Source organism: Chionomys nivalis, chromosome 17 (assembly GCF_950005125.1).
Source record: "Chionomys nivalis chromosome 17, mChiNiv1.1, whole genome shotgun sequence".
NCBI lineage: Eukaryota > Metazoa > Chordata > Mammalia > Rodentia > Cricetidae > Chionomys > Chionomys nivalis.
Window position 1 is genome coordinate 3478778 of NC_080102.1, and position 243793 is coordinate 3722570.

The window sequence follows — 243793 nt, forward strand, 5'->3', positions numbered from 1 at the left end:
ACACACTAGAACAGTGCTGTGGTGTGTGTGTGTGTTTGCGCACACACGCACTAGAAAGACAGGCACACACACACACACCACACCCAGCTTGTTACACGGTTTCTGGAGATGCAAGCTCAGGCCCTTATGCCTGCACAGCAGACATTTTGCTGATCAAGCTGTCTCCCCAGCCCGCTAAGCATTTTTAGGGTGCAGTTAAGTAGTGCTGTGCAGACTGACATCACTGCTCAATCGAGCCCCAGGTCATCTTTGGAAAAGCCTAACCCACTAGAACCTGCTGCTCAATAGTTCACTCATCAAAGACTTACTACCTAGTAAGTCCACACTCCTTGGCCCCTCAGCTGGGACAGCCTTCAGCTCTTTCTCTCTAGAAGTTTGGCTGGTCTAAGTATCTCCTAAAAGAAACCATACGATAGCTGTCTTTTGTTACTGGCTTCTTTCACCAAGCACCAATTGTCCTTAAGGCCTAGCCATGCTCTAGCCTGGCGCAGAATTACCTTCTTGTCCAGGAATGATAATTTGGCTTATTTTCTAGGGACATACATAACATGCTGTCTTATTGTTAAGATATGTATATACAATTTTATCATCTTTACAGGGTTCTAAATTTCTGGAGTAGAAGGTCTCAGTCTGTAGTTTGAGTCTCTCCATTGCATTTATTAGCCTAGTGCAGGGCAGAGAGAGAGCGTGTGTCATCTAAACTTGTATTGAGAGAATCAAAAACAATTGCTGCCATCTTGTCTCAACTAGATTCTTCTAACCTTTGATGTCCCCACACCATCCATAGCCCTAAAAGAGGCAACAGCAATGTAAGGAACTCCAAAGGCAAGAAGACATACCAGAGACTGGCTGGTCTCATCAGTTTCACGCCTATCTTGTTACCCAGCATCGTTGAATCAGGTCCTTGTGTCCTGGCTAGAGTGCTCTTCTTCCTTTGGAAATGTCTGCTGTGAGACTGAAAAGCTGACCCAGACATAAAGGAACTGTAGAAGCCTGAACAGAAAGAGAGAAGGGTGAAGCAGCCAGTTCATAGAAGAAGCAACACTGGGGTTTAGACTTTTCACGCTGCTAATCTTCAGTTGTGAAAGCCATTGTTTGAAAGGTTTTGTCTAATAAAGATGAAGGACTAGGGAAGTCTTGTAGAGATGTAGTCCTCAGTACAAATGTGCAGAGGTGAGATGGGCATGGCCTCATGACCAGACTCACACCATTGTAAGAGTAGGTGGTCAGGTAGTTATTGTGGGAGAGGGTTCCTGTCAAGTAATGAGTTCATGTGGTATGCTAGTACATGCTAGCGTATGTGTAGACATGTGCTAGTACATGTCTGCATTCATGATGCTTGGGAGGCAGAGGCAGGGGGGCATCATAAGTTCTAGACCAACCTACTCTGATTAGTGAGTCCCTAGCCATCCAGGCTACATCTCAAGACCTTTTCTCAAGAAACAAGCACCAACCAACCAACCAACCAACCAAAGGTTGCTGAGCACTGAGCACTTTCATCTTCTGTCCTTCTGCCTCTTGTCACGAGATGATGTATTTAAAGAGCCCCTGATAGGCGCAGTCCTCTTGGCCTTGGACTGATTCTTCACTGTCCAGAACTGTAGGAAATACAGCTCTCTTCTTTATAAATTACCCGAGCTCAGATATTTTGTTATAGCAGCCAAAATGGACTGATGTTACCTGACAGGCAACAGGAAGCTTCCCTCCCAACTTGTCAGTCCAAAATTTTGCTCATTACACAATGCAGGAACAATAAGGTAAGAGCTACTGGGATCTGACTAAGAAGGATCTTGGAGAACTTAAATGTAACTTCGTGCTTCGTCTATAAGAGAGCTATTTTACTCAGGTCATAGCCATCCCCCCCATTGTTCTTCCAAAGTCCGCTGCTAGAGGAGTCATGGTTGCACATAACACAGATTAAGCAGCCCTGTATGTTAACTGTAGTGTGATCGGTGGCAGCCATGTCTCCTCACAGAAAAATGTGAGGACCACCATCTTCCTCGAAAGGCTCTGAGCATTCAACGAGGTTGTTCATTTTCAGGCCATTGGTTTTCATGCCCAGCATAAGGGACCCAGACTCACTAATAATCACTTGAGTGAGCAGTCCCTGGCAAGCCTTCGGATGAGGACACGTAGCCAACTGCTTTATGGGTGTCTCACAAAAGACATTGCCCTGGAAGCACCTATCTGGGCTCATTCATTTTCTGATCCCTAGAAACAGTGAAATAATAACTCCTTATGATTTTAAGCCACTGAATTTGGGGATAACCTATTGCTCCACACTTAATCTAATCTGTCAGGAATTACGGTAACTGTTTCATCTAACTAATTAATCCACGATGTTAGACAGTTATTTCTAATAGCCATGTGCATGTGAATTGTCCCCCTACCGGCTGATTTGTTTAAACATTTCTGTTCCCAGTCACCTGTTTTGGGAGATCGTAGCATCTCTTGAACATGTGACCTAGTGGGCAGACATAGCGTTGGAAGGCCGTAAGAGTGGGACTTACAGATCATACCCCACCTAGGTCTGCCCAAGTCTCTTGGCTCCCTGTTTGGAACCGTGTAATAAGGAGCTACCACAAGGATCTACCACAACATCTTTCCCACTATCATGGTCCTGTAGCTCCTAAATCACGAGCCAAAACTGGTCATCCTCCTATGCCGCTCTGTGCCAGGTCACAGCGATGAGTGACAAACACAGCATCCCTGTTCCAATGTCCCGATAAATAACGCTGAGGGTTAGGCACCAGCGCAGCCCCTCCTCCGTAGTCAAATGGCAGAGAAGAACACGTTCTCCTAACTTGGGCACTTATATTCTGCAAGGAGTCCCCAAAGGCTGCAGTTAGGTGTGTTCCTGGTGTCCTTCTGCCTGTTCTGCACCCCCAAAGTCCTTTAGACTTCTTAGTTCTCACGTCTCAGTGCTAGAAAAACTTGGAGTTCCTCTGCTCAGTGATCTTGGCAGGCTGTGTCATTATCTGTATAAAAGGGACCTGCACCCTTGTCCCATATCTCTCTGCCATACCCTTCATCCGCTGTAGTATGAGAACCAAAGTTACATCTTAAGTTCTAGTTACTATGCCTTAGAGATCCATGAAACAAAAATTCTTCTGATGGGCAGACGCCCTGCCCAAGGACAGGTAGCTCCTGAAATGTGATAGCAAGGCACGTGTTTTCACTCCCTAAACGAATTGATGTACTGGGTCACATGTGCATGATGCTTGCCCCAATTGGCTGTAGGCTGGAGGTACACCAGGATGTATCCTTGCTCCTGATTGGCTGTAGGCTGGAGGTACACCAGGATGTATCCTTGCTCCTGATTGGCTGTAGGCTGGAGGTACACCAGGATGTATCCTTGCTCCTGATTGGCTGTAGGCTGGAGGTACACCAGGATGTATCCTTGCTCCTGATTAGCTGTGGGTACACCAGGATATATCCTTGTCCCTGATTGGACCTGATGGGAAATATTGAAGCCGCTATAAAATCTGATTCAGGGCCATTTTTCCCCCTGGGAAACCAGAGATGGACCTGGCCAGTATTTAATTAAAGCTTGCTTCAAATTTGGCTTCAGACTGTGGTAGAGGTCTTATTCATGATTGGTGGGTAACGGTAGTACCTACCATTTAGTGGTACCCAAGTGGGTGGTGGGTACCTTTTCCATGTACTTACAGCATGGTGCTGAGGGAGCCAGAGGGTCCCGTGTGCCCTGTAGGGGTTGGGGAACTCTAGTCCTGAATGCTCTTCCCTGGTCTTTATTAAGGAGGTGGAAATTCTTCCAGCCTTACTATCCTCCCACCACAATTCCATTGGAATTGGGGCCATTATTGGGCTTGGAGGGACAGGCCTGTCGGATGCTGCATGCTCCAGGGGCCAGGAGGGTCGAATGCTGCATGCTCCACCTGGGAACCTTTGGCTTTCCTTCCTCTCCTATCACCCACTAGCAATCTCGTTCAGACCTTTGACACAGTAGCTAAGTCGTAAGAGGTCCACCATGAATGATTACCTCTGGTGAAGACAGAGTAATGAAGCAAACCAAATCAACAGGGGAGCAATAAACGCCCTTTGCCCCTCAGGTCTCAGTTAAGCCTTGGCAGGAATAAGCAGTGACCTCCAGCACAGAAGGCTTACAGCAGGGCAAGTCGGGTCCAAAGGCCACCACTCCCCGTGGCAGGAGCGCTGGGTTCTTGACCCAGCGCTAACATCCCCAAGGACTGGTAGACCCTAGACTTGCTATCTGGTTTGTGGGGGGCTGCTGTTTGTTCATTAAATAAGGGGTCTCAATCAGAGCACCCCCAACTTCCCTTCTAGAACTGTCTTTGTAGGGCTAGCCCCAGAGAGGCGGACCCCTTCCTGTTTCCTGGGCCTCTGTTCACACTGGCTCACCTGTCACCTCTCTGTTCCTGGTGGTGATGATGATGTTACTGATGGGCACAGAAGCCTTCTGTGTGTCTGAGGCTGAGGCCCTCGGGGCAGCCCCAGAGCCCTGGGAAGTAGCAGGCTCCCCTTGGACCCGAACAAGCCAAGAAGCCTTACAGAAACCCAGAACCATGTTTAAGCACCAGATCCAGCCCAGCTGCCACCCCATCTACCACCCCTACCACCTGCTGGCAGAGGGGAATAGATGGGACCATGACAAACACCCTGGCAGCTTCTTCTTCCGGGAACTGGCCTCATTCCTTCTCTAACTGGGAACTTGGCAGCTCTATGGAGGCTCACTTTACAGAGCTGGGAAGTTAGACACGGCTAAAATCAAGACTCGGGACTCGGTTCTGGCCCAGGCTTGGGAGTGAAGAGACACTGGACATCTCATCAAGTGTTTACTGAGGTTAAAGCACCTCACTGGATCCTCAGAGCTGGCTTCCCGCTGATTTATTAGGCATAGACCTGACATGATTTGCCCTGGTCCAGCACGGGCGTGACTTTGATTCCCACCATGCAGCAGTGATCTCCCACCCGACCAGTGGCTTTGTGGGGTGGACACAGGTTTTTCTGTTTTTAACCAGCACAGGAAGCTGTAAGCTGGAGAAAGTTGGGGTGCTCTGCCTGCTTTTTCATGGTAGCTCTGTTTCTCAGGTATGCTCTTTGACCTCCACACAGGGGCCTTGCCTGGCATAGAAGGGGCACTTATCTTACCCTTTATTAGGGGTGGCTGCTTTATCAGGGGTGGCTCACTCCTCCCAAAGACCAGGGCTGAACAGGGTCTGCCTCTCCACCCCTGCACCTCCTCCTCCACCTCATCTGCCCAGCTCCTCCAGCCCCACCTCCAGGCAGCTCTACCCTGGAACACTTCCCCTATCAGTGGTTTTTATGGGCAAATCACTCTGAGAAAGCCAGTGGTTTTTATGGGCAAATCACTCTGAGAAAGCCAGACAGCTGGACGGAGTGTATGCATAGAACACAGAGCCAGGGCTGGGGAAGGCAGAGAAGAAAACGCAGTGAAACAGGAGCCACATGACCGATGTCCCACACCACCGCAGGACTCAGAGAATATGACCTTGCATTCTGGCGTCAGCTGCTTCAAGTAGCAGTTTTGGCCAGGTGGTGGTGCATGCCTTTAATCCTAGCACTCAGGAGGCAGAGGCAGGTGGATCTCTGTGAATTCCAGGACAGCCTGGTCTACAGAGCAAGTTCCAAGACAGCCAGGGTTACTCAGAGAAACCCTGTCTTGGGGGTGGGGGTGGGTGTCGGGGGGGGCTCTTTTGAGAGCAATACAACCTGATCATTTGGTTCTGGGAGACCACGTGGTCTGGAGTTATTAGGGTCAGAGCTTGGGCTCTGGTGGACTTAACAAGCAAGGCTCAATCACCTGTCCTGGGTAAACAGAAAGCAGTAGTGAAGAGTGGAGAGAAGAAATTATTTATTCAGGGTGTCCACCTGGGAAGAGAAGCAAATAAGGGGGAGCATTGCCCCCCACACATACACTGCACCTCCCATTCCCACCCTTTATGGATCAGGCATTGTCTCTGGCTCCAGTCTATGCTCTGACACATTCCTCTTCTGCCTGGGACCAGGCCTCAGCCTCTCCCCTCCCCCACTCCTTGCACTCTTTTGTTTTAGTGGTCTAGCAGCCAAGGGGGCACAAGTGTCTCTCCTTAGAATGTGTCTTCCCTCCTGGCCCTGGGCGTCCTCTGGGTCTTTGCTGTCTTGGCCTTGGGGTCATATGGAGGCACACTGGTTTCTTTCCCAAGCAGGGCAAATAGACAGCTCCCTTGTCATGCCCTTCCCTCCATCTTTCTGAAGGAAGGAAGGAAGGAAGGAAGGAAGGAAGGAAGGAAGGAAGGAAGGAAGGAAGGAAGGAAGAAGTAAAGAAAGGTACTTATTTTTTGCAAGGCTTTGGTTTTGTCTGAAGCACCCACATGGTGGTTCACAAACATCCACAACTCCAGTTCCAGGGCATCTGATTCTTCTGACCTCTACAGGCACCAGACACACACACGCACACACACACTCAAGTTAAACATTCAGGCACAAAATAAAATGAATAAATCTTATTAAAAACAAACAAAAAACCTCAAGGCCTGCCTGAGCTACGCAGTGAGTTCAAGGCCAGCCTGGGTCGCACAGCGATCCCTACCTCTGGAAGAGGAGGAGAAAGAGGAGGAGGAGGAGGAGGAAGAGGAGGAGAAGAGGAGGAGGAAGAGGAGGAAGAAGAGGAGGAGGAGCTCATCAGAAGTTCTGGAGTTCTGGATGGGGGGGGAGCTGTTAACTCCAGGGTCGTCTGTGTCAGCGCATCCATGCAGAGATCTGGCAATTTCTGGAGCTGGGTAGTTTCTGCAACACGTATAAAGAAATATTCCACAACAGTCCCCTGACCCTATTGTTCTGAATGAGGAGAGAAGGCTCATTTAGTATGCAAATTCTGACCTCACCCCAGCGTGTAACAGCTGATGTCACTAGTGCAAGTCTCTCTATGCAGTGTCTCTAGATAGCAAACCCCTCTCCTGCTGGAGGGGAGCGGAGTTTGGCCTCTGCAAGTCTCTCTGCTGGTAGAAGTACTTCAAAATAATCCCTCTGTTTCAGCTCCATCTGCTGCCTTCCTTGGCACCTCATGTCCCAATTGCTGAGGCTTTCCAAGTCCTCCGGGCCTGAGCAGCTTGCCTCTCTGCTTCAGGCTCTCAGCCTGGAGTCACCTCATGGCTGTCTTCCCACAGGGAGGCTCAAGGCTACACCCACCTGGTGGAGCCTAGAGGTGAGGCTGGGGATCACTCTGTCCATCTTCATTCAAGTCAGGATTGGGGGAAACTGCCTTTCACGATGGGGAGGGCCCAGAACTCTGCGTGAGGCATTTCTTAGTACCTACTGTGTGCCAGACACTTTGCATGAATTCTATTTAATTCGAAAGTAGGTATTCTTGTCCTCGTCTTATAAGCAAGAAAACTGAAAGCCGGCAGGGTTCCATCCATAATTTGTATGACTTCATCCCCTCGAAAACTGGGAGGCACTGGATAAGGGTCCATTCTTACAGCCTCAATGTGACGGTGACAGCCATAACCTTGTCAGGCCTGCCTTCATCACTCAGTGGGCGACCTGCAACGTTAACCACACACACACACACACACACACACACACACACACACACACGGACACACATGGACACGCACACGCACACCAAACATCGATACTGTCACAAGAAATCAGGCTGGGGAGATGGCTCTGTTGATAAAGGGCTTGTCCAACAAGCGTGAGGACCTGAGTTCAATCCCTGGAACCCACTTTCAAAAACAGAAAACTCGGGTGTGGCGCACACACTTGCCATCTCCATGTGGGAAGACAGATAAGACAGACAGCTCACTGGGACTGTAGACAGCCAGTCTAGCTCACTAGGTGAGTTCCAGGCCAGGGGGACCCTGGTAGACAGCACCTAAGGAATGACATCCAAGGTTGTCCTCTGCCCTCCACACATGAGACTACACATGTGGACACACACCTATATAAACATGTGTACCAGCACACACACACACTCACGCACACAACATGCATCCTTTCAGGCTATGACTACTAAGCCAGCCTGAGCTACAATATCCTGTTTGGTTGGTAGCAACTTTTCTGCGGAAGGTGAGCCTTCAAAGAAAGACTGGGCCAGGGACTTACAGTGTGCAGCTCAGAGCTGACTTTTTTTCTTTTATTTTTTTATAAACTCTTTTTTCATTTTATATACCAATCCCAGTTCCCAACCCCTCCCCTCCTCCCATTCCCTTCGCCTCCTCCCACACCACCCCCATCCACTCCTCAGAGAGGGTAAGGCACACTGCTTTGAGGAAAGTCCAAGACCCTCCCCACTATATCTAAGTTGAGCAAAGTATCCCTCTAAAGAGAATGGGTTCCAAAAAGCCAGTACAAGCGGTAGAGATAAATCCTGGTGCCACTGCCAGTGGCCCCTCAGTCTGCCCCAGCCATGCAACTGTCAGCCACATTCCAAGGGTCTAGCTTGGTCCTATGCTGGTTCCTTCCCTGTCCAGCCAGAGCTGGTGAGCTCCCATTAGCTCAGGTAAATATTTCAGTGGGTATCTCCATCATGGTCTTGACCTCTTTGCTCATATTCTCACTCCCACTCTTCAACTGGACTTTGGGAGCTCAGTCCAGTGCTCCGATGTGGGTCTCTGCTTCTGCTTCCATCAGTTGCTGAATGAGGTTCTATTATGACATTTAAGATATTCATCAGTCTGACTACAGGGCAAGTCAAGATCAGGGCTCCCCTTTCCTCTATTGTTTAGGATCTTAGTTGGGGTCATTCTTGTAGACTTCTAGGAACTTCTCTAGTGCCAGGTTTAGATCTAAACAGAGAATTTTCAACAGGAGAATCTCAAATGACCGAAAGACACTTAAGGAAATGTTCAACATCCTTAGTCATCAGGGAAATGCAAATCAAAACAACTTTTGAGATCTTTACCTGACATCTTATACCAGTTAGAATGGCTAAGATCAAGAACACCAATGATAGCTTATGCTGCAGAGGATGTAGAATAAGGGGAACACTCCTCCATTGTCTTTACCTGACATCTTATACCAGTTAGAATGGCTAAGATCAAGAACACCAATGATAGCTTATGCTGCAGAGGATGTAGAATAAGTGGAACACTCCTCCATTGTTGGTGGGAATGCAAACTTGTACAACCACTCTGTAAATCAGTATGACTGTTTCTCAGAAAATAGGGACTCCACCTACCTCAGGATCCAGCAATACCACTCTTGGGCATATACCCAAAGGATGCTCAATCATACTACCAAGGACATTTGTTCAACTATGTTCATAGCAGCATTATTTGCAATAGCCAGAACCTGGAAACAACCTAGATGCCCCTCAACCAAAGAATGGATAAAGAAAATGTGGTACATTTAAACAGTGGAGTACTACTCAGTGGTTAAAAAAAAAAATGACATCACAAAATTTGCATGTAAATGAATGGAACCTAGAAAAAACATCCTGAATGAGGTAATCCAGACCCAGAAAGATGAACTTGGTATGTACTCACTCATAAGTGGATACTAGCTGTAAAGCAAAGGACAATGGTCCTATAGTCCACAACCCTAGAGAAGCCAAGTAACAAGAACCGTAAGAGAAACATATATAGATCCCCCTGGGAAGGGGAAATAGACAAGATCTCCTGAGAAAATTGGGAGCATGGGAGTAGTGGGGGTGAGAAGGGAGGGTGGAAGGGGAGGAGGAGGGGAGAAGGAGGAAGAGAACTTGAGGGAACGGGAATAGTCAAGATGGGGAAAGGACAGAGAGCAAGTGGAGGGAGCCATTATGGGACTGGCAAGAAATCTGAGCTGCCTTTAAGAGATCCCAGTGACACAGCCTCCCTCCCCCAGCTCTGACTCCTGCTGAGAGTAGAATAGAAGCAAGCGTAGCCATGGTGATGGTGCAGTCAGCTGAGAGTCAGTGAGATGGGGAGGGGGGCAGTGCAGGCAGCCTGAAGAGGAGGGGCAGGTGAGTCTCTGGGAAGATACTTGTGAGGAGGGTGGATAGAGGACTGGCTTTCCCATCCCTCGGACGCTGAGTGTCCTGCCCTGCCACCCACTGCCCTGACTCATGGCTCAGGTGGGTAGTTCACCTTTCCCGGGGTGTAGCAGGGGAGAGGAGGCACAAGAAGCCTCTTTCTGGAATGATCTGCCTTCTCAGGTTCCGGAAAGACAGACAGCATTTGGGAAGAAAAGCTACATGGAAGGTAGACATGAAGGGCCAGCTCCCCTGCCTCTGTCCCTGTCCCTACCCTGAACTCAACTATCCCCTCATATATACATCCTTGCTTAAGGGCTGAATCTAGGGACCTCACCTATGGGCCCTGCATGACAGAGAGAGTGGAGAAGCCCCTTCCATGACTGCCAAGATGCCCTAATATGGATGCAGTGAACCTCAAAAGTCCTTCCTGCTGAAGTCTCCCTGCAGGCCGCATGTCACTCACAGCGCTGAAGCACGTGATCACGGCTCATGTGCTCTGGGCTGACCTCCACTCTGGTCCTGCCCTAGCTTCTGCCGGCAAGCCTCACTCCCGGCGCCCATGGATGCTCCTCAGGGATCAACCTGAGACTCACTTTCAGCAAAGCCTACCCTGTTCTCCAGCTTAGTCACACCACATCCCAGGGCCTAGGGGCCTCGGTATGGTGGCCTTGTTCACACCACATCCCAGGGCCTAGGGGCCTCCGCATGGTAGCTGTGTTCACACCACATCTCAGGGTCTGGGGGCCTCGGTATGGTGGCCTTGTTCACACCACATCCCAGGGCCTGGGGCCTCCGTATGGTAGAACTGCTCTCTCTAGATAAAGTGCCTCTCTCTCCTACAGGACTCTAGAGCCAGTGGGGCAGTGCCCAGCCTTGTCTCTGATCTCCTCAGATTCCCAGTACTTTGCACAACATCATCTGGCAGGAAGTCCTTGGGAAAGAGGAAAGGAGGGGCATGACGAGGAAGCTGTCCATTTGCCCTGCTTGGGAAAGAAACCAGTGTGCCTCCATCTGACCCCAAGGCCAAGAAGACAGCAGAGATCCTGAGGACGCCCAGGGACAGGAGGGAAGACACATTCTAAGGAGAGACACTTGTGCCCCCTTGGCTGCTGGACCACTAAAACAAAAGAGTGCAAGGAGTGGGGGAGGGGAGAGGCTGAGGCCTGGTCCCAGCCAGGGGAGGAATGTGTCAGAGCCTAGACTGGAGCCAGAGACAATGCCTGATCAATATGGGTGGGAATGGGAGGTGCAGTGTGTGTGTAAGGGGGTAATGCTCCCCCTTATTTGCTTCTCTTCTCAGGTGAACACATTGAATAAATAATCTCTTCTCTCCACTCTTCACTACTGCTTTCTGTTTACCCAGGACAGGTGGTTGAGCCTTGCTTGTTAAGTCCACCAGAGCCCAAGCTCTGACCCTAATAACTCCAGACCATGTGGTTTCCCGGAACCAAATGATTTCTCCTTTTTTCTTTCTTTATTCCTTTCTTCTCTATTATTTGTTTGACCTAGGATCTCATTATGCATCCTTGCCTAAAACTTTCTATGTAGACCAGGCTGCCCTCAAACTCAGAGATTTGCCTGCTTCTGCCTCCCGAGTGCTGAGATGACCCAGCATAAATACTCAACTGATGAGCCGTCTCTCCAGGCCCTGTTCCTGAGTTTCTGATCCTCTGTTTCTGTCTCTGTCCTGGATGCCAGGCAGTCATCACCACTTTCTCAGAGCCCTGTCAAGGGTCTCCTGGTAATGACGTCACAGCTTCTCAGAGCCCTGACAAGGGTCTCCTGATAATGATGTCACAGCTTCTCAGAGTGCTGTCAATGGTCTCTCCTGATGATGATGTCACAGCTTCTCAGAGCCCCGTCAAGGGTCTCTCCTGATGATGACATCATAGCTTCTCAGAGCCCTGTCAAGGGTCTCTCCTAATGATGACATCACAGCTTCTCAGAGCCCCGTCAAGGGTCTCTCCTGATGATGACATCACAGCTTCTCAGAGCCCCGTCAAGGGTCTCTCCTGATGATGACGTCACAGCTTCTCAGAGTCCCGCCAAGGGTCTCTCCTGATGACGATGTCACAGCTTCTCAGAGTCCTGTCAAGGGTCTCGCCTGATGATGACATCACAGCTTCTCAGAGCCCTGTCAAGGGTCTCTCCTGATGATGATGTTACAGCTTCTCAGAGCCCCGTCAAGGGTCTCTCCTGATGATGATATCACAGCTTCTCAGAGCCCTGTCAAGGGTCTCTCCTGATGATGACGTCACAGCTTCTCAGAGCCCCGTCAAGGGTCTCTCCTGATGATGACATCATAGCTTCTCAGAGCCCCGCCAAGGGTCTCTCCTGATGATGACGTCACAGCTTCTCAGAGCCCCGTCAAGGGTCTCTCCTGATCATGATGTGAGAATAGCGCTATGAAGTGGGAAAGCAGAGGAGACAAAGAATGAACTGGAGAAACTGAGAACGAATCAGAGCTGCTGTCTTGAGAAGCACCGAGACGGCATGCACAGGATACATGAAATAGTGTAAGTAGGGCACAAGCTCCTGGAAGTTAAAAATACAAGAGGAAATCTCAAAGTTTGTGGAACAGCGTTGGAAGGTAAAGTTGGTGAAATGTCCCTGGCCTAGTTTCTTCTCTTCCTATGAGAAAAACCATGTCCAAAACCAACTCGAGGAAGAAAGAGTTTATTTTAGTTTATACTTCCAGGTAAGCGTTCACCGTGGAAAGAAGTCAGGTGGGAACTCAAGGCAGGACCCTACACAGAAACGATGGGGGGATGCTGCTTACTAGGTGGCTCTCTGGTTCAAGCTCAGCTACTTTTCTTATACAGCCTAGACCCAGCTGCCTGGGGAGTGGCACCACCGACATGGCTGCTGGACCCTCCTACGTCAACCAAGAAAATGCCTAGGCCAATCTGCGGGAGGCAGTTCTTCAGTTGAGAGCCCCTCTTCCCATGACAAAACAACCTCCCTAACTAGCACAGACCCTCAAGATAAAGTTCTTAAAGGACAACAAAAGGCAAAACATAAGAGAATAGAAAAGGAATTTAGGAAGTGGTTCCGCTACGAGAAAAAGATGGTAAGGAATTCACCAAGCAAACAATGTAAGAAAAATGCCTGGACAGGAAAGACTGGACTGCCCCAGATACCTGAAGAGTTGGCCAGAGCCCATGTCAAGACACATCGCATGGCAGAGAAGAACTTGAAGCAGAAGACCCTAAGAGTTTTCCAGAAAAAGAAAAGGTCACATGTATGACACCGAGCTTCCCACCAGCAACATGGAGAATAAACTACATGGAAGACGCGTCTTCAGTACTCAGCTTTTGCACCAAAATCCCACCCCCAATCACACTACATATAAAATGTTACTGTTAGTACCAGTCACTATCAATCCTCAAAGACATACACAAACATGAAACATGCACAAGAATTTACATCTCATTTATACTGTAAGGAGGCTGCTAAAGACTCTCCATTACAGAAAGGAAAGGCTGCCTAGGCTTGGTACCATCAGCAGGGCAGGGACAGGCAGATCTCTGAGTTCAAGGCCAGCCTGGTCAACATGGCAAGTTCCAGGCCTGTCAAAGCTACTCTGTCCCAAACAAGGCAAAATGGAAAAACAGCAATAATAAAAATCCATAAAAATAAGACAAACAAGGAAAGCGTGCCATCTAAGGGAATGACAAAGAGTTCCAGAAGAGGGCGTGATGCAGGCCCCGAGGCTCTGGGAGGAGCCACACTAGCAAACAATAGAGCACACATCCCTGACTGTGAGATCTCAAAACGGATGTAAAGCTGACCTACAAGGCCGAAAGTACCCCAAAATTTGGATGCTTTTGAAAAACAGAGAGCAAACATGGAGGGGTCATTGGATGCAGGAAGAGGGATGCGCTGAGGAGGGATGGAGGGGTCACCGCAGCAGCAGGAAGAGGGGTGCGCTGAGGAGGGATGGAGGGGTCACTGCAGCAGCAGGAAGAGGGGTGCGCTGAGGAGGGATGGAGGGGTCACTGCTGCAGGAAGGAGGATGCGCTGAGGTAGGGAATCTGCTCTCATTTTATGACTTGGTGCAGCAGTGGATAATGTTTACTTTATAAAATCATAATAATGGACTTTTACCAAAGATTCATAAACAGTTGTGTTTGAAGGACAGAGTGCACAGGAAGTAGAGGGTGAAGAATCTAAACTATTTATGTGTAGTGACGGTGGTGATGTGCGCCTGCGATCTTGGCACCCAGGAGGTGGAAGTCGGAGGATAGAGAGTTCAAGGATTGCCTGGGTTATGTGCCAAGCTCCATACACTTGGGACTACACACCAAGCTCTAGGCCAGACTGGGATACATAATGAGACCCTGTTTCTAATGCATATATAAAATTTAGGAATATCCACTTGCTGTAGTGAAAAGAATTTAAGTAAATTACTCAAGAAAGAGCAGTGTGCCTTATTCTTAAAATAGAGCTAGCAGTGTTGTAAGTGGTTGCTTCTGGGGACAAAAGGAAGATGAGGCAGAAATGTGGTCAAGAGACTATCGTATATAATTTGACAACATTAATTACTGTGACAATTTAAAATGTCCTTAAGCTTACCCAAGTGACTCCCAAGGACATCCTCAGGACAGATGTCCAGGTAGAAACCACCTTGGGATGGCTTAAAACTGATTTGCTTGTATACCAGGGGAAGGACAAGGTGGTGCAAAGGGACAGGGAGGGGACATACTTAGTGACTCACGTGAACTGCAAAGCTGACAAGCCACCTCTCCTAGACATTTTCCAACCCACTGAAACTGCAGAGGGGATCGACCCAGACACCCCCAGGACCAGGGCTAATGCCACATTCTTCTCTTTGTCTAACAGGGAAATGGAGGTCATTTAGATGGCCAAGTGGACACATTAATCCTTGGTGTGCAGAGCCTAGTTATCCAAGACGGCCTGACATGGCTGAAGCCTGCATTTGTTTGCTAAGGATTCTGTAACAAAGGACCACAAGCTGAGCGGCTAGAACAAGTATGGGCCCCTGTCCCACCGTTTTGGAGGCTGGAAGTTGCTGATAAGGGCGTTGGCAGGGCCCGGCTTGCTTCTGGTGCCTTGCAGATATTCTCTGGCGTGCTCAGGCTTATGAACCTTTTCCTACATGCGTACACAGTATCATCCCTTCGTGTTCATGCCTCTTCTTATAAGGGTACTTACTAGTTGTGCTGATTTAGGGCTCACCAAACCTCAGTACGGCCTTAACTAGTCGCATCAATGAGGACTTTATTGCTAAACAAAGCTGCACTGTGGGGCACTGGGGATGAAGAGTCACACGGTTCCACTCTCTAGCAATGAACATCATCCCTTGCCCTCTGAAAGAAGAGTTGATTCAGATTTCCTTAATGCACACCTCTCAGGACTCCCGAGTTAAAGCCCTGCATAGCAACAGAGGTACGGGAGAACTCTTACTAGCCCAGTTGAGAGAAAGGCTCTCTTTCTCCATGACAGCCTGTTGCAGCTTGAGATTCCCATGGCAACAGAAGAAAATATTTGATGTGTCTCATCTGCCCGGTCGACACAGCTGGGACAGGTGTGGCTACCTGTGAGTCACACTTTGCCATCAGAGGATCACAACGTACCTTTGATGACTAAAAACACCTGGGCACCCACATCTGGGCACCCACATCTGGGCACCCACATCTGGGCCCACATCTGGGCACTAAAGGCACCCTAGGGGATGAGGCGCCTGCCTGGTTTAGAAGACAGCGTTTGTGGAAATACAATGGCATTTGAGAGCCTATGAGGTCAGCCCAATACCACTGGAAGTCTGGGAAGATGCCTTCAGTGGTTTATCTGCTCATCAGCCCATTGGATAAATTCTTGTTTAGTACATAAGATGAACAGGCACGGGGAACTTAAAATCTGGAGAGAAGAAAGATAAGCACATAGGCCATTGTGAAGAGTGGTCTGAAGGCAGCCAACGGTCTGCCTTGACAGTGAGTAACAAGGTCTGAACTTGTAGGGAGATGAACCCTCTCTAATGGGGCGGCATTGGAGTCGAGACCCAAAAGGATTCAGACAAGAGCGTTGCTGGTGGAAGGAACAGCTCAAGCAAAAACCCTGAGTTGGGGCATGGTGTTGGCGTCCTTCATGGCTCACTGAAAATACTCGATGGAGGAGGCAAGAAAGAGGCTGGAGGGACAGAGGTGGGTGCAGTGGGCCAGCACAAGGTGACAGGACTGTCACCAGACACTTCCAGAAGCCACGGAGGAATTATAAGCAAGAAAGTGATGAGATTTGATTTCTGCTTTTAAATTAATCAAGGAACTTTGTTTATTTTCAGGCACCATCTCCCATGAATACCTGAGTTTGGCCTCCGACTGGGCAAATCTCCTTCCTCAGTGCTAGGACGACAGGCATGCAGCCCCACACCAGCAGCTTTTTATGTCAAAGCAGTCACTCTCCTCGCCGCTCAGAGTGGCAGAGTCGCGGTGAAACATGCCTGGAATCCTAACTCAGGAGGAAGAGGCGGTAAGATCACAACCTCAAGGTCAGCCTGCAATAAGCCTCAGGAGAAGAAGAAGAAGGAAAAGAAAAAAACTTGAAAACACACAGTGTTGGTAAAGATGCGGAAAACACAAGACGTACATTTTTTTGGTGGAAATATTACATAGACCCTAAAGGAGAAATGTGGCAATATCTATCAGAAAGAAAAACATGCATAATTTTGACCCAGCACCTTTCCCCGCTAATTTATTCACCGTGTTTCAGAACAGTATGGACAAAGTTATCCACAGAGACTTTGCAAGTAATAGCCAAAGACCAGAGGTCTGAACACAAGGACCTGAGGTGTGGCCCGCCCACCTGAGGCACTGCTGTGTAGTGTTCATATGCACACTTGTCCCTGAAGAACACATGTGACACTTTCTCTTGTTGCTGCTGTCTGTGTTAAAATTGTATTGCATTTAATGATTGACGTGTGTATGTGTGAGCTCCTCTCATGGGTAATACTGGCAAGTCTTAGATCAGAACCCGGTAGAAGGGCCTCTGAAGTTTTGGAATAGGGAAAGCCCTTTGACAACTGGCTGACCACTGCCTTTGTGGCACCCTGCCCCGGAGAGTCCCTGACAGCTCAGTGTGGAGTTTCTGACGTGACTCTGAGGACCTGCACACTCTGAAGGTTGGAGAGTTGGACTGCTCCTCAGTTTCCTGCTTTACAGCCAGGTAAACTGAGGTTAGTTCTGACATGGCAAAATTTTTCTGTTTTACCAGCTCAACTAAAAGATGTGTGTGTGTAAACATGCACAAGCTTTCACTGTGTGGTCAGGTATGACTGGGTAAGCTTGGGAGTTAGGTGTGTTTGAGAGGTGGCTCAGGGTAGTCTGTGTCCATGGACCACCAAGGGCAGGCCGTGTCCATGGACCACCAAGGGCAGGACTGTCAGATGATTCCCAGACTAAAGAATAAGACACAGCCTCCTACAATCCCAGCAATCCTAGGTCCACCGAGGTCATTATGTGCTGTCCACTAACTGTCCTAAGCGCAGCCCTGGCCACGCTAGTCTGAGCATTCTACAGCCCTGGGAAGGGAGGTTGCATTTTGGTGACTTGGAACTTGAAAGACAGTCTGTCCCTTCCAGCTTCTTTTAGTTCCTTTTCTCATCGTTGACCAAAATACCTGACAAAGAGCACCTTAAAGGAGAGGAGTTTGGAGAACCCCTCTGGAAACCGCCTCCATAGCCACACCCACAGATGGGTTTCCATGGTGACCCAAAACTCGGTCAAGGTGATGAACAAGACCAGCCATGACACAGCTTCTCCGGAGGGACCTCCCTTTACAGATTAGTGAACCCACGGTGTGTGTGTGTGAGTGTGTGCATGAATGAGAGTGTGAGCTGGTAGAACCTGGCAGGCTGGAGGGCGGCCCGCCATTCTCTGGATGGGCAGAGGTGTGCGGCGAGAGGGCATCGGCTCTGCCAGCTAGGGCTGGTGGCCTCAGTCCCTCAGGAGTCTAGTGGTGGCCTAGAAGGCAAGGAGAGGAGGGAAGAAGGAGGGGAGGAGAGAAGGAGGGGAAGAAAAGGAGGAGAAAAGGAGGAGGGAAGGAAGGGGAGAAGAGAAGGAGGGGGAGGAGGGGGAAGCTTGCCTCCCGCTGGTTTGACTCATGGCTGTAACTTATCAGCACACTGACAAGAGGTTTGTTTTTCACTCAAATGAGTCTTTTGTTGAATGTTGAGTGGAAGGCATGATACACTCACACAATCGAAATCCTACTGCAGGGAGTGAAAAAGATCAGGCTTTATTGTGTGAGCAATCGCATATTCCTGAAAGCCAGAGTATAATTTAAAGCATAGAATCTAAAGTTCAAATAGACTTGTCATACTGATTGGATGCTGTGTGTGTGTGTACATGTGCATATACGTGTGTGTGCATATATGTGTGTGCATATACGTGTGTGTGCACGTGTGTGCACATGTGTATACTTATGTACATGGGGGGGGGTGGAGGGGTGGAGGGAGAAGGAGGAGCTAGGACCTGGGTAGTACAGGCCCGGGGCAGGGGATCCTCATGGGCAGAGGCCCCTGTTCTCACCTCAGCAGGTCCAGCACATGGGAGGGTACATCTGGGTACCTTGGGGTTGTGACTCAGAAAAGGCTGGATGAGCTGTGAGGGCCATCCCTTTGAGCTACAGCAAGCTTGGGGGAAGTTGTGTGATTGGACAGTCACAGCATGGCTTGCTGACTTTGCTCACAGACTTGGAGCTCATCCTCTTGAGTCTACACCTAGACCCAGGAGCCCACTGACCCATGTGTGGCTTCCCCTAATTCCTAAAGTCTGAGCACGTGCTGCCCTGTTCGCTGCCACAACCACGGAGCTTTGACAGCGTTAGCACCAAGAAATGGCCTTTTGTGTCGTTGCGTGTTTCATGTACACACGTATGCATCGAGAAGCCAGAGCTCTGCCTCCAGTGTCATTCCTTCCTCAGGAAGGGAGGGAAGGCAAGCCCTGTTGCTATGGCTGGCTTTGAGCTGGAAGAAAGAGGTCAAGAGGCAAGGCGTAGAAGGGCTTTGGCAGCAGCAAGACACAAATTCACTCTCCTGGAGACTCTGGAAGAAATGCAGCGTTTTGGAGAATATTATTTTAAGGTGTATGACTTTTGTTTACGCTCCGGAATATTTGTTTAATGATACAAATATTTGTTTGATAATAAAATTCACCTGTGGTCTGGAGGCTGAGTCAGCAATCAGCTGACAGGAAGTGGTAGGGAGGAGCCAGGTGGAGAAGGGTTTATAAAGTGGGGGGAGAAAAAGCACGGGGACTTTTTTTTTTTTTTTTGGTTTTTCGAGACAGGGTTTCTCTGTAGCTTTGGTGCTTGTGTACCCAACTGTGTCTGTCTGTCTGTCTAATCACTGACTCAGCATGCCAATGTACCCAACTGTGTCTGTCCAATCGTTCACCCGCATGCCTTAATGAGTGTCAGCGGCTTGCCCTGACCTCTCTGAGGCGGTCTTCCTAGTTTACACTCTTCCTCGCACAGATTCCTTCACCTCAGGGAATGTCACACTGCCCTGATTTTCCTGGTGAAACCTTGGCGTTGTCCGTCTCTGTCACCTCGATGCAATTCACAAGCAAAGCCTCTGCTTCTACCTGCAGAAGGCACTGAGATTCTGACCTCCTCCCCACTACGGCTGCGGCAGCATTTCCAGCCATCTTTACCCTTTGTATGGATCACAATGAAGCTCAGACCATGCTGCTCTGTTTATTCCCACCCGTTCCCATCTGACTGAGCCAATACCCAAGTCCTCTCAGGGCTCTGGGCGGGGGGGGGGGGGGGGGGGGGGGGGGGGGGTCTTCTCAGCCTCCCACTTCCGCCTCCACCTAACACTGCAGCTGCCTCCACTCCTGCCGGTTCCTCCAGCGCAGTAAGCACGCTTCCGCTTCCTCTTGAGCTGCAGAGGGCTTGCCTGAAGGGCAGCTGCAGCTGGCCAGAGTCCAGAGCGCACAGTCTCACAGTCTACAGCAGTGCTGTCCATCAAAACCAAGAACACCCCGCCCCCGGCCCACTCCCGCCTCCAGACAAACTCATTCACACCAACAACCTCCTGAAGACAGCCAGGTACACATGCTAAAGACGCCTTCAATCCCACTGCTCTGAGCCTCACAGACACCTTGTCCCTGGCACTCTCCAGGGAGCTCACTCCTAGTCCAGCGCTCAGCTCCTTCACTAGTGTCTTCAGGATGTTAGACTCCTCCGATAAGGTTTTAATGATCGATCAAAGTCCCTGCAGTCAGCCCTATTGAACTTCCAAGCAGCTTTGATTATTTTCAGTCACATACCTAAATGCCGCCCAAACACAAAGAGATACTGGAACTCTTGAAGGTCGAATGGTTTATTGATCACGGTGGCCACACCAGGACTGAGACGGCAGAAGTTTCTGAGGTGAACTCAGGAGGTGGTGGCTTCTCTTCTGCAGAGGTTGAGCATCTAGTCCAAAGGGGGGAAGAGACTCCCAGAAACTCTCAAAGGACACTGGCTGTCACTTTGCGCTCATAGACTAAACAGGGCTGAGCCACGCCGTGGGAAGGGCCAGGAGACTGAAGAAGCAGTGTCTTCCCCAGGCGCTCACAGATTCATCAATTCCACCCCACGTCCTGCTTCCTTCTGCTGCGTATTTATTCCTCTGAACTACGTTCCCAGCTTGTGGCTGCAATCACCTTGAGACAGAAGCCTAGAATAGAACAACCAATTAAAATGCAAAAGCATTGATGACGGGCATTGATTAAAATCCGAGGGATGTGGAGATAAAAGACGGCCTTCTCCAGGCACAAGCCCATGTGCCTTTTCCTCAGATACATCTCCGATAATCAGCCAACACTTTTCTAAGAGAAAGAGATTTTACCGCTGTAGTTTTTAAAGTTTTTTTTTTTTTAATGTGCATATGCATGTCTGTGTAAGGGTGTGCCACACGAATGCAGGTTCCTGCAGAGGGCAGAAGAGGGCGCTGAGTCCTCTGGAACTGGAGTCAGAGCTGCTTGTGAACCGTGTGGGTGCTGGGAACTGAATCCAGGTTGCCTGTGACCCCTAAGCCGTCTCTCCAGTCCCATTTTTACAGTCTTAATGAAGGTTCCTTCTTACCACCCAAACCCTTCAGGCTGCATTCCAGACTGTCGCCTGCCTCCCAACTTAACCTCTTTTGGGTCCTGATGGTTTCCCTCTTGCTCTTCCTACTCTATTATTATAGGCCTTTCTTCATGTTCTCCTCTCTCTCTCTCTCTCTCTCTCTCTCTCTCTCTCTCTCTCTCTCTCTTTCCCCCTCTCTCCCCCCCCTCGTTTGTTTTACCTTCTTCTTTCCCCTTACCTCATACAGTGCCAGGCTCCCTGTCACAGTACGACTTCACATAAGTGTTACATACATGTCTCATCACGTGATCGCTGCTGTCTAAGCAGCATTGACTGTAGCTCAGTGCCGCACACCTTCAATGCATTGCCCTGCACAATATTCAGAGTTGCTGTATGAACTCGTTAGGGGCTAGAACCACGGGCAACCACAGGGAACACCTCTAGCGGGCAGCAACCGAGTCATCCTCAGGTCACGCGAGTGCGGCCTCAGCACTGGAGGGTGTCTGCCTTGGTTCTGGGCCTTCTGGAACTAGCAGCTCCCTCACTGTTTTGGGATACACGGGAATAAGGGTTGCTAAAGGCAGGTCACTCACCCCAGGCCGCAGGGTTGGAGAATAAATAGGTCGTGACGCCAGAGCCCAAGCTCACAGGAATTATAACAGACATACACGCTGAGAATCCACACGATTTTTAACAGCACTTTGTAAAATCGTAAAGGCAGGTCTGAGGTTCAGACATTTGAGGAAAGCGTTTAACCAGTTTAGCAAGCCAACAAAGCAAGCAGAAAACTCCAACTATGTCAAAGCTAAAACACTGCGGAGAGCAGAAGCAAGCTTCTGACCATGGAAACTGATGTCCTTGAAGAACTAGAAGACGTGACATCTATGACCAAGAGCGGGGTGAAAACTAGCATTCGGAAATGAATAAAACGTTTGTAGAAATTATGTCCATAATAGAAATGAATACAGTAGCAATGCCTTATCCACAGGGGCTATGTTCCAAGACACCCCCACCCCAGCAGGCACCTCGAACTGCAGATAGTACGGAACCCTATACGTACGTGCCTATGATAGAGTTTAACTTATAGGTATAGGACCTTAACAACTAACATGTGCCTACCCATACACAGAAACTTACATATACACACTTAAAAAGAAAACAAGGCTTTAAAACAAGCAAAGCCATGTGTCTTAGTTAGGGTTTCTGTTGCCATGAAGCGATACCATGATCATAGCAACTATTTTTCTTGTTATTGTTTTGTCTTTTTCAAGACAAGATTTCTCTGTGTAACAGCTCTGGCTATCCTGTAACTCATTCTGTAGACCAGGCTGGCCTCACACTCACAGAGATCTGCCTGCCTTTGCCTCCTAAATGCTGGGATTAAAGGCGTGCGCCTCCACTGTCCATCAACCACAGCAACTCTTATAAAGAAAAATATTTAATGGCTTACAATTCAGATTTTAGTCCACTATCACCATGGTAGACATGGCAGCATGCAGGCAGATATGGTGCTGGAGCTGAGAGTCCTCCATCTTGATCAGCAGGTAACAGGAAGCGAACTGAACTACTGGGCGTGGCTTGAACATACATGAGCTTTGAAAGCCTGCCTCCACAGTGACACACTTCCTCCAACAAGGTCATACCCAATCCAACAAAACCACACCTCCCGATAGGGCCACTCCCTATGAGTTTATGAGGTTCAGTTACATTCAAACTACCTCACCATGCATTTGTGATCATCTAAATCTGAAATGTCGCCCACAGGGTCACACTTTGGACGTAGCTGGTTGAGGTGGGTCACTGGGAGTGGGCCTTCAAATGTCACAGCTGGCTTCCTCTCTCTGGTCTCACTCCCTACTCCTTATCCACCATGACAACAAGAAGAATGATTTCATTACCAGGGTCTAGCACAGCTCTGACTGCTTGCCTCCCATGATGGCCTTGAAACCATGAGCCAAAGTGAAGTCTTCCTGAAGTCCCTCGAGATCCCACTGTAGCCATTGCTGCAACCACAATGCCAGGATAAACACAACAGCAGCAGCAGCAGTGCCTACCACCCCAGCGTCCACTGCTCAAGAAGAGAGAGCCTGATGAGGAAAGTCTGTTGCTTCTCACAGAGATGGCCCAGGACCAAGGTGGCCACTCAACACCACAACTCTCAATCACTTACCTATGGTAGAGGCTCTGGGTGAGGAGACTTGGCCTCAGGTCTGGCCTGTATGGTCGTGGTTGGCATGTGGTGGTGGTGGTGGGGTCCCTTTAAGGAAAGCATTTACAAAACCAGGGAAACCCCAAAGGCTCAAAAAATGCTCTCTTGTCAGTTAAAGGTAACCCATCAACCCCCAAGTTAAACCAGACAAATCTAACTGTCATATATCTGCCAAAAGGGCCATTGGTGATATGAAGTTGTCAACAGACGTCCTGTGTGACGCTGTGCCCTCCATCCAAGCTGAAAGGGGTCCTCTGAGACCCAGGGGTCACAGTACTTCCCCACTGTCCTGTTACAGCTAGCCTGAGGCTCCTCTGCACAGCATGGGAGTCAGTGACACACCCGCCCTCATCCTTCAGGTCCCCACTCGGAGTGTTTTCATGGCTGGTGCACGTGTGTGCAGTCTTCCTGGAGCTTTTTCCCCTCACCGGTCGACTGTGGAGCGGAAAACCTTTGGTGCGATGTCCTAGCCGTCTCTCTTTTGTCCTCATGTCACTGTCAACTTTGGTGACTCAGGAGCAGTCTGCCGGCTCTATGTGATACCCCAGGGGCTCAGCCCCCAGAAAACCTTTGGGTGAGCCACCAGGTTTGGGCGGCCCATGCGGAGCTGTTCCCCAAAAGGAAGAGCTTTCTCAACTCAAAAGGCACAATTTCTGTCAGGAGTGTGAGCCCCACTGCTGTGGCCTATGGTTGCTCTCTCGTGAAATGTGCATTTCCTCACAGCCTTTCTTGTGGTCTGACATCTCTGTGCGCTTACCAGCACCAAGGCAAGGCTTTTACCCTTGGCCCTTTAGATTTCACTGTTGTGGTTTAAGTGAGAACAGCCCCCAGAGGCTCATATATTTTCATACTTGGTCCCCAGTTGGTGGAACTGTTTGGGAAGGACTAGGAGGCGTGGCCTTGTTGGAGGAGGCTTGTCACTGGTGGTGGGCTTTGAGGTTTCAAAAGCCCACACCATTCCCAGTTAGCTCTCTGCCTCCTACTTGGGGATAGGATGTAAGCTCTCGGCTAGTGCCTGCACCACGCCTGCCTATTGCCATGCTCCCCGCCATGATGGTGATGGACTTTAATCTTCAGAAAGGCAGCTAAGCCTTTAGCTCCCTGTGTGGAAGAACTATGACACCTCCACAGGCCACCTGCCTGGCCCTCCTCTCCCTCTCGGTGGCAGTTGCTCTGGGGTAGGCACAGGCCAGTGGTGTTTTGTAAGACCTCAGGCAGGCCACCCTCTCCAGTTCCTCCCCAGACTGTTTCAGTGAGGCTAACGGCTGTAAGGCCACTGGCTCAGCACTCAAGTCCTGGGAGTTAGCAGTTGGCCCGTCATGGAACCTAGACAGTAGCCCTCCCTCCTCCGAGCTGCTTCTCTCACTTCCCTTGCACAGGTTGTTTCCTGTGAAAGTACAGCTAACAGGTTGGGCTTTGAGCTGTTCCTGAGGAAATCATCAAGGACTTGAGTGGGCAAGTGGGAGAGATGGGCGCTAATGGAGAACTGAGAATAAGATTAAAAAAAAAAACATTTTTATATTAGTAATGAATGCAGTGGAAACCAAATTAATATTAATAATATTAATATTATATTGCTTCTCCCAGGCATTTTGCACAGCAAGGGGAAAGTGATACCATGAGAAAGGGGACACAGTAAAATGTAAGGCTTAATTACGAACGATACTTAATGGTACTTGTTATAACATATTAACATAAATTATGAATATTAATATGCCCAACACGTGACTAACAGAGTGAAGAATGAGTTTGTGTGTGTGTGTGTGTGTTCTTACACAGCACAAAGATTAAATTCTATTCTATAGATGGAAGTTGATACGTGTCTAAAATTAAAGGAACCAAGAACTGGAAGAAAATGCAAACACATGTCTGAAAGGGTGGACAGTGTCTTCTCTGAAAAGATGGATTCCAGTTGACAAGAAGGTATGGTAGGGATTTCTGTCTAACCCTTTATTTCTGCCCTACTTCTCCTCCCTGCAGCTATGTTAGAAAACACTGACCAAAGTAGCTGAGGGGATAAAGGGTTTATTTAGCTTAGAGATGACAGTCCACCACGGAGAGAAACTGAGGCAGGAACTGAAGCAGAGACCACGGAGGGGTGCTGCGTACTGGCTTGCTCCCCAAGCTTTCCTATACCACCCAGGGCCACCAGCCCAGGGGTGGCACCACCCGTAGCAAACTTGACCCGTCCACATCACCCAATATTGGAGACATTCCCTGCAGACATGCCTACAGGCTCATCTGACTGTTCCAGGCGCTCCCCCACATGAGTCTCCCCCGGAAAACTCTGCTGCGTCCAGTTGACAGCTGGAGCTAGCTAGGAGAATTACTGTGGCCAAAATTGACAGGGAATTAGTTCACTTGCTTCTTTTTTCCCCCCATAAAACTAGAATCCCAGAGAAGGACGTTTTCACCTCCCCAGGAGTCTGTCTTTGGATGGAGCGTGTTCTCCGACTCTGGGCATTCTGTCTTTGGATGGAGCGTGCTGTCCGACACCTTCCTTTCCTTGTCAGCAGCGTTATTAACCCTGCACAGCATAAAAGTCCTCAACCCAATATTTGACTTGGAGATGAATTTTATGGTTATATTTGACTTGGGTCATCAATTATATTGGAAAAGTCCACTGAGAGCAAAGTTAAATACTGTCCACCATGCCTAGTCTGCCTCCTACTTTCTTCTTTTCTAGGAATAAAGCTCCCAATGGGAGCTCTCATTTGGTCCTCTTTAGAGTTCTCTCCTGTTATTCCCAACCAACTGTCAAACTCGGGTTCCACCCCTGAGTTAAATACCTTCCATCACTAATTCTGTAAGGCTTTTTTTCTTTCTTTCTTTCTTTTTTTTTTTTAGTCTGCTTATTCATTTGCCTTCTGAGACTGGTTTTTTTTTTTTTTTTTTTTTCTATGTAGGCCTGGATAGCTTGGAAACCCCTGCATAATTCCTGGCTTCATGGCATCCCCCTCTACCCCTTACCCCCACCCCCTACCCCCTACCCCTTGCCCCCTCCCACATCTCAAGCTGCAGCGGGTTGGAATGGCTGGTGTGCCTCCGTGCCCTGCTTCCTGTAAGTGTTTATTAGATATTCTGGTTTACCCAATGCTGGCAGGAGGCTGGGAGGAAGTGGTTAAAAAATACCCTGCTTTTAAAGAACTTGAAAAGACGGTTAAAATGAGGAAACCCAAGCCAATAAAACCCAAACAATGACCAAACAAACCAAATGTCAGGTGAGCAAGTGTGACAGACAGGGGGAGGTGATGTCCGCGTCCTGAGCATGGGAGAGCAGGAAAGGAGGCCGGCTACCTGGGAAAGAAAAAGCCCTGGGCTCAGACGCCTCCTTTTGTTTAAAACTGTCTTTCTTGAATGCTCTGCCTGGCTGATCTCCTTCTCCTGCCCTCACCAGCAAGGTGACCCGGCCTCTGTCTCGCACTTGCTGATTGTCCCCCTAGCTGCAAGGGGCGCGTATTTTGGCTCCCGGCCCCTTTCCATACCTACGTCCCTGTGTGCGAGCTGAATCCGAGGGGACTGTTCACCACAGGGAGGGGAGCCTCTGGAGAGAAGGCCTCCCTCCTCCCCTCCCCTCCCTGAATGTGGAGGAGGATGTGGGAAGGACCGTGGGGGAATGACTCAAAACTGCAGGCAGGATGCGAAGCCAGCCCACCCTTCAAGGAGGAAAAGCTGAACTCTGACTTTGCACTGTGGACTCCCAGAGAATTTGCATTTGCTCCACCCTCCTCCCCGGGACCCACGTATGAGTGACCACTCAAGGCCTGCCAGGAGGCCTGCCTTCTCCAGACTTCTCCAACCCACAGAGCAGAGCAACCATGGAGGCTGGCTTCTGGGGCGGGGGTGGAGGGTGTTGACTAATGTTCCCAGAGACCTGCGGGTCCCCAGTCACTTGACCCCATCCCGAGACCTCCCAGGAGTTAGCGAAGAGTGCCCACTCTAAGGCGTCCGCAGCTGTGACCCTGCAGAGCTGGAAACTGTCTCCTTGCCCTTCTGCAGGAAAGCAGAGACACCTGCCACTGTCAAGTTGTCTGTAAAAGCCTCCCGTGAGGCCCACGAAGCCAGGCTGAGACGTACAGAGACGGAGTCTCCTGCATGCCTGGCACACTGAAGGTCCAAGGGTTCAGTGGTCAGTGAACTATTGCTGTTGGCTCCTCCGCCTGACTGCAGGACAGTTGAAAACAGTGACATCTTTGAGAATGACAAGTGTTCTAATCATGACTTGCATTTTTTTATAATTCCTTTTTTCTTTTGACCTAGTTTTTTTCTTTTTCTTCTCTCTCTCTCTCTTTTTTTTTTTTTTTCCTTTTGAAAGGTTTCCAGTTCGTTTCTCTTGAGCACAGAGTCTGTGCTGGTCTGCCTTTGTGTGGGCACAGTGTTTGAAGCAAGCTTAGGAGGGCCTTGAGCTGTACTATACCAGGGTTTGTGCAGGGGAGTCAGCTTGACATCCTGGGGGAGGGGCTGCAGCGGAAGGAAGGAAGGAAGGAAGGAAGGAAGGAAGGAAGGAAGGAAGGAAGGAAGGAAGGAAGGAAGGAGAGGAAGATGGGTAAGGATAGCCCCTCCCCTACCAGTGTGCCTTCCTGTCCATTTTCCTTCCTGCCCACTCCATCTGTCCTACCTTCCTGAGTGTTTCAGATCCCACCACTGGCAAGATTTCCTTTCCCTTGGTCTGGGAAGGAATGTTTTTAAAGATCGCCTTAGGGGCTGGAGAGATAGCTCAGGTGTTAAGAGTATTTGCTGCTCTTCCAGAGAACCTGGGGTTCAATTCCCAGCACCCACATGGCAGCTCACAATTGTCTGTAACTCCAGTTCCAAGGATCCGATGCCCTCTTCTGGCCTCCATGGACACCAGGCAAGTAATGTACTTCCATACGTATAGTCGAACACTCATAATTAAAATAATAAATAAAATATTTACCCCCCCAAAAAGAAAACGCTTTTTCTTTGTAAAGTATACATCTTTAATCCCAGCACGTGAGAGGCAGAGGAAGGCAGATTTCTGTGAGTTCAAAGCCAACCTGGTCAACATAGTGAGTTCCAGGACAGCCAGTACTACATTGAGAGACCTTATCTTAAAATGTGTGTGTGCGTGTGTGTGTGTGTGTGTGTGTGTGTAAATAAATGTTTTTAATGCCTCTCATGACCATCACGAGCTGCCAGGAACAGATGCTCTGGCCTCATGAGATGGCAGGGTTAGCCTTTGCTTGGGAAGCGAGCCTGCGGGACAGGCCACTCTGCGTGTGGGAGAGATGTGACAGGGCCTAGGGACCCAGCAGCGCTACTGGTTTGATGCTCCAGGCTCTATGTGAACTCAGCACTCCTGAGCCTCAGGTTCCACACCTGCAAACTAGATAAACAGGGATGTTCTCTTCCTCTCAGCATCGTGGGGAGGATCCACGAGGTCTTTGGGAAAATCATCTTCGGGTTCCACAGAGAAGCACGTCCGTCAGCTACATGGACAGCTGGACAGAGTGCTGGTCAGTTTGTCTGCCTCATCACCGAAATGCCTGGTGATGATGGTAGATGTTTTCATGTGAAGTCTAGAGAAGACAGCATCCTGGCTGAAAACAGTCAAATGGGAAGGGTCTCTTGTACTTTTTCTTGGGTGCAGACCTTCATCGGATTGGATGAGGCCCTCTCATCTCAGGGAACACTATCTGCTGTCCTCAGTCCTCCGGCTCAGATGTCACCCTCATCAGAAACATCCCCATAGGCATGCGGCTTTACCAAATGTCAGGACACAGTCAAGTTAATACATAGACAGCTGTCATAAGCAGTGAAGACGGTTAGCACAACACTGACCTGTCATTGTTGGTCATTATTGTCTGTCACCACCACTGACAGTGTTGTTACTATTGGACTCATTGCTTTTACTCCTTGCCCTGTCTTACAGGTGGAGTAGCCCTGGATCTTTCTGAGCTCCTATCTAGAGCTTTCTGCACATCCCTAACCGTTCCTTCATCTCTCTATGCCAGAAAAATCTTCCCTTTGGGCCTTTTGTTCCCAGGGCTGACAATAATTTAGGCCCTGACACACTCTTTTCAAACATTGTCCGTGTCCTCCCTTCTGTCAGTGTTGGCCCCTCTCTCGTGGAACCGTCCACGCTACTCTCAGCCCGAGTGGCAGCCCGAGCCCTTTCTCTGGCCACAGCCACAGGACGAGTCAGACCTCTCCACATCAGCTCTTGCTCTGAAGGACTTCAACCTCAGATGTGTGTGGCCTGCTCTCTCTCACCACACACAACACCTGTGTAGTCACTGTGCTTAGAAAAAGAAATTCTCATTTCCTCTCTGGAGGGGGTGAGCCTCCATGCCTGGCCGCCCCTCTCCAACCACGATGGTTGAGGTGGCTAGGCTTTCCCATGACACCTGCCAGTACTGGGCTAGGACAGAGAAGCGTGGATTCCAGACAGAGCAAAATCCACGGGCACTGTGCATCCAGGGCCAGGTACCCAGGACAGAGGACGTGGAGAGATGCAAGAGCAGGCAGTGCACTCAAACCTACCTCACCCCTGCATGTGACCTCACCCTTCACATGGCCTCACCCCTCTACCACATGGCCTCAACCACCTAGAAGGTCTCTACCTGATAGACGGGAAGCTTCTAAGCACAGATGTTGTCTATACAGCTTTCTCGTGGGTTTGGAGAGTGGGGAAGGACCTAGGGCCTATCCTAGCAAGGCTGACTAGGTACCACTGGTTGAGTCAAATATGCATGTGGGGTGGGTGTCAGAGTGGCTGGCACAGTCAACAAAGGTAGGAATGAGATTAGCCAGGTACCTGTGCGGGCTTTGGAGTCACAGGCACGGTTTCTTCACTCTAAAGACAGCGGGAATCTACCCAGGGCCCTGGTGGTGGGGCATGCTGTGGCCAGCTTTATATTTTATGTTTATACTCTTTTCTTCTTTCCTTAAAAGTTGCATTTCCTAATAAAGCCACCTCCCACGCATCCTACAAATATCAGGAGCTTCCAGCGCATCAGGAAAAGCATTTCGTGTGGGACCTGAACTAGTTTCCCCTTCTGGGCTACCTGGAAGGCACCAGGTTCCCTCTCTGTGTCAGGGGAGCAAAGTGCCATGTTTTACCACAGACACTGGGGAATGAGCCTGATCCACCCCTTGGGATCTCACATCCCATCTCCGTGGGATCCTCAGAACCACAAGGGTCCTCAGTAGCTGACACTGGAAGCTGGGGCCAACAGGAAGTAAAGAGAGACCGTGCTAGGGTCCAACTTCCTGTCTCCTTTTCATTCAGTCCAGGCCCCCAATCTGCAGGATGGTGTCTCCCACGTTCAGGGTGGATCTCCTTACCGCAACCTAATCTCGAAACTCCCGGACAGACACGGTCATGTTTGTGATTCTTGATGCTGTCACACTTGTCAACCGGTGTGAACCATCACAGGGATGTTTGTGGATGCCAGCACAAGACAGGAGAAGAGATAGAAAGCAAATCACCAGGAATTGAGGACCAGGAAAGCGATCGAAAGGCAACAGACAGGATCACAGACAGCAGAGCTCTATGCTGGAGATTTGGGTTGGCACAGCGTGAGGAGCTGCGAGCCTTCACAGCGAGATAGGGTCGTCACAACTGTCATCCCTGGCACCTAGCATCCTTTAGCTTCTTTCCACTCCCAGAAGAATGCAAACCTACCAGACACCGGCCAAGGAAGAGCTGAGCATCCCATGGAGACAGAGAGGAAAGTTCCCACACAGGACTCTCCGGAGTAAAAATGTCGCTAGGAATGAGGCCAGCAGGTCTGTGGTCGATAGCACTTTATGACGCTAAGTTAGAGCTAGGTGTGGTGGCAAGCGCTTAAATTCTAGCAGTTGGGGGGCAGAAGGCAAGAGAATTCATATGAAAGAGGGTGGAGGGCTCCTGGCACCCTGCCTACTCCCCATGAAGTATCATTATTTTGTTCTTGGGGGCTCTGCCCCACCAAACACCCCTCCCCCCAGGTCCTCTTCCCAGTACCACTGCACTGGGGATATTTCCAGGACATGGACAGTGGAGAAGGAGCACAAGACACAGGAAGCAGAGTGGCAGAAGCCGTGTTTGTGCGTCCAGGATGCCCACTGTCTGGCAGGACGGGATGGTGGGATCGCTGTCGATGGGGATGAAGAAGCAGGGAATGGACGATCTGGCGGTATGGCAGAAGGAATGAAAGTGCTGAGCACAGGGGAAGGAGCCCGTGAGGGTATCGCTGAAGTTAGTTACCCGGGACCCATTGGGGGCCACACTCCTCGTAGTCAAGTGACTTCTTCAAATGCTCAGTGCAAAGGTTGCAGTGAGGAGGCATGGCAGGACTGATGGGAAGACCATGCCAAGTGAAAAGAATCTTCATTGGTGACAGAAAAGAGGTTCCAGTGGTCAGCCTTGTGGCCTGGGCTCTGGGCAAGTCATTAAATTCTTAAGACCTGCCGGGCGGTGGTGGCGCGCGCCTTTAATCCCAGCACTCGGGAGGTAGAGGAAGGTGGATCTCTGTGAGTTCAAGGCCAGCCTGCTCTAAAAGAGCTAGGTCCAGGACAGGCACCAAAAAACTTCAGAGAAACCCTGTCTCAAAAATCCAAAAAAAAAAGACCTCAGTTTCCTCTGCATGGTTCTGAGGGGAAGTGGCAAGGGTTTAGTGAGTGGACTTTGTAGCCCTGCCCTCCAGCCAGGCATGATTACCAACCACGGTCAGAGGGGGAAATTACCAGCACCTTTGTGGTCACCTTCATGAAGCGTCTGCGATTTCTGGTGTTCTCTCAGAGTTGAAACATTTCTGCCCCCGTGACAGATGGACAACAGACTTCTCCCTAGACACATAGCAAGGTCTCTCTGCAGCGTTGACCACCCTGGCCAAGAGTCCTGCAGTCTGCCTCACCAGGAGCCAGGCCTCTTTCCACTCTGTCTTGGGCTTTGGGGCACAAACCTCCTTCAAGACATGGAAGGGAGAGACACTCTCCATTGCCACCTTCTGTGGAATCCAACGAGAATGGAACTAAAGCGAGCAGGAGCCAAGAGGGGAGAGAAACATGAACTAGAAAGGCTGGGTCGAGAGAAGCCAGAGGTGCAGGCTGGCAGAGTTAGGGAGAAAGATGAGCGGACAAGATGAAGGTCTCATAGCCCAGGCTAGCCCTGAACCACAGGCTAAGGAACATGACCTTGAACTCCACCTCCCAAGTTCTGGGATTTCATCACCATACCTGTTCTGCTCTTTGTTCCTCAGAGGTGGCTCAACCAGGTAGCAGGGAGTGGAAGCCTAGGCCAGGGCAATGTGGAGAGAAAGAAGTGACCCTTGGAGGGTCAGGAGAGCAGTGCTCAGGGGGTCAGAAACGAGGTCATCTGCACAGACTCCCTGGAGGATGGAGATTAGAGTGTCAGGCATGGATACATATACTTAAAATGCCCCCCAAACAGTTCTTGGTCCCCCAAGTGCTATCGTGTGCTAGAAATACTAAGTGTGGCACCGAAGTCCCAGCTCACATCCTAGAGAGGCCCACAGCCCAGCTCCTGTTTGTTTCTCCCTGGCTGCCCATCCATCAGCCAGGACAGGGTAGGATGAGGTTGCAATGTGCTCTGCTCTCTGGGGGCTTTTCTGCCCCAGCGCACCCCGCAGACCCGGGACTACAACCCAAAAGGCCAGCTGTATCTAGTTTTTATGCCTGGAAATCAGCTCAGATCCCTTTGGCTGGGTTCTTCTAGAACCCAGAAGATTCTGTCTGTCCGAAACAAGAGGGGCTTTCTGGGTGCCAGGGGCCAGCTCTAACAAGGTCACCCACCCGGGAGGGGACTGGTGAAGATCCTGTCCCAGTGCCCGCCATGATGACACCTTGTCATGCACCTTGAAGCTGGAAGCTCAGCCTAATAAGAAGGCCACAGCCTTAAATAGGGCACCGGCTGGCTTTGTTGTCGCCCGCAGTCTGTGCCTTGGATCCGGCTGCCTCTGCATGGAGCAGCCACTGCATGGAGGCAAGTCTCTGATCTCTCTCTTTTCTTCGGAGCATGGACAGAAAGAGCGAGGCTGGAGTCTCATTTGTCTGTCTGGGAAGGAGACTTTCAGAGCCAGGCAGCTTGGGGAAAATAATGTGACAAAAGGAGGTGACCAGCAATTAGATAATGCCAGCCTGTGCAGAGCGAGCCCCAGAATGCAATGGGGCACCCTGTGGGGGGGGGCACATGGATGCTGGGACTGGAGACACACAGGCAAACACTAGGGGTGTGGTCAGGCTGTATGGGGTGGAAGGGATCCGGAGAGTGGCCAGTGACCTGCACAGAGGGTGGAGAACGCTTCTTCCCCAAATGGATGAGATCCTAAGTAAATCCTGTGATTACAGGTGGCGGGATAAGGGTCCAGGAATGCCAGCATCCCTCCTTCTTTAGTGGGCACACGGAGGCACCAATGCCAGACAAGTGGGTAAAGGCCCAGGGCTTGACTGCTGGGTCTCCTATTCTCTTCTTGCCTATCACCTGCCGAAGCTGGCATCTGAGCTGTCGCTGAAAGTCTCTTGGCTGCAGACACTCTCTGGAGGACCGCAGACCTTCTGGAAACGGCAAAGCTCTGCCCACACCTGGTCATTGCCTCCTGCTCCCTCCCTCCCAGGGTCTCTGTTATGGACAAACAAAAGACTTTAATTCCTGGTCTCTGGAGCTTCTCCCAGATTTGTCCTCATCCAGACAAAACAAAACAAAAACCACTGACCTTGAAGCACACAATTCTACTCTCAGCGCTCTGGAGGCCAAGGAAGGCTGCCCACAGTTCGCGGCCAGCCTGGGCTACACAGAAAGACCTTGTATCTAAAGAAAAAAAAACAAAAACATGGGCCAGGTATGGTGGTACATCTCTTTAATCCTAGCACCTGGAGAGCAGAGGCAAGTGATTTTTGTGATTTGGAGGCTGGTTTGGTCTACACATCAAGTTCTAGGCCAACCGGGGTATATAGTGAGACCCAGTCAAATACATAAATACGTAAAAGGGAGGAAACCTGTAGTGATAGTTCATTTGCATTTTAATAAATAAAGCTTGCCTGAAGATCAGAGAGTAAAACAGCCTCACTGGTCAGACTTACAGACCAGGTAGCGGTGACACACACCTTTAACCCCAGTAGCCACACTACTTTGCCATAGAGATGGGCAGTAGTGGTGCACACCTTTACTCCCAGCCCTAGAAAGGAAAATAAAACAGGAGGAGACAGCTCTCATCTCAGCCTCAATCTGAGATTCCTGGAGGCAGGATCGCCGCTTTGAAATGAGGTAGAGGAAAGAGCCAGTGGCTGGCTGCTTTGCTTTTCTAACCTTCAGATTGAACCCCAATATCTGTCTCTGGGTTTTTATTAATCGTGCTACAGAAATCCACTGGGAGTTGGGGAAAAGAGGAAAACACGGTGTGTGTGAATCTGAGCGAAGTACGTGATACACACCCATTGAAATGTCATCTATTAAAACTCACTATTTTGTATACTAATTTACATAAAAATTTAAAAGGTAAAAATTTCTCAAAAAATAACAGCAATAAGAAATCACACACACGTGCGCACACACACACGCACACACGCACGCACACACACACACACACACACACACGCTCAGCAGAGGCCTAGCTCTTCTCGCCCACACAGCATCTTCTGGTGCCACAAACACCAGACTGACAAACTGAGCTCTCTCCCCCACTTCCAGTGTCTTTCTCTTCTACCAGGTTTTCATTTTGTGTTTGCTTGCTTGTTTGCTGAGAATGTGGACCTGTTCTCTCTGTGAAGAACAGGGAAGTCTAGAGTTTTTCTGGAGCTGGATTTCAATCCAGGTTTCCCAGTTTCCTAGCAAACTCTTGGCATCTTGGTGGCCTGATCAAACAGTGGCTTCTACACCCACCATACCGTCTCAGCTGCTCTCCAGTGTCAGCCTACAGGCAGGGACTGCCGGAGAGTGCAGTTCTACAGGAGGAGAAACAAAGACTTTGTGAAGTCCTCTTGTCCCTCTGGACCAGCGAGAGACAGACCCTGACTGGGCTCCAAATCCCTAGGCTTCCTTTGGAGTCAGGGGAGGTGAAAATCTTTTTGGTTTGGTTTGTTATGCAGTTGGGAAAACCTCTAAACATCAGCCATTCATTTTAAGCTCACATCTGGGGGGGGGGGGGGGGGGAGCACGGTGTGCTGCTGGATCTCCTTGATCTCCTGGGGCTCAGAGTCCCTGAGCTGACGGTCTCTCAGAAGGAGCCTACCGTGTGCAAAGGTACCTCCAGCCTCCCAGGCCTTCTTCCGAGGCAGATCACACTCAGGACACACTCCCAGCAGACAGAGATTCCTGAGAACAGGGCAGTTTAGTCTTGGCTCCAGGTGGCAATCATCTGAGTACCTAGATGAACAGCTGGCTCTACAGCTGGCCCACCCCAGGAGGACACCCTAGTGGATGGTTCAGACAACAGCTGCCTAGTGGTCCCGCCCTTGGCGTCCTCTCTTGCAGGGTAGTGTGTGGAAGGGGTCCCCTCCTGCCCTCCGCCAGACTTGTTGCACTAGTTCTTAGACAGGCTTGGCTCCTCTTAGCCTGTGTGCAGAGAGGCAGGCGTGAGGGGCTCCTTGTGGTTTTCTGGTAAAGCAATTGGAGTTTCTCTAGAAATATTGGCTCCCTCTCTTCTTCTTCTTCTTCCTTCTTTTGCTGCCCATCTTCATTTATTCGTATCTCCTCCAGAGGAAGTGAAACTTAGTTTGCCCTCCTCTAGGAAACACCGCCTGGGGGCTGGGTAAGCTTGGGACAGACAGAAACCCCAGATGCAAATGGACCTGTTGATCACCCGACACCACCCCACTCCTGGTTGGTGGCTTTTATCCCTTAGAGGACCAAGACTGGGCAGGTTGAGTTAAAACAAGGAGGACAGAATCCTGTGGGTTCCATGTATGTTCCAAAATGGGGCTTCATTAATGGATGGAGACAGGGGCCATTTCTCTTTCTGAAGGCAGGTTTGAGAAGTGGAAATGTGTGGCTGCCCAGAGGGAAAGGTGACCAATAGGCAGCCAGAAGAAAAATAAAAAAGAGGTTCATTAGGTGCTTGTGTCACTGAGGAGTTCACCAAAGTTGTCACATGTTATTGGGGCATACTGGGGAAGCCAGGGACCTCCTCTTAGGGTTTATTGTTTCATTAATCAAAGAATATAAGAATAGAATTCAAAGGAAGCTTGAGGACAATTTTATTAGAATTTAAAAGAAATTTTCTTTTCTTTTTTTTAAAAATTTTTGGTGCTTTTTTTGGTTTTTTGTTTGTTTTGTTTTGTTTTTCGAGACAAGGTTTCTCTATGTAGTCCTGTCTGTCCTGGAACTCACTCTCTAAACCAGGCTGGCCTCAAACTCACAAAGATCACCCTGACTCTGCTCCAGAGTGCTGGAATTAAAGGCCCGAGCCACCACTGCCTGGCCAAAAAGAAAAATTTCAAAGCAGAAAATCTGTGAATCTAGGCAGCTTGCTTGGAGGAGGAAGATGGAGAAGAGGAACCCTAAGGCCATGTTCTTAGAGTCAGGCTTGAAGGTCAGCCATATGGTGGACGAGTGTCCACATGGCAGAGAGGAGAGCTTTACAGAAGAAAACGAATCCAATGTGTGGATCAAGAATGTTTAGAAAAGGGGCAGAAAGATGTGAAGAACGGCCCTGCTTTTCTGAGTGACCCAGAGAACTGGGCAGAGTCACGAGCTGCATGGCTGTGGCTCTGTAAGCAGCTGCACTGGGGGTGGGAATTCTGGGGAGGAAAAGAACTTGATCTCATTAAGGGATAATTTTTCCTCCTGTATCTTTAACATGAGAAAAGTAAACTTGTCCTCCTGAGGGTGGTCTTTGGCCAGGTGATTGACTGGGCCAGCTGGATTAAGCCCACATCATACCAAGGTAGACATGCAGCGATCCTGCGCCATCTCATAGCAGACATGCAGCGATTCTGCACCATTCCGCGGCAGACACACAGTGATCCTGTGCCATCCCATAGCAGACATGCAGCAAGCCCACATCATCCCATAACAGACATGCAGTGATCCTGCACCATCCCATGGCAGACATGCAGCGATCCTGCACCATCCCATGGCAGACATGCAGCGATCCTGCACCATCCCATGGCAGACATGCAGTGATCCTGCACCGTCCCATGGCAGACATGCAGCGATCCTGCACCGTCCCATGGCAGACATGCAGCGATCCTGCACCACCCCATAGCAGACACGCAGTGATCCTGAACCATCCCAGGGAAGACGCGCAGCAAGCCCGCACCATTCCAGGGCAGAAGGTAGAAGAGCTCAGATTCTGAACTTCGAGGCCTTTGACCATGGCACTAAATGAAAAATAATGGCTGAGCTCTGGGGCCCTACTCACCCACAAAAGGCCCCAGGTCTTTAACATCATTGCCTTGAAGATTGTTTAGCACACCTTTTAGGGGAGCATATTTAAAGCAAAGCAAGCTTCAGTGTATGGGTTACAAAGGGTTAAGGATGTAGGTGTGTCCAACTTGTGGCTAAGGAGAGCTATGAATACAGCCAACACCTGTATTCACAGTAAACAGTAAGAGATTTCTGTGTTTTCTTTCCCCCTTAGGTATGAACTTTGTAGGTAACACCTTCAAATCACAATGTCAAAAGGTTGGTTTGCCTGTTAAAGTCTTAAAAATAATTACAATAAACTAGAAAGAAAGATAAGAATAAGACGTCCCCACCCTTCCTGCCTCTGCTGCTGTCACCACAGACACTCAAGCACCAGGGACGAGAACAGCGGTTCTCAGCCTCCCTAGCCTTTCACACCGTTCCTCAAGTTGTGGTGACCCCAACCATAAAATCATTTTCATTGTTACTTCATAACTGTAATTTTGCTACTGTTATTAATCATAATATACAATCTGTGTTTTCTAATGGTCTTAGGTGACCCTATGAAAGGAGAACCACTGCTCTGGAGAGCAGAATTTGTGGTTTGACCTTGGAGATGACTGGGGGCTGAGCAGAGATGAGGTGAGAGCAACAAGCTAGTATGTGAGCAACTGCCATGTGTGTGGGGCTGGTGCCAGGCTGTGGTCCAGGAACGGGGGCAATCTGCCAAGGCTGAAGCCAGCGGCTGGAGTTTGTAAACCATCACTACCCTGCCTCCAGGAAGCACTTCCAAGCTCTGGGCTCCAGAGACGTGTTCACAATCCCTGAACCCCAGTGTGCCAGCCTGGAGTGGGTGATTGCTTGAATCCAACGCTTTTTAAAACCCCTCCAGAGAGCCTCATCCTCTTTTCAAACACCAGTTTTCAGGGGCTAAAAGGGACCTTTGTACAAAGAGGTAAGGTACTGATGAAAGTTGGAAATCCCAGCCTCGCTGTCTGGTGGGTCAAGAGGGGGGCGAGCCCCTCCCTCACCGTAATCCCTGTGGTTATGTAACAGCTACGCCTTGCCGTGATTAGGTACCAGGGCTTGAGAACCAGGCTACCACGTTCAGAGTCAGAATTTGATCATTCCTAATAGTGCGATCTCAGCTGTTTCTCAAAATCTCTGCACTTCTGCTTCCTTTCTGGAGAGCTAGAGATGAAAACAATAATTCCTATTTTGGAAGCTGAGAGTAAAAGAATTAGATAAATTAACTCAAGTAACATGTTTGTACTAATTCATGGTATACATAGGTAATGATTCCACAGAAACACAAGAATATACAGAGACACATCTTAGTCATAACACTTCACGACAGCATTCATGGGTAATGTCTCACAGCCAATCAGGAGAGACGCAGCATGGAAAGGGTGGGGCTGGGAGGGAAGAGGCTGAACCACAGTGGGGCGTGTTTAGAAACCGCGCGCCCCCCCACACACCATGGTAAAGTGGGGGTCACATTGCAAAACAAACAACCATAGCAACAAACCGTGTAATCCTTTTCAGGCAACACGTGGTATAGAGTCAAATTAAGACATCCCTACTTCAGTTAGGGAAATGGAGGCATGATGTCGCAAATAAACCCGAGGTTATGTGGCTAGAAAGTGGAAATGCTGAGATTTGAATCAAAGCCATCTGCCCCCAGAGACATTTGTGTCTACACTTCATACAAATTGATGAAAATGTAATTAGTCTTTATCCAATCCCCCCCCACACACACACATACACTATGGGCTGTTACAGGATAGGACGACATTTGCCAAGCAAAGGGCTAAATCTGTCTTAAGCCTAATTTTCAGTGAACTTTTTCCTCTATCCTCCTTTAATAGACTAGCAGCCTAATAAAACACATAAAACTACGTAAAACACGAAATCCCTTTGAGCTGACATCTACCTAGAAATAACAGACTTAGGGAGTTCATGTGTTATAGAGTCCAGTAGGCTTTAGGTGCACTATCCACACGCGGTACCATACCAGAAAAAGAAAAAGATACCAAAGTGCCAGCGGCGGCCGCTGATCACGTGGCATTCATTATTATCACAGATGTACAAAAAAAGAGGCGGAGATGGTGAGGACGCCTGCCCAGCAGAGGCGGTTGGAGCTCAAGGTCAAGGGGGGGGGGGTGCGCACAGCTCGTGGGAAAACGCGAAGTGCGGTGTGGGGTTGAGAATGTCAGAGACTGGCTGAAGAGCTCTCCACTGGCGCGCGCTTGTGAGCACACACTTGAAGGGCCTGGTGACCTATGTCACCCCTCACCCTCACCCTGTCATTAGTCCACAGATAGAAGGTACCACGAGCACACATGCCTTACCCACACAACTAAACACGGGAGACGTTCAAAGCGCACGGCATCAGCCACCAGTTTGAAAAGGGCTGGGATCCTTTTAAAATGCAGGTGTCCCGGCTGTCCCCGCTTTTACTGAACAGGGTAGGGGGCTCTACATTTCTTTCACATCCTCCAGATGGCCCTGGGCACGTGTGGAGCGGAAGAGCAACAGGGAGGAACCTGCCTGGACCCCTCTGCTCCGGGTTTGTCTGAGCTTTGCCCCCCAGCCCCTTGCACGTCTTAGAACACGCTCTCTTCGCGTGGACTCCCAGGGGTAGCAGCTGCTACGGGGCTTTCTAACCCACGCTAGCTGGGGGTGGTTGGACCTCTCCATCCCGGGGGCGCTGCACAGAAGCCACCTTGCTCTGTCGCTATCCCTTCCAATGCTCAGCCGAGGGCCGCAGCCTTGCGGGTGGGGCCATCTGGCCACGCAGCCGGCCGTGACTCAGCCTTGGCGGGCGGCGCACAGCCTCGGGCCGTGCGGGGACAAAGATACGCCACCGCGCCCCACCTGCAGGCCGCCCAGCTCCCCCCTCCCCTTCTCCCCCCTCCGCAGCGGGAGGGAGGTGCTGACTGTTGCCAGGCAGGCTGGGCCCGCAGCGGCTGCGGTTGGCTCCCGGTCGCCCGCCGCCCCCGCACCGCCTCCGCTCGCTGAGTCACCCCGCCCCACCGGCCGCCGCCCCACGGCTCCCCTACCTCTGCGCCTGCGCGTGCCGGTGCACCCCATGCTCCGCGCGCGCGAAGCGCCGGGCACGCGGAAAGGTCACCCCTTCCAACTTTGCTGCCATGACCGACAGGGCTGCCCAGGAGTCTCCTCCACTGTCGTGCACTGTCACTAGCCTGTTACCATGGCATCCTTTCTGAAGCTGTTTGCACGCCCCCATCCCTGTTTAGGCTCTGCCGCAGTGACATCACTGCCCAGCTCTGCCACCACCTTGGTTCTGCTCAGTGGACCGCAGAGGTTGAAGTCCACGAGACTCTCCTGAGAACGGAGCTATAAAAACCCGGATGCCTTGCTGTACCCAGGCTCACCGACTCAGACCACTCAGAGTGTGTGACCTTGCCCTTGGGGAGGGTTCCCTAAGTAGTGCCCATTGGGCCAGGATGGTAAATCACCAAATATGCAACCCCCTGCGGTGTGTTGGGATGCAGGCTTTGGTGCAGGGGACTGAGGAGGGGACCGGTACACCTGCTGTCTCTAACAAGATTCTGGTATAAATCAAAGATGGGGAGCAGAGCCAGGAGAGGGGGCTGTCTTGTTTTAGCTTCCCAAAGGAAAGAGTGTCTCAGGGACCAGCTCAGTAGGAGAGTGCTTGGCAGCATGAACAGACTCTTCCCCTTTGGTAGTTCTGTGACACTGGGCAAAGGCAAGTATGCTCTGAGCCTCATTTCTTCTTCTGTAAAGCGGGGTTACTAACTATCATGGCCACCTCACAGGATCTGTGTGAGGACGGCACACCTTGGAAGGAAGAGCTTGCTATCCATCAGGAACATGGCCAGCCTGAGACTGGAAATTTTAAGTAACTCCCATGTTTGTCTATCTTGGAGTTCTTCTCAAATCTGAACACCTGCTTTAAACACTCCTATGACTGCCTAACCAAGAGCTTCCCAGGTACACTGCTGATGGAGTCTTAGCTCTCCTGAGATCCCACCTAGAGAAGACATTAGAAACCGGAGCCTCGTTTCTAAAGGTTATTACCTTCCTCAGGCTGTGGGGGTGAGACTCCCTGAACACCTCCTGCCGTGCAGGCTCTGGTGGATGGCTCAGGATACAAGTTTTTGTTTGTTTGTTTATTTGTTTGTTTTTAAAGTAAGTTTGCTAATAGACTCCACAGACATCACTCAAGGGACCAGAAGCTGACATGCAGGGCTCCTGTCCTAACCCCCCAGCCAAGTTTCCTGAGTACATTTGGATCCTGCAGCCTATAGTGGGGCTTGCTCAGTGTGCCCTTCTGCAACCCTGTCCTGACAGAAGGCTTTTTTGATGGCGAGGACTGTGTCCTCTTCCACCTTGAATTCTCGTCACTGAGCAAAATGCCCAACAGGCAGTCTGATGCTCACGTAGTATTCATTATCAGTGTGAGGACAGCAAGAGGCTGCAGACTGGGTCCTTGCCTCCCTTCTCTGAGCCTCAGCCTTCTCCCGGCTGGGATTAAACGTCATCTCTTAGGCTGCCCCTGGACCAGCAGTCCTTAAGCTGCGGTTATTCTTCAGCGGCTCATAGTCCACTCTGTTTTTCCACCCTAGTTGTGCCGACTAGTTTTACTTCAGCTTGACACAAGCTAGAGTAACCTGAAAGGAGGCCTTCGTTGAAAAAATGCCTTCCTAAGATGCAGCTGTAAGGCATTTCTCAGTGATTGATGGGGGAGGGTGCAGCCCATTGTGAATGGTGCATGGGTTCTGAGAAATCCATGACGATGAAGAAGCCAGTAAGCAGGACCCCTCCATGGTGTCTGCATCGGTTCCTGCCTTGTTTGGGTTCCTGTCCTGACCCCTTTCAACGGTGAACAGTGATCTGGAAGGTCAGTCAGGTAAACCCTTTCCTGCCTGTGGTGGTCTGAATGAAATGGCTCATAGGGGGTGGCCCTATGAGGAGGCGTGGCCTTATCGGAGGAAGTGTGTCACTGGACTTTGAGGTTCAGAAGATCAGGCCAGGCCTACTGGCTCGCTGTCTCTTCCTGCGGTGGATTCAGATGGAGAACTCTTGGCTACCTCTCCGGCACCTGTCTCCCTGCATGTCACCGTGCTCCTGCCATGATGACAATGATCTAAACCTCCAAACTGTAAGCCACCCCATGAGATGTTTTCCTTTATAAGAGATGCCGTGGTCACAGTGTCTCTTCACAACAGACACCCTAACTGAGACTCCCCGGGTTTCTTTTGGTCACGGTGTCTCTTCACACCCTAACTGAGACTCCCCGGGTTTCTTTTGGTCACGGTGTCTCTTCACACCCTAACTGAGACTCCCCGGGTTTCTTTTGGTCACGGTGTCTCTTCACACCCTAACTGAGACTCCCCGGGTTTCTTTTGGTCATGGTGTTTCATTGCAGCAGTAAAAACCTTGACTAGGACACTAGGTTCCATTCCTACATTTCACCTTGAATGTGTTATGTGAGACAGTTGTAAATGCCCTGCTAGCTAGGGCCTGAATGTCCCTAAGGCCCCTCCTGGGTTTTCTGATGGGGCATTGGTTTGGTTTCGTAGGGACATGAGTTGGTTATGTCCCTAAGGCCCCTCCTGGGTTTTCTGATGGGGCATTGGTTTGGTTTCGTAGGGACATGAGTTGGTTATTTTCGGCAGATGAGGTGTTTTGCCTTCCACCCTTGGCCACCACTGCAACATCCTGGCACATCGCCTCTGGGCACTCTTTGGGGTAGACAGCCCCTGCCCCTGCCCCTGCCCCTTGCCCACAGTCTGTCTCGGCAGACAGTGTGTGCTGACCGCTTGAGTCAAGGGAGGGTGTTGCCTCTGCACTGGACTCAGTGGTCAGAGAAGCACTGACTGTCATAGCCCGAAGGAACGGATGCGTGATGCCAGTCTGTGCCCACAAACTCCTTCTCAGCTGATGGAGCTGAGAGGATGAGGACGATGTGATCTCTAGGAGAATTCCTCCCTCCCAGCAAAGCGACCACAGTGGGCTTTTCTAACACTTGTCCATCTGCCACTGCCAAGACAGTGCAGGGTAGATTGTCTGCAGAGATGTTTACATACGGGCCACTGAGCCATCTAAAGGAATCTGTTCCACCTCCCTTGAATTTCGGCTGGCCCTTTGACCGGACGCGTCCTCAAAGAAAGAAACAGAAAGATGCGGTTTCCGCTCAGACCTCGGCAGAGCCAGTGGGTGACATCAAGCCTCTGAGTTGCGTGAGCTCCGAGAAAGGCTCTGGCCTCGACAGTCTACCCTCCATCTCATCTGCAGTGACGCTGACACTCTGCCCGAAGCCCTGGCTCACACAGCACAAGGCAACAGTGGCTTTGAGTCTAATCCATCACATTCTCTGGTAGTTTCTATGCGGAGCCTCCCTGAACTATGGCCGCTCTTCCCTCCATCCCGGAACTCAGAACAATGCCACTTTATATTGCTCGAGTCCCTTTCCACCAGTGAGCCACTTAACATTTCACCCCCAAACAATTCAGAATCAGGACAAACGCCTGAAATCCTGGAGACGTCAACCGTGCATCCACCTACTCATGGGGAAGATAGAAGGATGCATCACTAAGAGCTCTGGCTTGGGAATGGTACTTCCTGGCTTTGGGTTGTGTCCCTTCCTGGTCATTTGATCTTGGATATGTTCCTTAGCCTCAGTTCCTCATCCGTGGAAATGGGCTGATCACAGCACCTGCTTTCAGACAGAGTATGAAGGTTAAGGAAATAAGGGTAGGGCTAAAGTAATGTCTGGGTGTTGCTTAGTGGAGCACTGAAGGGATCCGGCAAACTGTAGTGATTGACTTCACGAGTTCATGTGTGAGTGTGTGTGTCAGGACAGGGCATCTATTGGTCTTGAGGGGAACAAAAATTAACGAAAGCATAATAATCTCTGCCTGCTTCAGACAGGAAGAAGATGAAATCCACACCTACAGGGTCCTTGAGCGCTGGTGACTATCAGCCTTCTCGCTCCCATCTGATTCCTCTGTGCTAGCAGGGGAAGGTGTAAGAAGCATGGGAAGAAGCAGAGGGAAGATGCAGGGGCTGTCTCCCTGGGTTCCAAGATGCTATTGCTCCTTGAATTCAGGATCTGAGGGAAGTCAGGTTAAAAAGGGTTAAAAATTCATATGTGGCTTTGTTAAAATCAAGCACAAGAAAGAGCGTCTTGGTTAGCACTTTTTTTTTTTTTTTGGAAAGAAAAAGCAGCAGAACAAGAGAAATCAAAAGCTAGCCTTCTACCATCTGCTCCAGACGGGAGCTCGTTAGCATCTTCCCCGAGGCTGATTGTAGCTACCAGCACCACCACTGCCGCTGTAATGAAGGAGCTGCCACGCCCAGTGCCAAACTGAGCCTGCTCTGCAGCTTGGCTTGGTGGCTCTCTGCTGATTCCCTCTCGGACTCCAGGCTAACCAGACAGAAGCGCCATGTGGCACTGAGAGAGTTACCCTTTCTTAGCGCTTCTGCTCCAGGCCCTGAGAACAATGGAGACGCTGGCCCAGTGAGCCAAGAATAACACTTCAAACCCACATTTGCTGCTGGGTCTGGGCCTCCTGGGCCTGCTGTCTCTACCCTAATCAAAACCTCCGTGCTGTGGAGCTTTGAATAGCTGGGCTGTCAGATCTGAGGTGTAGGACGAGCATAGCCTCCCTCCTTTCCATCTTGCTTTCTAAAGGCAAGTAGGTCAATGCAAGCATGTCCTCACGCGGCTCCAGCCCTGTGCCTGGCTGAAGGGCTCTGTGCTTCCAGGTCAGACTATCCTGGGGCTGTGGGAAGGACCCAGGAGAGGAGTCCTGAGGGAGGTTAGGAGATTCTGGTTTGTTTTCACTGTCCCTTTCCTGGAGGAGCTTGTGAGAGCAGAAACTGAGTGAGTGAGGTAGGTGTGTGTATGTGTCCATATGTGCGCATGCGTGTGTCTGTGTGTGAACGTGTGCGCGCACGCATGTGTGTGCTTGCATGTGTGTGTACGTGTGCGTGTGCATGTGTGTGCTCGCATATGTGCTTGCATGTGTGTATGCGTGTGTGTGCATGCACACATGTGTGCATGTGTCTGTGTGTGTAGAGGCCATAGGTCAAACTTGAATGTAATTTGTTAGAGAATGTCTACCTTTTTGGAAACAAGGTCTCTCACTGGGATTGGCCAACAAATCCCAGGAATCCTCCTGCCTCCACCTTCCCGGCACTGAAGCTATACGTGCACACCAGCGTTCACTCCCAGCTTTCCACAGCGGCGTTGGGAACCAAACTCACGTCTCTGTGTTTGCGTAGCAAGCACTTTACACCCTGAGACTTTCAGTTTTCTAGGTTCGTCATTCACGGAATGGTTAACCCTTAATTACTCTCCGAAGAGTCTCAGGTAAGGCTGTGAAATGAATGCTAGTGAACCTAAGATCGGCTAACTACACTTTTATGCCTGCGAGGGACCCAACACCAACAAGCTTAAGGAACCAGTAGGCACCATCCCGACCCGTTGCCTAAGAGAGTTCCCAGATGGGCCAACCTAGACAAGGGACAAGGGCTCACGTGGAGGCACCGGCTCTGTCTCTCAGCTCGAACACCATATAGGGCTCATAGGAAGACTCTGTCTCTACGGCCAAAGCAGAAGGCGTCATCACAGTTCACTTGCATAAGGACGAGACTGGATTTATCCAGGACCAAAGGTTGCCCTGGTAACGAGCATCAAAGAGTTTCTCGCTCAGACAGGCCTGTCCTCCACCGTGCCCTGCCTGCACAGTGGCAAAGGAGCCAGCTTCCTGGGCTGTGGAGACTTGGAGCCTCTTACCCTGTGACTCCCTTATATAACACCACAAACCACCGTCCCTGTGAGCAGCCACGGTTCAGAGCATCTCTAGTCTATTAAGTTCATTTTATACTCACGCCCTAAAGTGGTGTGTGTAGTTACCATGACTCGCCCTTCCCAGACAGGGAAATGAGCTAACCAGGGGCTCATTTGCTTGAGATTACAGCACATCTAAGTGGTAGAGCCGAGGAACCAGAGGCATTGAAGTGAAATACAGGCATGAGAGTATACTGACTCTGGAGTGAGTCAGGCTTCATCCTACTGTGACCTTGAACAATTTCCTCAGAGGCTCAGTTTTCCCATCTGTAAAATGGATCCTCAAGCTCTCAGCTATTCCTAGACATCTTCACCCTCTTCTTGACCTGCTTTCTCCCAGGAGGCCACACTGGTCAGCTTTCAAAGCCACCCACGTGCTGACGACTTCAGTGTGTCTTCAATCTAGCTCTCTCCTCTGAGCGCTGGGGCTTTAGTCCCTTGAACATCCCCATTTGGACATTCATCTGTGCCTCCAGTCAGCAAGTGGAGCCATTGCAGTCCTTCCCCGGTTCCTCTTGTCCAGTCTTGTCCAGTCTTGTCCAGTCTTGTCCAGTCTTCCCAGTCTTGGTGCTGCCGTCTGCTGAGGCCAAATGACTAGAATTTAAGCTGGATTGGGTTTATTTTTGATTTTTATTAATTTTATGTCATAAATGTATACTTTATTAAAAATAAATGTGATACACTGTGCAATTATAATTATATTATATATAATTAAATAGAATGATGTTTGATTGGTGCCTCCAGCTTGCCCCTGCACAATCCCAAAAGCCCCATTCTCTCTCTCTCTCTCTCTCTCTCTCTCTCTCTCTCTCTCGCGCGCGCGCGCTCTCTCGCTCTCGCTCTCTCTTTCTCTCTCCCCCAAACCCCGCCCACTCAGAGAATCTCCAACCAAAGGGAAGGCACCAAAATGCCCAGTTCTGCATTCTTGGCCGTTACATCAACCTCCTCCTCTGAAGCTGCCAACTGCCCCCGTCCCCACCTTAGCCATGCTCAGCTTCTGACCACCCTTGGCACAAACCCAGCTTGTGGAAGACACATCATCACCCTTGCCCACAACCTATAAAATCTCCCTGCTTTAGTTTGGGGTGGGACTTCTCTGGCCTCCATCTCTGGGGTCAGAGAACCTGCCCAGGAGTTGCTTTCAATAAACCTATTGTTTCACTTTTTCAATTCAACTTGATCTGGCTTATTGTGTTAGTGGAGAAATTTATTATTGGGAGGCATAAAACCTATTAAATAATATAGGGCTGGAGAGATGGCTCAGTGGTTAAGAGCATTGCCTGCTCTTCCAAAGGTCCTGAGTTCAATTCCCAGCAACCACATGGTGGCTCACAACCATCTGTAATGAGGTCTGGTGCCCTCTTCTGGCCTGCAGACATACACACAGACAGAATATTGTATACATCATAAATAAATAAATATTAAAAAAATAATAATATATAATATAACTACTGTGATAAATATAATATTTATTATCTTTTTTTTTTTTTTTTTTTTGGTTTTTCGACAGGGTTTCTCTGTAGCTTTGGTGCCTGTCCCGGAACTAGCTCTTGTAGACCAGGCTGGCCTCGAACTCCCCGAGTGCTGGGATTAAAGGCGTGCGCCACCACCACCCGGCTTTATTACTGTTTTTATTCACCTTGTAATTAATCTATCACTATGGCTTGTCCAATCTCCTCCGTGCAGACGTCTTCATGGTTCCCACAGCCGAGGCTGCCATCGGCTTGCGGTCCTTAGCCTGAGTCCCCAGGGGATCTTCTGGCCTCCATTCTTGCTTCCTGGCTCATCCATCATTCCCACCTCTGCTGACAGTTCTTCCATGATGGGCGGAGGAGATGAAGCCGTGCGTAAGACACCGGCCATGCAAGCATGGAGATCTGAGTTCAGAGCCCCGGCATCCACGCACGGCTGCACACAGTCGCGGAGGCTGTATCCTTGGTGTGCGCACACACACACACACACACAAACACAGAGAGAGAGACAGAGACAGAGACAGAGAGAGACAAACAAACTTCTTCCGTGCCTTCCACCACGACTCCAGGGAAACTCTCGCTCCTTTTTATACAGTCCTACTTGGCTTTTGGCCTTTACTCACCCCGCCATGTTCCGTGATGGGGCTCTAGCTTTCACAGCATGGTTGACCCCTGAGGCTGCCTTCTTCACAAATGCAGGGATTTTGCTCATCTCCTCCGTGGAGGCGTGTCCAGAAAAGGAGTCTTATGTGTCTTGCCTTTGCTGTATTTCTTTCCTAAAACAGGGCCCAGCCTAGAATTGCTGCTCAGAAAGCACCCGGGAGCTGACTGACAGACTCTCGCGGCTGTTGTGAGGAGTAAACACATACTGGAGTGTGTATTCTCCTTGGAAGACTGGCAGTTCATGGTGAAGCTAGACATGCACTTCCATGACAACAGCGTTCCTCCTTGGTGGACACCGAAGAGAAATGACGGCACACATCTGAAAGACACCTGCCGCAAGAACACCCGCAGTGGCCTGGAGACAGTAGTCAAAGCCTGGAAACGGGCGAGGCCATCAAGAAGAGACCAGCCATGCACAAATGTCTCTTTTTCATTTGTACATCGGAAAGCCACTGGCAAGGAAGTTTCTGTTGGTGTGCCTCCGCACTCTCGGGGGCAGTGTGTTGATCAAAGGTCACTGCTCTCAGAAAGAAAGGACACGCTGCGTGAGTCTGTTTATATGGAATTCAGAATAGAGCAGACGATCCTGGGTGTGCCCTCTGACCCCTTCCAGAGCCACTCACGGGCCTAGGGTGATGCACACAGGGTGAGACACACTGGTGTGTGTGTGTGGGGGGGAGATGGGTTTGCATTGACAAATGGTGCTGGGGTCAGCACGGATGCAGTGGGTGGAAAGAATGTCTTAGCCCTGGTAATTTTGGAAAGCTATATGCAAGGCTGCATTCGCCAACAAAGGCTTGCGGAACAGCTGGGAAAACAGAGCACTTTCAGAGACCACTCAGGAGGAAGCTGCGGCCTGCGTGGGAGTCGGATCCCGAAATGGCACGCACATGGAGAGTGTGACCCCAGCAGTGACTGTGGCTCTGGCAGGTGGCTTCCTGCCCAGGCAGGGAGGAGAGGTGGTGGTGGTTGGGAAGGAAAACGGTGATAAATCTTTTCTTGAGCCATAAGCCCTGGTCCTCAGGGTTGCGCTGGTGAAGGGTGTTCCTCCACCCAGTGGCGGGAGGCAGTCTTGGGGGCCCTTTTCACTGCATCTAAACCTGTGGCAAGAGCACACAGAACAGGAAGAGACCTGTGAGGTATCTATTTAATAGCCCAAATATCAATCAAAACTCCAGAGGCAACACACAGAAGGACAAAGGCCTTCTTCCAGGTCTCTCCCAGAAGCAGCTCTGCAACCGTTTCTTCTGTCATTCATCTGTCCTGTTGCAGCAATGGCTTTAGCTGGTTGGAAAACACAAAGATTAAAATGAACTTCTCTGTGTGTACCCAGGACTTGGTGAACCCTACCATCAGCAAATCTAGAAAAATGTATAATGACAGGGCCATAGGAATGGGCTATGTGCAGGGGATAGGGGTTGGGTTGCAGACGTGCACCTGAGGGACGGTTTGGGGGTGTTGTTCATTAAGTCACTTGTGTGGTACTTACAATGTGTGCTCTCCTTAGGTGTCCTGCCTTCAGACTGATGGAGGAAAGACTGGACGAGAAGTTGGAGAAGTGTTGTGTTGTTCTCCACATCTGGTTTCCAAAGGAGAACCTGCAGATGTGTAAATGGAGGTTGCTTGTTCACTTCCTGGGTGCCCAGACCCGAGATAATACACAGAAACTATATTAATTACAATATTGTTTGGCCAATAGCTTAAGCATATTTATAGCTAGCCCTTACATCTTAAATTAACCCATTTCTATTATTCTGTGTATTATCATGAGGCTTGTGGTTTACTAGCAAGGTCTGGGGCATCTGTATCCTTCAACGACTACATGGCATCTCTCTGACTCTGCCTTCTTTATTCCTCTATCTCTGCTTGGAATTCCTGCCTTGCTCTATTCTGTGCTGCAATTGGCCCAACAGATTCTTTATTTACCAATGGTAATAAAACATATTCACAGCATTCAGAGGGGAGTCCCACATCACAGGTGCAACTCAGGAGTAGATGAGGACCTCTGAGGAGTGAATCCTTGTGTAGTGACAGTCATATTTTTTTATTTTTTTTGGGGGGGGGTGAAAAATGATGGGTTCTCCAAGCATTTCCTCCACCCAAAGATAGCCAAGTAAAGGAGACAAGAAGGGTCAGAAGTGTGAGAAAATGGAAACTCGGGTTTCCCTGTGTATTTGAAAGGCTAAGCATGCATTAAGTGACGTATGCACATACGAGAGGTGACATCATTGGAAGACCATTCCTGAGTGTCGAGAGTTAACATACAGGTGGGTTTTTGTGAGCATGGCAGGGAATCATGGTAGACTTCAGAGGATCTGTAGCTTCATCTGGGCTGCTGAGAGACATCTCTTGGCATCGTCCCGGCAGCTTGCCTCACCAACAGCAGAGGCTGAAGGACTAGAAGATAAGAGATCTTAATAGATGGGGAAAGAATGCTGTTTAGAAAGCTGATGTGTCCATGGACTTGAAGGAAGTCGGTACTCAACATCCGCAGTAGTGGACTCCTAGGAAAATGCCACTCTGATTTTCCAGCGACTACAGAGGAGTGCCTGTTCATCTCCATTTGAAGAGTCAACCTCTGCTCTTCAGGGAGAGAGCAGGGAAGGAAGGATGTGGGTAACTCAAATCTACGGATAGTGCAAACACCAAATTTAACCAGAGATTTCAATTCCTCCTCCTCTACTTTGTTGTTTTTTTTTTTTAAGTATAGGTGTCAAATAGCACAGCCCCACCCGCCTGTGGGGTCTGGATCTCACATGATAGGAACTTTCCAGAAGGCAGTGGAAGCAAGAAGAACAAAAGGCCGGGATGTACGGGCCTTTCTGCTTTGAAAGGCCCCCACTCCTGCTGGGTTCCACCTGGAGGAAGCTCAGGATCGGACATTTTCTGAAAACCAAGCTCTGTGTTCAGTATCAACAACTCCTCAGTGGAGACCCCAGTGGTGGCTCTGCCGTGGCTATAGGCAGAGCGGTGATGGGAGGGACACTGGTCTCCCCATTCACGATGTGCCTGAAGCTCCTCCCGTGTCCCCATCTAACAAGATGCAGGTCTGACCAACGTACACGTGCTGCCATTTTAAATGTCCCGAAACCAACATTTCCCAGTGACCTCACTGGTGGCCTCACACATGACCTTGCCCCAATCTGTCACCGTCTTCAACCTTGAGCCAGGCGTACGTGCACTGGTGTTTTCTGCCACTCCATCACGGTCCCTGTCGTTCTATGAATCCCCAGCTCTGCTTCTTCCCCTGATAAAAATGTGTGCTTTCCAGCTCAAAGCGACAGCTCCTTCCTGTGCTGACACTCCATGGCCCTGTCTTTCTGACACCGTGCTGCACTTTCTGCGTTACTCCTGCAGCTTACATCCCCTATGACTTAATGTTCTCGGAAATGTGGGTCACGACCCATCTGTGAGCTTTGCGATCACTTTAGTGGGTCATGACCTGAATTCTTAAGACTGCAGCGGTGGAGCAGAGAACACAGCAGGATGCCTTCCTCGCACACACATCCTACGCGGCACCAAGACTGAACATACTTCTTGATTCATGGTCCAAAGGCTTGAAGAGTCACTGTCACGGGTGATGATGTTTGCCGCGCTTACGTAACAGAAAGCCTTGATCCACCGAGTTTATGTGGCAAAGAATGTATTCACTTCTATGACAGGAAGCCTGCAGACAGGGCAGTTCTGTTAGCTTTGGTTTGTGGCCCCTTGGCAGCGTTGACGATCTAAACCTTCACCCTCTTTTTCATTTTCTCCCCTCATTTGCAAACTGGCTGCCGGACACCCTGCATCACAGCAGCGTTCAGAGGCAGAAAACAAAGCTGAGATCCATTCTTAGGGTCTCTTTCTGCCAGCGCTACCCAACCCAGCTCTTTTTCCACTGCTCTGCAAAGTAGATGACAGAAATAAAATGGCTCTCTCCAGAAGTAGCAAGGTAAACCAAAGCTAGTAGATGAAGTAAGGGCGCCTCTCACAAACACCCGTCTGGCTTTACTGGTCATGGAAAAGGGGAGGCTGGTAAAGTGGGGAAAGGCAACCAAAGCCTGCGTGGGCCGCGCACAGATGCCAGGTACGGCTTGAGTCCCTTTCTCTCCGCACTCTGCGACGCTTTCTGCATAGCCACGCTAGCCTTGGGCCTTGAATCCCTACGCTCAAGTTAAGCCAATCTCTTTCCCTCAAAGTATAAATATTCATGGAGTGCAGAGATAAATATCCAGTTCCGGATACAAGAGGCAGCAGACAGAGATTGGGATATGCCCCTGGTCATCCGCTGGGCTGGAATTTCTTCCTTTTCTGGCAGCTATTAAGTGTGAAGTGCTCGAGGGGCTCCAATGGGCGCAGGAATGCTATTTCAGTAATAAAATGCATATTCGTCGCAATGCAGATAGCAGCTCTGAGCTCCACAGATGGGACTGGGGTTCTGGAGAGAAGAGGCAAGCAGGAGCGGTGGGTGGGGCGAGACATGACGTCATCCCAGAGAGGGCTTCTCTGGAACGGTGGCAAGATTACTGCTGAATCATCCCTGGGGCCAATTTTCAGGGTGTCAGTTGGGCAAAGGTCCCTGTAATTAAGCCCTTGTTCACCACTTGCCGCGGCACCATTCTGCTTATGTTGTGTCATTTGAGGCCGGACAAGAAAACAAATACATAAAATTACCACATCAGCTAGGGCCGCGGTGGAGAGCAGAAAGCCAAGGCAGTTGCGAAGCCAAGGCTATCGCTGGTCCTCTCTCAACAGCACAAATGTACAGATGTGTGATCGCCTGCGCGCGCGCGCACACACACACACACACACACACACCCTCAAACCTTCATCAAAGAACACACGTTCTGGACTTTGAACTAAAACAAATCTTCATTCCTGAGATAATTGGGATCTGTTTGCACTGGCTACAAACACAATACTCTCTGCCTGCCCAGCAAAGGAAAACACACACACACACACACACACACACTCAGAGGAAACCACTTGCCGGGCGGTGCCCAGTCCTGGAAAGGCAGCAGATACAGAGGTGCCTGGCTTCCTTTCTGGGTAACTCATCACCTTTATCAGCCTGCAGGGCATCCGTGGTCTCAGCCAGCCCCAACTGGGCTGGATCTTACCCTAGGTCCAGTTATAGGAAGGCCCTTGTCAACACGTTCACTGGAGCAGTGTGTCTCAGGCTGCAATTCCTGTACCTTGCATGCCACTGTAGGCCTGAAGCCATGGGGCCAGTCTGTCTCAAGCTGCATTCCCTGCACCTTGCATGGCACTGTAGGCCTGAAGCCATGGGACCAATGCATCTCAGGCTGCATTTCCTGCACCTTGCATACCATCGTAGGCCTGGAACCTTGGGGCCATTGTGTCTCAGGCTGCCATCAAAATAAACCTCTTCTCTGTAAATGGACTATCTCAGGTGTGTCATCTAGTGACAGAAAGCTGACCAACCTATGTCCCCAGTGTCTCCAGTGAAGCTTTCCCCACCCATCCATCTAAATGGCCCACTCAGTGCCGCGCACACCGCACCCCGGTGTCTGCACTCTGTGTGCTATTACCCAGTTACTGAGCTTCAGACAAGGGGGCTGGAGGTTAAAATACACAGACACACACAGACAGAGAGACAGCGACATGGGTCATCCTTGAATTCCCCAAGAATGCCCCCCTTTATTGTGTTTAGGGGCAGATTATATAGAGATAGCCACGCCCCAGCCAAACCCACCAGAAACCACTCTCCTGCCATCAGGAACTCCTGAAGATCTCGGTGCTCAGAGCAGCTATAAGCACTCAGATCAGGGGATTACAAGAAATTCAGGATCTGGGGTCTCACTGCTCCCAACAACTCAGTCTCCAACCCTCTGTAACCCCACCCCAGTCCCATTAGGCATTTTCTACATAGACAGATGATCTCAGGGTCTAGGTTTCTTTGGTTTTCTTGTTCATTTTTCGGCTCTGCCATTTGGAGACTCGGCCGTGTGAGGACAGGAACTCGGTCTTTCATTTGCCCCGTGCACCCTACGCACGCACGCATGCACACAGCTGACAACACGTGGCCATGAGTACCTGACACGCAAACACCTAGTGCCTCTTCCCTTTGTCGGCTTGCCCACCACGAGAGTTGTCAGTCATCAGACCTTACTGAATCACCAGCCAGAGCCAGGCACTGAGGTAGGTGCTGGAGACTGAATGAAGAGACGCAGAATCTGCCCTGGAGAAGCTCCCCTGAGAGGTGAGGGATGAAGTGGAACTGACGTGTGAACCACAGAAGAGCGTGTGCCTCTGACGCCTCTTACAGCAGAACGAGGAGTGTAAACTGACGTGGCCTCGGGGAGCAGAGCTGCCGCTGCCAGAAAGGGAGACTTCCTCAGAGCTGGGGACCTTGAACTTGAGCTGGACTGTGGAGGCTGGACTGGAGGGAAGGAGGGAGGGGTGAGGAGGTGAGTGAGGCGGGGAGGCTCCCGGGATCCTGTAGTTAGCAAACTTGTCCCACCCTACCTAGCTGAGTCAGGTCTCCATCTCCCATATAAGCCATTGGGAAGGCCACTAACAGGAATGCTGCGGAGGGGACTCCAGCCTGAGGGGTGGCAGAGGCTCGGAGTGTGTCTATGTGGTAGATCAGGTACCCTCAGACTCTTAGAGAGTAGTGATATTTTATTTGTATGAAGTTCTGAGTGCAAAGCTAAGCCACTAGAGACCAGGCAGTGGTGTCACACAACTTTAATCCCAAGACTCAGGAGACACAGGCAGACGGGTCTCTGTGAGTTCAAGGGCCATCCTGAGGTACACAAGATCAAATCCAGAAACAGATCCAGGTGCTGATGGCTCACACCTTTAATCCTTTAATTAGTTTGGGAATCAAATGCCTTTACCCCCAGCACTAGGGAGGTGGAGACAGGAGTGATGTGGCTGGGTGGAGCAGGGCCTTTGACCCACTACGTCATCTTGCTGGCCACGTGTCATATATATTCCTGAGTGGGGAGTTCATATTTAGAGGACAGACACATTCTTGCCCTAAATATCAAGTTTCCTGATGGAGAAAGTTGTAACCGAAGTGTGTGTGAGGCTTATAATCTCTGAACACCTGCTAACTTATGATCTCATTGGTTTCTTACTGATTTCCTGTTGCCTGCTGGGTGTTCTAAAGGTCATAACGGTCAACTGATACTCCTTTGCACCATAGTTCAGAGCATCAGGTCACAAGTCAGATCTGGGTGGTAAAGACAAGGAGCAGGGCCTCTGCCCAAAGAGCTTGTGTGTCTAGGAGAAGAGGGCTCTTTCTTTCCCTCTGGAGGTTTCTTACCCGCTCTGAGAAGTGAGGGGCAGTAGATAAACCGGCCGGCCGGAGCAAAGGCACCCAGCTATTCTCATGCTAAGAGCGAGACCCAGCAGTAAGGTTTAGAAGTGTGTTTGTCCTCTCCATAAGGGTAAGGGAGATGCTGGAGGCATTTTTAGTTGAAGCAGGACAGAGTTTGTCTGGATAGTTTCCCTTGACTCAGGCTGTGGTAGAAAAGTCTTAAGAGTGAATTTTCCAGAAGACCAGCCTTTAGGTAGATAGAAGACTTCGGAGAAGGCGCCTCTGGTGGTCCATTCTGATAGCTTCTTTTTAGGTACTGTACTTCAGTATCATTTTCTGGGCCTGGCCCCAGAGTGTAGTTCAGTTATGGAGTCCTTGTCTAGCATGTACAGGACTCTGGATCTAAGACCAGAACTGTAAAAGGAAAAAAAAAATCTCTTGCTAGATGTTCACCACTATATAACACTGAGTAATTAAGAGTATTTGTGTATGTTGCGTGTATTTTCAAATGCACATGCAGTACCAAAGGAAACCAAAAGGTGGCATCAGAGTTAGTTATAGAATATTGGGAGCTGCCATATGTGTGCTTAGAATCATACCCAGGTCTTCTTTAAGAGTAGCAAGTGCTCTTAATTGCTGACCTTTTCTTCAGCCCCAAACTGAGTAATTAAATAAGGTATTTATTTCTAGTACTACTATGGTTAGATGCGGTCTGCTAAAACAAAGACCTTTAAGTGAACAGTTACTTAAACAAGACAGGAATTGATTTCTCTCTCGTGTAGCCATCCATCCAGGTCCTGCGCTGTGCTGTAGAACCCATCTGTCCCTCGTTCTGTCTCCTGCATCACTCTGATAGCTCTGGGTGGGGGTGGCACCATCCACAGAGTCCAAGGTGGCTCCTGGGTCACACTGTATGTGCTCACAGTTTGACACAGGAGCTGAGCTGACATCACGGGGACCCGGCCCTCTCTTTAGGTACCGGGTCCTCTCTGGGTACCCAGTCCTCTCTGGACACCCGGCCCTCTCTCTAGGTACCGGATCCTCTCTGGGTACCCGGCCCTCTCTGGGGACCGCACAAATGAGGTGACGTCATTTGTGTTTCTAGAGCAGCCTATCAGAGTGCGGGAAACTTCACGTCCTCTCAGCTTTGCGCTCAGCATCTACTCTTTCAGAGTGAAGCACAGTTCTGAGCTCAGCTGTCAACAATCCAGAGTCCATGCGCGGGCTGAGCTCTCAGCTAAGACTCATTAGAGCCCCTTGTCCCCGTCTCAGCGGCTGCGCGGCTAAAGTTGGACAGGGATGCATCCACACATGAACTGCCCATACTGTTCACTGGATGAATGGAGGAGGAGCTAATCACCATTCCTGCACTGTAACAAATACGGAGAAAGTCTATTTAGAAGGGGGCAGCTTTATCTTGGCTCATGGCGTTGGAAGTTTCAGTTCTTGGAACACCAGTCTCATTATCTGGGGACAGTGTAACAAGACAGTATGTTACGGTGGGAGCCCATGGCAGGAAGAAGCACACAGAGTGGCAGGAAGCTGCTAGGGAATGACAAGCCTCCCAGTGACCCAAGTTCTTCTAACTAGGTCTCACCTCTTCAGGGTTACACCATCTCTCAACAGTACCATGGTCTAACGAACACCCCTTTAACATCTGGGTCTTCGGGAGACATTTATCTGTTATGCCCAGATCTGCAAAGTCCCCCCAAAACCAACAAGGAGACCGAGTCCCGTATGTAAAAGCAAAGAGCCTTTATTCTACACAAGTTTGCAAACTCGGACTCTCCGTGTGTCCAATGTATCAGAGTGATTGGAGAGCCCTGAGCTCAGGTAGAGTTAGGTTTTTATAGTAGCAAAGGTGAGGGTGAGAAATTTCTGAGGTTCAGGACCCCTGATTGGCTGACATTTGTCTAGGGGTGTCCTAGTAATTGTGCTGGCAGGTGATCCTATCTACAAGGGTTGGAATATTAGGAATTTCCTTTGGAGATCTGTTCCTGGGTGGTGCCCGGGTAATCTCAGTTTGTGGTCCTTCCTGCAACCAAGTTTTGCTTCAGAGTAAACTACTGAGACTCAGGCCTCCGGTGAGCTCATCACAGCTGGGTCCTACACGGCAGGCGATAATGGTTGGAAGTTAAGAACTTCCTTTGGGGGTTCTGCTATTAAGCTTATCAGGGCTGAGTCCTACATATCCGAGCCTTGTCAAATGATGAAGACACCCCCACGCCTTCAGTCATTTCCAGGTGTTTTGGAGACCTGTGATCCATAGCAATGATCTCTAAAGTCCCTGCCAGGCTCTCATTTGAACTGTGTTCACAACAGTGTGTTTATTTCTGTGTAAGTGCACTCATGTGCTAACCTACTAATGTGTACGTGCATGTGTGTGTGAGAGAGAGGGGGAGGGGACTATTAGCAGCATTATGTGGTTCCTTGGTATAGCATTCCCCAATAAACTCAAGACATTCCTGAATAGACTACATTTCCCAGAAACCCTTGTAGCTGGTCGCGGCCATACTATCCAATGGGTTGCCAGAGTGGGATGTCATTTCAAGAAGTGTCCCAGTGGTTTCAGCCTTCTGCTGCCCTGAATGTAGAGATACTACTGCCTGGACCACAAAGGTCACCTTAGATAAGGAAGTGGAAACCACATGTTGAGGATGTCAGAGCATCAGAGAAGACAGTGTGTCCCAGCTCCAGCCAGTTCACTTAGATGACACAAACTCGTTTAAGTCGTTGTAACCTTGTACGATCTCTTACTCTGGTCCTACCGGATAGAACTGTGGGCACTATAATGCACATACCCTAAAATGTATAAAAGGGGAATGGAAGCATGATGTATAGCTATATGAAACACAGAGGTGATGTTAGAAAACTCCAGAAATTCTAGTATGCTTGCGCGCCGTCTGACAGAGTCTCACGCGACTCTGGGATCTGAGGTTGCATCTTCTCTATCCACTTCAGACATCTCTGGTCTCCTTGGCTCTTGTTCCATGAGTCTTGTAAAGCTAGTTACATTTGAGAAGTTATCTGTTACCTCTCCTCTGAACATACTTTGCCTTCTGAGGCCAGGATCCTAAAGAACGTTCTCTGAATCACCTAGCCAAGAGCCAGGGCAAAATTCCTCCCAGGCCGAGTCTAAGCTAACTCTCCGGGTCTGTTTCCGGCTCTAGACTTTGCTCTTGCTGGAGAGTCTCCTGGGACTGGCTAGGTGCCGTGTGATCTGAACCCACAGAAGTGGGCAGTCTGTGCTGCAGAGGCACAAATGTGCTGGGAACCCGCGCCCATGCTGCTGCTAAGGTGCACCCACTCACCAACGTTTCCCAGCAGGCAGGCACGTGACTAGGCCCTCACTGGTCACAAGGCCCTAAGGGAGGAGAGGAGACCGGGAGAAAAGCAGAGTTCCCCAGCCCCGAAAGCTTCCCCGAGGCCTAGTTCCTTCGTTTAGAAGGCAGTGTCACGGGCCATGCCCACCAGGCCTCGTTAGAGATGGTCCGAGTGGAACCAATACCAAAATTCTGAGGCAGAGGGTTTGCACAGCACCCCACCCCCACTCAGTCGAGGAAAGTGAGACCCCACCTGGTCCCTTCAGCACTGGGGCAAGTTCCCACTCCTGCTCCTCCGTGTGTCCTGTTGTATCACAGCTGCTAAACTCCCTGACTCCTGCCATCCTCTGAGTTTAGAGAAGAGGTTGTTCAAATGCTGTAAGCTGCACGCTCTTGCCCCTCCCACTCCGCGCGGCTATTTAATTACAGCACCTGTAGGGCAGAGGGGCTGCGTGGGAGGCAGAGGGGTCAGGGAAAGGAGGGGCTAGAAGGGGCAGAAGGTTCCTGAAACTAGAGGAGGCCCTTGAGAAACACTGGGAATGATCTCATTATGAAAGTAATGTATTAACCCCGCGGGAAGGCGGGTGGTAAATGGGGCAGACCCTGGAGCCTGGCTGAGGAGGAGGCAGCTAGGAAGGGAGGCAGCATTTAGCCCCCATTGCGGATTCATCTGTTCTCCTACACATCTAAGTAGCCAGGCTATCATGTGACTCTCGGTAACTATGGCAACAAGCCCTGTTTCATGGAATGCATGGTGAGAAATCACATAGAAAGATCCCAGCACTGGCTCGGTGCTGCGCCCAATAGCTACTCCCCTCCACCTCGGTCTGTCCTCTGGGGCTTGAGGGGTACTGGGTGACATTGGAGATGGTGACAATGAGATACCAAGCAGCTCTCTTCTGATCTGGAGACATTAGTTCTTTTTGTTCTCCTGATACTTGCCTCCCGTTTTTTGGAACAGTCCCTGAAGATGAGAGACAAAAATAACACTCTGCCAAGGAGACGATGCTAATGCGCACTCTGGGCTTTCAGCGATGGGGCCCACCTTCAGCAGCTCCGCAGTGCCAGGGGTCAGCGTTCTGTTCTCTGCCCGGAAAGCTGCCTAGAGGCGGTGTTAGCACCGAGTGGGCTCTGGAACCCAGGGGCAGGCCCCGCAGCCCCTGCTCACAGGCACAGCCAGAGAAAATGGTTGTAAATGAAGGGCATGGTTATAACATGGTGAAACACACGCTAGGGGATTCACTACCCAGAAGCCAAGTGGCTGCTCTTGAATAATGTCTGTGCATGTGGCGGGCGTGGCGCCATTGCACCAGTCTCGGGAGGCAGGCTGTGCAGGCTGTCTTCAGTGGGGTGCCATAGGGGACCGAATGGCAGCTAACCTTGGATGAGTCCGTCTCTTCAGGTATCAAATTCTCCATCTTTGAAATAGGCAGAGTAATTGTGTTGCCTTCCTGGGCGCTGGCTGCAATCATGTTTGATAACATGATAAAGTACCAGGTACCAGTCACACAAGAAAATCCTTTTAAAGTGTGGATCCTTATAAGGACTTCCTCTTCCCCTCCTTCCCTTCCCTTCCTCTTCTCCTCCCTTCCCCACTTCCTCCCTCTCTTCTCCTTCTTTCCCTCCTCCATTCTCCTCCCTTTCTCTTCCCTCCCTTTCCCTCCTCCTCCTCTCTTCCTTCCCCTATTCTTTTCCTTTCCTTCTCGTTCTTATTCATCTCAGAGGTATTTATTCTTAAAGGATTCAGCAAGCTGGTTGAGTCAAAATACAAAGCCACAGATGTTACTGAAGTGTGACTCCAGCTAGCATGGAGAAATTTACATTTTAATCCCAACAATGCCCCTACTGGGATTATAATACTCCCCTCCCCCTCCTCCCCTGACAAGACCCAAAGTTGTCTAGTCAATGACAGGCTCAGGATCTAGTTCTGGTCACTCTGCTCCCCAAATCTCGACTCCTAAAGGTAGCTCCACCAGAAACATCCTCTGCCTTTGGAATGACATGGCCAGGTCATTTTCCGGGTATCAACAAAGCACAGCAAATCAAGCTGAGGTAGGACTAAGCACCTCCCCTTGTATCAAGACTGGGCAAGGCAGCCCAGTTTGAGGAACAGATTCCCAAGAGCTAGGCAAAGTGTTAGGGACAGCCCCTGCTCCCATTGTTAGGAGTCCCACAGGTAGACCACGCTAAACAATTGTCACATACATGTAGAAGGCTAGGTCAGTCCTGTGCAGGCTCCCTGGTTGTTGGTTCAGACTCTGTGAGTTCTACGAGCCAGGTTAGTGTTTTCTATTGTGATGTCCTTGACCCCTCTGGCTCCTACAATCCTTCCTTCCTCTCTTTATCAGGATTCCCCAAGCTTGGCCTAATGTTTGGCTGTGGGTCTCTGCATCTGGAGGTGTTCTGATAACAATTGGGGTAATCACCAATCTGATCACAGGGGTGGCCAGTTCAGGCTATATATCCACTATTGCTAAAGGTTTAAAAGAAAATGGCCCCCAAGGGGAGCAGCACTACTGGGAGGTGTGGTCTTGTTGGAGGAAGTATGTCACTGGGCGCGGGCTTTGAAGTTTCATATGCTCAAGCCACACTCAGTGTTTCAGAACACTTCCTGTTGTCTTTGCAAGCTGTAGAACTCTGTTACCTCTCCAGCACTATGTCTGCCTGCAGGCCACCGCCATGTCCCACCATGATGATAAATGGACTGAACCTCTGACCTGCAAGTGAGCCACCCAATTAAATGTTTTCCTTTATAAGAGTGACCACAGTCATGGTGTCTCTTCACAGCAATAGAAATCCTAAGACAGACACCAAGAGTGGGGCCGTGATCTAAGCTGGTACCAAATCTGCTCCTGGAAACTTAAATCTCTAACTTCTCTGGTTTAGTCTCTTAAATCCCTCAGCCTGGACACCAGGTTATTTAGGCTTCCCTTTGATTCTAGGAACCCCTTGATTCAAGAACCTTGATTCTTGTAACCTGTCCCCCTCTCTCCATGGATAAAGCAAGTTCAGTGACATAAAGATGGGAGAGGTGGAACTGGTGCCTTCTGGGCCCATGTGACACCCCTCTGATGACCAGCAGCTCCAGCAAGTATGAGTCAGAGTGAAAAGCAATGCCTGGGCTAAAGTCATCAGCTTGTGAATTGCAGTTGAATCAAACCCCATAGAGAGAGTGGGAGTAAGACCAGTGGGAGAAGTGATCCAGGAGAGCAGAGACATGGGCTTGCAGAAGCTAGGACGATCAGATGGACCAGGCAGAACACGGCGAGGATGTCCCATCAAAGCCAAGGTGATCAGGGTGCGGACAATGAACAGAAGATCTTGTGTGAAAACGAGGGAGGCTGCACATGGACTTGACAAGCTGCTGGTGACGCTTCAGCACAGTGTTGCCGAGACAAAAGGGCTATGGGGCTGCAAAGCACACGGGAAGAGAGGTGGTGAAGATGCAGGGACTTTCAATGAGAGATGCAGGGAAGAAGGCAGGGTTTGTGCTAGGGATGCGAGCCAAGACCAGCCTGACTCCAAAGGCCTGCATTAAAACGGGATGTCCTCATGTTTGAAAGGAATCAGGGCTGTAATGTACCAATGTACAAGATGTACAATGTAATGTACAAGACACTCACCAATGCACACGTGTGTCAACTTCTCTCATTGTGGTGGCTTAACACTGGGCACAACAAGGGAGGTAGGGTGCATGCTGGCTCACAGTTTCAGGGATCCCAATCCGTCGTGGTGGGGAAGGTGCGGTAGAGGGTCAACCTGGGGGGAGGGGGCAGGGACTGCAGTGGAAGGCTCCTTCTTATCCTCACAGGGGCAGAGAGAATGGGACTGGGAGCAGGGCCAGGCTACCAATCACAGGCCTGGAGCCAGCTACTCGCTCTGCTGCTCCCATAGAGCCTCCTAGAACACCACCAACCACTGGGGACCAGGAATTCCGGCACAAGAGGCTGGCGAACATTAACCACATCAACACTAAACATCCATTCCCAGATTGGAACCTGGCCTGCTGGCAGACACATCGTGGTGGCACTATATGCCGTGCACCGTCTGCACTCGGTGCGGTTGAACCCAGTTTATGAGCTTCAGGAAAGGGGACTGGAGGTTGAGAATACAGATGCAGACATAGACCAACACACAGACCTTTTAACACTGATCCCAAGGCCCCAAGAATGCCCCTTTTATTGTGTTCAGGGGCAGATTATATAGAGATAGCCACGCCCCAGCCAAACCCACCAGAAACCACTCTTCTGCCATCAGGAACTCCTGAAGGTCTCGTGCTCAGAGCAGCTGTAGGCACTCAGATCAAGGGAAAACAAGTTGTTTACAAGAAATTCAGGATCTGAGGTCTCACTGCTCTCAACATCTCCCCCCTAAATTTTTTATAAAGCAGAAGACCCTCCTGTCCACACAGCCTTTTGGTCTCTACTGCACCTACATTCACTTTGGCCAGCACTCTATTGAACCTGTACTCAGGAGAGAGTGACAGCAGTGACTCAGGAGAATACTGGCTTTTAGGGAACACGAGAGCAACTTAAGCCTGTAAGACAGGTAGATTCAAGTATCCCAGAGACTGTTGGTTCCTCATACTATTTCCCACACACCCTCTTCCCCTCAAGTGAACAGGGGTGTGTGACCATTTCAGACTCGGGACTTTTAGGAGTGGCTTTGCCATGACCCCAGGAGCAGTCAGAAACCACTGCTCCTTCAGCAGTCCCCTAAATAACATACCCCAGCTGCCATACCCCCGTGGCACATTCATTCTTGTCAGCTGAGTGCACGGAAGACACCTTCTCCCTCGTGCACCTCTTTGGCTTCCCTAGCAGCCCAGCTGATCCTGCTTCTGCTAAGTGACCAAATGCTGCATTCTCATGGGTTGTCTGATCTTACACAGGATTTAAAGACGAATGCCCATGGCAACAGGCGTTAAGATTGCCAGCAATAGGGTCCCCAATCACCACTGGACCCAACCATCCCTTTGGCTAAACAGTTACAATCTGGTGTGCTGATTGTAACATTTCAAGGGCTATTCAAGTAACCATCGAGTTGTTTCACCACATAAGAGGCAGTAGCAATATTAACAGATGTCATACAAATGAAATAATGAACAAGACATTTGTTGTAAGTCCACCTGCTCCTACAATAGGGCAGTCTGTTGATTTAAATTCGCTCTGCCGCAGACTCTTCAGCGTGCAGAGCCTAGAACTGCCACTGCCTTCTCCTTGCCCCGCGGCTGCGTTCTCGGGCAGCCCAGTGGGGTCTGTGCTCCAGTTTGTCTCAGCTCCAGCACTTGTTGTTGTTACTCCTGGCACTGCTGCGGCATCCGCCAGGCTAGGCACCGAATGGGCTGAGGCAATGTGCCTTCCACCACAGCCACTAGCAAAGCTCTGCTCCAGCTGCCTTCTAGCCCCAGCTGCATTCGTTCTGGGTCCAAACTGGTGCATGAAGTGGAGGGGAACTCGGGAAAGCAGGCTTGCTGCTCTGCAACCACAGAAGGGGCCCTACTTAAACAATCTTTTAGGGAATTCGGGCGTTGTCAATCTGTCTGGCTACTTCCTGCTGAGCGAGGACGCTGCATTCTTGGGGGTATTTACTACAAATTTACTGCCATGGCGACGGGGGAGAGGCGGAGGCTCCACCTCCCCACCGAGCTGGAAGGTGGAGGTGCAGCAGACAGAGTGGTGGCCCCCCGACCCCGCTGGGGTGGGGCAGATCTCCTCCTGGCCGGTTGCCTCAGGCTGGGACAGAGGTCCAGGCCAACGGGCCTTGTGGCGGTTGTGCTGCGCTTCTGCGCCCTGAGGCCCGGTCCTCCAGGCAGGTCCCGCAGCCCCTCACCGCCCACCACCTGGAGCCACTTGGCCTTGGAGCCACAGCTCACACTCCACAGCAACATTTCAGGAGGTCTCAGGGATTCAAACCACATGAATATCGAATAAATCCTTAGGCTCTCATTGTCTGTGGAGACAAAAACAGAACCTCTTTTCCAAAGTATCAAATTCTTAGGCCCAAATTTTAAAGTTCTTAGCAGTTCCTAGAATCAAATGTCTTTCTCCAGTCCAGAACACAACTTTTTTTTTTTTTTTTTAACTGATACCAAAGCCCCAGCCAAACCCACCAGAAACCACTTTTCTGCCATCTCCTGAAGGTTTGGTGCTCAGAGCAGCTGTAGGTACTCAGCTCAGAGGAAAACAAGTTGTTTACAAGAAATTCAGGATCTGAGGTCTCAGCTGCTCCCAACACTATGACTGAGAGGCTGAGGGGAATTTTGAAGTTTATTGACTGGTAGAAGGTGATGTCTGTTCTGTCTCTTCGGTCTACTGCCTCTCAGCCCTGGCTCATGCTCTGCCTGTCCCTGCTTCTCACCGCCTCCTCAGTGTTCTCCTATGTGACATGGTTTCTTAGCCTACAAGGCCTGTTGGACAGAGACAGTCTGTACCGGAGTACCTTGTAGCACCTAAGAGCTTGGGTTCTGACAGCGAGCAGGGTCAGCCTCAAACCCTGGCCGCTTAACCTCACTAAATTTGGTTTCCTTTTCTATAAAGTGGGAGAAAAGAGGGGATTCGCCCCACAACACACAGTAGTGCAAATAACAGTAACAGTCATAAATCCCTAGGTCAGAGTCTGGGATTACCAAGCGCTCAGTGAGGAGGAAAGAGCTGCCTTATAGTGACATTTGGAATAGTGCTGCCCTTTACACAGCCTTGTGTACACACACACACGCACGCACGCACGCACGCACAGGGGCATGAACCAGGGGAACCTTTCCCCCTCCCCTGGGGATGTACAGATTTGATAAGAACCCCGTTCTCGGGTGGGGGTGGCAGTTAGAGGTTTTGGCTCTCTTTCCTGGCATAGAATTCGCCATTTAACAGATGTGCAGTTAATTCTTGGGTGGGACACACAGCCACAGCAGCAGCTCTGCAAAGGGAATTGCCCTTGTTGTTGCACGAAACATTTCAATCCAGAGCACACATAAACCCTGAGAACAGTTGCGTTTTAAGAACAAACAGATTAAATACCTTTGGCAAACTGAGAGCAGGGAAAACAAGCATCATTTTTAAAATTGATGTTCATTTCAGAAATGAACATCAGGAAGGAATGGGGGTGACACACGCTTCTGTAAGAACAAACCTCCTCCTCTTGCAGGGCACCTGATTTCAGGGAAATTACTGGGCTCTGCTCCCTGGGCCTGGGAGGGTGCGGTGACCACACCCATTGGGCAAAGGGCTCCCTGGGCTTAGCAGCCAGAACCTCCAGGCTAGCCCAGCCAGTGTGCCACCCAGTCAGAACTCCCAGGCTAGGCCAGCCAGTGTGCTGCCCAGCCAGAACCCCCAGGCTAGCCTGGCCAGTGTACCTCCCCACCAGAACCCCCAGGCTAGCCCAGCTAGTGTGCCTCCCTGCCAGAATTCCCAAGCTAACCCAGCCAGTGTACCTCCCACATCTGCAGCCTTGTCTCCAGCTACCTAAATGTGAGGTGCATCTGGGTGGCTCCCCTGCTCCCACAGCAGGGCCACAGCCATGTCCAGCTCATTCTCTCCTCATGCTGTCTGTCACTATTGCTTCCAGGCTATTCCCATTGCCTCCATCAGAGCTGCTCCACGGTTGCTCGGCAGCTTCTCCTGCTAGCCCCACTTGGAAGGCTGACTGTGATCTTCCTTCTTCCTCCCTCTAAGTAGTTCATCTGGCCAGTTTTTCTTTATTATTTTCAGAGATGGAGAGGCCTGACTCTCAAAATAACCCAATCTTTAAGAATTCAAAATTTCCCCTTTACATACAGACCTGTGTTCCCAGAAGCATCTACTCAACCACAACAGCCAACCAGCTTCTTCCACGGTCTTCCTCCTCATGTGGACTTCTCTTCCTGTGGCAGGCTGTCAGCTGTCTTCCCAGTTGCTGGTCTTCTCTTTGCAACACAATAGTTTTAGCTGGGCAGAGAGCTATCTGGAGTGACTATGTTTCCCAGACTAACTTTGGGTTGGGTGTGGTCATGTGACAAAGTTCCTGCCGGGACAATGCTCCAGTCACCATGGATTTGGCTTCCTGGTTATGCCCTCACCAAGCGTGAGTGATGTGCTCCATGTGCCCAGGTTTCTCCTCTCCTTCCGACGGAGACAGGGTAAGGACCAGAGCCATGAGGACAGAGCCAGTGAGCTTGGACCAGCTACTTGCCTTCCCTGTAGAAAGAAGATGGGTCTGTTGCTGGGCCTCCGTGCAGTGCTGAGATGGTCGGGGGAGGGAGGTGCTAGGCTGCCATGCAGTGCTGAGATGGGGGGGGGTGCTGGGCTGCCGTGCAGTAATAACATGGTCAGGTGATGTAATCCCAGCTACAACAGAAACTGAGACAGAAGCACTGTGGACTGGAGATGAGCCTGGGCAACAAAGTAGCAAATAAGTTCCGAGTGTTCCAAAGTAGGTAAAGGGACAGTTCAGCAGGTAAGGGCATTTGCTGACAGTCCTGTCAATCTGAGCTTGATAGGCAGATCCATGTGATAGAGGGGAGACCCAGCTTCCACGAGTCGTCCTCCCTGCAGGTGCGCATACACATGCATGCACAATGATGGAAGGATGGATAGAATACACATGATTGGACAGACCATCTCACTGCTTCCTGTTTTGAATTAGGTGTGGTGGTGACTGCCTATGATTCCAGCACTCAAGAGAGGGACCTGCAGGTGCATGGCTTCGGGAATCCAAGGCCACCCTGGCTCACAAAGCTCTGTATCTGAACTCTGTCATAGCAGGCGCCTTTCATATTACACAGTACCGGTGTACACAAAAATGAATCAATGGATAATTCCTCCTTATCTGTATACATGCTAAATTACAATAAAAACGAGGACTGGAGAGATGGCTCAGAGATTAAGAGCCCTGGCTAGAGCTCTGTTCCCAAGCACTCACATGATGGCACACAACCATCTCTAGTGGGATCTGATGCCCTCTTCTGGCATAAAGGCATGCATGCAGCTAGAGCACACACACACACACACACACACACACACACATGCGAGTGTGTGTATAAAATAAACAAAACTTTTTAAAAACAAGGAGCAAGCCGGGCGGGCGATGGTGGTGCACGCATTTAATCCCAGCACTCAGGAGGCAGAGGCAAGCGGATCTCTGTGAGTTCGAGACCAGCCTGGTCTACAAGAGCTAGTTCCAGGACAGGCTCCAAAGCCACAGAGAAACCCTGTCTCGAAAAACAAAACAAAAAAACAAAAAACAAGGAGCTAGTAACAGGTGTTGTTACACAACTATTCAGAGAGGGCCAGATAAGAGACCAGGGCAGGGGAGTTAGCTTGGAGGTGCAGCTCTTGCCTAGCATGAGAGATAAGAGATCACTTTGAGGCTAGAGGGTGAAAGGTCAAGCTGTGGGTTACGGGGAGGGGAGGGTCCCCTGTTTAAAACACATTTGCTTCGACAGCCCTGATGCAGCCTGATCAATAGCATGTCGCCCCCGTGGAGAACATATGGGAAGGATAATAAGTGGGTGAGAAACTCAACCCAGGAACAAAAGATCTCAACAGTCACAAACAACGGATGGAATTGAAACTTTAACTGAAAAGTTCTGCTTCCCAGCCCCAGAGGAAACAATGGGAGCGCTGCCTTGCTACAGATTACATTTTTAAAAAGGGATAAAGGATTTTATTTGACTGGAAGCCTAGCACAAGTCAAGGAAAATCTGTGATGGCTTAAAGTTCCTGGTTCAGTTGTGGCCTGGACAAATCCACCTGCCAGCTGTTTACGGAGTTCCTAGTCAGTGCTGCGTGGGAGAGGAGAATCGAAGCTGCCCACTCCCCGGCGACCTCCACAGACATGGCTGAAGTGCTGCCCATGTCACACACTGCAGACCTGGTGCTGTGGGAGCTAAATCACAAGGCAGCCAGGCAAGCACAGGCAGCGGGGAGAGGCTGAGGCTGGCTGAGAGCGGCTGTGGAGGAACAGGGCAGCAGGAGCTGGGCAGGGTGGTGTGGAGTCGGTCTGTAGAGAGCAGCACAGCTGGGCCAGGACTGCCGATCACGGGAGTGGACGCAACATGAGTTTTAGAGTCAAAGAAATACAGGACAGGTGGGGCTCTCTGGCCGGGGCATAGCGGGGACTCACAGAGGCATCTCCTGAGAGGTTGGTGGTCTTGTTCAACATCCTTTTCTCTTTTTAAAAGTGAGAAGCTGAAGCTAATGGTAACCTAGCTAGACTTTTGAGTGTGGGTGGGGGGCAAAGCAGAACCAGAATCTAGGATGATGCTTCTTGCCCAGAGATGAAGTCAAGATGATAGACTTCTCTGTCACTGTTGGAGTGAGGATGGTGGCCTAGAGAGGACGCGATACAAGGACAGCAGGGGTGTCTAGAAGACAGGTGCAGAGAGATAACATTTGGACAGCTGGGGAGATAGAGGGGAAGGAGGCTGAGACAGGAGGATCAATGTTAGTTCAAGACTAGCCTGGACTACAGAGGTGAGTTTGAAGAAAGCCTGGGTTGCAGTGAGACCCTGTCTCAAAACAAACAAAAAGCCCACAATTTTGGATGAGTTCACATATCTGGACGGCTCTGCTGGTTCAATGTCACACTGCCTCCTAACTAGTGTTAGCAGGACACTGGCGGAAGATTCTGCTGAGGGCAGCAACTTCGAGCCGTGGGAAGAGAAAGTCAGAAGAGTTGGGGGCAGTGGATCAATTGATCATCAAGCGACCGGTCAGGCGTCGGAGTCACAGACCTGGGACACGGTCTCGGCTGTTGCGGGCTGTGGATGAGTTGCCTGTGCTGTGCTCACACACACACACACACACACACGTACCAAAAGTGCTGGACTCACAGCTCCTCGGTCCTGTGCATGGCGGAGGTCTCCTGCAATGCTGGCGATGGAGTCTCAACAGCCAGCCTGCTGCTGCCACACCCCACGATGGCACGTAACGAGGGAACGGGGCCGACACGCACACAGCAGCCCTCCTCTGTGTGGGCAGGAGTGGGAATCAGTCCCACTTAGCTGATAACCACATGAGCGACAGAGAGAGGATGGTGTGGGAGCGGTGAGTCAGCCTGAATCTCTGCACCAATCCCTCATGATAAGTGACACAGTATCAAAGTTCCTGAGGTTTCTAAAACTTGTAATTTGTCTCCAGAAGAGCTCACTTAGAACTCTGCTAAAACCTGTTAGGACGATCCCACACTTCCTCTCACTCCAGGACATCTCTGAAGAAATGGCTGCGCATCTTCTTTTTTTAAAGAAAAATATAGAATACAAAAGCCAGTTGTTATCCCATATTATTTTTTCCTTTTTAAGTGGATAGCATTGCTTGAAAACACCCAGAATTTCATTTCCATTAGAAATAAAATATTCAGGTTCCTGAAAGTCTGTTTGTCTGTCTGTCTGTCTGTCTATCTATCTGTGTTGTGTCTTTAATCTCTATTATTATTATTATTTTATATGTATGGAGTTTTGTCTGCATGTTTATCTATATAGCATGTACATTCCTGGTGCCCCTGGAAGCGGGAAGAGAGCGTCAGATCCCCCAGGAACTGTAGAGGTTGTGAGCCACCATGTCCCTGCTGGGAGCTGAACTGGGCTCTTCGGGAAGAACAGTGCCCTGAACTACTAGACACCTTTTATGTCCCTTGTTCTTTAATCTTACGTGCCTGATTTAGTGTTTTATAAATTTTAAATTTTATTTATATTTTAGGTATGAGTGTTCTGCATATATACCTACATGCCAGAAGAGGGCACTGTAGATGGTTGTGAGTTACCATGTGGTTGCTGGGAATTGAACTCAGGACCTCTAGAAGAGCTGCCAGTGCTCTTAAACATGGAATCATCTCATCAGCCCTAAACGTCTGATTTTTAAACTATTTTATTTCAACGCCAGGGAACAACCCCAGGGCACAGCACTTGCTGAGCAATGTCACCACCGAGCTCCATCTCCAGGCCTTAAATGTCCAGTTCTCAGGTTACACATGTGAGAACAGCTTTCCTCACTTATGACGGATTCAAAATGACACTCCAGAGCTTGTTTAGTTAGCAGAATGAGGGAGGAGATCCCTAGGCTGGGCGAGACAGGAAACTGGTCAAGCCTGGCTGCAGTGAGACCTGGAATCAAAGCGGAACAGCCTTGGGCAGCAGGGGGAGAACAAGCAACCACTGTTACATTTTAATGATGACATCAACTCTTCAGCCTTAGACAAGTCTTGGACAATCATACAATCTGCCAAATATCAACAATGACAGTCCAGGCCCATTTCATTCCATTCTCCACACCTAACCACCAAAGCATCGACCTTCTCATCAGCCAAACGCGGCTGTCCTTACTGATTTCACAGGTGGGTGGGTGTGGGGCTGAGAAACTCCAGGTAGGATGCGCCCGGCGTTGCCGAGACCTGTGTTCGGTGAGGCAGCTCCTGGTTGGTGCTTACACCCTGACAGGGTAGGAAGGAGCTGGGTGTCTAATACCCTGCTTTCTGAACAGAAGCTGCGAGTGGAATTCCACGGGAAAAGGCTTTACGGGAAGAAACCTGCCTCGGCGATGTGCACCCTGTTTCTTGGCACAGACCTCCCACCTGAACTAATTAAAGTTCCACACAGGTGGCTCAAGAATGCTGGTTTGAGATCCGTCATGTGGACAGAGATAGAACCGTTGACATTTTTTTCCCTTCTCTCTTCTTTCTGGTAACAGAAAGCAGCGTTCTTTGTTTAAAACAGCAAAGCAAGGGAAGGGAATGTATGTGGGTTTACTCGAATGCTGGGGGAATAAGAGGGAGGAGAGGCTGAATCTAGAGGAGTCAGAGAAACGCCCAGGCGACGATGGAAAACGCGAAAATGCGCCGGTGACAAGTGACAAGAAAGCAGACGGTGCGCAGACTGAAGAGGCTCACTTAGAAAACAGGTTTCTCTTTTAATTAGCCTTGCCGCAGCGCCCGCCCGCTCCCTTTCTGGCCTCTCTGACCGGCTCCGCGCCTACTATCCCAGGGGCTGGACGAGCGCTATGCTAATGAGGCCACAGGGAGTGGGCGGGGCAGAAGCCGGTGCCGGGGCCACCAAGAGGGAGAGCAGCTCCCCAGCTTGAGGCATGTGAGTGGAAAGCCAGACTTTCTGTGGGTGGAGCCACCTGAGCCTGAAGCTACACTTTAGATATGAGAAAGATTATTCCCTGCCTGGATCAGCCACTGCCTCGACTGAAATTTCCTGCAGGAATATTCTGTAAAGACTTCATTATCCCTCAGTGTCTGTTCTTTCCCCTTCTCAATAGTGTTTTTACAGGATTCCTCATGACATTTTCTGGATTTCCTTGCTGCTGGGATTGGGGGGGGGGGTTGGCAGGGGGACGGGTAAGTGGAGAGAAAGAGCCAGCAGACATGGGTCCTGGGTGCTTCCTCTGAGGAGGAACCTCCCCTTGCTCCTCTATGCTGCGTGGGTCAATCTGTAGCGGCTATGGCGCATCTGGGGTCTGCCTGCAATGGCCACTCCTCAGAGATGAAATAGTAAGACAGAACTGGGTTCCAACACCACCAGGGCCCTAGAGTAGGCCTGGGCTGCATCCTGGCACCCGAGGGCAGTTCATTTCCACATCGCTTCCCGGACGTAGAGCTTACTACACACACCTGACTGTACAGTCCAGAACACAGAGCTTGCAGGGCTAGACGGATGCCTCGGAGGTTAGGGGCACTGTCTGCTCTTCAGAGAACTCCAATCTGATCCCCAGCACCAGCATGGCCGCCACATCTGTGACTCCAGTCCCAGGGGATCTGACGCCCTCTGCTGGCCTCCTTGGGCACCAGACATGTGATCCACAGACATGCAGGCAGGCAGGCGAAACACCCACACACATAAAGAACAACCAAATAGATTCTTGAGTACATCTTATCCTAAATGATTTATTTTTGGAGAATAAACTTGTCTTTGTCTACAACTAACAGCACTAGAAGCAATGAGAAGGAATCAAGTTCCAAGCTCGGTTCTGTCAAACAAAACAAAAAAAACCAACACCAAAACAAGAATAAAAACCTTAGAAAACCAATGCATTCATTCATCCCTGGTCTGAAATACGGCACAGGGTTCCACCAGATGCCAGGGCCAACACCCGACTGGGCAGGAATCGTCTATGCTTCCTTCTTATTTTTATTTTATGTGTTAGTGTTTTGCCACAGGTGCCCCTGGAACTGGAGTTACAGACAGGTGTGAGCTGCCACGTGGATGCCGGAAACGGAACCCAGGTCCTCTGGAAGAACAATCAGTACTCAGAACCACTGAGTCATCTCTCCAGCCCCTGTTAGGTTCTTTCTTCAAGCTCCCTAAAATACTGTTCTTTGCTGTCTCACCATCTACTTCAGGCTGACCTGGAGCCCTGTGTTCTTAGTTGGCCTTGAGCTTCTGACACCCGGCTCAGTCTCCTGAATGCTACGATGACAGGAATAAGCCACCATGTCTGATGACACACTGCATATTTAAGTTATGCATCTTGTGATTTTTTTTTTCCCCAAGAACCGAAAGACTCAACCTTGGTGGCCTATATTCTGCAGTTGCCCTCCGGGCCTGTCTTTATCACTTTCCACAGACTTTAAAGAACATCGGCATCCAGTTGTATCCCCAGATCTTTTCAGTTCCATGACATGGTTTAGGGCCTGGAGACATAAACCCGTGGAACACGGCTTCCAGACAGTGCTCTCTTTAAAGGCCTTCAGCATGTGTTCTGAGCTTATCCTCGGCTCCTAGAAAAATGTTTCTTTTTTGAAAGCTTACCTCTACAGAAATCATGTCTGTGTCTGTCACACACGGTGACAGCAGCCAAGCTTTGACAAGGTGTAGCCGGTATCCTCATGGTACCTTGCTGACTTACCTGACTTAGCTCAGTGGTGCTAAACTGTATTTTTAAATAGGACCAAATACATTTGCAAGGCAGAGTCCTGAAACCAGGCCCATCAGAGTGGGGTACACTGCCCAGCACCTCTCAGGTACCAGAGCTGCTTTCCTCCCCCCTGGTAATGTGACTGTGTCACAGAACTGATGTTTTAGGGCCCCTTTCTTGTACTAATGTCCCTTTTGATTTCTGGCCATGGAATCCCACCTACAACTTTCAAGTCTCTGGTCTGTACCTCACTGAAACAGTCTCTTCGTCCCAGGAGTCCCCACGCCATCTCCGAGCGAGCTCTGGGACAGCCTGGGTCCTCCTGCTCATGCCTGGACACCGCCCTTGCTCTTGGGGAAGTTTCTACACCTCATTCCCTCTGGCAATCTTGATGCTCGACTGTAAGGAACACAATTCTTCGATTGTACCTCCCTTCCTCTCGGTGAGAAGGTCTAGGTAACATACCTGCCTCTTTTCCTCAGATATGAAGTCAGTTAAGAACTTAAACAAGGGCTGGAGAAGATGACTCAGCAGTTTAAGAGTATTGGCCGCTCTTCCAAAGGACCCAGGTTCAATTCCCAGTTTCCACATGGCAGTTCACAGCTGTCTGTAACTCCGGTTCCAGGGGATCTGGCATCCTCACACAGACACACACGCAGACATAAAACCCCAATATACATAAAGAATAAATAAATCTTAGAAGAACTTTATCCAATGTGCTTTGAGCAAACAGAACAATGTCTATACTATATACTGTACTATATCTTATCATGGCCAATAGCTGCTCGGAAGGCCTGTGACCTCTTCATTCCTAACTGCTCCACAGTGGTACCAACTTCTGACTCGTCCCTCACACAACCCCCACTGTTCCTCAGACAGCCCACAGGCTCCACCTTTCTGTGACCGGACACACCAGAGCTTTGGAGAGCTGGCCCCAGGCTGCACACTTCCTACGTACACTTCTGTCTGTAACTATATGGAGTTGCGTTCCCTGATTTCACTTTTGTTTCCTACCAGCTACTTCTCCACGCCAGCGAGGGGATCCTTCAGCTGCTCCATGACCACGGGCTTCTTCAGGAACACCAAGGCTGTGGCTTCGCCTGGGCTGTTTTAAAGTCTTCTTGGTGAGGTTCTGAACGCCTTAACCAGCATATCCTTCCAGCCCCCCACAGTGAGCTCTGACCTTCGCTAACAGCCCATCATCCCACCCTGCCAAGTGTTCCCCAGCCAGCTGCTTGCAGAAGGCAACCAAGGGCTGGGGAAACTTTTACAAAATTAATGACAATTGATTTTTGGCCCCGACAGTTTGTCTGCTGACTCCCAGGCTTTCTGCGCATGGCTGGGAAGTCCGATGTGGCAGTAAACAGTGCTGCTGTTTCTCAGACAGTCCTTGCTCCCTGCTTCAGGGTCTTATTGTCCTCAAGGCCCAAAGGCTAACCTTGTCCTTCCATGGCTGCTGCTGTCCTTGGCTGAGGTAGAAAGAGCCTCTTCCCCTGTCATGAGGTTGAGTAACTAAAGCCAGGCCAAGCATCTTTCCCTTTCTGCTTGCTGACAGGGGCTCTGGTCCCATTCGGCAGAGCTAGGCAAGAGTGACACAGTGCCCTGGCCTTACCCGAGAAGGGCATTGCTGACCAGGCACTAGCTTTTGTGTTCCCTTTTTGTTCTCCAGACAAGGGGATGACACTGAGGGTCCCCATTCTCCTGTGACCTCTTTACCCAGAGATGGATGGTTTCAGATCTGCCAGCATGGAATTCTTGCAGAGGCCTGCACAGGCTGGTCTGACTCCCTACCCTGTTCCTTTTTAACTGACCCACTCAGGTAGCTTCTACCCCCACGCCTCATTTACTAGTCCGACCACTACAGGGAGACCTCTCCTCACCTTCTCCACCCTCCTCAGACCTTCTGGGACCCTCACCCCTTCCTTTCCTGCTTCTTCTCCCTCTACCTCGGCTCTAAAGGCTAAAGGGATTGATCCTAGGCCTCATTCTTCATACAACCCTTTTCTACACCTTACAATCCTATAGCTGGTTCTATACACTGACCTGGGGTCAGGTGTGTCTCTAGGCGCTGTGCTTCAAGCACATGTTGCATGGCCTTGCCACTTGGCTGCCTGATATCCAAATGGGATGCTTTTTGTCGTTTTTTGAGACAGGGTTTCTCTGTTTAACAGTCCTGCTAGCTGTCCTGAAACTCACTTGATAGACCAGGGTGGCCTCGAACTCACACATCTCCTGCCTCTGCCTCCCGAGTGCTGGGATTAAAGGCCCACAGCCCAGCTCAATGGGACTCTTGACGTCATAGTTTTCCCACTGTGTGTCCTGTTGTCTGCTGTGACTCTGCACCCACTGATCTGAGCACACCTGATGACATTTTGTTACAGAAGCCATCAGCAGGTCCAGGGGCTCGTGGCCATTAGATAGCTCCAAACCCACATGTCCCTTCCCTTCCAGTCGCTGCTCACCCACACTGCAGGCCGAGCATTCCTCGTCACATGGAAGTCCCTCCTCTGTGTAGGGACATAGCCCCACCCATTGGGGGCGTGTTCGCCTCGGGCTAGTGTTTACGGATAAATCTGCCGGGCGTGAGCCCAGCAGCCCTTTTCTTTTGCTCCGCTTTTCCAGTGCTCCGCGGGAACCTGTGGTCCTGTAAGTCTATTTCCTTATTAAAGCTGTATATATCTATATAATCTGTCTGCATTCATTTGCTCCGCCACACCTCTGGCCAACGACCCCATCCCTACAGTGCTCCCATCCTGGCGCTGGGGTGCTCCTTCTGGCCTCAGAGCTTCTCCAGTGGCCATGCTGGAGGCATGCAAAGCCCAGGTTATCTGGCACCAAGCAAGGGATGTGCTGCGTAGCCTGCTTTAGAGCAGGCCCCAGCTGGCTCCGACAGCACTCTCTGGACTGCGCAGCTCCTTTGATTCCATGGAGGGGTGGGTCAGGGGCTAGCACCTGGTTTGATCCCATGGAGGGGTGGGTCAGGGGCGAGCACCTGGTTTGATCCCATGGAGGGGTGGGTCAGGGGCGAGGACCTGGGCAATCAGTTCTGACAGTGATCAGACAAGGACTTAGGTGAGTGGTTCCACCATGCTGCCTCAGCAGTTTCTCCTTGGTTCCTCCCACAACTGTGCTGCCTGCTGCCTTGAGGCCTTTCTGCCCAGTCTTCCTTCAAGGGTGCGGAGATTGCACCATAGTACGAAGGCTGTCCCAATCTCCTCCTGTTCTCTGGCCCTTCATCCTTCTCAGGGTTTCCCCTAATACATCAGTTTTGCTATCAGCTTCCCAGGGGCAACATTAGACGCTTGCCCTTTTTCCTGGGCTTAAAACCCAGGGCCTCAAAAATGCTGGGCATGTCCTGAACTGCCAGGCTACAGCCCTAGGGACTTAGAATACTGGCCCTGCAAGTCATGGCCTGTAAATATGTAAATATATATGAGACGAAACGTGCCCCAGCAATGCTGAAGCATGCATGGCAACCGTTTATACTGGGCTTCATGGTCTGAACTGATGAGGACGACTGACCAGGTCTTTTTCACAAACACAAATAAAGCCATCTGCGTAGTCCTCCACTGGAGGCAGCGCCTTCTGACTTCCTCCTGTTCAACTGTAGTAAGAATTTTCTGTGTTCATTCCTATTCTGTGCCAGTACCATGGAGAACTGCCGTCTCTGTGTGCACCGCGGAATCCCACGGAAGCCACTGAACACTGCTCTGTTGATCTGCTTGTCTTACATGTGCTCTCAAGACCTCACTTAGGCTTCAGACAGTGGAGGTAGTCTTCCTTGTACTGGAGCTCAGGACCATGTGACTCCGCCAAGGTTCAGACCCCAGGTTCTCAATGGTCAGAAAACTAGGTTTCTCAGTTCCAAAAAAGAAATAATGGTTTCCCTCTTCCAACGTCTAGAACCCAAAACAATGCTCCACCTCCCCCAGCCTTGTGAGAGTGCAGCAGAATAAAACCATGGCATTGATGCATTTCACCTTCCTTTCAAGGAAAGGCTCTTCATCTGCCGACACCTCTGCTGAGGACCTGGGGAACATGCTGCACAAAAAACACGCAGTGCCCCTGTGCTGCCAACAAACAGCCATGAGAAAGGGATGGGAGGGAACGTGTAGAGCAGTGAGCAAGGAGACAGGATGCCCTCCCCCAGGCCTAGCGCCCTGGCAGCTCTACACCTGGCCATTGAAACCCCACAGCACATTCCTGTGCTCGGAATTAACTGGAACAAATATCTGTTGAGAGCAGTGAGACCCCAGATCCTGAAGTTCTTGTAATCCCCTCATCTGAGTGCCTACAGCTGCTCTGAGCACGAGACCTTCGGAGTTCCTGATGGCAGGAGAGTGGTTTCTGGTGGGTTTGGCTGGGGCGTGGCTATCCCTATATAATCTGCCCCTGAACACAATAAAGGGGCATTCTTGGGGAATTCAAGGATGACCCATGTCGCTGTCTCTCTGTGTGTGTCTGTATATTTTAACCTCCAGGCCCTTGCCCGAAGCTCGCGAACCGGGTGCCAGCGCAAATATCCGTGTGTGCTCCAAACTGCAGCGCTGGGCCGCGTAGCTGCTGTTACTGCACACAATGGCAGTATTTAACAACTCCTAGGCCAGCGTTCATCACTAGTCCTTGGCCTCTTGAGTTGTGAAGGGCAATGACAGAGGCAGCTGGCATCACCCGAAACGGGCAAGGCAGGGCCACACACGTTAGTAGAGAGCACTAAAAACCAGCTCTACACACAGAACTCCCTGGCAACTCCTTTTAACCTCAGAAAGTCAAATGCTAACCACTGGGCTTCTTTATATCAGATAAATGACTGAGGGGCTGGCTCCACGCGTAAAGACGAGCCTCTATGTTTAGACCCAGGGCCAGCGTCATTGTGTTGATTCTACTCTGGAGTCTGATGGGGTTCACAATAATCTCAACAGGTACACTGATGCTCTTAGGCCCTCAGACTTTCAATAATCAAACAATACTAACAAACCCACTTTATGTAACACGTGAGCCAATCTCCCTTATGTAAAGGGAGCTGGAGAGCTGATGGTGGCGTCAGGCAGCAGGGCCTCCCTCACACAGGGAGCTTCTGCAGTACCAGTGGGCTGTGGCATTTCCTTCAAGTGGCAAGCTCTATTATTGGAGCCTTTCGTAACACAGCTCAATTAAACTCTGGCTTTATCCTAAGCTGGTGAGCTCTGCAGTTGGGGCTTTTTGGGGTGCTTTAACCGCAGGCGCCCAGTAGAGTTCAGCAGCAGCTGCTGGGAGCAGAACCATGGTCATGAGGAGTTTGCCCTTACAAAGGTGCACAGGCAGGGGAGGAAATAATAGCACTTGGCAACTGGAAATCAACGCTGAAGTTATCAACCCATCTATTACAAACCACCCAAACTCAAAATGCATCCCGACGTGGCAGCCCCAGAAGGCTGAGGTGGTAGGAACAGCAGCTGCCATCTGCAGGCAGACAGGGCTACAGAGTGAGATGGGGTCTCAAACCAAACCATCCCGAAACTAAAAGGAAAAACAATGCCAAGGCCACAGAGAGGGCATTTTTACTATCTGCCATGAAGCATATATTACTTTCATAATTAAAGACTATCGCCAACCAGACCAGTCAAGAACCAGATACTACAGAAAAAGAAAAAAGCAGAGCATGTAAGAGCTAAACAGGCATCTCCCACATATACGAATTTAAAATACAAAACTAAAACATTTCCAAAATTCACACCTAGCCCACCAGACACCCTGGTCCAGCAATGCATTTTCACAGCCAACGTTCCCGGAGAAAGGGACCTTTTAGATGGCTAACAGACGCATCCTAAAATTTACATGTGTAGTTTCACAGTTAAATGCTCACTGTCAACATGGAGGCACTGTCCTTGTTTCTGGGATGTGGCGGGTGCAGCAGGCTTCCCCCTCAAGGTCAGACTCTAAATGGCAGTGATGGGTTTGAAGCCCAGAGCTGAGAAAGCCTTGGCTACGTCCCGTGCTCAGTATATTTTCTTGGTCATTTGACAACCATGTGTGAGACAGACAGGCACAGCTGCAATCAGGCATCAGATTTAAGGGTTTTTTTTTTTGGTTTTTCCAGACAGAGTTTCTCTGTAGCTTTGGAGCCCGTCCTGAAACTAGCTCTTGTAGACTAGGCTGGCCTCGAACTCACTTAAATTTTTTTAAGTTATACTTTTATTTAGTTTGTGTGCACAAACCACAGCAAGTGGACAGAAGTCAGGGGATAACTCAGGGGACTCTGCTCTTTCCTTACGTCGCATGGGTCCTGAGACTCCAACTCAGGTCACCTGGCTTGGCAGAACGGGCCTTTACCACTGAACCACCTTGCCAGCCCACACATATTTTGGACTTGTTGGCTGTGACTGAGCCCTTTCTTTCTCAGGAAAGTACCCTGAATTGCTAAGGATTATTCGTAACAGGATGACCTTATATCCACCAGCTAACAACTGATTTCCATCTGGAAGTCACACAGCAGCACACACCCCAGCACACCCTCTCAACGGCTTTACAATTTGCAGTTTCCTGGTTTGTTTTCACTGCAGTCCTGGTCATCCTAGAACTTGCTCTGTAGACCAGACTGGCCTGCCTCTGCTAGGATCAAAGGCCTGAGCCACTCTGTCCAGCAAATTTCCTGTTCTTAAAAAATTCCTCCTCCTGGCCTTGTGAGGCAGGAAAGACATGGCTTCAGAGCCAAGAAAGCGAGGCCCGAGGCTGCTGTAGTCACTGCCAACCCAAGCTAGCTCTGACCTAGCCCCTTACCACTTCCCCAAGCAAAACCAGCCCCTGTGAAAGCCCTATTTGTACTTTTTATCCAGGAATTTTACTTCTAGGAGCTTTTCCAAAAAAGTAACTAGTACTACATTTCTTGACCCAAAATAAAATGGATTTGAGGCTTTAAACAATGGGCTAAAAAGACTGTCACAGGCCAGCTGCTTCCCCTTTCCAACCTCCCAGTGAGTGCTCAGGAGATCCCGTGTTCTCGCTAGCCATTAAATCTAGTGCATCTTATACATGTGACAATAATTTCACGTTATGAAATTTATTAAAATAGTTAATAATTTATAATAAAATTTAAGTACATAAAGCATATATAAAAAGTAATTAAGGCTAAGCACTGAAGAACACAGGCTGAACTACTGTACTTAAATACTAGCAAGCCATTTAAATACAGCAAACCATTTCTAAGTCAATATTAATAAATCAACATTTCTAAAGTAAGTCAATATTTTCAATGAGAATTAAGCTCACCAGGCTTTAAAAGGCAAGCAGGACATAACACTTCTGCATGGTGATAGGAATCTATATTCTATATATAATCTATATTCCCCAGAGGAGGGAGCCCAGATTACCATCCACCCTGTCTTGCTACCATCTTCCATGGTCTTCCTTGAAACCCATTCCCTGACCTCAGAGAATGGCTGGGAGTCCTGCCGGTGCCAAGCGTGGAAATTAACCCACTGCTGGGCACCATCTGTGTTCAGGAGTTCATGCCCCGACCACCGGGGCTCCGCCCAAGCTCACCTCCCTCTCAGCTGAGAACCCGGGACTCTACTTGACCCTCCCTTTCTGAGCGCTCTTCAGTACTTCCAGCTTCTTTTCTACCCACCGGCTAAAAGCAAGGGCTTTTGTTTCTTCTTTGGACTATACTCCCTTGAAGACATCATCTGTTTCTGAGATTGCATCTTTATGCATGTTCATGTAACTCTCATTTCAGCCCCGATTTTAAGCTCTAGCATCGTATTCCAAACACAGGCTAAATCCTCAGAGTGCCACCATGTCCCTTTACCAATGTGCTTTCTCAAGGGCACACTGTGCCTTGGAATTTGATATTATTTGAGCATGTTTTATACACAGCATCAACCCTTATATTTAATTTGCTCCTATGAGTGTATAAAGACCTATGTGATTATGAGTTTGCTAAAAACTCTTTTTTTTTAAAAAAAAGATTTATTATGTATACAACATTCTGCTTCCATGTATACATACCCACACACCAGAAGAGGGCACCAGATCTCATTACAGATGGTTGTGAGCCATCATGTGGTTGCTGGGAATTGAACTCACGACCTCTGGAAGAGCAGTCAGTGCTCTTATCCACTGAGCCATCTCTCCAGCCCTAAAAACTCTTTAGATTGAAAACAAGGTCCCACTTCTGGGACTGAGTGACAGTCAGTAAGCATGTCACGTGCTCAGCGGTACTAAGATGATCCACTGGGACACTACCTATGGGTGTTTATCTGCATGTATGTATATGTACCACACACATGCCTGGTGTCTCTGGAACTGAACTTCAACAGTAGTGACCGACCACGGGGGTGCCAGCAATCAAACCCTGGTCTTCTGCTGCAGTAACACATGCTTTTAACCACCAAGCCATCTCTCCAGCCCTTAGCCAAGAATTTTTGTTTGCTGATGGGATTTTTCAATTTAACTGACCCGGATAACAGTCTTCACCTACAATATTCTCATATTATTACAATACCATTTGCTGATGATTTTTTTTTCTAAACTAGGATTGATATCCAATAGTCTATTGAAATGTGGATCTAACCTAGTCAGAACTGTATCTCTTAAGGTGTACACTTCTGCTGCCCTACAGCACCTGTAGCCATCAGTGAACAGGCTCGTGGTTGTTCAAGATGCTAAGAGCAAGCCAGGTGGTGTGGGGCATGCGTTTCATCCCAGGACTTGGGAGGGCAAAGGGAGGCCAATCTGGTCTACAAAGGGAGTTCCAGGACAGTCAGGGCTATATAGAAAAACCCAGTCTCTAAAAAACAAGACACTAAGAATAAATGACCATGAGTACCCGGGGAAAATAATCTAACAGTCAGAAGATAAGAAGAACATGCTATCTTCAGGGCGGGGACAGCCATTGTAAACATGACTTCACAGCAGCTGGAGGCCCCTGCACTGCACCCAGGAAGACTGAGCCAGTCAATCATTGACGAAGGAGGAGCTCATGGAACCCTGTCCCTCCTTGTTAAACTACTGGATTCTGGGGAAAGACAGTCCTTATCTTCAGTTAATATACCAAAGGGTGAACGCAGACAGTCCTGGTTAAAATCAGTGGGTAAAATAGGCACGACATAGGGAAGGGGCACGCAGGGAGAGAGGACTGTTGTTGGAGACTGTCCGTTCGTTCCTGGCAGCTCAGACCCGAAATAATCACTGAAGCTATATTATTTGTAATCTGCTTGGGCAAAGCCGAAGCGTATTGCTAGGTAGCTCTTACACCCTAAACAAGGCCATCTCCGTTATCAGCATCACCGCGAGGTCGTGGCCTACTGGCAGTTTCAGGGGGCTCCAGAGGAGACGTCTGTCTTCTGCAGTGGGGGACGGTACTATAAATACAAGTGTGACTGTCAGAGAACAAACAATCAAACATGGAACCAAGTGCAGCTTGGGTCCAAGTGTGATCAAGACACCAAGATTCTTAATCTAACTGAATATTCTTCCCATTTAAAATTATAAGCAGAGAAGGATGAGGACAAAAAAGAATCAAGTAGTTCATAGTCCAAAAGTCAGCATAAGAATAGTTCTCCCATGAATAATAAAGCTCGGTCAAAGTGAGACGCCACCCGTGATGGCTTCTGGCACCAGCAAACTGCCAAGTGAGGAGCCTGTTCACCTGACTTTCAAATCAGAACAAAGCCTCACTGTACTGGTCTATCTCAGTCAGCACTAGGGTCAGCTAAAACTCCAGGAAAGTTCAAGGTCAGCCATTCTGACCCTGACTAGAACCAGGTGCAAGCCCACCCATGGCTCTCAGATCAGGCCCCAGAACAAAACGGAACAACTTTGTAGCATCTCCCTCGCAGGCAGCATAGTTCTAGTTTGCACAGTTCACCATCCTAGACTCTCGCTCTATTGTGCAGGATTCTGCAAGCAGTACTCAACAAAGAGATCCAAAATTAGACGGCAACTTCACAGGCTAGCTGGCCGTGCACAAGAATGGTTGTGAGACATGTTTCCACTAACCTAAGCTTGCATTTCTCTTAAAACAGAGAAGTCATGCCTGATCAGTGAGCCTGCTGAAACCCAACACACTGGTTCCCACATCAAATGATGCCAAGACAGATTGCTGCCACAATCTGGGCTCATGAAATACAATTTCCTTAAATCCAAGTGGATTTACATTTATTGCATTTAAACAGTATTTGTGGGTTTTACTGTAGTGTTTCAGCCTACAATCTTCTGATCTAACACTTCCCTCACACTTCCTTCAAACTGACCTTTTGAGAGGACGGGAGTGAACCTTTGGAACACCTCAAAGGGAAGAGCAGTGAAGTACTTGCTGCAGTTTAGGGATGCCATCCAAGGCACGGGAAATACGGCCACTTCTGTTCCCAAAGTCCCTCAAGAACCATACACTCAACGACAGAGATCAGTTTACTTCTGGTGGCTACGTAGGCGAGAAGTGACCACAGCAGACTGGACAGACTAGCCAGTCTCAGGGGAAGGAATGAGGAAGAGAACACCCTCACTAAGTGGCAGGAAGACAGTGCGGAAGAAAGCAGCAGCTAGAGCTCAAAGAGCACAAGAGTGAGGGTTGACTGTCACAGAAGGGGCGGCAAGTTCACGCTGGGCTGGACCAAGAAAGGCCTGTCAGTCAATGGCTCAGCGGTTAAGAGCATTGCCTGCTCTTCCGAAGGTCCTGAGTTCAATTCCCAGCAACCACATGGTGGCTCACAACCATCTGTAATGAGATCCAGTGCCCTCTTCTGGCCTGTAGGCATTATATGTAGACAGAATATTGTATACTTAATAAATAAATACTTTAAAAAAAAAAAAAGAAAGAAAAAGAAGAAGACCAGGCTGGAATTATGCTCCAAGAAAAATATCTCCTTACTTAAAACAAACAAAACATGGTGGGAAGAGATACAAAAAAATAAAACTACCACATAAAATTCTATAAAACATACAGCCCAGAGCAGTAACCAACGCAGGCCATGTGGAAGCATGTTCTTGTCAGGTCTTTCCTTTAAAAGCCAGTATTTACCGCGGGACAGTGGCGGCGCACACCTTTAATCCCAGCACTCGGGAGGCAGACAGGTGGACCTCTTGTGAGTTTGGAGGTCAGACCCAGGGCAGAGCGCAGGTGGTTGGGCTTCTACAAGTTTACCCACCGAGCCATTTCACTGGCCCACCTCTCACCTTCACAATGAAGGGCTTTAGAAAATACACGGCAAGCAAGAGGGCTGGAGCCAGCACCACCGCCTGTTCTTGTCTTGCGGCAGTCTGCAGCTCTGGGGGCTTCTCAGCACAGCTTCTAGTTTGCTGTGCCCGTCTTCTAACTGCCACCGGGGCTCGGTGGGGAAGAAGGCCAAGCAGGAACGGGCAGGGCGTGTACGACTCCCACCATGCGCTAGCTAGTATCAGCAGACGGGCGGCAGGAAGCTGGGGTCACTGGGCCAGAGCTGCTACATGTGTTCACACGTTTATTTATTCAGGTCTGACGTACATGTCAGCTTCTCCATCTTAAAGGGTGACTACACACTCTTCAAGGCAAAGTTTAGAGCCTATTTACTGTGAAAAATCACACACACACACTAAAGACCTAGGTACAGGAAAGGCTACTTTGTTACTGTTACTCTTATTTTTTCCTCCTTTGGAGCAGGAAGGTATCAACAAATAAAAACCAACTTTTACTGATTCTGAATAAAATACACGTAAATACCAAATTTACACTCCAGCCATCTGGCAGGTAAGACCTGTAAGCCTAACACTTAGGCTGAGGGGAAAAGATGCGTTGGATGTCAGCAGGACTCTACAAAATGTCATCTGGAACAGCGAAGGGAGCCCAGGAAGCTCCAGCTGTGGCGCCTGCAGGTAATGGGGGATTACAACCTTACTTATCTCATGTTCCCTGGCAGCTTCCAGCCCTTTCCAGCCTGCTGTGGACAGCTTGTCAAGCACACTTAGAAATGGAGATAAATTGTACCTGACTAGCAAACAAAATAAAATGTTTCAACTTTCACTAGGCACCAAAGGACTACATCACATTTAAACAATTATTCAAAGGCCATGCATCTCAACACCACTGTCCAGGAAGCCGGCCTGTGCATTACCTGCTCCACAGTGCCGGTTCTCCCTCATTCACTACTTTAATAAAACACACTGGGTGGTGGTGGAGCACGCCTTTAATCTAGCAGAGGCAGGGGGATCTCTGTGAGTTCAAGGCCAGCCTGGTCTACAGAACGAGCTCCAGGATAGCCAGGGCTACACTGAGAAACCCTGTCTCAGAAAACCAACAACCAGAACCCACTCCGTGTGTCTCATCTGTTTCCCAGCAAGAGCTGTTTTAGGAGATGCAGTTCTAAATGTGTTAATAAATTAGAGAAAAACCTGAGAATTTGTCAAAGAGAAACGCTTACAACAAATCTAAGTGGCTCACCAACCACACAACTACATTTACACCAAGTCTGTAGCATGAAGCAAACTTATTTGCTATGCTAAACAGCAAAGTTTCACACTATGAATGATTACAGGTTCCTATGACACACGACTACAAGTATGTTTTAACAAAGTATGTGCATGTGTGCACAAATGTGAAAGACTACTGACTGGTTTTTATACTGTTTTTAAAAACTCTCCAAAGAGCCGGGCGGTGGTGGCGCACGCCTTTAATCCCAGCACTTGGGAGGCAGAGGCAGGCAGAGCTCTGTGAGTTCGAGGCCAGCCTGGTCTACAAGAGCTAGTTCCAGGACAGGCACCAAAGCTACAGAGAAACCCTGTCTCGAAAAACCAAATAAAATAAAATAAAATAAAATAAAAACTCTCCAAAATCTGTATGTATCAAAGTGTTTTTCAAATGTATTACTTTTTAATCAAGTAGATGACAAACACCACAAACAGATTCAATACATCTGGGACCTCTGGTCAGCTCTCTGGGCAGAGCATCTCTCTGTATAGCCCTGGCTGGCCTTGAACTCAAGAGATCTTCCTGCTTCTGCCCCCCCCCCACCCCGCAGTGCTGGGATTAAAGGTATGTGCCACCACTGCCTGGAAAATTATTAATCTGCACAGATAAGGATATACAATGGTATGTACCTGGTAGCACAACCACGTTGTCAAACAACATCACAGTCTGCCCACAACACACTACCACACCCCTGAGGCCGCACCACTCTCGCCCATGGGCTCAAAGGCCTCATTCATAAGCTAGGCTCTGACTAACCTACACACACTTCAGAGAAGCAGCGTGCTCTGGCTCACCCTCTTTGTTCCCACTTCTCTCTCCATAGCCCTAGGCAGCTCCCCGTCCCTCTAGGCATGACAGACCTCTTCACCCTCCCTCCTCTCCCCAGAAAAACTACTCAGAACACTAGGCACTTAATATCTACCTTAAAATTATGAAAATAAAAATATGTACCTTCCCTAGACTACCTTATAATTTGTGAAGAACAAAAGCTTTGTACATTTCTTTATACAATGTTGCTTTCATGTCAAGCTTTACAGCTAACATCAGCAATTGAAGTCTGGAGCTGGAGAAGCAGCTCAGGGTTTGCCTAGCATGTGTAGACCCTGGGTTCAGTCTCCCCTAAGAGAGGGTGGTGGGGTGGAGGCATCAGCAGGCATATGAGGAAAACTCAGCCCGAGAACCTGTCCCACAAATGTGTGGACAAGATTCTTCCTCCCCAAAGTGTTCTAACATTTCCTAAATAAAGGAAAAACCCTTTCCCCCAGAACAACACCCAGCATACAGATCTCATTTCTAATTCTCCCAAAGGAACCAGTAGAAAAATGTTCTTTCTGTGAATGTACAAAATAAGCTTGGGGCTTCTTAAAGTCTTACAAATAAAATTCTCAAAACCAAAACAAGATGGGACATCTGACAGAAAGTCAATCTAATATTACCTAAGAGAAATATTACCTAAGAGAAAGTCAATCTAACCCTAAAGTCAATCAGAAAGCTTCTGACAGTCAAAGCTAAAATAATTTTAACAAGACAGATTAGTACTGGTCTGAAAACCCATATGGATACATGTCAAATGACTGAACAGATGGGAAGAAACGAAATCTCCGTAGACCTCCAGGTAACACGCAGACCACTCAGCGGCCAGACCTTAGAAGAGGCAGAGATAAAGCAGGGTACTTACAGTCCATAAAATGAAAGCCATTAGAAATCACCATGCTTAGCAATGGATGATGATGCGTACCTGTAATCCAAGCACCTGAAAGGTGGAGTGGGGAGGGTCAGAGAGCAGGCTAGGCTATACGAGACAATGTCTCAAATAAAAAAAAAAAAACAATAATTACATAATGATCTTAAGGAATATGACTTTATCAACAGTAAGGATTACACTCACCAGCAGCATGTGACTGAAGTCTACCTCTGTAGGAAACATTTCAAGTTTGGACTTAGACTAAATACAAAGACAGAAAAGGTAAGGAACTACTGTAAAGACAGCCTCAGCTAATCAAGAGCACTTAAGGTGCTCTTCTGAAAAATACCTACACTGGTGGCTGGAGAGATGGCTTAGTGGTTAAGAGCACTGGTGTTGTCCGCTCACAACTGACTGTAGCTCCAGTCCTAGAGGATCTGGCATTCTCACACAGACACACTTGTAGGCAACACACCAATACACATAAAAAAAGTTCTTCAAAAAAAAAAAAAACTTAACACTGTAACTAATGACAATTAATTTTGTTCTTATTTTTTCAGTCAAGCAAAGGTTTTATTATACCTATACACTGAAAACTCACACCTTCTTTTAAGTTTCACAGTAAAAAGAAGCTAGCCTAACTACTTTACTATGAACCCCTGCCTGCTGATTCACCACGGCCATACCCACTAAACAAAGACAAACTAGAAAACTGGCACAAATTCATTCAGACTCAGATGTTTAAAATACATTTTAGAGTGTAGACAGTGTTTGATCAATGTATTATAGAAAAAACAATGTCCCAGCACACGGAACGCAGAGGCAGGTAGATCTGAGTTTGAGGCCAGCTTGGGTCTTAAAAAAACAAAACAAGTTGGGTAGTGTGGCGTATGCCTTTAATCCTAGCACTCAAGAGGCAGAGGCCAGCCTGGTCTACAGAGTGAGTTCCAGGATAGCCAGGGCTGTTACAGAGAAACCCTATCTCAAAATACCAAAAAAAATGTTCCATTAGCCATGACTTAAAACAGGCAGTGTACTACACATGCAGATAATGAAAAGCAAAGGCTGAGGCTGTGAACTGCAGTAGCTGTGCGACGTTACGGTATGTCTCAAGTTGGAGTTATGCTGTCATACCTATGAAATATTTCTAATATAAATCCCAAAGTCACTGTGTGGTGGTGGCGTACACCTTTAATCCTAGCACTTGGAAGGCAGAGGCAGGCAGATCTCTGAGTTCAGAGGGCTACACAGAGAAACTCTGTCTCAAAACAAAACAAAAAAGCAAAAACAAAACCAAAAAACCAAGTCCTATCCAATCTTGGGTGTCAGCAAGGGCTGATCCATCCGGCAACTAACTGACCTACGTACCTTTTGTTGTTTTAGCATTGTAATGTTAATTCTTTTCTTCTAGTATCTTGTATATTGCACACAAGATTTCATTGACCTTTTGTTCACTCTTAGGAAGAATTTTACAGAATCAAAGAATCAAATAGTCAAACATAGGAAAAACAATGGAAAAAAATCTAAGGACTTACTTGTCATCCTCTGAACTACCAAGCTATACTTGACAAAATTCTACAATCAGAAAGGGAAGAGGGGAAAGAGGATGTAAAAACCTCTCAAAACGGACAAGAAATTAGACTAGTTTCGTTTTCTTTAACATCTTCTTTAATAAGACATTACAGCACACGTGAGGTCCCAAATGTGTCAGCTAAACATGGGGATGAGCATGGAAACAAGCTGAATGTGAACCCCGTTCCCTTTGACAACTGACATAAATACAGAGTACAACAGATCGATCCCCTCTCGCTATTTGATGTCACCTTTGAAGACACCGTAACAAATCCGTCTGCTGTCGCTTTTCTCCTTACAACAAATCTAACTGACACAGAAGAGGGCCATGCTGAGCGTGAAGACCCATCAACTATTCCCTGTCACTGAGATACAGAGTGAAAACGGCGTCTTTCGCTGCTTACACAACAGTTAAATACAAGATCGAAAGGTTTTATTGTGAATTACAGACATGAAAACAAACAAAAAGAATTAAACTGAAGCTTGCGAACAGGCTCATTTCTGAAAACCAATGTCCACCTGCGGAAGGTGCTTCCTAAAGCTCTAAACTGTCACTAACTTGGGAGGCCCACAAGAAACAGGTAAAACTCTTATTTTGGTCAGCAACACTTTAGGAAACAATGGACACCAAGTCTGAGAGGCAGGAATTAAATAGAGTAACAGGACCGTACTTAGTGAGGCTGGGGACCAAATGCCAAGGCCACGGCAGTCAGAGGGGAACCATCTGTCATGCACAGGTCACATGCGCAGCTCTAAGTAGCTGTCAGCGCGTATTAATGCTCTTCTGATTACATCCATTTTTAAACTTAAACTGAATTATTACAGATTTGCAACAAAAGAAAACTAGACCAGAACTAGTCTTCCTTAACTTGCAGAATCTGCCTTATCCAACTGAACCAATGTGAACACTGGTACATTTTAGAAGTCAAAACTTCTCTTTGATTTTAGGAGCCAGCACTAAGTTCATAAAACTAGGTTTTACTTAAAAAAAAAAAGAATGTTCTGGGAATTAACTTGGCACAAACCATTTCTATCTTTCTGCTAAATGTAAAAATCCATTCATAAAATTAGCTAAATAACTTTTAAAATCTCTCTCAAAAATTATGGTTCATTTTCAAATTAAAGAATTGGAACAATTTGCAAAATACTCACTATATATAAGACATAGATCCTGATGGTTCACCCTTGTTCCATCGTACTTTGTCCAAACAGACCATTTCGTTCCAGCACACGCTTTGGGATACAGGCATGCAGAAGGGCTCACTGGCAATCCTGCTAATTTTATGGATTGTGTCTGTTACACCTACAATGCACTCCCAGATGGCTAGTGGAGCCAATCCACTGAACAAGTTTGACGTTTTCAACCTTAGACAGAGGACATGATCGGAAGTGGGGAATGACCTGTGACTGCAAATACACTGAAGCAGCAGATCAGCTTCTCTAACCTGTATCGGCTGCCAAGAAATCACGTGCACACTGAATGAATGAGTCTGCTCTAGTTTAACAAACCTGCCACTGAGCTGAGAAGGGAGAGGACTGCTCTGCAACACTAGCTGATCAATTCATTTTTATAAGGCAAATAATAAGTTAGAACAGAATTCCTAGAACCATTTATCTTGTGATGTTGTAAAATCAAAGCACTACTTTATTAAATGAGTTATTTTACACAATATGAACATCAATATAATTACAATTGTAAAAAAATTTTATAACAAGAATGGACTGATTTTTCAGATTTCCAAATCAGAGTCGACTGTACACTTACACAGAATTGTCTTTGCATGAAGCCCAAAGGGAACAGCATAAAAATGAGTGTTTCTGTAGCCCCTTTATTTTTGCTGATCAACAGTTTGTTTAAAAAAGCAGCTGCAGGTTTATTACCTAAGGTCTGAGACAGTAGAAGAGTCAAGGTGTCATGAGTTCACCTGGAAGACAGAAAAGCTTCAGTCAAGGTCATGGCTGACAAGCATTTCAAGTGTCTAAAATGAAAGGCCATCAAGATGTCAGAGTGGTAGAGTTGTCAACTGGATATTATAGATAGAAGTAATTCTCAAACACATGGGTAATGTGCCACTACTTACGAGGGCAAGAAGCCCAACCACACATGAAGTTTAAACCGGTAACTTCAAGGGCACTTTTACTGAGGTTCCCCCCCTCTATATTTTAATACGGAAGCTCTGCCTAGCACTGCTAAGTAAGTAAAGGAAATGTAAAAACGTACTCAGTAAACTGCTCTGGACTTCTGGGAGACCCTCGTGCCTTTGAAATGACCATTTTCTCACAGCTGACAAGCCTTTCATTCCTGGCTCAGAGTTGGCCAGAACCACTTATCCCCTCTATTTTTGGCTATAGTTGCACGAAAAAGGAGGGGTCCAGAAAAAAAGGGCTTTTACCAATCATAAAGTATTTACTGGAATACTTTATGGTTTATACCAAACAGTTAAACATTCAAAGCAAAGGCACACAGTCTCTGCTAGAGGCAGACCCATTCCACAGCTGAGGAGGTATAGTTTTGCTCCTATATCCCAAACCAAGACTGACAAACCAAGAAAGACCAGTTAGTTACCTGTAAGCTTTATGCCTGAACATCAGCCAGCTCTGGAGGAAGTGGAGTCTTAGGGTGTTTACTCTCAAAGTGCTGCTTGAAGGTCTTAGGGTCTGGCATTTGTGTCTAATTTGGAAAGTATGCAAAAGAGAAGAACCAGTCTTTATGTAGGAAAGAAATACAAGTAACCTGTTAAAGCTTTGACCACCCGTGCTACACAATTATTGCGAAATGCTTTTAAATTCCAACCTGCAGCTGGCATGTGAAAAAGGACCTTACATAAAATGAACTCCTAGCCCCATAGGAAGTATTTCATGTTAACAGCAAACAGAAGACACTTACACATTAAGCATATAATCTTAATTCTCACAGAACCTTGAGAGCAAGTTTTACCTTCTACTGTCATGCTCACTTGAGAAACCCACACGGAGCACACTTTGCCTGAGAGCTGTTTCATGTCAACTTGGGTTCTCCTAGTCTCACATAACAGAATACAGTAATAACTTCCTTTGACAAGAACCTTCATTATTTATTATTCAAAACGTTCTACTGCATAAATAAAAAGTTAAGTTTTTAAGATTTTAAAGTATATTTTTAGGGGCTGGGGAGACAGTTCAGCATTTACAGAGCCTGCTACATAGGAGGATCTGGATTTTGTGCCCACATAAAAGCCACACATGCACCCACGTGTTATAACCCTAGAGATACTAGAACAGAAACGGGGGGGAGGGGATCCCAGAGTTAGACGGGGAGTCAGCCAATCTAGTCAAATGGTAAGCTGTGGGTTCAAAACAGTAAAGAGGGGAACGATAGTGGATACACCCAATGTCTCCAGAATATCTGCCACGTAAACATTTGCACAGATACACACTAATCATGCACACACATCTGATAAAATCTACTTTTCAAGGTCAAGTTATGACTTCCTTACTAACCTAATGAAAATTTCATTTTGCCTCTGTTAAAAAAATCAGAAACCATTCAATTTTATCATCGTTACCAAGGCCCAACATGAGCGCGACTGTCAGAGACCCCCTCAACGAGAACTTTCATGTAGTTAGGAACTTCTATTTGTAAAGACTTCAACAAATGATTAACTTCAGCCTAACAATCATGTCTTCTCAAGATCCCTTCCCATCCACACATCTCACTCAAATACAGGGCTTACACACACGGAGCCTCTACACCAGACCAACCCGACTATGTCATTTTTCCCTCTGACATCTCATTAACCTCAGGGGTAGTGAACCGACACAGACAGAGGCAGACTTTAGAGCTAGACTGCCTAGACGTGAGTCCTATCTCCTCTCACTCTGGATCACCTGCACAAATTACACAGCGCACGTGTGGATCAAATATGGGAGAGTACAGGTAAAACACCTGGCTCCGTCCTTACACACAGCAAGCCCTCCAGCAATTCTTTAGACACGTTACTTCTGTAAGAGTCCACGTGGTAGCGCATGTGCGGATTTGGTGGAGATGGAGACAACTGCACATCAGCTTTTCACTCGCCAGCACCACACAAAGCTCAGCCTGACCCACAGAAGGATGCGGCGGGGACTTTTTTTTTTTTTTTTACAACACCTGAAGTTGTAAGCTACATAGGCTACACCAAGGTTACGCTACACTCTACGAATGCACCTTTATTCTACACAAGGGGCAGAACTCTGTCTTACCCACACTTTCCTGGCTAGCACTTAAAAACATGTACGCTTGGCAGTGTCAGCACACACCTAAAATCCCGGCAGAGACAGGCAGATCTCTGAGTTTGAGGTCAGCCTGGTCTACAGAGAGAAGCCCTGTCTGGGAGGGGCGGGGGTGGAGGAGCATGATCTGAGGTCCCTTACCCTACAGACTGTGCAGGTGTATATTAAGGCAGCTTTGGCAGCAGCCTTTTGGTCGTGTCCTTGTTTCTTCTTTTGTCCAGCCTGCTTTTTGGCATTTTTCTGCTGAGACTGAATCTTCTGCTGTCCACGAGCCATATCTAAAAACAGAAGATTAGGCACGAGAGTGACTTCTTTATTCTAATACAGAGCATTGTAAGCATTTACTAAGTTTTTAATGGTTTTTTTTTTAGTAACTTAGTAATAGTCTCAGAGTTGACTACTTACATTTTTTTGTTTTGTGAACAATTTATTTTTATTTCTTGTATAGTCATGTTTTTCCTGCATGAATGTCTGTGTGAAGGTGTCAGATTCCCTGGAACTGGAGTTACAAGCAGTAATGAGTTGCCGTGTGGGTGCTAGAATTGAACCTAGCTCCTCTGGAAGAGCACTCAGTGCTCTTAACTGCTGAGCCACCTCTCCAGTACTGACCACTTAAATTTTATAGAGGTGTTTAACAAGCAACATGAATGGATTTTCAAATTCACATCCAATGTTCCTAGATTATTAATAAGTTTAAAGCCATTGTGGAAATCTGGTTGGTAGTTGTATACACCATGACCATTCCTCTCTTGACACATGTTCAATAGAATCAAATGTATGCATACCAAGGTATATACTAAGATGTTCACACTGCCTGTGCTAAAACTGGAGAGAATTCAAAAATCAACCAGTTGTAAAAATAGATAACACACAGAGGAATGCCCAGTACCATACAAAAAATCATTTCTAGCCAGGTGTGGCGGCAAACGCCTTTAATCCCAGCACTAGGGGCAGAGGCAGGCGCATCGCTTGTGAATCTGAGGTTAGCCTGGTCTACAGGGCTACAAAATGAGATCTATTTCTACAAGTTTGTATCTCAATGTCAAAGAAAGAAGGCAGCTGGAAAGAAACCACATTGTACAAAGTTTGAAACAGGCAAAGTCACAGTTAAAGAAGTCATTTTGCTGTTTATGGAGTCATGACTGGGGAGATAAGACAGAAGCATTAAAAGGTGCTGAAAATGTTCTGTACCTTAAACCAGGTAATGACTATATGGTACGTAAAAAAATTCAGCGAACAGAGCTGGGAATGGAAGTGCAAAGGCCCTATCTCAGCCACTGGGAGACAGAGGGAGGAAGGCCTCGCGCTCTGGCCAACATGGCCTACAAAGCAAGACCATATCCTCCCCTAAACGGCTCCCAAGTTTATTGAGCTGAATGCATACTTTTTTTTTTTCACTTTATGTAATGCTCCAAAGTTTAGTCTTCCTTCATTATTAATCTCCCTCCTAGCATCTACTACTGTGACTTACAATTGTACAACTTTTTAAAGTAAGTGCTTCTAGCTAATCCTCCAAGAGACCACAGGGCACAGTAAATGATCCTTCGAGTACTAGGTCTCATTAAACTATTATATTTTGCCAAATTTTCCAGAAGAGTTCTTTCCCACATGGAAACACAAATAATTACACTTATTTGTGTGCAAATAGAATCATGGGCTGGACAGTATTTGTGGAGGTCAGTGGACAGTTTCCGGAATCCATTCTCTCCACTGTGTGTTCTGGGGATCCAACTCACACCCTCCCTCGGGCTTGACAGAAAGCACCTTCATCTGCTTGGCCACTTTGCTAGGCCCAGCCACACAAATTATAAAGACAAATTAGCCCCCTGGTATAAGGGTGCCTTTTACAAAGCTCAAAGTGTCTTTCTACTCTTTGCTAACGATGGCCTGGAATTAAAGAAAACAGGCTAAAACAACTGTCACTTACTTAAAAGAGTCCTGTTAAAACCAGACTTCTAGTTAGACAGCACAAATTAAACCTGTTCACACAGGATCTACGAGACTAGTGCTTTTGAAGCATATTTAAATTAGATCCTATGTCATTTTTGAATAACACTGCAATTACATTTTAAACTTTGAAATCACTAAAAGACATGAACATACAAGGGCTGAAACCCTCATTAGCTACCGGATGTAAAGTCAAAGTGTCTCACAGAAACAGCAGAGCTCTCCTCCCCGCCCCCACCCCATGGAAACTGAACAAATACATACTTAGCTGGACACATTCCCACTAGAATCACACAATGAACTGTCCAGTCTATCACCAACTCTAAGAATGTTTACTATAATTAAGAACTCCATCCCATACAAGGCAAATATTAGCTGTTTGTCCAAAAAATACACTTCATTTTTGTATTTTGAAACAATCACTTAGTCCAATGGCATATTTGGGGGAGGGGATGTCTTTTTTGAGACAGGGTCTCACTATGTAGCGCTGGCTGTCCTGGAACTCAGAGATCCACCTGCCTCTGCCTCCTGAGTGCTGGGATTAAAGGCATGTGCCATTACACCCAATGGCATATTTAAAAGTCCATTTTAATGGTGGGTGCTCAATCCATGTGCGCCAATACTTCGAAAGCATTCTAGTGTCCCTGTCTTAGCATCAGACCCTCGCTGAAACATTCTGTCGCACACTTCTTACTCTTCCACACAATATAGTTACGTATGTGAAGACACTGCTTTGGTGGACAGTCCTTGAGGATTTTATGTTTGGTCTTCTAAGTTACAAACCAGCACATCATTAATTCCAGAACTTTCCGTGCAATCTAGAAGTTATAACAGGTATTTAATAACCTTTTCAAGTACACTACTCTAAGAAGAGTAGAAGCTATTTTTGACTTTTGAATTTGGGACTACTCCTAAACCACGACAGAACACTTAAAATTTAACCCATTTTTCCATCACCACCTAACAACAGTAACCAAAAGGCATGGGCTTCAGGAAAAGGTGGCGACCATTTGTTCTTTAAGACAAAAACATGAGCCAAGGCAGAGGAGAGCTGCTCTAACAGGCTAGCTGCGTAGGGCAGGCCCCTAACTTTTGACAGCACCCTGGCACGGATTTCCTTTCTGAAAGCAGAAGTGCAAACGAACCAACCACCTGCTTTCGGACAGCTCAACTTACAATTTACTCTTCCGCAGCCCATCGAGTTCCCGACAAAAATCTTATGTGTGAACCGCTCCCTGACTAGATACGACAAATCGAAAGGCAATAAATCGTTTGCAGACAGTTACCCGTTGATTTTTTTTTTTTAATGAAACTTAGTTTTCCCTGGAGGCTGCAAATGAGTTAAAAACCAGGAAGAAGAGTTCTGGGAAACCCAGGGCGCTCGAGACGGAGGCAACAAGTAAATCCCGGCCCTTAGGCGCCTCTCAAAGCCAAACAACTCACTCTGGGGCTGGGAGGCCAGAAAATGGGCTCGCGCCCCGCAAGCAGCCAGAGGAAGAGGCCCAGGCCGGCTCACGGCCCGACCCCAGCTTTGAACACCCATTCGTGGGCCGACTCCACCCCGCGGCTGCAGCCTGGCCCGCACGAAGCCTCGGCGGCCCTGCGGCCCCGCGCCTGCTCCGCAGCAGAGCCCGCCGCCCGCCCCGGCGGCCTCCCGCCGCCGCGTGCCTCCCACCCCGGCTCCCATGTCCTGCGGCGCCGCTCACCCGGGCCGGGCCGGTCTGGCGTCCGAGAGACCGCGCAGCGCGAGAGGAGCCTGGCAGGACGAGCAGGGAAGGAAGGGACGCGCCCCGCAGCGCTTGGGGCCTCCGCCAGCCGCCGAGGAGGGACCGAGCAGAACCGGGAGCACAACAGCCCGCGTCTCGCGCACCCGCCGCGCCTGAGCCCGAGGCAGGCCCGTCGCTCGTGCCCGCGCACGCCGCCGCCGCCGCGCTCCCAGCCGCCTCAGCGCCGCCGGCCCCGCCCGCCCGCCCGCGCGGTCCCGCCCCTCGCCTTCCTGCCGCGGCTCCGCCCCGCCCCTCTCGCTTGCCCGCGCCCTTCCGGTCGGGCCGGCCAATGGCAGCGCTCCCCTGTTACATAAGCGCTGAGGGGGCGGGGCCTAGGACGGGAACTGCGGGGCCGTCGCCCCTGCGCCCGCCTTCCCGCGCGCGCTCCTGCTTCCGGCGGCCGCCGCCGTGCGTGACCTCGGGCCTGCGGGCGGCCGAGCGGCTCGTGAGGAGCTCGCTAGTTCTCCTGCTCTCACCGGGCCTCGCGCCGCCGCCCCCGCCGCCGCCTTCGTGCTTCCCTGGCCGGCCAAGCGCCCGCTGAAGCTCTGGCGGGGCCGACGGGGGAGATGCCAGGGCCCCCGCGTGGCCGCCGCTCGGCCGTGACCTCTTTCAGGCTAGCGGCCATTGTTCTCTCACCGGGACGGTGCTCAGGGCATTTTGACCTACCCGGGCCTTTCACTTAGCTAGGAGACTCGAGCCTGACCATCTGGTTCAGCACCCCTGGCCCGCTTGGCCTGTAATAGGTTGGCTACTGGATTGCTAATATTTGGGATAAAAAAGGTCACTCCCTGCCGTCACTCGATAGACAACGTAGTATAAGCTTCAAATACCTGATTAAGAGCGATTGCAATGCTCACAATGCGGACGTCTACTGATGCGTAGAAATGGCGTCGTAAATACCTGCCGCATTCGTTACCCTCCCTCCAACATGCTGCTGTCCAATTAGATCTAATTAGGTAAACTGCGTTTGTGACCTTAAAAAAAAAAAACAAAAAAACACTGTGTGGTCCGGAATATTAGTTGAGTATGAGAATAGACTAATTTACCTGGGCTATGGTAGCTTTGTCATAGGATCGTTTAGACAGAAGTTAGCTTGCTCCATACTGTACGGATGGAATGCAATCTTAGTGTAATGCAGCTGGCAATGATTGGAGTGTGCTTTGACCCCTTCGGCTTTACACTCTGAGGCCTTTGTTAAAATTTAGTTACGTCCTGAAGTTTCATTACTATCGCTGGTGGTCGGCTGTGAGCTCGTTTTTATTACTGTTTGCCATTGACCAGCAATGTGCTGGATAAAGCATATTGAAAAAAACGGATATTGGACAGAATGTGTCTAAAAAGAATGGGGTTTGAAACTGACATATCATGAAGCTATAATCACGTTTATAATTATATTGATCTGTCTTGGGGAATGAGAAAGTTGAAGGCTCTGGAGACAGGAAATACAAAGCACCATTTGTCTAGCCATGAATGACAATGGAGAGTAGAAAGGGGCCATGAAGTCTGGGGACCTCTGTTGTGGAATAGAATTGGTGTGTTCTTTTCCCCATGACCTAGTGGAAGTATTTATAAAAGCCAGTGTTCTTTGGGTTTTGATTCATATCTCATTTGAGAATTTGACCAAAGCTCTAGGTAGAGTATCAAGGCAATGCTTTGTTGGTTTGGATGTTATCTTGGGAATCGCTAGGTGTTCAGTGGTAGCATTGCCTCATGCCATCAAGTCCCATTTCCAGTTGTGGCAGCTAAAAGTGTTTGAAGAAGCTGGGTGTAGTGGCCTCGTGCCTTTAATCCCAGCATTCGGGAAACAGGCAGAGGCAGGCCAGTCTCTTTGAATTCCCGGACAACCAGGGTTGTTTCACAGAGAAACACTTGTCTGGAGGGCGGGAGGTGTGTGTGTGTGTGCAAAGATGTTTGAAGATGTTTATAGATGTTCATTCTGTGGAATCAGAGTGTACAGCAGTAAACTTGAAAATGTTTCCTTTGCTGCCTGCTCTTTATCTGATGGTTTCTGTGTGAGGCTTTTTTGAGACTGCCGCCCGCCCAGACCCTCTTGTCTTCTCTACGCTCTTTATCCTTGAAGGAGTCGGGTTCACCCCCTCGTCTAAGCATTGTTGCCTAGAGACTACGGTATGATGGTGACTGGGTGCCATGATACAATGGAGAACGGCTGGAAACAGGATAAGACTGAGCATGTGTGTGGCGACAGTTGGTGAAAGGCGGTGTCTTTGCTCTGCCGCCAGCTGGTGTCTCGCTTCAGTTACAGGAATGTGACAACAAACTGGATGTGAGCTCCTTAGGATCCTGTGCACATTCCTAGCTTTAATTTTGAAAACTATACAGTACTTCTGGTAACATTTTTATTTTTCTGCTTATAGACAATTTCTCTAAGATACTATACAATAAGAACTTGCTGAGTTTCTATCAAAATCCACAATGAAATGAAAAATGCTTCTCAGGCAGTGGAAGAGGTTTATTGATCTGTTTGTATGCACGTTGGGATTCCTGGGGTGAAGGAGTTGCTGAGTAACCACCAGAGTAATCCTCAATAGACCAAGGATTTGAAGGAATTTTTCAATTTATCTGTGTGGTTAAGTTGATAGCTAAATTAATAAAGTGGCAACAGGATTTACTAGAAGACAGAAGAGATGCGGTCCAAGCTGGGCATGGAAGCTCACATCTGTAATCCCAGTACCTAGGAGAATGAGGCAGGAGGATAGCCACAAATTTGAGAGGCTGTGTAGTGAGTTCAAGGACAGCCTGAGCTCCAAGTCAGATCCTGTCTGAAAAAAAACAAAAAAGCAAAACAATACTACCACCACCAACAACAACCCAAAACAAATACACAGAGGGTCCTGTCTCCATGGGCTTTCCCTAAGGTGACAGTAGTGGAGAATGACAGCAATGGACCAAAGTGTATCCTTTGCCGCTCTTTACCTGCACAATGTCTGTGTGAGGTGTTTTGAGGCTGCCACCCAGACCCTCCTAAGCTTTTCATCCTTGAAGGAGTCCCATTCCCTTGTGTGGCTCTGATGTCACACTTCAGATGACCCCTGCATGTGCAGCTCTAGTCCAGGTTCTCTCCTGAGTTTGCACTGCGTTTCTGGATGCCTGTTGCCCACCTCTGCCTTGATGATTCAAAGACCTTTCACACTAGTTCCATACTGTATTGACTCCATGAAACAATTGATTATACATAATGTTTATGTCCTGAAAGATTTTAAAATGTGCTACCTATCGAACTATGATATAATGCTTGATTATAAGGTAAATCTTGATTTCAGCAAGATTAAAGAAGTTTAAGCAGTAACTTGAGCTTGTTAGAACAGTGTCAAAAAGAATAAAGTTCTTAGGCACGGCCTTATGAAGAGAGACTCAGAGCTTGTGTCCTGAATACCAAGCAACATTGTTGAAAGACACTGATGAGGAGCTGAGCAAATGGAAAGGCATCTTCACTTTGTAAGTCAGGAAATTCCTAATTGTAACAGCTTATTAATCTCTACTCTGATCTACGGATCCAGGGTAGTCCCTACCGAAATCCCACTGCACTCATCTGCGGACCCAGTGTAGCCCCTACCGAAATCCCAGTGGCATCTTTGCATCTGTTGAAAACCCTGTCTGAATTATTGGAGCCAAGAATTACCAAAACAATCTCAAAAAGAACAACACTGGAAGACACACATGTCGCGCTTCCCAATTTCAAAACTTACTATAAAACTATAGTCGTTAGTACGGTGTGGTAGGCAGAAGGACAGCTGTACACATCAGTGGATGGAACTGAAAGTCTTGGGATAAACCCTCACGTCTACAGTGGTGTTATGTTCTGTCACTTCCTTCATTACTGTCACAAGATACCTGACACAAGTAACTTCCAGAGAGGAGGGTTTGTTAGGTGGAGAGTGCAGTCCGTCCTGGGATGAAGGCGTGCGTGTAGGTAGGCGTGTGAGGCAGCTGCTCACACTGTTTCTAGGGGGAGGAACCAACAGATGAATGCTATGGCTCAGCTCATTTTCTCCTTTTTATTCAGTCTGAGACCCCAGACTATAGAATGCTGCCCCCTTTAGGGTGAGTCTTCTCACCTCAAATGCCACTTTAGAAAATCTCTCACAGACATAGGCTTGCCTCCTAGGTGAGTCTGTCAACGTGACAATAGTAACCGTCAGAGCAGCCAAAGAATGACCAACACTGGTATCAAAAGCAACTCAGCAGGTAAGGAAGTCTTTTAAATACATGGCCCTGTGGCAACTGGATGCCCGTGAATGAGGTTAGACTAAAGCACAAAATAACAAATCTGCCCAAGATAACAATCCCTTCTGTCAAATAGAGAAGCTTGGGTGTTTCTGTGTGTGGTCATTTCATTCCATGTAGCCAGCATTCAGTGTGACACTTGGTGTAATGTGGGTGCCAAGGACATGTTTACGGAATGAATGTGTGATCCCCTCAGACTGGGTTGGGAGGCCGACAGGGCACCTCAGAGTCTGCATCCCACTGACTGCCTCACTTGGTGGTTCTGGCCTGTCTGGGCACTCATTCAGGCTTTGCGCTCCCTGCAGTCCTGGTCTATATCTCTTTCAGCGCCTAATGCAGTGCCTGGCACATGGTAGGTAATCAGTACACATGAACAGGTGTGTGATCAGCACACGTGAACAGACGTGTGAATGGATCAATTACAGATAGTGGGCTATGACAGAAATTAGAAATATCAATGACTCTTGGTATAGTTGACGTTTGGGAATGAATGCCTTCTCTGTTGGGGTCTTCCTAAGTGTGATGGTGAAGGAGTTTAGAACACACAAGACAGAGGACAGAAGAAAAGACCCTTGTCACAGAAGAGCGGGGAGGGGATCGATACCAGAGAGTAAATAGCAAGTCTAGATAAAACTGAGCAATTCTGGGCTGAAAACGGTGGGATTGAGTGAAAGCTGAATATGGAAAACACTCCCCTCTCCATCCCTATCTCAGCTGAGCCTGGGAGCAGACTGTCTCCACCTCCAGCCGAAGACTGGGAGAATCTTCTTAAGAATTAGGAAGTATCTCAACCCAATAGAAGTACTAAGGACACTGGTAAGTGCAGTTCTCCCAGCCTTGTTTGTAGTGAATCCATTTGACCTTCCAGTCGGTCCAGAGCTTGCTCTATTTGTGGTGTAGACATTGGAGACCCAACAGCAGCTAGGAAAGAAAGCAGCTTGAGAAAGACTGTTGAGAAAGAAAACTCCAGAGACCATGGGAGAGACACAGGCTATAAAAAGACGCCCAAGTGCAGGCCTGGTGCTGCTTTAGAATAAAGGAACGCTGGAGAACAGCAAGGCCAGTTCAGTGCTGCTCCGTCTGCCCATGCAAGTGCTGACTCGGGAGAAGGGATGAAAGATAAACTGAAAACATTCTAGGAAGAAGCATAGGAAAGCCAAGAAACTGTGGTGTTATGTGTTAATCTCAGTATTCAGGAGGCAGAGGCAGGCAGATCCACACAGAGGCCCAAGCTACATAGTGAGACCCTGTCTCAGACAGACAAGGATTCCAGAAAAGGAGGACCAAGTAACCAGACCAGAGAAGGAATCATAAAAATCTAGTTATGAAAACTACCACACTGGCTTGTGAGCTGAAAGTCTCCATGAGTGAGTGTGGACACAGCAGATGGGGGAACACACCAAGGCACAACTGTGACATGTTAGGATGCTGGGGATACAAAGCTGAGCCTCTATTTCTGAAGAGGAAAAATGAATTAGTTTCATATAAGAATTAAAAACCGATGTTTGAACAATATCAAACATTAGAAAATAATGGAGAAAGACATAAAATGTATTGAAATTTTTCATTTCTTTGTGTTGTTCTTGCTAAACTTATTGGAAGTTGGGCTCCACTAAAGTAAGGGAACGAACTAAAAAGGGGGGGGGTGCTGTAGGTTCCAGGACATAGGGGTCTAACCTGAGAGAGATGAAGGAAATACGGAAGAGGACGGTGAGGAAGCCAAGATGGCAGCCAGCAGTCAGAGAGGGGAATCGAAGGCTGAAATTGCAAGAATTGATTATTTCTTAAGTATGAGCTTGTGGGGAGATTATATAACTTGGATTTAATTGGTAATAAGGACATTGGGGAGGAAAAAAGCCAAGAATAAGCAAAACAAGCCTTAGCTACTGGGAAGATTAACAGTTACACAAGGCAAGTTGATTATCCCTATCCTGTGGCTTGGCAGCAAGAAACATTTGCATAATGAGGGGGGTGTGGGTGTGGATGAGCAGCATGGGCGTGGGGTGTGGGTGTGTATACATGTGGAGCTGGTGTGCATGTGGACGAGCAGTGTGGGTGTGGGGTGTGGGTGTGTATACGTGTGGAGCTGGTGTGCGTGTGGACGAGCAGTGTGGGTGTGGGGTGTGGGTGTGTATACGTGTGGAGCTGGTGTGCCTGTGGACGAGCAGTGTGGGGTGTGGGTGTGTATACGTGTGGAGCTGGTGTGCGTGTGGACGAGCAGTGTGGGTGTGGGTGTGTATACGTGTGGAGCTGGTGTGCGTGTGGACGAGCAGTGTGGGGTGTGGGTGTGTATACGTGTGGAGCTCAGAGGACAGAGCCAGTTCTCCAACCCTGTCTGTGCTCCAGGGATCAAAGCCTGGCTACTGTGCTCTTGGGCCTCTCCCCACGGGGCTGTCCTGCCCCTCTCCCAGACCACAGTCCTCACCACAGCCTTGGGAAGACTGAGGAATGTGACATCAGAGTGGCAGCCCTAGTGGGGAGAAGACCTGGAAAAGCTACAGTGTTGTCCCATTGTAGGAGGTCCATAAGAGAGGGAAATCCCAAGAAATATAAATGTTATTTAAATTAGTAAAGAAGTTTTTTTAGATGTGTTCATGAGCCTAAACTACTTCTAAGGAGCTGCTGCTGAGAAGAGGGTATTCAGTGGTCAGAAATAGCTGTTTTTCTACTACTGTAGCAAGACAAGTTGAATTTCTCTGTGTGGCTCTAACTGTCCTGGAACTCACTCTGCAGGACCAGGCTGGCCTCAAACTCACAGAGATCTGCCTGCCTCTGCTCTCAGCACTCTGGAGGTAGAGGCAGGAAGATCAGGAGGTCAAGGCTATTGTTGGCTATGTAGTGAGTTTGGGACCAGCCTGGCATACATGAGACCTTGTCTAAAAAACAAACAGGAAAACAACCCCAAGCAAAATTAAAAATAAAATTAATTTATCAGCAAAATGACTTTTATTTCTGAGAGTTCACCAATGTTTGATTCTAGGCAGTATGCATGTCTTCACAGCTCTCTAGGCTTCAGGAAGGTATCTATGTCTATGGTAGAGCTCCTGGTGTCTCCTAGGAAGGTATCCACGTCTAGATACTATGATAAGGCTCCTGGCATTTCCCAGGAAGGTGTCTGTGTCTAGACACTATGGTAGAGCTGCTGGCATCTCCCAGGAAGGTGTCTATGTCTCGATACTATGATAGGGCTCCTGGCATCTCCCTGCAATCACAGTTCCTTCTTGTCATTCTAGGCAAGGGCGTGCTTCGTCTTCCACCATCCCATTTTTCTAGCTCTCTCCATGCCGTTCTTATCGGTGGTTGTCAGGAGGCTGAGTGAACCGGAGAACGGAATGTTCAGATGTATTGCGGCCATCCTTGCCTTCTTTTGTTGCTGGCAGGCAGTGGGGTGGGAAACCAAACAAGCTCTCTAGGCAGGGTTTCCCACAGAGGGTTGTTGGGTGGAGGCCTCTCTCTGGGTTTGAATCCTCACAACTGTCTCAGTATGATGGATGGTCTTCATTTGTCTGAGGTCTGTTGACTATGGGTGACAACAGGATGAAGCCATAGAGAAATCTGTCCTAAAAATGCCTCTGTAGGTTTCCAACTTCCAGTGGCTTGGGAAGACATAAAACAACAAAACAAAGCAAACCACTTGGTGTGAGTGGTAACTTTGGAGGAGAGAAGACAGTAAAAAATGTTAGTGACACCCCAAAATGTAATTGCTGTGTGGATGAATGTGGCTTCTAGTGCTTTTAATTACATGTTCAATGTGCTATACATACATTCTCTGGTTTGATTTTAGTAATAGTTCGGCCATGAAGGCCCAGAAGAGAGTCTGGTGACTGATTCCCCAGATAGAAAATGGAAGAGTTGGGCTGAGGGAGTCCAAGGCTCATTGTCCTTGAATGTCTCTGACTTGATTCATCAGGACTTTCGGTGGTGGTGGAGTTTAATAAATTTTCCCTATAAAAGACAGCAAAATCACCCCAGATTTCATCTGCATGGAAACTTGAAAAGAAAGACCACGTATTACTTATATATAAAATAGGAATGATTTCTATATTCCATGGTTGATCACATGGTTGAGGAATGAACAGAAAAGAACGAGAATTAAGGGAAACTACTTGTTGAATTTTCTGTTGCTATAGTAATCATATTTATTCTTTTCCGTATTTTAGGTTAAGACAGTTTAGAAGGCTTTCAACACTGGAGAGAGACTGCCCCTTTGCAGAGCTTATTAATTCCTAAGGATAATACAGTTTGCTAGGAATGCCCCTTTTATATGCAAACCAGTCAATTCCAGGTCTGCATCCACAACCACTTCCTTTGTCTAATGCTTTCATGTTATGTCGGTTTCCTTTCTGCCTGGTCATTCCAGGCCAACCCTGAGACAGTATAGTCTACCCAACAGCCCAAAGCCTGCTAAAGTGATTCAGGTTAGCCAACTCTGACTTCCTTGTAGAAGGTTCCAATGAAGGCCTCAATCTTCCTTTCTCCCTGTTCTGGTGGAAGCTCCACCACAATCCCCCTCCCCCATCTCCTTCCCCAAACCCTGCCTCATCACAGGAAGCCCACCAAACATGGCTCCTCCCCCAGAGATGCTCAAGACCACTCACTCCCACAGGGTCTATAAATTGCCCCCCAGAAAACAGACACATGGTTTTTTGGTCTCTCTTCGCTTTCTCCTCTTTGCGGGCCCAGAAAATCATCCCCGAGAATTTTGCCCATTAGACCTGGGCATTTCCTAGTTCAGTTTGCTCTGGCCTGATTTGGATTGGTGTGTCAGTGGAGAGGCTAATCGGTGCAGAAACTTTTCATTCCCCTCTTTACCTCCAACCAAACCCTGGGCCTCCTCACTCTCAAACCATACAGGTAATAAATTCTCTTCCCATGATTCTGACCTCTCTGTGTCCTCATTCAGTCACTGATGAATCTGCCTGCTTCCATTTTAGGCTTAAAAGCCAAAGTTTTTAAGACAAAGTAGGTAAGGAAAGAAAAACTAGGCTCATTTCTGTTTATAATTAAACCTCTGTTTCTCAAAGATCAGGCTCTGTCCCACCTGTAACCTTAACTATAGATGGGTCTATGCTGCTTGTTCTAGGAAACAGCAACCTTTGTTTCAAAAAGTAGAACCATTTCACAACCCTGCCCTTGCTTTAAAAGTTTATTTTGACCTCCTATGACTACCTGTTCTGCCCACTTGCAACCATGTCTTTGTTTCAGGAGGCCTTTGTGACTGACATGTTAGGCTCTTGTTCCGCTCCTGTAACCCTGCCTATTTTGCCTGCCTAACCCCTGTTTAGAATCACCTCCCCCTGAGCTATAAAATCCTTTTCTTCTTCACAGGCAATGCTGACATCTCAAACCCCTGCCTTAGGGGGAAGTAGCCCACATACACAAATAAAAAAGCTTGCTTTAATTAATTTGACCATGAGGATTTAGATCCATGATCTTTCTCCTCCCATCATCTCCGCACATGAAACCCAGAGCATGCAATGAGACAGTGGCCTGCACTTAGCTGTTCTGTGTAGACAGGAACGCTGTACTTTCTGTGATCCTCATAGACAGAGCGAACTGGTTCATCTGCACAGAGGGTGTCAATAGTCGATGCGGGATCTTAAAGAGAGCTACCCTTGCCTTTGAATTTTAAGGTCTGAAAACAAATACATCTTTAATAAACATTATCTGGGTGGACGAAACGGTGTGTGGTTTCATCCACAGCCAGCAGCTCCCCAGTACACGGGTGTTGCTATGACCACTAAGGCGAGCGTACATGTGCAGATCAGGTTTAGTCATAGGTTTACCACTGACGGCCTCAGCTGGGCTTGGTTCACAGTCGCTCCTGTCCATGGAGGGGAGGCGTGCACACAGTTCACAGTCGCTCCTGTCCATGGAGGGGAGGCGTGCACACAGTTCACAGTTGCTCCTGTCCACGGAGGGGAGGCGTGCACACAGTTCACAGTCGCTCCTGTCCACGGAGGGGAGGCGTGCACACAGACCTGTCTGTCTTAATGATGGCTCACATAGGCCAGATGAGAGTCCCTGAGCAGAACAGAGTGTATTCCCTCTCCCTTGTCCCATTTCCCCAGAGTCAGCTCAGGACTGTGAACGCTGGGCTTACCGCCTTGTTTCCCTTTCAGCACTTGTACTTAGAAGTCACTCAGGTCAAGCTTCCTCGCTCACTGTGTCCAGGAGACTGCCATAGTAGTTAACTTGCTTCTGAATAGCCCAGCTGACCAGAGAGGAGAACAGCTCACAGGTGAAGACTAGGCTGTTGACTAACAGCAAATCAGAATTAAGTAGATATTGTCTGTTCCACAAAACATTTTGAGTTTGGATGACAAATATGGCAGAGAAAGGGAAAAAAAAGTTGGGAGAAATGGAACAAGATTTATTTTTTTCTAGTTTTGAGTCAAAAGTTTTGGGGGAGCATACATTCTTAACCCCGGTCTTATTTTGGTAAAAGGCACATTTATTATGCCATCAGGGGTCCTGAATCCCTCCCTTTCAGCAGATGGTCTTCCGCAGAGTTCTAATCGCACTTACGAACGTGTCTGCCCTGGCTGCCTCAGCACTTCCTTTGACACGCTACAGAAAGCTGTTCCAGGTTGTAATCATGACACAGCAGAGCTAAAACTTCCGGCCATAATAGGTCCTGCAGAGTGAATGGAGTTAGCAGGTCCGAGTGACTGGAAAGGCAGCCGAATCAGCATTCGAGGAGGGTGTGCTCCTGAATGACACCAACGCGCCAGGTTGCTGCCCAGTGAGGAAAGAGATGAGTGAGCTTGCTAGACAAGTCTAACCGAGACTAAGTCAGCCCTGGGATGGTGAGAGCACTCACCTGCCTTGTTCCCATAGATAATCTGTTGGGCTCAAAAAAGAATAGGAAAAGAACTGCCAAGGAACTCATCAATACATGCAGAGTAGGTCAGGGACGGGATGTTCCTGCTGAGCAGCTGGAAGTCATCACTTGGGTTGGCATTGGGAGCAGGTGGCTGCCGTAGGGCTGGGTAACTCGGTGTTCTACACCCTGGCAATCCCTGGAGTGCCCCAGGAGTGTGATCCACCTGAAGAAGAATCATATGGGTGGGCATTTTTGGGTTTCCATTATGATCTTTTTATACATAGATGCCCTCATATTGTCTCCCTCCTGCCTCCTTTCTCTATTCCCCACAGATAATCCCCTTCTGGCTTTATTTATTTATTTATTTATTTTTTTGGGGGGGGGATTTTTCGAGACAGGGTTTCTCCATAGCTTTTGGTTCCTGTCCTGGAACTAGCTCTTGTAGACCAGGCTGGCCTCGAACTCACAAAGATCCGCCTGCCTCTGCCTCCCGAGTGCTGGGATTAAAGGCGTGCGCCACCACTGCCCGGCCCCCTTCTGGCTTTAATCATGTGCACACAATCTAGATTATCCATGAGGAGAAGCACGCAGTATTCGCACTTCAGAGTCTGGCTTATTTTGCTTAAAATGGTGTTCAGCCATTTCTCTGCAAATGATGGAATTTCATACTTTAGAGAATGAATGACTGAGTAAATTCCAGAGAGAGAGAGAGAGATTGATTGATTGAGAGAACACTCACATTAACTCATCCATTTATAATGGAAAGCACCCAGTTTTAAAGGTAAATGACCTGGACAAAGATGATGTGGCCTCTAGGCCACCCCTCCCCCCATCCCTTGTCTTCCTGAGGTGAACAATGCGGTTATGAACATGGATGCACATGTCTCTCGGGTGTGCTGGCTCCTGATGTGGTTAGACTGACTGGTCAATGAGCTCCATTGATCCACATGTCTCCACCGCGGCATCCCCCGGCTCTAGGATTACAGGCTAGTTGCTGCACACGGCTTTTACATAGGTGCTAGGGATCTGAACTCAGGTCCTCGGGCTTGTGCGGCAAGTAATTTATTGTCTTTTCTCAGCAACCCCCATCTATATATATATATATATATATATATATTTTTTTTTTTTTTTGGTTTTTCGAGACAGGGTTTCTCTGTAGCTTTGGAGCCTGTCCTGGAACTCCCTTTGTAGACCAGCCTGGCCTCGAACTCACAGAGATCCGCCTGACTCTGCCTCCCAAGTGCTGGGATTAAAGGCGTGCGCCACCACCGCCCGGCCCCATCTATATTTTTTGATAACTTTTCAATTACATTATAGACTTTAGTATGCTTCCTTATAAATGGTCTTTATGAATGACAATATTTATATATTTTTCTTTTTTTAGCTAAAGCTCTCTTGGAGTAAAACATATAAATCTTGAGTATCACTTGATGAAATCTGATCCCTCTTCATCCCCTGATTATATGTTATATTGTATATTATATTAATATGTTGGGCTGGCAAGATGGCTCAGCAGTTAAGCATTTTCCAAGCAAGCCTAACCACCTAATTTGATCCCTGGACGGTGGAGAGAACCAAGCCCTGAAAGCTGCCCTCTGACCTCCACGTGAGCCTTGGTGAAGTCATGCATGTGTGCACCAGTACAAGAATACACAACAATCCCTAAGAGTCTTTTAGACTGTCGCATGGTGACGTTCCAAAAGCTGCCCCTTCCCTGTCACTGCACCAGAGGCAGCCACCCCTCTCATTTTCTCCACCACGATTGTCTCTGTCTGTCTTTGGCTCTGATCTCTTCGGATGCTCTCCATAATGAAACAGATGTTTTTATCGCACGCTGTTCTCTGTAAGCATTGTTCTCTTCCAGCCTCTACTGGGATCTCCTCCTTTTTTTTTTTTTTTTTTTAAAGATTTATTTATTTATTATGTATACAACATTCTGCCTCGATGTATGCCCGCACGCCAGAGGAGGGCGCCAGATCTCAGCACAGATGGTTGTGAGCCACCATGTGGTCGCTGGGAATTGAACTCAGGACCTCTGGAAGACTCTCGTAAATGTTCCACGTTCATTTTCTTTTTTTTTCTTTTAATGATTCAAATATTGATCTTCACATAAAGGAAATTGGTTTTGACTGATATTCAGGCATTTTTTTATGAGACAGGCTCTCATGTAGTCTAGGCCAGCCTTGAACTCACTATCCACATTCATTTTCTCTTAACTTTAAAATCTACAAGTTAAGAAGGGCAAATATGGGCTGGAGAGATGGCTCAGTGGTTCAGAGCATGCACTGCCCTTCCAGAAGAACTGAGTTCAATTCCCCACACTCACATCAGGCAGCTTGCAGCACCTCTAACAGTAGCTCCAAGGGCTCCGATGCTGTTGGCCTACCATGGGCACCTGTGCTTACCTACACATACATATACAAATAATAAAAGCATATCATTTTTAAAAAGAATGACAAATACAGATGATTCAGATGTAAAACTTTAAATGCAAAAATAAAATCTCATCTGTGCACATCGGATCACCTCCACTCTGCCCACGCAGCTTGGAAGCATGTTATCTGCTGGAGTCTGGGTGCGAATCCACGTGACTCACCTCTAGAATACTCTGAAACGTCCCTGTTGTTTTTCCCACTCTTGGATTTTTGTCCGCGTGGTGAGTTTGAGATTCACCCAGGCTTGTATCTGCCACTTTCCCCTTGTATTTTATTTTCTTTTGGTTTTTCAAGACAGGGTATCTCTGTAGCTTTGGAGCCTGTCCTGAAACTCACTCTGTAGACCTGGCTGGCCTCGAACTCACAGATCTGCCTGCCTCTGCCTCCCAAGTGCTGGGATTGAATGCTGCATCACCACCACCCGGCTCCCCTTGTATTTCCTAGTGGAATCCCATTCTGTGGAGATACACAGTTCATGTCCCCATGCTCCCACTATGGGAGCCAGTGCTCTTAACTGCTGAGCCATCTCTCCAGCCCTTGTTGTTTTCTTATCACTGTGCAGACAGCTGGCCTCAAAGTCAGACCCCTTCTGCCTCAGCCTCCCAAGTGAATGTGTTTTTATTTATTTTTAAAAATATATATATTGATCGTGAGTGTGTAGGAAAGAAATAGCTAGGTCATGGGATATGTTTTTGAGTCCAGGGTCCTGCAATAATGGGGGACAGACTACCAAAGTCTGTGAAGCCAGAAGCAAACTTATTCCAGAAAATAAAACGTCACTGAGGGGCACAAAAAGCTTATCAGTTAGCTGAGATTGTAACCAGAGTTCTGGCTTCTGAAACTGTGGCCATGGGGTTGGGTTCTGACCCCCTTTTTATAGTAAGAAGTAAACATTAAACATGGACAAAGGAATTTTTACAATTTTGAGGTAAAGTTTAGAGACCTTTTGCATTTTAAGATTTACAGTTTTCGATAAAAAGGTTTCAGCTAAAATGGTGTTTATAGAGGCCTGCAAATTTTCTTCCCAGCCAATAGTATCTGTAAAGAACTTCACAAGTTTTCTGGCACAACTGGTTTCCCATAGCAGAGAAGAATACAAAAAAAAAAAAAATTTAAACCAAAAGTCACATAGGAACAATTTATTAAAAGTTAGCCCAGACAGTTGTAGGCTCTAAGGGGCAGGGAGGTTATCGTTAAAAGTTAACCCCCTGGCTGCTGACAGAGGTGCTAGCCATAGGCAAAAGCCATTGTTAAAAGTTAATCCCTTGCTGCCGACTAAGTGGATGATTGTAAGCTCCCATTTCTTTTTGGCTTACAAATGTATATTTTTTATTTCTATTCCTGGACCCTTCAATATTATGTTCAAATTTAAAAGCAGCCTTTTCTCCACAGTGACCAAACCATTTACAATACTGATAACCACGTGAGAACTGCGGTCACTCCGCCTCTGGGCTATCCAGGCCTCCCATCTTGATCCAGGGAAGCCAAACCTGTTTCCCTCTTGAGAATTGCTCTATGTCCAGTTTCTCTATTGTTGGCCCAAGGCGCAGTGTTGGGAGCAGTGAGACCCCAGATCCTGAATTTCTTGTAAACAACTTGTTTTCCCCTGATCTGAGTGCCAACAGCTGCTCTGAGCACGAGACCTTCAGGAGTTCATGATGGCAGGAGAGTGGTTTCTGGTGGGTTTGGCTGGGGTGTGGCTATCTCTATATTGTGCCCCTGAATACAATAAGGGGGACATTCTTGGGGTTTTGGTATCAGTGTTTAAAGGTCTGTCTCTGTGTGTGTCAGTCTGTCTCTCTGTCTGTATTCTCAACCTCCAGCCCCCTTTCCCGAAGCTTGGGAACTGGGGTCAGTCACACGGAGCTAAAACATGGGGGGGGGGCACAGTGGGCGGCAGCGAAGAGCTTCTAGGTTCTTTTCAGACTGTGTCACCTGAACTCCTCTGCTACTCTGTTTCTACTGTGTGTCTATACCAACTTGACACAGCTAAAGTCATCTGGGAGGAGGGAACCTCAATTTAAAAAATGCTTCCATGAGATTGGGCTTGTAGGCAAGCCTGTAGGACATTTTCTTTTCTTTCCCTTTTCTTTCTTCTTTCTTAAAGATAGGTTTCTTTATGTAGACCAGAGTGGCCTCAAACTCGCAGAGATCTGCCTTTGCCTTCCGGGATTAAAGGCGAGTCACCACTGCCAGGTTGACAGTTTCTTAATTAGCCCATCGTATGTAGTGTCATCCCTGGGCTGGTGACTGGATTTTTTACGAAAGCAGACAGAGCAAACCATGGGGAAACAAGCCAGTACTCAGTACCCCTCCATGGTCTCTGCATCAGCTCCTGCCTCCAGGTTCCTGCCGTGGTTGAGTTTCTGTCCTGACTTCTTTTGATGATGAACTGTGATATGAAAGTGTGAGCGCAATCAACCCTTTTCTCCCAAGTTGCTTTGGTCCTGGTGTTTCATCACAGCGACCCTAACTAAGACACTGTTCTTGTCATGAGATTGTTACTGGGATGGAGAGATGGCTTAGCTGATAAAGGCTAAGCTCACAACCAAAAAATAAAAAACTATGTTACTCAGCTAGGCACGACACACACCTGTAAACCCAGCACTCAGGGAGCTGAGCTGGAAGGACTCTAAGTCAGAGGAAAGCCCTGGAGATATGGCAAGACCCAGTCTTAAAAATGTAAACTATTTTTTTTCTTTTAAACAACGTACTTGTTTATTTTGTGTATGTGCACAGAACACACATGTGCATAGTATGTATACGGTGTCAGAGAACAACTTGCGGGCTTTTTCTTTCTACCCTGTGCGCTATGGGGCCCAACCTCCGGTTGACTTTCAATAACTGAGCTGTCTTGCTGGCACAAATGGTTTTCATTATTATTTTGTTATAGAAAGTGATTAAGAAATCATCCTTGAGCGGGCGGTGGTGGCGCACGCCTTTAATCCCAGCACTCGGGAGGCAGAGGCAGGTGGATCTCTGTGAGTTCGAGGCCAGCCTGGTTTACAAAAGCTAGTTCCAGGACAGGAACCTAAAGCTACAGAGAAATCCTGTCTCGAAAAATCAAAAAAAAAAAAAAAAAAAATCATCCTTGAGAATATGTGGCCCAATATGTGGAGTTTGTTTCTGTTTAAGCTAAGCCGCGTCACAGCCGTTGAGAACCGCCTGCGGTCTTTCCCTGAGCACTTCTCTCTGAAGTGTACTGTCTGAGTTGTGGGTGCTGCACCTTCTCCCTTCCGTGGGCAGCACCGCCAGTGGTCTCAAAACCACAGTTTGCGGTCGCAGCGAGAAAGCTGATGAGATACTCTGTCCCCTGTAGGTTAGCGCTGGCAACACCTGTGTGTGTGTTTTTATGGGCTGTTTGAGTTTCTGTGTCTTCAGTTCGCCGAGAGACCCTGCCGCATATGGCAGATCCTCTCTTCGCTTGGTCAGGAGTTAGTGTTGATCACAGAAGCTGTCGCCGACATAGCGGATGGACGAGTTCCTGCCTTCTGTGCTCCTTTATGTGTCTCTCTGGCCTTGTCTTCCATTGCCACGTCTGGTTTGCTCTTCGTTCCTCTCTGTACTTATTTTGAATAACTCCTCAAATAATTACCAAAGGTTGCCTCATGAATAAATTTAGGATTGTTTGGTATGCAGCTTAAGGCACTAATTTGGAGAGAATGTGGCTAATTGGAAATGTTTAAGGCAGAGAAGAGATGAATCATAGCAGGTTAAATGTCATTCTTTTATAATTAATTAGAGTAATTAGAATTGTTTGTTGTTAATTACCATTGCCATTAGTCACAAGATCCGAATGAAAGCAATCTTAAGTATCCATCAGTAGATGAGAGAATAAACAAATTTCAGCATGTATCTATAGTGAACTATTCTTTAGTCATAAAAAAGAATGAAATACAGATACACGTTACAACATGGCTGAATGTTAAACACATTTTATTTAGTAGAATAAACCAGGTCCTACAAGTGATAGTGTACAATTCCATTTCTATGTGATCTCTACATTAGACAGCTCCGTAGAGATGGGTACCAGAACAAAGGTTACCAGGGCAGGAGGTGGGGATGGTAGAGCTACTGTTTACAGTGATAATGTTTCTGCTTAAGATGGAGAAAGAACTTTCTAAGTAAGCAGTAGCCATGGCATCCAGCATGAAAAATGCCCACAGTGCTACTGAAGCATACACCCAGAATGTAAAATGATAAATTTCATATGGTGTATATTTTTTTTACAATAAGAAATAAAAAAGGAATTAAATTTTCATTCTTTTGTGATTTAGAAGTTAGAAATTCCTGACGACTTTCAACAACCCCTGGGTCATCTGACGGTCGACATTGAGGTTGTCACCCCTGTAAGTTAGCTTCGCCCTTCGACCTTCACTCACAAACACTGCCCCCATTAATAAGCAGAATGAAATGAAAATTGTTTCTCTTATGTCACCAGCAAAGCCCCGTGTCACCAGCAAAGCAAGTCTCTTGGACTGACATCTCTAAAACCGTGAGCCAAAAAGAAACTCCATTTCTCCACAAATCACCTCTGGTATTTGCTATGGTAACGAAAGGTTGGCTGAATTCTCAACAGGAGCAGGGCAGTTTCAGTCAACCCCTCCTCCCCTGATACCTCCCCCACACCTCTTGTGATCCTTCATCCTCACTGTCAGCCTCATGAGAGTCAGCATCCCCTCCAGGTGTGTATATGAGGTGATTGAACTTCTCAGAGGAGTTCAACAGAGAAGGGGAGATCAGCCTGAAGACTGTGGCATCACCCCATGAGCCGAATAAAAGAGAAAGGCGGAGCTCTAGTATGTCTCTGTAAGATACAGAGGGAGAGAGACCTTGGGTGCCATGGCGGGTGAGGAACACAGGCAGGAGACAAAATATGCTGTGCAGAGAGAGCGTGAGTGTGGAGTTTATTTGGGAAGAGGGTGTTGGAAGGGTAAGGGGAGGGAAGGGAGAGACACAAGACAGACAAGAGAGAGAGAAAGGAGAGGAAGAGAGGCCTAGCGCTTCTTGCTTTGGGGGGAAGAAAGAGGGATTGGGGGTAGGCAGAGCTTGCCTCTTAAAGGGGCCCTTGCACCTGCTTGCCATAAGCTGAGGGGTAACTGTGCCCAAGGGGCAGGGCCAACGTGTGCCTGGATACTAACAGTCTCCTGTTTCCAGACTCCGGATGTGGCCAGGCGCCTTCTCCGCCATGAGGGACTGTGTGTCACCAAACCGTGGGCCAAAATAACTCTTTTCTTTCTTTTTTTTTTTTTTTTTTTTTTCGAGACAGGGTTTCTCTGTAGCTTTGGAGCCTGTCCTGGAACTCCCTTTGTAGACCAGGCTGGCCTCGAACTCACAGAGATCCACCTGCCTCTGTCTCCCGAGTGCTGGAATTAAAGGCATGCACCACCAACACCTGGTGGTAATAACTCTTTTAAGTGTCTGTGTCAGCATTATGTCACCATGGCAAGGAAAGAATGAATGTGTTTTTTCTGTCCAGAACTGTTAGGAGCTCTACGGGGGGTGGACAATAAGGATGGCTTACTCTGCAGACAAGACAGCCTTAGTAAATCAGGACAGTGACTTGACCCAGGACACACAGAGATCCTTCAGTTACATCTTTCTGGACTGTTTGTGATACCGATTATAGACACGTTTCTTCCAGGAACAATGAGTTTCAAAGCAGTGGGTTGTGGGTGCCAGTCATCTCTCAGAGCCGAATGTCACAGTTTACCAAAAACTCATCTCACTCAAGGGGGATGCTGATGGCGGGCTCCACACTTTGCTCTGTAGCATATTGTGGTTTCTGGGGTCTTCAGACCCCACCTTGAGGTCTCCTTGCAGATGCTGTTTTGTTTGGTCAAACATGAACCTTGCTTCTGGTCTGTATGCCAAGGCTCAAAGCCCCCAATGGATTAATGCAACCCCAGGTTCTTATGCATTGCCAGAGTTAGTTCAGGATAAAAATGGTTTCTCAGAAATGTAAAAACATGAATCTTAAAATGTGCAGATCACAGACCCTTATAAAAGAAAGTTTTGAACAATATGCATGTACCACCATGCTTCAGCTAACCAGATGGGCCGGGACACGGCTTTGTCTTCTGAGTTAATTTTGGATTCACATCAGACACTCCTAGCATACTATGCCACAGAAGGACCTTCGACTGTCTTCCCATGACTCTCAGTATGTTGACCGACAGATAACCACTGATCTTCCTTCCCATTTCCTGAAGTTAATAGTCTTACTTTTATACCAGCCTCGCTTTAGTGTGCTCTCCTGAACTCCAGATATTCATAGAGTGAGCAGTTTTAGACCTAGAGGGAAACTGGAGCCTCTTACAGTCTTTGATTGTCAGCTAGGGCAGAACTTTGGGTTACCAAGGAAACCGAATAACCCAATATTGTTTGTAATGTGGACTCAGAATGGAGGAATAAGGCAGTAAGACTGCCTCAGTTGTCACTGCAGAGCTCCGGAGTCCTATTGACATCTTATAAAATTCTCTGCTCATCTGGAGCTTGGCCCAAGAGGGAGAATTACCACTGTACCTGATGGCTCTCTATCCTCCCCTCAGTGTTTACAACTGCTGAGTCAGTGTTTGAACCTGCCACGTAGAACCTGAGGGGTCGGGGGAGCATGAATGACCTGGGTCAAATGTCTGTAGCCCCAAAGGAGAGCAAAAGGAGTCTGGACTCTCTGAGTATCCCAATATTAAGACTGAGGGTTGGACTCTGGTTTCCAGAGCTAAGTGACAGTGAAAAGGGGGGTCCCCAGAATGCTGGCCTGTGACACGGTGCCTGGGGAGTGACACACACCAAGGCTCAGCGCTGGCGGGAGAGCCAGGTGCTCTTCAGAGAAACAGTCTGAGCCACCCTGACAGATGCCTCATGCATGGCCAGGGACACAAACAGGGAGTGGCAGAAGGCGGCTCATGAAGAACAGGTTAACGTTCATAGGCCTTGAGAGGTTCAGTTAAAAAACAAAAAAACAAAGAGCTTCTAAGGGTGGGTTAGCTTTCTTCTGCTTTTCCCCTTGCGTGGGCACAGTGTTTATAAGTTCCTTGCTTTTCCTTCTGTCTTCCACAATGTGAACACAGTAAGACGAAACTTGCAGGATGTCTGCACCTTGTACTTGGGTGTGCAGCCTCCATAATTACAAGATACGTTTCTATTCTATCATTGTTTGCCTCTTTGTTTGTGGTTTTGTTGTTTTGCTGAGATGTAGTTGAAGGTGACTTTGAACTTCTGACCTTTCCACCTCTACTGCACGAGTGCTGGGATTACTGCTGTGCACTGCTGTGCACAGTTCATTTGGTGCTGGAGATTGAGCCCAAGACTCATGCAAGGCAGGCATTCTTCAAACTGACTTATGTCTTCAGTCCCCGAATATCTGTTTTTAGTAAATTATCCTCCCATGGTATTTTGCCATAACAACACAGTGGTTGCCTGGTTCGACAGCCCCCAGCTACCCATCTTACTGCAACACCGTGGACATGGAAGAGCTGTCTGAGCCAGCCCACTCAGATGGTATGAGTAACAGCCTAAGAGCAGTCCTTAAGACGGGCACAGCCTGGTCCTTACTGCCGTCTTTCCCACCAGGTCTTTGCTGATGATTTCCCAGCATTCTTCAGACGGAGTAAGATGTTTCCAGCAGGAAACATGTATTTTATCCACACTTTGACTGCTTGTCGAAAAGAGCACAGGACTCAGAATAAACGTGCCTGAGCTCAAAGCTCAGAGCTGCAACCTCCTGCGTGGCCTTGAGCATCTCATTCTTCTGAATTTGCTTTCCTTGTTTGCAGAGTGGGAATTGCCATTGCTCCTGCTTCATTTACCTTTCAGAGAGATCAAAGGAATGGGTGTCATGACGGGAGCTCCGCTGCCTCCCACCATAGCCTCTCAGGATCTACCTGGGTCTGCTTTTTTCTGCGCCTGGTCTGCAGGAAGTAGAGGCATTGATTGGGTTAATCCAGGTTGAGGGAGACAGTCCAAAGCTAGGACAGGGGAGAGAGGAGCAGGAGCAGATATGGGAGCGTGTGGCCTCAGTATGCTGTGGTCTTGTTCTCTAGCTGCTCTGTTAGGGTTCTTTATACTGGACTGAATTTTTACTACCCTGGAAATCTGGAGTGTCCACTCCCCCAGTCGCTGTCGAGACCGGAACTGCCTGCGAGAGCAGCTGAGCAATCCATCAGGCGCTGCAGCGTGGCTGGAGATGTAAGCCCACTCCAAATGAGCCTTTCAGTGGCACCAGGCTCTGGTGGGGGTGTAACAACTGCATGGCTACACATTGCAGGCATTGTTCTAAGCTTGCACAAAAGCGTTGACTCAACCCAGCTGCCCCGAGTTCTGCACCAACCAGCTGAGCAAGCTACCCATCCCTCTGCCACACTCTTTCCAGACCAGGTTTGCTGAGTAATACAGAGTTTTGTGGGGCAGGGTTACCTGTAGACAGAGGCATCTAGGGTGGGGCTACCTATAGGCAGAGGCATGTGGGCGTGGCTACCTGTAGACAGAGTCATTTGATAAAAGCCAGAAGGATTTTGTTATTCCTAATTAAATCATGGTTTTCTTTTATATAAAATTTGCATATACTCCTAGGTGTTAAGCGCAACTCCCCAATCAGGTCATAGAAACAAACCTATCCTCTGTCTCTTCCCTTTCAATCCTGCTCCATTTAGCAGGCAGTAATAGTTCTGGTTCCTATCACAGTGAGCTTAGCCTTTTCCAGAGTTTCATATTGGTAAAGCTGTGGACCGTATGCTCTTTTTCCATGTGATTTTATAAAAAGATTCATTTGTGTGTGGGTGGGTAGAGGGAGGGAGAGGGAGGAGGGAGAGGGAGGGGGGGGGAGGAGGGAGAGGGAGAGAGAGAGAGCACACACCAGCATCTATGGCTGTCAGAGGGAGTCATTGGAGCCCTTGGAGCTGGAGTAACAGGTTACAGGTGTTTGTGACATGTTTCATGTGTGTGCTGGGACCTGAACTCAGGTCCTCATAGAGCAGTAAACATTCTTAACAGTTGAACCATCTCTCCAGATTATGTATCTGAGTTCTTGCTTTTGTCCATAAATTGTCCATATATTGCATAAATCCATAGTGTATTATTTTGTTTTTTATTGCTGAGTAATTTCCCATTGCACAAAATGGATACAGGTTATTTCTGTGGCTGAAGGAGACATTCCTTTTCTTTATTTTATTTTTCATCTATCATAAGCAGGGTTACTATAAGCATTTATGTAAAAATTTATGAAGGCATGTTTTACCTAGCTCTTTGGCAGGAAAATGTAAACTCTGTAAGAAACTGTCGGTCCCCTTTGCTCATTGCCATGTCATCTTGCATTCCCACTAACAGTGTACAATGCTCCAGGTCACTCCCCATCCTCACACACCTGCCTGCCTTGCTGCCATCTCCCTGGGAATGATGCACTGGTCTCTTGTAGGGTCTGAGGGATCTTCCTGGAATATTTGTCTCCTACACAAAACTCTAGGTGAGACAGAGGAGAGCAGCGTGAGGGGTCTTTGGTAGCACTGAGAGGTTCTGGTAGTACATCCTCTGTATCCATTCTCCGTCCTCCACCAAGTTCTGCTGACTTTCCAGTCTCAGAATTAGTGCTATCGTCAATGTTCCGGCAGTTTCTATTTTGGATCTGAATCCCTGAATCTAGGACAAAGTTAAGCTTCTGTTCCAAGCGCAAGGAGGTCCTTGAGAGCAAACAGTATCAAGAAGGGCGCTTCCCTTTCTGTTCCCCTCCAGCTCAGCCTGTTGGCTCCCCGGGAATAGTTTCACTGAGGTTTGCAATTTGATTGACTTATTTTTTTTAAGGTTTGTTTCTATTTTATGTGCATTGGTGTCTTGCCTGCATGTGTATCTGTGTGAGGGTGTCAGAACCCTTGGAATTGGAGTTACAGACAGTTGCAAGCTACTATGTGGGTGCTGGGAATTAAACCCAGGTTCTCTGGAAGAGCAGCCAGTGTTCTTAACAATTGAGCCATCTCTCTTTGATCAGACATATAGTCGTTTTCATCATTTGGAACAGACAGCACTTTGGGTAATGGAGAAGTTGATCCAGAATCGTAGACTATGATTCACTGACTACTGCCCTGGTAAGGCTGTCAGTAAAGTTCTGGGACTGAACGGTGCTGTGTTTAATCTGTCTTGGCTCCTGGGAGCTCTCCAGGGTTCTGGATTTCTGCCTCTAAGTTATCTCTGCTGCCAGACGCTGGGGTTTCAGCCTGCCTTCCCAACCATCATCTCTAGTGGTGAGCCCTGTTCTTCTGAGGCAAGCTTATAGTTCCAACCCAACCCCAGACGTCAAAGCCTATTATCTTTGCAGTAGCTCCTCTTCTGTCTCCCAGATGCTTAGGGCCAAACCGCCATGGCTTCCCAACTTAAGCGCATCTTACACTGTTCCCTAGTGAGCATGATGCCACCAACCAGCGCCCCACACTGACCCCGTTAGCTCTAACTCAGGTTCCCACTTCCACTCTTGTCCATCAGCATCCCTAGGGCTGTCATTTTAAAACTATAGTGATATTATATTTATGTCTTAATAAATAAAGCTTGTCTGAAGATTAGAGGGTAAAACTAAGCCACTAACAGCCAGGCAATAGTGGCACACACCTTTAATCCCAGGATTTGGAAGACAGAGGCAAATGGATCTCTGTGAGTTCAAAGCCAACCTAGGCAACACAAGATCAATGCAGAAACAGATCCAGGTGGTGGTGGCTCCCAGTACTCCAGTACTAAGGAGTCACAGCCTTTAATCCCGGCACTAAAGAGGAATATAAAATGGAAAGAGACAGAGACTCAGGGCTCAGTCTGTGGTGGTCCAGCCTTGGAAGAAGTAAGACTTCTCTAGTGACTTGATTGTTTTGATTTTCTGATCTTCAGCTTGAACCCCAATATCTGTCTCTGGGTTTTTATTATCTGTGCTACATAAAGCAGCCTTTCAGTGTTTTCTAGGTACGTTTAGAATAAGAGCTAGACTCCTCGCTGTGGCTGGGAAGCTCTGCCCCCTGCATTACTGTCTGCCCCCTACTCTCCTCTGCAGCCACCTGACATCTGACCGCACTTCAGAGACCCTTGTCATGACCAACCGCAAGGCCTAGTGCATGTTGTTGCTTTTGCCTGGAGCCCCTTCTTCTCAGCAAGATGACTCCTAGTTTTCCGGGGCTCTACTGAGCTGTTTCCTTCTCAGAAATACCATCTGGAAGGTAAACCCATGGACTGGGTCTACCTTCACCATTGTGATGCACACTCATTAACTCTTTGTGTGAATGAGTGTAGCTTACTAATAGGTGGAAAACAGATTACCTGAAGCGTTCATGACTGGCATAATTTTAGCCAAACAGACCACTGGGTTTTCTTGCTGGTAGACCACTCACTAATTCCATTACATTCCCAAGGCGTGGCCTGTGGCTTTCCAACTTCTTTCTCTCTAGGATTTCCTGTTTCTTAAGCACGCCAGCCCATCTTGAATGTTTTCTTTCTTTCTTTCTTTCTTTCTTTCTTTCTTTCTTTTTTTTTTATTTTCAAGACAGGGTTTCTCCGTAGCTTTTTGGTTCCTGTCCTGGAACTAGCTCTTGTAGACCAGGCTGGCCTCGAACTCACAGAGATCCGCCTGCCTCTGCCTCCCGCGTGCTGGGATTAAAGGCGTGCGCCACCACCGCCCGGCTTGAATGTTTTCTTAAACATTGTAAAACAGTAACTCTCATTCCCCATTGCTTCTGAGTGGTGCTCAAACTCTTAGCACCTGAACACATTCACAATCACAACAAATAGCCTAGCTCTATCCTTGCCAATTGCAATAAAAAAATCTTGAGATCTCCCATCAAAAGCAGAGTTTCACTTTTACATCCATGGAACATGGGTGCGTCTTGCAACTTGCTTTGGCCAACAGCATGCACTGAATTGACAGGATGTCGGTTTAGGTCTAAATGTCCAGATGCCTTGCAGTTGCCACTGTTTCAGAACGTTTCCAGAAGAGAGTGATGCTAGGTTACCTGTGGGGAGAGAGGGACCACCTGCAGAGGTGCCTTTTCTCCGGGGAGGCCAATCTTTGAGCTGCCCTGTTAGGGTTAACTAGAGGATGGGGACCTCTGGCCCTGCACATCTTTGGGGACACACTAAAAGGACTTTCAGGTCTCCAGAACTCGGCTTAGTGCAAGAAGAGAATGGGTGGGAAGATCTATAAGCATTGCAGCTGGTAGGGAAAGGGTCCTGGCAGTCGGGAGCCAAAAAATACCACACGTCACAGTAAGAGTAGCGGCTTACAGCTCTGCTCCAGGGAAAGGTTTCCCCAATAACAACTCTGCTCGGCAGGGGAGGGTTTCCCCAGCGAAGTTGTTACAGCTCTGCTCAGGTCCCCCAGAGTGTAATGTAAGAACTCTGCTCCTGTGGGAAGGTTTCCCTAGTGAAAGTGCTACAGCTCTGCTAGGCTCCACTCGGGTTCCTGCTGTGACTTTTCTGCTCTGCTCCACTCTGGTGAAAGGTCTCACCCAAATCCCATTCAAGAGATTTATTGGGACAGAAGAATCCAGGAAGGTGGCTGCGTCTGCCAGAGTGGAAAAAGTCAGCTCCCGACTGAACAGGTGCAGGGGCTCATATAGGGCTCCTTAGGGGCAGAGTTTTTCCTGGGTGAAGATTTACAGGGTGGGAATTGGTTGGATTTCAATTCTTGAGCTTGGACAAACTCAGAGATTGGGTGAATTTCGTGCTCAGGGATTGGTTGGTTTTGTGCTGAGGTGATCAGGGACAGAGTATGTTTCTTTGACTCTGGTTTCAGGATCAAGGTGTGTTACTTTGACTGGCCCTGGTTAAAAAACCTTTTGGAGTGTTTCTTTGACAGGTCCTTTTACCCTACAGGTTCACCTAGGGAAAAGGACAAGTCAGGCATAGATGGAAGAGTCCAGATTGCAGGCCTTCTGAGTTTCCCTCCAGGGCAGCAGGAGAATTCCTCCAACAGCAACACTCAACACATGCCAGAGTTTCTGTCTGGGGTCCTTATGGGGAACTCAGAGTTCAGGCTTCTTATGGGGCCTGGTCACATGAGCAGGAAACACAGGCTCATACGGCCAGTTGCTGCTACTGGCGTGCCAGGCCACTGTGAATCCTAGTGTTAGCCCAGGGTGGGCATGCTGGTGCAGCAGGCTTCAGTGTCCCATGTATGCAGAGCAGAGTGTTAGACCACCTGAAAGCATCCGAATCTTGTTACCTTCCATGAGAAAAGGGGTGGTACATGTGTAATATAGGGGGAGGAGAGAGAGAGAGAGAGAGAGAGAGAGAGAGAGAGAGAGAGAGAGGAGGGAAGTTTTATGTTTCTGGTTTAAAAGATAGAGGATCAAGAGCCAAGAAATGCAGGCTTCCCCTTCAGGTCTATAAAAGCAAGGGCACAGATTTTCTTTCCTATAGAGCCTTAAGAAGAAATCCAATCCTTCTGACCCATTTTAGATTTTTGATCCCAGCAATATAAAACAATGCATTTGTGCTGTTCCTGGCTCACAGTCATTTGTCATACCAACAGCAGAGAACAAACATGGTTAGTGACGTGGGAAACGTTCCAGAAGTCAAGTTCACAGAGGCCAGCCGTGGGTCAGCTCTACAAGCAAGCCCTTGAAAAGGGGCCACAGCCCTGCTGCCAGCCAATCAACAAACAGGTGAGAGGGCGCTGTCCAACCAGCACGGCTGCCCACACAAAAGAATAATAATGCCATTGTGGGCAACGCTGTTGTCGTGGGTTTACTGTGATTTGAAATAGCAGTAACTGCTTTATGGAGTTCAGAGCCATCGAGCAGGCTCTGGGATGTAGCCCAGCGGTAGAACACCAGCTTAGCACATAGGAAGCCTTAAGTTTGATCCCTAACACCCCGAAGATAATTTAAAAGTAAAAACAAAACAAAGGCAAAAACAAAACAGAATGCCTTGGAGTGGGAATTTGGGGCCGGGTCCATCTATTTTGTCTTACCCCTTGTTTACAAGCTTTGTTTTCTCCGTGCCGACCTGTTCAATGTCATCCCAGCAAGCCTTGCTGTCTCGCTAGCTCCAGATCATCCCCGTATCTAGGACGTCTTCCCAACCCCAGCTATGCCTCCCGCTTCAGAGTGTGATTGACAGGCATTTGGCTCACGTTTTTGTGTGCATCCGCCTTTCCGGCTCTAGTCAGCTCATGCCGTTTGGAATGTGGTTAGGATCACGCAGTGTTACTAGAATTAAACAGCCTCGTAAGTCATTGCCATCTGCAAGCTCTCAAAAGAACAAATACTTAAAAGACACTTTCCTCTTCCATGGGGAAGGAGAACTAGTGAGTCCCCCAAGATATTAGAATGACTTTTTTCTTTTCTTTATTTTTTTATTTTGATGAGAGGGAGGTTTATTGATTGAGTGTCTAGGGAAGCTTACTTCCTCAGTCACATGGCTGGACTGTACAGTATTCTCGCTGGCGCATGGGAACATTTATATAGCCTGAGAGGCATGTCTATATTTTGGGCCCAGGGTGGGGCCGTGGCCCTCCTGCACCACTGCTGTGAGAGCCTGCTTTTGCCATGGTTTCAGAAAGAGCTATCAGTTTTGGTTTTAGTGTGTTAGCCTTGGGTCGCAGGGGGTGTGGCTCCTATCATCCTGTACCCACAGACCCAAGGGCTGCACACAGGCTTGGAGCTGCCCTTTGTATTTTATCTGCAGCAGAGTGTGGTGTTTCCTGCCCTGTTGCCCAAGGGATTCCAGAGATGCCAGCTCGGCCATTCAGTTACCTTAAGCCACAGGGAGGATATGAAGGCTTGGAGACATAAAGAAGAACCAAGGGAGGAAAGAAAGGAAAATACGCTATTGTTAAAATCCTCCAAAAAACCACAAATACTTCAAGAAGTTCAGTATGATGATGGGAGGTGAACCACCTGGTTGCCTTTCATTTGTGTGTGTGTGTGTGCTCACAAGTGTGTGAACATGCATGTGTTACACAGGCCAACCTGGGATGTCCTCTCATATTGTCACCTCACACATGTCCTTGAACCTGGAGTTGGTCTAGGCTAGCTCACTTGCTCCAGGAGCCTCTTTCTCTGGGCCAATGGTCTCCCCCAGCCCCAGCTTCTTTTACAGATCCTGGGAGCCAAACACAGAGGTGAGTGCTTATTCCTTGAGCCATTGCCCCAACTCTCGATTGCTTAAGGAATCCTGTGCTCAAAATCCTTGTCAGCCCAAACTGATGACTTACATCTGAAGCCCTAAATGAAGAATGATGGACCTGGCCAACGAAGTACTCATGAGACCGTCCAGGGCACTGATATTATGAGAATGTCCTGATGCCGCCGGCTGGCACCTGGACGCCGAGGAATTCCAGCCCTCAGGCTGGTCTCTCTCCAGGTGTCTTCGGTTTTCTCCTCTCTCACCCAATCCCCAGTCATCATTTAAAGAATCCACTTCCTGTGTTTACAAAAGGTGCGTTTGGGTTACCCCTAGTTGAATGCCTCTTTTCACGTCTTCAAGGCCAGTGTTCAATCCAGCTGTGAGGTTGCCTGTGCCACCGCTGATGCTACAGCCCTCACGCTCTGTCTGTCACCTGCTGCTTGGGAAATGCAGACACTTAAGTATCACCCTGACAGGACACAATGGCAAAGTGCCCGTTCTGGGAGCAAAGCTAAGCAGGCCCCCAGAGTGGAGAGATCTGGTGTTAACACTGACCTGAGATAGAGCTGGATGTGCCCGACAGCTCAACCGTCTGCAGTCTTTGCAAGATGACCCCATAGCCTCTGTTTCGTCATCTCAGAAATGGACATCGTAATTCCACTTACATCATAGAGGTGCTATTAGGATTACGGGAGCAATGCTCTTAAGCCATCTTTGGCATGTGAGTGGCATAGAGTTCATAGGAATAGGTGTGGCAGCCACAGTTCACACTGTGTCATCATGGGAGAGCTTAACCCTGGCCTACAGCTGTTCACAAAGGCTTATTTGGGGTTAAGGACAAGGGATACTGCAGGGATGTTAGCTATAGCCACACGGTGCATAATGGCGTTTGGTCAGTGATGGACCACATACACCACTGTGGGTTCTAAAGGTTATAACGGAGCTGAGGAGTCGCTAGCATCTAGTATCTATGACACAACCCATAACTCAAATGTGTTGACTGAGGCTTCTGTCCTGCCTGGTCCCAAAGAAACACACAGAGGTCTACATTAATCATAAGCTGGTTGGCCCATTAGCTCAGGTTTCTTATTAACTCTTATAAGTTATATTAGCCCATAATTCTTGTCTGTTAGCCACATGCCTTGGTACCTTTTTCAGCGAGGCATTCTCTTCTTGCTTCCTCTGCAAGGTGGATGGGTGATGGCTAAGACTGACCTTTTTCCTCTTCCAAGAGTTCTCCTGTTCTGGTTGCCCCACCTACACTTCCTGCCTGGTCACCCTGCCTATACTTCCTGTCTGGCTACTGGCCAATCTGCATTTTATTAAAATACAAGTGACAGGGTACAGTGTAGTGGTGATGTTACATAAGCAAACCTAATATTGCTATGTGTTCTAGTGACACTCTACACAGAACTGCCTACTAACATAAAAAAAATACTGCACATAAAAATTATCCACAGTATATAGCACTTGATAATCATAACAATTTTGTTGCTGCCTTATCTGCTTACTATGCCATATTTGGGGACACTTGGTCAGTGATGAACCTCATAAACCACTGTGGGTTCTGAAGATTATAGCAGAGTGTTAGGACAGTATCATATATATTAGATGCTAGAAACTTCTCAGCTCTGTTATAATCTTCAGAACCCACAGTGGTATGTGTGGTTCATCACTGCCCAAATGTCGTTATATACTGTGTGGCTATAGCTAACAGCCCTGCAGTATCCCTTGTCCTTAACCCCAAACAAGCCTTTGTGAACAGCTGTAGGCCATGGTTAAGCTCTCCTATGATGAGACAGCATAAAACATAGCAATAGTAAAAGGACATTGTCACTGGTTCATGTGTCTACTATTCTACATCTTTTCCTGTTTTCAAATGCGCTCACCTAAATGAGCTCACTCTCAGACAGAAGGCAGTAGCCTCCTAGCTTACACTCAGGGTTCCTCCTGATTGCAACTGGGGCGTGGGGAGGGGCAAGCTTGCGAGTTCAGTGTGTGTAAACACAGCCTAGGATAATGCACAATGAGGATACTATCCTCAGAATAGCTGCCTGTTATTAAGTCACACGTAACTGACAGTGGGAGCCCTGGACAGGTCAGGGAAGGGAGCAAAGCCTGGAACCCAGGAAGCGGAGCAGTTGCCAGCAGCTAGTCTGACAGAAGCTGCCACCTTCTTGGGAGAATGCGGCAGCCCACGACCATCTGCCAGAAAGAAACATCATACCCAAGGCATGAAGGCTGCTCCTCCACGCTCTTCCTCCAGCTCTCTCCAGCTTCTGCTAGCACCTCCTTCTTCTTGATACCAGCTGGAAGGGAGACTGTTTTCACAACCCATGTGAGTCAGCCCTCCAAGCCTCAAAGTGCAGCCAGAAAGGCAGCAGAGACTCCCTGGTAGAGCTGGGGAGACACTCAGTGAATCAGAGCACTTGCTGAGCAAGCGTGGAGATAGGAGATCAAATCCTCAGCATCTGCAAAGTCACATGGCCACATGTGCCTGTTAATTCCTGGAGACAGAGACATGCAGATCCCAGATCTTTAGGTTCAGTGAGAGACCCTGTCTCAAGGGACTAAGGTGACGAGAGATAGGGTAGAAAAGTTGACATCTTCTGGACACACATATACACACCCCATGACAATAATGATGACAGACTTTCTGGTAGAGCTTCTAGACACACACACACACTCACACACACACACACACACGCATACACCCCATGACAATAATGATGACGGACTTTCTGGTAGAGCTTCTAGACACACACTCACACACACAAACACACACCATGACAATAACGATGACAGATTTTCTAGTAGAGCTTCTGGAAACACACACACACACACTAATAATGATGATGAACTCTCGTAGTGCTGGTATTCCTAGCTCATCTGATCCTAATAATCAGTCACGTAGTCTACGTGTTAAGTCAGAGCTTTAGCTTAAGCAGAGGACACACGGATTGGCTTAACTGTTTCTATACAGAAAGCATCTGAAACGGGGTGGGGAGTTGGGGTTGTGTGTGTGTGGTGGGGGCGGTTCCGGGGGTTTCCCTCAGAAAGTAAATAACCAGTTCTAATTAGCACCTAAAGGATGTGTAAAGAGCCCTTGGGAACCAAGTGAGAGCTGCCAATTTATTCTCTTAGGTATTATGCTTTCTCTGGTTTATTTACTCAACAAACAGAAAGATAATACAGTGCCAACAGTTGCTCTGCAGTCCTCTGAATTCACTGTTCTTGATCCAACTGAATCCCAGTGGCACAGCTAAGCAAAAAGTCTGTTTTTGTTGTTATTGTTGTTGGGTTTTTTGTTTTGTTTTGATGCATGTCAAAGAGTTTATTAAATGATTTGTGGCTCTCCAGGATGGGTGGTGATGTCACATGATGCTGTGGTTCCCATGGACGTGGTTCTCCAGGATGGGTGGTGATGTCACGTGGTGCTGTGGTTCCCATGAACGTGGCTCCCCAAAGCTCACCTCTGCTGAGCTGGTGCCTGTCTTGAATCTTGGCCATCTGCCTGTTTGTCTGTGACCTTCAACCTTACAAAAGAAGGCATGCTGGAGGGGAAAACAATGTAGGAGAGAAATTTGGAAGCAAGAGGCAGGCGGCTTAGAAAATGTGACCCTGAGGGAAGAGGGGATGAGGCTGGAGAAGAAACATTTCCTTCCGTTCTTCAATTCTGTTTCCACAGTTAAGACCTGAAACATGAAGCCATAAGCTCTGAGACTACACATTTTTTATCTTTCTATTTCTTTTGTTTTTTGAGACAGGGTCTCCCTATGTAGCTGTGGCTGGCCCGGAACTCACAGTGTAGACCAGGCTGTCCTCATAAGGATCCTTGTTTCTGCTTCCCAGGTTCTAGGATAAAAGGTGTGTGCCACCATGCCCGACCTCTTTCTATTTTTAATTGAACATATAGATTGTACGTGTTTGAGAGACACGGCAGGAATCATCATAGAGCCCTTGCTTCATTACAGAGCTAAGTTGCCATCCTTCGTATCTTGGGAACTGCTTTCCATGTGCCTGTCACAAAGTCACGTGTGTTATTCCCAGATCACGGAGTCCCCCAAACCAAGTAGGAGACCGAGTCCTGTATGTAAAAGCAAAGAGCCTTTATTCTACACAAGTTTGCAAATTTGGACTCTTGGCATGTCCAATGTAGTAGAATGATCAGAGAGGCCCCAGTTCAGTGAGGGTTGGGTTTTTATAATAGTAAACGTGGGGGTGAGGGGTTTCTAAGGTTCAGGACCCCTGATTGGCTGACATTTGTGTAGGGGTGTCCTGGTGAAATGCCATGGTGTGTGCTGGCAGCTGATCCTATCTACAATGGTTGAAGTGTTAGGAATTTCCTTTGGATGGTCTGTTCCTGGGTGGTGCATGGGTGGTCTCAGTTTGTGGTCTTTCTTGGAACCAGGTATTGCCTCAGGGTAAACTACTGAGACTCAGGTCTCTTTTGAGCTTGTCATGGCTGGGTCCTACTGTGTGGGTTTCTTTTTTCTGGCTTTTGTTTCCACTTGGGCTGTGTCCTTAGGGCATCCTGCAGGAGGTGCCGTGGAGAATTCCAAGACTGTAGTGGTGTGATGACTTAAGATGCACAAGCTACATAAAGATGCATCTCTGCTCATTTCGATTGTCTGGCACTGGGTGGGATGATAGACGGAACTCACTGAAGGATAACATTCTAAAAATAAGTAGGCAGAGGTGAGATTCAGTTCAAAACATGCCCCCTCCTCCCTTCATTCATGGGCCCTTGCTCTGGTGGGCAGTCAGCCATGATAACCGTGAACTGGAGACTTAGAAGTGTTAGCAGCTTATGTAGACAACTGGAGGCTTGTCTGTCTTAGTTAGGGTGTCTATTGCTGGGAAGAGACACCATGAGCACAGCAACTCTTATAAAGGAAAACATTTAATTGGGGCTGGCTTACAGTTCAGAGGTACAGTCCATTATCATCATGGCGGGAAACATGGTGGCATGCAGGCAGACATGGTGCAGGAGAGGGAGCTGAGAATCCTACATCTGGATCCGCTGCAGGAAGCAGGAAGAGACAGTGAGCCATACCTACTCTGGCAGAGCCACACCTCTTAAGAGTGTCACTACCTGAGTTTATAGGGACAATTACATCCAAACTACCACAGTGTCCAGGAGCAACAGAGAAACCAGAGAAGAAGCTCTGCAGTCACTGGGAAGGGACCGCTAGAGGCTCGTATTGCATGCTTGAAGTGTGGTGCTCTTCTGCCTTCCTGGTCAGCAAGGGGTAGCTGCAATGCTCACATCAGGACAGGGTCCAGGAGACGGGGGGGGGGGGGGGGGGGGGGGGGGGGGGGGGGGCTTTGGAAAACAACAGGTATCTTGGCTAGGAGCAATGAACTTAGAGACCCAGACTCCCTTGCTGTTCCACTCTGTCTCCCTCCTTACACTTTGACCTTGAGCCCAGATCCTATCACAGAGCAATAGTTTTCTACTATAACCCCCTGACTCAGTTACAATGGCCTGCCCTGGAGGGTGGGGACTCTTGACCCACTGCCTGAGGTCTTGTGCCTCCTCAGCAGGAAGTCCATTCTTTCCCCTGCCAGGTCACCCAGTGGGTGAGATAAGCACAGCCTAAGAGCACTGCCCAGGGCAAGGGTCAGTTCTCAGTGAGGGGGAGGTGCAAGCTTGTCTTCACATGAACAAATGGGACCTCCTCTTTGCTGTGGCCTCCTCCTGTGCTGTAAATGAATACCTGGCATCCTTGCAAATTCCTGTTCTCCTTAAGAAATACTGCCTCCTTAAGAAATACTGCCACCTCCAGTCGACCTTCAGGCTTCATGTGGTTATTGGACAGGCCTGACCTCCTTCACCGCCCTGGACTCTGTTCTGTGTTTCTTTTCAGTGCTTCTTAGTTAAGCCTTGTAGTAAGGAAGCTGCTAGTTAGTTCCTGGCCGCGTAACCCTGAAATAATCACACAGATACTGTATTATTTAAATCACTGCTTGGCCCATTAGCTCTAGCTTCTTATTAGCTAACTCTTACATCTTAATTTAACCCATAACATTAATCTGTGCATCACCAGATCTGTGGTCATGGCTTACCAGCAAAGTTTCAGCAAGTCTATCTCCAGTGGGGCTCCATGGCTTCTCTCTGACTCCGCCTCCTTTCTCCCAGCATTCTGTTTAGTTTTTAATGCCTAGTTCTGCTATAGGCCGAAAGCAGTTCCTTTGTTAACCAATGATATTCACAGCATACAGAGGGGAGTCCCACATCAAAGCCTCTGAGGGCCCTTTCCTTTAGCTGTCTCTGTCTCCATTTTGAGTTCCCTGCCTGATATATGGGGTAAATGTTAGTTGAATGAACAAATGAATGAATGAATGAATGAATGAATGAATGAGAGCATCCACCCTTTGGTGGGTGTTACCATTTTGCTGACCTTCCCTATCACCTGGATAGCCTGTTCCTTTAAGAACAAGCTCTGCCCACCCCCAATCCCCTCCCCACTTTCACCCAGGCAAGCTGATCTACTCCACACTCTGTCTGTCCCTCTTCTGAAGAGGTAACTAATGCTTCCCCTTTCCCCCTTCTCTCTCTCTCTCTCTCTCTCTCTCTCTCTCTCTCTCTCTCTCTCTCATTCTCTACCTCTTCTCTCCATATTCTTCTTAACCTTATACCTTTTCCAATACCCACTAAATAAACTCTATCCCCAAGCTCTCTCTGCATGGCATATCTGTCTCCCACCAGTCAGGGGGCCTGTCCGGGTCACACCGCCATCTTTCTGTGGGATCTAGGTTCTGTGGTTATGCTCATATAGACTGTGCAGCAGATAACAAAAGACAAGGGGTATACGCAGGCTAAAATCTTCATGTTACAGGAGGGTCATCAAAGGGCCATTTAATGCTCTAGGCCATGATAATTAGAATGTAGAGTTCAGGAATAAAACAGAGAAATAAAAGTCTGGTCCAGGAATATAGAGAAATAAAGTTGTAAGCCCAAACATATTTTGGGAGAAAAAGCTGTAGCCACTGTCAACCTTTAACAAACACCTTCTGTCTTAAGAGCAGACATCCTGGCAGCCATGTGGACAGAGGTAAACTTTTAACAATGGTCTCCTGCCTCCCGGCTTCCCAGCCAGGCAGGTCCTGCAGACAAAGGTTAGCTTCTAACTGCTGCCTCCATGGGACCCTCTGCACTGTATTCCCTTCATTTTAACTGTCCCCCATGTGACTCTGCTCTGTGCCTTGCATTCTTTCAGGGACAGTGGACAGCGGCTGTGTCAGCCATGGGCTTCCGCAAACACTCTAAGTTAACATCCTAAGGTCCTATAACCAAAAGCTGTAAAACTTAAAATATAATGGGACTTTAAGCCTGTAAAAGCTCTTTGAGTCACACCTGGTGCTTAATTTCACTATAAGAGGAGGCCCCAAACCAGCGCCCATGGCCACAGCTGTGGCCATGACTATAGCTGATAAGCTCTGTGTGCCCCAGGGTGATTTTTCTTTCTTTTTCTGGAATAAAGTTTGCTTCTGGTTTAATAGACTTTGGTGGTCTGTCCCCCATCATCGTGAGACACCAGACCCAACAGAAGACTGTCCATTCAAGTTTGTTTGTACGATAAATGGCTTTGCCACCTTTCTGCAGCTATGGCAAAAGCAGCAACTCTGTCACCTCACAGTGTGGAACCCAGGCTCAGACCAGAACGACTGAGCTCCGGCAGAAGAGCAAGTCCTGGGCCCAGGACTCTGCCTCCCCTCTCCTCACTAGACCGCAGAGCTTCTTTCCGGCCCTCACACAAACACCATCGATTGGTCACTGAGTTCGTTGATTTGTTCATTTGATTTGGTTGGGACTGACTTGAGCATTGTCTAAGTGTTGGGGAGACAAGTTGCATAGAGGCCGTATTCTGACTCTGGGGTTAATAGCCCCAACTTGGAGAGGCTTTCCTAAGTGTGGAGTGAGGCCCGCCCTTCCTGATTCAAGTCAACGCATCTTTTTCAGTTGGGCTGTGTGAGCTATGACATTGTAACGTGCACTAGATTAGTCTTCATACACACTCGATTGTATTTATGTTTATTTACCAGGGCTGGCAGCATAGCTCCCTTGGCAGAGCACCTGCCCAGCTTGCGTAATGCCTAGCACGGGGGGGGGGGGATAAAACAAGAGCACACCAACCAGTCATGTGTCGTTGGACATTGAGATAGCTACACTTTCAAAATGTGACGAAGACTATAATGGATTTCTCACACATACATCATTGCATACACCTCCTGCAGGGTCAAAGATGATGTCATTGGCCCCATGACCATATTCCCTTCCAGAAAGATTTACCAAATATTCTATTTGTGTGTACAATGTTCGCGTATGTGTGAGTACATGTGAATGCACACACAACTGTGTGTGTGTTTGTGAGCAGAGGCCAGAGTCTAACATCCATGTCCTGTCTGACTGCTCTCCACTTTGGTTTTTGAGGCAGTATCTCTCACTGAATCTGGGAGTCACCGACTCAGCTGGCCAGGAAGTCCGAGGGATCCTCCTGCCTCTGTCTCTCCAGAGATGGGATTACAGGCTTCTCAGGTGGGAGCTGGAGAGCCGAGACCTCCCTATGCTTGCGTGGCAAGCACGATAGTGACTTTCTCATTCTTCCGTCACTGTGAAAGAGTAGCTTCTTCTCAGCAACTGACTCACACGCACACTGTGACGTGTGTGCTTTCACCCGGACACAACATCATACACACAATAAATTAATAATAGTCACAATAAATTTTAAAACCCTCAGAATAATTTGATCCTAGGCGTCAGGGGGGAAAAAAGCAAAAACAAACTAAGTAAAAACTCCGACTTTGAGCCGACCATGTCAGGACAGATAATATTCACTCCTCACAGCATCCGATGTGGACAGCTCACAAGGACAGTGAGCCAGCTTCTGGTGTCCCTCCAGACCAGAGCACAGGTGCCTAGGCTGTGAGCTGCAGCTGCCACAGAAGCTCAACCATCTCGGACTGTGGGGCCAAGGCCTTGGGCACACCTGCCACACTCCCATGTCATCTTCCCAGACAAAGTGAGATGACGTGACCTGGGAGCTTCCCGGTGACAGATGTGGGAACTTGAGTAGCTTGTCAGACTTGTGGCCTTCTCTTAGCTTTGGGTCCCTCGTCTGGAACTGGTAAGGGCTGTGGTGGTTTGGCTGTGAAATGGCTCCTAAAGTGGTGCCCATTAATGGGTCTGGGGGAAATGATTGGCTCCTAAAGGCTGTGACTTCATCCACTGCTGCCTTCACAGTCCGGTGGCATCATAATCTGATGGCATCACTACGAGGAGGAGGTCAGCCCCTGCACTGTAATTCTCTTAGGGCCTATGAACCCTTGTCTTTCTGTCTGCTTCGGCTGTCACAAAGTGAGCAGCCTCCTATTGTCGTGATGGTTTGCATGGCCTCAGCCATTTTGGACTGAATCTTTCAAAACCACAAGCTGGAATAAACCTTCTCTTCCTGAAGTCCTTGATTGCAGGTGTTTTACCCCAGTGTCTAACTCTTAGCTCCATGCTAGACACAGACAGTGTTCAGAGCAGGCTCACAAGAGCTGGGAATAGGGGCTGGAGAGACGGCTCAGTGATGAAGAGCACTGGCTGTTCCTCCAGATTCAATTGCTAGCACCCACACAGCAGTTCACAGCTGTCTGTAACTCCACTTCCGGCCATCTGGGACCCTCACACAAAACAAGCAGGGGAAAGACATCTGTGAGATCTGTCTAGCAGCCTCTTGTTCCATCTTCTGGGGGAGGACAGCGACTCCTAGGACTCCCTGGTGGTGGTGTGGCTCCTGCCACCCCTCTAGCTACAGTTCCCGATTGCCGGATTGCACATTCTTAGCCTCCACCCCACTCTTGCTTACGTCATCTGTATTTCCTGGGAGCAAACAGCATTTCTCAGTCCTCAGCCCCCTTGTCCTCCTGCGGGGTTGTTTCACTGACCACTGAGAGCTGTAGGTTGTAAGAAAGGATCCAAATGGGTTCACGCTGAGTGGCCCATGAAAAACATCTGCTTTCATCAAAGCAGAAGGTAAAAGAACATTCTTAATCTGTTTCCAATTACCTGGTTACAAAAGTGGAATCAATCTAAGGTTTGCCTACCGGCCAGTCAGAGAACACACAGTTTCCAGTCACCCTTTCCCTCAGTGCCTCCTCCAGGAACTCCACAGAATGTCGGTAGGAGTTAACACGATGTTGGAAACAATCCTTTGCTAGCAAAAGGCAAAACAAGGAAGGCTACATGCAGTTTCCATCAGCAGGCCTCTCAGAGCTCACAGAACCTGTGCTGCGAACCTCTCTAGACCTTTGTCTCCTCCTCAGGGTTGGGACCACATGTCCCCCTCTTCTGTCTCAATGTACACAGGGGACCCAGTGCCTGTTTCTGTCTCTGGTGTTAGCATTGTTCATTGTCCTAAGCAGTCTGCCTGGGCATTGAGGGAAAGGTTTTAAGAGTTTTTAGCCTCATTATTTACATTGGTTTTGCTTGTTCATTTGTTTTGAGATGGGAACTCACTCTGCAGCTGCTCAGCCTCCCAAGAACTGGCCATACATGTGCCACCATCCCTGGCTTACCCAGCGTTTGAATAGCACTTACTGAGGGCATTTGAAAAACAGGTGGTCAATGTGGCAAACATGTGTCTGTCCAACCACACTGAGCTCACATTAGAGAGGCCACACACAAGAGACCCAGACAAGGGTTCCAGAAGGAAGGGAGCCTACAAGGTGGTCTTGAGGTATAGTGTCTTAGTCGCTGTCCCTTTTCTAAGGAGAGATACCATGACCAAGGCAACGCTCTCACAAAAGAAAACATTTAATTGGGGGCTAGCTTACAGTTTTAGAGGTTTAGTCCATGATCATCATAGTAGAGAACATAGTAACATGTATGCCAGTGGAGCAGTAGCTGGGAGCTACATTCTGATCGAGAGAGGAGAGAGAGAGAGAGAGAGAGAGAGAGAGAGAGAGAGAGAGAGAAAGACTGGGCCAGATAAGAGCTTTTGAAACCTCAAGGCCTACTCCCAGAGTGACACTTCCTCCAACAAGGCCACACCTCTTAATCCTTCTAATCCTTTCAAACAGTTCCCTTTTCTGATAGCTAAGCCCATTGGGGGCCATTCTTATTCATGGAGAGAAACTAAAAGGTACAGCCGGGTGTGTGTGTGTTGACTTCTGTACGTGGCCTGCTAGAGCAGGAACTATATATATAGTGTTGCAGGGTGTTTGGTGTCACTGTGGACCCTGAGGTTGAGCTATTTCCTGGGAAGACCTGTTGGGGTGTGGATCAGTCCTAGTACACACCTCTAATACAAGAGCTTTCTGCTTGAACACTGTAAACAGGATTAAATAAAGTCAGCCATAGGTCAAGAGGCACAGTAAGCAACCAGCTGACAGGAAAAAGCTGTAGAGATTAAGAGGGAGTCAGGAGGATGGAGAGAGACACACAGGAAGCAGAAGGGAGGGACATCCAGTTGGAGGACTTTGTTTGAGATGGCATAGGAGAAAGCTCTTTTGCTGGCACCGGCCGAAGAGGAAGCAGCTGGGGGCTTTCTCTGCCTCTCTGAATTAGCAGGTTCTCACCCCAGCATCTGGCTCCCCAGTCTTTATTGGTAAAATCGAATGATTGTGATGTTGTTAAAAACAGCACTGTGGAATGGAGGGAGACAGGTCTCACAGTCCTCTGGCCTTTGCTGCAGGGAAAATACTTGTTACTTTTGTGGCTATGAGGGCTATAAACAAAATCCTTTGATTAGCAAGAATAGAAATCCAGTGAAGTTGGTAAATTAAAGGGGATGTTTACTGTCAGTCTCTGAGATCTGGAAAGTTCTGCATCAGGTATCCCTCTTCCAGCCTAGCCTTCTCCCCTACCCTCTGCTCCGGCGCTTAGTGCATTCTGGCCCCTCTTCCAGTCTAGCCTTCTCCCCTACCCTCTGCTCCAGCGTTTAGTGCATTCTGGCCCGTCTGCATAGTGGCTGACATCTTAGTGCTGTGATACTTTTAGGACCTTGATAACAGCTGGCTAAGACTTGCTCGTTGGAAAGCCCAGATGTAACCAGGTAGCAGTGGTGCATGCCTTTAATCTCAGCACTTGGAAGGCGGAGGTAGGTGTTATGCCCAAATCACAGATTCCCCGCAAAACCAACTAGGAGACTGAGTCCCGTATGTAAAAGCAAAGAACCTTTATTCTTACACAAGTTTGCAAACTTGGACTCTCCGTGTGTCCACCATATTGGAGAGATCGGAGAGCCCAGAGCTCAGTTAGGTTGGGTTTTTATAGTAGCAGAGGTGGGGGTGAGGGATCTCTAAGGTTCAGGACCCCTGATTGGCTGACATTTGTGTAGGGGTGTCCTGGTGAAAAGCCATGGTGTGTGCTGGCAGGTGATCCTGGTCTACAATGGTTGGAACATTAGGAATTTCCTTTGGATGGTCTGTTCCTGGGTGGTGCATGGGTGGTCTCAGTTTGTGGTCTTTCTTGGAACCAGGTATTGCCTCAGGGTAAACTACTGAGACTCAGGCCTCTATTGAGCTTGTCTGGCTGGGTACTCCTGCAGACAGATCTCTAAGTCGAAGGCCAGCCTGGTCTACAAAGCCAGTTCCAGGACAGCCATGGCTACACAGGGAAACCCTGTCTTGAAACAAACAAAACAAAACAAAGAAAGGAAAAGAAAAAAAACAAAGAAAGGAAAGCTCAGATGTGGTCATTCATTGTATTTTGTTTGGTTGCAGGGGTGGGGGTGGGGGACTGAGGGAGGCTGAGGGGGAGTGGTCTCCAGCTCCCCGGTTTCATTTTCAGCCTCACTGAGAACATTTGGGAAGAGTCCCCTCTGGGCCCTGAAGAGAGCGACAGGCCTCTCTTGTTTAGTCTCTTTGCCTCCTATTCAGTCCCTAAACTATTATAAAACCCTCCAGTTTTACCTTCCAACCATGCGCAGAGGTTCCCTGTAGGATGAACCAGGCTGAAGCACACTGGTGGGGATTTTGTGACGGGCTGTGGTCCAGCCTGTTTGCCTGAGGGCCAGCAGGTTCCTCTCCCTAGCAGCTGTGTCCCCAGTCCCATTCTCTTCACCTCCCAAACACCCTGCACTCATCCTCCTGCCTGGTAGTATTTCAGGCCCCCTTGCCTGCCTTGCACCCCTCGAGAAACGCAGGACGGACTTCTGCCTAGAGGTTCCCTAGCCGCTAATGATGCAGGAGTGTCCTATTGTCCTGCAGGCTTCTCAGTCGAGGCCTTGGACAGGGGGACAGCCTAAGACACCCTGCTTCTCTCCACCCAGTTTCCTCCTGCTGGCTGCAGAGCCTGTGGGTAGTAGCTCTGTCGATCGCCCCCACACCCACCTCTGTCCTGTTGCCTTAGCAACAAGACTGAGAAAGTTGGTTTTCCCGGTATCCAAGGTTACAGTGTGTTCAGACAGCTGCTCCATGCTTCTCGTACATATGGTTCCAGTTGGTTGAGCCGAAGGTTTTAATTGTATACAGGTGGCTTGCCGAATCGGGGTCTGCGCACGAAACGCCTTTCAGTAGCCTAATCAGAGCTCAGAGTGTAAAGGGACATCGGGCTCCCTTTTCTGCCTCTCATGTGATCTTCTGGAATCGATGGAAGCAGCTCGCCTTCTTGCTCCCCAGGAGGAAAGGAAATAGGCTGTGCGTGAAGGGGCGAGGAAGAGAGAGGCAGAAGGGAGAATGGCGATGTGCTTGATTCTCTACTTAGAGGGTTTACAAAGCAAGTGAGAGGTTCTCCATATTTTAGAGGGGTGGCCCTCTCTGGCTGTCAGCTCTCAGCCCAGCTTAGCCACACAAGTTCCTCAGGCCATGAGTGTCTTCTAGAAAAACTGTGCATGTATCTCATTTGATCCCACAAAAGACAGGAATGGTAAGCTGTTGAGGAGCCCTCTGAGGAAAATGAGCAAACAGGCGCTGGGGACTCGGTCTAAGCATCCTGCAACCTTGGGAACATGGCCCTGCCTGAGGCAAGCGACTTCTCACTAGAAGGGGGTTCTCATATCTTTTCCCTAGGGTTCTCTCAGGAAATTAAAATTATCCCACTAGCTTCAAAACAGTCCTCAAAGAAAGGCTCAAGGTTCTTGTGACAGTACTTTCCAAACTAAAAAACAAGTGGTCTGGCCAAAGACTCTAAAAAACAAACAGAAAATCTTAAATCCATGTGTGTTTCCTTTTTATTACACATTTATGTAGTGCTGGGCAGGGGATGGGGTCTGGATTTGGTGAGCCACAGTGCATTCTGGGAACTAGAGGACAGCTTACTGGAATCTGTTCTCTCCTTCCACAGTGTGGTGGCAAGCACCTTTACCCACTGAGCCATCTTGCTACTCCCTCAAGATTCTCATAAAATTAGATTTTGTGAGAAATAAATATCACAAAACAACCTCTTACTCAGTCATGTGTTTAACCGACTGTCATCAGCAGGAAAAATACAATGACTTAAATTCAACCCAGATTCTCCCAGGAAGTTGGGCATGTGAGTGATATCATGGGGTAGATGCTCATTTTTTTCATATGTTCTTTTCTTTAGAAGAAAATCATGATTTTCTTTCACTAATCCTTTTGTGAATATTGATACCTATGTCAATAGAAATTGATCATAAAACCTGACAGAAGAAATATTAAGAGTTCTAATTATTAAGTTCAGATTAGCAAATTGGTAAAGCCAACAGTTCCAACTTCAAAAAAAATAGTGATCTTTGATTTGTAAGTCATGACCCATTAAAAGTTTAGATTGATTTATCTTATGTGTTTGAGTCTCTTCATGTGTGTATATGCCCCATGTGTGTGCAGTGCCCTTGGAAGCCGTAGAGGGTGTTGGATTGCTTGGAACTTGACTATCCAACAAGTATCATGAACCCTCATGATGGCTCACAACAGTCTACAACTCCTGTTTCAGGGGATCTTATACTTTCTCTGATGTTCAAGAACACAAGGCACGCATGAGGGTGCTGGGAACTAATCCTGGGATCCTCTGGAAGAGCAGCAATTGCGTTTAACCACAGAGCCATCTCTCCAGGTCCCATGATCTATTTTTTTTTGTTTGTTTGTTTTGTTTTGTTTTTCGAGACAGGGTTTCTCTGTGGTTTTGGAGCCTGTCCTGGAACTAGCTCTTGTAGACCAGGCTGGTCTCGAACTCACAGAGATCCGCCTGCCTCTGCCTCCCAAGTGCTGGGATTAAAGGCCTGCGCCACCACCGCCCGGCCCATGATCTATTTTTTAAAGGAAATAGTTTTCTACTTTCCAGGAGTTCTTTTTCTTTTCCAGGCTTCCTCTCCAGGGCATTTCAGGGGGTTTAATAGACACTTGGGTCAGGCAAATTTCGGAGTTTTTAAGAATGAGATTGAATTCTTTGCACTACAGCCGTCTTAGGAAGAAGGTGAAGTCAGTGTGCTAAGAGCTTTGTTTAGGAGGATCAGAAATGGTGAGATTTTGGTAGTGATTTGATTGAGCTGCATTTTGAAAATTTGGGCAGCATGGCAGTTATACCATTCCTGTAAGCTTTTAAGTTAATAAAATTTAATTGTACAATCTGCATTTTTATATTGCTTATAAAGCTATAATTGTGCAGATAAAAGAGTACATTTCCATTACTCAGCTTGTCTCATTTTGTGGAACAGTGGGTAATCAGACAACACCAACCACTTTTAAGTTGCTTAATCCACAACAGTAGCAAAATCCCCTCCCTGACACACACGCTTTGCTCAAAATAAAACCGTCTGCAACGCTGGCCCCTAGGATCTGGAGGCAAGAGAAGCAAGCATTCAAGGTCATCCTCAGCTGAAGTTTAAGGCCAGCCTGGGCTACATGGAACTTTGTTTCTATTAGTGAAAGGAAACGACAATAACAAAAACATGCTTCAAGAAAATTCTCTTAAGCTTTATAGGTTTGTAATATACAGGTTTGAGTCAGGTGTGGCAACTCAGATCTGTAATCCTGGCACTTGGAATGCTGAGGCACGAGAATTACATCGAACTCCAGGCCAACCTGGGCTACTGAATAAGAGTCTGTCTCAACAAAACAAAAATTTAAAACAAACAAACAAACAAGAAACAAAAACACCTCCACATGGTAATTCACACACCATGCTTGCTCAGAATGGGTTTGCACACTTTGGCTTTTCTTCATTCTGTAGGAACCTTTTATTATTTAAAATGGATTTGTGGGGGCTGGAGAGATGGCTCAGTGGTTAAGAGCATTGCCTGCTCTTCCAAAGGTCCTGAGTTCAATTCCCAGCAACCTCATGGTGGCTCACAACCATCTGTAATGAGGTCTGGTGCCCTCCTCTGGCCTGCAGACATACACACAGACAGAATATTGTATACATAATAAATAAATAAATATTTTAAAAAAATGGATTTGTGTTGTGTATTTTGTTTTTAAACAAAGTGAGAACTTATAACCATAAAAAAAAATGTTTCAGTATTTTAAACCCTCACAGAGTTTCACCTTAAATGCATATTTTCATTGCATTTTAGAAACTTACTGGTTGGATGAGCATGCCGTGGTACGAGCTGATGTCAATGGTCAGCTTTCAAGAGTTGTTTCTTTCTTTTCACCACGTGAACCTGGGAGTTGAACTCAGGTCCTTGGGCTTGAACCTTCTCACTGGCCCTGAGCATTTTTACTTAACTATTTTTTTTGTTTGTTTGTTTTTCAAGACAGGGTTTCTCTGTAGCTTTGGTGCCCGTCCCGGAACTAGTTCTTGTAGATCAGGCTAGCCTCGAACTCACAGAGATCCACCTGCCTCTGCTTCTCAAGTACTGGGATAAAAAGCGTGCGCCACCACCACCTGGCTTACTTATTTTTTAAAACTACAGCACAGAATGTAGCTCAGCATTTGCCTAGCATGCACAGAAACCTGAGTCTGACCCTCAACACCCACAAATATGGCTCCATCCATATATACACACCAACCACCCAAATCAGTCTTCTGGGCTCTAGGGTCTCAAGATCTTCCCACCTTTATCTCTAAATACTTTGAAGCTCACAGGGGCAAATGGGCATTTCCTTCCTCCTCTGCCTCTGACAGGGGTTAGATTTGAGCATGGAAACCATCCTTCCTGGAGTTCAGATCCTCTGTAATTAAGCCTGGAAGCTTCCCAGTGTGGAACCTGGTGGGAGACAGCCAGATGAACTGGGCTCCAGAACCAGCCACCAGGTTGTATCTAGGTTTGATTCTGTTACCTTCTCCACCAACCACAGTGGAAATGGGTTAGAGGTTCAGCTTGTATTACGGAGGTCAGCAGATTCTGGGCACTATGTCCAGGGATTCTTTTTCTCGTCCTTGTTTGTCTTTGGTAGGTGACCCCCACACAGCTGGATCTTTGTTCTGCTGTCCCAGCAAAGGCAGCAGGTTTCTTTTAGAAAGAAAGAAAGAAAGAAAGAAAGAAAGAAAGAAAGAAAGATTATTTATTTATTATGCATTCAGTGTTTTGCCTGCATGTATCCCTGCATCCCAGAAGAGGACACCAGATCTCATTACAAAGGTTATGAGCCACCATATGGTTCCTGGGAACTGAACTCAGGACCTCTGGAAGAGCATTTCTTCTTTCTGCTCGGAACACACAGCTGCTGCAGTGACCAGCTTGTGGCTGTAAGGGGGTAAATCGATGTGCTAAGGACGAAGAGGCTAGAAAGCTACAATAGGGAGAGTTGGCAGCGGCTCTAATTGAGTGGCCCCTTCAGGCTTCTTGTTACACAGGAACACGCAGTCAGATGCCTGGAGCCCCCTCAGGGTCCCCAAGCTGTGGCGCCAAAGCCTCCTGGATGATGCAGAGCTGCTGTGATGTGCAGGCTATTGGAGATGCCGAAGTTTGCTCAGGGGTGCCATGATTTATCCTAAAGAGACCCCCACTGGCAGCAGCAGGGTGGGTGGAAGACGGGAGGTGGGAAGCCCATGAGAATTCTGCCGCCCCTATGCAGGAGAGCTTGAGCCAGACTGGGCCAAGGTGAGGGCAATGATGGCAGGTACTTTCTTCTGTTCTTGCTATTCTGTCCCCTCTGCCTCTTAGTAACCTCCCTCCTGCCCGATAGCTCTTTGCTTGATGCTCGCCTTCCCATCTGCATCTGGCCCTCACGGGTATCAGGGTGCAGCCAGTACTGCAGAAAGCCTCCAGTGCCTTTCCCGCTCCGCATCGGAACTCATGACCTGCCTGAGATACTGGCCTCATCTCTCAGGGTTAGCACCTGTGGGGCAGTGCAGGTCAGTAGGTCCTTCTCAAGGTTCAAGGTCTGATTCTTGTCCAAGACTTGCTATCATTGCCGTGAGTAGCTTCAGGCAGATTCCTTTAACTTTGCTTACCCTGTTGTAGACATGGAAGGAGTCTTGGTGTCGGGGTCATATGGTCCTAACCGGCAGGTGGATGGACAATGTTGGCGTGGTGGACTGGACACATCCCCTAGAAGTTTTCTGGCCCCAGGTGGTCTCCTCTTCTCAGTGTCATGGGTCCATGCAGACTCACCATCAGTTGGCTCATTCTTCTGGGTCCTGGGACCTTTGGAAAGCCCATGCTTTACTACCAGGGTACAAATCCACTGAAGAGGGCACTCTTGAGAGTCCCCAATTGCTGGTTAAATAGGAGAAGGAAAGAGAAAGACTTAACAAGAATTAATCATTCAAAACTGCAGCTAGCAGGAGAGCACAGAGCATGGGGAAGGCAGAGATGCTGACACCAGGCTGTCCTGGTCCGGAAAACCACTCTCGACTCCTGCTCTCTCTTCTTTAGTACTCCGGGCTTCTCCACTGCCCTCTCCCTCCCCTGATGGACAGTTTGAGGGACAAGGCTCCCTTTGCTTCTCAAGGCCTTGGGATATCTGCCAAATATCTGTCAGTGTTTTGAAAAAGAGGAAACATGAGCTGCTTGAAGCTGGTCGGATATTTTCCTCTGAATGGGTGCGTGTCCCTGTTCCCTAGCACACATGCCCCTGGCCTCCGGGGTCTCTCTTAGGGACTATGACAAAATGGTCAGGGATGAACAGGAAGAGCTGGTGAAGACACCAGATTCCATGGTGGCCCTTAAACACAAAATTAGGATTGTCATGGGGTTGGGGGCCCTGATTGCCCGACGCTGAGACAGATTTGTCCTTAGTCTTTTCATCCATGCCTTCTTGGAGTCTTCTTGTAGGACGCAAGAGAAGACACAGTAGAGATGCTACTCATGGCCTCTTCACTGAGACAGTGTCTATGCCGTGTGACAAGTTACCACAGAAGGGCCAGCTGGATACAAATGGCTTATCGACGCAGAATTTCTGTAGGGTGGGCCTGGGAAGATGGCTCAGTTTGCAAGCATGAGGACCTGAGTTCAGATCCCTGTCACCCCCAGAAAAACTGAGTCCTGGGATGTTCTTGTCATTCCTGTGTGTGGAGGCAGAGATAGGAGGATTCCTGGGTTTGCTTGGCAGTCAGTCTAGTCAATCAGTGAGCTCCAGATTCAGTGAGCAAGCCTGCTTGTCTCAAAAACTAAGGTAGAGAAGAGATTGGGGAAAACAACCAGGGTGAGCTTAAGACCTAAACACACTCCATGATCATATTCACACATGAACATACATACACACAGAGACATACATGTACATGACAGAGAGAGAGACAGACAGATACACACATGTGTGAGAAAGAGAGAGACAGACAGACACACACACACATACCGCACATATACACACACATGCGAGAGAGAGACAGAGAAAGACAAACAGACACACACACACACACACACACACACACACACACTATTTCTAAAGTTATGGCCAGTTTGGTTTCTGCAAGGTCCTAATGGGCTGAGTCCACAGTGTTAACCAGTGTTGTGGCCTCAACTGAAACTCAGTTCCTTTCCAATCTCATCTAGGCGTTGGTGGAATTCATTTTATACAGCTGTGGGCCCAGCTGTTTTATTGATGGGCCAAAGATGCCCTAAGACCTTGATCTCAGCTCTGTGCTACATTGCTTGTGTGGGGTGAGGAAAAATGAAACTCTTCTCACAATGGCTCTCTGTCACTTTGCCCCATTGTCCTCTGGGAGCTGGCCCAGAGTCCTCAGCCATCCACAGCTGGTACTTTATCCCCACCACGTGTGACTGGCGATGTCTGACACGTAAGAGCGACCTTTATACATCTTCATTAGCAATGCAGTTTGGAATAACAGAGGGTGATCAGAAATTCAGAAGTCAGAGGGAGAGGCTGTGTGGGGCAGACCCAAAGCAGAGCTTCCGGCATCCAGGCTTATCTTCATCGTGACAGGAACTAACAGTGTGTGAAACAGAGGCACTGACATGACAGGCCTGAGCAGAGAGCACACCTCTCCCAGGTCTGCCATCCTGCCCTGGCAGGACCAATGATGTCCTGACTTCGGTTCCTCACACATAAGGCTTGCTTTGTTTCTGCCAGAACTTGACCAGGATTTTCAAAGGACACAGGCAGCTGTGGGTTCAGAATGTGCACATTGCCTTGCCAGCTTGTGTGGACTGGGAGGACCCTTGTGGGGACCCTGGGGACACATCAGGGGTAGGAGACATTTACGCTCTGTGACTGAAGGAGACACAGCAGTGTTTCGATGTGGGATGTCCTTCTGTACTCTGCGAACGTGTTGCCGTTACTGGTTGATAAATAAAGCTGTAGGGCAGAATATAGCTAGGCAGGAAATCCAGGCAGAGACACAGGCAGAAAGCAGGCAAGCCAAGAGAGATGCCTGCAGTCACCAGAGGAGTAAGATGCCTCCTTACTGGTAAGAACATTACCAGTAAGCCATGGGTCACATGGCAATACCCAGATGAATAGAAATGGGTTAATTTATATGTGAAAGTTAGCTAGTAATAAGCCTGAGCCATTGGCCAAACAATTATAATTTATATTAAACTCCGGTTGTGGGACTGGGCAGGACACAGAAAAGCCTCTGGCTACTGTGTTTGCCTTAGCAAAGTGCATCTGTGCACTGGGACGTGTAGGCCTACCTATGGCAGAACTTCACTGAGATAGAGTAAAATCCCCAGACAGTGGAGTGCCTGCCTGAGTCAGTGTGAGCAAGGACTCTTGCAGCTGGCCTGTGCACTGCCTAGCCTGCTCGTCTCTGTTGGGAGCAGTGAGATCCCAGATCCTGAATTTCTTGTAATCAACTTGCTTTCCCCCGATCTGAGTGCCTACAGCTGCTCTGAGCACGAGACCTTCAGGAGTTCCTGATGGCAGGAGAGTGGTTTCTGGTGGGTTTGGCTGGGGCGTGGCTATCTCTATATAATCTGCCCCTGAACACAATAAAGGGGGCATTCTTGGGGAATTCAAGGATGACCCGTGTCGCTGTCTCTCTGTCTGTGTGTGTCTGTGTATTTTAACCTCCAGCTCCCTTTCCCGAAGCTCGGTAACTGGGTGCCAGCGCACAGAGCACAGACACGGGAGGGGGGACACAGGGCATGGCACGTCTCCTACCACTGGCCATATAGTCAATCTGTGGACAGGAAACACCAGGGCCTCTGGAAGCTTCCTTCTAGGAGTCTTCACCAGAGAAGCTTCTTATAGGAGAGGGCGTTTCGGAGATCTGCTGATGAAAATACAGGCATTAAGAAGAGACACGGTGTGGAGCTGGTCTGAGCTTAGGCAGAGGCCTAGAGGTGAGAGTTGCTCCCGGCCTACTTCATCTACTGCAGAAACTCAAGTCCCTTATAAGATGCTTTGCTTGGTGGCTAAAGAATGCGTGTAGGGTAATAAACAAAGCCCCAATAGAATAAAAAGTAGGAAGTATCACTAACTCGGATGCTGAAATGTGTTTTGAAAGCCTGTGTGTGCGCATGGGAGACACGATTCCTTTAAGGTGACTCTCCACACATTGGGTGACTTTCCCAAGCCTTGGGAATCAGAGTCTGTGTGCAAACAATGAAGCAGGGAGCCAGCTACCACCTTGAGGTGGGTGCTCAGGGGAACATGTGATAGCAACCCCTGAAGCTGCCAACGGAGACCCTGCCATCCGAGTGCCCTAAGCTAGATGAGGTTCCGTTGCTGTCTGGCTGAGCGCAGGCGCCTGTGGATGCTGACAGGAAGCTGCTGAGACAACAGGCTCCCACCCCCGACTCAGATACCAGTGCCCTTTGTTTTTTAATCATGGTTGTTTTTGAAAAGCCTGAAAAGAGGCTTTTTGTGCCCTCAGGCTCATGACCTGGACAGGACAGACTGGAGGACGCCCTGCCCTGGCCAAGAAGGACAGAGCGCTGTCTCTCGGCTTTGGGCTCAGCAGATGGCTTTTCTGGCGCTTTGTGTCACATCCCATTGGGCTTGGTCTGCACAGGGTCCCTTTTCACCATGCCACAGAATGACACCACCTAGAAACAAAACTATCTCCCCCTAGATCGCCTGGAAAAAACAGAAACAAAAGAGACAGAAGGGGAAGGAACTTAGAAAGCCCTTAGGTCGTCCCAGTGAAACTGGGCAGCACCCCATTCTTGTGCCTTTACAGGAAGCCATGTGACCAAAGATACCACCAATAACCCACTCCAGGACTGGGTCAAGCCAGGTTAGCCCTAGACCACCCTGGCAGTGTCAAACCAGCTGCAGGCCAAGCTAGCCAGCCTGCTCCTCTCCTGCAGAGCTTCTTTGTGAAGTGTGTTTCTGAGGGTCTGATGTGCCTGTGTATCGGTTACCATGGTAACAGGAAAATCCTATTGCATTTGAAGTTTAGCCAGAAGCATGGAGCTGGTGCATCTGTCTTCTCATGGCCGAAGAAGCCTAGTCCTCGACTTTCCTAGGCTGGAGGACTGGTCTACACACAGCAGTTCAAACCACCTGGAAAGTTATTTCCTCGACCACTACATAGGAAGAGACTGCATAAAACAGCTTGATTCGCTAGGATAAGTCAGAAATGCCCAAGGGAAGGGACAGAAGATACTGCTGTGGCCCTTTTTTCAGCTGTGATGGAGAATGTGAGGCAAGACAAAGGCCTGGGGAAGGCAAGAGGACAAGGGAGGGGGAAGTGGTCCTCACCCTGGAATCTGGCTTAAGTCTCTCCAAGTTGGAGAGTCAAGAATTTCACATAACAGCAACAACAGTAATAGCAATATCATCATTGTGAGGCTAGTCCATGGAGAGACATTCCCACTTTTTGAGAGGGAGAGACAAATGCTTAATATTTTTTTCAACATGGCCTCAGATAGTCCAGGCTAGCCTTTGACTCTCTAAGAAGATGACCTTGAACTTCTGGGTCTCCTGCTTTTATCCCCCAAAAGCCAGGATTATAGGTGTGGCCACTGTACTCCAGGTAGGACTCAGGGCTTCCTGTGTTCCAGGCAAGCCCTCTACCAACTGAGCCCTCTTTTGGCTTTTTGACCTACTTTTTTAAAAAACTCTTCTCAGCCGGGCGGTGGTGGCGCATGCCTTTAATCCCAGCACTTGGGAGGCAGAGGCAGAGGCAGGCGGATCCCTGTGAGTTCGAGACCAGCCTGGTCTACAAGAACTAGTTCCAGGACAGGCTCCAAAACCTCAGAGAAACCCTGTCTAGAAAAAACAAAAACAAAACAAAACAAAAAAACTCTTCTCCCAGCATCTCAGTCCCACTCCAGGATCTGTATGACGCTCCCTGGTGGTGAGTGTTTGAAGGGGCTGAGTCCCTCTTTCGTACTCTTAGCTCCGCTTGTCGAGGAGAATTGTCTTTGTCGTTTCCCAGAACTCACTATTAAGCCACCTCTGTCTGAATGTCCCTGTTCCCTGCTAGGTGGCAAATACCTGTATGGGTGGCATAATGCCAGTGTTCGGATCAGGTATCACCCTCCTCCCACAACCATGCTGCAAAACGGTCACGTACTTCCAGGGAAGTGTGCAGCTTCTTCACAGAGAAGAAAGGGTTCCTGGTCATGCTAGGTCACCTATCACTTTCCCACGGTGGTCTCAACCGCTCTCAATTCTCTCCTGTCCCCTGATAATCCCGCCTGCTGCAGTTAACGCTTACAGGGAGTCCTGAAGACGCCTCTGGTTCCAACTCAACTGCATCGTCTTATCTTCAAGTCCAGCTTCTCTTGTGTTTGTTTACACAGGTGGTGGCAAACCCAGTGAGATAAGTGATTCCTTGTTCCTTTCCAGCCACTGCTTAGGCAATAACACCAGCTGGTTTAGAATGACCAACCTGTGTAGTTAACCTGAGATAGGGTAGTTTCACAGGATGTGGGTCTTCGGAGGTAAGATCAAGAAAACGATGAGACCATAGGAATGAGTTAGTCATTCATTGCCTAATAATGTTCCATCCATTCCCCCGCCATCTTCCTGGAATGGCAGGTTCCTCATTATTTGTGTGGGCCACTGCTCTAGTCTCCTGCTGTAGTTACCACCTCAAGCTCACTCTCCAGGCAGCTATTAGAGCCAGTCACTCCCCTCCTGCCTCTCCGCTCACCCTGCTGGTCCCTGAGCTTCTCACGGCCTGCAGGACAGAGCCAACAGCTTTAGCCAGCACACAGCAGCCTCTGTGCTGGAATCCTGGCAAGCACTCGCAGCTCTCAGTAACATGCCTGGCACCTTCACTTGCCGGTGAAACCAGCAGGGTTCTCGGATTCCTCATGCCCTCGTTCCGTTGTCCAGCCACGTCTCTGTATCCTGCTCCTCTTATCAGCCTCAATGGGAGAGCCAGGTCAGACCTAGAGACCTGGATTTGTGTGCAAAAAAGCTGTGCTGTTTACTTCTTGCTGTCTGACCAATAATTAGGAGAAACAATTTTAAAAGAGGGGGAAAAGATTCATTCTGGCTCACAACGGAGAGGTTCCAACCCATGTGGTCCCTTGGCCTTGTCACTTCAGGCTCTAGTCAAGGCTAAAACTTACGGCAGCTGAAGCCTGGGGTATAAGCGGCCCAATTTCCAGCAGCCAGAAATTCAAAAGGCAGTAAGGGACCAGGGTTAAGATACCCTTTAAGATAGGCCCCAGTAAGCTCCTTCCTCTAGCCCTGCCTCCCAGACCTCATCTCCTACCACTTTCCAGTAATGACAGCACACTATATGAATCTGTCAGTGAATTAAGCCATTAATAAAGTCAGAGCCAACAAGATCCAGTTACTTCTCAGTGACTGAATCTGCTCACTGGGTACCCAGCCTTCAGACCGCGAAGCCTTGGAGCAAAGATCTCCTATCTAAACTGTGATATAGTTTATTTGGAAGGTGATCCTGGGAGCACAGAAAGGAAATCATGGGAAAAACCTTGTTAGCCAATTATCTTTAAGAGGCGGAGCCCAATTAAGGCCTGGTTTTCTGGGATCTGAGGAAAAACCTGTACACCGCCCAGGTGTTCTCTCTCTCTCTGTGCCATTCCCACGGGACACTGCCCGTGTCCCATCTGAGTTATATGGAAAAAGTCTCTGAATTAATTATAAAAGAAAAATTGAGACTTCGTCAACTAACAGGACTCTCTATCCAGCTGTGAGATAGGACAGGGCTTCTGGAGACGCCAAGGGACTAGGGAGGAGCCTTAGATGGACAGACCAGTTTTCTGGGACTCTTGAACAGAGACCAACAAACTGGGTATTTGAAGAAATTTTGTCTTCACAGTTTGAGAGGACAGAAGTCCAGGACCAGCCCGTGAACAGATGAGCAGTCTCTGAGGGCTGTGGGAGTCAGTGTGTTCCACATGGTTCTCTCGCCTCTGGCGCCCTGGATTCCTGGATTCTAACCGACATTCTCCCTTGATACATCCTCTCCCCTTTGCTTATCTCCGGGTTCAAATCCACCCCACACCCCTGTAAAGACGACAGTCACGCTGGATTAGCGCCGTCCCAAACCACCTCTTCCTCACTAGATCCTTTTCCAAATAAGAAGCATGTTTTTGGGTTAAACAATTCAACCCACACTGGTGGGAGATGTTCTTAGGTTTTCAGACCCCTACGCTTTGTGCTGACTGGGGGCTTCAGCCCTCTTGAGCATGCTAGTCACAGGTGGGACACCAGGTAAATCCCTCAACTGGGCTTCAAGGACTGTTTCTTTATTTTTCACATCAATAGCCACTTGTCAACATGAAGACAGCTCTTGCCTCAGAGGAACTAAAGACAATTTATTCCAGAGCCAGCTGCGAGTGGCTGTGAATGACCTTGGAGCAGAGAGTTACCCCAAACACCATCCATATTCCAACATGGCAACATTTTCATAAAGTGGGGTTTTTTTTTGCTGTTGCTGTTTTTGTAACAAAGCAAAAAAGTCATAATTCAAGGTTTATTTTATTTTGTTGATTTTTTTTTCTCAAGGCAAGGTTTCTATGTGTAGCTCTAGCTGTCCTGAAACTCATTCTGTAGACCAGGCTGGCCTTGAACTCACAATGATCTGCCTTCCTCTGCCTCCCCCAGTGCTGGGATTAAGGGTGTGCACCACCACTGCTTGACTACATAAGTCAAGATTTAAAGTGTGTGTGTGTGTGTGTGTGTGTGTGCGCGCGTGCGCGCGCGCACGCGCGCGCACATGTCTGTACGTCAGGTAGTCTCTGCTGTAGGCCTCAAATGTTATCTAATGATATTCTTAGGCTTTGGATTGGTGGAAGATAGCATTCCAAAATGGATGTCACCTGAGGGTCATAAGGATGTTAGCTCAAGCACAGAGTCAGACAATAAATGGATATTACGGTGACGAAAAAAGCCCAGGCCTACAGCCTGGTGACAGTCCAGATCTCCCTAGTCACAGCGTCCTAATCAGTCAATCAACCTTGTACAATCTTTAACATACTTGTGGCTTTTTCTTCTTCTAGAATGTCAGTCCACATGGGACTTGTTTGTTGTTCTTTGCTTTACGGTGCTAGGATTTAAACCCAGGGCTCTAGCAATGAGCTACAGCCCCTGTCCTTTGTGCTATACCAAATTAGCCTGCTACATATCCTTGAATTTCTTTTCTCTTAGCAGATTCTCCCGCCCCCTCCTCTGACATCCTCTGTGTTTTTCTTACCTCAGGGGCAAAATTACTCTCAACAGAACAGCATCAAATCAAGGACATGGACGTAATGTTAATAAATCAAGGACATGGATGTAATGTCATCAAATCAAGGACATGAACGTAATATCACCAAATCAAGGACGTGGACATAATGTCATCAAATCAAGGACATGGACATAAAGTCATCAAATCAAGGACATAATGTCATCAAATGAAGGACATACACATAATGTCCTAGGCAAAATCCTACAATGAAGGTCTGGAGGGGAACTGTGGACATGCCATGGTCAGTCTCTGCCTCTCTGCCCATTCCTTAAATGAATCTCTCAAGTCTCTGTCCATGGTAGACCAGAAGGTCCTGACAGCTGCCCTCGGCTGCCCTCCTGGGGTGGAGTAATTCTGAGACATGCATTCTACTGTAAACCGTTTGTATTTCTCTTCATTGTCCACCCTTCTATCGTCCTCCTGTGCCTCCTGAATAAACTACACACACTTGAATCCTTTCCCCAGATCTGCTCCTGGTGAGACCAAAACTCAAACAGACACATAAGGAAAGTCTCAGGCCTTCCAGATTCTTCTGCAATTACGGAAAGCCCTGCTGGGGGTGGTGGGACATTCTAGATCTTTGCTGTCCACTAGGCAGAGGTGTCTTCAGAGTGCATGCTCTGTAGTTGGTATGACTGAAAAGTCTACACTTGACTGAATTTTAATGAAGCGCTACAGAGGTATGCCTATGTAGTGTGTGACTTCTTCACTGAGTGATGCCTACAGACATGTCTTTTGCTCTCCACTCATCCCTGCAGAAGCAGAACTATTTGAGCTATAAAAATAAAAGGCTGGATGGGGTGGGGGTTGCCACATGAAGGTCTGGGTGCTGGCTGGGAGAAGACTGGCTTTGGGAATTTCCTGTTTCACCTGTTTTTCTAGAAGGAAAATGTGTTGTTGGAGGATCATAATTTCCCTAAGGCAGATGCTGTCTGTACAGTCTTGAGGGATGAACTGGAAATGATTGACAGACCTGCACTGACCATGAAGCTAGTAGCACTCAGCATGCTTGTAGGTCTTGTGTTAGACCAAATAAAACCATGCCAATGTTCTCTTGATAAATCCCTTCAGGGTACAAGCTAACTTAATAACAATAAGTTTAGTAACTTTTTTTTAAGGATATTTTCCATGATCTTGGCTTAGTTAGGTTGCCACAAATGTTAAGAATCATGAACATGGGAGAATATTAAGCCTGTTTTTGATAGTGATAGTGATGATGATGGTGGTGGTGATGGTAATGGTGGTGGTGATGGTGGTGGTGATGATGGTGACGATGATGGTGATGATGGTGGCAATGGTGGTGGTACTACAAATGGATGACTCATTGACATGCTCTATGTGTTAGATTATTCGGGTGGTTAGTTTGTAAACTTTCACAGCAAACCCCTGAAGTCAAAGTGGAGATTCGAAGCTAAGCTGCCTTGTTTGGGGTGTGTGCAGGATGGTACACTGCCCTTCCGAATGTTGATGGTACTTAGGCCTGGGGTGAGAGCAGGGCATGGGAGGACTTCTACTTCTCTGCGTGCTTTAGAGGTCTTGTTTTCTCTTACATTTATTTTAACTCCTGAACACACACTGCTTTTAGCCAGTACACACTGCTGGGCACATGCGTGCAATGACCTTACACCTTACACCTTATGTACGGAGTCTTACAAAAGCCCACAAGCCTACCTACACATTTGATTTCAAAAAGCCTTTACCATCCTCCCCAGTGAGAAGATTCAAGAGAAGACAGATGAAGGGCAGATTTTACAGTAACAGTTTGACACCTTCATGTGGTTCTAGGGCGTGGCTTGAGGGAAGGGAAGATACAATAAACCAGGCCAGAGAATGGGGCAGTGACTTGGGACAGTGTTTCTCAGACTGCGGAGCTCAGAGGTCAAGCACTGGAGCCACTGACAGATACTAGCAAAGCCACGGGCATGCTCTAGGTTTAGACACTTTCTCCAGATGGGGGCTATGTCCCACATGTCTGCCCGCACCCCAGTGACTGTGGCTGAGTGGCACCTCCACACCGAGTGACTTAAACATTTATGGAATGCATGGGTTCTGGAAGTTGGTCGGGACAGTGTAAAGAACGGCTTGTTTCTGTTCCACAGTGACTAGGGTTTTAGTGGGAAACCTAGGACTCTGGGGCGGGATCTTCAGAACGTTCACCCTATTCACATTTCTGATGGTGGGGGCTGGCTGCTGGCTGAGAACCTCTGTTCCTTACAGCATCATCTTTCCAGGCAGGCCATGGCGGCATTCCTCACTTTATGATGACTTGTATCCCTAAAGTGAGCATTGTGAGCCAGGAGGGGAAATGAGATGGGAGGCTGCATGAGCTCCAGATGGAAGCCGAGACCTTTTCCTCAGTCCTCAGCATTGGTCGTGCCCACTGTTCTCCTCTGGCGCCACAGTGGTAAGCCTGGGTCTAGATCCAGGGGGAGGGGAAAGAGCTGTCCCATCTTGGTGGCTGGGTACCAGACATATCGCTGGGAGGGCATGGGGAATGGGATAGATATCCCCATCTCTGAAATCTATAATCTATAATCTATACCATCAAAGGGTGGTGGCCCAGTGACAATGACAGCAGCAGGCCGAGCTCTGTGCCATCTGCACCTACCAGAGACCCCCACCTCTGTTAAGGGGTGCTAACGATCATCCTGTGGCAGCTGGTTGCAGTTTGTAGGGGCTGATGGTAAGAGTCAGGACCGCTTGGTCCGTGTGACTGAATAGCAGCCGCAGAAGGGAAGGGGCACAGGTGTTCCTCTTTAAAATTTTAAATTGCCTTTATTTATTTAGTTGTGTGTGCGTGTGTACGTGTATGTGTGTGTGTGTGTGTGCATGTGTGTATGCGTGTGTGTCAGTTCTCTCCTTTCTCCATGTGGGTTTTGGAGATTGAATTCAGGTCATCAGACTTAGCAGCAAATGCCTGCATTTGCAGAACTCCCTGCAGCCCACAAATGTCCTTCCTGTGGGGTCATTTAGTTCATTCCACATGGTCAGATACATAGAGCAAGCCAGATGCAAGCCACAGTTCAGTTATCACATGATCACTGTGTATGGGACTTGGAGGAGTCATTAATTCTTGTTTGCAAATTTCCCTCACGAAAACAATAAACTGATGCTAAAAGATAATATTGCTCAAGTGATATTGGTAACTTTTTGCTTAAGTTTTTATTGGTCCATATTAATTATGTGCAATAATGGGTTTTACTATGACATTTCCAGACATGTGTATTACAAATTTAGATCATATTTATCTCTCATCACCTTCTCACTGCCTCTTACTCCTGCTGATCCCTTCCTCTTCCCAACTCGTCCTCTTTCTAGTTTTATGTTTTTCTTTGTTTTCTTTGTGAACCAATGAGTTTCATGAGTGCTGCTCACAGAAGCACGGACAAGAGGTTATTTACAGGAGCACCTGCACAGCTGCACCCCCGGAGAAACTCTTCTGCGCCCCAGCGGCCCTCTGGATGATTGTTTTGCTTTTGATTTCCCTTCCCTTTAACCCACAAGTAACTTTTACAATTTTCATCAACAGAGACGATGGGAAGCCTAGGCTCTCACCCATCTTTTTAAAACCAGAGCCAAAAATACTTACCCTGACCCTGAGATCAGAGTCAATTCACTGGCCCTGAAACCAGAGCCAAAGAAACACACTCTGCCCCTGACCAACTCAGCACAAAACCCAACCAATTCCTGGCAGGAAAACCAACCACTCCCTGAGCACAAAATCCAGCCAGTCTCTTAAGCTTGTCCAATTTGGGGATTCGAAAGTTCGCCAATTCCCACCCTGGAAAAATTCTGCCCCTAGGAAGCCTTATCTAAGTCCTACACCTGTTCAGTCCGGAGCTGCTCTTTGCCACCCTGGCAGATGCAGCCACCCTCCTGGATTCTTCCCTCCCAATAAGTCTCTTGAATGAGTTTTAGGTGACACTTTCTTTCTCTGGAATGGAGGGGAACAGAGAAGTAGCAACTTTCACCAGAGCCTGAGCACGGCAGAGCAGAATTGTAACACTTTTGCTAGGGAAACTTCTCCCTGGAGCAGGGCTGTAAGCTGTAGCACTTATGGTAACTTTGTGGTATTCCTTGGCCCCCGACTACCAGGTTCCCTTCCCTTCCCTTCCCAACTGCCATGTTTACACCTTTGACACTGTTGGTTATGACACCCACCTAGGGTCATAACCTCTGATTCTGAGATACCAACCACTGTTGTCTTTGTAGATTCTTCTTAGGATTTTATTATTTATGCGTGCGTTTGTGCACACGTGTATGTGTGTGTGTGTGTGTGTGTGAATGTATGCTAAGTGTATGTGGGTGCCTTCAGAGACCAAAGGTGTCAAGAGTCTCTGGAGCTAGAGTTACAAGTCATTGTCACTGCCTAACATGGGTGCTGGGAACTGAACCCAGGTCCTCTAGGCAACCAACAGGTGCTCTTAGCCACTAAGCCACTTCTCCTTCCCACGAAGTGACTCCTTAGGAACCCTGAGCCCAGATACCTCATCAGAGAATCCTCTTGTAGTACTTGGGAATTTACAGAGACCTACAATGGTTGATGTTCAGGGAGCAGAGAATAAGAGATTTCAGCGCCCCCAGCCCTAACTAGGATGTCTGTAGCACACCCCTCCACCAAAGGCTCAGAACCTACCGAGAATGGGGCAGAAGGAGGCTTGGAGGAGAAGAGGCAGTGGGTAACTCCAAGAAAGCGTTGTTGTCCTGACCTCACTGGAATTGGGACAACATGGTCAAGACCCAAACAAGCACAAGTCAGACAGAATCTCAGCTTAAAATGGGGCAGAGTAGCCGGGCGGTGGTGGCGCACACCTTTAATCCCAGCACTCGGGAGGCAGAGGCAGGCGGATCTCTGTGAGTTTGAGACCAGCCTGGTCTACAAGAGCTAGTTCCAGGACAGGCTCCAAAACCATAGAGAAACCCTGTCTTGAAAAAAACAAAAAATAAAAATAAAAAAAAAATAAATAAAAAAGGGGGGGGGCAGAGTGGCATTAAGTCCCACCCCCTGGCTGAAGAGCATTGGCATTTATTGTTGCTGGGAGAAAGCCAAGTTTGTTTGTTTTTAAGTTGTGAATCCTGGTATATCAAGAACAGCCCAGGGAGGGCCCCATGCCTGGTAATCAGCTCACACAAACCAGACGCAGAGGACTCAGAAGAAAGAGAACTGGGTGGAGGGTATGTGCCTTTAATCCTGGGTGGCAGAGGCAGGTCTGTGTGAGTTTGAGGCTGGCCTGCTCAACAAAGCAAGTTCTAGACCCTGCCTCAAGAAAAAACAAACAAACAAAAACAAAAACAACAGCCAGAAACAGAGAGAGACACACACAAAGAGATACAGACACACATTCACACACACACACACACACACACACACACACACACACAGAGGGAGAGGAGACAGAGACAGAGCGAGAACATGAAATCGAGTAGGAAGATGGGGGAGGATTTAGGAATCGAGAGAGGGAATGAATTACAATAAAATGTATGGAATTCTCAAAGAATTAACCTAACCAAAATAAAGCCCACTGATACAAAGTGAGGCTGAATGGCTTCCTTCCGTTTCCCCTGACATCCCAGGCCCCTTGCAAAGTCCAAGGTGGAGGATCACAGTTCAAATGTCGGGAGCCCTGTGGGAAGACGGACTTAGAGACACCATACCGCCGGATGAAAATATGTTTCCTCCAGCCTTCCCTTCCTCGGCGTCTGAACATCTGCTGTAGAACTCTGGGCTGCACCTGCGGGCTAATAAATAATGTATCCAAAAGATTCCGTAAACCCAGAAAGGTCACCGTCTCAATCTCATTTGTCTTTCCATAGACATTTTTGGTTCAAAGTAAAAAGGCAAATTTGGGGGCGGGGGAGCTGGTGGCTTGGACTGACGTCTGCAAAAAATGGGCTGGGGTAGAAACGGGAACCCATCACATAGAGCCCGCGTTTTATAGCCGCTGATTCGTCTTAATGGGTAAAATCTCACCAGATGGGACTCAAAGACAGGGAAAACAACACAACCCAGAGTTCAGTAGCTCAGGATTTACAGAAGGATCTGTTCAGAGCTGACAGTGGTGTGGTCTTGAGGCGGTGTCTGCTGCCATGTGCTGTGCTCCAAGCCTGGCGCTCTGTCTTATCTGCACAGCAGCCATCAAAGGTGCTGCAAGAATCAGGCCTCTCTATCAACCTGCTCTCTATTGAATTCTCGGGATCAGCACAAGCCATCCCTCCTGGAAACCGGTAGCAGGGACTCACGCGGCCTCCTCAGTCAACTGCAGGCATGAGGAAACCGTGACTCCATTCTCCAGGGAGGGAAGGCTAACAGCCCAGTCAGTGGGGGGAGGGGGCTCCCAAAGAGGAAAAAAAGGACAGCCCCTTCTGTCTGTCCTGCCCCTCCTGCTTTGTGGCTGTGGTATCCTGCCCCTCACTTTGTGGTTGTGGTATCCTTCATGACTGCAGTATCCTGTCCCTTCCCCCTTTGTGGCTGTGGTATCCTGCCCCCTCACTTTGTGGCTGTGGTATCCTGCCCCCCACTTTGTGGTTGTGGTGTCCTGCTTTCCCAGGCTTCTGTCAGCTGAGTGCCTTCCCTTCTGCCTTGATCTCCTATGGGTTGGCCGGTACATTAACACTCATGGATACTCCAGGTACTCTGTGGCTTTCTGTGTAGATATTCACACAGGAATCTTAATATATAAGAAAGGAGTGTGTGCGTGCGTGCATGTGTGTGTGCATGTATGTGTGTATGTGTGTGTGTGCTACTCAAAAATAGATTTCCATATATGGTGATACTGTTTGGTTCTGATGTCTCTTGTATTGCAGCATCTAATCCCTTAGACTTTTTAGTATGCAAAGCCTAACCAGAGATGTCTTCCAAGCCAGCGTTCTAGCCCTGGGCACGCCAGCCATTTTCTGGGCCCAGCTTCACTCCCTGATAGTACAAACTGTCTTCCCGAGAAAGGTGGCCTCGCCCCTCTCCGACTCTCTCATCATCATTTGAGTGCAGCTTGCTCGGGTTCCTGATGCAGTCACAGGCTCACACACGGTCCACAGACGTTTGCAGCACACTGTGGAAAGGCAGGCCCCGCTTGTGAAGCAGAGAAGGCAAGTGAGACAAGAGGGCCATTTCAGGACAAGGAAGGAATAAACTCGTCCACAAATTACATAACACATGAACTGCACAATGCATCAGCAAGGACTATGTTAGGTCTCAAACTCTCGGGGAGAATAAAGAATACTCCCCTGGCCTGCGCTTCTGTTCAATACTAAAAATGAGTTAGGTTGCAAATTTCAATTATCTCAGACCTGTAATAACACCCACACTTAGAGACAACATTAAAACAAGCAGAGAGCTTCTTCTCTCCACTTATACCCCTGTAGCTACAGCGCTGAGACAACGAAGTTCTTTGTCTTGTGCGCCCTATCCTGAGCAGTTCTGTGGCTCCCCAGGTCCATGGCCCCCGCTACAGAAAACTTATCTTGTTGGCCTGGCCTTTTTCACACGTGCAGAGAAGGGGTCCAGAGCCACACCGTCTACTGAGATGAACCTGGGCTTGGTGCTGGATGGACACCCCCAGATTTCTACCCCAGCCTCTACAGAGAGCAGTTAGCACGCGGTGTCCTGTGTAATCGTCTCCAGTCAGTCCCATCTTCTGCTGCTGTGCAACAAACAACCCCGAAATAGAGGGCTTCATACGGTAGTGGCTTTCCCATAACTCACTGTTCTGTGGGTCAGGAATTCTGGGAGAACTTGCCTGGGTGGTTTTCCTCTCTCTCAGTATGGACTGGGAGAATTACCATCTGTCAGTGGGTCTGGTCAAGTTGATCTTGTCCATCTGGTAGGGACAGCTAGGACACTGTGGCGGCTAGAGAGAGAAATGGCAACCATAGGCTCCTATAATTAAACAGCGGGTTCCCAGTTGGGGCATTGTTTGAGCAGAGTTACGGAGCCTTAAGGAAATGGAGCCGTGGTGAAGGACATTTGTCATGGGTTTGCTGGCTGCCATGACCCCCTTGCCTTTACGGACTCTGTCCTCCGGGGCCGTAAGCCAACATAAACTCTTGCGTGAGTTGCTTTTGGTCATGGAGTTTTGCCACAACAATAGAAAGTAACTGATGCATGCTATGCTTGACTTGGCCCTTTTCTTCAGGTCTTCCCTGTGGGAAGCAGAGGAAACTCTGGGTGAGTGTGTGGGGTTGACCTGAGCACAGCTATATCAAGGACCCCAAAGTCTCAGACCCACAGGGAGTGGTATCCCACCCCTGCCCCGGTGAGCCTTCCGTTTTCTCTGAGTGAGAATGTTGTCAGTGTGTGCAGAAATGAGCAGATAGAGCTCCCTCCTCCGGGAGGACTACAGCCCGAGACTGCCCCCTCAGAGACCTAGTCGGCTAGCGACCCCCTCCCCCTGTTCTGGGTTGTTGCGCTGTAATTGTTGCTGCTCCAGCAGAGAACGTAGCCTACCGGATCCCAGGTTCTCTGTACTGTGTCAGCCCCTTCTTTCCCGTCCCACCCCAGCCAGGTATATCCACAGAGACATGGTGCACACACCTTCCCTTCTAGGAAGGCGGCTGAACTTCTTACAAGAAGAGTCAAGCACCCTAGCATCAGTGGCCTTCAACTAACGAAAGAGTCTTAAGGCTTGGATCTGAGCCAAACAGACACAGCCGACCTAACTGAAGTAGAGTAGCAAGGTCACATGACATCTGCCACGACTGGCCTCAAGTGAGGATGCCAACCACCTAGCTAGCGGCCGGATGGGTGCTTCTAGAATGGATACTCAGAGTTTTAAGGAATTCCCACACGCACGAGCAGAAAGAGCGAATTCACGGGGCACGGTGCCTGTTATCACCTATCCGCCTGGGAAAACTGTCACGAGGACACAGTTGTGAGGTGGTTGTATGTTGTCTGGCAGCTTCCCTCTCCTGGGCTGTGCTCAAAAATGGCCACAAAAATGTCTACCTCCCAATCCCAAATCAACTTTACAGATGTGTTTTGGTTAAGAATGCTGAAATAAAGGGCTGATCCCAAGTCACCTGGGCAGGCCCGAGACTAGAGTGGGTAGCGTGGGAAGGGACGGTCGCAGGAGGAAGAGTCACTGGCAGAGAAGGTCACAACCAGAGAACGCAGGCAGCCCGGAAGTTAGCAGACATGGGGACAGACTGCCCAGTAGGGCCAGCGCTTTGCCTTTGGCCTCAAGGCTAGGAAGAGACAGTTGGCAGTCTGTTAGCAATCGTGGGCGGCACTGGGTGATGCCACACATGGAGTTTCTCTTGAGTGTTCTCCCTCTGTCTTCTATGCTTTAAATTTTCCTTGGCTGAGTAGAGGGAAAGAGAACCGCGGCCTCGGGGACCAGGACAAATGATGAGAGGAGGCACTAGCTAGTGCTCCCCAGGGGCTGGGGAGATGGCTCAGTGGTGAGGAGCACGTACTGCTCCCACAGAGGACCCAGGTCTGGGTTCCCAAACCAGCATGACCCACAACCATCTGTGGCTCCAGGTCTAGAGTGTCCAATGTCCTCTTCTGGCCTCTGAGGGCTCCTGCACTCACCCCTTCACAGACACACAAGCATACACACATCAAATAAATCTCAACCATCGAGGGATCTTTTACTGAAGTAAGTCCGTCCTTGGTCTAGGTCGTCAGATCAGCCTCTGAGCATCTTTGAGTCTGCAGCGGATGAATGTGTCCAGCCACCTGCTCCTGGTCAGCATTCCAGAACCAGGGCGAATCCAGCTTGCTTGAGAGAGTAATGAGGAGATGCTTGGGGCGGATCAGCTGCATCTGTCATTGCTCTGGCTGGCACTGGTGGTGAGGTGCTCCAAGGGAGATGACAGAATACAGGAATTTACAAGTCTGGCCCTGGAGTCCTTCAGGCTCTGAAAGCATAGCTGTGCTCTTTCTGTCTCAAGAATCAAGACTGCCCTTCCCTTTTAAGACTCTTAATGAGTAAGCCGGGTGTTCAGGTACAAAGGGAGGCCAGGGTTGGTAGCCGTTCCAAGGCCGATGCTTCCCCTGGATTTGATGCTAACAGAACATGAGTTTTCCTTCTCTGAGTGATGCTGGAACAGCCCCCTCATCAGGCTGTGGGAATGACTCCAAATAGGGAGCAAGCGAGATGATTCAGCAATCACAGCCTGGCAGGGAACAAGGCATTTCTAGCTGCTGACCGAGCTCTGCTACCCAGTTTACTGGGCTGCATCAGTGGCAGCAGCAACAGTAGCAAGGCCTAGATGCCTTTGCTCTGAGATCATCAACAAGGAGCAGTTGAGTGTCCTCCTTCGCTACCCAGTCAGTGGCCTCACCCCAGGCCTTCACAAGCTGTGGACCTGGGCAACTCAAACCCCTCAGAAGCCAGCCCGGTGGACCAGTTATCCCAGCACGAGAGCGACATAAACTCTCCCAGACGGTCCCAATCACATCCAGATGGTCTGATTGATTCAGGCTGGGGTCACTTAGCTAGGTCTGGATGTAACACATCACTTCCCCCAAAATGCTTGTCCACCTACCCCTTAGAAGCTTGCTTATTAGCTGGGTGGTGGCAGCACATACCTTTAATCCCAGCACTTGGGAGGCAGAGGCAGGTGGATCTCTGTGAGTTCAAGGCCAGCCTGGTCTATAGAAAAGAGTTGCAGGACAGCCAGGGCCACACAGAGAAACCCTGTCTCAAAAAACAAAAAGCCTGCTTATTTTTAATTGGGTATCTGAAGACAGCAAGCAGTCCAGAATGTTTTTGTTGTATGGCCGCACCACTATTCAAAAATTCTGAATGTGCATGCCCTAATTGTCTGCTTCACCCACCGCCCTCCCAGTACTTGGAATCACCTGGGCCAGAGCAAGTCCTGAGCGGTTGCGGAGGGAATGGCTACGTAGGTAGACAGTGTGTACATTTTGCGATCCATTCACGGGCTTGTGGTGAATGAATGTTTTAAAGATTTCAGAGACATGGACAGTGTGTCAAAGGAGACTAACTCCAGGCTTTGGGAAAAAAGTTGTCAGGGGTCAGAAGAGTCCCTAAAATCAACTTTCAGATTGCCTTGCAAAGTGCGGTCCACGGCGCCATCTGCTGGATTCACAGAGTGCGGTCCACAACGCCATCTGCTGGAAGAAGATAAACTAGGCTTATTCCTGGGTCCAAGGATTGGTTGGAAAGAGAGGCTGGTCAGAGGCGCGCAGGGCACGTCTGGCTGCTTGAAGTACACCATCAGGTATGTCAAGACGCGGGTCTCTGTGTGTATCTGCAGGGCTGACGCAAATCACAATGGTTAAGATTTCGCCTGATTCACAAACCTAAAACCAAAGTGTGCTGTGGGGTAGATCAGAGCGGAGAAGATTCTTTGGGTCCGAGCCAGGGAACTCAGCCCTGAGAATCTTCAAATAATTCTAACGCGCACGAGTCCCGTGGGAGACGCTGCTCTGTCTTCCAATATCTGTTGCTTTGGGGCCAGAATGACGTGACCACAGCAAAAATTGACTTGTGGTCTTTGATCAGCTTCCTGGATCCAATGACAGGGGACCCAGCTGTTGGAAGGGCTATTCCAAGCACTAAGTCAAGTTCCCAAATGCTTAGCGCTGCTCACTGCGCATGAGATGGGCCTGGTATTTCTCTTCTGCAGCCTCATCCTTAGAAAGACATGTCGGTGCCGCCTCTCACCCTTTGTGCGCCTTTTCTTTGCCCCTTTTATACGCGTGTACATGAATACCTGTACACAGCCACACGATGTGACATATTGACATCCTCATTTGCCCCCTACAAGGTTACTGTAATGGAAAAGACTAGTGGAAGTAATCTCAGGACAGCTGAGGTCAATTAACTTCAATTACCCCGAGAGCGTGGGCTCCTCAGACACGGGGGTTCCGCTCTACAGTGTCCTAGGCAGAGGACACATGACAGTCTGTCACAAATGTGCCACCCAGTGAGGTGCCAAGTCCCTAAGGCCTGTGGAGAGTGTTATACCAGGTGCCCACCAGGAGCTCTCCAAAGTTTGGAAGGAACAGATAAGAAAGTCAGCTTCTATTATGGCTGGAGGGAAAAGTGAGCACGGGGTGGGCAGGGTGGGGGAAGGATTTCCCAGGAGGAAGTTTTCATGTTCTAGACTAAGTCCCAGGGAAAGGCTGTCAGGGCCCCTCTTGATGAGATTTTTAAGGTATGGCAGACTTGAGATTTTGGGGGTCCAAGACTTGTAGGAGTTGGAGGTCGTGAGTATAATAAGTAAACCACACAGTTTACTGAGTGCTTAATGAGTGCCTAGGTCAGGGCAGGTAATGCCCTGGTCTCTGGGACCATCCAGATGCATCTGTGACTGGGTTCTGCCCTCACCAGGAGGCAGTGCTGAGCAGAGGCACCAAGGGTTACAGGGAGCACCAAGCACACTGGTAACCATCCGCTTGCTGGAGCAACCAGATCTGTCAAAGAGAGCTTTAGAGGAGCTGGTTGGATTATGACTGATACGACAGCTGGGGGTACAGGGTGGTGGATGCAGTTAGGATAAAGCGGTCCTAGGGGAACACAAGTCAGGCATAAGGATAGATGGTCATTTGGTGAGGGCAGGATGGGGGTGCTAGCGACGGCAGTGAGTGGGGGTAGCTGCTGTGGCCTTGAACACCAAGCTGAGGAGCTCAGCTGCATTCAGTGAGCACAGGCTGTTGGTCCTGAGAGGGTAGTGTGACCCTATGTGTCCTAAGCCTGCATTTTATACTCTCGGATTCTAGGGTCCCTTCTGAGTTCTGGCAAATCTGAGAACAGGCAGAGAGAAATCGCTGGTTATCCCTGAAGTTGATTATCATCTCTGTCGTGTGAAAAATTCCAGAAGCTCAAACATTTTTCCAGGCGCGCAGAAGCAGTAAGAGGATTTCTGGAGCCGGGAAGATGGCTCAGCACTGAGGACTTGAGACTGAATCCTCAGAATCCACGTAGAGCTGGCTCTGTCCTTCCACAGCAAGGTGGGGGACAGGGCCCAGAGCCTTCCCGGAAGCTTGCCAGTCAGCTAGGGCAGAGCAGCCAGCAACAGAAAACCAAAAAGATACTCTGTCTCAAAACTAGATGGAAGGCGGAGACCTATGCCGGAGGTCACCCTCTGACATCCGCACATGTGCGGTGGTTCATACATGCTGCCCACCGAACAAGTTTTTAAAAGCCATGGATTTTCACTTTATTTTGTGTGAGAGTTATAGTCTTATACAGACAGTGTATTTAATTAAATACCAGCTTTTTTCCAACGTCTTGAGGATGGATGATGATTGCACCTTGGTGACCTGTGAGTGGCATTATCTGTCCACACCACTCACGTGGGACAGACTGACAAATGGCTTATTCCCGGGAGTAGGAAGAATACCTCAAGGGGAGCTGAGACTGTAGGAGGACATAAGTATATTAAAATCATATCTGCATGATCAGGCCTGAGAATTGATAACTAATTGTAAACACCAGGTTGAGGAAAGGGTGTAGCAAAAGTGTCAAATAGTGAATTGTAATAATTTCTGGTTTGGCAGTGCAATTGGGGGTTGGTAATTGGGTTGACAAAGTCTGGAAATGTGGTAGCCCAAGTGATTGGAACACCACTTGCTGTGTGTAAAAACTGGTTGCTAATTCTCGTTCTGAACAAAACTTTTGGTGTGCACGAGTCCACTGTGGCATTTTGTCCAGCAGGTGGCGATATTGTGCTGCAGGGAGGAGGCAAAGGGCCGTCATTTCTGTGCTCAGAAGGAAATGGAAAGACTCTGGTTAGAGTTTGGTGGATTCTGCCTTATAGCAGGAGTGAGGCCATAAGATGCTTCATGCTGCAACCTTGTCATGGTTAGAGGCCAGCTGGCTTTCCCCGGGAGCTCAGCAAGGAGTGGCTCAGTTCTGGAATCTGCCTGAGAGCTGTGTGGGCCCTGCTTGCCACAGGAGAGCAGACGCTCACTGGAGTCCCCCACTGCAAAGCCAGGTGACTGGATAGTGTCATACCTTGGACTTCTTCATATGACCCCCGCCTGCCACTTGAACTACTAGGAACCCAGTCAAATAGTAATGCAGAAGCTAAAAGCGTTGCGACTGAGACATAGGTATTAGCTGGCGGAATGCATGAAACCAGTGTGGGGAGCAGAGTTTACCAGCACACACACACATACACACACACACGGAGTACAAACACACGCAGGCAAACATCCATACACATAAAATATAAATTAAAAAATAAATAAATAAACTAGTGCATGGATACATGCCTGTAATTTTAGTGTTTAGAGAGGGTGGAGGTGGAGGCAGAAGGTTCCAGAATTATCTCAACTTAAGGTCTCTATTATATCTGGAAAACAAACAATGGCAACAGAAACATTCATTTGTTTGTTTGTTCTGTTTTTTTGAGACAGGGTTTCTCTGTAGTTTTGGAGCCTGTCCTGGAGCTTGTTCTGTATATTAGGCTGGCCTCGAACTCACGGAGATCCATCTGCCTCTGCCTCCTGGTGCTAGGATTAAAGGCATGAGCCACCACTGCCCAGCAACAGAAACATTCTTATCAAATAAGTTCACATACACAGATTCCAGGACATATCCTTTTGGGGCCCACTTACCGCTTACTATGCAGTCCGTGTTTTGATGGCCACCGAGGTGGAGGTGGCCATGGATGCTGGCTCTGAAATTTCTGGTTTTGAGTAATTTTCCCAGCCATTTGAGGTGCCCACCCACCCTCCATTCCTCTTCCTTCTCCCACTGACCACTGCAAACTGAGTGCTGACTGGGAACATCTCCCTCCTCTCCAGATCTCCTTTGGAAGGCTGTCTGCTGCCCGCCTGCCTTCCACACAGCTTCCCCTTGACCAGGAAGACCCCCAACCCCTTCTCCCTGTTGGGACTGTGAACCCCCAGACCCTGATTTCCTGTAAACAACTTGTTATGCTTGCAGCTGCTCTGAGTAAAACAACTTGTTTTTCCTATGCTTGCAGCTGCTCTGAGCACGACCCTGATGGCAGGGGAATGGTTTCTGGTGGGCCTGCAGCTGAAAGATCCTGAGAGCTGGGGCGTAGCCAGAGAACTATATAAGCTGCCCCTGAACACAATAAAGGGGGCACTCTTGTTTCAAGGATGGCCTATGTCCTGGTGTCTCTGTCTGTATTTGTATGTGTTTAAATCCCCAGTACCTTTCCCGGCTCACATACCATCCCATAGTGTAGGCTATACATCTCCCTGCATGTCTGGGTCCCTGTTCTGAGAATCCTGTCTCTTTCTCACACCAGGAATAGCTGGCTGAGCCCCACTTGGGTCTGGGATTTGAAGCAGCTCCAGCCATTTCAGCACAACCAGAATCCTTAGCAACCGACACACCCTCCACACACAGCCTCAGAATCAAGGCTCACATTAACAATGACAATCCCGTGCATTTTCTTTTTCTTTCCTTTAGGTTTTTTGAGGCAGGGTTTTGTTGACAGAGGTTTTCTATCCTTCCCAGTCCCACCCTCTCTTCCTCTCCCTTCTCCCACTGACCATTATGTTCAGTCATAATAACATGCAGTATCCAGACTCTCTGTGTATTTTCCATCTTTATGTGACTTTATTTTAAACTCTACTTCTTTTACTCTTATTTTTAATTTTTGGTTTTTTGAGACAAAGTTTCTCTGTGTGTCTTTGGCTGTCCTGGAACTCACTCTGTAGATCAGGCTGCCCTCGAACTCACAGAGAACCACCTACCTCTGCCTCCCAAGTGCTGGGATTAAAGGTGCATGCCACCACACCCAACTACTCTCTCCTTTTTTAAAAAAAGGACTTTATCTTTTTTCTTTTCTCTCCCAAGCCTATATGTATTTTTAAACACACTGTAAATGGTTTAGAAGTTTTCTTCATCTGAATCTATCTTTACTGTATATCTCTTTACTCTATACTGTATATCTTTTTCTGACCACACGAGTCTTTAATTTGCTAAGCGAAGCAGTATGGCTAGGATTAAATCCATGGCTTTGACGACTGGATCCACACTATTCCTTAGCTTTCTGAGAGTCTAGCTTCATGACAGAGGTACTGGTGGAAACCATGTTTATTGCTACAACTCTATGGAGTTCCAAGGTTCCTGCTACCACCAAAAAGCATGTTGTCAGCTATTCATAAACACCATTTAAATGTTTGGTGGTGGGGCCTCTTAAAAGAGCTGCAAGTTTTTTGCAGCTAAAACTGAGTCAGGAAGCTTCTCTTAAATAAGACACACTTGCCTCTAGCAAACAGAGCCCACCTGAGAAAAATGTTCCCAGAATTCTCCTGTTCTGGTCACCCTGCCTATATTTCCTGCCTGGCTACTAGCTAATCAGCATTTTATTAAACCAGTACAAATAACAAATCTTTACAGAGTACAAGACTATTGTCCCACAGCAGGGTTTCTCTGTGTAGCCCTGGCTGTTCTGGAACTCTCTGTAGACCAGACTAGCCTTAAACTCAGAGAGACAGACACCTGCCTCTGCCTCCCAAGTGCTGGGATTGCAAGTGTGTGCCACCACTACCCAGTGATCTTGTGCATTTTCTAACAGCTTATACTTTAACTGGACTTCTGCAAGTTGGCTCAAGGTTCCTAGAGATTTGCAGCATTTTAGAAACTGTATATTTCCTCCCCACCCTCATCATGGAGTTGCACAGAAATGTTGAAATTGTAAGAAAAATAATATTTTCTCAATTTGCCTATGTTTCTCTTAAAAATGAATTAATTGTTCAGGAAGCCCTGCAAAAAGCACTCTGGTTTCCATGTAAAATGAAAACTGCGTCTGTCTGTGCTGTTTACTATTGACTGTCCGCGTGTCGGGATCTAGAGTCACCTAGGAGACTCACTCTCTGGACAAGTCCATGAGGGGCTTTCTAGACTAGGTTAACTGAGGCATCTACCCATCTACCCAGATTGTGTGCAGCTCCACTCCATGGCCTTGGTCTCTGACTGAATCAGGGAGAAAGTGAACTGACCCCAGCTTTCAACTCTCTCTGCTTCCCTGTTGTGGATACAACGTGACCAGCTCCCTCAAGTTCCTGCTGCCCAGACTTTCTGCATGATGGACTGCACCCTGGAAACAAGTTTTAATCTCAGGTCTTAGCGTGGGTGTCCAACAACAAAGGAGTGAATGAAAGAGCTACATAAAATGGTACGTTTTCAACTGAAAAGATTAATTCAACACGTCGTTTTCAGCAAAATTAAGAACTGGGGATGTCATGTGACATCAAATAAGTCAGGTATGGGAACTCGATTACTAGATCGTTCCACCTCTTGTATGGAAGTTTCTGAGGAAGTCAGCCTTCGTGTTGAACAATGATTACTGCAGTTTGGTAAGAGTATGGGGTGGGGGTTAGAGAAAAGGAGATCACACATGATTAGTGCATAATACGTACATGTACAGAAGTATCACACTGACCCCATTTGCATGAACCGTAACAAACGTTAATCCAATAGGAAAAAGAAAAGTTCTGTAGAAAAGGGAACTTTCCAAGGTTGCAGCGATGTCTCCTCATGATGCAGGAGCACTTCTAAGAGCACCACACCCTGGGAAAACCTCTTTGTTTAGACAGAGGAGCAGAAAGGATGATTCTGTCCAGAGCCCATAGAAGCCCCAGTCCCAAACTTGTGCGTACTTCTCCGACACTTTACTAAATTCCATTTCTCAGAATGCTCCTTAGCAGAAAAACGACTTCAGAGCTTGGCTTTCTGCTGTAAACTTCGCTGTCTTTTAGCTGGTTACTCTGACGGGCTTTAAAGAGTTTTGACCATAACATCCACCGAGATCAGCTAGTTAGGCCTTAGACGTGGAAATTTGGCTATATGCAAATGGGTGTGTCTGCTAAGGTCAGATGCAAAGCAGCCCTTCAAGTTTTTCAGAGCACAGGCAGCCTCTGAACCAGCTGCTGGCTGGAGGAGAATTCACCCCGCCTGCACAGGGGAATCGCCGGGCTACGTCTCTTACAACCCGCACAGTGAGCTTCTCTGTTCATTGGCCTTTCCAATGTGCAGCTGATTTCACGTTTGTACCACTCCAAATCCACATTCCTGGTGCGTCTTTGGAGTTCTGAAGAGTTTTTATAATTTTCACTTTGGTGTAACCGGGGAGACCAAAGCCTGCCACCAGGGGACTGCTTTTAGCTGACCATACCCAGAAGTAGGAAGTCCATCGAGCAATGAGGAGTCAGGCCCTTTCCTGCAGGGTCAATGTTGACTTGTGGTTTCCTATCTTGGCACTCAAGGTCTTTGCTGCCCTGACAGCGTCACAGCCCGCACTTCTGTTCCCTTCTATACGTGGTCGCCCACCACCAGGCTGTCTGCACACTGTATAGCAGTCTGTCTGTACACTGTCCACCAGGCTGTCTGCACGCTGTCCACCGGTCTGTCTGCACACTGTCCACCGGTCTGTCTGCACACTGTCCACCGGTCTGTCTACACACTGTCCACAGTCTGTCTGCACACTGTCCTGTATGTCACAATAAGCTGGAAAAAAGGTAGCATTACATTCTCTCTGATGATATTGCTCAGCTCTTTTTGCATTGTCTTTCCCACTTCTTCCCCGCTACCCCAAACAGGGTTTCTCTGTGTAGCCCTGGTTGTGCTGGAACTCTCTCAGTAGAGCAGGCTGACCTTGAACTCAGAGATCCACCTGCCTCTGCCCCCGAGCGCCTGGATTAAAGGTGTCCTCTGCCACCCAGCATCTTTCCCACTTCTGAGCATGGTTTGACAGCTCATTTCTGACAAGCCAAGGTGAGTAGTGTTTTAAATGGGGATGGGCCCTAGTTTATCTGACTATTCATCTACTAAAGGGATTCCCTTTCGCTTTCCAGTTTGGATGAGTTTGAGTACACTGCTGTTACAAACTTTCAAGTGCAGGACTTTTGCAATGGATGTGTTTTTAGCACCTTTAATCCCAGCACTCTAAAGGCAGAGGCAGGTAGATCTCTGTGAGTTCCAGGCCAGTGTTGTCCATAGAGTGAGTTCCAGGGCAGCCAGGGCTACACAGAGAAAACCTGTCTCACAAGAACAAACAAACAAACAAAAACAAAAAACAAGGCAAAACAAAAAACAAACCAACCAACAACAAAAAAAAGAAAAGAAAAGAAAAAGAAAACATAAGCAAACAAAAAGAAAGATGGACAGATAGATGATAGATAGATAGATGATAGATAGATAGATGATAGAGATAGATAGATAGATAGATAGATAGATGATAGATAGATAGACAGATAGATAGATAGATGATATATAGATGATAGATAGATAGATAGATAGATGATAGATAGATAGATAGATGATAGATAGACAGATAGATAGATGATAGATAGATAGATAGATGATAGACAGATAGATGATAGATAGATAGATAGATAGATAGATAGATAGATAGATGATAGATAGATAGATAGATAGATAGATAGATAGATAGATAGATAGATAGATAGATAATTCTGGGCCTGAAGGACAGTTCAGTGATTCCCCAGGACCTGGGTTTGGTCAGGCAGCTCACAACCTTCTGTAATTCTAGTGCTAAGGGGACAAATAAAAAGTGTAATTATATTTGGCCATAACTTTTCTTTTTCTTTCTTTCCTTCCTTTCCGTCTTTTTCTCCCTTCTTTTGTTTATTTTTATAGGGTATCTTGTAGCACAGACTGGCCTTGAACTTGCTAAGTAAGGCAGGACTTTAAACTTCTGACCCGCTAGCCTCCAGCTCCCCAGTTCTGGGAGGATAGCTGTCGTCACTCCCGGCTTATCTGGCTGTGGTCTGAAGATAATGTTCTTTGCTCAGTTGTCTCCTTTTCCTTTGCTGGGTCTTAGGAGGACTCTGTATTCGCTTTTATCACTTTAGTTGAATTTAGATAAAAAGAGTCAAGGCAGTCGTCCTGGGTCTGGATTCTGACACCATCTCTCCCTCATTTAACCTGCACGCCACGCTGTGATCGTGGCTGTCAGGGCTGGGTCCTGCCCCAACACCAGATCCTGGAGCCAGCCCCTGTCTGAACATCTCTTCCCACCTCTATGACCTGGTGATAGCAATGGAGATGTTGTTGGCACCAAGGAAACCGGCAGACGCAGAGCGTTGCTTTTGGAAATGCCTTTTGTTAAATACTTTCCAGAGCACCATAGACTGAAGCCCTGTATGCTGAGACCAGGGTCCAGTGGGAAATGCCCAGGAGTGTGTCCTGGGGAGGCCTGACATCCCTCAGTCTTGATTGACCTGGTCATGCTGTAAGAAAACAACCCAGCAGAGAGCCCTGCTCTACTGAGTACAGACGCGGTGCTGAGCATGTCATGTCAGCTAAGGGTAGACGGGATCCACAGCACTCCCTATGTTCTCCACGGGACTGAGAGAAACCAGAAGCATGTGCTCGTTTGTGTGCCCACCTGCTCCGTGGCCATCCTCCAGTGAGACTAGTCCTTAAAACCATTTGATCTTAAGGTGTTAAGACATACCTCTGTAATCCGCAGGAGGCCAACCTGGGTTATACAGAGAGACGTGTCTCCCAAAAAGAACCACAGACTTAGAGAGCTAGCTCAGTTAGTAAAACACAGCTTTGCAAGCCTGAGGACTTGAGTTCAGATCTCCCAAATGGATGTAAAATGTTGGGTGCCACAACACCTGTATGCGGTCGCAGCAATGACAAGATGGGAGTCAGAGATGGGTGTCTCTGGAAGCTCAGACCCGCTTTGCCTGCTTGGCAAACTTCTGGGGCTAAGAGACTTTTGTTTTTGTCTAAAATAAAAGGTGGAAAGTGTTTGAAGAATGACACCCAAATTTGTCCTCTGATGTTCATGTGGGCACCACACACTAACCCACGAGTGTATTTACACCCACACCAACAAGCTATTAATTTTTAATCATATGATCTATTTTGATCTGTGATTATTTCCAGTTCTTTTGCATCTTAATGTCAAAGAAAAAAAGGAAATTAGGTAAAAAATTTTCACTAGTAAAAGAGTCATAACCAGAATTAATAGAGGAAGGCAGTCATGGAACCCCGTGGCTAATGGGTCTTTTTTTGCTGTGAAGGTGGATCTATAGCTTCCCACTTGGTTCTGTGTCTGTTTGGACATCCCAGCAGGATGTATACGTGGAGACTGTTGGGAATAACGTGAGTGATTTCCTTCCGGGTGAGTTTGGATGAGTTTGGATGGAGGTAAATAGTGAAGAAGTCTAGGACTTGGTGTTGGAGAGTCTGTCTGTCTGTCTGTACTGTCCTCACCGCTGCTCCTCTGAAGTATGACTGTTTCTTTCCAGCCTACACCATCTAATCTGAGACACACAGAAATGTGTCCTCCTTAGCGTTTTCCTCAGCAGACACGCCGTGCCTTTCTGCTTCCCAGCGTCCTACTCAGTCTCCAGACTTGTTACTCTGTCGTCTTGACACCAAGACAGATGTCTCTGGTCATATCAATTTTATTCAGATTTAACCTGTGAATATTTTAAAAGTCACTTAAGATTTTCCGCTTCAGAAATGTAGGCGGCCGTTTTATTTGCATGTGGACATCCGTGGAATAGTCTGGGGTGATCGCTGTAGGAACCTTGAGAATAGCATTTAATTCAATGCCTCCTGCTGCCTAGGAGACGTAGTCAAGGGTGGCTTGACTTTGAGGCAACAGCCGTCTTCAGAGACGACATCAGCACTGGTCTCCAGGGAGGGCCATTCCTAATCCCGGACTTATTAAATGATAAGTATCTCGCCATAAAAAGGTTGAGGCTGAAATTGTCAACGCTGAAATGTCGGAGAATTTTGATGTTCTCACAGTACCACTAATTTGTCTCCTCTCAGCCCTCTGAGTATTCTCCAAGATGGGACAACATGGCTCCCTCTGAGAGACACTGAGTAAACTCATCTTCATTAAGTTCCTCCTTTCCCTGGCTGGACAGAGAAGACTTTGTTGAGTCTATGGAACAAGAACAAAAAGGTTCTTTGTGGTCCCAGTGGGAGGAATCTGGGCCTGGGAAGTATGACGAGGAGAGAGATTCTCTTGTAAAAGCCAGGGCCAGCTACCTCCGCTCTTCGTGAGAAGGCTTTGTGGCTTGAATCTAGACTGAACGTGTCCCTCAAGAGTTGTGTCTTGGAGGTTTAGTGGCAGCTTTAAGGGATGAAACCCTTTTCGTGAAGGGTGTTCAGGTCACTAGAGGTACCTTTTCAGAAGGGATTACTGTAGTTCTCAGGGACCCCGGTGAGGTATACTGGAAATGAGCTGTTCTAGAGCAACCCGGCTCCTCCTCAGCCCTTTCTAGTCCCATCCTGCTGTGTAATCTGTCTTGTCTAGTGTCTCACATGATTGCCATTCGCCTTGGAGTACAGCTAGAAGACCTTCACTGGAGCTGAACACATGTAGTGCTGTGTTCTGGAAACTTGAAAACTGAGGGGTTAAAGTGACATCTGATTGGTTCTCTGCAACTCAAACCATCCCGGATGCGAATCTACTTCCTTTGAATGTTTAAACTTAAGTCAGAACAACTGTCTGTGGAGGTTCGGGGTGTGTTCCTCAGGCTTCATCAGAAGCCGTCCATGAACCCTAACTAGGAGACTGCCCATCATGGTTGCACTTTGTAATATCCGGGCAGCCTCCAAAAGGCCAGAGGCTTTGAGGAGTTGAGAACCTCCATGGATTTGTTTCACCTCTAGGATCACCCTACTCTCAGAAAACAGGGATGCGGGCAGCACCATCCCAAGCGTCTATCATAATGAGATCGTTTTCACTTGAACAGCTTGTGGAGCACTCACGCGGTGTGAGTTAACTCTAATCCCAACCTCAGCCAGGTAGAGGCTGGAGGACCTGGAGTTCAAGGCCATCCTCAGCTACTGTTGAGTTCAAGGTCAATGTATCTGTTACTTCTCTACTGCTGTTAAAACACCTCGACTGGGGCAACTTACAGAAGAAAGAGTTTATTTGTGGCTTATGGTCCCATAGGGTCAAAGTCCATGGTAGCAAAGCTGAGGCAGCAGGTAGCATGCAGCTTGAACAGCTGCTGAGAGCACAGTCTCAAACCGCTAACAAACAGGAAGCAGAGAGCACTCTCAAAAAAAAAGCCTAGTCCTGTGGAACCTCACAGCCCACCCCCAGTGGCACCTTCCTCCCACAAGGCCCAACTGAGGACCTTGTTCAAACATCTGAGTCTTATGCGGACATCTTATTCAAACTCACAGCCAGTTTGGCTACATGAGACTGTCTGAAAACAAAACAGATATATTTTTGCTTATATATGTGCGTATGTATGTTCACATGTGTGTGGAGGCCTGAAGCTGAGGAAGTGTCTTCCATCGCTCTCCACCATGTAGACTGAGGCAGAGTCTCTCGTTGAACCCGGAGCTCACTGTCTCCAAGGTCTCCATAGACAGCTTTCTCTGGGATCTGCCTTCTCCATCTCTCTTGAGTTTGTAGGTTCGTCACTATGACTACCTGGATTTTATGTGAGCTCAGAGGTCTGCTCTCCATTCCCAAGCTCACTTAACAACTGTTTCACCTGCTGAGGCATTTCCCAGCTCCTACATGGTGTTGTTAGAGCCCCTTCCAAATCTCACAGGAGACCCTGCCTGTAACAGCAGCAAACACAGTCGGTATGTCAGACACATAGATACATAGATAGAGATTAGGGCTGATCTGTTAAATCTTAAGCTACAGTGTTAGAAAATCAGGACCCCATTACCCTGGGAACAGAATGATTGGGAGGGACCTGACCATATTCACTTACTTGTTCATCTGGCTATTTACGTGTGTTCAGTTTATAACAATCCATCAGCCAAGCCGGGTGGTGGTGGCACACACCTTTAATCAGGAGGCAGACGCAGAGAGCGGGTAAATCTCTGAGAGTTTGAGACCAGCCTAATCAACAGCACTAGTTCCAGGATGGGCTCCAAAGCTACACAGAGAAACCCTGTCTTGAAAAACCAAAAATAAATGAGTAAATAAATATTCATCAACTGATTTTCTCTGTATGTATGTATATATACATATGTGTATATATATATATATATAACTTTTTAAATTACATTTTGTTTGTTTGTTTTGAAACAGGGTTTCTCTGTGTAGCCCTGGCTATCCTGGAACTCGCTCTGTAGACTAGGCTGGCCACAAATTTACAGAGACCCAACTGCCTCTGCCTCCCAACTGCTGGGGTTAAAGGCGTGCACAGCCATAACCCAGCAATCTCTCTTTTTTTAAAGCAGTCTTTTTATTTTATGTGTATGAATCTTTTACCTACATGTGTATCTGTGTACCACGTGCACTCCTGGTTCCTACAGAGGCCTGAAATTGAAGTTACAGATGGTTATAGCCACTCCGTAGGTGCTGTATAAACAAACCCAGGTCCTTGGAGGGCACAGCCAGCAATCTTAACTGCTGAGCCAGCTCCCCAACCCATATATACTTTTAAATAATACGTCACCCATGCTGGGTGTGGTGAGGCACACCTTTAATCCCACCATTCAGGAGACAGAGGCAGGTGGATCTCTGGGAGTTTGGAGCCATTCTGGTATACCCAGGCTAGCCAGGGCTGCATAGTAAGAGACTGTCACAAGCAAGCAAGCAAGCAAGCAAGCAAGCAAGCTAGCTAGCAAGCAAGCAAGCAAGCAAGCAAGCAAGCAAGCAAGCAAGCAAGCAAGCAAGCAAGCACAGCATTCTAAGTGCCCGGTGTAGTAACAGTGAGTGAGTTTGCACTCTTGTGCAAGATTGGCCCTTCACGAATTCATCAGCCCCACACCCTCTCCCAGCTCTTGTCCCTCATGCCCCTCTGAGTGACTAGGATTTTCGTAAAAATGGAAGCACACACTGCTTGTCTCATTGCCACCGACTTCTTTTCCTCGACATGATGTTTGGCCTGTGTTTTAGCAACCATCAGAATTTCCTTTCTCTGGCTGAGCACTGTTCCTTTGTGTGTGTCTGGACCACATCCGTTCGTACCCGTGTTGGTGGACACTGTGACTTTCAGCGACTGTGACTGACGTTGTCAGCATGGATGTACAGACACTTTGCAAGACTCGGCTTTCTGTTCTGTTGAGACTCCTGGATATGGGATTGCTAGAGACACGTTCACATTGGGTGTGGATGTTACCCTTCGGAAAAATGAAGTTAAACACTGATGGGTGATGTCACCACTAAAGGTTCTTGTCACAGGTCTAGGGTCAACCTGGGCATTGGATATTATTGGAAGACCTCAGGGGCTGTGTTTGTCACTGAGATTAAGAAGCGGTGACCTAACACAGGCAGTTAGTTGTGCATTCTACAGCTGTATGTGTGCTGGGCAGGGACAGTCTTCGGAGTAGCCCCTGCCTGGTTTCTGACTAAGCTCGACTCTTGCCTATCACGTGGTCATGTGGATTAGAGTGGTTTGTCAGTATTTGTGCTTCCAGGACCTGCAGGCAGGTGGAGACTTCACACCAGTGTCTTCACTTCAGCTTTGACCAGGAACCGTTGGCAGGGCTGGTCTCCCGGCTTGGCCATGGAGTAGGTGGATGTCATAGCAACCCCATAGGAAAAACACATACAAAGGATTTCTCCCAGAACTACGTGTGCATGTGCATATGTGTGTGTGTGTGTGCACGCACGTGCCTGTGACAGGAGGGGAGAGGGAGGGTGGGAGAAAACGAGAGACAGACTGATTTAAAGCTCTTGAACAAATAGAAACCTCATTTAAAATCAACCCGCCCTAGAAGGTTTCTATGTGAACTGCCAGCCATGCAGACTGTATCACGGCTTAAACAGATGCTTTTCAATAACCCCATGGCATGAAAGCACAGTTCAGCCTCAGCACTGTTGACATTTGGGGCTGGAGAATTCTTTGATGTGGGGAGCTGTGCATTGTGGGATAATCAGCCGCATCTCTGGTGCCCATCTCCAGTAGCCCTCCAGCCTCGGCGGCTGTCACTAAGCATCTCCAGGTGCTGACAGAGGTCACGTGAGGGCAACCCCAGCCCTGGCTGTCCTGGAACTCGCTCAATAGACTGGGCTGGACTTGAACTCAGAAATCCACCTGCCTCTGTCTCTTGTCTGAGTGCTAGGATTAAAGGCATGGTCCACCACTGACTTACTTAGGAAAAGAAATTTTTAAGTGAAAATGCCAAGGCTCTTAGGTCTGGGTAAGACCTAATAATTCTCAAATTCTCAGAATCCATTTGCAGCTCTGGCCCAGAAGCACCACCACCACGGTTCTTAACTCATTTATTTACTTGTTTATTTATTTTGAGACAAGGTCTTGCTACACAGCCCAGGCAGATGTTGAATTCACGGCCATCCTCCAGCCTCAGCCTCCCAAGTGCTAGAATTTCAGGCATGAGACAACATGCTGGATGTAGCAAACATTTCCATTGTAGGGATGAGAGACAAGGCAACAGCACCGGAGCTGTGCCTCTGGGCACCTGCCTGCTTCCTTCTTGGCTCTCCCTGCTTCCAAACTATGAAATGTCACACCGTGCAGGCAATCCTGAGAATCACCCCCTCCATCCCTCACAAAGATGTTTTCATGGCAACCAAGTCATAAGCACAGCTCGTCATGAATGCATCGCACAGTCCACCACACTTAAGACGGCCACAGACATCGCTAAAATGCTTTCATTCAAATCTGTCCTGCTTCTAAATAACTCCACCGCTGGGGTGGAAGCATGTTTGAAACACGCAGATGAAAGCGGAGGTGTGTCGCTGCTGGAGCATGAGGCCTGCTTTGACGAGTGGCAGGGATCTCTAGCCCAGACGTCCATCCTCCCTCTTTTTCTCAAGCGCCCCCCCACGCACCTTAGAAGCTACTTTCCCACACTGTGCCTAAGTGATAGAGACCACAGAAGCCTCCCCCCGACTCCTCTCACTCCTGATTCTGTCCCTGCAGCCTCGGTTTCATCAGGATAACATGACCCAGCCCCACTGGGTGTGGGTGCAGGCAGGGGAGCCACCCCGGGGTGCAGCCCCGCCCCGTGGCCCGGCTCGCCCTGAGGCCTGTTCGCCCGGGGACCGGCTCGCCCAGTGGCCCGACTCGCCCGGTGGCCCGGCTTGCCCCGGTGCCCGGCTCGCCCGTGTCTGCCCCGCACCCCGTGGAACGCCATCTTGCCACGAGCGGAATCGTGCAAACAAAGCGGTGGGCTGGGAGCTTGGCTCGGATTTAACTGAGGATGTGTGCCGGCTTCCAGCGCTCCTCGGCCCACTGAACAAACCGAGCACGACTGTTTGCTTAGTGGCTTTATTGACTTAGTTCCCGCCTCCCAGGCAGGTGGCCCAGAGGCCATTCCGTCATTGTTCCGCCTGGCTTTGCCCCCAGCACCAGCCATCGCGGCCTCCCTGCCGAGGCCGTCTTTCTTTATTTCGTTTCGGGGGTGGGGGGTGGGATGTCCCTGAAGAGTCAGGCAATCAACTGACACAGGTGTGGTATTTCATTTTTAAACAGGCATCATTCGCTCTAGTCGGTATTTTCAGCTAGCAGTGGGTTTTGTTACATAACAGGTACCTTTTCCTGGTCCCTCCTGAAGAATGCAAGGCTGATCTCAGCAAACAGGCTGTCCTAACTCTAGTGCATTAACTCTTTGTGACCCCAGGGCTTTATTTGTCAACGGCTCCCAAAGAGGCCTAATGGGGCATTAAGATGGGCCACAGACCACCTACGAACCTCCGAACCTCCGGGGAGCCCGGCTTCAGCGTGGATTAGTCTCAAAGTGGCGATTTGGGAAAAAAGAAGCATTGAGAAAAGATTTTCCTTGCTCATCCAGACAAAATTGTTGTTTATTATGCTTTTGCCCTGAGTATTATTGCTGTACTCTATTAGACAGGGAGAAGGAGGACTAAGAGGTGATGTGGCTGGCACAGTCCCTTATCAACGGCAGGCAGAGTATGAAGCAGACACCAGGTCCATCGGATTCCCAAACCGGGTGGGTGTGCTAAGTGGCTGCCCACAGGCGACTTGGCAGCTTCTTGTAACAGTGCAGAATGATGTTCTCTCTTCTCTGTGGCCAGAACTGCCCTTGCACAACCCCCTCAGGCTTCCTTGTCAGAGGGTGGAACTCGTGTGCCACCTGATCTCGTGGCAAGTGAAGGAAAGTGGGATCAGCACACGTGACACCCATAACAGCTTGCACCCCCCCACTCCCATGCACCTGTTATACAAACAGGTGCATTTGCATGCACAGACCTATACTTACCCATGGCTTTGTATGTATGCACACACACACACACATAGTCCTGCACATATATGCATACGCATGTAGTCAAATCTCTATCCACGCCCTCCACATACATTTCTACCCTCAACAAATTCATGCACAGCCTTGCAGCTCAGTGCATGTATACCATCTTCACACGCGTATAGCTGGACTCCCACAATCACAAATGTCCCCTACACAGACACTCACACGTTCACGCTTATGCATTCCTTTACACACACCCAGGAATTCCCTTCTGTTGTGCTTTCTGAAGCTGAGTACACACCCTGGTGGGAGGTCGGGAAGTCAACACCCAACAGTGTTAGCTGATGGTGAACTCTGGTGAACTCTGGCTTTCTGAAGTCAGCTGAACCAACCCTTACTGTGATGACCCCCGGACCTATTGCAAAGAAACCTGGCCTCCATTCTTACTTTAATTGCCCCTAGTATTCCTGGGTCAGGTGTTCATAGGTCAGCCTTTGGAGCCTTGCATACTAGCTCAGGGTAGTGTAACCGCTGTCCTTTGCATCTGTTCCCTCATCTAGAAGATATGGCTAATGATGGTACCAATACCGGCCTTAGAGAGTTATGAGTATTAAATAAGCTATTATATGTGACGCTAATGGTCTAAGTGGAACACGTGTTCAAAACTGTGAGCTACCGATGGCTGGGTTTGTTCTCTGTTTTTAGCCAGTGACAGTAGATGTTCACCTGTTTGAGATCTCGGTATGGAAATGTCTCTATGGAGACCCCCCGCCTGCCTCTGAGAGCTTTCTGTTTGGATGGCTGAGGTCTAAGCACCCCACACTGAAAAGCTCCATGTCTGGGAGATGTTCCTGCATCCTGCCTGGTCTCAGGCTCCTTGAACCCCTTGGATGATCAGTGATGATCCAACCTCCCCGGCCAGCAGGTCAGTCAGCACCATGACCTGATGGAAGGCTAGGATCTGCACTTTGAGTCCTCCTTATAATTACTATATGTTCTCAAAAAACTGGGAAACCAATTGGAGAAGGAGTTGAACAACAAACTGAGTTTTACCTCTCTGCTCAGTTTGCAATGACGGAACCCTGAAATGAACAACACAGGCTGAGGTGGAGACGTTCCTGGAGAAGCTGTGAGGTTATCGAAGCGCGCTTAGCTGGCACACCGCTTCACTCTCTCTGTCCGTCCACCCCCCATCAAGGCTGAGATCAGTGTCCAGATCATCCAGTCCTCACTATCCTGAAGCCTTCCCTTCCTCTTAGCCATGCGCCGGCTTCTGCTTTCATTCTGGGAACCCCTCTGTCAAAAAGTCCCCAGGGCAATCAAACTGCCCCTCCCTCTGCCTCCCACCTCAGAGACAGGTGGGTACAGCATCAGAAAGGCCTCTGCCTTAGAATCCCAACTATGTCCTTATCAGGACCCTCAGCACATCAAAGGCGGGGCCAGAAAGGCCATTTACAGCCCCCGAAGTTCCTCTTCTCTTAAAGAGATTGGGGTGGGGTGACCACGTGAGTCCCTTTACGAGTGGCTTTTTCTTTCAATTGACACCCAAGTTTACAAAATAGTTCCTCTCCATGCCCTGGGGATTGCTGGAATGGTAGTCACCAGAGGACAACTCGTAAGGGTGGAAGGAGGGAGATCTTTACTTTTATATTGATTTCTTCTTCATATATTCTGAATTGATTAACTTAAAATGAACACGCGCCTTTCTCCCTCCTTCCAATGACGAGGCTGGAATTCAGGGCCTGGTACACGCAAGGTCAGTTACATCCCTAGTCCCAAACTAAAGCCCTTTTTAAAAAAATGTTTTTAAAAGCACACATGAAAGGGAAAGCTGGAGAAATGGCTCAGCAGTTAATGTTGGCTGCTGGGAATGACCCAGGTACAGTTTCCAGCACCCACTGGGTGGCTCTCTACTGCCTGTGACTGTCCATCGCTGTGGGCGACTCCATCAGTACACACACCTGAAATGAAGATACAGTATTAAGAGGCACACACGCATGGTGACATGCTGGGCTTTACCCAAATGTTGTAAGATGCACAACTTTTTTTTTCTTGCCTCCATTTTTGAAAACCTCCATGAGCAGGGCCATGCAGCTCGCAGACAGAGGGGCTGCAGACCTCCATAAGCAGAGCAATGCAGCTCCCAGACAGAGGGGCTGCAAACCTCCATGAGCAGGGCCATGCAGCTCGCAGACAGAGGGGCTGCAGACCTCCATAAGCAGAGCAATGCAGCTCCCAGACAGAGGGGCTGCAAACCTCCATGAGCAGGGCCATGCAGCTCGCAGACAGAGGGGCTGCAAACCTCCATCAGCAGGGCCATGCAGCTCACAGAGGGGCTGCAAACCTCCATCAGCAGGGCCATGCAGCTCGCAGACAGAGGAGCTGCTGCAAGGCATGGTTTGAAGTGAAGATGGACTTCCTCTGACAGGGAGAAGCAGTCTTCATCTCGGAAGACAGGCTGAATGGATTACTGGCTCATGAAGCTTTTGTACAATATACCAAGCGGGCTTTGCTTTTTAGGTGATATTTAGGTGTGGCAGGAAAGGACCACCCAGTGGCTTCAGAGTAGGGGTTCTTTCCAGCATCTTTAAAGGAAAACTATTTCTAGAAGTTTCTGCTTTCCCTTGGAGACTGCTGTCATCAGGTACACAATAAATAGATATTCTCAGGGTTGGTTGGTTTCAACAATTAATTTTTTTTTTGATACAGTCTTGCAGTGTAGCCCTGACTGGCTTAGAATTCACTAAATAGACCAGGCTAAGCTTGAATTCATAGCGGTCCACCTGCTTCTGCCTTCCGGGCACTGGAATTAGAAGTGTGTACCACCTAGCCTGACGATGCTCATATCATACACATCTAACTCAAGCTTGCCAAGGAAACACACTTGTGCAATCATCACCCCGATCCAAATATGAAACAATACTAGCATCCCCAAGTATCCCCCACCCCTAACCCAGCACAGTCATAATCTTGTGAGTCACATACTTTACATAGATGCCATACTTCTTTTTTGTTGTTATTCTATGGTTTTTGTTTTTGTTTTTATGGGACGGGGTTTCTTTGTATAACAGTCCTGACCATCCTGGAACTTGTTTTGTAGACCAGGCTGGCTTCGAACTCACTGAGATCCACCTGTCTCTGCCTCCCAAGTGCTGGGATTAGCGGTGTGCGCCACCTCCGCCTGGCACAATACTTGTTTTGCTGTAGCGTACGTTATTCAAACTCAGCCATGGATGGGATGACAGTCTCATGTGAACACACTGTGATTTACTGGGCCCGTCTGTGGGGGATGCACATTGGGTAGTTTATGATTTCGGGCTCTTGTGTAGACTATGGGGATGAGCATCTCATAGCTGTCCTGTGGTGAACGTATCTTTGCATTTTCTTGGGTAGGTGCCCAGGAGTGAGAGGGGTGTGCAAACATTCATTTTTACATCCTAGATACCACAACAGTTTTTTTTTTAAAGTGGCCATCACCCCATTTACATCCCCCTTAGTCCCAAGTGAGAATCTCAATGGGACTGAAAAGAGAATTCCAGTTTTTGCAACCTTTGCACTGGACCATAACCCCAGCAGTATGTCCTCAAGCCTGAGCAGGATGAAATACATAGCTCTTCTGAGGAGTCCAAAGTGCTATTCAGTCCCCTCACACACACATTTTATTTTAAGATCAAAGCACCCCATGAAACAGATGAAGGCACACCATGACCCTTATTCTACAGCGACAGAAGAAATAGGGATAAAGGAGGTATAAAAGCTCCTTCTAAGAGACCCGCCAGGCTCCTCTGACCCACAGTGGCTCCAGGCTTTAGGTCCACATGCAAATCATGAATTCCTTGGGATCCTTGGGACTGTTGAATTCATATGCCTGTATCTCTACCGCATTGCTGGCTTCCAGCAGAGTTTGATTGGAGTCCTCCCATCCCTTAGGCATTTTAACGCATTCTGTCTGTCCTTTTTCCTCCTACCCGTTGTTAGTTTATTCTATAGAATTAGGGCTGTCAAATTTTCAGAGAGAAAGGAGTAAGCTTACCACTTCCTACAGTGGGATGATATGGCCTGAACCCTGGCCAAACCAGCATAGATTTTAGGAGACTTATTTGGGCAGTTTGGTGGCTTGCCTTTGAATGTTAGGTCTTCAGATGTGACCAAACTATTGCTTTTACATCTTTGTTTATTTGTTGTGTGTGCTTGTGCACGTGGTAGCGTATCCAGGGAGATGAGAGGCCAGCTGTAGAGTCCGCTCTTTTCTGTCGTTTGGGTGCTAGGGATGGAAGGCAGGTTGTTGGGATTAGCAGAAGGTACTTGCTGTGTCTGACTATAGAGTGAGTCTTGTGCCTTGAACTCACTAAGCAGCCAGAGATGACAAACTTCTGTTCAGTTGCCTCCGGACTTCCCAAGTGCTGGGGTTACGGATAAGTGCTGCCACCTTGCCGGATTTTACACGGTGCTGGACTGTGTGCTGCCACCTTGCCTGATTTTACACAGTGCTGGGCTGTGTGCTGCTGCCTTGCCGGATTTTACACGGTGCTGGGCTGTGTGCATGATAGACGAGCTCTGTACCGGCAGAGCCACGTCCTCGGCCCTTGACCAGGCAACTTTAAGGACTTAAGAACTGGCTCTGGGAAGCCAGCAGTGACCTTGAAGAAATGATGTCAGGTGGTGTTGGTTATCTAGAGCCAAGACCCTACCAGTCTGACCAAAAAGGAAAACACACACACACACACACACACACACACACACGCATGCAGGCATGCACACATGCACGCACACGCCCCTGCTGCATGTTTGGGCTGTCACCATTGGCTCCTTGTTGGTAGGTCCAGGAGAAGATGTTAAAACTAGCAATTAGAAGAATTTGTATGAAAATCCAGTTTTTTTTTTTTTGTGAGCCAGAGAAAACTAATTTTCCAAAGTAACAGCAACAACCGTGCAAGCCAAATCTATTGCTGTGAACACTGTTTTTTCTAGATTGTCGACCAGTTAGGCGAGCACAATCATAAGCTCTTGTGTGAGCTTGAAGGTGTCCCAGCAAAACAGACCAAGAAGCCTGTTTGGGCTTCCTGACTGGCTGCCCATCAGCACTGGATTCACTTGGGTATTTTTTCTTAATTTTTATCTGGGTGCCAGAGATGACACACCTTGAAGCAGCTTTTCATTTTTTATATTTTAATATTTCCCAAAGGAGCAGGCTGTAACTCTTTTCTTTTTGTATTTATTTATTTTATGTATATGTGCTCTAGTTGCAGGTACACCTGCACGCCAGAAGAGGGCATCAGATCCCATTAGAGATGGCTGTGAACTGTAATGCGGTTGATGGGAATTGAACTCAGTTCCTCTAGAAGAGCTGCCAGTGCTCTTAACCTCTGAGCTGTCTCCTCTCCAGCCCTCAAGGGCGTAACTCTTGTCCTTGCAGAGGCTTCAGTAACTTGCCTCACTGGTGTTTGAGCGAGAGGCTCCGTCCTCTCTCTGAGAGCTTCTCATCTAACAAAAGCCATCAAGACAAACAGATTACAATAAAGAGACACAGATTTTCAAACTTCAGAAAACATAATGCTGTGGGACTTCACAAGTTAAAAAAAAATACAATCAGGTTGAGTCAGAAGAATGAAACAATAAGGGTTTCATTTGGCCGGCTGGGCGGGACTTTCCACCTCTCCTACATTGTGCCGATAGAAAGCCAGGCTGGGGGTATTTCTTTAAGAATCTTCAAAATACATTTTTCATAAATATATTTTTATCATGTTTTCTCCTCACAAAACTCTGTCAAGATTCCATGTGCCTACCCACCCAATTTCATAGTTTTTTTCTTTCTCTCAAAAAACAAAACAAACCAAAACCAAAAAACAAACAAGCAAAACACATGAAAATCAAAACAGATAAAAAGAAATCCCGATAAGATAAAAATATCAGAACAAAAATCAAATGAAACAAAGACGGCACAGACAACCATAAAGTCCATTTAGCTTGGCCACCCTGGGCGTGAGGCCACCCTGGAGTGTGTTCCACCGATACTCCTCCACTGGAGAACGCTGGTTTTTCTCTTCCCCTGTGGGTATCAGTTGCAAACGCCTTCTTGGTTAGGGTGGGACTTCGTGTCCCCTTCCCTTCTCAGTGCTGGGATTTTGTCTGGTTTGAGCCTGTGCAGGTCTGTGGGTGTTGTCACGGGCTGTGTCAGAGTGTCGGTCCTATTGTGTCTGGAAGACACGATGTCCTTGGAGTCACCTGTCACTGCTGGCTCCTGGAATCTTCCGCCTCTTCTTCCACACTGACCTGAGCAGCGAGAGGAGGGTCTGATGAAGACACCCCATTTAGGGCCGAGTGCTCCGACGTCTGTCCTTCTCTGTCCCCATCCCCTGTGGCTCTGTGTTAGCTCCATTTACGACAAAAAGAAGTTTCTCTGATGAGAGTTGATCATACTCAGAGTATATCGATCTGAGTCCCCGTCTGATGTGGCTGCTGAGGACTCCCTGCTAGAAGATGGTTCTGCAGGTCTGTAGATGTCACCAAGAAATGGTGATGGGCCCCTTCAGGACAGGTTGGTTCTCCCTGCTGGACACCATTGCTCCAACTCCAGCTGCTTGTCTCTGTCCTGCCTTTGGAAGAAGGGTCTAGTTGGCATGTCTCTGTCTCTCAGCAAAGAATTGCCGCGATGGTCTTTTTAAATATAGATTTTCCCCAGGCTCGCTCACTGGTACAGCATAAACCTAACATTTCTGAGGCCCCCGTGTTAAACGCAATGTGCTGGTTAGTTTCAAGTGTCACTCAGCACAACCTAGAGTCACCAGGAAGAGAGTCTCAACTGAGGAAGCACTAGATGAGGCTGGCCTTCTGCCTGTCTGTGGGAGATTGTCTTGATTGGTTGTTGATTGGTGTAGGATACCGCTGTGGGCAGAATCATTTGACGGGTAGGGGTCTGAACTGTATAATGAAGAAAGTCGACTGAGAACAAGCCAGCCGGCAGCGTGGGTGCATCCATCCCTCCCTGCTCTTGTTTGTGGGTGTGGTGGAGCCATCTGTGACCAGCTTCTAACTCTGTGACCTCCAAATGGTGGATTGGAACCTGCAGTTGTTGCTCCCCGCTTGCTTTGGGTCTGGATGATTTTATACCACAGCAGCAGAAATGAAACCAGGGAGCCTGGCGGTGGTGGCACACGCCTTTAATCCCAGCACTCGGGAGGCAGAGGCAGGTGGATTTCTGTGAGTTCGAGGCCAGCCTGGTCTACAAGAGCTAGTTCCGGGACAGGAACCAAAAAAAAAAAAAAAAAAAAAAAGAAAAAGAAAAAAAGAAACGAAACTAGGCCCCTCAGGACTAAAGAGCTGCACACCTGTAATGCTGAGGAGGTTGAGGCAGGAGGATGGTGAGTTTGAGACCAGGTTAGGCAACATTGCAAAACTGTCTCAAAACAATAGCAGCAAATTTCCCGATCTTCACTCTAGGTCAGTGGCTCTCACCCTCCTGATGCTCGACCCTTTAATACAGTTCCTCCTCTCCTGTGACCCAAACATACAGTTACTTTGTGGCCACTCATAACTGTAGTTTTGCTACTCTTATGAATCCTAACGTAAGTTTCTGATATGCAGAACAGCTGACATGCGATCCCCGTGAGAAAGTCATTAGACCCCCCCCAAAAGGGGTCTCTACCCACAGGCTGAAAACCGCTTCTCTAGAGCAACTGAGCTGAATTCCCAGGAATCCGTGAATTCAACTACAGACTTAGCTGGAGGCCAGTAACAAACTTGAAATTGCTGCGGCTTTTGGTTTAAAAAAAATGAAAATACCTGTGATGCAAGTGAGGAGGAGCCCTAGTTAAAGAGCAGAACAGTTCCCTCCCAGATTCCCAGCCCTATCAACCCTTGGTCACCCTGGACACAGAGGTCTTGGCTGAGGCTAGCTGTGACTCTAAGAAGATGACCATAGTGGATGATTTGCCAAGCTTCCTCCCATTGTTCTATGTCTTTTCATCACAGAAGGACCTGTTCTTTGTTATTTCTGTTTTGTTTTGAGACAGGGTCTTATATGTAGCCCAAGTTGGCTCAAATTTCCCGTGTAGCAGAGCTAAGATGAACTTCTGGTCCCCCACCTTCATCTCTCGGGAGCTGGGATTCCAGGTGTTCGTTATCCACCAAGCCTAGGTTTGCTGGGCAGTGCTTTGTCTACGGAGATCCACCCAAAAATGGCGGGGGTAGGAAGCTTACATACGTGGCTCCTAACTCCAAGTTTTGCTTTCTTTGTTACCCCACAGCGACCCAGGACCGGAGTATTTTTCCAAATCCAAATGAGTTCCTTGAGTCCTCCTCATTTCCTTCCCTCCCTCTGCCCTCTCTGCCTCTTCTTTGCGGCAGAGCTTATTCAGCAGACATCAGAGATGAAAGATAAAGTCCCTAGCGCTGAACCTCAGTGGGAGACTGACAGCCCCCCCCCCGAATGACCCTGCAAACATCAGCACCGCTCTGTGGAAATAAAAGCCAACACACCAGAAATCTATGAATAGACAATCTATAGCCGCCGACCACGCCCCACATTTCTGAAGGGTGAGAGGGGCCGGTGTTGGTCCACCCGCTCTGACATCAAAAGTTGTATCTTGAAATATTTTTACTGTTACCAACATCTTGTTATCATGCATTCAAAATCTGCCTTCAGGGTTTTCATATATACTCTATAGCATAAATTTATCCTTTTCAGATGAAATGTACAAATTTAGAAACCAGTTATCCCATTAGAAACTTATTTATATTCTTTCCTTCCTTCCTTCCTTCCTTCCTTCCTTCCTTCCTTCCTTCCTTCCTTCCTTCCTTCCTTCTTTCTTTCTTTCTTTCTTTCTTTCTTTCTTTCTTTTTTTGGAGACAGGGTTTCTCTGTGTAGCCCAGGCTACTGGCTATCCTGGAACTAGCTCTGTAGACCGGGCTGACTTCTAACTCACAGAGATCCACCTGCCTCTGCCTCCTGAGTGCTGGAATTAAAGGCGTGTGCCACCACCGCCCAGCTGATTTACACACTCTTTAAAGTGTTCAGAAGAGGTAAAATCATCTTAAATAAGTGGAACTAGAGAGTTTGGAATTTTCTTAATGGTCTAATTCTGTTACATAAGGAGATAAGAAAGCAGCTTTGTTTATAGACAGTACCAGGAGCCTAGGGGTGTGTGTTTGTGAGAGAGAGACAGAGATAGAGACGGAGAGCAAACAAATTTACCAAACTGTTATTTCTTCAATAGTTGTTTTTATTAGTGACAGTAAACCTTTTACTTTGTTGGAAACATCATATGCCAACAATAAATCCTAAGGTACCTACTGGATCCCAGCAACCCCTGTGCACAAAATCCATACTAGAAAATGATACAGGTAAAATTTTGCCCCTCTCCTTTTCAAAGAGACTTCTAAAGACCAATGGAACATTTCCAGAAGCGTGTGGGGGCCACTGTTAGATGGGACCAGAAGCGTGTGGGGTCACCGTGAGATGGGACCAGAAGCGTGTGGGGTCACCTTGAGATGGGACCAGAAGCGTGTGGGGTCACCGTGAAATGGGACCAGAAGCGTGTGGGGTCACCTTGAGATGGGACCAGAAGCGTGTGGGGTCACCGTGAAATGGGACCAGAAGCGTGTGGGGGCCCCCGTGAGATGGGACCAGAAGCGTGTGGGGGCCCCCGTGAGATGGGACCAGAAGCGTGTGGGGTCACCGTGAGATGGGACCAGAAGCGTGTGGGGTCACCGTGAAATGGGACCAGAAGCGTGTGGGGTCACCGTGAAATGGGACCAGAAGCATGCCGTGAGATGGGACCAGAAGCATGCCGTGAGATGGGACCAGAAGCATGCCGTGAGATGGGACCAGAAGCGTGTGGGGGCCGCCGTGAGATGGGACCAGAAGCGTGTGGGGGCCGCCGTGAGATGGGACCAGAAGCGTGTGGGAGCCACTGTGAGATGGGACCAGAAGCGTGTGGGGGCCGCCGTGAGATGGGACCAGAAGCATGCCGTGAGATGGGACCAGAAGCGTGTGGGGTCACCGTGAAATGGGACCAGAAGCATGCCGTGAGATGGGACCAGAAGCGTGTGGGGGCCGCCGTGAGATGGGACCAGAAGCGTGTGGGAGCCACTGTGAGATGGGACCAGAAGCGTGTGGGGGCCACCGTGAGATGGGACCAGAAGCGTGTGGGAGCCACTGTGAGATGGGACAGTAACTCGTCATTTAATCTACTTGGCGTTGCTGAGGCGCCATGCGTTATCCATGGCCGCTTCTCTACGCTTGCCACCCTTCATCCGTGTGCTTCATGTTGCTTTGTTCTGCTGCTTTTCTTCTTCTTTTGTCTTCTTTGGCATCTCCATGTAGTGTCCTTGGCAAGGGTTCTTTTTTTGTCCTCCTTGCTGCTGGGCTGCCCGTGTCCAGGGGGTTTCCTGACGTGTGGTAAGTGGAAGACCAGCACTTTCTCAAAGGGTCACATTGAAAGGGCTACACATCCGGGGACTTTGATGACAAGCAACAGACACAGTCTCTAATGAGTCAGCAAAGTGAGTTATGGGAAGTGGCAGAGGAACCCTGGGATGAGAAGGAAGCTGAGGAGGGCGATAGCAGACAGCTGGGGAGCCAAGGGCCTCTCGATGCGGGACCTGCAAGAAAGAGCCACTCAACCGCCTCGCAGCTCAAGCTAAGCTCCATAGCAGGGAGCGAGTTTCTGATTGGTCTAGCCTGGTCTGATTGGTCACGTGACAGAGGAGCGCTGATAGCAATCTTACAGAAAATTAGGGGAGGGTGAAGAACGTGCAGATAAAGGGGAGCCAGCAAAACACACGCTAGGGGGTTTATACCAGCTAACAGCACAGAGCAGGGGTTGCACTGCTAGGGGGGTTTATACCAGCCAACAGCACAGAGCAGGGAGCCATGCCCTCACTTCCTGGATTGTTGGTTTTTCAGCACAAGCTATGCACTGAGGCCTTGAGCACCGTGACCTTGAGCCCCAGATTCTGTAGATCATTTAAGGAGACTGGAGATAAAGGCGACAGTTGTGATTTGCCTTTTGCAGCTGAGGTTTGAAAAGTGAGGGAACTGCCCAAGGTCACAGGGTTTTCCTCAGCTGTGAGGAAGACTGGAACGCAGTAAGAGGGTAACACTGATGCTTCCTGTGAGCTTATGTTCGATTGTTAGATTCCTAACTTGGAATCCTTGGAACTGTAAAATAAATCACACAACCAACAGCAGCTACAAAAACCAATGAAACAGTTATGTCCTTATGAGGTCATAGGCTCTCTAGACAGAGCAGGGAAGGACAATGCTCGTGAGGAAAGGGCAGCTGCAATTTAAATATTGTTAGAAAATGGCTAAGGAAATGTTCTTTTTTTTTTTTTTTTTTGTTTTTGTTTTTCGAGACAGGGTTTCTCTGTGGTTTTGGAGCCTGTCCTGGAACTAGCTCTTGTAGACCAGGCTGGTCTCGAACTCACAGAGATCCGCCTACCTCTGCCTCCCAAGTGCTGGGATTAAAGGCGTGCGCCACCACCGCCCGGCCTTTTTTTTTTTTTGGAAATGTTCTGAAGGACCTGAGGAAGCCATGCAGGTCTTCTGGGGAAAATGTCTAGACGGCTACATACAGCCTGCCCAAGGCTCCACTACACGGGGCTTGAATGCCAGCATGCCTAGGCTGGGAAATTGGGGTAGGAGCAGAGGAAGAGGTCAAAGAACGCCATGAACCCTTGTAAACGACAGCAGGACTTTCTGCCTCTTACTACGTATTGGTTAAACCATTCTCACTTCAGCTCTGCACAGACACGCCTGTCATCTTACGTATGAACAGAGAAAGGCCCCGAGCTGTGTCCAAGCCTATCTCCAAGTTGGCACACTCGGGCAAATGTCCCTGAGAAGGGTGCAGAGGATGGGGTTTAAGAACTAGGGGGCCCTTTCAGGAAGTCACCCAGGAGTTCCAAGACCTTCATCCCTCTAAAATAAGAAAGTATCCAGGAGCAAACTTAAAGACTTGTTTTAAAAAATCACGGGTGGGCTGGAGAGATGGCTCAGAGGTTAAGAGCACTGGCTGCTCTTCCAAAGGTCCTGAGTTCAATTCCCAGCAACCACATGGTGGCTCACAACCATCTGTACTGGGATCTGGAGCCCTCCTTTGGCGTGCAGACATACATCGAGGCAGAATGTTGTATACATAATAAATAAATAAATCTTTAAAAAATCACGGGTCCGAGGATCTGTAAACATTTTCTCTCCTACCCTCTGCCTTAGGAAAACCCGACCCTTCTTTTCTCTCTTGGCTCGGCTTCTGTCTCTAATTACTGTTATAGTCTCTGTGAGTTCAGGGTCAGCCTGGTCTACAGAGTGAGTTCCGGGACAGCCAGAACTGTTTCACAGAGAAATCTTGCCTTAATAAAAAAAGGCAGGGGGTAGCTGTTTTGAAACAGGACTCCGGATATTTAAAATTAGGTTGAGAAATTAGGTTGAAAACGTTATCTTTCTTTTCCACAAGAGAGTTGGAGTCTCAGTTTGGAAGGCGACTTGCAAGCTCAGACTGAGAAATTTCGACACCAAGCAGCACTGGGACGTTGGGCGTAACTTCCAGTGGGAACTGGCCGGACTGACCTGAAGGACTAACTGCCAACTGAGAGGTGTGCCAGGAGGGACTCCGACCGCGAGCATCACAACTGTAGAGGGAACTGATCTATTTCACACTTATGGCCTCATTCTTTGGCACAGGGCCGAGCACAGAGATAGGCTTAATAAATATTTATTGTCTGAGTGAACAGTGTGCCTTTATGAGCTATTAGGTGTCTTGATTACATATGTATCTATATCCTTCTACTTACTACAGGAAATATCATGATAAATGAGCGAGAAAAGCTGGGCTAAAGAGGTAGCTGCGGGGAAGGTCAGAATCCATCCTCTCGATTCCTGCCAAGTTCAATGTGTGAATGAATCCTACAACAGTTACTCTATTGGACAGAGACACTTGTTAGAGCAAATTCTTACTGCTTGTTGGGAATTTCACTTGAAATTTAAATGCGAAGGTGATTTCTTTCTTTCTTTCTTTCTTTCTTTCTTTCTTTCTTTCTTTCTTTCTTTCTTTCTTTCTTTTTATTCTTTCTTTTTTTTTTTTTCCGAGACAGGGTTTCTCTGTATCTTTGGAGCCTGTCCTGGAACTTGCTCTGTAGACCAGGCTGGCCTCCAACTCAGAGACCCACCTACCTCTGCCTCCTGAGTGCTGGGATTAAAAGTGTGTGCCACCACCACCCAGCTTGTTTTGTTTTGTTTTGTTTGAGACAGGGTTTCACTATGTAGCCCTGGCTGTCCTGGAACTTGCTTTGTCGATCAGGCTGGCCTTGAACTCAGAGACATGCCCGCCTTTTCTTTGGTTTTGCTGTCTTGCATTTTTTCATCTTTCTGAAGCAAACCTTAGTCTATCGGTATTCTGCATCCCTTGCTTCCTAATGCATGTGTTTAAGGTCCTGTTCTGCTTTGTAAGCATGGCGTTCGCTGCATCTGAAGTTGCGGTGAGTACCATTCTTCCTACCCAAAGTATTCCTGCTCAGTCGTGGTTTCTTCCCTAACTCAGGCGTGACTCAGGTGTGCTGTGTTAAAGTTTCACACATGCGGAGGATTTTCAGCTAACATTTAGAAAACTGGTTCATAGTGTAATTCTCCACTGAAGAGTGTGCTTGGCCTCACACCTCCCCTATAACACACGGACCCGCCCAGTTTACCTCTAACGGCTTTAACAGAACACTTGTGCATCCATCTGCACTTGGCATGAAACATTCTGCTTGTCAATCCGAGAAAGTTTATTAGTCATCTTGTTCAAGTCATTTTTATTTAAGATTTTACTTCTAATTTTAAAACCTTTAAATTTTTATTTTCTTTTATGGTATGTGTTTTGCCTGAGTGCATGTAAGTGTGCCCTGTGTGCCAAGGAGGTCAGAGGAGGGCATCGGATCCCTGGAGCTGGAGTCACAGGTAGTTGTGAGACTTTTCCAGCTGCTCTCAGTCTTAACATGCTGAGCTTGCTCACCAACAAACAGTACCCGCGGTCGCTCCGGGGAGGAGGTGAATGTGAAAGTTCCAGATAAAAGGAAAGGTTCCTCCCTCCCTCCCTCCTTCCCTCCCTCCCTCCCTCCCTCCCTCTTTCCCTCCCTCCTTTGTTGTTGTTTTGGTTTTTGGTGACCAGCATTAACTTTCTTACTGAGACTTTGCTTCTGAGCCTTACTCAATCTGAGAGAACTCAGTGGCTCCACCTTCTACTAGCCTGCTGCAGGAAGTCCAGTTTGCATCCGTCCTAGCCACCAGTCAGGGGAACCTTGGGCTGGAAGAGAACAGCACGTGTAATGAAGACAAAACAGCAGACCTGAGGTTATGTAAGGGGACAGATGGGGTGATGTGGGATCCCCTCTGTATGCTGTAAATATGTTTTACTACCAATGGTTAATAAAAGAAGCTGCTTCAGTCTATAGGAGGGCAGAATATAGCCAGGTTGGAAGATCTCTCTCTCTCTCTCTCTCTCTCTCTCTCTCTCTATATATATATATATATATATATATATATATATATATATATATATACACAGACAGACTATTGTATATATAATAAATAAATAAATATTAAAAAAAGAATGGGGGAGGGGAGAGTGGGGAGGCTCGGGGGAGGGGCTGGGAGGAGATGAGGGAGGGGAACATTGGTCAGGATGTGTAAACAAAACAATATATATAATATGTAATATTTAGCTAATTATTTGATAATTTCTTACCATGTATTTTGATCATACTCATCCATACCTCCTCCTGACTCCCCCTATTTATCCCTCATCCCCACCTCCACCCAGTTGCAGGTCCTCTATTTTTGTTTGTTTGTTTTTATGACCCACCAAGTCCAAGTCCAATCTGTGTTGCCCATACACATGGGTGTGGAGTCAACCTCCCAAGGACCACACCAGTAAAGGAAGTAGATTCTTCTCCCCCAGAAGACATCAGCTGTCAATAGGTTCTCAGGTAGGGATGTGGACTTCCTCCCTTCATGCTGGGGTGTGGACTGACTTGATCTTAGCAGGCCTTGTGCAGGCAACCCCATCTGCTGTGAGTTCATGATTGCATCCATCCTTCATGTCCAGAGGGCACCGTTTCCGCTTGGTCCTACCCAGCCTCTGGCTCTTAGCATCTTTCTGCCGCTCCTCTTTTGTGGACCCTGGGCCTTGGTCTGCAGGAATGTGGTAGGGATATCTCTCTTGTGACTGAGCATTTTGTAGACACTGATTGTCCATCCTCTGACCAGCTGTGAGCTGATCACTGTCCACTGCACAAAAGGAACTTTTCGGATGATCTTTGAGAGTTGCGCTGTCTATGGAGAAAGAGGGCAGTTTGATATTATGTCTGTTTAGAAAAATAATAATAGCAGCATCACCTGTGGGGCCTGTGAGCTCTCTAACCATGGGTTCTTGCCCAGATTCACAGTACTCAGTGTGTGCTTTCTTCTGTGAAGCCGGCTTTAAATGAAATAAAAAAAAATCTGCCAGTGAGCTCTGTAATAGATGTGCCAGTATCGCACCTGTAGGCATATCTTGCCACGGCGGTCATTATTGCTGCTCCCAGTTCACAGCTGGGTCAGAGTGCTTATCCCTACCCCCACCCCTGAGTACCACACCTCCTGGTGCTATGAAAGTAAGCCAGAAGAAAGTGGTGAGCACTTGGTGATTCTCCGTGTTCTGTGTGCAGTGCTGGATGCTTTTAAACAGACGTTTGCGTCTTTCATCCTACAACTGGGCTTTGTCTAAACCAGGACCTTGGCCACACCAGTTCCTTCAGAATGCTCATTTCCTGCCTGTCGAGGAGTTGGATCTGATCAGTGGCCAGTGAGCAGTTGCTGCAAAGGGCTAGGTAGAGTTTTAGCTTGTGAGCCGTCTGCTGTTCATCAGTTATTCAACACACGGCTGCAGCAAAGAGCAATGCAGAGACTACGCGAATCGAGTGTCGCTGGGCTCCAATACAACCACAGTTGCAGACATGGAAATCTACATTTCACATACTTTTTAACTCTCATGAAACACTCCGTCCACCGATGTAAAAACACAAAAGCCGGGCTGGAGAGATGGCTCAGAGGTTAAGAGCATTGCCTGCTCTTCCGGAGGTCCTGAATTCAATTCCCAGCAACCACATGGTGGCTCACAGCCATCTGTAATGAGATCTGGTGCCCTCTTCTGGCCTGCAAGCATACATGGAAGGAATGTTGTATACATAATAAATAAATATTTAAAACAAAACAAAACAAAACAAAAAAACCATAAAAGCCATTCCTAGTTTCCAGGATCTACAAAGTCAGACGGGCAGCAAGATTTGGGCCAAGAATGAATGATGTAAATTATTTTTCTTTCTTTCCTTTTTATTTTTTATTTTTGGAATCTCATGATGTTTCAGAACTGGAGCTGTAGGGGTGGTAGGTGTTAAAATAAGGCAAGTGCAGATGCATGTGTGCAGACATGTGTACCATAAAACAAACAGTGGACTAGAAAGGCGAGATGACCTCTCTTCACTGTGCAAACCTGCTTACGGAGCTCCCCATTCAGCAAAATGATGTAACTTTAAGGGTTGCGAATTAGGGAATAATTCTGGAAATAGCGTTTTTGAATCTCATCTTTTAAGGAAAAGTACAGTCATGAGCACTTCCTTTGCATGAACGGATCCACTGCTCTCTTCTCGAGACTTGAATGTATCCATTGCTCTCTTCTCCGAGACGTGAATGTATCTCCCGCTCTCTTCTCCGAGACTTGAATGTATCCACATATCCACTGCTCACTTGTCTAGACATGCTTTTTCTTGTCGTCATGACTGAAGCCAAATTAGACAGCTGCTTGAAGTGATTCAGTGGGAGGCACAGATGCCCACATTGGTGATGCTCCGAATACAAGAAAAAAGATACTGAGGGATTTTATCTTGAGATTTGTCTTGACTAGATCATATGAATGTTTTACAAGACAAATAATCACTTGGACAGAAGAATCAGCGAGACGTTGGGGATAAAATACTTCCATAAACTGCTGCTGCATATCCACAGACAAATAAATGAATCTTGACCCTTATCTCTGACTGTGTACACAGACCAACTCAAAGGACTTACATGTAAGACTCAAGACTACAAAGCTGCCAGGGAGAAAAATGGTGAACATACTTCAAGACATTGAAATGAAAAAGATTTTTTCTTTTTAAAAAAGTAAGCACTCTAAATTCAGGCAACAAAGCAAATATTGACAAGTGGAATTTCATCAAACGAAAACATCTTCAACATATCAAAGGAAAAAATAAAAACAAAAAGGGAAAGAGGTTGTCTACAGAATGGGAAAGAATATTTGGTTTCTCATCCTCCACCAGTATATTATGGTGGCGCAGTGTTCTGTAAATATGTGTAATCAAGCCAGGCAGTGGTGGCGCACACCTTTAATCCCAGCACTCAGGAGGCAGAGGCAGCCTGATATGCAGATGGAGTTCTAGAAACAGTCAGTACAGAGAAACCCTGTTTCAAAAAATAAAAAAGAGTCCCAGTCTAGACAAGTTGGACATAGTATATGCCATCTCTGCCCTTCAAAAACAAACAAACAAACAAACAAACAAACAAAAAACCCTTTTAGGTATTAGCACTAAGAGAAAAACAAACAAAACCATTGAGCACACAGTGATGATGCCAAGCAGCACGAACTAAAGGCTCTATTTTAAAACCTGTTGGCCACCATCCAAATGGGCTCATCCAGTAATAGAACAGATCACTGAAACAAAACCCTACTTTTTCTTATTTAAAAATAAGCCGGGTCTTGAGGTAAATTGTTAGTTTTTTGAGAAATTGCCATACTGATTTCCAAAGTATTCATGTTACCAGCAATGGAGGAGTGTTCCCCTTACCCCACATCCTCTCTGTCATAAGCTATCATCAGTGTTTTTGGTCTTAGCCATTCTGACAGGTGTAAGATGAAATCTCAGAGTTGTTTTGGAATCTCAGAGTTATTTTGATTTGCATTTCTCTGATGGTTAAGGATGTTGAGCATTTCCTTAAGTGTTTTTTACCCATTTGAGGTTCGTCTATTGCTTTTGGGTATATACCCAAAGGATGCTCAATCATATCACAAGGATATGTGCTCAACTATGTTCATAACAGCATTGTTTATAATAGCCAGAACCTGGAAACAACCTAGATGCTCCCCAACCAAAACATGGATAAAGAAAATGTGGTATATTTACACAATGGAGTACTATACAGCGGGGGGAAAGGACATTTTGAAATGTGCAGGCAAATGGATGGATCTAGAAAAAAACATATTGAGTGAGGTAACCCAGACCCAGAAAGATAAATATAATATATATTTACTCATAAGTGGCTTTTAGACACAAAGCAAAGATAAACCAGCCTACAGGCCACAACCCCAGAGAACCTAGGCAATAAAGAAGACCCTAAGAGATACTTTCATGGATCTGCATAGGAAGGAGAAAAAGACAAGATCTCCTGAGTAAATTGGGAGTGTGAAAAAAAGAATAGTGTTTTGGAGTGTGTGTGCATGCTGTGTGTGTGCATGTGTGTGCATGCATGGTGTATGTTAGTGTGTATGCATGTGTGCGCATGCATGCTGTGTGTGCGTGTGTGCACGCATGGTGTGTGTGTACATTCATGCTATGTGTGTGTGTTCATGCTGTGTGTTTGTGCATTCATGGTGTGTGTGTGTATGCATGGTGTGCATGTGTGTGTGTGCACGTGTGCATGCGTGTACTCCATGGGTTGCAGTGCGAGGATGGGATAGCCGCTGATTTAAATATCTAGTGCCCTGCCTTTCATTTTGGAGACCAGGAAGACAGAAAATAGACGTTAGGGACAAGAAGGAGTATCACAAAAACCAACACTCAAACAAGTTTAGAGACAGTCGTGGGAAAAGGAGACATGGCCAGAGAAGACTGTCCATGGTTCCCATCTGGAGCATGCTTCATATTCTAGAACCCTCACAAAGCCTATGCAGTTTTCTGGCTTCCAGGAGAGTCTGTCTATGCATTAGCAGCCAGCTCTATTCAGTACTGGGGGTGCAGTGGGGTGGGGGCTCGTGCAAAGAGAGTGGCAGGACACCTGTGTAGCTTTTCAGCCAGTCTGAGTCTTCCCACTGCACCCTCTGACCTGCCCATGTGCAGCCAGCTCCTTCTTCCTCACACACTCACAACCCAGCCCCTCCTCATTCTCTATACCTGTGCCTGGGAAGCACAAGTGTTGGACGCTCAAGTGGGCAGATTTGCACCAAGGTCTCAGCCTGCACGGAGGTGACATCACAGCCAGGCAAGTTTTCATGACTCAGGAATTCAGTAAGATGCTCTGAAGCTCTCAGCCAAGAGGCCAAGATCCACACAACGGGTGGAGAGCTGCTCTCACAGGTTCCTGTCACTTCTGCTGGCCAGGGCCTTCTCAGGAGCTCAGGGCTTCATTACACAAAGGAGCCCAGCTTACAAATGAACTGGCTCCACTCAGAGGCCCTTAGACTCGCTTGGCCATCTCCAGTGGGGTGACGGCTCTCCCTGTTCTCTTAGCTACACACCTTACAGTCGTTACCTGGAAGGGAGAATATGGGCACTTAGCATCCATGAGCGCAGAATTTCTGGGCTTTCTAGTTTTCTTCTCAAAGGGCACTATTCTCCTGTGCTCTCGGGGTTGTCTTTCCCTAATCATTTTAGATCACTGTATCTTTAATTATACCTGATTACTCTCTTATTATTTTTATTCCTGACATTCATACGTGCAAGTACTATGCCTGGGATACGTGGGACGGAAACAAGATAGAAGAGATGCTGTGTTCTCGGAGTTCCAGTCTAGCTGACTCAATCCATGTAAAACCCGAGAGAGCTTGGAAAGGAATTCTAGACACAAAGAACAGAGTTAAGCATGGTTTCTTGGTAGTCGGCATTTTTTCTGGATGGGCTCTGTTTGCTGGTGGTGTGCAGGAGCGCCAAGACTCCTTTAAGAGAAGGCTTACTGATTCAGCATAAGAAACTGAGGCTTCCTGGTTGAGGAAGCACAAACTCTAGCTCTTTTAGGAGGCTGAGCATTTAAGTGAGAAGAGTGCTACACCTTGTTCAATAGCAACATAGACCTGCTGTGTGCCTGAAAATAGGGCTGTGAGCATGGCTCACAGAGCTGGCACTGAATGAACCTCCGCCATGTTGGACTGGGCAGAGCCAATGGCAAAGCAGCTGTATAGTTCTAGCCAAGCCACTTAGCATTTTAAAAAGTAGTCCTGGTCAGAAAATAATTGCAGATATGCAATAAAGACATATTCAGATAAAAAAGACCTCTGAATGGGTTAAAGTATTGGATAAATGTATGTAGGTTTGAGAGAGAGGAAAAAGAGTATGGACAATTACAATATAAAAGAGTACAGTCATAGATTAAAGGAGTAAAGATAATAAAAGAAATATTAAACGTGTAGAAAAAGTAGTAAAGAAAAATAAGCCACATAAAGATGGAAAATACACAGAGAGATTGGATTATGTATATTTGTGTTTTCTTTAAATTTTTGACTGTGAATGAGTTAAGAACAGAGAGACATTTCATTATACAGGCTACTAAGCTAAACCAATGTATATACTTTAAAGGTATCTTGACCTCAAAATTTGAGTCTAAAGATATGTTGTTTTGGAAAAGAGTTTCTGCTTTTGTTTCCACAGAAGGTAAGAACCTGTGGATTTCTTCCAGACTAATGTGGTTCAATGGAACAAGAGCCCCTGACAGGTCTCCATAAACCCCTAAAATTACTTTGCCCCCCCAAAAAGCATGAAGCAGTTTGGAGGAAACTATACCCAAATTCCCAAATATTGTTTATAAAAGTTTGTTTATATTTAAAGGGGGATATGCTATGGAGATTTGCATTGGTATGGATCTTGCTTTATGGATACAAATTTAAAGTCAATTTTGTTATATGTATATTTCTGCTCTTATTAAGGTATTGTGTTTGTGCAGCTTATTTAAAAATGTAATGTATAATTAAGATATACAAGTTAATAGATAGTCATTCATAATAGTCAAACTTGTAGTCATGTTAGTTAGGTTTTCTAGATTTACAGATATATATTTCAGATGGATAGTTATTCTTCAAACTTTTCAAAGACTACAGAATATGGCATTTAAAATGTTTTAAGAAGTTAGGACTTCTCATGACGATAAGACACACCTGCTCCTGGCAGCACCAATTACTTCAAGAAGAAGATGGGCATTGGAGAAGCTCCTTATGGGGTTGGTTAGCCATTTGGGCAAGAAACTGCTCTTTTTTTTTTTTTTAAATTCTTTATTATGTATACAATATTCTGTCTGCGTGTATGCCTGCAGGCCAGAAGAGGGCACCAGACACCATTACAGATGGTTGTGAGCCACCATGTGGTTGCTGGGAATTGAACGCAGGACCTTTGGAAGAGCAGGCAGTGCTCTTAACCTCTGAGCCATCTCTCCAGCCCCCAAGAAACTGCTCTTGTCTAGTCTGTTTGATGTTATGTTGTATGAACTGGGCATACAGGACACAGAAAAATCACTGCTGAAGTTGCCTATGGAAGTTGAGATAGTCCTCTGGGGTTCCTGCTTCATGAGAGAACTGCCAGACGTTTTCCAGGACACAGAAGAAAGTGACTGATGAACTTTGCTGGTACAAGGCATAAAAGATCTTCAAATTTCCTGCTTCATGGGAAAGTCTGCCAGATACTGTGGGCCTGTTGGCTGAAGATTGGATACCCCAATGTTACAGAGGAACTTTGGGTGACTGTCCAAGCAGTGAGATGTCTCTGTCAATTCTAGAGTTTTGGAAGTTGCTTACAATGCACTTTCTGTTAACTTAGGTAATATTACATCCTTCTGGGGTCCTTGAAGAGTTGAAGAATGGATAGTTATAGTGATAGTTTTCCTTAGTTATGATAAAAGATAAAGTAGATATAAATATTGTAACTATAATTCTTGCTTGATAACTGTTTAGCTGTATGTAATTTTATTATGTTGGGGGCTGGAGAGATGGCTCAGTGGTTAAGAGCACTGCCTGCTTTTCCAAAGGTCCTGAGTTCAATTCCCAACAACCACATGGTGGCTCACAACCATCTGTAATGAGATCTGGTGCCCTCTTCTGGCCTGCAGACATACATACAGACAGAATACTGAGAATACTGTATAAATAATAAATAAATAAACCTTTAAAAAAATTTTTTTACTATGTTAAAGTTAAAACCTTCCTTTTTATTTAGACAGAAAAAGGGAGGTGATGTGTAATTCCCCTCTGTATGCTGTGAATACCATTGGTTAACAAAGAAGCTGATTTGGGCCTATTGCAGTACAGAATAGGAAAGGTAGAAAATCCAAACAGAGATGCAGAGATGGAGTAGACAGAGTCAGTGAGAAACCATGAAGCCGCAGCAGGAGACAGACACCGATGGAGCCTTACCAGTAGGCCACAACCATATGGCGATACACAGGTTAATAGGAATGTGCCTATCTGCACATGCGGCTGTGTAAGTCACAAAACTAGAAAGGGCCCTTGGGAGGCAGGTGGATCTCTGAGATCCCAGCCTGTTCTACAGAGCGAGTTCCGGGACAGCCAGAAATACAGAGAGAAGTCTTGTCTTGGAAAAACAAGCAAGCAAACAAACAAAGAAAAGAAAAAAAAAAAAGAAAAGAAACTAGAATGGGGTCCATGGAGGGTGGGGAGTGTATAGCAAGAAGCTTAATAGAAGTTCATTTAGTGTTTATTTATGTATCTATATGTGAGTGTGTTTATTTATGTATCATCTATGTGTGAGTGTGCTTATGCACATGAGAGCCAGGGCTGACAATGGCATCCTCCTCAATTATTCTCCACTTTATTTATTTAGTTTATTTATTTATTTAGTGTGTATGTGTGTATGTCATAGCACATGTGTGGAAATCCGAGGACAATGTTCAGAAATTTGTCTCTCCTTCCACCATGTACGTCCCAGGGATCCAACTCAGGTTGTCAGGCTTGACAGCCCTGCCCTAGAGGCACCTCACCGCTCATTTCTGCCTTACTTTGGAGACAGGGCCTGCTATTGAACCTGGAGCCTGCTGATTTCGATAGACTGGCTGGGTAGTGAGCCCCAGGGATGCTCCTGTCTGGGCCTCCCCACAGCTGCCCACAGTGCGTGCCTGGCGGCTTTACAGGAGTTCTGGGGAATCAAACTGGGGTCCGTGTCCTTGCCTAGCAAGCACAACACCTACTGAACCATCTCCCCAGCCCTCAAGATTTTGATGATGACCTCTGGTCCTCTGTGGGTAGGGAATGCCCTTTCCCACTTTCCTCGCGTTCCCAAAGGGGGTACTTACTGCCATCAGCCTACTTACCCAGCCACAAAAAGCCATTGGCCCCAGACTCCACAGCCATGCTTCTTCCCTTCGCTGGCCTCTCTAGCCAGACTGGAAGACTGATCTGGAGGAATGTTTACCACAAGAGAACTCTCGGCAGCCTGCAGGTGCAGGGGAGTGTGACAGCTCCCGGAGGGAGGCGGGGAGGGGGTGGATAGACAGGCCAAGGACACCAGCAGACCTTGGGTGACAAGTTTCCCTCCTCTGTCACCATTTGTTCTTCGCAATTCTCACTTGCCAGACAGGTCAGCACCACAGGGGCATGGTGTTCTTCCTGATGTCCTCCCAGGGGGTCTCTGAGCAAGCTACTTAAGGACCTGTTAAAGAATGAAGAGCCACAGGACAGCCGTCCTGATGACCTCCCTGGCAGCTGGAGGCGAATCCTCATTAAGATAATTTGGGGCGCATTTACAAAGATGAAGTTCAGGGTCAGTGCTCAGTGTGGTTCCTGGGAGGAAAAAAAAAAAAAAAAAAAAAAAAAACCTATGATACTTTCAGGAGAGAAGCCAGGCACCCAGAGAACATTCACAGAAGAGGCCAGGGAGACAAGGCCTCGTCCAAGGGCCAGCCGCGCAGGCTCCGCAGAGAACCCAGGCAGGTGTGACTTGCATTTCGCTACTGTCCCTGCCAGTGTGTATCCAAAGAGAACATACTTCAGACCTGGCTGTGCCCAAGGCATGAACCAGTCCTTGACTTGGACGCTGTTGGAAGGCTAATTTTCTCAGGGAGGTGACCAGTGTCTATCTCCTGTCTCTCTTCAACAGATCTCTCTGGGTAACGGTGGCTGCAGAATGATCAGAGAAGTGGTTTGTGGTCAAAGAAGGAACTATTGTTGTCATAAAACCTTATAAACGTGAGATGTCACAGGATTCTAGACATAAGGACACAGCAGCCAGACAGTGGTGGCACATGCCTTTAATCCCAGCACTTGGGAGGCAGAGACAGGTGGATCTCTGTGAGTTCGAGGCCAGCCTGGTCTACAGAGAGAGTTCCAGGACAGCCAAAGCTACATACAGAGAAACCCTGTCTTGAAAAACAAGATAAAACAAAACAAATACTGCGTAGCACAGTAGCAGGATGCCCTTGAAGCGACAGGGATTTAGGAAAGCATGGTGGGCTCTTCCTCGTGGGCACTTTTTCTCTCTGCTTTGCTCTCATGCTCCTGTACCCCCTGCGCCCCTCCCCCCGCCTTTTCCACCTCCAGCTGGAACTCGTTACCGGAGAGATGGGCTCCTTCTCCACGTATTGAAAACCAGTTGTCAACTGCAGGGTCCCCTTATTATCACAAAGCTACTATGTCTTTCCGAGTCTAAAATACGTGGTAATGTTAGATGTGGCGGTACACGTTTTTAATCCCAGCGCTTGGGAGGCAGAGGCAAGAGGATCTCTGTGAGTTCGAGGCCAGCCTGATCTATGAAGTGAGTTCCAGGATAGCCAGGGTTATATAGAGAGATACTGTCTCAAACAAAACAAGACAAAACAAAAACAAAAAAAGAAAGAAAGAAAATACATTAATATATTGTTTTGGAAGCGTCTACACAGAACCAGGAGGCTGTTACGCCCTTCTCCTGAGCCAGTGTTCTGGCTGTCTCCTGTTCTTTTAAGAGGGACAATATCCCTGTTCTTTTTATCCCTCCCCACAACACGAGGAAGTCCGTTGTGTGTCCAGATGGTGGCATCAAAGCAAAGCGAGAGGAGCGGTTGCTTGTCTTCCACGGGCCTTCTTTCATTTTCCTGCATTCCCTTGCCTTCCAAGTCTGGAGCTCCTTCTTGGCTCCGTTCTGTCTGCCCGAAAGCCAGCCACATGAGATCATTCTCACTCTGGCGGACAGAGAATCCTGAACACTTGGAAGTGCTTTGAGAGGAAGAGACAATGGCCGACGGAGATTGGAAAGGATCCTCGAGGAGTTTATTGTTCTTGAATTAAATATGGAGCAGAGACCTGGTGCCCAGGCTGGCCTGGCCTTGGTTGCCGAAACTGCTATCTTCTTTTTATAAATATTTTTTTAAAGATTTATTTATTTATTTATTTATTTGTTTGTTTGTTTGTGTGGTATCCTGCCGGTAGGCCAGAAGAATGACTAGATCTCATTATAGATGGTTGTGAGCCACCATGTGGTTGCTGGGAATTGAACTCAGGACCTCTGGAAGAGCAGTCAGTGCTCTTAACCGCTGAGCCATCTCTCCAGCCCGAAACTGCTATCTTCTATGTGCCAAGCTGGCTCAGGGAATGGGCACTCGCTGCTTGAACACCTGCCCAGCCTCTGTGGGGTACCAAGCCATCAGGATGAAGCTTTCTCAAGCTCCCCTGCCTTCTGCTCCCTCCCCAAGCATTGACTCCTTGGATGGCTGGATAAAGGCAACATCCCATGTACTGCAGATAAATCCCCGCCAATATTCTCTCTGCCCTTGAGGACCAAGGAAGTTGCAGGCACCCCAGCTTGTTCCATATGCAGTAGGAAGGGCTTAACACAGAACAGCTGTAGGGACAAGCGGCAGGACATCCATATCAGTCTTTTCTCCAAGTCGTCCTGAACCCAGCTCAAGAAGGTTTGGGTCTTGTCTGCTTATTTTTCCAGGGTTCTACTAGGGGAGGGAATAAGAGAAAGGCAGGGTCCCCACCTCCACTGACCTGCTCCTCTAGGAAGATCAGAGGTTATCTTTCATTCCCACAAGCCTCTCCCATTTTCCCCGACATGACTCTCCAGGTCTGCTGGACCCTAAGACTTCCCTGAGCCTGTGCTGGAGGCCAACTGACCTTCTCACCCTCTGGGCCGGAGCTGCCTGGAAGGAGACCCCAGTACCCCCACACCAAGAATGCTCTACATCAAGTCTTACTTATGACTGTAGTCTGCTAAGGTTATCAGACTGCCAGCACCAGGCAAGTGCTTGGTCTATGCTGAAATCTGGAAGCCGAGCGACCCTACTGTGCCTTGTTCCTCTGTTGACCTCACCCTCGGCTTTAAAAACGCAAGATCCTGTAGCCTCCTGGGCTGTTATCTGGAGGATGCTCCATGGGTCTTCCTAAGCCCTCCTGTCTCCATCTTCCTCTAAGTTTATTTTCCTGTGTACCCTGCACATTCTCATCACCACGGCCCAAGCTCTTGTGTAAAACTCTTTACTAAAACCTGGCTGTCCCCATGGACCACCTCATTTGAAGTCTTGTTAAGAAGATAACAAACAAACAAACAAACAAAAACCCACAAAGATTTCTGCCTCTGCCGGCTCTCTCAGCTCCTCCTTGGCACCTGCCGCCCAGAGCCTGCCCTTCTCTGAGGCTGTTGGGGAAAGTGCCCTCCGGGATGCACTGCTGCTGGGTTATAGATCCACCCATTTCCCGTAGTAGCTGAGACTGGGTTCCAGCTCACATTTCTTTCCCTCTGAGTCTTGCTGCCATCGTGGGGACCACTCTTAGTTTTATAGGTGGCTTTTTCTAGCCTCGGGATTTCTGGTACCCTCAGCTTCAGAACATCTCCCATATAGTCCTCGTTCAGACTCCCCCTCCTCTTCCCGACCCCTTCCTTATCTGCCTATCATGGCGTGCAGTCTCCTCCCAGCACACGGTCAACACCAGCACCGCCGATGGGGACTGAGATGTGAGAGGCTCTGTGACAGTCATGCTCTCACTGGGAGACATGGGTGCCCCCACCCTCCCTGCTCTCTGAAGGGTTTTCCCTTCCTGCTGTTCTCAACCAGTCTGAGAGTTCAAAGATTCACCTTTATGCCGGCGCCTCTCACACCTGTGCCTCAATCCTGTCCCTCTCCCCTGCACTCCAGTCTGTCCAGCTGACAGCCTGACCCACCACACCACTCAACCCCCCCTGGAGGAGCACCTGGGCTCCGGTCTTTCCTTTCCCTGTGCTGTGCCTGCAGCCCGTTCCCCCCTCAGGCTGCAGTGCAGTAATGGCGGTCTTCCTAATCGCTCAGGCGGAAACCCTGGGGCCTGCGTGACTCTGTTCTCTCACACATATTTCTGACATCGGCAGATTGTTGGGATCTGACCTCTTCTTCTTCCTGCCCTCTCCTCAGGCCCCTGGCTCTTCTAGAGTCCTCTTGACAAGGGTCCCTACCTGAACCAGAGCCTGTAGCTTCCTTGCTACAAATGCCTGGATGCCTCTAATCTCAGAGTAAAGACCCAAGTGCCACAGTGACCTTGGGGTCAGAGCTGGCCTAACCCAACCTTCCTGACTTTTTTCCCATTGTTCCTTGTAGCCTCGCAGCCTTTGGGCTGTTTCTTAGACACAGTCCCACCTCAAACCCCAGATCCTTCCTCCTGCCTGGGGACAGTGAAATCCTCCCTATTTCTTCCCTGGTCCTCCCTCACTTCCTGCACACCTCTACTGCAGTGTGACCTCAGCGGTGAGGCCTCCCCTCACTACCCAGGATGAAGAAACAGCAGCCTGACTCTTACCTTCTACACTATTATTTTCTTGTCTGTTACCACAAACAGAAGGCTTTGACGGTCATGCCATTCCGGGGCTGGCGTGGCAGGGAGAGACCTTGTCTGGTTGACTGACAGCTGTTCCTCCAGAACTGTGGAACTCATCAGGGAGTGGAGGGCGATCTAGATCTAGAACGGTGGTGGTGGTGGTGTGTGCATGCGTGTGTGTGTGTGTGGTGTGTGTGCGTACATGTATGCAGCTTTTCCTGGAAGTGACCCTTTCTTGCTTGACATAAGAGAAGAAAGTTCAGGGGAGAGTTGTGGATGTCCCATTCATTCTGCAAACACCCCCAACTCACCCTGTCTGAATCTGCAAGAGCATAAATCTGAGACCAGTGATCTGGAAGATAACATCAATCTTGTGACTGCCGGTGTGGGTTAGAGGTTGTCCTGTCCTGTGCTGATGCCTTAGGACACATATATGAGTTCTACTGAAATGCTGTCTCAAAATAAGCTCACGTGGTCAGCACGGTGGTGCACACCTTCACAGCGAGCGTGGTCCAGCTGTCCAGAGAATCAAGCTAAACACCCTTGTCTCAAACTGAGTGAGCACTACAATTTACCATTCAGAGCGTCTATTCAGAGAAGCTAAAGTTCTTAATCACATTCTCACCCTCATTTTAAGAAGGAGTGAAGCCAGGCGGTGGTGGTGGTGCACGCCTTTATTCCCACCACTCAGGAGGCAGAGACAGGCAGATAGATCTCTGTGAGTTCAAGGCCAGCTCGGTCTACAGAGCTAGTTCCAGGATAGGCTCCAAAGCTACAAAGAAACCCTGTCTCGAAAAACAAAAATGAAAAAAGAAAGAGTGAGGACAGGAAGGAGAAAGGGACAAAAGCAGGAGACAAATCCTAGAAAACCCTCTTTAAGAGTACATGAAATCCAGCTGGGCAGTGGTGGTATGTACACTCAGGAAGCAGAGGCAGGCAGATCTCTGTGAGTTCAAGGCCAGCCTGGTCTACAGGGTGAGTTCCAGGACAGCCAGAGCTACACAGAGAAATCCTGTAGCAAAAAGCCAAAAAAGTATATAAAATCCAGTTAACCAAAACATGTCACTCTCCAAAGCTGTTGGACAGCGCTCACTACACTGATAAAGCGGAAGCTGAACACTATAGCTTTGGATTTTTTGTATTAAGTGATGTATTTATTTTTCTTTTATGTGCATTGGTGTTTTGTCTGCCTTCCTGTGTGTATGAGGTGTCAGATGACTTTGAGCTGCGTTACAGACAGTCGTAAACCACCACGTGAGTGCTGGGAATTGAACCCGTGACCTCTGGAAGAGCAGCCAGTGCTCTTCACCACTGAGCCACCTCTCCAGTCCTCTGCTTTGATTTTTTTTTAATGTGAAAAAAAATCTAGGAAACGATGCTAATATTGTATTTTTTTCTCTGGTTAAAAAAAAATTTCCTTCAAAGCAGGTGGTGGTAGCACTTACCTTAAATCTCAGCACTTGGGAAGCAGAGGCAAGTGAATTTCTGAGTTTGATACCAGTCTGGGCTACAGAACAGGTTCCAGGATGGCCAGGGTTACACAGTGAAACCCTGAAAAAGTTAACAATAATATATATATATATAAAACAATAATCAATAATAAAAAATAACACAATTTATAAATTATATATAATATAAATGACATATAAATGATAGCAAATAATAAATAATAAAAATAAACAATAAAAATTATCTTCTGTCTTCCATAGGAGTGGCTCTTGCAAGTGCTGTCTACTGTTTATTATTGAAAACTTAAAAGATACAATATAGACAAATGAACATGGAGAAAAGTAAAATATTTCCTTAAAATCTATCTTCTTTCTGTCCCATACCAGATGGCTTCTGACATGGAACCGAAATTCTGAATTTTTTTTTTAACAACATGTTTGGATTTATAGAAGGACAGCCATTGTCCAACTCCAAAGCCAGCTCTTATTTTTAAGTAGAGATGTATACATGTTCAGATAATCAAATTTTACCATGCAGATAATATAGCATCATGAGTCAGATTTCTCTTTGCTTGGTGATCCTTTCTAGATAGTTATCTTTTCATCTTTAGACATCTAGATATCTAAGGTCTCTTGACTCTTTGAAGATGAGTATTTTACTGCAAAGACAAGACCTGAACCCTGCCCAACCCTTATGGGGTTTTCTTACCACCTGTATGGTTGTCACCTCTGTGAATGAGCTGTCATTTCTCTTTCTCAAGATGTTTCTCTTTTTCAAACCGAATCTTTATTAATTGTGATGGTATTTATAGTTTTTCTTATCCTGTGGAAACAAGAGCAAAACCCCTTCCCCAAGGTGGCACATCTCCTGGCTTCCATTGTGAGGTCAGCACATCCTTGAAATATACTGGTGTTGAAAGTCTTCCTTTACAAGAGAACAGTTGTTGCCTCCCTACAGTGCACCAGCATTCTTGAATTTTGTCATTTCCTTGGCTTTTACTTTGCATTGAATAATTTCCTTGCAAGCTGCCCTACCCAGCCCAGATGTGTGAGGACCAGTATGAGGATGATGGCTATGAGGATGATGGCGTTGTCACCGAGGTAGTAAAAGGAGTGGGAGGAACTGAGGAGGAGTGAGGGTCCAGTGAGGTGCTGAGTAAACAGGCTGCAGGAAGTCTGGCATGCTTATAGGCTCAGCCTGGCAGAGATAGGGAGGGCAAGGGTGAGAAATATTTAGAGACAGAAGCTCCAGGAGCCAAAGAGCCTGCCCTGTTCACCTCTGGATTCTTGCGTCTGAAACAGCAGCTGGCCCATTGGACAGCCATGAGTTGGCCCGATGGCAGAAGGGAGGTTCGGAAGGACAGCCTCATCTGACCCCTATCTATCTCATGTCGCTGAAGCCCACGGGTAAGATGGAGAAGGGAGGTTCGGAAGGACAGCCTTATCTGACCCCTATCATCTCGTGTTGCTGAAGTCCATGGGTGAGATGGAAAGATGGAGGTCAGGACTAGAAGAGCTGACAGATTCTGCTTTGGGGGTGTGAGGCACAGAGCTTATAGGACATTGGAGGGGAGCACAGCAAGGAGCTCTATTGTGGTCTTGAAGTTCCCAGGAGAAGCCCCCACGAAGGGGTCCTCTGCCCTCAAGAATGTTCCCTGGCATCCTTGGGATACAGCCGCATATGGAAGAGGAAATCAAGTTACCACAAGATGCTTAAAAGGCTCTCGAGTGGGGACTGTTGCTCTTGCAGAAGGCCCAGGTTCAATTTCCAGTACCCACATGAAAGCTTACAGCTATCTGTAACTCCAGTTCCCGAGGATCCAACTCCCTCTTCTGACCTTTGAGGATATGTGGGATATATGTGTGTTAGTCAGAATTCTCCAGAGTCACAGAACTTACAGAATGAATGGGTGTGTGTGTATGTATGTGTGCATGCATGTGTGTGTCTGTGTGTGCACATACATGTGTGTATGTATGTGTGTGTCTGCATGTCTGTATGTGTCTGTGTGTGCATGCATGCATGTGTGCGCACATGTGTGTGCATGTACATGTGTGTATGCATGTGTGTGCATGTCTGTATGTGTCTGTGCGTGCTTGTGTGTGTATGCATGTGTGTGTGTGCATGTGTCCGTGTGTGTAAAGGGGATTTATTAGAATAGCTTACAGGCTGTGGTCTAGCTATTTCAATGATGGCTGCCTAAAACAGAAGTTTCAAGAGTCTGGTCATTGTTCAGTCCTTGAGGCTGGATGTCTCAGATGGGCTCAGATCTGTCCCAGACCCTGAAGAAGTAGACTCTAATGCCAATGAAAAAATGGACTGGTTAGCATGAGCAAGGTCAAGCAGGCAGAGAGAGAGAGAGAGAGAGAGAGAAGAAAGAAGCATTTGGCAGCATTGTGAGGAGGCAGGGAACCTCTTGAAACCCTCCATGTCTGAACAACGCTCTCAACTGCCCTCAGCTGCTCAATCCTTGACCTGTGCCCCAGAGCAAAGCCCCAGACTCAGACTTAAGCCCTATGAGGAGCCCTGGCCGCAGGACCCAGGCTCATTGCGGTCTCACCTGGTCTAGAGCAGACAGACAGACTCCTGAGCGTGGGAAAAGAGGCTTGCTGATGGAAATTGTGAGTGTTAGGGTGGCTCGTTAAGCAACCTATTATGCAGCAATAGCTCATTGATGTCTGTAGGACTGCCAAGAGGCTGTCTAAAGGAAAACACAGCCCGCTCTTACTCAAGTCACTCCAAAACAACCTAAGTGAGAGACAATAAGTGACCGCGAGTGACACCCTCCCTATGCAACGGCCTTCCCACACGTTACCCACCCTCAGTTCCCACAGAAACCATGCAGCTGCCACAGCAAAAACACTTCTGCCTCTGAGAGTGAGCGTCGCTGCATGAGTGTGGCCATCTCCCAAGGCACACGTGACTCCTTCATCTTAGCCCTTGGCTACTAGTCAGCTCCGACCTAAGGATCCAGGACAGAAGCCTGCATTGAATCTGTGTTTGCCTGCTTCAATCTTTATGTGTTTAGACCAAGGCAAGTGCTTCCCTGCTCTCACCCGGAGTCTGGGCACAAACAACTCTGTGTAGAACAGGGCAGAGCACATGGCTGTAGGCACACAAGAACTCCAGGACTGTGCCAGGCATGGCGGGGGAGGAAGGGGGTCCGCAGAAAGCCTTTCAACCTAGATGACTGTTGCTTCCCGCCACTGGGCCCTCTTGCTAACTTTGTCCCTCAAATGCTGCTCTTGGTAACTTATTCAGAGCCAGACCAGAACTCTGCCAGGAACACCAGGGTCATCTCTGTTTTCCCCTCTGCTTCTTTGTTAAGCATCTATTCAGTTTTTCTTTCCTTGGCTATCTGTCCTCTGCTATGTCTGTTAGGGGAAGAAAATGCCAACCTAAATCTGTTTACTGAGCCCTCCCTCTCTAGCCATCTCCTTCCCCTTCTTTCCTCTTCTCCCTTCCCCCTCCCCTCGTTCCTTTCTCAGTCTCGTCCATTGCCTGAGACTATTTCTATGTTGGCCCAGATGGATCTGAATGGGGGATTTCATGGAATCAGTGTGACAGAGAGGAGCTCACTTGGTGAGTGGATGTCGCTGGTCTGTTCTGGGCAGGGCCACCCCTGTCATCCTCTGTACCTGAATACTGCACACAGTCTCAGAGTACACACAGGCCTCTGAAGCTGGGGGTTGACTGACTGATTGCTTCAAATAGCACTTTTAACCCAGAACAGAACACTTATCATAACAATCATAATAAATCAATTTCAAGGGGCCAAGATTTTTTCTTGGTGTTTCCAAGGAGCACATTGAAACAAAACAGCCAATTAAATAGACGCCTGATGTCACCTCTGCAGCCTGGGTGCCCTCCCCATGCGACACTGTCTGTTTTCTGGCCCCTTTACTTCCTTGAGTGAAGAGTCCAAACCTGTGGTTTTCACCTGCCTCTCTGCTCTATCCCGTCCTGGCTGCCTGAGTAAGGTGGGAACTGGCAAAGAAAGCCCAAAGCAGCAGAGGGCAGAAGTCTGAGGCCTTTTGTCACGCTCGCCTTAGCTCACTCTAGCTGTGTGACCTCGGGCAAATTACTGGGTTTATTATTTCCTTAATTGTATAAAAAGCACAGACAGACAGACAGACAGACAGTGAAGATTAGCAGCTGTGAGGGGCTCCAGTAACCAGTGTGGAGCGGAGCCCCCAGGAGAAAGCAGGACCTCCACCTCCACCCTGTATGAAAGCACAGCAGGCCACTCTTACTATTTCCGTATATTTACGTTATTTCCTTAACCATACAGAAAGGCTGTGTGCTGGGTTTGGCGGTGGAGGCCTGTGATCGCAGTCCTGGGGAGGCTGTGGCAGAAAGATCATCCTGAGTCTGAGGCCAGGGTGGGCCTCAGTGAGTCCCAGGACCACTGAGCTACAATGGTGCAGGGGTTGGGGAGGGGGAACTGGTAAGAAAAGAGGAAAGAAATGAAGATAAAAATAAAACAGACTGTTGGTTTACAGTTTCATGTATTTGCTTACAGACCAGGGGAGCTCCCACGGGGCAGGAAGGATGATAGCGTGCTGAGCCGGCAACTTGGCACACATGGTTCTTTTGTGCTTTTTGTCTTTTTCTTTCCTTTTTTTTTTTGTTTGTTTCTTTTTTGTTTTTCCTTGAGATATGCTTTTTCTGTGTAACAGCTCTGGCTGCCCTGGAACTTGCTTTGTTGACCAGGCTGTCCTCGAACTCACATAGATCCAATGTCTCTGCCTCCCAAGTGCTGGGATTAAAGGCGGGTGCCACCATGCCCTGCTAGCACGTGTGCTTTGATAACAGCGTCATAAGTCTGAGGGCTTTGAGACGGAATGATACTTCATCTCTGATTCTATTTCACTGTTGAGGCTTTTGTGTGGCAGCAAGGAAGGCATTTACAGCATCTTGGAAAAGAGTGGTGTGCTGTGTGCTTATCGGGTGGAGGTCCTGCTTTCTCCTGGGGCTCCATCTACACTGGCCATTGGCGTCCATCCTCACAGTTGCTAATATTTACTGGTTGTCTATCCATTTGTTCTTAGATACTCACATAAACAAAATTCCAGAGATCTCTCGGGACGTCTCTTGCCTGTACAGGTTTTTATAGGTTGTTAGCAAATCCCGCCTCTGGGTACCCATTCTACTTCGCTTACATCTGTCAAGTGTTTGGCTGAGCACACTGCATGTACCATCTGTAGCAGTGGACACGATGTCTTCCAGTTCGTCTTTCTGGTCATTGGTCTTGAGTTCCACATCCAACATGAACACAGTGCTTGTAGGTGGATGTCTGGGTAGATAAGATGACACTTCATTCTTGCCTCACCTCACATCTTTACCCTACAAACGAAAGTTGGATTCTTTGGTCAGCTTTATAGAGGAAGGGACAAAGGACGGTGGATTATGCACAGGTCTGGAGCTCCAGGAGAGCTGGAGGAAGATTTGTAAATTCTTAGCAGATATATAGAAGTTATACGTCAGGTAGATCAAGCTAGTGGATAATCCATAAGTGACTACTTGCAGGATAAACTGAGATCACAGAATAGAACCATGAACCAAAGAATGGGATGGAAATGCATCCCAAAGCATCACAGTTTGAGAAGTGCATGGGAAAACAGGAAGCTGTGGAGAAATTTCCTTCCTTCCATCCTAGAAGAAAACTTCGAAGTTCTAAATGGAGACTTATTAAAATTCAGGAAGTAAACTCACAAATCTCAGGAGGTCCCTGAAACTTACAGGATTCATGGGGCCTCTCCCTGCCACTTCAACTTATCCAGCTGCCCACAGATCATGCAGAAAACTCCAGGGTTCTGGTTTTCAAGAGCTGTTACCCGTGCTGGGATAGACTTTTCAGGGCTACAGCTGCTTTGAGTCATCAATGTTCCTGTAAGTAACACCTCACTCACAACTCTTGTAAATTAACCCCAGTAAACTCATGGGTTCACCAACTTGGATTTTGCTGGTATTGTTACTTTAATCTGTTATCAGTTTCCTATCTGAGGTGAGGAGATTTTTTTTCCTTTCCCAGGAATAGTGTTACACAACAGAATATGTCACAAATGAGATTGGAAAGGAATGGAAGGCAGGAGGGTGCTTCAGAAGGAAGACACATAAACAAGAGGCCCCTCCCCAATCTTCTGGGCCATCTGCTGGAGGACTCCAGATGAAGCTGGCTGTGATCCTCACACTCAAAACCCTCTGAAGAAAGTGTTTTCCCAAAGGAATCCTTCTCACACATAGTAACATCCAGCCATCACAATCAATCCTCCAATGTAGCACAACTACAGCCAAGTATATGCAGAAGGACAAGAATCAGAGGCCCTGGGGGTGGCTCATCCATCTGACAACCTAAGATTGTTTGATCCCTGGGATTCACATGGTAGAAGGAGAAAACAGACTCCAGCAAGTTGTCCTCTGACCTCCATCTGCAACCCTGACATTCAGGCTAAATCGATCAATCAATATGATAAAAACAAAACAAAACATCTATAAGGAAGGGAATCAGCTTTGCCAAGGCCTTATGTCTGCGATGGTCCCAGCTTTGGTCTCCAGATTAGGAGTTGCAGCACTGTTAACCATGGTGCCTTGGTTCCAGAGATCATGACTTGACCTGCTGAGAAAAACAAGATGTAGAAGGCGTTGTGCAGTTAAAATGAAGACCAACTGTCAGAGCCAGAGTCCGGCAGACAGAAGCTCAGAGTCAAAAGCAAGAGAAGAAACTCTGTTTCATTGTGAGAGCATGGAGCAGAATTTAGTCCAGAACTACAGGAGCCATTATAGAGGAAGAATGAAAGTGAATGCTAGCCAACACACAGTTCAATGACAGCACACAGCATTCCCTAGCTAGCTAGTGGCTTGGGTTTGATTACACATCACAAAAACAAATAAACAAACAAGAGAAGGAAGAAGGAAGGAGGGAAGGAAGAAAGGAAGGAAGGAGGGAAGGGAGGGAGGGAGGAAGGGAGGAAGGAAGGAAGAAAGGAAGGAGGGAAGGAAGGAAAGAGGGAGGGAAGGAAGGAAGGGAGGGAGGAAAGAAAGAAGGAAGGAGGGAAGGAAGGAAGGAAAGAAGGGAGGAGGGAGGGAAGGGAGGGAGGGAGGAAAGAAAGAAGGAAGGAGGGAAGGAAGGAAGGAAAGAAGGGAGGGAAGGGAGGAGGGAGGGAAGGGAGGGAAGGAGGGAAGAAAGAAGGAAGGAAGGAGGGAAGAAAGGGAGGGAGGGAGGGAAGAAAGAAGGAAGGAAGGAGGGAAGGAAGGGAGGGAGGAAAGAAAGAAGGAAGGAAGGAGGGAAGGAAGGAAGGAAAGAAGGGAGGAGGGAAGGAAGGAAGGAAAAGCAAGCTAAAGCTATGAGCATAGAGAAGGAGAGCTGATGAACACCTAGGACTCTGATGGTCTCCAAGTCCAGAGTGTTCCTGGCAGGTGTAACTCCTCGTGCACTGTGAATGAATGACATGCTGAGTCACGCCTGCAAGGGTGGCAGATGTGAGCTTAAGAAGGTCATTTCGGGCAGGGGCAAACGTCTAACAATAGCCTGAGTGTGAGGTCGCTTCTGGCAGCGGGAGCTGGAAAAGAGAGCCTGGGGCCCTGACTTTGTGCACTCAAAGCATCCCCCGGGGGATGGAGGAGCTACTTTTAGCCTGGTGCTGTTTCAGGGCACAGCCTTTGAGTGAAACAGGACCCGCTGTTCTCATCAATGCCAGCTTTGACTGGGGACTGGCTAAGCCGTGGGCCAGGCAGCCCAAGTCCCCACCTGCACAAAGCAGGTGCTCAGACTCTGCTGGCCTGGGCCACCTGCGCGGAGCTTGTTCAAGAGACCTCGGAAACCGTGCTCCCATGATTCTGAGCTCAGAAAGTATCCATTGTGCTGAGCTGCAGGCTTCCAAGCAGGGACCACATGGTCCTTTGAGTAGAAGACATCGATGCTGGTGCCACTGCCCCAGTGAGCTACCGGCTTTGTTCTGAAGAGCAGTTTCAGTTCTGTGTGTTCTTGCCAGCTGTCCTGAGGTCTTCCTCTTAGTCCTCACTGCCAAACCAAAGGGCAGGAGGTCCTCAGGTCTAGGTTGGAAGGACTGAAGATGGAGCTGATGAGATGGGTCAGCGGTTAGAGCTTCGCTGATCTTCCAGAGGACCTGAGTTCAGCTCCCTGCGTCCATACGGTCCCTAGCAACCGTCTGTAAATCCAGTTCCAGGGGATTTGACCCCCTCTTCTGTCTTCAGAGGGCACTGAATCATGTGGTGCATATACAAACAGACAAATACTCATACACGTAAAGTAAACATAAACAAATAAAAGGCTAAAGACCCGAGTTTGATCCCCAGCACCCATATAAAAATACTGGTCCATGCTATTGTAATTGGTGAGTTCTAGGTCAATGAGAAACCCTGCCTCAGGGGAGATGGATGGTTCCAGAGGGATAATATCCAGATTGTCCTGTGTCTTACACACACACACACACACACGCACGCACGCACGCACACACATGCAGTAAATAAATGTAAGGCAAACAAGTAAAGGCTGGGCAGGGCTGCACGTGCCTAATCTCAGTCCGCGGCAGAAACAGGTACAGGGAAGCACCACCTGTCTAAGGCCAGAGTGGGCTGCATAGCGCGTTCCAGGCCAACTAGACGTGCTTCAAACAGACAGACAGACAGACAGACATTTAAAAACCAAAACATAGAATAAACAAAAATGGAAAGCTTGCAGTGTAGTGGCCACCTACAAAGACTAAAGAAGGGTGGGAAGCAGCAACCAAAGAGTGACAGTCCTTGTCTGGCCTCCTCTAGCCCTGCTGCTCAGTTTCTCGGCAGCTCTATTGAATCCTAAGAATGGTGTCTTCCTTCTGAAAAGGGCCCAAGCAGCTGCTGGGTGACACGCACAGGTGCTCGGATGAGCAGTGCACATGCTGGAGATGGGTGGTTTTCTCCTTCCCAGTGGCTCCGCCCGTGAATGAGCAACAGGGAGCAAGGAGCTGTCCTGGGCTGCAATCCTATCAGCTACCTCCCTCCTGCTCAAACTGGGCCGGACTATTGAGTGCCCTCATCTGGTCAGTGAAGAGGGTCACTCCCACCTAAGAGTAAAAGTGAAGATTCCCTTAAGTGGTGGCTGTAAATGATTGGCCTGGGGCGGTAAGTACCCAATCAACATTAATTAGCCCCTGGAGTGAAAGCCATGCTTTCAAGGCTGCTCCTTCTATGCAAGTCAGGCCTAGACCATGAGCCAGTAATCCTCTTTATAGTTCCTGTTAAAAAATTATACAACCAAGGGCTGGTTCTGAGTCAGGAGGTGGTGGCACACACCTTTAATCCCAGCACTTGAGAGGCAGAGGCAGGCAGATTCCTGACGTTGAGGCCAGTATAGCAGAGTGAGTTTGAGGACAGCCAGGGCTACACAGAGAAACCCTGGAAAAACCCAAAACCAACCAACCAAAGCAAACAAAGCAAAAACAAGGGCTGGTGCCGTAGGTCAGTGGTAAAATACTACCGGGGCAAAGCTTGCTCTTCAACTCTGTGACCTCAGGAGGCAGGAGAAATTGTAAAACCAAGAGGAAACAAGCAATGCAAGATATAAGGATGCTCTTTGCAAGCTAACAATTGATAAAAGAAGCTGGGGTGGAGAGAAAACACAAGGAAGCTGGTGCTGCTGCTTGCCCTGTAGAATCCTGGCCACAGGAAAGCAGAGAAAAGAGGGCCACACATTCCAAGCCTTCCTGGGCTGCAGAGCAAGTATCTTAGGGAAACCTTACTTCGAAAAATGCCATGAGAGCTGGGGTGCACTGCAGCTGCGGTGCCTTCCCAGCATGCACAAAGCTCTCTGTTCCTCTGGGTACCACACATGTAATCACAAAGGCAAGAAGATGAAGCTGTAGACTCTCTTGACAGATTACAAATTAAATAAACAGCAGTTACAAACATAGAGAAGCTTGGGCCTTTGTGTGTTTTTGGTGAGCGCGTAGCTGCTGCAGCTACCTGGGAAGCAGCTTGGTACCTTTTCTGTTTTGTTTTGTTTTGTTATTTGTTTGTTTTGAGACAGGGTCTCACTGTGTAGTCCTGGTTGTCCTGGAGCTTGCTATGCAGACCAGGTAGACCTTGAACTCAGAGACCCTCCTGCCTCTGCCTCCTGAGTGCTAGGACTAAAGGTGTGTTCCAGGTCACCCAGCCCACAGCATTTTGTTTAGACTAGTTAAAACAGTTACCTGGTGATTGGGCATTTTCAGTCCAGTTAGCTGACAAAGAGAAACAGAAGATACTCACCAAATAGTCACACGAAGACATCTGCTCCTGGTTGCAGACGTCACAATGGCTAAGATTTGGAAAAAACTCACTTGTCTATTGCCTGTGACTAGAAAAGCAAAATGTGATAATCTGTACAAATCAGATCTCATTCAGTGGAGAAAAGGGGCAAACTAAGGATGCATAGCCATATAGAAAGTTTTTTTTTTTTTTAAAACAAAACAAAACAAAACAAAACAGTTTGCTAGCTGGGCAACGTGATGTATGCAGTCAGAAGGCGGAGGCAGGAAGTTTATGTTTTTGAGAACATCCCGGGCTACCAGGGGAAATGCTATCTTAGTAAAACAAACAGCAACACCACCCCAAACCAAAACATTGTGCTTAGTGAAAAAAGCCATACACTAATTCTAGAATATACAGAACTATAATTCAGAGAGCAGGGGAACTTTGGGAGGGATGGGATATTTTAAGAGTGGATTTTGGATGACTCAGTGGTTATAAACATTGACTGCTCTTCCACAGGACCCAAGTTATATTGCCCGCACCTACATGGCCACTCTCATCTGTCTGAATCTCCTCCTTTGGGCACAGGGGACACATTAGTAAACAGACATACATGCTGGTAAAACACCAGTACACATAAAATACATTTTAAGTGGCTTTTGGTGACAGTCATATGTCTATACATTTACCAGAAGTCATCGAATTATTTATCAAGTGGGCAAATTTTGTTGTATGTAAATTGTACTTCAACATAGCATCTTTAAAAGTATCACAAAGATTTTGCAGGAACACAAGTAAATCTATAATATTCCGCTAACTGAAAGGACTAAAAGCTAAGGTAAAACACTTAAGTATTTAACATGCCTCTGTAGGAGTTAGGCTTGCAACTCAGTGGAAGAGAGCGTACTCGAGACTCATGCAATAGCACTAAATAAATAAGTCAATAAATTACAAAGTCCATAAAGGTTTACAACCATGGATGAGTGAGTAATTAAAAGTCACCATGTCAGGGGGCTGGAGGGCTGGCTCAGTGCTTGCTGCTCCTGCAGAGCAGAGAGTTCAATACCTAACACCTGTGTTTGGCAGATGGCATCTATGTATGAGTCTATGTATGATGTCCTCTTCCCACCTCTGCAGGCACTGCACACGCGTGAGTGGACACTCAGACACACTCACACATATCAGTAAAGTGAAGAATTTTTTTCATTTTTTTTTTTGCAGAATAGCATTTAATCATGTTCTCTGATATTTAGGTAGATCGAAGCCTGAGGCAGACTCTGGGATGTCTTTAGATTTGAGAGATGTGGGGAGAGGACAGTGGCATCTCCACGCTCTCCAGGTTGTCTTTGCTAGATGGCTTTACAGACATGAGCTCACTAATCCTTGGCAATCCTTCAAGCAGACAGAGAATGGCTGTGCCTCTCCCACCTTGCTTATTCTGGTTCATTTAGAGATATGCACTTTAAATTAATGATGAAGACGTGAGGTTCAGCCAGTCACAATCCTATCTCCATACATTGTAACAGACACACACAGGACAGGGGCTTCAAGTCAGCCCCTCCTCCCCCACTCCCATTCTTTTCATAGCTGAAGCGAGGGGAGTCAGGTTGTTTGGGCCTCCATACAAACGATGCTACTGCCTCTGCGGGCTGGAATGTGGAATGTGTTTTTCTCAAGTTGTCTGGACAGCACAAATGAAGGCTTGGACACTGTTTGCACCCGCTGGATAGCTCTTCACCTGGCTTTGGGTAGGGTTGACTTTTTCTCCATCATTATTAGAGGTGAGGTGCTGTGTCCCTGGTGGCGAAGGGTGTCCTTGTACTGTGTGTGCTGTCCCTGGAAGAAAATGCTCCATCTGACCTTAGCTGTCAAGGACATCTTGAGGTCGCCAGGCCTGGTACTGTTTAGAATCTTCACCTCCTTCCCTTTTCTTCCCTCTGAATACCTTATCCCCCCCACCTTCTGTACGCCACCTGCTCTTTTCAAACTGTGCTGATATTGTGTGTGTGCTCTAACAAATAAAGCTTCCCTGAAGATCAGAGTGTGGAGCAAGTCACTAGTTAGCCATAGAGGCCAGGCAGTGGTGGCATACATCTATAATCCCAGCACTGGGGAGATAAGAGGCAGAAGGATCTCTGTGAGTTCAAGGCTACCTTGGGCTATGCGAGATTGATCCAGTCTACAAGAGAAACAGAGTCAGGCAATGGTGGTTCACAATTTTAATCCCAGTACTTGGGAGTCACAGGCCTTTAATCCCAGCACTAGGGAGGCTGAGGAGAGAGAGGAACATAAGGCAAGAGGAGACAGGAGCTCGGGGCATTCAGTCTGAGCATTCAGTGTGAGGACTTGGAGAGACAGGATACCCCATTCAGTCTGAGGATTTCAAAGAGAACTAGTGGTTGGCTGCTCTCCTCTGATCTTCCAGCTTTCACTCCCTAATATCTGACTCCAGGTTTTTATTATGAAGACCAATTAGAATTTGCACTGCATCAAATTGTATTGTGAAAGCCAAGATCACCGTTGTCTTTGGGTGCAGTATGAGCTGTGAATTTACCAAAGTTGCCTAACAATCACCGCAGACGGGGTGACTTAACCAACAGATTTACTTTCCCTGTTCTGAAGCTGGAAAGCCATGTTTGAATTGCTGCAGCATTGATTTCATTCTGAGCTCACTATGAGGACATCCACATACAAGTGGTCGAGGCACAATTTAGCCCACAGCAGCGGTGGTAGAGACAGACTCCTTTCTGGTACTTTCTATATTTAAGACACTAGGCACCCCAGCATCTGTCCCTTGGCCTTTGGAAAGCCTGCAATCTGTCCTTGTCACATTGGCTGATAAAGGAGCCAAGGCTTAAGGAGGCCGATCCACCTCCTAAGGTGCCGCCAGAACCACGCACTGAAGCGTTGTGCCCCCGACATGGACCCTGATTTACGCAGCTCACAGAGACAGACAACCAGTGAACACACAGTGAGTCACATGGCCCTGAGCCATCTCCCTCAGTCCCGCCTCAGACAGAGGTTGGGAAACTCACAGGAATCTGCACGGCACAGTGTCAGAGAACAGAGTCCCGAAAAGCGACCTCCATTGTTTCCTAAGCTGGCTCTGTCAGGAGGGATTTGATCAAGCTGCAAACCAGAACGTTTTAAAGACAAGCTGAGATCATGCAGTCAGGAACCTGAGAGACTTTGACAAACGATCTTGCTCAAACGCATCGTTTCCCAGATGAGGAAAGAAAGGCGGAGTGAGAGCAGATGTGCACCTGATTAACCGTGCACCATTGTTCTGGGCTCTGCGGTGTGGTCGGCCAGGTCTGCCCTTTTCTCACACATTCTAGGGAAGCTAGCAGACTGTGATAGGGCAGTACAGTTAAATGCAGTTCTTCAAAGTCACCCAACAAATTTTTTTTTGTTTCTCTTTGACCTTTCTCCCCTCTGTAACTCAAGCAAAGAAATGAGTTTTTTTTTTTTTTTCTTCCACGGCCAGGCTGAGAAGCTTAAGGCTAATTTTGTAATATCCCCAGGAAAGCAAGCACAGAAGGGGCTGCATTTAGAGACCCACAGCTCCTGGCACAGCCAGGCAAAGTGCCAGGTCCTGCAAACAAACCTTGGAAAGTCACAAATAATTGAGAAGAAGCTCAGGGCGTGATCAGAGCAGCTTTTGGAGACACTATGATAATGACTAGCTCAGGATTGATTAGCCAGTTACTGACAGTGCCAGCACCCACAGGCCCGCTGCCCAGACAAATCAGGCATCCTCAGCCAGGTTTCCCTGATTCCCAGAAAGCTCCCTAGAGTCTGGGGTTTACTAAGGTACACCCTGCACTCACTCACAACTACACAATACCTACTTAGCTTTTTTTTAAAGATCAATGTAATAGTTATGCATTTCAATTAATTTTAGAAAAGCTGAGCCCCTCAAAGCTATAAATTCACAGATAAAATTCGCTTGGGAGAAACTAATAATTTTATTCAAAGGTAATCGATTTGGGTAAAATAAGTGATTTAATTTAAGAAAAAAAAAATCAGGAGACTGAATTCATCGCTCAGCAGTTGAGAGCACCTACTCTTCTTGCAAACAGTCCAGGTTCAACTGTAACTTGATCTTGAGACAGGGTCTCACTATGTAGCCCTGGTTGTCCTGGAACTCACTCTGTAGACCACGCTGGCCTCAAACTCACAGAGATCCACCTGCCTCTGCCTCCAGGGTGCAGGGTTAAAGGAATGAGCCGAGCCGCCACCCAGCCTTAGCTATAAGATTACTCTATCCCACAGTCCTGCTGGACAGACCAGGCACATCGCAATGTCTTTAGAGTCAAATGGAGCTTCCCCGTTCCGCATTGTCCAGTTGTCATGGGAACAGTGTCTTGAACGTTTACTGATGGACTCATGTGTTGTTGCTGAAATGATGACGGAGAAAGGCCCCCGGTACGATGTTGTGGCAGCGTGTCACCTATCCTCTTGCAGGCTTTATCTGGAAATTGGCAGATTGGACAGGGACCAGTCAACACTTGCTCTCCAGGCCGCTGTTCTGACATGTTTACCGTGAACAAATACGTTCTGTTTTTATAGGGTGAATAATATCCTGAGAGGACGCTTTACACTTTTCATGGCCCAGTTTGAACTGGTCCCACATAGCCTTAATTTAAATTATTCCCGTCTTTATTTAAAATGCCTCATTGAGTCTTCAAAATACACAAAGTCATTCACAAAGTTGGTTTTCTGTTGAGTTTTTTTTTCCCTGCGGGAGTCCCTTTCATCTTCACACCACCCCTGTCTTAAAGATTTCCACTTGGGGCCTTTGCAGCCAACTAGCACAGGCTTCACCCCGCCCCTCAGATTGGAAGTGGGGGCCAGATCCAAACTGGGCCTGGACTCCTGAGCCCCCTCCTTAGCAGTCTACAGGTAATCCATCCGCCCTCACACTGCTTAGACAGATGTGTGGAAAACTTCATCTGAGACACTGCCAAAGGAATATTCCAGAACAAATTGGAGTGGTGTGAACTCAGCCCTGGCAGGAACAAGTTACAGGCAGTCCTGTAGGCGACTTTCAGAACCCACTGTCAGAGAACCCTTCTGAGATGCTCCACCCTCTCTGGCTCGGGTGCGGTTTACTCCAGCTTCCAAGTCTTCCCACCGAAAGCTGTTCAGGTCGGGGCCATGGCTGGGTAGTGGCTGGCAGTAGAGGAGCCCAGAGGAGGTGGGACTTCGAGCTCCGGGGGAAGATTTCAAATGTGGGTGCTCTCTCACCTGACTACCCAGCCTGGTACTCCTGCTGGATTTCCACGCTCTTGCTCCCCTTCCGCTCAAGAGACCTGACTCTGGGCGGGAGCGCCAGCTCTTGGCTCTCCTTTGATCCTGGCTGGCTCTTCTCCTTCCATTCCCTCTCTGTCTCCACTCAGTTCTGTTTAACCCCCTTCCCTTCTGTCTTCTTTCTCTGCTCTCATGGCTTAACCTTCTCTTCCCACTCCTAGTACAACTGGAAAGCAAATCAGAGAAGGCTTTAGGACTAGCTCAGGAATTTCTCATCAGCTACTTGAAGACAGCCGCTTCAAGTCACTCCTGTCTCCTCAGAAGGGCAGCTTCCATGTGTAGATACCAGGTCTTCTTCGAGAGGAAGCACCTTGTAAGGAAATCGAGGTGGTGATGTAACTATTGGAGTTTCTCTTCTTTAAATGTAACTGAACAATATGGTGGCTCACTCCTGTATCCCAGAACTGGTGAGGGGGAGGTAAGAGGATTGTGAGTTCAAGGCCAGCCTAGGCAGCATAGCAGGAGCCCATCATAAAACAAGACTTAGTAAAACAGGGGCTGGAGAGATGGCTCAGCGGTTAAGAGCATTGCCTGCTCTTCCAAAGGTCCTGAGTTCAATTCCCAGCAACCACATGGTGACTCACAACCATCTGTAATGAGGTCTGGTGCCCACTTCTGGCCTGCAGGCATACACACAGACAGAATATTGTATACATAATAAATAAATAAATATTAAAAAAAAAAAAAGAAGTCGAAAAGTCTGGCTGGGCATAGTGGCGCATGTCTTTAATCTCAGCACTTAGGAGGCAGAATCTCTATCTACATAGTGAGTTTCAGGACAACTGAGCTACAAAGTGAGACCCTGTCTCAAAAACAACAAACAAAACAAAAGAAGGTAGAAGTCGCTAATCTTTCTTGACCAATCGATACTTCTGCTAAATAGGTAAGAAACCGGGTGCCAGAGTCTGGACCCGATGAGAACCGGGCTCTCAAGCACAGTCAGTCCGTCCACAGGCTCAGAGTCTTGGCGTGGAGTCGGCCTGGACCCGATGAGAACCGGGCTCTCAAGCGCAACCCATCCACAGGCTCAGAGTCTTGGCATGGAGTCGGCCTGGACCCGATGAGAACCGGGCTCTCAAGCGCAACCCATCCACAGGCTCAGAGTCTTGGCGTGGAGTCGGCCTGGACCCGATGAGAACTGGGCTCTCAAGCGCAGCCCATCCACAGACTAGTAACCTTGGCATGGTCCAGGTCCGAACCTGAGTTAGACAGTGTATCTCTCAGGGGTTCAGCCAAGACATTGAGTGAACTTGCAGATTTGACTACTGGATAGCCATTTGTAGACAATAAACAGAAATACGGAGCAGAGACAGAAAAGGGGAACAGAGGTACGAAGAAGGGGACCGTGCTATGAAGGAAGGGTTGCAAATGTCAGAAGAGCACACTGGAGAGCTGTTTGGACTCTGCTCTTGAGGCTGACTTCCTATGGGTCCCGTGCATGTGGGCACCCCCAATAAACCCCACTATTAAGCGAGTCTTGGCTCCAGTTTAGAAACACCTTGGCATCTAGAAGACAGTGTGTAGAGACTCTCACATGGGAGCCCCAGAGTTCTTCCCGGGGCAGGATGGGTAGTGGACCCTCCGCAGCACCATCTTAGAGAACATATGGCCTCTTCCTTCAACTCTGCATCAGATGCTTGGTCCGAGTGTCTTCTTTACTGCTTACATTCTCTGAAGAGACAAGTTTGCAGCACTGGAGAAGTAGTTCGGTGGTTAAGAGGTCAGTTTGGTTTCCAGCAACCATGCTGGGCGGCTCACAACCATCTGTATCTCCAGCTCCAAGGGATCCAACACCCTCTTCTGGCCTCTATGGGGACTTAAACTCATATGTCACACAGACACATGCACATGAATAAAAAAAATATTTTTAATCTTAAAAAATACCTTTGGAGGTTTTTTTTTTTACTTAATGAGCAAAATGGGTTTGTTTGTTTGAATTGGCAATAGCTGTCTTTGGGGGAATAAAAAGGACAAACTATTTCATAATATTATTTTTTTTCCTCAAGATTTCAAGATTCCTAAGAAGTGCCCTGCCTAAGTCACTGTGCTGCTGCTGCAAAGAGACACCATGGCCATGGTAACTTTTTTTTTTTTTTTTTTGAGACAGGGTTTCTCTGTAGCTTTGGAGCCTGTCCTGGAACTCACTTTGTAGACCAGGCTGCCCTAGAACTCACAGAGATCTGCCTGCCTCTGCCTCCTGGTGCTGAGACTAAAGGTGTGCACCACCACCGCATGACTGCCACACAGCTCTTTTGAAGGAAAGCATTTAAGTTGGGGCTTGCTTACAGTTTCAGAGGCGAAATCCATTATTATCAAGGCAGAGAATATGGTGGCATGTTGGCTTAGTACTGGAGAAGCAGCTGAGAGTTGCACCCTGATCAGAAAGGACTGGGCCTGGCATGAGCTTTTGAAACCAAAGCACCCCAGTGACACCTTCCTCTCTTTTTTTTTTTTTAAAGATTTATTAATTATGTATACAGTGTTTTGCCTGCATGTATGCTGCAGGCCAGAAGAGGGCACCAGATCTCATTACAGATGGTTGTGAGTCACCATGTGGCTGCTGGGAATTGAACTGGGGACCTCTGGAAGAGCAGTCAGTGCTCTTAACCTCCGAGCCATCTCTCCAGCCCCCAACACCCTCCCTCTTATAAGGCCACATGGACTCCAACAAGGTCACTGTAGGTAGATTTTTCTGTCCCACCAACCAGCTTCCCAATCACAACTCACAGACTTATTAATTATGAAAGCTCAGCCAATAGCTTTTGCTTGTCTTACTGGCTCTAATAACTTAATTAACCCATTTCTATTCATCTATGTGCTGCCACGTGACTCATGACATTTACCTGTCCTCCTGCCTGTCTGTCTCCCTCCCCATCTAGCTGACGACTCCACCCTTCTTCTTCCCAGCATCCTCTATGTCTTGCTCTCAGTCTATACCTCAGGTGCCTTAGTAAAGACACATCTTCACAGTGTACAAAAAGGTTATTACACAACAGGTCACAACCTTCTAACCCTTCTCAAATAGCAGCAGTCACACCAGCCCTGCCTCAGGAATTTTAATCGGCCACTCCCCTAACTTCACAAATAAAACAAAGCAGAACTATGATATAAATGAGCTACATTGCCCTAGAAAATGCCCACCGTCCTCTGCCTGTAGAGACCCAGCTGCTGAGGGTGTAGCCAGGGCGAGGGTGAAGGTCAGCCCTGTCTCTGGTGGGTGGGTGGGGGCATTATCCATGAGTATTTATGTGAGGAGGAAGCCACCTAAGGGAAGGTGGAGAGGTCTAGTTTTGGGGTCTGAGGTAATGATCAGACTCTATGAAGGGTCTACTTGGTTCTCATTTAACATCTTTCATAACCCAAGGCCTGCACCTGCCTTGGAACAGCTTACTTTCTGAATGAACGAACCAGCTGTCTGTGGTCAGGCCTTAGCTCTGCCACCTACCAGACATAAGATCATGAATAAGTTCCCAGGCCTCTCTGTCCTCTGCAGCATGGGTCGCTGGGCATGCTTGCTTCTGGGTTGGGATGGAGCCGGTGTCCGAGCCCTGATCATGATGCGCTCAGCCTCTGAGCACGGTTACGGCTTTGACTTTTTGTTTGTTTTATTTGGTCTGGTTTTTCAAGATAGGGTTTCTCAGTTTAGCCCTAGCTATACTGGAACTCACTCTGTAGACCAGGCTGGCCTTGAACTCACAGAGATCCACCTGCCTCTGCCTCCTGAGAGCTAGGATTAAAGGCATGTGCCATCACTGCAGGGCAGACTGTTCTGAATTTTTTTTTCATTCATGACATTTGGAATTTCGGGTAAATGGTCCATGAAAAACTATCTCCGTTGAGTTGCTGTATCGGCAGCCATTTTGCCACTCGCAGGAGTCCACAACAGTTAATTTTGGGTTGGCTTGTCTGTTTCCTGCCAGTCGGATTGCAAGATCCTCTGCTTGGCTAGAATTGACTGTGAGCAGGTAAGGCACTTCTCGCCTGGCCATGGAGAGCGTGCGCATGCGCCCACTGGCCTGAGCGCTTCGGAACTCCCGCCTCTCCTAGCAAACCAGGAAGTGTCTACCCCTCAAAAGGAGTGGGCTAAATAGCCCCCGTGACAAGAGATGAGAAAGAAGGGGACCGAGATTTTGGAGAACCAACTTGTAAATAAAAGCAAAAGATAAGTGACTTGGAGATTCTCGAGGAGCTTGGAGTTTGCCCTAGCCAAGTTCCCCATTATATTATAATTCTCATATCAAAGATAACCCGAGTTTGGCTTCTCCCCTCTCATCAGCCAGGCATACAGTGCAGGGGAGTTCACGTCACCATAATCTCACCCCCTTCTTTTTGCTTTTATGTTTTTTTGAGGCAGGCTTCTGTAACTCAGGCTAGTCTCAAACAATATAGCCAAGGATTTCCTCAAACTTCAGAGCCTGTTTTCACCTCCCGGTGCTGAGAGATTACAGGCAGGATGTGGGGTGTGGTACTGGGATGGACCCGAGTGCTAGGTAGACACCCTACAGCCCCCTAATGCCTCTGAATGAAGGAAATCATATTATGTCTATAGATTCTACACTGTACCGTATTACACACACACACACACACACACACACACACACACACACACACACTACCCTAGTCCCCTAATCTCTGGTCACTTTAAAAGAGAAACTGTTTATTTTCAACTACTTTTTTTAAAATTAGGCTTTATCAGAAACCGTCCCTCCCCGCTCTTCACTAGACCGAGTGGAATCCAGGGCCTTCCTCATTTAGGAAAGAATTACTCAGAAGAATTCGAACCCAAGTCCCAGGATAATATTTGTAACTTTCGAAATCCGCACGTTAGCTACAATTTATTGAAGAAAAGGATCATTCTCTTCTGCAGCAACTCTGAGAAGAAGAACCATGTTTAGCTGTGTCGGGGAAGATAGCCTCTCAAGTTTTCCACAGAAGCCTCACTTCTTTAAAATGGAATTAAAAAAAAAAAGTCAGAAGAGGAGAAGCATGACATTTCAATTCTATTATCCTGTCATTTTATATCGGTCTGGAGTTTCTCAAGCTTTGAGACAAAAAAGACAAAAAAAAAAAATCCACATTTTTTTTTTTTTTTTTTTTTTTTTTTAAGTTCTGAATGCCTTTGCAGTCTCTTCCGCGAGTTGTCTTTAGGGAACTATTTATTTTGCTTCTTTACCTTGTAGACTGCTAACGGCTCCCAGCCAGGGCTCAACCCAACCCTCTTGTGCCCTGCAGTCATCACCGGCTTTGAAAGAAAACCGATTCTCTGGAATGCCGTGCGTGCACATGCCTGTCGGGGCAGCAGGCCCCACCTACCGAGCAGGTAAACCAGATCCCACCACGGCCTCTCCAGCCGCATTCCAGCCCCGCAAACCCTTCCTCTCTAATTGTTACCTGTCAAACAGGTCCACCAGGCACTTGGGGCTGGGCCAAACGTGCGCATGTTCCCACGAAACGCTAAACCTGCAAACCTTTGACCTTTCCGTAGCTCCCGAAAACCCCTCGATTATTTATTTTCGCCAGGGCTGACAGAGATCCGAAGGGTGACTTTTAACTGGCACACGGACTCTCTTTTCTCCTTCCTCATAGATGTTGAAACTAAAGATGAACCGCGTGGGGTTTCTAGACAAGCACACCAGGGGTAATCCAAGATGACAGGAAGGCCCTTGGGGGAGCCAGGGCTTCTGATGTGAAACCCACTAAATTCTTCATGGCACTCACAGGCTGTCCAACTTAACCAAAAGGCGAATAGATGGGAACCTGGTGAGTCGGGTGAAAAATTGCTTTCTTCTCCTAGACTGTGTCTACGTCTCAGCCCGGAAACTGCTCTATAGAAGGCCTTGAGCAGGTCCCCAGTACTGTCTGGACCTCAGCTGACTTCCCCAGTAATAACGTAAACAGTGCTGTCACCCAGGACCCTGTGTGGCTTTGTTACCGTTGTGGGTGTTTTGTTTCTGTGCTGGACTGAACACAAGGCCTCGCATGTGCCGGGCAAGAGCTCTCTCTGCCAGTAAACTACACCAGTCCCTAGTCCCAAATCTCTCATCTCTTTCCAGTAAACTACACCAGTCCCTAGTCCCAAATATCTTGTCTTTTCCCAGTAAACTACACCAATCCCTAGTCCCAGATCTCTCGTCTCTTTCCACTAAACTACACCAATCCCTAGTCCCAGATCTCTCCTCTTTTTCCACTAAACTACACCAGTCCCTAGTACCAAATCTCTCTTCTCTTTGATGACATCTAGATGGAGGGGCACCTGGATCAGCTGAGGACCAGGCTTGGGGACTTCCCTCAAGTCCCGAGTGGGAAAACCCTGGGCTTCCCTTCTTGGGGACATGTGGGTAGAATACAGACTGTCTTAAAAACCATCTCTTCTTCCCTCTGTGTTTCCCCTCAAGATTCCATTCTCTAGAATTGGAAGCGACAGGGCATGCTTGTTTGTTTTGGTAACTGATTCTCATTTGTGTTCTCTCGGTAACAGATCCAAGACTATGATGCCTGCCTCCTGAATCCAAACGCTTCCTCGACAGATACAAACCTGGGACCCAGAGAAGAGGCCTGAACGAGTTGGTGACATCTGCCAGTCAGGTTCTTCGCTTAGGGGGCTACAGGCAATGGAGAAATCGTAGGCTGGAGCCGTCATGGTCACAGAAACAAGTGACAAGGAAAGCAGTCTCCAAGGTGGCTCCCAAGACAGCTTCAAAATTCCAGCTTCAGAACACAAGCCTCCCTGACGAGGTTGAGACAGCGTTGGGCTGTCAGGCCAGTTTGCTGGAATCTTTCTCCCCCTCGGGCAGGACAGGTTATGCTACCAGAAGCTCAGAAGCTCAGGATCGAGTCACACAGAGCAGGAACTGGCACTTCCTGCTTGGTCTGTCCAGCTCAGACTTGTTCACCAGAGCCAAACCTGCTGGGCTGGCTCCGGGGAGAGAAAGCTCCTCAGGGCCCAGAGCCTGGTGAGTATCCTCCTCCCATCTGCTCCTTTGTAGAGCAAAGGGTATCCTGTCAGAAGGCCTGTCTGACGTATGCTCTCCTTTCTGGGTCCTGGTTTGGAGCTCCCTCCCAGCCCTAAGGAGTACATGGCAGCCCAGGATCCATCCTGGTCATGACAGGAAACTGTGTCTGGTGCTATGTGTGACCTCTGCAGCCCTCTCGTCTGTGTTTTCTTATTTAACCTCTCTGGTTGTCCCGGGTTATGAGGTGACCAAGCCTGACTGACACATGAAGAGCATACAGTTTAGAGATGTGGAAAGACTCACCCAGGGGCATTCAGCTAGTATAAGGGTGAGGTCACCTTCTAATCAGGGCGACTCAAGCCTGTGCTTTTTAAGACACTGCTCCAGGTGATCTCTGCTTATTCCGAGCAGCCAGGGCTCTAAACCACTGAACCATCTCTCTAGCCTTTATTTTGATTTTAAATTATATGTATTTGTCTATGTCTATGTGTTAGGGGGAGGCTGCTTGTCCATTTCCTGGCTGCCCAGACTCCTGCAATAATCACACAAAAATCTGTATTAATTGCAATACTATTTGGTCAATAGCTTAAGCATATTTCTGTCTAACTTTTATATCTTAAATTAACCCATTTCTATTATATTTGTATCTCCACATGTCTGTGGCTTACTGGCAAGATTCTGGTGCATCTGTCTCCTGCAGGCAACTACATGGCTTCTCCTTGACTCCGCCTACTCTCTCTTCCTCTATCTGCTTGGAACTCCCACCTTGCCCAATTCTGCTAAGCCACTGGCTGAAACAGCTTTATTCATTAACCAATAAAAGCGACACATAGACAGAAGGACCTCCCACACCATCTATGTCTGGAGATCAGCAGGCAGCCAATGGTGGTCAATTCTCTCCTTTTAACATGTGGGTCCCAGAAACTCAGGAACCAATTCAGGTTGTCAGGTTTGTTGGCAGACAACTTTGCCTGCTGATCTGGTTTCCGGGCACCTACACGGCTGTTCACAACTATCTATAACTCAGTTTCCAGGGGATCTGATGCCCTTTTCTGGCCCTCTTGGCACCAGACACATACATGGTGCACATACATACATACATACATACATACACCAACAAAACCCTCATACATCCAAACACCAACAAAACTCTCATACATCCAAAACAAGTAAATGATCAAAAAAATCTTTAAGGAAAAGTAAAGATGTTTTTATTGCACTGTGTGGTGAGTCACACCTCCAATCCCGAGACTTAGATGGAGGAGGAGCTCAGAGTCATCCTCTGCCCTGGAGAGAGCGGATCGAGACTGGGGTGCCTGAGTCTCTGTCTCCAACAAAACAGAAACCCATTTCTTATGCTGGCAAACCTTCAAAAGTCCTTCATCAACTGTGACAACAGAAGAATACTCTGCCTGTGTGTCCTGTGTCCCAGGACTTACGAAAGGCTTTCTGAGATACAAAGTAAATCACAGACACTGTTATTTCCCTCCAGTTTTAGTCTAACTGGGTAGACAAAATAAATGTATTTACATTAAGGACAAAAGCAATGGGCAAGCGCAGGAGGGTCGTGGCATAGGGTCAGAGGCCGTGTGTTTTGTGAAGGACACACAAGGCGGTGCATCTAAAGAAGTGAGCAGGGGGTTGGAGAGATGGCTTAGTGGTTAAGAGCATTGCCTGCTCTTCCAAAAGTCCTGAGTTCAATTCCCAGCAACCACATGGTGGCTCACAACCATCTGTAATGAGGTCTGGTGCCCTCTTCTGATCTGCAGGCATACACACAGACAGAATATTGTATGCATAATAAATAAATATAAAAAAAAGTGAGCAGGAACTGGAATGGGCTGGTTCTGACCAGAACGTCCAAATAAACCACCACAATGATTGTCTCACTGAGTGTCTCCAGGAAAAGAAGGCTCTAGGTCCTCCATCATGTAACATATCATAAACGTTGTACAACATTTAAATCTCATACCAGTGCCTAAGGCGACCTCTGTTTCAGCAAAGAAACTGGGGTCCAGAGAGGATAATTTCATTGCCCTAACTAAACCAGTAAAATGCTTTTTGTTTTTGTTTTTTTTTTAACATGAGTCTTTATTGGCCACAGCAACTTGAGGGGGATGAAGCGGGAGGAGTGGGTGGCGCCGATGCCAGGCCGGCCGTGCTTCACAGGCTTGTAGGTGATGGAGAACTCGCCCAGGTAGGGGCCGATCATCTCCAGGTGATCTCCACCTGGTTTAAGGTCTTGCCGTTGTACACGCCCACCATGCTCCCTACCATCTCGGGCAGGATGATCATGTCCCGCAGGTGGGTCTTCACCACCTCGGGCTTCTCCATGGGCAGCGCCTCCTTCTTGGCCTTTCTCAGGCGCTTGAGCAGCGAGTGCTTCTTCCGCTGCAGGCCACTGTTGAGGCATCGCTTCTGCCGGGTTGTAGAGCTGCATCAGCTGCTCCTAGGACATGTCCAGCAGCTGGTCCAGGTCCACGCTGCGGTAGGTGCTCTTGCAGAAGGTCCGCTTCTTCTTCTGCTCCACTTCGGCCATCTTGGCGGCGACTCATAAAGGGCCAGGGGTTTCTCTTTGTAACCACCCTGACTGTAGTGAAACTTGATCTGTAGCCCTGGCTGTTACTGAACTCACAGAGATCTACCTGCCTCTGCCTCCCTAGTGCTGGGATTAAAGGTGTGCACCACCACTGCACTGCCCTGCCCTGCCATGAATATATTTCTAAATACATAAATCCACCTTGCTCAGTCTTTATGATGTCACTTGTGTGTGTGTTTTCAGGGCTGACCATTGCCTGAAAACTGACTTTTGGTTTGGGGCTTACTTAGCCTGGAAGAATTTCAGCTAAAGATCCAGCAGCGTGAGAAGTAATGTAACTGCTGACATTTTAGAAACAGTCAAGGAAGGCCCAGAGGATATTGCAATTGCATTTGAGATTGCTCAATGGTTCTCGTGGGAAACTAGCCCTTCTCCTGAAATCCAGTCTGAAAGGATTCTGGGATAAAATAAAACCAAGACATCAAGATTCTTAACCATTTTTCTGGCATGAGGAATATGTTCAGTTTCTGTTTCTTTCTTCTTTGTTATGTGAGCCAGTGGCCCAGGATGGCCTTGAACTTGCTACCCAGAAGATGCCTTTGTGTCTCACCTTCCTGCCATCACCTCCCAAATTCAGGGATTGTATAGATGTGTGCTACCATGCCCAGTTTGTTTTGTTTTTCGAAGACAGAGTCTTGCTATGTAGCTCAGGCTGGCCTCAAACTTACCTTGTAGCCTAGGCTGGCCCTGAATTTCCAGCAGTCCTCTGGCCCTAGTCTTCCACGTGCTGGAAGTGCAGGTGGTGACACCAGCTGTTCACATATATGGTTGCAGTCCATTGTAACTGTTACAAAAGTCACTAGTTTTTGCCTGTTGGGATGTGGTAAAATTATCCATTATGTCAAAACACGTGAATAATGAGAATTATAATATGAACTGGGCATAATGGTGCATACCTTTAGTCCCAGCAGTTGGGAGGCAAAGGCAGGCGGATCTGTGGGTTTGAGGTCAGCCTGGTCTACAGAGAGAATTCCGGGACAGCCAGGATTGTTAACTTAGAGAAACCCTGTCTTGAACCCCCTCCCCAAAAGAACTATAATATGTATTTTATAGACCGAAAAGACATTTATCCCAGGTAAACTCTCACGCAGTCCACAGGAGACGTGGGACAGATGATCAGTGTGTGGCTATTGTATTGGGAACCTTGGGGCAGTGTGGATGGCTATTGGGAAGGGGGTGCGAACATACCAACCTAACACAAGCTAGAGTCACCTGGATTGAGGGACCCTCAGCTGAGGAACTGGCCTGTGGGCATATCTGTGGATTGATGTAGGAGGGCCCAGCTCACTGTGGGCACTACCGTTCCTGGGAAGTAGGTGATCCTGGGCTGTAGAAGAAAGCAAAGAAGGCAATAAAAAGTTCCGTGCTTCAGTTCCTACCTCCAGGTTCCTGTCCTGACTTTCCTCCGGGATGGACTCTAATGTGGAAGCTAGAATAAGCCCTTCTTCCCCAGCTAGGCTCTGTCAGTGTCTCAACACAGCAAGAGGGACGTAACTAGGAAAGATGGAGCAGACTGCACATCACCACTTGAACACATGGACGCAAGGAGTCCTGAGCACGGCACAATAAATGAAACAAAGACACAGGCATTTAAAAAAAATAGCAAAGTACATTGAGAAGGTTTGTATATGACTGGACCATAGTTCACTTGTTGCACACTTTCCCAGGATTCCTGAGAGCCAGGTTACACAACAACAGTCACGGAAACACAAAGTGTGGAAATACAAGTTTACATTGGTCGATGTTAAACAGGGCGAGAGTGCCTGTCAGGGAGGAAGGCATGCGTATAAAAGAGAACGGATATAGGAAACTATGGAGGAGCTGTGTGTGTCAGTGCTGCGCAGTGATAAACACGCCACTTCCATGCCACTCTGAGGCAGAGCAATCAAAGGTGAGATGCCCGGCAGTCAGAAAGGATTCTAGCCTGGTGCCCCAGCTTGTGGCTCCTGAGCCAGGTGTGGAAGAGCAATGTTAATGATTGCCAGGTGGGTTCTTGAGCTGTTCGGATGCACTTGGATGCTCCTAAGGCAAGAGGTTCTCAGCCAGCTCATTAGAGACATCAGAGGAGAGATTTTTTTAAAAAAATCACCACAGGTCCCACCCCAGAGAGTCAGCTTAAAGCCACCTCTGGGCCCTAGAACAGTGTGTTCTCAGAGCCCCAGGTGACTCTAATGTGCATCCAAAATTCATGGCCATTGCTTTTGGCTTTTGCTTTTTTTCCCCCTAGTTGCAAATACCGCATTCTTTGGCCTTTTCAAGGCCATTGCTAAATCAAGTTTTTTTTTTCCTTCTGTCAAATGTCTGTTTCATTATTAACAGAGAACATCAATGATAACAAAACTCATTTAGTTATACATATGAATCATTTGTGGGGCTGCTTGTGTGTTTAGGCTGAGCACGGCATAATTCTGGGGGATGTATCCACTAAGTAGGACATACAGACTACCCCCTCCACAGACAATCAGTGTTATAGCCTGTTGCATGTAACCCTGAGTATTCACAGAGTGCCACGTTCAGGACCCGAGCACATCGGTGACCAAGATGGATCATTTGTCCGGTATGCAGCTTCCATGAAGTGTGACAGTTCTGGGCTGGGAGCTCAGGTCAGGGCGCCTTGCACAGTCCTGGGGGAAGAACTGACATTTTAACCTGAGTCTGAAGAATGAGAATTGGAGGCAGGAGGTGGAAGAGTAGAGGATCAAGGGACTAACTCTAAAAAGCCAGGAGCCCTCATCACGCTCTCACCACTACAAAGGAACTGGGTGAGACTCTAGGGTAGTAGGAAAAGTCTTTGGGATTTTGTTATTTTGCTGTGTAGCCCTGGGACTCAGGAATACCAGGTAACTGTGCATCGTTGAACTACAATCCAGCCCTTTATGTGTTTTGTAAATTTTGTAACGGCCGGGCGGTGGTGGCGCACGCCTTTAATCCCAGCACTCGGGAGGCAGAGGCAGGCGGATCTCTGTGAGTTCGAGGCCAGCCTGGTCTACAAAGGGAGTTCCAGGACAGGCTCCAAAGCTACAGAGAAACTCTGTCTCGAAAAACCAAAAAAAAAAAAAAAAAAAAAAAAAAAAAACAAATAAAAAGTAAATTTTGTAACGTATTTTGTCATATTTTGCTACTTTTTAATGCCTTCATCGTTATTTATTGGGTCGTATTCAGGACTCTTTGCAACTGTTAGTTTTTTACTGCATCCGTGTTGCTACAGTGTAATTCTGTTAACTTTGTCCTGGTTAGAATGCTGTGGCTGTGTTAAAACACTGGTCACAGCGGCTCAGTGAGACACACTGAGTAACGTTGACTTTCTCACATGGGGGATGGGCATCCAGTTGTCATCAATGGAACTTGGAAGCTCATTCTAACAAATGGAATGGACCATAGAAGTCGATGCAGGAGACAGGTTATGGGGCTGTTGCATAGACCTCGGGGGCATGGGGACAGGGGACTTGGTGGTAGCTCAGATGGGGTCAGCAACTTGTGAAAGGAGAGATGTTTGAGAACGACGGAAGGGGATAATTAGCTGGGTCCAGCTTAGGAGAGGATTGGCCCTACTTAGAGGTGTGGCCGCCTGCTAAGACAAGACAGAGAACTGGCTGGTAGAAGGTGGGACTGTGTTCTGAATGTGTGGGTTCAGGTGGGCTGGTTCATCCCTTGCGCTGTTCATCCTCATCTGCTGCTTAGCTGGAATCTCAGGGGCACAGAGGACAAGAGCAAAGCCAAAAGGCCCCCCTGGAAACTGAATATTGTTGGGGGTGGACCCCGTGCTCAGAACAGTAGAAAGGAATGGACTAAGGAAGAGCAGCAGGAAGAGAGTGAGCTCGCTGTGCTCATCACTTCGGTAGCTGAGAAAGAGACAGTGTTTGGTTCCCAGGACCATGAAGCACTATCTCCAGGGAGAGCCAGTCTGCCTTTCTGAGCTTCCTGCCTCTGTGTGTGAAGTGGAGCGGTGTGAACTTCCCCTGCCTCTGTGTGTGAAGTGGAGCGGTGTGAACTTCCCCTACCTCTGAGTGTGAAGTGGAACCGTGTGAACTTCCCCTGTTGCTCTGCTCTGCAGTGTATTCCCCATTCACTGAGCATGTAAGAAGCCCCTCTACACCAGATGCTGTTCTGGACACGGCTGCTCAGCTGTACACAGCCCAGGAGGCCTGTGTGCTCCTGAGGTTCTTCACGTGGTAAGAGAGAAACAGTGCTAATTGTGCCACGCCCACTGTGGTCAGCGCTGCGCTGCGAGAAGAATCTGTGAGAGGCACGAAGTGCCAGGAACACAGTAGACCTTTGAAGGTAACGGATCACAAAGAAAGGGGGCCTTATTTTCAGGCCTTCAGTGGGAGAGGGCTTTGTCCTCCGCATGCCTTCATTAGTTAGGAACGGCGGACACGGCACAAAGGCGCTTTGCTCGTGGCGGTAACCAGGGCACTGGGTTGGCACCATTTCTTTTTTTAAAATTGGAGCAATAGTGGCCCAAGGCTGACTCACTTGGCAGGAGAGTTCGTCAGGGTGAGCTAGGAGTGAGTAGGAGAGGCTTTTGCAGCTATCAGCTAATGATAGCTTATCTCTGATAACACCCCCTGTGGGGATAGCTCCTTTGCTGATCTCTGATAACACCCCCTGTGGGGGTAGCTCGTTTGCTGCAGCCCGGGACTTGACACCCTCTGCAGCTGTGAGCTATTAACCAGCTTACAGGAAAGGAAATGGGACTCAAGCTTCAGCAGCTCACGCGAGGTCTCAGAACTATGAAGTGACCTTAATTTCTCAAAGCCTTCTTACCACACTAAGATGCCATGAGAAAGGGCCGGGGGTGGCGTGGCAAAGGGGAACTGAGCTACGTGCTGGCACCCGCTCAAGAGCTGGGGCCTTTCCCTACAGAAATGTTGTTCAGATCCGGGGTGAGGGGTGGGGTGGCTCATGCCTTTAATTGCAGCACTCAGGAGGCAAAGGCAGGTGGATCTCTAAATTTGAGGCCAGCCTGGTCTACGAAGAAGATGCCAGAATACCAGGACTATTACACAGAGAAATTCTGTCTCGAAAAACCACACACACACACACACACACAAGAAAGAAGAGAAATATCGGTCAGCACAGCCGTGTGTGTTTCAGCACCCTCTGAGTGCACACCCAGGTGGAGTGAGGGACAGTGTGACCAGGCCCAGCACAGAAGCGAGGCAGCACCGCGGCCAGCATGTGCCTGAACAAACACTGCCAGAAAGGGATGGGCAGGGTGGTGCCACTGCAGCTGCTTTGCCAGGGTGTGTGGTGCATGTGCATGCATGAGCAACGGAGCGTGAACAGCAGCTTCTGTGTGTGGGAGGAAAACAGTGAGTTTGCGTGTGGATGTGGGATTGCCAGTGAGCGGGTGTGGCTTTGCATATAAATACGCCAGAGAACAAGTGTGACGGGAGTGTGTGAGCGAGTGTGTGTGTGTGTGTTATGGATTCAGGCCTGAGAGTGTGCTTGCATACGTGTGGATCTGAGCGTGTGTGCGTGTCAACATGCTTGTGCAAAGAGGCTCAAGTCCAAGGGGGCTTGGCTGTCCTCAGTCCTCAGAAGTGTATCGACTCCTGCCTGACTTGAGCACTGGAATCTGCTTCTTTTTTTTTTTTTAGTTTTCTTTAGAGGGTGGGGGCAGAAGAAACACAGAACCAGTGTGACTCCTCCGAGTCACTAATCCCCTGGAGAAAAATTCCTACGCCCCAGCAGGTATCATTTAGAGCCTTTCTCAATTAGCAATCATAACACCCAGAACTTTGAACACTTGCTGTATGTTTATTTTTCTGTTCGAGTTCACTCTGTTAGCACCCATAACCAGCCAAGTTCAAACAGCCTCTGTCTGGCTGCTGTGAAGACAATTGTCTTCCAGTATTAGCTCCGGCACGTATAACTAGACAGAGGCGGGAGTCAGCCTCTACCGTCTCTGTGTGTTCTACCATGTGTTTTGTTTTGGTTTGGATTTTCAAGACAGGGTGTTTCTCTGTGTAGCCCTGGCTGTCCTGAAACTTACTCTGTAGACCAGGCTGGCCTTGAATTCGTAGAGATCCGGCCTCTGCCTCCCCGAGTGCTGGGATTAGAGGCATGCGCTGCCACCCACTGCTCAGTGTGATCTGCTGTTTTTAAAACCATGATTTTGTGTCAGCTTCTGATGTGAAAAAGTCCACTATGCCAAAGCCACAAATGCTCAGATAAAAACTCATCACTTGGTTGTGGATACGGCTTGGCAGGTAAAGGCGCCTGACCGTGAGATCAATCCCTGGAACCCACATGGTAGAGGAGAAGACTTGCTCTTGCTAGTTGTACACAAACAATTTTTATTTTTTTTTAAGAAACTCATCCCAAAAGAAGAGAATAATACTCCACTGTAGCAAAATTTCGAATTGGTCTTCATAATAAAATCCTGAAGGCAGATATTAGGGGTGAAAGTTGAAAGATCAGAGAAGCAGAGCAGCCAGCCACTAATTTTGACCTCTACCGGATCCTCAGACCCAACAGGGTATCCTGTCTTTACCAGTCCTCAGACTGAATGCCCTGAGCTCCTGTCTCCTTCTGCCTTATATTCCTCTCTCCACACAGCCATATCCCTTCCCATCTCCACCTCTCTAGTGCTAGGGATTAAAGATGTGAGCCACCACCTCCTGCCTCTGTTTCTCTTTTAGACTGATTCAATCTTGTGTAGCCCAGGGTGGCCTTGAACTCACAGAGATCCGCCAGCCTCTGTCTCCCGAGTGCTGGGATTAAAGGTGTGTGTCACCACTGCCTGGCCTCTATGGTGTGACTAGCTCTGCACTCCGATCTTCAGGCAAACTTACTTGTTCGATTACAAAGTATCACCACACTTAACTGCTTGTGCTGCGTTGTTCAGCTTTGGCTTCTGGTGACATGGAACTGCTACCGTGCACTACCGTAGGAATATGTCTTCAATAGCTGCCTCAGAGAGTCATCACGGGGCACGTGCCAGGCCCGGGTTCAGTCCCCAACACTAGAGAAGGGTGTGTTGGGAGGAAAGTGACACTCTGTGTAAGCTATTGTGCAGTTTACTTTCATCCAAGCCTCAGTTTCCTTCATCAGTTAAGACAAAGATTAAAGAACAAGGGCTGGCAAAATGGCTCAGAGGTTAAGAGCACTGGTTGTCTCTTGCAGAGGATCTGGGTTCAATTCCCAGCAACTCACAGATGTCTGTAGCTCCAGTTCCAGGGGATCTGACATCTTCATGCACATAAAATAAAATCAAATAAATTATTTTTTTTTAAAAAAAGATTGAAGAACAAACAACGTGCTTACTGGCATGCCTGGCACCCAGTGAGGAGTGTCCTGCTGTGTTGTTGGTTTCGCCCCTGGGTTGGAATTCAAATTATACTTCCTTTGCACATTGTGACTTGGCTAGGCTCTGATCTAGGAGGAATTTTTAACCTTCTATAGTCCAGTGAGAAGAGATAAGATACGGTTCTCGTGCTGGGCGGTGGTGGCACACACCTTTAATCCCAGCACTCGAGAGGCAGAGGCAGGTGAATCTCTGTGAGTTCGAGACTAGCCTGGTCTACAGAGCTAGTTCCAGGACAGGCTCCAAAGCCACAGAGAAACCCTGTCTCGAAAAAACCAAAAAAAAAAAAAAGGATACGGTTCTCGTACCAGAATTCTGTGTCCAAGAGTCCAAGAAAGCCTGGTCTCCTGCAGCAGACTGTCCTCAACTTGTTTCTCCATCCCCTGGTTTTGGCTTTGTTTCCAAGTTCATTTGCATGGGTTGTTTCGGTTGTGGGCCCAGGGACTGCCATGCACAGTTAAGCCTAGCAGATGCTTGTTGCAGGCTAGCCCCAAAGCAGCAGGAGGCATAGTCCTTGAAGTCCTCTGGGCCCTTTCCTGAGGTCCACTTGGTTGTGGGCCAGGCCTTTAATCCCAGCACTCTGGAGGCTGAGTCAGTTACAGTTCTGTGAGTTTGAGGCCAGTTTAGTCTACAGAGAAAGTCCTGGGATAGTTAGGACTACATAGAAAAATCCTTTCTCAAAGAACAAAGAGAGAGAGTTTCTCAAACTCACCACCTCCCTGCTGCAGCTTCTGGAGTGCTGAGACTACAAGCCTGTACTTCCATAATGCACCAAAATAGGGCATTTTTTGATTGATCTGAAAGATAAAATAGAAGTTAATGATTTGACTTGTTCAAGAATTGAACATCTTTTTTAAAATACAGATTTGTGCACGAGTATGTGTTCATGTTTGCGTATGTACAAATGCCACTTGTATATAGGTGCCTACAGAGGCCAGAAGAGAGGTCTGATTCTCTGGAGTTAGAGTTATTGGTGGCTGTAGACAGAAGTTTATGTCCTGTCCAGACCTCAGCCATTCAGTCCCAAAGAAACACACAGAGGTTTATA

General features: G+C 48.0%; 1 protein-coding gene and 1 pseudogene across 1 annotated transcript; both read right to left on the reverse strand.

Annotated features, from left to right (window-relative positions):
* Positions 1-89693: 89693 nt before the first annotated feature.
* Znf706 (zinc finger protein 706) lies at positions 89694-97766 on the reverse strand. Its single transcript, XM_057792834.1, has 4 exons — positions 97519-97766; positions 94007-94143; positions 92181-92285; positions 89694-91539 (listed from the first exon to the last, which is right to left on the reverse strand). The coding sequence occupies exons 2-3, from the start codon at positions 94139-94141 to the stop codon at positions 92190-92192; spliced, it is 231 nt and encodes a 76-aa protein (XP_057648817.1). The 5' UTR covers positions 94142-94143; positions 97519-97766; the 3' UTR covers positions 89694-91539; positions 92181-92189.
* Positions 97767-107970: 10204 nt separating this feature from the next.
* Positions 107971-235373, reverse strand: LOC130888811 (40S ribosomal protein S15-like; annotated as a pseudogene).
* Between the last annotated feature and the right edge of the window lie 8420 nt (positions 235374-243793).

What these genes read in the sequence shown, in the direction of transcription:
- Znf706 (XM_057792834.1), bottom strand. Translation starts at nt 94,141, where the DNA reads ATGGCTCGTGGACAGCAGAAGATTCAGTCTCAGCAGAAAAATGCCAAA. An exon ending in ACACCTGCACAGTCTGTAGG is followed by an intron (nt 92,286 to 94,006) that starts GTAAGGGACCTC and finishes TTTCCAAATTAG; the next exon opens with ACACAAATGCCAGACCCTAA.